The 241,788-nt window shown below is 60.0% G+C and overlaps 12 protein-coding genes and 2 pseudogenes across 23 annotated transcripts; 4 read left to right on the forward strand and 10 right to left on the reverse strand.

The window, feature by feature from the left end:
- Positions 1–21,338: 21,338 nt before the first annotated feature.
- MAFA (MAF bZIP transcription factor A) lies at positions 21,339–24,035 on the reverse strand. The gene has a single exon (XM_060611471.3). The coding sequence runs from the start codon at positions 23,661–23,663 to the stop codon at positions 22,566–22,568; it is 1,098 nt and encodes a 365-aa protein (XP_060467454.3). The 5' UTR covers positions 23,664–24,035; the 3' UTR covers positions 21,339–22,565.
- A 6,066-nt stretch (positions 24,036–30,101) lies between these two features.
- ZC3H3 (zinc finger CCCH-type containing 3) lies at positions 30,102–118,181 on the reverse strand. 2 transcript variants are annotated; one of them, XM_078441741.2, is made up of 12 exons: positions 118,050–118,181; positions 115,352–116,660; positions 114,095–114,291; positions 82,732–82,885; positions 57,323–57,510; positions 52,348–52,390; positions 52,101–52,262; positions 51,954–52,023; positions 49,781–49,912; positions 33,407–33,591; positions 32,362–32,428; positions 30,102–30,561 (listed from the first exon to the last, which is right to left on the reverse strand). In XM_078441741.2, the coding sequence occupies exons 1-12, from the start codon at positions 118,135–118,137 to the stop codon at positions 30,370–30,372; spliced, it is 2,787 nt and encodes a 928-aa protein (XP_078297867.2). In that variant the 5' UTR covers positions 118,138–118,181; the 3' UTR covers positions 30,102–30,369. The 2 variants fall into 2 exon arrangements, with proteins under 2 accessions (XP_078297867.2, XP_078297866.2); XM_078441740.2 differs by having other exon boundaries at positions 30,403–30,561; positions 32,362–32,747.
- A 14,979-nt stretch (positions 118,182–133,160) lies between these two features.
- On the forward strand, positions 133,161–138,778 carry GSDMD (gasdermin D). The gene is made up of 11 exons (XM_078441931.2): positions 133,161–133,273; positions 134,245–134,504; positions 134,693–134,885; positions 135,386–135,554; positions 136,389–136,491; positions 136,747–136,800; positions 137,441–137,536; positions 137,667–137,842; positions 137,926–138,067; positions 138,170–138,243; positions 138,365–138,778. The coding sequence occupies exons 2-11, from the start codon at positions 134,288–134,290 to the stop codon at positions 138,605–138,607; spliced, it is 1,467 nt and encodes a 488-aa protein (XP_078298057.1). The 5' UTR covers positions 133,161–133,273; positions 134,245–134,287; the 3' UTR covers positions 138,608–138,778.
- A 10,134-nt stretch (positions 138,779–148,912) lies between these two features.
- MROH6 (maestro heat like repeat family member 6) lies at positions 148,913–156,033 on the reverse strand. 7 transcript variants are annotated; one of them, XM_060611478.3, is made up of 16 exons: positions 155,928–156,033; positions 154,477–154,545; positions 153,959–154,114; positions 153,690–153,842; positions 153,379–153,533; positions 152,700–152,817; positions 152,391–152,575; positions 152,161–152,298; positions 151,927–152,041; positions 151,683–151,826; positions 151,400–151,573; positions 151,096–151,263; positions 150,740–150,859; positions 150,435–150,537; positions 150,258–150,323; positions 148,913–150,033 (listed from the first exon to the last, which is right to left on the reverse strand). In XM_060611478.3, exons 2-16 carry the CDS (start codon positions 154,537–154,539, stop codon positions 149,657–149,659), a joined length of 2,235 nt encoding a protein of 744 aa, XP_060467461.2. In that variant the 5' UTR covers positions 154,540–154,545; positions 155,928–156,033; the 3' UTR covers positions 148,913–149,656. The 7 variants fall into 7 exon arrangements, with proteins under 7 accessions (XP_060467461.2, XP_060467459.2, XP_060467460.2 ...); XM_060611476.3 differs by having other exon boundaries at positions 153,959–154,545; positions 155,928–155,952; XM_060611477.3 differs by lacking the exon at positions 155,928–156,033 and having other exon boundaries at positions 154,477–155,879.
- NAPRT (nicotinate phosphoribosyltransferase) lies at positions 155,989–159,830 on the reverse strand. Its single transcript, XM_060611484.3, has 13 exons — positions 159,524–159,830; positions 158,901–159,028; positions 158,738–158,820; positions 158,347–158,477; positions 158,119–158,234; positions 157,674–157,870; positions 157,452–157,592; positions 157,053–157,137; positions 156,874–156,954; positions 156,681–156,783; positions 156,449–156,603; positions 156,201–156,308; positions 155,989–156,106 (listed from the first exon to the last, which is right to left on the reverse strand). The coding sequence occupies exons 1-13, from the start codon at positions 159,747–159,749 to the stop codon at positions 156,044–156,046; spliced, it is 1,617 nt and encodes a 538-aa protein (XP_060467467.3). The 5' UTR covers positions 159,750–159,830; the 3' UTR covers positions 155,989–156,043.
- A 1,259-nt stretch (positions 159,831–161,089) lies between these two features.
- On the reverse strand, positions 161,090–175,032 carry EEF1D (eukaryotic translation elongation factor 1 delta). 2 transcript variants are annotated; one of them, XM_060611483.3, is made up of 8 exons: positions 174,932–175,032; positions 165,846–165,966; positions 165,422–165,493; positions 162,234–162,333; positions 162,056–162,156; positions 161,697–161,915; positions 161,317–161,511; positions 161,090–161,185 (listed from the first exon to the last, which is right to left on the reverse strand). In XM_060611483.3, the coding sequence occupies exons 2-8, from the start codon at positions 165,960–165,962 to the stop codon at positions 161,147–161,149; spliced, it is 843 nt and encodes a 280-aa protein (XP_060467466.1). In that variant the 5' UTR covers positions 165,963–165,966; positions 174,932–175,032; the 3' UTR covers positions 161,090–161,146. The 2 variants fall into 2 exon arrangements, with proteins under 2 accessions (XP_060467466.1, XP_060467465.2); XM_060611482.3 differs by lacking the exon at positions 174,932–175,032 and adding an exon at positions 167,613–170,354.
- On the forward strand, positions 174,934–179,652 carry TIGD5 (tigger transposable element derived 5). The gene has a single exon (XM_060611474.3). The coding sequence runs from the start codon at positions 175,020–175,022 to the stop codon at positions 177,435–177,437; it is 2,418 nt and encodes an 805-aa protein (XP_060467457.1). The 5' UTR covers positions 174,934–175,019; the 3' UTR covers positions 177,438–179,652.
- Positions 179,653–180,436: 784 nt separating this feature from the next.
- On the reverse strand, positions 180,437–185,624 carry PYCR3 (pyrroline-5-carboxylate reductase 3). 3 transcript variants are annotated; one of them, XM_060611485.3, is made up of 6 exons: positions 185,483–185,624; positions 183,664–183,728; positions 182,956–183,135; positions 182,421–182,633; positions 182,016–182,169; positions 180,437–181,835 (listed from the first exon to the last, which is right to left on the reverse strand). In XM_060611485.3, the coding sequence occupies exons 1-6, from the start codon at positions 185,580–185,582 to the stop codon at positions 181,543–181,545; spliced, it is 1,005 nt and encodes a 334-aa protein (XP_060467468.2). In that variant the 5' UTR covers positions 185,583–185,624; the 3' UTR covers positions 180,437–181,542. The 3 variants fall into 3 exon arrangements, with proteins under 3 accessions (XP_060467468.2, XP_060467470.1, XP_060467469.2); XM_060611487.3 differs by having other exon boundaries at positions 182,016–182,108; positions 185,483–185,622; XM_060611486.3 differs by lacking the exon at positions 185,483–185,624 and adding an exon at positions 185,128–185,410.
- Positions 185,625–188,847: 3,223 nt separating this feature from the next.
- GFUS (GDP-L-fucose synthase) lies at positions 188,848–193,845 on the reverse strand. Its single transcript, XM_060611488.3, has 11 exons — positions 193,738–193,845; positions 192,842–192,998; positions 192,412–192,526; positions 191,103–191,231; positions 190,952–191,025; positions 190,626–190,759; positions 190,449–190,513; positions 190,006–190,072; positions 189,764–189,843; positions 189,486–189,585; positions 188,848–189,200 (listed from the first exon to the last, which is right to left on the reverse strand). The coding sequence occupies exons 2-11, from the start codon at positions 192,985–192,987 to the stop codon at positions 189,145–189,147; spliced, it is 966 nt and encodes a 321-aa protein (XP_060467471.1). The 5' UTR covers positions 192,988–192,998; positions 193,738–193,845; the 3' UTR covers positions 188,848–189,144.
- A 7,055-nt stretch (positions 193,846–200,900) lies between these two features.
- Positions 200,901–213,803, forward strand: ZNF623 (zinc finger protein 623). 2 transcript variants are annotated; one of them, XM_060611678.3, is made up of 2 exons: positions 200,901–201,033; positions 209,975–213,803. In XM_060611678.3, the coding sequence occupies exon 2, from the start codon at positions 210,052–210,054 to the stop codon at positions 211,561–211,563; it is 1,512 nt and encodes a 503-aa protein (XP_060467661.1). In that variant the 5' UTR covers positions 200,901–201,033; positions 209,975–210,051; the 3' UTR covers positions 211,564–213,803. The 2 variants fall into 2 exon arrangements, with proteins under 2 accessions (XP_060467661.1, XP_060467660.1); XM_060611677.3 differs by lacking the exon at positions 200,901–201,033 and adding an exon at positions 201,406–201,500.
- Positions 207,799–208,240, reverse strand: LOC132664772 (small nuclear ribonucleoprotein E). The gene has a single exon (XM_060611714.2). It carries the CDS (start codon positions 208,228–208,230, stop codon positions 207,952–207,954), a length of 279 nt encoding a protein of 92 aa, XP_060467697.1. The 5' UTR covers positions 208,231–208,240; the 3' UTR covers positions 207,799–207,951.
- LOC132664699 (26S proteasome regulatory subunit 4 pseudogene) lies at positions 212,895–219,453 on the reverse strand (annotated as a pseudogene).
- Positions 219,454–219,469: 16 nt separating this feature from the next.
- On the forward strand, positions 219,470–221,268 carry LOC132664774 (ADP-ribosylation factor 1 pseudogene; annotated as a pseudogene).
- Positions 221,269–233,520: 12,252 nt separating this feature from the next.
- Positions 233,521–235,303, reverse strand: CCDC166 (coiled-coil domain containing 166). The gene is made up of 3 exons (XM_060611691.3): positions 235,189–235,303; positions 234,563–235,013; positions 233,521–234,476 (listed from the first exon to the last, which is right to left on the reverse strand). Exons 2-3 carry the CDS (start codon positions 235,001–235,003, stop codon positions 233,649–233,651), a joined length of 1,269 nt encoding a protein of 422 aa, XP_060467674.3. The 5' UTR covers positions 235,004–235,013; positions 235,189–235,303; the 3' UTR covers positions 233,521–233,648.
- Positions 235,304–241,788: the final 6,485 nt, after the last annotated feature.

Consider the following 241,788-nt stretch of genomic DNA (forward strand, 5'->3'; position numbering starts at 1 on the left):
GCGCCCCTCCTGCAGGACCCTCCGCCGCCTCCTGGGACCCCTTGGGCACTGCCACCAGCCACGAGAGCCCTGGAAGGAGGTGGGGGTGGGGGACTGCAGGACAGAGCCTCCCTCAGTCCAGTCTCCTCAGGGGCCGGGATGGCCTTGTGGGGGTGAGACAGCACGGTTAGATTTTTAACAAATTTTTATTTCGTAAAATAGACATACAATTCACCATCTTCGTTTTTTTTTAGCATTTATTTATTATTGAGAGACAGAGCATGAGCAGGGGAGGGGCAGAGAGAGAGAGACCCAGAATCCGAAGCAGTCTCCAGGCTCCGAGCTGCCAGCACAGAGCCCGACGAGGGGCTCGAACTCACAAACTGCGAGATCGTGACCTGAGCCGAAGTCAGACGCTCAACCGACTGAGCCACCCAGGTGACCCTCGTCTTCACCATTTTTAAGTGCACAGCTCAGTGGCCGCAAGTGCCTTCCCACTGTCCCATGACCTTTGTCACTGTCCAGCTCCAGAACTTTTCCACCCTCCCAGACTGTGCCACGCCGACCTCCCGTTCCCTCCCCAGCGCCGCCCCCCGGCACCCACACCCCCCAGCTCCGTCTGTCCCTGTCCTGTGGCTCCACCTTCCACTTGGTGGCCTGTCCCCCAGGGGTGGGTATCCTGCCCCGGCCCGCGATGTCAGAGTGGTGGGCCTCACCCAGGGAGGGGTGGGGCAGTGAGGGCGACCCCAGGAGTGGAGGGTTAGGTGGAGGAGGTGCGGGCGGGGGAGGGGGATCCTCAGCGGTAAGTACAGGGCAGCAGCAGCAAATTGATGTCTCCAGGCCGCCAGCAGCCCAGAGCGTCTTTAATGGTCCCCAAAGCCCTAGGTCAGCCAGCGCTGAGCTCAGCGTCCCCCTGTGAGGGGGGGCGGGGGTGGGGGGCGCCTCAGCCCTCTTCTCCCAGCCTCCTTCCTCCCCCTCAGGGCCACTACAACCCATCTCAGAACTAGGGAGGGGGGCGCAGACCCCCCGATGCCCTGTCCAGTGCAGACCCCCGGATGACCCCTTCTTGCCAGGCTGGAAGTGCCCTGCCCTCGGGTGCTGCTGGGGGGGGGGGGGCAGGGACGGCTCGGAAACTCCCTCAGCAGGCCCCCATCCTATTTGTCAAGGGCCTATTAGGTGCTGACAGCTGCCCCTCCATCTGCCCAGCTCAGGGCGGGGCTGTGCCCCCCCAGGTCCCCATCAATCACCGACCCTGGGGTCTGCAGGCTCCCCCACCTTGGTCTGGGCGGGGGGGCTTCTGAGGGCAGTCCCCCCCCACCATGGGCCCTCCAGAGGACTGTTGGCTGGAGAAGGATGTCATTTAGGACCCAGAAAACATGCTGAAAGGAGGTGGCTTCCCTGCTGGCGGCCAGAGCAGGTGCCTGGGCCATGGGGAGCCAGGGTCAGGCTGGTTGGTGACCTCAAGCCCTCATGACCCACCCACCGGAAGGGGACTGACCCCGCTGGGGGCTCTGAGCCTCAGTTTGCCCAGTAACCGGCTAGAGGGCACGGGACGCCAGCCGGGCCCCCGGAAGCCTGGGACAGGGTCCGGCCACTGGCCTCACTGGGCTGAGCCACTGCTGACTGTGGGGTGCCGGCCAGGGAGAAGGGGACAGGGAAAGCGGCTGCCAGCTCCCTCGCTCTTCCCGGAGGCTGTGGGCAAGCCCTGGGCACAAGAGATGGTCTGGTCAAGACTGCAGGCTGCGGTTTATTTATATGACACAGTTTATTTATTTATAGGGCTCTTGCTGGGTGGTGCCCAGGAACTCCAGCCCCGGGGGGGGGGGGGGGGGGGAGGGGTGAGGCCCAGAGACACCGAGGCCCCACCACAGAGGGGCCCACTTGCCACCCCGGGAAGCGAAGCAGTCCTCCTGCTGGGTGGGGAAGCCGGGCCACACAGGGGAGGGCTGTGGACGGGGAGTCAGGTCCCAGGTACTAGACCACAGTTACCTGCGTTTTTGGGACTCCCGCGCCCCGGCCCCGCCCCCAGCACTCGAGAACTGCTGGTCTTTGCTTGGGAACGGCGCTGGGGACCGGGCCGCGGGGGCAGGGGCCGCGTGGACCCTGTCGGGTTCTGCAGTCATGCCAGAGTCTCCAGATAAAGCGCAGGTCACCCAGGCATTTTACACAGGCAGCGAGGAGTTTCTCGTGTATCTCCCAGATTGAGCACGCGAGATCCCTGTAATAAAGAGATCTTTTTGTTGGTCTGAAATCTAAACGTAAGTAGGCCTCTTGGGTTCTTATTTGCTAAATCTGGCTGACCTCAGGGCGGCGGACCAGCACCAGCCAGGACCCTGCCGAGGAGAAGGCAGTCCTGTGTCCACAGAGACAGGCCTGCGGAGACCCGTTCCTGCTCTGCCGTCTCCTCTTAGTTCAGCCTCCCCTTGCCCTGCGCCCCGCCCCTGCAGCCCGGATTAATTTGAGAAGGACAATGTTTATATTAACCATTCATTTATCGATGTCTGCTTGCCGGGTCAATGGCCAAATTTATTGTCTCACAAGACGGGCCTTATTGAGCCGAATACCTCCCTCCGTCCTCCACCAGCCCCGGGGTAGAGGGATGCCGTCGATAAGGAGACCGCTGACCTTGGGCCTGCCAGTCTGCTGGGGGCTGGGGTCTCCCAGGAGAGGCTGTGGGAACGGCACGAGAGGGGACAGCTGGGTTTCGACCCCGCACCCCACCGCCACTGGGGCCCCCTAAGCAGCCGCACCCTCCCTCACGGCTGGGGGTGACACTGACCACAGGCCAGGGGTCTGAGTCAGGCACAGGAGGTTCAAGAAGGTGGGGGGCCTGGGAGCTACGGGACCTGAAGCTCACCGGGCGTCCACTCAGCCCCGGGGAGGCCGGAACCAGAACCGTGCGTAGCGCGACAGGGGCGGGAGGACTGAAGAGGGCCTCACCCCTGCAGAGACAGCACCCCGTCCGCCACCACCTGCGGGCCTGGAGGGGCAGAGGAGCCAGCGGGCAGAGAGCATCAGCCTGAGTGACAGGCTGAAGAGGCGTGTGAGGTCCTGCGGAGACAGGGGTGAGTGCAGGCCTCCGCGCCACAGCCCTGAGGGCCCTGAGGGCTGAGTCCCCCACAGGCCAGGCTAGTCCTGGCCCCAGGGGGTCAGACGTGGGACTTCCGGGTCTGTGGAAACCCATCCAGGGTTACGGACAGGGCAGGAAGGACATTCTGGGCAAGTGGGAGGGTCCCAAAGCAGGATCATCACCAGCGGAGCCCGAGGGAGACGCACTGGCGTGTTGTGGGCTAAGTGCCCTGCGACTTGTGCTGCTGGGGGTGAACGCTGGCTTGGGGGGCCAGGGAGGGGCCCGCGAGGAGGCTGTGTGGACCCGCAGGTGGCCGGGGCACGCGGGCCAGTGCAAGGGGGGGAAGGTGAGTCCCTAGGTCTTCTGAAGGGAGATCAAGTGGGTGTAGGAGAGGGGATCCGCCGGCTGGGGTGTAGGAGAGGGGATCCGCCGGCTGGGGGTGCGGTCTGAGCACATCAAAGCCCAGGAACTGGCCCGAGATGGGGTGACAGGGTTGATGGGGAGCTGCTTCTGCCGGGAGGGCCTCCTGGGCTGTACCTTTGGGCCCACCCCCTCGAGCCCTTCCCAGCCCCTCCCCCAGCTACCCAGGGGCTACCCGGGGGCAGGCCAAGGACCTGGGGTAGACGGGGCCAGCCAGCGGGCTCATTTGTCGGCAGGGTGGGCAGACGGTGGGCCGGGGACCGCTATGCTGAGGAAGGCACTGCACCTGAGTCAGACCCTCCTGCGGCCAGGAATCAGCAACTGACCTGTCTGGGGAGCGGGGCCCAGGTGGGGGAGATGGAAGGAGAGACAGAGACAGAGGGACAGAGCCAGCCCTGCCCCCCCCCAGGCCTTAAACCCACCTGTTTCCCCACCTGTGACTTGACTTGGGCATTGGCAGGAGGGTTGGGTCCCTTTGGGGTAAGTGGATCTGGCCCCTCAGAGACCCCCCTTCCCTTCCACTGGGAGGGGATGGCCCCACCCCCACATCATCACGTTGTTTCTTCTGATAGCGACAGAATTAACCGACTGCACACTTCCTCAGGGGCGCCTGGGTAGCTCAGTTGATGAAGCGTCGGCTTTGATTTCCGCTCAGGTCACGATCTCACGGTTTGTGAGTTCAAGCCCCACATGGGGCTCTGCACTGGCATCGTGGAGCCTGCTTGGGATTCCCTCTCTATCTCCCTGTGCCCCTGCCCCCCGCCCCCCACCAAATAAATAAAACTTAAAAAAAAAAAAAAAAGAATGCATACTTTCTCAGAAAAGACAGAAGGCAGGCAGAACTTTGGGGACTTTGCATGCATTAAAATGTTATTTCCCAGAATTCTGGTTGCAAATTGGCCGTGGGGGCCACTCTGCTGTCTTCTGGTGCCTCCCTTTGTCGTTCCCTTCTTCCTTTGTGGCCCGTCCCCACCCCTAGGGCTTTTAGGATCTTCTCTTAGTCCTCAGGTCAGAAAGTTTCCTGCCCATGTGTGGCCTCAGCAGAGCCTGGTGGGCCTGGCCCCTCCTCGGTTGTCTGGGGGACCAGCTGTGAGCCCACTGGGGAGGCCCCCACCTCTCCATGTGGAGGAGGCCATCCCTACCCCCAAGCTGTCCTCCCCACGCTTGCCCTGCGGGCTCAGCGCAGTGGCCCTGGCCACATGCTGCCTGGGTGGGGGGGGGGGGGTCCCTGGCTTGGTGGCTGAGGGGGGCCGGGGCATAGATGGGCCACCAGCTAGGTCCCCAGGCAGGGCTGGGGCTGGGAATCCCAGTGGCTGGGCTCGCAGCGGGGAGGCTAGGGCGGGCAAGAGGCTCTGGGGGTGCCCCCCAACCCTGGGCTGAGGTCACCTTCCAATCTTGGCCAGCTGCATTCCTCACGGCCAGCAGAGTGGCTTGAAATCCAACCCCGAAGCTCCAGTTCCCTCCGCAGGGAGGAAAGGCGAGGCAGGCATAGGCGAGGTCAGAAAGCATGGTGGGGGGGCCCTGCTCTGCGGTCACCCGGCCGGGGCTCTGCCCTCTCCGTCCCCTGGCTGGCCTCCGCTTTCTCTGTCTTGGCTGTGGGTCACCCGTGAGGCCACTTCAGAGGCCACCTCCCCAGGAAGCCCTTCCTCTTGGCCACTGTCCTTCCCCCTTCCCGAGGCCCTTGTGACTTAGCCACGTGCTCAGCCTTGTCTCTGCCACCCCTCTCCACCCCCCCGGAGGGCAGATTCTGGGCAGGCCCCCGGCCACTGGACCATCCCACCATTGCACCTGGCGCCCCTGCTTGGGAGCGCCCCCTCATCCCCGGATGCCCCCTCCCGGCAAGACCACCACCCCTTCCCATTCCGGCCCCTTCCCACCTCCACCCCGACGACTGGCCTCCCGCGTGCCTGGCCTGATGCCAGGTGTCCCCAGGGGAGTAGTAGTAGGGCCTCTGGAGTGTTTGAAAAATGCACATTCTCAGACCTCGTCCTGGGCCTTAGGCTCCCCAGGGCGGGGCGGGGAGTGTGCGGCTGGGACTGTCCTGGAGCAGGGTGGACACTGCCGTGGGGAGTGCCGAAGAAGGCTGTCACCACCCATCAACCATGTGGCCACCGCCCCTCCAGAACCGGGCCACCTGGGAGGGCGGGAACCTACAGCCAGAAGTCCCGGCTGCAGCCTTGGCCTCCCTCCCACACCCCTTCTCAGCTGAACCCCCTACTCACCCCCCCACCACCAGAATGTGTTATCTGTGATGAATATATTCCACTGTGGTCAAACGGATTTGATTGGGAAAACATATTGAGCTGAATTTCATTGCTTTGAGAAAACGAAGTAAATGCAGTTTGGAATTAAATTCTATTTGTTTTCATAAAAACGTAGCGGCACAAGTGGCGTTTAAAAGAAGGTCACGGTCCAGAGCCCTTCCAGGCGCCCCCTTCCACAGCAGTCAGCCCCCACCCAGCCACTTGCCTCCAGGCACGTCCCCCACCGGCCACACTGCACCCCGACCCCAAGCATTCAGATCATTCCGAGCTGGCCTCCCTTCCCGGGAGCCTTGGCTGAGGTGTCCCCACGGCAGCCAAGGGCCACGGGACGCTCTGCTCGGGAGAAGACACAGGATGAGGCCCCGAGGCGCCCGAGACGCTCTGCAGCCTGACCCCAGTGCCCACAGCACCCACATGCCTGCTCCCCTCGGGCCCCACCAGCTGGGGTGCTCTCCCCGAACCCACTGCCAACATCTCCTCCAGGGCCTGGCAGCACGCCACCCCTCTGGGGACCCCCACCCCCACCCCCAAGGCCCTGGCGCGCGGTACCCTCACCCCTGCGCCCCTTCACCTTGCCCACAGCACCCGGCACGGGGCCCACCCGCTGCGGCCTGGGGCCCCAGGAGGCTGACCCGGCCTCCCCGGCGGGACCGAGCAGGGAGAGCGCTCTGCCCGGGGTCCCCGCTCCACAGTGACCCCTCACGCACCTCCCGCCCCCACCCCAGGCTCCTTCAGGGAGGCCGACTCTGGGGTCAGGGAAGCCCCAGCCCGGAGCTCTGCCCTGCCTGCTGCTCCCTCGTTGGTCTCCAGCCCCCCCCCCCCCACCCCGACCGGGGGGACCTTACAGGTGCTCGCAGACAAGTGCCTCGCTCAGAGAGGTGGGGGGCTGCTTCTCCTGGGCCACTGTTCTGGGGCCCCACCCTCATCCCGTGGATGTCCCCGCAGTCACGTGCTTGCTGCCTGCGTGTCCCGCACCCGCTGCCCCCTCACCGTCGGACACCCACCTCCCGACGTGCTGGGTGTGGCTGGCCTGGAGTGAGCGCCCGGCACCCACGCCCTGAGCGGGAGAGGGAGCCCCCTGCCCCACTGGGACGAATCTGGGCGCTGGCCCCCTCACGGAATGAGTGGCTCCTCTCACAGGGCCTCTCACTGGGCCACCTGGTTCAGGCTTGGGTCCCCGTGCAGAGGGTGGGCCTGGTGAGCAAGTCAGGCCCCTCTCCTTCCTGCCCCGAGAACGAGAACGGCCACCGAGCTGCCCTGCCCGCTCTTCTCCAGGAGCCCTTCCCTGCAGTTACTTCCTGCTGGGCTAAGCTGGACCTTCTGGAAGCTTCCACGGGACCCTCTGGAGCCCACCTTGCCCGTGCACTGTGATCTGTGCCCTCCCCTTAGGACCAGGCAGCTCCCGAACACCCCAAGTTTCTCTATGGGTTGACCTTCCAGTAGGGTCCTTGGCGTAGGAGTCTTGGTGGGAACAGGCCCCCAGGGGAACAGGCGTGTTTTCTACTTCTGACATGGAGACAAGGGTGATAGGGTGACCCTTGGGTCAGCTGGGCCACCGGAAGCTAGAGCCGCAGAGAGGGGTCCTCATGGGGCAGGGCAAGCACACTCCTATCTCTCTGGTAAAAACCTGACGCCTGTCACCTCTTTGTATCTGCGTTTTATATGCTTTTATCCCCAAGACTCTCCATGTTCTAGCTTCCCCTCTGGGTTTCCTGTACATTAGCGCAAATCCTGACATCACCCCCCACCGTCCTGGCTCACCTGGGTCTGAGGGGCACCCTGGGCAGGTGGAGCGGGAGGCCGGGGCGGGGGGGGGGGGGGGGGGGGGGGAAGCAGGCAGTGCTGCGGGGGGGGGCGGGGGGGGGAGGGGGAGGCCAGTGGGGAGGGGCCGTGCGGCCGGTGGGGGTGGGGACGCCAGAACCGTGTGGCGGGGGGGGGGGGGGGGGGGGGGCGCTGGCGCTAATCCCCGCCTGCCCCGGGAGCCCTCGCCGCGCATGCGCTCTGGGCTCCGGCCCCGTCTCGGCGCAGATGCCGGGAGACAGCTGCGCCCGCCCGCGCGGTTCCCACCTCGCCCCGCCCGCGCATGTCGGGACAGCCCCGGGCACCGGCGGTGGCAGCTCGGCGTGTCACCTCCCTTGCCACCCGCGCGGCGCAGCGGGCACGCGGCCCCTCCAGATGCGCAGAGCCCAGGGCCCCAGCGCGCTTCCTCGGCGGCGGGCGGGGGCGGGGGGTCCGCCCGGGGCCGCGCCATCTGACGCCCCCCACCCCCCACCTATCCATCCCCACCCCGCCCGCGCCATCTGTCGGCCGTGGAGCCGCGCCAAGCTACGGGGGCCGGGACCTGGGGGCGTCCCCACCCCCTCCCCAAGTCCGCGGTCTCCACCACTGGACGAGATTGCGGAGCCCCTGTCGGTTCTGGGTGACGCCCCCAGGACCAGGACCAAGGCAGGGAATGGGGGAGAGACTGGGGTGGGGGGGGACCGGGGTAGGGGGAGGGTGCAGAGAGGCGCGCTATCCTGACCCCCACGTGGAGCCCCAGAAAGAACAGCCACCTGGCTCCCCTTCCCCAGAAGTGGGCGCTCTGGGGCCTTCCGGGTCAGGTTCAAGCACCAGCCGCCCTCCCCGCCCCCCCAACCCCGCCAGCCACCGATGCCCCTGCGTTTGGGCCGGCCCGTCTGGCCCCCAAGCCCTCCCCGCCACCTGACTCCTGGGGTCGGTGCTCAAGGACATTTCCTCTCCCATTTGCAACCCGTGGCCTCTGGAGCCCCCCCACTGCCCCTCCCCACGCCCCAGACGCACCTCAGGCAAAGCAGCTCGATCCAGATCCCGAGGGGCTTGCCTTCCTCACCCTGGGAGACCCCTGCTCTGGGCTGCTTGCGGGCTCCCCCCCCCCCCCCCTTCTCCATCCCCACTGCCGCCAGCATAGCAAACTCAGGCCATCAGCAGAAACCTGAGGGGCCTGACCCCTTGCCAGCTCTACCGTCCCTGGGAGGGAGGCCTGTCACTGCCACCCACTTCACGGATGAGGAAACTGAGGTTCAGAGGGAGCGTGGCTATCTTACGGCAGAGCTCCCCCTCCTCTCCTGCACATTGGCTCTTTCAGGGAAAGGAAGGGAAGGATCCTCTCATCCGGGAGGGGTGGGACAGGCCTAGGGCTGGACAAGGATGGCCAAGGTCTCTGGGACAGACCCCCCCCCCCCCACAGTCAGTTCCCCTCCTGGCCTCAGCCTTCCCTTCTCCCCTCCCTCATCAGCTTCCCTGCTGGCTCCCACGGCTCTACTCACCCAGTGAGCCTGTGCGGGAGGAGCCACTCAAAGGAGGCTGGCTCAGGTGGCACGCGGGCCTGGCCATGGTCACCTTCCCCTCGGGCCACGTGTCCAGACCCCCCAGGGTCTGTGGTTACATGGAGCCGTCTGAGGGAAAGCCACAGCCCTGAGGAGCCTGGGTGGTGACAGATGGGCGGGGACCCTGGATAGGGGCGAGAACCCTGCCCTGAGGCGTGAGCGCCCCGTCCTTAAGGCTGGGAGCCATGGTCAGCCGGGGCCGGTGGCCACAGGCTCTGGGACACAACCTTACCTGAGAAGGCTGTCTGAGGGGCTGGGCTGTCCCTGGACCAGCCCAAGTCACACTGGCTGTCCTCTGGGGACGGATGCCGAGCAGAGGACAGAGCGGCCGAGGGCCTATCTGTCTGAGGTGGTCAGAGAGGGACAAGGGGGGTCATGGCGCCAGGGCCAGGGCACAGAGGGGAGCAGGGTCATCAGGACGGGGGTACAGGTCTGGCTTGAGGATCAGGGCCTCCAGGTGGAGGCCAGGCTGGGAGATGGGGAGAAGGCCAGGAAGGGGATTGGGGGAGGACCCAGAGAGGGAGGGGCGAGAGAGCAGGAGTGGGTTGGGGAGGAGTGAGAGGAAGGGGGAGAGGGGCTGAGGGCAGGGGGGCCGGGAGAGCAGACCCCGGCAGGGGAGGAGTGCTCACTGCCAAGGTTGCCCTTCACCCTCCTCCAGTCTCAATCAAGCTGCTAATTAGCATCCTGACCACTCAATTAATTAGACTGCACGTGCTTAATTATGACAGAGTGCATCGGTGGGGGTGGGGCAGCACCATCAGCCCACACCCCCAGGCCCCCCAGGGGCTGAGGTTTATTGACCAGAAAAGACATACGGGGAGACCCTGGCCATCGGCATTTGGCAGGGGGGTAAGTCGAGGAGTAAGGGAGGCAGGAGACCCTCGGCCCGGGGGTGGGGGGGCTCCTACCTTCTCAGCCCACTTCTCCCGGGTCTCGGGGGTTGAGCCCTCCCCACTGCGCACATCTAGCCTTCGAGTTTGCACCTGTACCCGCCTTGCCCACAGACCGCGGTTACCCAAAGTGGCCCCAGGCAGGTTGGGTGCATGGGCTGGATTCCCCACGAGTGGAGGCCACACCTGTACCCCGTCCTTTTCTCCTGGGGCCCGTAGCCCCCGTCCCCGGGGGCCAACGGGTATGCTGGGGGTGCCCTCCCCCAGCGCACCCCCTGGCCCGTCTGGCCACGCCGCTCAGCCCATTAAGTGCTCTTGCTGAAGTCCGAACACAGTGCCGGGCACAGAGCCTGGAAGGAGGTTTGGTGGGGGAGGGGGACCCTCGTCAGAGACTCAGTGGGGCTCTGGGGCTCTTGTGTCTTTTGAGACCTGGGCCTGACCTCACCATCTGCACGGGGAGCCTTAGGGCAGAGCTCTAGCTGACCTCTGACCTTTCCTGGGGCTGGCACGTCCCAGGCACGCAGTAGGGTCCAGTCACTGTTGGGGACCCCACTGTCCTCTGTCCAGCTGGGCCCTGGCCTGGTAGATGATAGGGAGCTAGAGGGACAAGAATGGGGGGAGGAAAGAGAGAGGGGCTCTCCTGGGGCGTGGAGAAGAGGTGGGGGCTGGTGGGGCCAGAGGGCCTCCCAGTGGGTCTGAGGGGCTGGCGGCCCTTCCCTAACGCGGGAGGATGGGGCAGAAGGCCCCAGGCACCCGCCCCAGGCTCCCGCACCGCACCGTGCCCTCTGCCCAGATGCGGCCAGAGCCGGGCTGGGAAGTTCCCGCCTGTGGAGCTCAGGGGCGGAAGAGACAGGCTCCCCCCTCCCCCCAGCCCTCCCAACAGGCCCTTGGAGGAGTCAGAGGGCAGCAGGCCCCATAAGCTCTGGGAAGCTAAGAGACCTGAGTCAGGCTCGGGGAGGAGACGTGCACTGCCCACACGGTGGGGCCGAGGAGGACACCGGCACCAGAGGGTCATGGGCGGGAGGTGGTCCCAGGCAGAGGGCAGAGCTACCTGGGCGGACAGGGCCAAAGGCTGTGAACCACCGCCCGCCCCCAGTGGTGGGCGCCGGGAGTCAGATACAATTACTCACTCAGTGTATCATAATTACCGCAAATAGCCCATTAAAGAGAAATTATCATCAGTATGATATTAGCAGACAGCAGGGGACACGGAGAAGGGAACGTGCTTATTCTCCCATTGTCCCCTTAATGGGGACAAGCGCTGGGGAGGCAGGGGCACTCCTGCAACGGCCTCACCCCTTCCCGCTGCCTGCAGGCCCAGAGGCCAGGGCCTGGGATTGGGATTAGGCCTCAGCCCTGCGCAGCTAGGGAGGCGCTGGCTGCCCTCCACCTGGCCACCCCAGCCCCTTGCTCCAGCCCTGCCCGCCCTCACCCCTAGCGTCCCGGCCCCGGAGTCAAGCCCCAGACCGGGAGGACATCTCAGCTTTGCTGGTCCTGGCTCGGTGGAGAGACACCCCCCCCCCCTCCGCCCCTTCAAATCCCAGGAGCGCAGACTTCTGTTGGACATGGCTTTGGGGCACAGGCGTCTCTCCAGAGGGAACAGAGAGAGACGTGCGGAACAGAGACAGACAGGAAGGACACACAGCAGCAGTCGGTGCGCCCGGCTGGGCGAGCAGAGGGGACCGCGACCGACCTGCTGGACGAGGGGTCCCCTCCGCTGGCGTGGAGCAGAGAACAGCTCAGGGGGGGCACTGTCTCCCCTGCGGGGGGCCCACCGCTCTCTGCCGGCCCGCCCGGGGGCCTCAGGTAAGACCCAGACTTCAGTCTGAGAAGAGGCAGCCGCAGAGGGACAGTGGCTCCGGTTGCCTCCAGGGGGCGGGCGAGGCCGAGGACGGGGAGGGCGGGTGGGTATCGGGGGCCCTGGGAGCGGCCGGGCCTTCCTGGAGGCAGCGGCCAGCGGGAGTGGGAAAGACAGCTGGGGCAGGGGCGAGGGGCCGTGTCTCCAGCAGTCTGCCCTCTGCCCCCCCCTCCCAACAGCTTTCCCAGCCGGGCCCGGCCCTGTCCTCAGCCCGGGACGCGGCACTGAGGACACGCAGAGTGGGCGCAGTCAGGAGCCGCGGTGACTTCGGTGCACGATAGGGTGTGGAGAGGAGCCAGGCTGGCAGGGGAGAGGACGGCTCGGCTCCCCTGTAGTGACACGGGCTCCTGAAAACCAGGGGTGCAAGACTGAGGGGGGCGCCGAAGACAGGAGGGCAGGGGACAGGTGTGAAGGCGCGGTGCCCACGGCCTCCTGTCCACCCGCACGGTCACCGCCCATCGGCCTCCCTCACAAGCCACCCCACCGCTGTCGTCACCAACCAGGCAGCATCTTCCCTCGGGTCTTCCCACCACACATCCGTCCCGTTTTCTGTCCGTCTGTCCAGGCAGCCAGCCACCCCAGGTGGCCAGTCCTGACCCCGGGCTCCGGCTGCAACCCCAGCAGCGGCCTGGCCTGTGGCCATAGGCTCCGAGGCATCCATTGTGGACCGGTTGCCCAGGACTAACAGTCATGCTTTCCCGGATCATCATTTTGATGTGGCTTAAGCACCCTGTCCAGGCCCCAGGCTCTCTGAACTCAGCTTAATTCAGCTCCCCCCCCCCACCTTGGCAGGAAGTGCCTGTCCCCTGAGAACAGCCCCTGGTGTGGGGGCAGCTCAGGGACAGACCCAGATGGAGGTGACTTGAGCAGCAGAGGTCAGGACAGCTCTGAACTCCCCCTTCTGTGCAGCCCCCTGCCCCGCCCCCTCTCACCGGGACCAGGAGCCCAAGGTTCAGCCCCCCCCCACCCCACCCCCCGCCGCAAGGTGATGGCTTCCATAAATGTGGCCAAGATGCCTCTGGCTACGGATGAGGGGGCAACCTCCCCGCAAACCCTGCCCCATACTGAGCCGCCTCTTCCAGGAAGCCTTCCCAGACTGACAAAGGACTTGCCTTTTTTCATCTGCCCCCCACGACACCCTTTGTGGATGAGGGGGTGGGCGGGGGGAACTCATTTTCTCACAGGGGACACGACTAAACCCAGAGAAGTTTGCCCCCCTCACCTGCACCAGTGGGGCAGATGTGGGAGTGGGATCAGGCCTGACTCTGGCCGGGCGGGATGCCACGGCCTTGGTGTGGATGGGGCAGCAGCAGCTCAGGTGCAGGAGCCCAGGGAGCTGGCGGGGGGGGGTGGGGGGGGGCGGAGAGGCATCGCTCCGGCCTGACCAGCGCCCAGGGCCTGGCATCCGCCCACCCGCTCTGCCCCACCTACCTCCAAGGCGAGGGCAGTCCCTGCTTCCCTCCAGAGAAGGGGCACCGCGTCCCCTCCTGGCTCACCGCCCCATCCCCTGCGCCTCAGGGTGTTGGGGTGCTGATGGGGTGTCCCCCGGGGGCTCCCAGACTCGCCTCCTGCTTCTGCTTACTCACGACCTCTGAGGCTGGTGGGATGAGGGCTGGGGCTGGTCATCCAGGCAGGGGTGTGGGGGCAGGTGCTGGGGCCAAATTTAACCTCATGACACCCAGAGGGGCAGGTTCTCTGTCGCCCCCAGGCCACAAATGAGGAGCCCGGAATGGGGCAAACTTCTGCCCAGCTCTTACCCAGGCAGGGCACCCCACAGTCCAGAGGGCTAAGATCACCGTGGCTCGGGACCCGTGAGCACCTGTCCTCAGCAGGAACAAGGAGGAGAAGGGCCAGGCCCTCAGGTGACAGCGTGTCTCCACCCACGCACACCGCCACAGTCCATTTAATCTCTCCGCCCGTCGTTACCCTCATCCCCATGCTGCAGCCGTGGAAACTGAGGGCTTGGGCTCCTCTAAGCCCCTGCGCAGGTGAGGGAGGAAGAAATCGAGGCCTCGCTGCCAGGCTGGCTTCTCCCTGCGCCGCAGCCAATCTGTCTGTACCCTGTCCCCACCCGACTGGACCCTGTGACCTGCCCTCCCCTGCGCCCTCTCCCCGGCCCCTTCCCTGCTCTCCACTCAGGCCCGGCCAAGCACTTCCGGCACCGGGACGCCTGCGGGGTGGGGGTGGGGGCTCCCCGCCCGTCTCCCCCCCCCCCCCACCTCCCTCCTTCTGCTCTCCCCCCGCCCCTCCCCCTTTCCCCGCTCGCTCCTCCTTCCCCTGCTTTACTCTCTCCAGCGCGTGCGGCCCTCTCCCAGTTACTCCATCAGTTGCTTATTTAATTTGCTGACTGGCTCTCTCCCCAGTAGAGCGGCCCCCCGTGTGCCGCCAGCGCTGTCCCCGCGCGCACGGCACTCTCACCCCCCACCCCGGAGTAACGGCCCGCAACGTCTCACACACGGAGACACACATCTGGAAGCGCCACCGCTTCACACCCTCCGCCACTCGCGACAGCAGAGTCACGTGCCCACCGCGGCAAGGCAAAGCCCCCACCCTCGGCCGCACCTGCTGGAGGGCGCAGGGTAGGGCTCCCGCGGCGGCCCGGCCCTCACCCGCCCCCCCCCGCCCCGCCCCGCCCCGCCCCGCCCCCCGGGGTGCCCTCTGGCCACGCCCCCAGGCCCCTCCCAAGGGGGCCCCGGAGGGCGGGGAGGCTTTCGTGGTGTGGCGGCCCCAGGCGGTGGGGCTGGAGCTGGGGCGGAACCCAGAGGGTGTCTCCACTGCTGGGGGGCGGGGGGAGTCGGGATGCAGGGGTCAGGAAGGAGGGGCAAGGCTGGGTCGGGAATAGAGAGTGCTAGGACCCTGGGCAAGGGTCGGATCCCTCCAGGGTTGGGGCTTGAGGGCACTCGGGAGCCACAGGGGCGTCAGCCCGTTGGGGTTGAAAAGGAAGGCCCGGAGGCCCCCACCGGAGACGCGGGGGAGGGGGTCTGGGCGCCCCTGGCGGCTGTGTTAAAACCCTCCCGTCTGCGGCGCCGGGGAGGCTCATCGGTTAAGCATCCGACTCCCGATCTCGGCTCAGGTCGTGATCTCCCGCTTCGTGAGATCGAGCCCCGAGTCGGGCTCTGCACTGACAGCGCGGAGCCTGCTTGGGATTCTCCCTCTCCCTCTCCCTCTGCCCCTCCCCTGCTTGCTCACTCTCTCTCAAAATAAATCAATAAACATATAAAAAATAAATACAACCCCTCCCGTCTCTGGAAGTGGTGGGTTCTGCCCCCTGGGGCCAGTGCCCTGCCGAAAAGGGGCCAACCCTGGTCTCGCAGTCCAGCTGCGCCACCCTCCACCTCCACCCCCACCCCGCGCCGGTGACCTCAGGCCAGTCCCGGGCTTCTCTGCACCCTCGCCCTGCTCTGTAAGACTGGTCATTGCCGCCCCCAGGCCTATTGCCAGGAGGCCACCAGGTGACACAGATCTGGCACCTGGCGCGTGCTGGACGCCTCACGGTGTCCCTTCTGGTCTTTCTCGGGGGACATGGTGGGAGGGAGGGCAGTAAGGGGAGGATCCACAGGAGAGGCGGAGAAGCCAGTGCCCGGCCAGCCAGGACCAGGATGAAGTGGCCGCAGGGCTGGAGAGGGAGGAGCCTGCCCCCAGGGGGGCTGCGAAGGGAACGGCCGGCAGGGTGGGACGGGCGGCGGAAGCAAGTCCCAGGGCGGCCGGTGCGTCTGTCTGGGAAGGCGGCGGCCCGGTGAAGGGGAGCCTTTGACCCTGGAATGCTGACCCCAGCGGGCCTCAGGGCACCTAACCAGGATGTTGCCAGGAAAGGGCGCCAGAGTCAGGGAGGCCCGCGTGGAGGAGGTGGCGAGGCTCGGGGAGCCCCAGGGCCCAGAGGGACAGCAGGAGGGCGCCGCGCTGGGCGGCTGGAAGGTCCCCGGCCTCCCTCCGCGCGCTCCGGCCCAGCCTTCTGGGCTCCCGGGGCGGTCGGGCGGAGGGGGCGTCTGGGCCGCGGGGCTGAGCGTGCAAGCCCACGCCCCCTCCCCCGCCGCCCAGAAACTCGCCTCCTCGTAAATCCCATCCCCCCCCCCCCCAAGAGAAAACTGCAGCCGTGGCCTCTGAGGCTCGGGTCTGAGTGCCCTAGAAATCCAGGTTCTCGGCCCGCCCAGGGGCCCCGGGAATGTGCATTTTAGCAGGATCCGGCAGCAGTGCACACGGGAGCAGGTGGAGGAGGGAGAGAAGCGGGGAGGAAGAGGAGGAAGCAAGGGGGAGGTGGGCGAACTGGGAGCCGAGAGGGCGGAGGGGGCGGACCAGTGAGGTGCGGCCCGCGGGGCGGGAGGCCTGGCTGAGCCCGGGGACGCCGGGCGGGTCCGGGATTCCCAGGCCCGCCCCTTGCCCCGGCCCCGCCCCCGGTCCCCGTCGGCTCTCCGCCGCCGCAGGCTAATCGGCTGTGACAGCTGGAGCCCGCGGCAGCTGAGCGGTGTCACTGCGAATTAGGCAGGCGCTGAGCCCGCCAACGGCAAATTACTCGTCACTGCTCCGCTGGTGCAGGGGCCGCGAGCGCGCGCGTGTGCGTGTGCGCGCAGGATGGGCGTCCGTGCACAGCCCCCTCGTCCCGTCTTTCCGGACAGGTGTGAAAAGCTCCCAGCCTTTCGCACCTCCCTGCGGACCTCCGCCCTCGCCCGTCCCAGCAGAGGGGACACCGAGCCTCTCCCTGACCTCCACGTCCAGCCTCCCTCCTCTGGCCCTGCCCGCTCCCCAGCCCTCCGGAGCCGTCCCTCAGGGAAGTGTCCCGGGACCCTGGGGCCCAGGCCAGCACCCCTCCTGAGGGAGCGCCGGCTCTAAGCACCCTCTCTAAGCGGAGGGGAGGGGACGCGGCCCTGCTCCTCCACCAGCCAGGCTGCTCCCTACAGCTCACACGCCCCCCTGCCCCTTCCCTGCTCAGAGCCACCGCCGCCCCTCTGGGCCCCAGTCAGCGTCCAGCCCGTTCTTCTCTTCTTAACCACCTTCGCCAGGTCCCTCCACCTGTTCCCGCCGGGTCGGGGCTGGGTCTCTGCCACCGGCCCTTTCCTCAGCTGCCTCCCTGCAGCCTCCGCCCTGGGGCCCAGCTGGCTGCCGCCCTCCAGGATGGGCCGCATCGGAGGCTCCCGACCGACAAATTCCCAGTCTCTTCCTGCCTCCTGGAACAGGCACACCGTAGGCGCCTAATCAATAGTTTTGTGTGAATGAATGAGCCCTCCTCCCACTGTCATGGCCAACAGATTTCTCGAGGCCAGCGTTCCTGGGGCAGCGGGGTGCAGGTGTCCCCGTGGGCGCCGGCCTGGGCCGGGAGAGGAGAGGCTGGGCTCCGTGGCTCGGTAACTGCTGAGCGTGCAGCCAGGCCCAGGGAGGTGACAGAGCGGGTCCAGAGCAGCAGGCGGGGCTGGGGGCCTTTCCCTGTCCGCCCGCCGTCCGTCCCCTCAAGTGCTGGGGACAACCCAGCTTGTCCCACCTCCGCGGCTGGCTCAAAGCCTCCCGGAGCAGCTAGAGGGGAGGAACCCCAGTCTCCACTGGGCTCTGGGGACAGGCTAGCTTCCTTCTAATGCCCACAGCGCTCCCGAGTCCCCAGACCCTGGGCCAGAGGGTCCCACGCATGGCCACAGACTAGGGGTGGTTTGACCTTCCTTGAGACCCAGGAGGGGCCACCAGCCCCAGGCTCCAGGTCCTGGCCGGTAGGCAGGTCACACAGCCCTGGCCCCTGCCCATTCCCCATCTGCAGGCAGGCCTCTGAGCCCTTCCAGGCTGCCGCGTGGGCCCGGCCCAGGGCTGCACCCGGTACCCACTGAGTGGGTGAGCCCTGGAGACACAGCCTCCAGTCAGCGCAACTGGTGATGGTCCCAACGGAGGCGGGGCTGGGCTGGGCTTTGTGGCACATCCATCCCCAGGGGTTGGGCGAGCCTAGGGAGGGCCTCTGCTCTTGGAGCCCGACGGCGAGGAACAGGGCCTCTCTCCTGAAGGGTGTCCGGGCCCGCGCTGGTGGCTCTGAGGAGGCGGGCTGGGCCAGAGGCAGCAGAGCCCAGGGCAGGTGGGGAGGGCTGCGGGGTCCCGGGGTCAGGGGCAACCAAGCCGGTGGTGGCTGAGGGCGACTCCTCCCTGGGTGGCTGGAGTCAGAGCCCACGAGGCCACGTGGCCAGGATATGGGGTGAAGGGACCAGGACAGACAAAATCCACGGGGCCCGTGTGTGCAGGTCATGAGTGAGCATGTGTGTATTCCTGGGCACGTGTGGCCATGTGTGTGTGCGTGTGCGTGTGTGTGTGGCGAGGGGAGGGGTGTCTAGGTCTGTGCATTTGCCTACACACATGGCCACGTCTGCACGCACATACGTGTCTGTTTCTGTCGCCCAGATCTCTGCACGCCTGCCTGTGTGTGCCCGTCCTCAAGGGGGAACGCTGGGGAAGAGGCCACCCTCGGAGCCAGCTATAAATAGGAAACCAGACAGGGGCCCTCGGACGGCACCGGCTGCAACAGGCAGGACTCGTGTGGCCATGGAGAGAGGCTGCAGGGCGCGGACAGAAGTGGGGGGCCCCCAGTACAGAGCAGACCTGGGGCCCACCGAGGGCCAGCAGCTGGCATCTGGGGCCGGGGCTGGGCTCAGTCATCTCAGACCTAGAGTTTTCCCCGGAGTCCTCAGCCAGCTGGAGGACCAGGGGGCAAGTGCGCTGTGTGTGTGCGTTTGGGGTGTAGGTGCCCTGCAGACGTGCAGAGGATGAAACTCTGGGTGGGGGTGGGGGGCCTGGGATAACGCTGCCCCCAGAGGCTGCTGGGCAGGGGCACAGCCAGGGCGAGTGGGTGGTCTCAGCTCAGGCAGCTCCCTGGCTCCTGGCGGGGTGGCTGTGGCCCAGCATGGGGAGGGTGGTCCCCCCATGGGGGGTGGCACCAGGTTCCACCGGGTCCTGAGCACAGCTGCCCCAGGTAAGGGTGTGGCAGAGGGACCTCCGGTGGGGCAGCCGGGCAGGGGACCAGTTTACACGTGGTGACCACACGTGGCACCGAGCCTATGCACGTGGAGTCCGTGTTCGTGACGGGGGCAAGCATGGACTCCCCCAGCCCTCGCCCCCCCACTCAGGTCTGCACCCGCGGTCCCTCTCGCACCTCCCTGTGGCCTGAGGGTTCGCTGGGAACGGAATCCTCCTGTCACCCTCTAGGTGGCCTGGATGTGCCCAGACGTCCCAGCCCATGGCTTTGATTGGCAGACCCACAGCCCCCCTCCTCCCTTTGGCAGGCGCTCCAGTCTGACCCACTCACGTGCCCAGCGAGTCTCCCTCTGAAGCTCTGGGCGGGGCTGTCACCTGGGTCCCTGCCATGGTCCCTGCAGGGCCTGGCCCAGAGAAGGGACTCTCGACAGAATGAAGTGACACAGGAGTAAATGAATGAGTGCCCCCTAAGCGGCTGGGGGAAGGGGGTGGGGCGCGGGGGAGGAGGGCAGGGTGCCTGGAGGCCGCAAGGCCAAGATGTTCCCATTCCACCCGAGAGAGGGTTCCTGGGGCCTCCTCTGGGAGGGCAGAGGACGGACAGGGTGAGCTGAGTGGCTGAGGCCAGGGTGCCACTAGGGCCCCCTTCCACATCCACACAGAGGGTGCCGGTCACCCCTCTCAGGGGGGGCGCCGGGCCCTGGGTGCTGAGTGGAGGCTTGTCCCGGAGCCTGGGCACCGCTGTCACTCCTGCTCCTGGCCCAGGCCCCCTGGCTGCCCTGCTTCCTCTCACACCTCTGGCCCAGCGGCTCGAGCGACCACTGCCCCCTCCCCTGTCGCCTGCAGGCTCCTCACAGATGCACCATCACACCCAGGACCCCCCAAGGGGGGCAGAGTTGTGAGGCCTCTGATTCTCACCGTTCCGGACCCTCTCCGGTGCCCGCCAGGCCCCCAGTCCAGCCCCTCCCGAGAGGCCTGGCCTGCTGGGGCCCCAGCACCGGTCAGCCCTGCGCTCCCGCCGAGTGGGCACAGGACAGCTCCGAGGCCAGAGGGCTTTCCCCAAATAGGCTGTTTGCCCAGGAAAGGATCTGTCTCTAAACACAAAAATAAGCACACCTCCTGCCTCCCGCAATGGTTTCCCTGTTCTCCAGCCGCGTTTTATCCTGGGGCAAAACCGGAAAGAAGGAAGGGGGGTCGCGTGGGGGAGGAAGGAATGAAAGAGAAATGGAGAGGATGGGGGGAGGAAGAAAAGAGAAGAAGAAAGTGAAACGAGGCCAGTGGCGCCGTGACCCAGGACGGCATGTGCGGACGGCCCTCTTCTCCCCGGGGCCCGGAGCCCAATCCAGGCTCTTAGGTGCTGGGATCCGGGAGGGAGGCCGGGGTGCCGCGGGGAGAGCGCTGAGCGCAGCTCCCTGCCTGCCACTACCTCCTGGAAAAGACAGTTCCTGAGCCAGGCTTCCCGTCTGGTCCTCGATCCTTTCTCTGCCGGAGGAAAACTGGCTCTTCTGGCAGCAACAGCGGAAACTAAGGTGTCCTCGGCGAGAACCGGCCAGCAGACCCGCCCGTGCGGGAAGAGACACCCCCGGCCACTGGCGGTCCTCTTGAGTCCTTGGGGTCCCCGTCCTGAAGCGGGCTGGGCCGTGGGGTGCTGGTGGCCACCCCCCCCCCCCCGCCCCCCGTGCTGCGGCCTCCTCCGCGCCTGGTCCTTGAGTTCATTCCTGCGCCCCCACATTTCCACTCGTCTCCGCATCACTAGACATCGTGCTCCCCTCCTGAGGGCTCCAGATCTCAGCCGCGGGGTGGGGGGATTTTGCTCACACCCCCCACAGACACCCAACCTTCTTGCTACAAGTTTTATTCTAAGGCAGACGGGAGGCGACGGCACCTTCCGATGGAGACAAGAGGACCCTGCGCCCCGCACGGAACTGCAGCCGCCCCGACCCGGGAGGGCCTTCGCTGTCTCCAACAGGGGAGCCTCGCCGCGCACCCGGGGCGCCCTGCTGAGGGTGGCCGCCCGAGAGCTCGTCCTTCTAAACATGCGGACCACAGACGTTCACCTGCCTCGGTCCCATTGCAGAGGCTGGGGGTAGTCAACGAGGTCCGGCGGCTGCCCGGGACCCTTTAGGGTGACGTTTCCGGAGGTCCTGCTCCTCCCGGGTGCCCCCACGGTCCAGGCCTTGCTTGCCCTTTAGAAGACAGAGGCCAGGCCACCCCTCGGACGGGAGACTGGGGGCTCGGAAGAACCGGGGACGAACGAGCACTTGCCACCAGCATGCAATGGCGCCGCGCGTGGAGTCACCACCGAGGCCGGCCCCGGGCCCCGCTCCCTCAATCCCGCCTCAGTGGGAGCCTTGCTCCCTGCGGGGCAGCCCCAGAGGGTGAGGGGGCGGCCGCCTTCGGGGCCCAGCGGCTGACAGCAGCCTCGGCCACCACTCTGCTCGGCTTCTCCGCTCGGCCCAGGCAGGTGGCCCAGAGCTAAGGCAGGGCCCTGTCCAGGGACCCCCTTTTCTTTCCATTCAGGGAGAAATATGGCAAAAATGAAAGCCAGAGAAAAACCAACCAGGCTCTAGTGACTTTTGGATCTAAACGGATTTATTTTGTGTGTTTTTTCCCCCCTTTCCTCAGCTTCGTAGCAAATGAAAAAAATGATCCAACAAAACCCAACAACACAAGAAAACTTTGAACGACTTACGGCGTCTCTGCTCAGAGCGCCGGGCGGGAGCAGGCCCCGGGGGGGAGCGCAGGCCTCGCGGGTGCCCAGGGGCCTGGCGGTCTGCAGGGCTCACATCGCCAGTGGCCACGGTACCTCCTCTCCGCGGGCTAGTCCAAAAAGCCACTGGGGCTTTTTAAAAGATTCCACAAACAAAACGAAACACAATTTAAATTAAAATAAAAACACTTTCTTCACTCGCCCCCATGCCGGGAGGTTCAGGCTGAAACCTCCTCTTAAAAAAAAATTTTTTTTTTGCTAGAAATACTGTGCATTACTTTTTTTTTTTTCTTCTCTTTCACTTCTCTTGAAGATTAAAATAAGATATATTTCCCCAGGAGTCATAAATACGATCTGGTGCATAGAGAAATATCAGCAGGGGGTCCGGGCCAGCCCCCACCCGCAGAGCGCGGCGACCCCCCACCCCCCTCCCCCCCGTGAGTACTGTAGGGCAGCAGGACTGAACACGGCATAGGTAATACTCCTTGGCTTCAATCTCTAGGGGACGCCGGTGGCAGGGTGGGGGGCAGGCGGGCAGGAGGGCAGGCAGGGACCGGGCCCCTCCGAGCGAGCGACACATGCTGGGACACGCGGACGTCCGAGGGCGGACCCCGGCCGGGAACGAGGGGGCTTCCTCCGGGGTTTTCTTTCCTAATCACCGAGCAAAATAAATAGAGATACTTCGAAAATAAGATCGCTTTAAAAAGGAGTAGTAAAAAAGGGCAAGAAGGTGGGGCGGCAAAGACAGGCGGGGGGGGGGGGGGGTCGCGCGGGGCGGCGTCCGGCGGGGAACCGCGCTCGGCGTATGTACAAACGGACGCCTGGAAGGAAGTTCGATCCGGCTCAACTTTCCTGGGAAGCCCCGCGCCCCGCGCGCACAGCGGCCGCGGCCACGTCCGGACGGCGAGCCGGGAAGGCAGGGGGCGCCGCGCGGCGAGACGGGGGGGTGGGGGTGGGGTGGGGGGGGCTCCGGTCCGGCGCCTGCGGACGCGGCGGCGGGGCGCGCGGGGCCTGCCCGAGCGCGGAGTCCGAGCCTCTGGCCGGCGGCGGCGGCGGCGGCGGCGGCGGCGGCGGCGGCGCGGGCTCGGGCCCGGCGCTCACAGGAAGAAGTCGGGGGCGCCCTTGGCCGCGCCCGGCCCGGCCTGCGGCGGCGAGGACTCCCGCGGGAAGCCGGCCCCGCCCGCGCCCCCGGGGCCACCCCGGCCCGCCAGCTTCTCGTATTTCTCCTTGTACAGGTCCCGCTCCTTGGCCAGGCGCCCCACCTCCAGCTTCAGCTGCTCCACCTGGCTCTGGAGCTGGCACTTCTCGCTCTCCAGAATGTGCCGCTGCTGCACCCGCTTGAAGCGGCAGGACTGCGCGTAGCCGCGGTTTTTGAGCGTGCGCCGCTTCTGCTTCAGCCGGATGACCTCCTCCTTACTGAAGCCACGCAGCTGCCGGTTCAGCTCGCGCACCGACATGGACACCAGCTGGTCGTCGGAGAAGCGCTCCTCCAGGCGCACGTGGTGGCCCGCGCCGCCGCCGTGGCCCGCGCCGGAGTGGTGGCCCGCGCCGGCGTGGTGGTGGTGGTGGTGGTGGTGGTGGTGCGCGGCGTGGTGGTGGTGCGCGGCGTGATGCGCGCCGTGGTGGTGGCCGGCGCCCATGTCGTCCGCGCCGCCGCCGCCGCAGCCGCCGCCCGCGAAGCCCTGGCCCCGGAAAGCCTCGTAGGCCGCGGCGGCCGCCGGGTGGTGCGCGCCGTGTTGCCCGGCGTGGTGGCCGCTGCCGATGAGCGCCTCCACCGCGTCCTCGGGCGTCAGGTTGAGCGCCTCGGGGTTGAGGTGGTGCTGGTAGCCGCTCATCCAGTACAGATCCTCCAGCGCCGGCTTCCCCGAGGCGCCCCCGACGGCGCCCGGGCCCCCGCTCGTCGGCCCCGGGGCGGTCCCGGCCTGCGCCGCGCCGCCGCCGCCGCCCCCCGCGCCGCCGCCGCCGCCGCCGGTGCCCGGGCTGGGCGCGCAGAAGCTGGGCGAGGAGGGCACGGAGGAGCAAGGCGTGCTGAGCGGCGTCGAGGACAGCGAGCCGGGCGGCAGGCGGTGGCAGAAGCGCTCGGCCTCGGGCGGCTCCTTCTTCACCTCGAACTTCATCAGGTCGAAGTCGTTGACGTATTCGATGGCCAGCGGGCTGCTGGGCAGCTCGGCGCCCATCGCCAGCTCCGCGGCCATCGCCCGGGGTCCCGGCCCCGCCGCCGCCGCGCCCGGCTGCGCCCCGACGGGAGGCCGGGCGGCGGGGGGGGGGGGGGGAGGGAGCCGAGGGCCTCTCCCCCCCCTTCACTCCCACGGGCGGCGGGTCTCGGCGGGGGTGGCTCCCAGGCGCGCGGGGGAAAAGTTTCGCGCGGCCAACTTAGGGGCGGCCGCTGGGGACGCCTCCGGGCAGGGTTCTCGGGCGGCCCCGGCCGCACCCCGGGGCGGGGTGGCGCCGGCCGGCCGCGCTCTTCGTGCCCGCGTTGGCGGCCGGGCGGGCGGCCGGGAGGGTGGCGGTGCGGCCGCCGCCTCGGGCTGCTCGGGCTCCCCGCGCTCCGCCCGCGTACAACCGGCCCCGCCTCCACGGCTGAGCGCCGCGCCGCGCGCTCCCCTTTATAGAGCAGGGCATTCGGTCCCGCCTCTCTGGGCGGGGCGCGAGCCCCCAGGCCAATCAGAGCCCCGGACCCGCCTCCCTCATTTGCCTATCCCCATGGCAACCCGGAGCCCAGCTGTCAATCTCCTGCGGGGAACAGCTGTGGGAAGGGGTGCTGACTGGCCGCCGGCGAGAGGAGGGGGCAGGGCCCTCTGGTGGCCACCGGGGGGCACTGCACGCGCAGAGGGCGCGGGGCAGAGGGGTGCGGAGAACGCGGAGCGCGGGCGGCGCGGGGCCCGGTCTGCGGCCTCCAGGGCCTCGCACCCGCGACGGGGAGGCCGGAGAGTCTCGGGGAGCAGACGAGGCCCCTCGGTGCCTCGGTCTCCCCGCCGCCCCGCGGGCCGTGACCCCGCAGCCCCGATAGCGTGGCGGCGCCTGGACCTCTGGCCTGCCGACACCGGTGCCACTGGGCGGCCGGGTCGGGCGCGGCGAGGGGAGTGCCAGCTATTTTTAGCCCCGCGGTTCGGGCGGGTTCAGGAATTTAGTCAACAAAGTTGCTGGCATCTCCGTTCGGCGGCTCCATCGCGGGACACCCGGCTCGGAGGGTGCGCGGCGCAGGTGGGGAAGAGGAGCGCGTGCCCGCGGGGGCGGGGCGCCGGGCCGAGGACCGGGGCCCGCGGCGCGGGTGCGTCCGGCTGCCCCAGGCTGTGGAGCTGTGCGCGCCCCCAAAGCGGAGAGCGGTCCTTGGCACACGCACCGTGCTGCGACGTGACCGAGAGCGCTCTGTCCCCTCCACCCCCCAACTGCTATACTGCTGTTATAGGACTTTTACAATTAACAAATTCAATCTTAAATATTAACATCTGTGCGTAGAAAGAAAATTCTGGAAGGACCTGGGCAGGAAGTCCCCAGGGCAGCTTGCTTTTTAGGTTGTTGCAGGCATAAATGCGTGTTAGTTTATAGTAACAAAAATTCGTACAATTGAGAGTGAAACCCCACTTCCTAAGATGTCATGGGGTGGCCCATCCCCACTGTGCCCCAAGGACACCACTCACCCCTTCCTCTTGCTCCCATCGTCCTCCAGGGAGGGCTCGCTGGGCTCTGCTGGGCAGGCAGGGCCACACAGACCGTGAGGGTCCTCCCACCGCTGCAGGGATGGTTCAGCCAGTGGCTGGGAGCTTGGGCTCCGGGTTATACGGGTTGCCAGAGGCATTGCAGGGTTTGGGCCTCCCTTTAAAGTCCCCCGGTGTTCAGAGGGAGGCCCACACTCAGCCATCACCAAGTCCAGCTAAGCGGGGACAGTTTTCCCCACATCCAGCCCCCAAATGTGATATTCAAGGATGCTGGGCCCTTGAACACGGACCAGACCCCTTCACGAGGCGTGTGGCTCTCGGTCACTCCTGCCCCCACTCATTCACTCACTGCCCCGGGGGAGAGGCTCCTGGGGCCAAGCAGGGCACCTATGTCCCTGACTGGCTTAGGCACTGGGCAAGCTCCCCAGCCCTGGATTTGGCCTTGGGGTCAGACTAGCTTTCTAGAAGTCCTTTGGGCCAGCAGGCTTGCCCTCAGCTCTTGCCCGCTCCTGGGGCCCTTACCACCTTCTCGGTCTGCTCCCTGACCTCTGTGTGGCCTCAGCAGAGCCCTCTTCCCGCTGGTTAGTCACAGTCAGGCTGGGTGGGGAAGTGACCCAGAGTCCCTGCACACAGGCTTTGAAGGGCTCACCCCTGCAGGTGCCGCGCAGAATGGGCGTGATGGGCTCCTCAGCCCGGGGAAGGTGCTGGCCTTTGCTGCTCAGGTAGCAAGCAGCCTCCAAGCTTGCTGCTCCCCCCTCAGGACCGGGAGGGCACTCACAGCCGGGGCTGGGGGCCGAGTCCCTGAGGACCCAGGCCCGCCCTCCCACCTGTCACAGAGAAAGTGGACGGGCGTGCTGTCCTCTCGGCCCCTTCAACGGCCCGTCTGCAGCCGGCAGGGAGACACCGGTTCCGTGTGGCTCCTGAAAAGGCTCTTTCTCTGCCCGTGTGTCACCTCCGTGCCCTCTCAGGGCCTCACACCCACCCGACAATCAGTGCTTGAAGCAATGGACTTCCGTGGGGACCACCGCGTGGCTCATCGTTAAATGCACCCCAGGGGCGCCTGGGTGGCTCAGTCAGTTAAGTGACTTTTCACTTCAGCGTAGGTCACGATCTCGCGGTTTGTGGGATCGAGCCCCGCCTCAGGCTCTTAGGATTCTCTCTCTCCCTCTCTCTCTGCCCCTCCCATGTTCTCTCTTTCTCTCAAAATAAATAAATAAACTCAAACAAATAAATGCTACCCTACAACTCCTTGAGTACCTGCTGTATGGCCCCGGGGGCATCTTCCATCGGGAAGGTGGCCCAGAGATCGCTGGTTGAAAGCAAGCCCGCTGGAGCGTGACGACACAAGGCAGGTTCTCACCACATTCGTGGGCTGTGTTGCCTGGGTTTGTCCCAGGCGTGAGAGGGCTGGTCTCTGACCCCGGCGGCTGGGAGGACACGAAAGCAGGGGGTGAGGGGACAGCTGCTGGCCGGAGCCACCGGCAGCATCTTTGGGCTCACGCCTGGCAGGGCGGGGCGGCCTCGGCTGGCTCGGCTCCCGCGGGGTCGCCACACGGTCGCACAGTGGGCTGGTTGGGCTTCCTCGAGGCGAGGAGGCTGGTTCCCCGAGGGCCCGAGAGAGCCGGGGGGATGTGCGGGGCGATTTTGTGAGTCCCTCACTGCACGGTTGGTGGAGGCGTGGCGGCGGCCTGTCCACATCCGAGGGGAGGGACAGACGCCACGACGGTCCGGCAGACCGTGTAGAGAACACTACCGTCACGGTGTCCTCGCAGGCAGCGAGCAGAAAACTAGCCACACGGTAACACGCTAGGGAATTACAGCGTGTCAGTGTTTCCTGCTGTTAGGAACAGTCACTCCACGTCTAGCCACTCAGCCCACGTGTCTTCCGTGTCTGTGCTCGGGTCCCGCAGAGCCCAGGTGGGGTCACGTGCAGTCCCTCCCTCCGTGGACTGACCCCTGCAGCTCAGTGGGTGGTCAGCAGGGCCATTGCCTGGAGTCTGGGGAACGGAGGCCCCGGCTTCTCGCTGCCCAGGGGGCTGGCGGACGCCCTCGGCTCCCCCGACCCCAAAGCTGCTCCCACTCGGCCAAAGGAGGAGAGCCCCGGGAGACTTACAGCATCAGGGGACAAGTCAGCTGGGTTCTGGGGTGGGAAGCATGTCCCCGTCTGCCCCTCAGGGGGAGGGGCCAGGCCAGGCGGGAGCAGGTTTGAGGTCAGCAGGGAGCCCGGCTGCGGTGGTGGTGGTGGTGTGGGGGGAGGGGGGGCGGGCCTGCCTGACGCCCTGCCCCACGCACCTCATCTCCCGGCAGGAAGCCACCCTTCCACCCTTGCCTGTGCTGTGCCACGTGGAGCCACTGGGTCCTTGATGTCTGACCCCACAGAGAATGTCAGCTGGATGGGTCATTTCTGTCCTGCCCCCGCTGCTCAGCCCGGGACAGGGTCTCATCCACTCCCGTTTCTTCCAGGGCTCAGTGACAGCAGGGTCCAGGGTCATGCCCTGTCTACTTAGGGGGCTCATTTATACTTTAAACGAGGAGCCTGCTGTGTGCCAGGCACACTGGGCGGGGGTGGGGGGGGCACGCTCAGCAGGGTGGCAGGTGCCTCTTTGGGGCGGGGCTCCGGGCTGGGATGCCCATCCAACCAGGGGCGCTCCCCCAGTTCTCAGGTGAGGCCAGGCCCACCCTGCCCCAGTCCACGCCTCTTCGGCGGTGCTCCCACTTCAGGCACCTACCTCACTACACCCTGACACTGAAACCCCAGACAGACAGATGTCCAGAGACCCCCCCCCACCCCCGCCAGCTCAGAGCTTAGACGTGGCCCATGGCTCTGACCTCCAAAGCCCACCTCTCTGGGGCCCAGCCCGACACCTCCAGCTCAGAGGGCCAGTGGAGTGTCTCCTCCCCGCCCTGCTCCACGGTCTGAGCTGGTCCACCGGCCCGTGCCACCGCTGGCCACAGGGCTCCAGGGCTCCCCCCGACAGCCATCTCTGCCCCGGCCACCAGCAAGCGGCAGGACAGCCAGAGCGAGGGGCACAGGGCCAGGGGGCAGGCGGCCCTCGTGGAGCGGATCTCCGAGAGGGAGGCCGCGTGCCCCGCTGCACCAGGGCAGTCCCTGGGAGGGCGTGGGCCCGGGGCAAGGATGATAAGGGTCCAGGAGAGAGGCGGCCCTTCCCAGGTGTGCAGGAGTCCGTGCTGTGCCCTCAGCTGGCATCTTACTTTGTCTGGCTTGGTGCGGGCAGTGACCGGTGGGCACTCAGGTCCAAGGAACTGCCCCCTCGCCCGGCGCAGGAGCAGGGACTCTGACCAGGCAGAGGCTGAGGCTGACCAGGTCCCCACATGGGTCACAGGGAGTGTGTGGGGAGGTGGGCTCGGCCCAGAAGAGGGCAGCCGCTGGCCCGGCATCTCCTGCTTCCTGGAGTGCCCAGCCCTTCCGGAGCCTTCCACACTGGCCCTCGTCAGACCAGCTGCACGGTGGGGCAGTGGGGCCTGGGTGGGAGCCACTGTCACACTGGCTTTACCAGCGGGCAGTGCTGGGGTGAGCGTGGGGTCGCCCGGTGGGCTGGGGGAGCCCCAGCCTGGGGGGGCCTGTGTCGCCCTTGTTTACTGAGAAGGGAAGTGCAGGGAGGAGGTGAGGGTCTGAGGCGGCCACTGCTCAGATTGGGCTGGACCAACAACCCTGTGTCCATCTGTCTGGGAAAGGAGGCAGGATTACTCCCCAGGCCCCTCCCCTCACCAAAAGTTCAACCTTTGTGGGGAGGTCATGGTGGGTGCCAAGAGGCATGGTGGGTGCCAAGGTGGGTGCCAAGAGCCCCGAGGAGGAGGGGGCAGGAAGCCCCCTTGGCTGTGCTGTGCTCGTGCTGTGACGGCCGAGAGCCCCCGGGACCACCACGGTCCCAGGCCGGCGCCCCCGGTTCTGCGGTCTCCCCACTGTCGGTACCGAGCCCGGACTCTGGCCCCCACTGCGTCATCCGCCCCGCTCCTGCGAGGGCCCGGGCCGAGGCTGACACGGATGGACCCCAAGGGGTGGCTGGGGCGGAGGGCCGGCCCGCAGTGGGGACTCCGCCGTTTGCTGATGGGGAGTCGCTTGCTTTCCGGCCGGTGTGACCCCAGAGTCCACCATCCGGCTGCATGGACCGCAGCAGGGCCCAGGAGCCCCGGGGACGCCCACGTGGGGTCCCAAGGACGTCAAACTCTTGTTCTGTCCGACCGACCAGGTGCCTCGCCCTGAACAGCCCTGGTCCTCCTCACCTCTGGGGCTGGCACACCTCACAGACGGGGACTGGCGGAGAGCAGGAGCCCCCCCACTCCGATCCTCACCGCCACCTCGTGGGTGCTCCAGGCCGAGGCCACTGGGGCAGCAGCGACTGAGGGAGGAGCGTGGCGGCCAGCCCCGGAGCGGCCGGGGAAACACCCTGAATGGCTCTGTGCCCCTCGATCCTTGTCAGACCAGACTCCATCCCAGGGCCTTGAGCTGAGGCTACGACCCCCCACCAGGAGGCCCCGACTCCCTCCAAAAGCACAGACACTTCTGGCATGGGCGGGGTGAGCCTGGACAAGCTGCTTCATGGCTCAGGCCGCCCCGGCCTGCCCTCCAGCCCCTGCCTCGGCCCAGCCACTGTCCTGAGACACCCAGGGGAGGGGCCGGGGGGGGCTGGGGGGCTTGGGGGACCCTGGCCCCAGCCTGTTGCATCCAACACGTCCCCAGGGCTCCCTCCAGGGCCTCTCCTCACCACAAATCACGCTGGCTTGGCCGCAGGGGAGAGGCTGTCCCCGACCCTGTGAGCCACTTCAGGGAGCCATTTCAGGGACTGGGGAGGAGCGCAGGCATTCCTGCCCACAGGCCCCGTAGCTGCCAGGAGTCTGTGGCCAGCCCCTCAAAATCCAGCCCCCAGGGCCCAATGCCGTCCATCTGCGCTGGTGCGCGGCAAGGCCGGGTGGCGGTGTGACACGTGACAGCAGCCAGAACAGGCAAGCAGACACAGGACGGGACCTTTATTGCTGAACACAAAACACCCACCGGGGAGTCCCGGGGGGGAGGGCTAGGGCATGTGCCGCGCGGCGGCTGCCGCACCCACAGCAGGCACAGGCCCCGCAGGGAGCCCTGCCCGGCACCCCTCTGGGCTGGGGGTCGGGGTCCAACCCGGGTGCAAGGCTGAGGGCCCAGGTGTGGGAAGGTGAGTGTGCGGAGGGGTGGCAGGACAGGGCCCCGCCCAGGGGAGAAGGTGAGCCCCTGGGCACACACTGGTCACAGAAGGCCGGGAGCCAGGCAGGCAGAGCGGCGACCCTGGGGCCCCAGGGTGGGGCTCGGTGGCAGGTGGCCCCTCCTCTGGGGCGGTGGCAGGCGGAGCCTCCTTCCTCTCCAGGAACGAGGGGCTGAGGTAGGCGCGGGCTGGCCCCCTGGGCCCTCACAGGCGGGGTTTGATGTGCAGAGTTTTCCCTGTTCCGAGAAGGGCAAAGGTCAGGTGCCAGGATCCCCCCACTCCCACCCCCCCGCAGCCGGGGAGGAATGCCCCTCCCGCCAAAGCTTCTGGGTCAGGAGGGGGGCGACTCCATCAAGCCCCGGCCTGCCCAGCAGGGCTGCGAACGAGGGCAAGCGGCTCCGATTAGGCTGCCTTCCGGCCCCGCCCACCCTGGGGTCCGGCAGCCTCGCGGTGCGCAGGCCGGGTCCCAGGCAGGAGCCACAGCGATCTGCCGGCTGAGCTATAAATACCAGGTGCACGCCGCCTGCGCCAGACTCCGAGACCCACAGCTCCCCTCCCACCTGCAACACGGCTGCCAGACGCACACGTGGAGGCTGAGCTGTGCCTTCAACCTCAAAAGTCACACGTGTGAGCAGGGGGGAAGGGACCTGGGTCCCCGGTCCGGTGACAGGGCCTGGGGGCAGGAGGGCCAGGGAGGGAGAGGCCGCGGTCTGGTGGGCAGGGAGGTCTTCCCCCAGCACAGCAGGGGCCTGGGGGCAGACGGTCAGGTCACGTCCGCGGGGGTCCCTACCCTGTGTGCCCCGCGCTCCCTGGGAGTCAGTGCCCGCCCTCTGCTATGAGAGCTCCAGGCCCCGGCTCAGGCTGGCATCACCCCCCCCCCACGGGCGCCTCCATGTGGCTGCCCACAGGCACCGCACTCTCTATGTGCCCCTGGGAGCCCGCCTCTCCTCCTGGGCCCCCACTCAGGGCTGAGGACTCCAGTCACCGGCTGGGCCGAGCCAGAGCCCAGAAGCCAGGCCCGCCCAGCCGGGGCTCCAGGCCTGCACACTGCACTGGCCTCTGCCCACAGGCCTCACCCCTACCGGGTGACTGCTTGAGTAGGTGCAGCCAGCCAGCCTGGGCCTGCCTCCGCCTGCCCCTCTAGCTCCGGCCCCGGCCAGGGTGGGGGAGGCCCGGGCAGGAAATGAAGGCTGATGGGGCCTCCGAGGCCAGCGGGAGCCTCTGTGGCCTCTCCCGGGCCAGCCTCCACTGGCACTGGGCTTGGCTGCCTCGGGGCCCCCATCCGCCCCCTCCCCACCCCAGGGAGGCCCACCCGGATGGAAGGTGCTGGTGCCCTGGTCCCAGGCGGGCAGGTGGAGCGGCCCCGAGGCGGGGGCTGTACACAGGCACCGCGGGTCCCGGCCCCTCGGAGGCAGGCGTTTGAGCGTGCTCAGCGGGGCCGTTAGGGAAGGCTGCGGCAAGCATCTTCCATTAACGTTACGACCGTGAAATATGACAATAAAATGATGGCCGTATGGTCGCAAATTTGCAGCCCGCCGAGCTGCGTGGGGTTTATCGTCACTCAAACGCGCGGAGAGCTGTAAAATGTTTACAGAAAGGGTCGTTTGCAGCCATAAAATCCTCTTTTCTCTCCTAAACAAGGCTGAGTGGAGCCATTTACCAAGCCCCAAACGTTCATCGGGGGAGAGGGAACATCTGTTCTCTCCAGGAGTGTGCGGTGATCTTCCAGAACAAATTAACAGAAATGGGCGCTTTCTAATTAAATCAGCCCTCGGCTGGGGTGGCCTGTGCGGGCGGCCGCTGCTGCGCTCACACCTTGGCCAGCTCTGTCCCCGTGGGCCCGAGGCGCGCCCCTGCCAGCGTGGGAGTGGGGGGGGGGGGCCGCGGACGCGGCACCATCAGCGCCCGGCCCATGCGGGGCGCTCACGAACCATCCGGGCCCCACCTGGGAGTCCTGACCCGGTGGGGCTGTGGGGAGCACTGAAAAAGAGCCCCCGGCCGTGCCACGCCGGGCTTCAAGGGGCCAAGCTGCCTACCTGAGTCCTTAGTTGGGGGGCTCCTGGGGGTCCGGGCCCTGGGCTGGCCTCCTGGGCTCGGCGAGGACTGCAGGGAGATGAAGGAAGGCAGCTTGGGGAGGCTGCTGGAGCTCGTCGCCGCAGAGGCAGCCTCCTCCCGGAGAGACAGCTCCTCTTGGTCCAAGGACAGGGAGGGGGAGGGAGGGGTGGGGGAGGAGGGGGAGAGGAGGGAGGAAGAGGAGGGGGTGGAGGAAGGGGAGGGGGAGGAGGGAGGCTTTGCTGACAGGGGAGAGCCCGAGGCTGCAGCTAACACCCTTGGGGAGGAGGGAGGGGAGGCTGAGCCAGCAGCCACAGAGGTGGGGGAGCTGGGCGTCTGTCTGGTGGGGCGCAGGGCAGCCGAGGACTTCCTGTGGGAAAGGAAGGGGAGCAGAAGTGTGAGGGTGGGTGGCCGCCCGGCAGGGCTGGAGTCCGGAGGGCACCAGCCGACCAGCTATGCGGCACCTGTCCCAGCAGCCACCGGGCATCGCCATTCAGGTCTGAGGCCAGCCCTCGGCCCCGGAGGACAGGCCGGTGACGACAAGGGGCCTCTGGCCTGAGGCAGCTGGGGTGAGCCTGGCCGGTGAGCCCCAGTTCCCACTGACCCTGCCCTCACCTGCCACAGTCCACTCACGGGACAGGTGAGCACGTGGGGCCCCAGCCACGAGTATCACCCAGAATCTTCCCTTTCCTGGGGAGTGGGAGTGGGTAGCTGAGAAGCCCCCACCTTCCTCCATGGGACAGGGACTGGGCATTCCCACATAGGCTGGTCCAGGCCAGGGATGTCCTTGGCTCTGTCCAGCCTGGAGGTGTAGGGTGGGGCACCTCTGGAGGTCACTGGATCCTCAACTTTGAACTGAGGTTTTTTTTGGGTCTGAAGCTCTAAGAGCTGGGATGGGGTGTAGGGTCTCCCCGGGAGGATGGTCTCCCAGCGTGGGGAGGGACTGCTTCCGGAACCCCCCTCCCCGCCCCCCCCCCCACCCCCCCACTGTCCCAAGCTTACACACATAGCACCCACTGGCCCCGTCACCTGGGTCCGTGGCTGGAGGCGGCCTTGCTCTTGGGTGACGCGCTGCTGGGCTCCGGGGCCGGGGCTGAGGCCGCCCGCCGGCCAGGGCGCTTCTGGTTGCGGTGCAGCAGCTGGCACTGGGCGCCCCGGGGGCAGACGCCCCTGCGAGAGAAGTCGGGGCACAGCAGCGTGTGCTTCTTCTTGCACTGCGGGGGGGAAGAGGGCAGCCGGGTGAGCAGGTCAAGGCCTCTGCACCAGGCGGGGCGGCCCTGCCTGCTCAGTCCCCCGGGGCCTGAGGGCCAGAGACTTCCTGTTGGAAGGCTGAAAGCCCCAGGCCAGAGCAGCCTGCGCCCCCACCCGCCCGTGCCCCCTGGGCGATCAGAAGGGCCCTGGGCTGGACTGACGGCAGGGACCGGGCTGGCCCAGGGGTCTCCTAGGCTGGTATAGGAATTCTCAGGCCACTAATCCCCTCTCTGGACCGCAGCACCCCATCCTGGCTGAAGATGGAGACGTGGGGGGAGGCTCAATGCGTGGAGGGCCCTATGCATGGGGTTTAGGCTCCAAGCCCAGGGGTGCCCAGGTCGGCCGAGGCCAGCCGCACACCCGATCCACCCCACCTGTCACGGCGGCTAATTATACCCGGCTTGGGACGCGCCATCCAGCAGGTGCTCTGTGCAGCACGGGGCCTCGGCTCCACCCACCAGGCCCACAGGGAGCCAGGAAGCCCCTGCCCATGGCCAGTCTTAGGGGGCACAATGTGGGGGGGGGTGTGTGTGTGGAATGTAGCAAGTGTCCCTCGTGTTGGACCAGCCACCGGGAGAGACACTGTCCTGACAGGACCCACTGCAGGGGCCCCGCCAATCCGTCCAGAGCCGAGTTTCAAGCAGCCAGGCCGCAGTGCTCACACCCAGTCCGGGAGGCTGTGTGCTGGCTGAACCACTTGGAAATATGTGGCAACAGCTCTGAAACCTGCCTCTTGGAAGCCCGTCCCCGGAGCCCTGGACCTGGGCCCTGCTCCCAGCACCCAGGACAAAGAGCCTGGCTGAGGACCCCGCGGAGCGCGTGCCCGTTCTCTGAGCACAATCTGGGCACTGGCCCCATTCAGGCCCCACACCTGCCCCTCGGCTGCCACCGATGGACTGGAAGCCCCTCACGCTCATGCCAGGGGGCCGGAGCTGGTGGGGCCATCTGGGCAGCGGGACCCCCAAACGCACACTTGCACCCCCCTCCCAGCTAGCCCCCCCCTGCCCCCCGAGAGAAGGCTGATGTGTGCTCGCTTGCTTTCAGGACACGGGGTCCTGAAACGCAGGGGCCCCGCCGCCGTGGGTTCCGCTCTAAGACCAGGAGAGTGCAGGGCACTGGTGTACCAGGGCAAGGGCGGGCGGCGGGCCCTTCTGCAGGGGAGTGGTGGGTGGAGAGAGCCTGGCACCGGACAAGAGGTGACCCGGATGCCGAGTGCATATCGGGGGGGCGGCCGGCGGGCGGCTGGGCCCACGCTGTCCCGTGTGGAGCCCACGAGCCACGCGGAGGCTCCGAGCCACGGCGGTGCCGCGGGCTCGGCAGACAAGGACGAACGTAAAAGGCCACACCGATGTTTCCTCCGTGACTGTGCGGTGGAAGGTGTGACGGGTCAGGTTAATACAATTCATTTCACCTGCTCTGCTTTACTCTTCTAAGGTGGCCACGAGAAAACTCAGACTCTCACGTGTGGCTCACATCTGGCCTACTGGATGGTGCTGGTCTGAGCTGGCCCCCTCCCTGGCACAGCCACACGTCGAGGGTCGAAGGTACAGGATGTTCCCAAACCATCCACAGGCCGTCAAGAAAGGAAAATGATGGACAAAAAGCGACTCAGAAATATACTGGACACGAACGGAGTCTCCAATTTCAAAGGCCGGACGTCTTCGTCCAGACCAAGCCCACAGATGCGGGAGCAAAGCCAAACAACCACGCAGGAGCCCCAGAAAACCCCCCAAAGGCCTGGAAATGAAGAAACACGCTACTGAATTCTCCACGGGTCAAACACGAAATCACGGAAATGAGGTAACGGTGAGAACTGGGCGCCGGTACTGAGCCACGCGTCAGGAGCAGCTCCCGCGCCGGGAGACAGGTCGCAGCCTGCAGGCTTCTGTCAGCAGAGAGGCTCCTGCTCGACACGCGGGGACAGCAGAATGGCCCAAACCCAGCAGAGGGAAGGAAACAGAAGGTAAAAAAAGAAAGAAAAGAAATACCAAAAGGGGAGCAAACCCGAGAGAGCCGAGAGTTGGTTCTGAAGAAACGAATCGATTTGTCCCACAAGACGGACTGGGAGACGAAGAGGCCAGCACAGAACACGAGGAAGGACAAACGGGCCGTAGCTGGTGACCCTGCTGAACAACAAAACGCTACCGATACAACATCAAGAAGAAACTTTACACGAATGACCTTGAAAACACAGATGAAACTGACAAATTCCAGAAAAACTGTCAAGAAAAAAATAAAACCTGGACAAATACTCCTATGGCCATAAAGGCATGTGAACCAGTAGTCAAAAAATAAAGCAAGTTCCAGCCCAAGGTTTTCCTGGAAGTTCTACCAATATTCAGTGTACTACCCAACCCTGCAGGAACTGGTCCACAGAACAGGGATGAGAGGACACTCCTCAACCCGGTGACAGGGCTGGGGCACTCCTAAAAATAAAACCTGACCGATGAGATCACAAACAGAGGCCATTTGCACTCATGCCTGAGGGTTCAAAGGTCACACACACATTATAAACAAATGGGAGTCCTGCCGTGTATCCCGACTAACAGACCAGGACTAAGACGAGTGCGCCTCAAGGATGCAAGGTTAGTTTAACATTAGAAAATCAACAAGCAGAATTTCGCACATTAACAGACTCAACACATGGGATCATACGATCACCTCAACAGCTACAAAAAGTATTTAATAAATCCAGCATGAATTCAAAGTTTAACAGATTACTGATTGGATGGTACTTTCTTAGCTTAACATAAAGGGTTTCTGAGAAGAATGTTCCAAAAGCATCACTTGTCATGAGGAAAGGGTGGAAGCCCACTCCCATCACTGGTACACTGTGCTGGGGTCATAGCCAGAGTAGAGACAAGAAAAAGAAAGAAAAGACGCTTGAACTCAAAGGAGGGAAGAAATGGCCATTATTTGCCGAAGATACATTTCTTTAGGAAAACCCAAAAGAATCTATGGATAAATTATAACAATCGCTAATACAGTTCAGCAAGGTTCCTGGAAACAAAATGAATATAACGAATTCCACGTCTAGATACCCATGAACGTTCAAAAAATAAGAATTTTTATTTTGTTATTTATAAAAATAATAAAAGTGACAAATAAATCTAACAAAGGTACAGAACTTCAGTAAAAGGCAGCACACGAGTGGCCTACGTAAGAGCCAGATGCCCGGCTCACTCATGGGCGGGCAGACAAGGGCCAATTCTCACCAAACCGAGACAGAGATTCAGGACAATCTCCATAAAAATTCCAACTTTTTATTTTACTTTTTTAACTTACATTGGATCTACAATATATTTCTGGGAGGATAAAGGACAAGGAGAGTGAAAACAGCTGTGGAGAAGGACAAGGTGAAAGAATCTATGACCAGGAATTACCGCGAAGTTCAAGTAATCCCAGAGCACCAGCCGGCTCAAGGGGACATAAGGAACAGGGCAGGGAGCCCGCCTCGCCGCGCTGCCTGCAGACCCCGGGGACAGGGACAGACGGCCCTGGGCCCGACCCTACAGCACAGCTGTCCCGGGCGGGACTAAAGGGGCCGGGCCCACATGTGAAAGGCCGGCCTAGGGGCTCGGGGAAGGAGGAGGATTTCTCCGGCAAGACACAGATGTGCAAACCTTCACCACCGATAAAGTCATTTCCATTATAATTAAGAACTTTTGTTCTTCAAAATAACACCACGAAAAAGGAAAAAAATTAATTACAAAGAAGATAACTGCCATTTATATGACTGACAAAAGATTAACGCCCAGAATGTTTCATATTTATGTATTTTTATGTTCATATTTAGATTTCATAAATTTCCTGTGAATCCACAAGAGGAAACCAACCCAGAGGAAAAATGTCCCCACCCTCACTTAAAAAAAAAACAGGAGGCGCCTGGGTGGCTCAGTCGGTTGAGCGTCTGACTTCGGCTCAGGTCATGATCTCGCAGTCTGTGAGTTCGAGCCCCACATCGGGCTCTGTGCTGACAGCTCGGAGCCCGGAGCCTGCTTCGGATTCTGTGTCTCCTTCTCTCTCTGCCCCTCCCCTGTTTGTGCTCTCCCTCTCTCTCTCAAAAAATAAAATAGACATTTAAAGAGAAATTAAAAATTTAAAAAAACCCAACAAAACCCCACCTAGTTTTCAGAAAGGGAGGCAAAAAGGTTCAAACATAGGGAAGGCATTTTGCCTCATCAAATCCAGTAAAGGCAAATTAAAAAATGCAATGAGGTAACCTTTTGTCCTTCAAACGGTCAAAAAGAAAAACAGAGGTTGAACGTCACCAAGTGCGGGCAAGAAAACTGGCCTACGAGTGTGAACGGGCAGAAGCCGCCGGGAAGCCATCTCAGTTGTCCACCACAGCAGACCAGTGCCCTCCAGACCCGGGCCGGGGCCTTGCCTGTGACGCGCTACAGCCCCGATCCCCGCGGCCCGGAGGCGGAGCCTGCGTCACGCCAGGCTGCCTTCGGTGAAGCACATTCCATTTCACAGGGGTGAGGCCGAGAGAGGCCAGGACCGACCGCACTGCCCACCTGTGCTTGCCCCCACAGTCACCGAGGGGCTCCCAGGGTCCCTGCTCCCTTCCCAGGCCCCGGCCCCACCGGCTGCCTGCTCCAGGCCAGACAGGACCGCAGAAGAGCTGGTGCGGGAGGGACAGGACTCGGGTGGGCTGTCTAGGCCCAAATCTGCCACCTAGCTCGTCCACGGCGGCCACCAGCCTTCCCACCCCTCCTGGGTCGTGCCAGCCCATCTCCGTCCTCAGACTGCCACCCCCACTCTCCAGGGGGCCGGGTCCCACCTCCACCGCCAGCAACGCCAGAGAACCGGCTCATCAGTCCTGTCCCCAGTGACTCACCGGCTTCCCTCCCACCCTCCAGAACCAAAGCCACCCCTTCCCCACCTTGGAGACAGTCCCACACTCCCCTCCCTCTCCACCCCTCCTTCTCGCTGTACCCAACCATCTCCCTTCTGAACAGCTCTCGAAGGCATCTACCTCATCCATTCCCTGGCTATTTAGGTTAAGGTCTGCCTCATTCACTCAGTCATTCACCCCCAAATTGGTGACCAAATCCAATGTGATATCCTAGAACAGAAAATGGAAATTGTGGAAGACCGGGTAAGGTGCGATCAGAGCCTGGACTCAAGCCGGGAGCAATACGCCCAGTGTTACTTCTCTAGTTTTGATGGTTGGGTGCTGGTTGTGGTGAAGTTCAGAGCAGGGGGCCGGGGGAAGGGTGTGTGGGGGTTCTGCACCATCTCTGCAGCTTTTGGGTACATCCACAATTATTACAAATGACAAGTTTATTAAACACGGTAAATGACTGTGCTGGGCTCTGACGTCTACACACGTGACAAGGACAGGAAGACTCTGAAGGTGGACAGAGGGCTGTTGGGGGCCCACGGACCCTCGGATCCAGGATTTCCTTCCTGCCTTGCTGGGGTGGGGCCAGAGTAGGCCCTGAAGAATCAGGGCTGCGGGGCCCTTTCCCCTCCCAGTGGAGGTCAAGTGGGGAACATGGGTTTCCATCTGTACTTGGCGGGGGTGCGTCACCACCTCCACTCCCATCCCACCCCTGGTGTCGCAGGAAGCCAGCTGAAACAGAAGGTTTAAACAAGATCCAGACCCCTGTAACAGCCAACATGTCCGGGTTTCAACAGAAAATGACTCAGCATACTGGAAAAAGGTGAGACCTCAGACTGAATGGGATTGCAATTGCAGACAATCAGCGCCTGTCGGCAGGAGACTGCAGAGGTGTTGGGCTTATCTGACGAAGAGTTTAAAGGAGCATGATAAATGTGTTTCTCTTCTTTTCTTTATTTTTAAGCTTTTATTTTAAGTAATCTGTACATCCAACGTGGGGCTCGAACTCACGACCCCAAGATCAAGAGTCACACGCCCCACCGACTGACCCCGCCAGGCACCCTCATAAACGTGTTTCAACAAGCAATTAAAGACGTGCTGGAAACGATGACAATATAGAAAGCCTCAACTAAGAAAAAGAAGATGTAAGATAGGACCAAATGAAATTTTAGAACTGAAAAGCACAATAACCGAAATAAAAAAGACTCCTGTATGGGCTCAACAGCAGAAGGGAGGCACAGAGGAAAGAGTCAGTGAATCAGAAGACAGAGCAACAGAAATTAACCAATCTGAGTGACACAGAGCAGACTTTAAAGCATGGATGGTGCCTCAAGGGCCTGTGGGAACACAACTCTCATGCGTCCAGAGCTGTGGAAGGGAAGAAGAAAGAACTCAAGAGTAATGGCTGAAAACGTCCCAAACTTGGCAAAAACCGTAAGCCTACAGATTCAGAAAGCTGAGCGAACCCCAATCAGTAAAAACCAAAGAAACCCTGCATCATAGTCAAGCTTGTAAAAGCTATGAAGAATCCTCCAAGCAGCCAGAGAGAAATGGCACTTCTTCACCTGCGCAGGAAAGTTCAAATGACAGTGGATTTCTCCTAAAGCACCATGGAGGCCAGAGGAGGTGGTATAACATTTGCAAGAGCTGAAGGGGCAGAACTATCAGCTCAGAACCTCATATTCAGCAGAAATAGCCTTCAAGAATGTGGGGGAAATCCAGACATTCTCAGATGAAGGAAAACCCAGAGAATCTGTCACCAGCAGATCTGCCCTAAACAGGACTATAGACGTTCTGTGAACAGAAAGGAGACGATAAAAGACAAGCCTTGGAGCGACGGGAAGGCAGGCCAAGATAACCAAACCACGGGTAAACATACCAGACTTTCCTCGAGTCTCCTGAATTGTGTTTGACTACGGAAGCAAAAATCACCAGTGTCTGTTGTGGTTCTAAATGTCTGTAGAGGGCATATGTAAGGTGGTTATAGACGGGAAGGGTAAAGGGACATAAAGGAAGGTGAGGTTTCTACACCAGTAGACTGTGATAAGTTATGGATACACAACACAATGCCTAGTGCAGCCACTAAAAAAGCTACAGAAAGATGTACACACTTGAAAGCACTACAGATAAATCAAAACAAAATTCTAAAATTGTTCCAGTAACCCACAAAAAGACAGAAATGACAAGTAGAACAAAAAACAGAAACCAACAGAAGTCAAATTGCAGACTGAAGCCCTACCACAGCAATAATCACATTAAGTGTAAATGGCCTAAATATACAAATTAAAAGACTGGCAGAGGAAATTTTAAAACATGACCCAATTATCTGCTGTCTATAAGAAAGTTACTTCAAATACAATACTGTCGGTAAGCTTAAGGTAAAAGGATGGAAAAAGGTATATCATGCAAACATGGATCAAAAGATAGCAGGAGTGGCCACATGAATACCACCTGAAGCAGACTTTAGAGTAAAGAAAATCAGAGAGAGACATGTTTTTATGCCATGTCCAATGTGGGGCTTGAACTCAATAACCCTGAGATCGAGAGTCGACCCTGAGATCAATGGTCGGCTCTGAGATCAAGAGTCACATGTTCTACCGACTGAGCCAGTCACCCCAGAGAGACACATTTTATACTGATAAAAGGATCAATCCAACAAGAAGACATAGCAATCCTAAATTTACATGCACCAAATAAAAGAGCTATAAGATACATTTTTTTTGTTGTTAAAACCCTCAGAAAGTTTTACATTTTATTTTATTATTATTATTTTTTTTTGAGAAAGCGAGACAGAGCACAAGTTGGGGAGGGGCAGTGAAAGACGGAGACAGAGAATCCAAGGCAGGCTCCAGACTCTGAGCTGTCAGCACAGAGCCCGACGTGGGGCTCGAACTCACAAACCGCGAGATCATGACCTGAGCTGAAGTCGGACGCTTAACCGACTGAGCCACCCCAGGCGCCCCTATAAAATACATTTAATAAAAACTGATATATATGAAAGGAGAGACAAATCCAAAATGACAGATGGTGACTTCAACATCAGTCTTCCAACAATTAATGGAAAGTCAGCAAGGACATAGAAGAACTCAAAAGTGCCTTTTACCAGCAAAATCTAATTGCCATTTATAAAACTCTCCACTTCACTCAACAAGACGGGAATACATATTCTTTTCAAGTGCTCACAGAATATATACTAAGATAAAGCATATCCTGGGCCATACAACAAGGCCCAAGAAACTTAAAAGAATTAAAATCATACACAGTGTATTCTTTACCACTACAGACTTAAATTAAAACTCAATGACAGAGGGGCCCCTGGGTGGCTCAGTCAGTTAAGCAGCCAACTCTTGATTTGGGCTCAGGTCATGATGTCACGGTTCGTGAGTTCAAGCCCTGCTTTGGGCTCTGCACTGTGTCAATGCAGAGCCTCCTTGGAAGCTTCTCTCCCTCTCTCTCTCTCTCTGCCCCTACCCCACGTGCTCTCTCTCTCTCTCCCTCTCCCTCTCAAAATAGATAAACTTAAAAAAAAAAAAAAACAATGACAGAAAGATATTAGGAAAATCTCCAAACACTTGGAAATAAAACAATAATCTGTGGATCAAAAAGAAAGTCTCGAGGTGGTGGCGGCGGCGGTGGTGGGGTGCGGTGGACAAAAACGAAAAAAACAACAAACAAGAAACAACCAGAACTAAATGAAAATACATCTCAAAACTGGTAGGATTCAGCTAGCTAAATTCATATACAAGAGGAAAAATTCCAGGGGCACCTGGGTAGCTCAGTTGGTTAAGTATCTGACTTCAGCTCAGGTCATGATCTCATGGTTTGTGAGTTTGAGCCCGTGTTGGGCTCTGCGCTCTCAGTGCAGAGCCCGCTTCATATCCTCTGTCTCCCTCTCTCTCTGCCCCACCCCTGCTCTTTTCTCTCTCAAAAATCAACAAACATAAAAAAAAGGAAAAATTTCAAATCAATAGTCTAACTCCCACCGTCAGACCCTAGGTGGGGAAAAAGAGCAAAATAAAACCAAAGCAACAGAAAGAAACAGTAATGATAAGAACAGAAGTCAATAAAACCAAAAAGAAAAAAAAAAACAAAAAACAATAAGAGAGAAATCAATGAAACAAAGAGCTGGCTCTTTAAAAAGATCAATAATATTGACAAACCTCTGGCAAAGCAAAGAAAAAAGATAAAAGTCACAAATTTCCAATATCAGGAATTAACAGGGATCACTACAGACCCTGCAGACATCAGAAGGATAATTAGGGCATACTTCGAACAACCCTACACACGTAATTTTCACAACTTAGATGAGATGGACCAATTCCTAGAAATACACAATCACCAAAACTGACTCAAGAAGAAAAAGAAAATCTGACTAGCTCTATATATAGTAAGGAGATCGAATCAGTAATCAAAACCCTCCCAATAAAGAGAAGCCCAAGACCAGAGGGCTTCCCTGGTGAATTCTACTAAACATGTGAAGAAGAACCAACACTTACTTTTCTCAAATTCTTCCAAAAAACGGAAGAGTAAGGAATTCTTCCTAACAACAAACAGCCAAACAATCTGTGAAGCTAGCTTTACCCTGATACCACAACCAGACAAAAATACCACAAGAAAGAAAGCCACAGATCAATGCTCGTCACAAATACAGATACAAAAATCGTCGACAAAATACTAGAAAGCTGAATTCAGCAGTGGGATGCTCAACATACAAAAACCAGCCAATGTAACTATGATTAGAGGTGGTCGGTATGCCTGATTGGCCACTTTGGTAGAATTTAGGAAGAAGAAAACCGCATGATCATCTCAATTGATTCAAAAAATATCCAACAAGATTCAACACCTTTTACAATAAAAACATCAAATAAACTAGGACTAGAAAAGGAACCTCCTCAACAGGATAAGAATCGTACCCGAAAGCCCACAGCTACCATCGTACTAACTGCTGAAAGACTGAAAGCTTTTCCTTTAAAATGAAGAACAAGACAGGGATGCCCCCTTTTGCCACGTTTATCTAACACAGTGCTAGAAATTCTAGCCAGAGCAATTAGGCTAAATAATTTTTTTTTTTATTTTTTTTTTTTTAACATTTCTTTATTTTTGAGACAGAGAGAGACAGAGCATGAACGGGGGAGGGTCAGAGAGAGGGAGACACAGAATCCGAAACAGGCTCCAGGCTCTGAGCTGTCAGCACAGAGCCCGACGCGGGGCTCGAACTCACATACCGCGAGATCGTGACCTGAGCCGAAGTCGGCCGCTTAACCGACTGAGCCACCCAGGCACCCCGTAGGCTAAATAAATATTAAAAACATAGGGATGCCTGGGTGGTTCAGTCGGTTAAGCATCCAACTTTTGATTCTGGCTTGGATCATGCATGATCTCATGGTTCATGGGACTGAGCCCCGCACTGGGCTCTGTGCTGATGGCACAGAGCCTGCTTGGGATTCTCTCTCTCTTTCTCTCTCTGTTTCTCTCTCTCTGTTTCTCTCTGTCTCTTTTCTTGCTATCTCTCTCCCTCTCCTTTTCTCTCTGCCCCACCCCTCATGCACTCTTTCTCTCTCTCATGCACTCTCTCTGCTCATGCACTCTTTCTCTCTCTCAAAATAAATAAAAATTAAAGAAAACACATACACATGTATGTATATACATATCAAACCTAAATTTAAAAGGAAGAAAATTATCTCTGTTAGCAGATGACATGATCTTATGTATAGAAAACGCTAAACAATCCACAAAAAATTGTAAGAGCTAATATATGCATTCAACAAAACTCTGGAATATAAAATCAACACACACATAAAATCAACGTATCACTACCCACTTATAATGAACAATCTAAAAAAAGGAAATCAAAAAATCAATTTTCCATTTACAGTAACATCAAAAAATGTAAGATCCTTAGGAATAAATTTAACCAAGGAGGCAAGAGATACACTAAGAAAACACTGCTGAAAGAAATTAATGAAGGTCTAAGTTAAGGGAAAGACATCCCATGTTCATAGATTGGAAGACTTCCTACTGTCCAGATGACAACACCACCCAGAGTGATCTACAGATACAATGCAATCCCTACCAAACTCCCAAAGGCCTTTTATAAAATTTATTTATTTTTTTAATGTTTTATTTATTTCTGAGAGAGAGAGTGAGCAGGGGAGGGGCAGAGAAAGAGGGGGACAGAGGATCTGAAGTTGGGCTCTGCGCTGACATCAGTAAGCCCGACCTGGGGCTCAAACTCATGAACTGTGAGATTGTGATGTGAACCAAAGTTGGACGCTCAACTGACTGAGCCCCCTGAGCGTCCCCCAAAGGTCTTTAAAAAACAAATAGAAAAGTCCATGCTAAAATTCATATGGAATCTCAAATGACCCCAAAAGGTCAAAATAATCTTGGGAAAGAAGAACAAAATCGAGAAATTTACATTTCCTGGCTTCGAAAATCACTATAAAGCTACGGTAATCAAAATACTTGCTTCAGGACAGACACCGAGACCAATGGAACAGGACCCAGCACCCAGAAACGAGCCACCACGTATGTGATGAGCTGAATGTCAACAAGGGTGCCAGGACCACTCAAAGGGGAAGGTGCACGGCTGTCCACAAGCGGAAGACCGATGTTGGGCCCTCATCTCACACTACACACAAAAATGGACTCAAAATGGTCAAAGACCTGAATTTCAGGACTAAAACTATTAAACTCGTATTAAAAAACCACAACCACAACCACAACATGGGGAGAGGCTTCAGTGACATCAGGTTGACAAGTATTTGTCGGATATGACATCAAAAGCATAGGCAATAGGAAGAAAATAAAGTGTTCTCAATCAAGGAGAAACTTTTGTGCCTCACAGTATACTGTCAAGAGAATAAAAAGACAGAATGGGAGAAAACAGTCATAAATCCTCTCCTGGTAAGGGTTTGATTTCCAGAACATAAAAGAAGTCCATAGCAACAGCGAAATACCCCAAACAACCCCATTCACAAGTGGGCAAAGGAGCCGAACGGACATTTCTGCAAAGAAGATGCACCAACGGTTAGCAAGCTGACAAGACGCCCCCATCATCAGTTGCCAGGGGAAAGCAGACACTCACGAAGGTGGCTTTTAGGAAAAGGGGTGAGGCCAACAAAGCCTTGGTGAGGATGCGAAGAAACGAGAACCCTACACACTGCTGGTAGGACGCAAAACAGCACAACCAGTATGGCGGTTCCTCAAGAGGCTAAACACACAACTGCCACGTAACCCTGCAGCTCCCCTCCTGGGTGTCCGCTCAACGGAAGCGAAAGCAGGCGTCTGAATGGACGTTACGTGACAACATTCGCGGCGGCGTCAGCGACGGTATCCAAAAGCCACAACCCAAGTGTCCATCCCAAGACGGATGGACAGAGGAGTGGCCCAGGCGTCCCGGGGATGTTACTCGGCCACGAAAAGGAGGGAAGCACCGACAGACCGCACTGTGCGTGAATGTTGACAACATTACGTGAAGTGAAAGAAACCAGACACAAAAGGACACACACCGTACGACTCCACTTACATCGGTATCTGAGAACAGGAGGATTCACGGAGACAAAACGTAAATTAGTCAGTGCCCAAGGCCCGGAGGGAGTAATGGGGGGGGTCACCCCTGAACGTTTACAGTTTCTGTTTGGGGTGACGGAGAAGGTCTGGGAACAGACAGTGGTGACGGCTGGACAATACTGTGAATGCGATTAATGCCACTAAATCATACAGACAGAAACGGCAAATTTTATGTTATCTTTATTTTACTGCAATCAAAAAAAATGAATGACGTAACATACTGAAACCCACTGCACTGTAACTTAAATAGGTGAATTGTATGCTCTGCGAATCAGATGTCAAAGCTGTTGGAGACCAGACGGAGGGGCGGCCGATGCGTCTAGCATCACGCGCCGTCAAGAAAACGCAAAATGCAACCACGGTGAGAAGCCACCTCCCGCCATCAGCAAAGCCGAAGCCGCAGGACAGGTAGGGACGGGTGGTGGCTAGGACGTGACAGAAGGAAGCCCTCATCCGCTCCTGGTCGGAACGTGGACTGCCGTGGCCACGTTCGCGGGAAGTCCAACCCGCAGTCGCCAGTCCACCCCCGGTGTCTACCCAAGAGACACCTGTGCACACCTTTCACAGCTGGACGGTTCCAAACGGCCCCCGGCTGGACACAACCCAAATGTCCACCCACTGACCGATGAATGCCGCGGCGTGGTCCGAGCACAACGGAGCGGCTTTCAGCCACAAAAAGAACACAGGCCTGATCTAGCCCACAATGCGACAACCCTCAAAACCATGTTAAAAGAGGGGCGCCACGAGGGGCGCCGGGGTGGCTCGGGTGGTTGAGCGTCTGACTCTTGGTTTCGGCTCGGGTCATGATCCCAGGGTCGTGGGATAGAGCCCTGTGTCAGGCTCTGCGCTGACAGTGTGAAGTCTGCTTGGAATTCTCTCTTTCTCCCTCCCTCTCTGCCCCTTCTCCACTCACTCCCTTTCTCAAAATAAATAAACGTTAAAAGAAGTTTACAAAAAATTTTTTTTAATTAAACCTCCCCCCCCCCCCCCCACACACACACAGAAAACAAAAATGTAAAAGAAGCCAGGGGCACCTGGGTGGCTCAGTTAAGCATCAGGTCATGATGCCAGGGTCGTGAGGTCAAGCCCCGTGTTGGGCTCCGTGCTGAGTGTGGAGCCTGCTTGAGATTCTCTGTCCCTCTCTCTCTCCCCTTCTCCCCTGCTCTCTCTCTCTCTCAAAAAACAAACAAACAAACAAACAAACAAACAAAACAAAAAAGGAAAGAAAGAAGCTGGACAACAGAGTCTATGTGTTTGCAGATTTCAATATATGAAATGCCCAGGAACACACGAGTTTGCGGAGAAAGGAGGTAGGTTCCTCGTGCCTGGCAGGAGAGGGGCGCGGGTGGGACCGACTACGGACGGCAGAAGGGCTGCTGGGCGACGGACACGTGCGTCCTAAACCTGGATCCTGGCAAGCAGACTGTGTACTTGCAGCGGGTGAACCAGGTCATGTGTGCACTGGGCCTCAATAAAGCTGGGCTTCGATACGTTTTTCTTAACGTTTATTTAGTTTTGAAGGGGGCGGGGTGCAGAGAGAGAGGGAGACACGGAATGCGACGCAGGCTCCGGGCTCCGAGCCGTCAGCACAGAAAGCTGAGTGGAGACGGGTGGTTTCACGGGTGGTTTTGGGGGACAGGACCCCCCGTGTGGAAGAAAACTAAGTGACGTCCCACCTCACACCACAGCCAAGTCAGCGACACCTGCTCTTGCCCCAGGCCTACTCGGAAGGGGGCAGATGGGGCCTTAATCACCACAGTCCCCCAGACCCTCGAGACCCTCATTAGCCCGATCTTGCCGAACAGGAAACGGAGGCCCTGCAGGATGAAGGGGGGGGTGCGGGGAGGGGGGCCAGGGCCTGAGCCCCTGCCCCAGGGCCTCCCTCAGGCCTCCCACACTGTGGCCTCAAAGCTGCACCCAGGAGGAGGATGGAGAGGGTCCCAGTGGCCCTGGGAGGGGGCAGGTCCTGGAACAGGACGGCAGGGGGATGGTGGAAGGACTGTGACCCACACACACCGGACAGATTTCAGCCTAAGCAACGGTACCCCAGCAGAGCCAATCGCTGATGACAGCCATGCAAACTCAGCCTGTGACTCTGGAGCCAGAGGACACGAGAGCTTCTGTGAGGCAGGGCACATCAGGAGACAGGAGGGGCCGTGGTGGGAGTGTCCCCAGCAACTCGGCTGATTGCCAGGAGCCCCACAAGTAGGCCGGGCACCCCACGCAGGCCGGGCCCTGACACACAGGCTGGGCAATGACGCACAGGCCGAGCACTGACACACCGGCTGGGCACCCCATGCAGGCCGGGCACTCACACACACACACACACGTTACCCAGAGAGGGGACAAGCAGGGCACCTTGGCTGATGCCAGGTCGAGCGGCTGTGGGGACCCACCACTGGGACCGTGGAGAGACAACCCACTGCGACCCCATGTCGTCTGGCTAGTGCGTCCTGAGCGAAGGCAAGGGGTCAGACCAAGGGCCCGGTGGGCGGGGCGGAGGCTGACCTCTGAGCTGTCCAGAGCGGCGGTGTGGCCCCCGAAAAGGGAAGGGAGCAGAGATTTACTCCCGGCCTAAATTATTCACAAGAAAAGGGAGCGCGCCTCTTTAACAAGCCGTGGCTTTATGAAGCAAGGTTAACAATTTCACTTGATTCAGTGGAATATTATAAACTCTCTGGGGCCCATTTGAGGACTTGTACTTCAGGCACAAGGCGACGACTCAGCACTTTTTATATTATTTAGAGAATAAAATTAACCCTCACCAGCCCAGGCTGCTGCCGCTCCTGCCGCTGGATCTGGCCTGCTCAGCGCTTTCCCCCATATATAATTACAAGCTGCTATCCATCATGTGGCAGCCACGGCACCGACACGCCGAAAGGGACACGGTAAGCACTTCCACCAGCGGCAGCAGAACTTAAATATCACTTTGATACTTTCATTTAAATGGGAATATCTTACAGTAATCGCGCACAGCCTCCGCGGGGGTCCTGCCACCGCACCCCAGCCCACCCGGCCCTGGTCTGAGCCGCTCCCAGGCCCCGCCCCATGGGGCGGGGCCTCTCCGCCAGGGTCCTGGGCGTCCTTCAGGGTGACCCACCAGCTGCGGGTCAGGTCCCCAGGTTTGCCAAGCCCGGCCCGGCCTGGGCCCTGGCCTGGCGGCAGGAGGGAGAGGACGCAGGGAGGGAAGGGGCACGGGCCCTGCGGTGTGAAACGCACTGACGCAGCGCTCCCCTTGCCCAGGCCCAGTCCTGCTGCCCTGCCCACCAGCGGTCCCCAGGAAGTCCCAGCTCCGGTCCCCCCACAGTCCAGACTGCAGGTCTCAGCACTGGCGAGGAGGCTCCCTCTCGGGGCACCAGGGGCTAGAGAGGCCTGTCCTGGGGTTCCCAGCCCAGGGCACTGCTGCCCTGGCAGGCCCGGGCCACAGAGATGAGGAGGGGCCCCTTCTGGAGAGCAGGACGGAGCCGGGGTGCTCAGCTGCCGGGGAGCCCCAGCACAGCAGCCCCTCGCCGACAGGTGAGGGCAGCAGCAGTGATGGGCCCGAACACAGGGGGCAAAGCAGGCGCTAGCCTGCGGGTGGCCCTTGCGACCCAGTTCCCTAATCCCTTCACACTGGCCCCTTCTACCCTCGCCACCCTGGGGTTCCATGCACTCCAAGGAAGGCTCGGAGGAGCGTGGCTGGTCCACCGCTGGGGGCTCGGGGCTGCCGGCCACCCACCCGCGCCCCTCACCTTTGCGCCCAGCGGGCAGTAGCCTTTGAGAAAGTCCGTGCAGACCTCCGCCTTCCGGGACACGTAGACGTGGCTGTACGGGCAGTTGCTGTTACTGCAGATCCCCTTCAGAAAGTACGAGCACACGGGCATCTGTGGGGGCAAGGGAGCAGGTGGTGAGGACCCGCAGCCCCCTGCAGCGCCCCTGGGCGCATGGGCCCCGTCTGCCCGGTACTACCACAGCCCCCGTCCAGCCCTCCATCAGGCACCTGCCCCCCCTTTACAGGTAAGGCAGCGGGTCCCCCCTGAAGGACCGACCGCCTGGGGCTGGAGACCCGCACCCCCAAGGGAGAAATGGACGCGCAGTGCTGGCCAGCACCTGAGGCCAGGCCAGGTGGGGGCTGCCAGCCCTAAAGGCAGACAGACCCCTGGCTTCCCCAGAAGGCAAGGCCGCCGGGGCAGGGCACAGGCGAGGATATCCAGGCGGGGCTGGCCCCAGGCCTGCAGGACGGCTCGGGCCCAGATGTGCTGTCACCTGAGCCTGTCACCTGCTCTGAGATGGCCCCAGTTTCCAGGCAGTGGGGCCGTGGTGGGATAGACGCCTAAAAGCGCAGGGGCTGGAGGGCCAGGGGGAGACAGAGCACAGGGGCTCTAGGTAGAGCGGCGGCCGACAAGGCCCGGAAGGTCCAGCAGATTTCCCCACTGCTTGGGCACCTGGCAGCATCTGTGGGCCGGAGGCCTGACTCCACCCAGGGAAGCCTGTGGAGGGACTCTGGGGAGGCAGGCAGGTGCCCCGGAGCAGCCTGGGCTGCGCTGACCACAGGCTGACGCCGCGGAGGCCTGGCAAGGGGCCTGGCTCCAGTGCCCCGGAAACCAGCAGGTGAGCCCAGGGGGACCCGGGGCGGGTACGGAGTGGGCAGCCTGGGCAGACCCGTGTGGTCCAGCACCCCCCGGCCCCTGGGACACAGAGAGGCGGCCCACTTTCTCCCCACAGGGGGAAACTGAAGCCTGAGGGCCAGCAAGGAGGGGTCTCTGATCTTGCCCACCCTGACCTCTGCAGTTGCCAGGCAACTCTTCTCTGGGGCCCCTCCCCGGGCCACCTCCTGGGCCATCTGGTCACCCCCTAGGGGGTCTCCCCACCTTCGGCAGGCCTGTTGACCCTCTGGGGGGTCTCTCTGGGACCTCCCCTCCCCTCCCCTCCTCTCCCCTCCCCTCCCCTCTCCTGTCGGACCCGCCCCTCACGCACCCCACCGCAGCCCCCGGCCCCCAGTGGGTCTCCACCGGCTGGCACTCCGGGGTCTGGCGCCAGCCTGCCAGGGGCCCCACACAGGAGCCTCGGGGGGTGGGGGGCAGAGGGGAGGCCAGTGAGGGAATGAGGGAGAAAGCAAAGAAACAAAGGGTGATTTAACATGCAAGAGTTTATTTTTAATTGTCTTTTAACTGCAGCGCACGGGGTAGAAGGGCCGGCCCGTTTGGGGCTGCTGGTGGTGCGGCTGCAGACAATTCCCTTAATGTGGCTTTTGATATAGAGCCCAAATTAGCTCTAATAAAAAGGGATAATAAAGCCAACTCTCACAGCCAACGGAGCCCCTCCTAGCTGTCAGCACGGCCGTTACCGAGAGGAAGCTGCATCCTCGTTTCAATTAACCTTGTTTGCACCCACCACGTCCACACAAATAACAATAACATTAATTCAGGGCGCTCGTGCGGGCGCCCACATCAGACAGCTCGGAATGTGCACCAGCTTCGGAGCCGGAGCTAATGAACCTGAAACTCGACGTGAATTTCCAAATTGCTCACAACAGAGTTTCGAAGCTCTATTAGGGAGAAAAATGCTGATTCTCTTCAAGTTCCTCAAGGGGAAAAGCTGTTGTAGCGGCAGCAGCCTCGGCCCGACCCCGCCTCCCCTAACCTTGCCGCGGCCCCAGAGCAGGGTGGGGGGCTGAGAGGGGTTCCCCGCGCTCACCGAGGCCGAGGGGAGGGGCCCGGGACGGAGGGGCCCAGTGGTGCACCTGCCTGTCCTCCTCTGCCCTTCCTTCCGGCACACCCTGCCTCAGCCCGCTGTCGGGCGCCCACCCCGGGGGGCAGCTGGAAGCCGCTGCTCCTGGGCACGTGCAGCGGTGGCCACACAGCCGGCTCCCGAGCCGAGAACCGTGGGGCAGTGCCTGCGGGGGGCGCGGGGGGGGGCACTCACCTTCTCCTTGGACACGTGGTGGGAGAAGGGGCACGTCCCGTCTGTCTTCTTGCACGTGCCCCGGAGAAACCTGTGCAAATGAGAGGAACAGCGTCAGAGGGGCTGGCGTGGGCAGGGACCCCCGCGGCCCCCGCCCCAGAGGCTCACCTGGTGCACACGGCCACCTTGTCGGGGTCGTGGATGTAGGGACAGTGCTCGCCGTGGTTGCACCTGCCGAAGCGGTTGTAGTACATGCAGTATTCCTGCTGCTGCTTCCGCCGCCGCTGCCTCGCCTGCCGGACGATGGCCAGGCTGCGCTGCACGGCCCGGCTGTGGACAGGGCGGAGGTGCGTGAGCCCGGGGGACCCCTCCGCCCCCATCCCGTGAGCCCCGAGCCCAACCCTGAGGGACGTACCTGGCCAGGGAGCGGCTGCAGCTGCTGGCAGGGTCCAACCGGCCTGTGGGGCAAGAGGCCGGGTCACGTCAGGCCCGCGGGCAGCTGGCTCTCCTGCTCCCCACCAACCTGCTGGGCGCAGCTCCCCCCTGGGCCCCGCTCTCGGCTCAGGCACTGCTGCCCCCCAGGGGAGACTGCCTGCCCTCCTGGGACACTGCCGGACCAACGCCCACCCCATGAGGCGGGGCGGCCCGTACAGGGACCAGATCTGGCAGCACGGCTCCGGCGACACTGGCTACTGAGCAGCGGCCTCACCTCAAGTCAGGTGGTCCCAGGAGAGCCTAGGTGCTGGGGGCCTCCCTACTACCTTCCTCTGCCGGGGGCAGGGCCTGGGGCTATGAGACCTGAGTGACGATTCTTATGAATTTAAAGGGTTAAATGAAAATATAATAGTAAGTACGTGGCCACAAAGCTTGACGTCCTCACTCCCAGGCTCTACAGGGACGTACGTGCCGACCTGGGCCTACACAGGCCCTGGACAAGCACATCCGGCCCGGAGGCCTTCGTGGGCCATGGCGGGTGCCCACTCCCCCAAACCCTAAGTGCAAAGACCCGTCAAGTCCTCTCTGAGGTCACTGACTGTGGCCCAAAGGGGAGCTGTTCATGAAGTGAACGGTGGTGATGAGAAGGGAGCAGGTGACAGGATAATCAAAGCCAGGGGACAAGGGGCAGGTGGGCAATGTCTGTCCTGTGCAGGCAGGGGGCAGGAGTGCAGACTGACGTACAGCCCCCTGCTTCCCTTTTGTGGATGAGGTCACTGCCCCCCAGGACCAGGGTGGGCCGGGCAGGGCCCAAGACTGCTCAGATGTTCCTCAAACACACATGTGAACCTTCCCAGACCAGATTCCATTTCCCACAGGCAGCTGCTGAAATGGATCCGGTGGCGAGAGGCAGAAGTGACATCACTCAGAAATTCTAGGGACCTGAGGCAATGACAAAGCATCCCAGGCTTAAAAAGGGATGTCCCCAAGCTGCCTGGCTCTGAGCCGCCCCCATCGGAGCCGCATGGGAGGCCTGGGCAGGTGGCCCTCCAGCCACCCAGAGGCCCCTCCCTCGGCCTCCCCAGGACAATCTGTGCCAGGACCCGCTCGGCTCAGTCCCGTCCAGAGTTCCAGACCCGGTCACGCAAGCATTCTGACACTGCATGTGGCCCGCGGGCTGGACCTTCAGGCACCCCCTTCTACATCTAGCCTGCGCCAAGCCCTAACCACTCAGTGGACACTCCACACAAACACTCCATGTGCCCTCTCTGGGCCACCGTCCCCTGACCGGTGTCTGCCCCTCTCTGAGCCTCGGTCCCCTCAAGCTGAAGCGGGGTGGCTCCAGGGCTGCGTGGTGAGACCCCCACTGAGAAGGAACTGCTTGGCCCAGGGGCCCAGGCCCAGGGGCTGGCCGAGACGGGAACGGGGCCGGTTCCAGAGCGGGGAGCGGGCAGCAGGGCGGAGAGGAGCTGGGCGTCCCGGGCCACAGCGGAGTCCCGGCTCCCCAGCTGGGGATGCAGGTCCCGGGGTACCGGCTGGAGGCCAGTCCAGGTGGCACGGGGTGCTCGCACACCTGCCCGCCCCGGGGATGACGGAGTGCAATCCGATCGCTGCTGGGAGCGCGGCTTCCCGGGCTGCCACCCAGGCTGCCGGTGCCTCTGTGGCGCCATCTGCTCCTGCCAGGGCCCACGGTCAACATGTGTCTGCCCGTCAGGCCTGGTGTCTGCGGGGGCGGGGCGGGGAAGGGACAGGTTTACTCCCCTTTCCGTGGTTTGCTCTTAAGAAGATACCAGTGTGGGGCTCGCAGCGGGAGGCACTGTTCAAACCCCGAGCGGTGCTAAAACACGCACATAAAGCAGCTGCCGGAAAAGAGGCCGCGAGGTGCTGCGGGCGCTGCAGGGTTCGGCCGAAAACCTTGGCAACCGCGGAGCAGGCGGTGCCCAGCCTTCCGAGAGCTGCGCTGCCCGGGGATCTTCCCAAAATAGACCCGGCGAGCTTGGCATCGCGGCCCCACCCCTGCCAGCCCCCACCGGGCAGCGCCTCACCCTTCACAGGCCAGCGAGCCCAGGCAGGGGCTCTGGGGTCAGAGGGAGCGGCCGGGCAGCACAGCCAGCTTCCGCAGCCCCGCGGCGCCCCGGCTGGCCCGGCCATTCCCAGGAAATCGTGGCCCTCGGCGGAGGGGGCCCCAGGAAGAGGCATCCGGAAGGGAGGCAGGCAGCGGGGTGGGGCCTTGGGTGCGTGGCTCCCAGCCCTCTCTTGTGCCCTCTCAGCACAGGGCGGGGTCAGCAGGTCACAGATGACTGGATAACCTGCCCAGGGGTGTGTGGTGGCCGACGAGCAGCAGGGAGCCTACTCCAGTCTGCCTCCCTCGGGGAGCTGGGGGCCGGCCCCGCAGCCTAGGCCGGGGGAGGTGGCTCTGGCAGACACACTTGGGGCCTCTGCTCCACGGCAGGGACCAGCGGGCTCTTGGGTCCGCGACGTACGCCAGGCCTGGTGGAGCACGAGCCGCAGCCCACGCCCGGGTGCACCCAGGTCGGGGGGCCAAACCACACAAGGAGAGGCCCCCGGGGCTGGGCCCTGCGGGTGGGCAGGCCTGAGAAGCGGGAGGGAAGTCCGTGGTCACTGGGCTCGGGGGGAGGAGGGTGCCCTCCACCTTCCCCGTGGCTCGGGGCCCCCAACCAGGGGCCAACACTGTCCCAGAGAGGCCCAGCGGCCGGGAGCCAGAGTCAGGACGGGGGCGGGCTACCTCCCTGCCGGGTCAGAGTTCTGCTGACAGAAAAGGAGAGATTTCTTTCTTTCATTATTATTCGTCCAAGCAGGCCACTGGCCAGTGGTTGCTCCTGCAGCTGGGGGTGGCCTACCTTCTCCACAGCAAGCGGTCGGGGGTCCGGGTGGCCGGAGCTGGAGGCGGCGGGGGCGGGGGGGGGGGGGGGGGGTGGTGGTCCTCGGTGGGTTCTGGCTCCAGCTCTGCCTCACACCCGGGACACGCCACCCAGCGGTCTGCGTTCCAAGTCCCACCTCCGGCCCCCGCCTGCCCTGAAGTTGGGTGGGGGTGGGGGCTGCCGGGACCCTGCCTGCACCCTGAGGCCTGCGTCCTCTCTTTATGGCCCGAGGCCAGGCGGCCGGGACACCGGGCGCGGTGAGGCCGTAGCTCTGTCCCGCTCTGTGTCCCGAGGAGACTGGAATGCTGTGCGGCTGTGCACCTGCGGGGGCGTGGGCTCGGCGAGGCGCCTTCCGCGGTGAGACGACGCAGGACAGCCGTCTGCTCAGGTGTGGTGCGGCCTATGCCGGGAAGGGAGGGGGAGCCCCACAGCCCCTTCTGCTCTCTGCTCTCCCACCCCAAGGCGGCGGGCGGCCCGGGGTCTCCCAGGAGCTCTGGCTCGCCTCTCTTGTTCCCTCCCTCAAGCGGCCGCCACGCGGCACAGACCCGCCTCTTCCTCTCTGCCTCCAGGTGCCCCTCCTCCCAGCATGGACTCGAGGGGCCGGGTGGTGGGTGCGGCCCCACCCCCAAAGGCCCAACCAGCCCGCCTGAGGTCAGGGCCCACGTGGAGCGGCCCACACGCAGCCCCAAACCACAACCCACTTCGGGTCCCTGCTGTAGACAGTGTGAATGCCAGGATGGCCAATGATGATGTCTGGCCGGGCCAGGGGGGAGTCCCTCACACCCGGTGTGAATAAGCAGCCCCCGGCATCACCAGGGCCGACAGGAGGTGAGGGTGCTGAGGAAATGTCAGCAGAACGGGCCTTATTGCTCAGGCCCGACCAGAATATCACTCCGCAGAAAGGCTGCCCAGCAGCCCTCTGTGGCTCCGTCCACCCCACACAGCAGCCCGGGTAGGGACAGCCCAGAGAAGGACCGGCGGCCACGTGTGGGGCCTCACAGACCATGAGCACGGATGCCATGGGCTGGCTGAGGGGGAGGGGGCTGTCTGCTCACCCACAGTGGCATGCCCTGGGGCCTGAGTCCCCAAAGGAGGCCCAGCCAAGGCTCTGTACCTGCTCCTCCACTGGGCAGCTAGCTGAGGCCAAGGTGGAAAGGCCCTCAGATCACACAGCCCAATCCCTTGAGAAAGGGATGGGGAAACTGAGGCAGAGAGACAGCACAGAGCCGTGGCCTTCGGGCCCCCCAGTGCCTCTCCTGGGCAGCCCAGTGCACCTCGCCGCCCACCCCCTAGACCCACGTACAGAGGCCCTGGGGACACAGCTGGGCAGGGCTTCCGGGAAGGGCCCCCAAGCTACAGATGGTCCCAACGCCCGCCTCGCCCCTGGTCCAGGCCTCTTTGGGGGGTGGGGGCCGGGAGCAGCTGGGTCTCTGCAGGCCCCACACTGCCTGCAACCTCACCCTTTTTTTCTTGACAGAAAAGGATGGGAGTAAAATTGGACTGAAACCAAAATATTTTCTAGTTAATTTGTATAATAAGCGAATCCAAAGCATTTCCTTCTCCTCGGCCTGTTTCCCCAGGCCGCGGGGGCATGCGTGGTGGCGGCGGCGGCTGCCTCCAGACACAGCGGGAGGCATTGCCAATGAGATTACGGGGCGCCGTGGCCCCAGGTGTTCGCCCGCCAGGACCGTGTTCACCACACCTGGCTCATCTCCTTTGTCCAGGAGCAAAACGTGGAAAATCAGGGCCCGCTCGGCCGAGCGAGAGGCAGCGCACGCGGGGGCTTCCCCAGGGGACGTGGGGGCTGAGAGGCCTCCCCATCCGTGCCCGGGCTGCTCCGGCTGCCCCGTCGGCTCCGACAGGGACGGCTATGGGGGCCCGGCAAGCACTGAAGGGGAAAATGAACTCCCGGCCTGGGCCGTGGCCCATTTGGGAAGCGCTCACGGGGATCGGCTCCCTGGGAGCGTGGGGTCACGGGCGAGCCGCAGCAGCCGCCCACGATGGACGATGCGCGGTGGGGGGTCAGGAGTCAGGCCCAAAGGCTTCCTGGCCCCCACCTCCGAGGAGCCTCACCTGTGCGCTGGAGGGGCCTGGTGGCGCCATCGCCGCCAGGCCGGCCGGAGGTCTTGGAGAGCTTGTTGGCCGACACCTTGTAAAGGACCCCTCCGATGCAGCGGTAGCCTTTGTTCCTCCACCGAGGGGGGCTGGCCTGTGCTTTCCCACCCCCGGCGGTGGGGCGCAGGCGATTCAGCACCAGAGACCTGCAGAGACAGAAAAATGCCCAGTCGGTCAGGCCCCAGCCGCCCGCAGTCCGTCACCCACTGTCCCCAACCCCACTCAGCCAGGCTGAAAGGGCACAGGTGGGGGACAAGTCTCCCCCTCCATCATGTACAGCGCTGCACGTGACTGTCCAGGCCCTGGCCTTCTGACAGTGTCTCTCGAGGGAGGTCCACTGCGGGGGGAAGGCTCCTGAGGTCCACACCAAGACTGGTGGCCGTCACCACTGCCTGGGAACATCTTCCCCCAGACGCTGCTCCAGCCCACGTCAGCCTGGCCTTTGGGACAGCAGGTGCTTTGGGGCAGCAGGCCCCACGGCCAGTCCTGCCCCGCCCCTCTATCCACCACACGAGAGCCCAGCATCGAGACCCTCACAGACCCCCACGCAGGCAAGCCATGTGGGGGAAAGACTGGAGATGCTGGAAGGGGTGTGGGACGGCCTGCGGGACTCGCTGAGTGGATGACCCGGGCAGGGAAGGCAGACCAGGGCCTGGATGGCCCTGGCGGCCACCTGCCCACTCCTTCCCTCCAAACTCTCCTCCCACGGGGTCCTGGGCCCCGTCCTGCCAGAAACCGGCACCCCCCGGGGGAAGCCAAGGGCGGAGTGGATCGGGAGGAGGCCCTGGATGCCCCCACTTAGAGAGACATTCCCCTGCAGACACCACAGCTGTGGTGGGCGGCGGCCGCAGGCCCCCAGGCTGTTCTGGCCCACCCGCTCCCCGCCCCCCCAGGGGTCACACGGGCAGGCTGCCACCCAAATGAGGGGACAAGGGCCTCCCACCCAGGGCGCCCGGCATGGAGACCAGCCAGCTTCATGACTCCAGAAGGGTGTGGGGCCTTTCCCCCTCAGGACACATTTCAGCAGCAATTTGTTTATGCAAATTGACCTTAATTCCATATTAGCTCAGACTCTGCTCATAATGTTATTACCACCGAGCGTCCACACTGCGCCCCACTGGCAAATCTGGGGCTGTGAGTGCCGGTGCCTGCCAGCAGCAGGAGGGCAGGGCGTGAGGAGGGTGGGCCTGGCCGCGGGCACCACCACCACCACCGGCAGCGGGGACCTGGTGAGCAGGCCCAGAGCAGCGCCATGGCGCCTTCCCTTCGGGTTCTCCAACGTCCTCACGCCGCCGCGCACCCCACGGCCCTGCAGCTCCCTTTCCGGGCGGGGCGGGGCGGGGCGGGGCGGGGCCTCCCGGCGGCACCTAGGCTGGTGGAGGGGTGGTGGCATCGCGGCTGGGGGGTTGACGCCACCCTCACCACGTGGCCCCCTGGGCCTTGGTCTCTTTGCAACTCGGGGGTGATTCTCGCCAGCCAAAGCCTCTGAGGACACGTTAGACGGATCCTGTGCGCAAGCGAGCCGAGCTCAGGAGACCCACAGCTTCAGTGTGAGGACAGGCCAGGCAGCGAGGGCCGAGGACACCGCAGCCCGACGGCACTTAACCCAGTTTCCCTTAATTAAAACTCAAGTTCACAGACACCAATCTTGGGGAAAAGTCCTGCCAAGGGACCGCGGCCGGCCTGGCTCGTGCCATGCGTGCCCTACAGGCCCCAGCTGTCCCTGCACAGGGTACATCTTGGCAGAAAGAGGGCAGGGTGGGGGGGTGTCCTCTGGGGGAGAAGACAGACCTCCAGGCTTTCCTCAGACCCTGGGGCCCCAGCTCTACCCACCCTGGTCTCGGGGTATCTATGTGTCCGGTGAGTACCTGCCTGTCCCCTTGGCCAGCTCAGAGGCCAGGCCGAGGTATGAGGAGGGTGGGGCCGGGCAGGCCCATCCCGTGTGCCCGCACCCGCCGCAGAACGCCGTGAGCTCAGAGGTGGCTCCGGACCCTCCGCGGGCGCCGGGGTCATTGTGCACAGGGCACAGCTTGGCCTGAGTCCTAACCCCACGACTGAGAGCTGAGCCCAGGGCGAGTGGCCACCACAGCTGGCTCAGCCACAGGCCAACGGGCCGCCAACAGCCCTGGCCCCCAGCCCCACGACGTCCAGAACCCTCAGCGGTGTCACCACTGGGAGGGGCAGCTGGGGAGCCTCCGCTCTGCAGCCCCGCGGCTCGAGTGCGCCGGCAGTAAGCCCAGCCCGCGCACACAGCACACTCAGCCCTCAGGGCCAGACCCCAGACGGCCCGGCAGGCTGCGCAGCGAGATGGCACAGATGTCGCTTACCGGAATAAGGCACCGCTCGCAGCTGCCTCTTGCCTCGGGGCACAGACCCTCCTCTCCTGGGCCACCACCATACCTGCACCCCATCCACACCACAGGACGCCACAAATCATGAGGGACAGGTGGGCAGGCAGACACGTGCCCCACCCCCTTCCCTGGGCCCGGCACCTCAGGATCCGGCCCCCTGCCCGGATGCCCCAGAAACCCAGCCCTTCGAGGGGTGAGGGAGCTCACCCCCCGGCACGTGCCCCTGGCTGAGGCCGGACAGGGACAACCCACCACTCCTTGGGGCAGTCACACAGGTGAAGCCGCAGACAGGGACCAGGCCCAGGCAGGGACCTGTGGAGGTGGAGGCTTGGCAGGCTCTCAGTTTAGAAGGAGCTAGAAGCTTCAGGATAGACTGCGTTCCGGCCCCGAGGGTGGTCCCATCCAGGCCCATCCCACAGCTCTGTACACAGAAGAGCCTCAGTCTGGAGGTTAACGGATCCCCCTGAGAGCGGGACCCGGGGACACGCTCCTGGCTCCTCGGCTAGGCACTGGACACACCCAACGCCCTGCTTGGGAGAAGTGCCCTCCGTGGTTTTTCTTGGCTACAAGGCATACCTCACACATCGCTGATTATTCCCACACTTATTCTTATGGAGGACCAAGACTGAAAGATCGGTCTCCTCTCCCCCCAAAAAACTACGCCCCTGGGTCTGAATGGCAATTATGGGACGACCACGGGCCACCTGGCAGGGCTGCAGGCCTAGCAGCTCGGCTCTCACGCCCTGGCTCAGAGTGGATGGTCTACGCACAGGTGGGCACACGGCCCAGGGTGCGGGGCTACCCCCACGAACAGCCCCGGGGCCCACCGTCTCCAGGGGCCCACGCAGGAGCCCCATGGTGCCGCAGGACTGTTTGGAGGAGGTGGATGCAGCCACGGAACTCGGGGAGGGCTGGCCTGGGCTGGGGAAGGCCCACCTGCCCGCACACAGCCCAGCCTGCAGCTGCACAGGACCCCCTCCCTCACCCCGGCTGGTTCCACTCGCTGACTTGGGACCTGTGGCCAGGCAGGCGCCGGGCGGGCAGGGGCTGCCTTGTAGCTGTTCAGTGCCTGGGTGTCACGGCACTCCAGTAAATTGTTACCCTAATGGAGAGGACAGCCTTTGGAAACCAACTGTATTGAGGAGAGGGGATAAAATTAATGAGATAATAGCCGGGCCAAGGACCCGGAGAACGCGCCCGCCCTCGCGGCACGGGCCCTGTAATTCCTTTTCTACAACAGGAGCCTCAGATCTAAAGGCTTCTCCCATCCGTCCGGCAGGCCCATGCCGCCAGGAAATTTCATTAACGCTGGAAAATAGGAAAGGTATTAAGCGTGGATAATGAAGGCCAGGGAGGGGACCGTGCCTTAAGATAGTCCTCTTTCTCGCCTTTGTAATGGGAGGCATGAACTTTCCCTTCAAATCCATTTCTAATCCATTTGAAATACTACAGCAAATTATCTTTCCTTCAGCCCGAAAGCGGCCAGCCAATTTACTCCGAATAGAAGTGACAATGCCCCAGGATTTATCACCATAACCTTGACTACACCAGGGTGAGGGCTGGGCCCCTCGCCCCCCCCCCGGGGGGGGGCACGAGGAACGGGCGGGGGGAGATAACATTTTAAATGAAAAGCAGTGGTAATGGGGAGACAGACACACACACCACAGAAGTAGGTTTAAAAAGAAAAGCTGTCCACGTGTCTGCTGCCTGGGGAGCAGCTGGCAAGTTCCAGCCTGAGGCCACGGAGGCCACCCCCCGGGGGGCGCCCGAGAGGAGGGACGGCAGGGTCTGGGCTAGACAGAGGGCCGCTCTCCCGAGAAGCCAGGGAGGACGGTGCTCGCCCATCTCCTGACCCTGGACGCCACACTCCCCACCCTCTGGGCATCTCCTGTGGCCACTGCCTACAACGGGTCCACGCAGCCCCCAACACCGTATGCGGGCGCCCCTGCCCGCTGGGTCTGCGGAGACGGGCCCACTCACGGTGTCTTCCAGCGAGCGCGTGCACGTGAGGGGCGGACAGGCACACAGGCTCCCAAACACGTGAGCACAAGGACCCTGCCCGCCCTCCTGAGGCCCCGGCGCACCCGGCTCCCCCGCCCCCAGACCCGGGGCTGAGGACACAGCCGGTGAGGCCACGGAGGCCAGGGGCAGGCTCAGGTGCAAGTGGATGAGGGGCAGGGGTGGGGTGGTCCCAACCTCCAAGAAGCCCGGGACAGCGCACGTCCCAAACTAGGAGCCTCCCCACCAGGCCCAAAGGCACCTTTCAACAAATACCATCTCAGGCTCCCGGCAGTCCTCAGGTTTCCCCAAGGAAACCACACGTCACAGCCCACGTGGGCCCACCAGACTGGGGGACAGGGCCGGGCCAACGGGCCACACAAAGGCTGGGCACAGATCTGTGTGCAGGACCGGAGGCCACGCACCTGGATGGAAAGTCACTGGCGGGAACTGGTGGCCACCTGCCCCCAGTGAACGCTGTCAGGCCCGCGGAGGCATTTTTGCCGGTGGGTTCTTCCCGCCTCCCTCAGCGAGGGCTCCTGGAGTCGGGATGGCCCCACAGACTGCTCCCCACCTTCCACACAGACCCCTCCCCTCCCTGGGGACCCTCACCCGGCCAGTGACCGCAGTCACCGAGGGACCCGCCTCACCTGGGCTGGCCCGCTCTCTCACCCCCCAGATGCAGGCCGGGTCCCCACCCTGACTCGGAGCTCCCTGTTTGGGTCCCTGCACCCCCCTGTCCCGCCAGCTGGTTTGAAAACAGCATGTTTGACCAAGTCCTGCCCCCGCTCCCCTGACCCGCTGCAGCAGCCCCCGCTCTCCTCATGGGCAGCTCCGTCAGGAGACCCTGCCGGCTGGGCTCGCAGACCACCCCTCCCCCGCCCCCGGCCAGGACTCCAGACACACCGGACACTTCTGCTTCCTGGAAGGCACTGTGGCCCCTCCTTGCATGGGCCTCTAGGCCTGTTCTCCGGGCCATCCCTGAGACCGAGCTCAGAGGTCAGGACCTCAGGGAGCCTGTCCGATCCCCCGCGGCCTGCTGTCACGGGCCGCCAGCCCCATACAGCGCTCTATCACAGCTTGGCACACCGGGCCCTGCTCACCACGGTGCCCCTGACCTGGGCACAGGTACGCCAGGAGGGAGGGGCTGGGTGCCGCCTGGGGTCCCCCGCACCGTGGCCCTCTTGGGGTCGGTTCAGGTAAGAGTCGGGCAGGGAGAACGGGCAGCAGGGGCTCCCCGAGAACAAAGGGGCCCGAACGCACAGGCGGTGCTGCTGGGGGCGGGGGCAGGGGCAGGGCGGGGCGGGAGCACACGGGAGCGCGGACCCTTGGAGAGACCATCAGGCGTGAGCACGGCGGGTGGGTGCAGTGCAGGAGGCTGCGGCCACTGTCCGGGGCCGGCTGGGCAGAGCTGGGGGAGGCAGAGGGCCGAGGTGACCACACACAGGAGTGTGGGCGCGGGTGCCAGCGGAGGGGCTCCGCCAGGCTCCTGGCCGGAACTCAACCTCCGACCCCCGCTGGCTGGGGCAGGGTCAGTGCGTGGCCGAGGACCCGGCGGCCTCTCTAGGTCAGGCCTTCCGAGCCAGTGGTGACCAAGCAGGAGGCGGGCAGGCGGACTGGGGAGCAGAGAAAACAACCGGGGAAGCATTTTTCAGGAAATGGAGCACGGTTCTGCGAAGCTTCGAGGCGAGCAGGGAGTGCGCCGTCAGCAGAAGCAGTGCCCGGGGGAGGCGGCTCTGCACAGCGAATCCCAAGTAGGTCAGGCTCAGCCGCCACCGTGACAGGCTGCAAAGTGCTTAAGTGGGCTTTCCACGGAAACGCTGACGGGCGCCACCTCAGCTCGGCTCGGGGGGCTTGAGTGCGCCCACACGGGCCTGCAAGGGGCCTGCCCCCCGCCCGGCCGCGGCCCACTCTGCCCCCAGAGCAGCACCCGGCGCCCCGCCCACACGTGTGCCCGGCCCGGAGCCAGGGCAGGGGGCGGGGCGGGGGGGCCGCCAATGCTGGGCGGTCTATGGGGAGACTTCTGAGGGGGAGGGGGACAGTGTCTCAGGTGAGGGGCCCAGGCAGGACCGGCAGGGTGGGAGGTGAGAGGCTGGGCCCAAGTGCAGGCCAGAGGCAGGAGTCTCAGAAACAGGGCTCAGTGCCAGGGACCTGGCAGATGGCACAGGCCTCATGACCACTGTGGCAACCTTGGTCTCCTAAGATCCTCCTCCAGCCACACAACGGGCCCCCCCAGGGCGATGTGGCCCACGGCCTGCTCCAGGGACCCCCAATCCCGGTGAGTCAGGGCTGGGGCTCCGTGCCTAGCCGGGGGCTCTGCGCGCTGACCTCCTTACACGTCCTCGGGCCACCGTGGGGCGGAGGCAGGCCGACGGCTTGGCCTTCCGGGACACATCCCGCAGCAGACAAGGGGCCAGGGGCCTGGGTGGGAGCCGGGGGGGGAGGGGGGGGGGAGGCGGCGCTATGTGACCTGGGGCGGGGGAGCGGCACCTTGTCTGGTGGGGAGGGGCTGGTCCGGGGTGGGGGCTGAGGCCTGGGTGGAATCGGAGGGTGGGTGGGGGTACGGGCAGGGGGCTGACCTGAGGGCTTCATCACTGAGGTGCTGCTGCTCTGAGGAACCCCCCGTCCGTGTCTCCCCAGTAACGGACGGCAGTGATTCAGGGCGCCCCTGGCCAGCGGCGTGCTGGTGGGCAGTGCTAATTGTGCTGCCTCCGTTACAAATGCCGCGGCTCCATTACGAGGGGCCGGTACTGTTTTATGCGCTCACATCTATTCAATTGGTATTTCGATCAATGGATGCATTACAAGCTTTCCCTTTAAGAGCCTAATAAACAACAAGATGGAAAGTAAAATTCTCCATAAAATGACACTTTTAAAAATCCATTTCAGCTGAAGCTATTGGCGTTTTGTACGTTAGCTACAAAAACCAGGTATTGGGCCTCAGTGGCCCTATTCTGGAGCAGAGTCCAGCTCCGGGGGCAGAGGGCGGGCGCCCAGGCTGGGGGCAGGGGCAGGGCCCTGGACTGGCGAGGTCGTCAGCCCAGGCCCGCCTTGGCCCGTGACAGCGGGTGAGGGGCAGGGCCGGCCCTTTCTCTGTTCCCTTGTCTACCCCCCGCACCTCTCCCTCCACCTGCCCCTTCACCGTCTCTCTCTTGCCCCCCTGCCCCCCGCCCTGTTCACTGGGCATGTGCAGTTCAGGCTGACCATTCCCCCAGCCCCCAGAACTGCATCGGGCAGACACCTCCACGCTAGGGGCAAGCCAACGGAGGGCGACTTGGGCAGCAGAACACCCACCGGACCTCCTGCCCGGGACTCTCCGAGAAGACGTCAGGAGGTCAAGACCCCACCTGGCTCACTGGCTCCTTGGCTGACAGCTCCTAAGGGAACCCGGCCTGAGCCGCCTGGCCCGTCTTGTCCACCACCCTCCTGACCGCGGTGCAGGACTGAGGACACCCACAGGGACAGTCACGTCCAGGCTGAACCCCTACCCGTGCTCCACATCCCCCCTGCAAGCTCCACCCCCAAGCCTGTGCCCCACCTGGAACAGCACTCCCTCCTCACCCCTGGTCTCACACATGAGCCACCCCCGCCCCTCGCGGGTGGCCCCCTAGGGCATTCACGCTGGCACGGGTCATGAAGGGGCCCTAGCATCTGGACACAGCTGGGCTCAGGGATGCCGGGGGCAGCCCACGCCAGAGGCACGTGACAAAGTGAAAACCTAGCGAGACCCACACAGAATGCCAGGAGCCTTGACCGTCGTGGAGCCCTCGTGTCCACCTGAGGGGACTCATGGACTGAGGGGGTGGAAGAGCCAGGTGCCTCCCCCCCCCCCCCCCCCCGCCCCAACCAGAGGGGATCACAGAGCAAGTGCAGCCTGGCTCCCCTGGAAAGGGGCCGGTGTCTTCAGCGGGCCACGCAGACACCACACAAACATCAGGAAAAGGCACACGAGCTCAACAGCCAACGCTCGACAGCCAGAAGGCGAATAGGGACTTGCCTTCGGGGGGACGGAGAGGCACAGCCTTCCAAGACCCCCGCAAGAGCAGGCTTGCGCATATGAAAGAAAGCAACACACTTAAACATGAGGGCAACCCCAGCAGGTGTGCCCAGCGGCGGTGCAGAAGCCCTAGAACGTCGCGCCCGCAACACTTCGAACAGGTGGGATGAGCAAGCAGCCCAGCGGCCAGGGGTCCCCGCCAGTGGGCGGGGTTCCTGCGCGGTGGGTGGGCTAGGAGAATGAAATGCAGGGCACCCTGCCGGCAGTGGGCAGCCCTTTTCGGATCCCCTCTATCCCTCTCTGTCTTGCCTCTCCCACGTGTGTGCTCACTCTGTCTCTCGCAAAAATATATAAGCAAAAAAATGTCAAAAACGAGAAGTTCATTTATTTATTTTGGGTGGGGAGGAAGAGAGAATTAGGGGGAGAGAGAAAGAAATCTCAAGCAGGGTCCACACTGTGAGAGAAGAGCCCGATGTGGGGCTGGGACTCACAAACCGTGAGATCATGACCTGAGCCGAAGTCGGATGCTTGAGCAACTGAGCCACCCAGGCGCCCCAATAAATAAATAAACCTAGAAACAAATTAAATGCAACTCTGCTGCTTTGGAGGCTGATTGGCTGGGGAAGGCTGAGAAACTGAGCTTAGGTTTCTCAAGTTCATCTGGAGGAACAAACATTTAGCAGTGATGAAGGCTAGGAAGGTTAGTTGTTAGGACGTGGAGTCCAGAGATGGCACGGTCTCCGGTCCCCTGGACTCTGGCACAGCCGAGGGCTCATTTCAATAAATACGTCTCTGTGGGGACACAAAGGAGCCGTGACCCCTACCTTAGATCACGAGTAGAAGTTACTTCAAGAATCACAGGTAAACTAGTCACACTTCTGGAAGAAAACATGGCATTGGGTAGGCAAATATTTCTTACACAGAACACAAGACCACTGCTCATAAAAGAACAAGACTGATAAATCAGACACGGTTAAAACACAAGCCCCAGACCATGAGAAGATCTGAGAAACGATCCATAATGTGTAAAGAACTCCAGCAGATCAATAAAAAGGGGCACAAAGGGCTCCAAGGGACACTTCACAAAGGGGCACGACAGCGGACATTAAGGTGGGACGGACGCTCGACGCTGTAAGTCACCGGACACACGAATTAAGACTTCCGTGAGAGACAGGCACGGTCCACCAGCGTGGCCACAAAGGGGAGGACAGGGCCCAGGAGGTGCTGGTGAGGCTGGGGTGCTCCTGTGCCGACCAGGACAGCCCCTGCAGGGCAGCGGCCTTACTACGACCGCACAGCACCCCCATCCTCTGAGGCAGCAAGTCCGAGGAAATGAGGGTTCCGAGCTATTCGGCGACACGCCCAGCAAGGCTAGAACGACCCACTGAAAGCACAGTGACCGCACCGTGGTGCGTCCACACGCCTGGACGGAGAACAAGCTACTGCTACCCACGGGGACGCGGCTGGGCCCGGGAACGACGGGGTCTCAAGCCACAGACGGGGCGGCGTACGCCACAGAAATCGATTTCCTCTCAGTTCTTTTCTTACGGTCCAAGATCAAGGAGCCAGCGTGGTTGGCTGCTGACAGGCCACCTTGTCCCCAAGTCCTCTGTAAGTCTGCAGGGAGAGCCCCGGTGGCTCTTCCTCTCCTGAGAAGGACGCCAATCCTGTCAAATGAGAGTCCCGCCCCATTGACTTCATTTAACCTCAATGACCTCTGTAAGGCCCCAGCTCCACACACAGCCACACGTGGGGTCACTCAGGCCATAACAAACATGAGCAAATGCGGCCGGACACCAAGCAGCACGTACTGTGTGACTCCGTTCCCCCGGGGCTCGAGAACTCGGAGGCAGGGCTAGCGTGGCCTGACAACGGCCGAGGGGGCCGGGGGGGGGGGGGGGGAGGGGGTACCGTGTGGGCCGGGGTGGGAGACCTGACCTGAGTGGTGGGTACACAGGACAGAAGTCCACAGAACTGACCACCGAACAAACAAACCACGAACGTTTTACAAGGGAAAATTAAAGACAGAGATCTGTGCAGAAAGCCAAGTTTAGGAACAAGCATTTCCACACAATAAAGGCGTCATTTTTAAATAACAGGAAAGTTTGATATTTAATGGTCCTGAGACAACCAGATAGCCATTAAACACAATTAAATTTGAACCTTAATCTTACAGCATATTCCCGAATAAATTCCAGGTAGGTTAAAGCTTTAAATGTAAAATCTGAAACCCTAGCACTAGAAGAAAATATAACTGAACTTGTATAATCTTAGGTGGGGAAGGCTGTTCTACACAAATCAACAGGCTGAGTCTTAAGAGACCGGCAGATTTAAGTACACGGAAAAGCAAAAAGATCTGTTAAAAATCCTCATGAACAAAACTGGAGGGCAGAACTCAAACTGAGAAACGACGGACCGTCTATGATAAAACAGGGGTGACAGCCTGAGCACTTAAAGAGTCTTGCAAACCTGTTAGAAACAGGCCAGAGGCAAATGAACGGTAAACATCTGAAATGTTGAACTTGACAAAGAATACAAATAAAACTGAAATTAACATCGGACAGCTTTCTCGTCCAGTACAGTCCAAAAGCCTCTGGCAGCGGGTGGGCGCTCGGGCAGAGAAGGGTGGGAGAAGGCCCGTGGGGGCGCTGCAGGCCCCCCCCCCCCCCAACCAGCCTAAGCCTGGCGGGCAGAAGAACAACGACAGCAGGAATTGCAGCTGCCAGGCCTGAAGGGTGCCCAGCTGGTGATCCAGGTGTGTCCACCTAGCCAGCAAGACAAACGTCCACTCCTCCAAGTAGCCTTCCAGTCTGCAGACCAGAGGGCAAAGGCCACGTGTCGCAGGGAGGACGTCGAGGCAGCGGGGGTCGTGAGTCAGGTGGGAGCTGAGTCTGGCACCAGCCCGAGTCGCGCCCACTCCCTGTGCTAGCACTGTGTGGATGACAGGCGCTAGCACCTGGCGGTACAGCCTTAGACAGAGGACGTTCCAGGTGGAAAGCACTTGGCCAGGCCCGAACCGAAGTAGGAGCTGGGGACAGGGGAGGGGGAGGGGTGTGCGTGTGTGCAAGGTGCGGAACGCTTCAGAGCACCCGCGGGGGGGGGGGGGGGTGGGGGGGGTGGGGGTGGGCAAAGGGGGCGCTAAGCCTTCGGGCCCGGCCCCGCCCACCGCAGTCGGGGTGGGGAGGGGGAGGCGGGGGGCGGGGCCGGCGGGGCGGGGCCGGGCGAGACCCACCGGCTCTCGGCCTGCCCCGCCCCCAGAAGAGAGAGGCCCGCCTAGGGGACAGAGCTGGGGCCATAATTTATGCTCCCCCGCCTATGCTTTATGGCTTTCTTAATTCGGCTCCTGCTACTATTAATGTAGTTAATGCTGAGATTATATCTATTTTCTGGCGTCAGGCGGTGATTTATTCAAGCCATTTTTCCGGTGGAGGCTCCCACGCTGTTAAATCAAGTGCCTTGCCAATTAAGTGCTGACTTGGGAAGTGGACGCAATCTTAACAGACATCTAACCGCAAATTAAACCGGGGCTCCTTACTCTGGGGAGTGGGCGGGGCAGCCAGGGAAACCTTGCTGACTTCGAGGAAAGTCAGAGGAAAATAAAACCACCCTGCACCTGCCCGCTGGCTCTCAGATAGGGGCACCAGAGGTGCGGGCCCTGAGCCAGGCTCAGCACAAGCTGGGGTCAGGGCTCCCCCTGGCCATGGTGGCCACCCTGCCGGGGGGGGGGTGCGCAGCTGGAGAAAGGGCCCGCAGGGGTCACTGCGCCTGTCCCAGCACAAGGAGGTCTCTGCAGCTGCGGCCCCCATCCACCCAAACAGAACACCTCTCAGACATCCCCAGGACCCCTGAGCCGTTCCCAGTCTGCACGTGTGGTGGCAGAGAGACCCTCGGACAGCCTTAAGAGGGTGCCAGGTGGGAGGGGAGGAGGGGATGGGCGATGGATGGGCTGTATCTTGCCTCAGCAACGCAGAACCTGGTCCTAGCCCAGAAGGGCGAGGGAAGGCCCCCGAAGGAAGGGCAGTAGAGGAGGGGCTCACGGAGTCCCATGCCTAAGGACAATGCCCCATGCCACTGGTGGGGGTGGGGGAGGGAAGTGGGGGAGGTAGGTGGGGAGCAGAGGCAGAGGTGAGGCTAACTGCCAGAGCCCTGGCACGGGTAAGACACCTGGCCCTGTCCTGCACCCCACAGGAGCCTCCCCCCAGAGAACCTGTGGGTGCCACAGTGCGGCCATGGGATGCGGTGGCAGCCGGGCCGCCTAGGCCAGCACGTGCTTATAGGAGCTCTTTGGCCGTGGTCCTCAGTGGCTGTGAGCCCCGACACCTCGGCTGACACAGGAACCCGCTCTCCTGTGCCCCCCAGCCCCCGGAGCAGTGTCTCCCTCACCGTCTCCACAGGCCCTGGCCCAGCCCCGAGAGGGGAGCCATATTTTGGGGTAAGAGCAGGCTGAAGAGTTGACATATGCGAAGAGTTGAATAGGATATTGATTATGCGAGTGATGCTTTGCTACTACCTCTAAAACCAGGCTGAAAGTGGTATTTAAAACGGTGTTTGACTATGTAAGGCACCCAGGTACCACTGGATGACAAGAACGTTTTATTTCTTCCTGTCAGAGGCAGTATTTTCAGCTTCCTCTGCTCCTCATCTGCAGGGACATCAGGGGTCACCAGTGCTGTCACGTGAGGGCCCAAGGTGCTGGCAAGACGTGGCCGAGGGGCCCAGGCACAACCTGAGGACAATCTTCCCCAGGTTCCATGGGGAGATACCTGCCAGGACCTTCTTAGGCTCCCCTCCCAACGGTCCTGCTGTTTTCAGAATGAAGCTTCCCTCCGGCAGACCAAGGGACGGTCTCACGTTGTCATGAAACACGCCTGGCCGACGCGGTTACTGCTGGCCCACGGGAGGCCACAGCATGGCTTGTGGGCTAGCCATGGCGGCAGCAGCTCTTAGAGGGTCCTGTCCTCCTCAGGGTTTGCTCCCAAGGGGGCGAGGCGCCTGCGGCCCAGCCCCTTTCCTGCCGTTTCCCCCAGAGCTGCTGGCAGGACTCGGCCACTCAAGCCAGTCTCCAGAGAGGAAAGCAGCCACGTGCGCGTCACACGGATCAAGACCCGGTGCGTGCGCTACGGCAGGCAACACGGGCCGACCCCGGCGAGGGGGAGTGAGCCTGCCAACAGGGCCACCCAGGGGCAGATGGCCCAGGGCCCATGCACGTCGGGGGTGGGAGACAGCTGGGGAGAGTGCGGACCCGTCAGGGCTGGCGCGGCGATGGGGAGGCAGGAGGGCCACCAGAGGGGCTGGAACCCGCCTCACAGCCACGGCCAAGCCCCGTGCGCACGCAGGCCGGAAATCCCCGCACACCTACTCGTCCCGGCTTCCCTCCTTCACCGGGAAGCCCACCTTCCCTGTTTCTGGAACCCACGGCATGGCCAAGGTACCAGGATGCAGCTCCCCACGGTAAGAGTCTAAGAGTGCCAGGCAGTGGGAGCAAGACGGGGACAAATGCGCTGCGGAGAAGCAGGGACAGAGAGGAGGGATGGGAGGGATGCAGCCACGTGGAGGCGATGACAGGGGAAGGGCAGAGACCAAAGACAGAGTGGCCAAAGACCAGAGACACACTCACACACGTGAGCAGCAGGACCGGGGGGCTGGCGATGACAGAGGCCGTGCTGGTATGAGTGCCCCACTGCCCCGGCCGTGGCCCCAGCTCCACCAGGGCTTCCTACCCAGCAGCATGGCCCTCTGGGACACAGATACCAGGGACCAGCTCACCACAGGCCCAGAGGAGGTGACCAGCCCTGCATGATGGGCAGGTCCCAGCCTGAGACAGAGCAGATGGGGGGAGGGGTGCGGGGGGCCATGGTGTCTGCCACCCTCCTATCCCACGAGGCCTCTGCATCAGGCCTGGTCTGGGGCCCCTCCCCGCCCACGCCATCCACAGACAGAGCCCGGGAGCCACCTCTGACGTGGTCTCACCACAAATACTTTTTATGATGTCTGTGACCCAGGCCGGACCCCAGCGATCCCCAAGGCTAGCGACGCCCCAAGTGGTGACACAAACACCGGAGGGGGCGGGGGGGAGACGGGGGGGGGGGGGGGGACGGGAGATCGGTCATAGGGGCCACGTGACCACTAAGGAGAACGGGCAGAGGCTCAGACTGACAGGGATATGGCAGCTCAGCCCCACCCCGGCCCCACCCCACGTGAACATCCTCCAGCCGATGCCAATACCCCCCCAACCCCCGTGCCAACCCCCGACGGAGCCAAGGAGGAAGCAGCCCGGAATAGGGCCGGGGCGCCCCTGCCGGGGGGCACAGGGGCCACGGGGCACTGTGCTGGCCCAGCCGAGCGCAGCGTCTCCCGGGGGCTGCAGATCCGGACTCCTGACCCTCTCACTGTCCTCCAGCACCACATGGGGCCATCTTAGAGGCAGGGACAGGGACCAAACGTGTGAACAGATCCCAGACCCAGAGCGACCAGCTGGCCTGTGCTGGTGTCCTGAGGGCCTGATGCCACGGGGGCTCCGGGGAGGCTTCGACGTGCTGTCCGACACTGGGCGGGTATTTGACCGCGAGCACAGGCTGCAGGAAGGCACCCAGACGCCGTCTCCTCACCCCTCGGGGTCCTGCGTCCCAGGCCCAGCTCTGCAGCGAGGGGCTGGGCACCAGTGTCACTGGGAAAAGGTCCCCTCCTCTAGATGAGCTTCCAGAGGGAGATGAGGTGTCCCTTGACGGTGTCCCGGCCTCAGCGCCCATCCGGGCCAACCCCACATCCCCACCCCCGCCCTACCCCCCCACCCCCGCCCCCGGCCCCACACTGTGCCGAGGGGCACAGGCAGGTGTCCCGGCCTCCGGAGGACGCGCTCAGCCCTGCTGCCACGGGGCTGCTGACAGCTGAAAGGCCTGCGTGCTTCAAACAGACAGAGAAATAAATAAATAACCGAGGCGCGCTTTGAACCGACTTCCAAATTAAGAGTTGCATCCGCGCTGTCAGGCCCCCGCCAGCGGTTTCTGCAGCACCTCCCGAGCAGAAGCACACCTCAGCCCATTTATTAGAATGATGAAGGCAGAGGGACCTACAATTGCACTCCTTCCTTAATGAGCAGCCGAAGGGATCGGTAAGCATAATTTCAGAGGCCAGTAATATTTTATATAATCGCCGAGTGGTTTAAATTGAAAACCCCCAACTGAATCAATATTTACTGCATTGAAACGAAATGAATAGTAATAAGTCACTAAGCTCCCTGTCCTGTTTCATAAAATAAAAAATTATAAAAATGAGCACAGGCGCAGGGAGGCCATCACATTAACTTTTACGGTACTTGGGGAGCCGTAACCGCCTGTTCTCATAAAATAAAATTCTAAAAAACCTGCCGGAGGAGGCCTGCTTCAGCACGGCATGGGGAAGCGGGCGGGGCCTGGGGGTCACCCCCAAGGCTCCCTCCCAGAGCCCTGCCCTGGGGCCCACGGGAGGCCCTGCCCTGGTCTCTGGCCAGAGCCTCAGCGCCTGTCATCCCCAGGCCAAACTTCCCGCTCTCATTTCTTCGCCTGGCAGTGGGACAGGCGGTGGTGGACGGGTGTCCCCGTGCGTGGAAGAAAGGCTGTGCTCTGACCAGGCCGGGGCCCCGGGCTGGAGAGGGACGTGTGTGAGGGCCGAGGGTGCGGTCCAGCAAAGGTGCCCTGTGCGCTGGGGCGCCTGGGTGGCTCAGTCAGTTAAGCCTCCGGCTTCGGCTCGGGTCATGATCTCGCAGTCTGTGAGTTCCGGCCCCGCGTCGGGCTCTGTGCTGACAGCTCAGGGCCTGGAGCCTGCTTCGGATTCTGTGTCTCCTTCTCTCTCTGCCCCTCCGCCTCTCATGCTCGCTCTCTCTCTCTGTCTCTCTCTCTCTCAAAAATAAACAAACATTAAAAAATTAAAAAAACAAAAAGGTGACCTGTGCGCCAGCACCGCGCGGGAGCCCACCCTCCCCTGTGTGGGGCCCTGAGAGGCCGGGCTTTCCCTGGGGAGCTCCAGGTCCCCCAGGGAGACCGCAGCCTCCAGGGTTCCTGGAAGCTCCTGGAATCGGGGCACAGCCATGCTGACAGAGACCAGGGCCGGGTGAGAGCCCCCGGGGGGAGGTGTCCCTAACTCTGCACACTGAACTCGGGGCTGAGACCGGCAGCACGGCAGCCACAGGGGCACAACCCCCAGAGGACCGAGGGCCCCCCTACCACCCACCACCAGACTCCAGGACAGGAGACAAGGCCACATTCAACCAGGGAAGCCTGAACTGGCAGGGAAGACACACAGCCGGAAACAAATGTGCTCCCGTAGCTCAAGAACAAAGGACAAACCAACTTAAAAATGGGCCAAGGAGCCCAAACGGCCGTAGGTAAGCCCACAAGTAAGTGCTCAACATCGTGGGAAGTCAGGGAAATGTAAATTAAACCACAACCAGATGCTGCCACGGAAAATGTGAAAATCAGAAAGACGGTAACACCGCGTGCCGTAACGGGGACAGAAAGGACACCTCCCTCTGGGGAAGGCTTGGCGGTTTCACGTGGAGTCAAACACACCCTCCCGTGTCCCCGCAGCCCCACTCCCAGGCGCGCACTGAGGGGAGACGGGAACACGGGTCTACGCAGAGCCGGGGGAGAAGAGTCGGCTGCCTTGGTTCCCGTCCCGAAGTGGGAATAACTCACTCATCCACCGGGAGGAGCACAGACGAGCAGGGGTGGGAGCAACGGGAGGGCCTGGGCCACGAGCTGTGTGGTGCTCATGCCAGGGTCGGAGGCCGGAGCGCTCCAGATCCAGCCTCGAGAGTCTGCAAATCCACGGTGCGGACAGGCGGGACGGGCTTCCTGGGTGTGGGTTGCCGACGGGGACAACGCGGAAGCACTCTGGGCGACAGAACACCCCGACGTCGACGGAGGGCCGAGCCGCACAGGGGCGGCGTTTGCCAAAGCTCAGAGCCGGACACTTAGCCTCGTGCGCCACCCCGGGCCTCCATGTCAGTCGAGAAGAACTAGACACAAACGTCGAGCTCTACTGAGCAGGTGTCCCCCATGGGGGACAGTCACAGATACGCCCCAGGGGAAGGCAGAAGGAAGCGTGCCCAGCCGGAACTGGCAGTATGGCATGAATTCCGGGTGCTGGGTCCGCACACGCACTCAACGGGGCCGGGGGGCAAAGACATACACCCCGAGCCGGGACGGCCCTGCTATGTGCCCCTGTCACCCCAGGCCCACGAGACCCTTGGCTGTGGGGCACTGAGGGCAGCCAAGAGCCACTGCACCACGAGGAGCCAGGTTCTGTGACAGGCGGCTGGTTCCGAGCTGGCAGAGCGAAAGTCCCGTGGGGCGCCCCGTGTGGAAAGGACCCGGGCCACAGAAGGGGCCCCGAAGCCCAGGCTGGCACAGACTGAGGGCCGGACGAGTCATGACGGTGACAGGTTACAGCCTATCAGATACAGTACGAATCCGATGCCACACTAGCATGAACAGATGAACAAATACATAAAGCAACGGGGGATAAGGGACAGCGGTTCCTGGTAGGATGCCACGCAGCCAGGACAAAAGGACACAGGGTGAAAGTCACGAAGGGTCTAGGATGCATGGGTGAAGCCCAGCAGAGAACAGGGTGCTGTACGCAGGGCCAACGGCTCCCCCCGGATGCCTGAGGACCCACACGGGCCGCCAGCCAGGCAGTCAGGTCACCCAGCACCCCCCCCCCCCCCACCCCGGCACCAGGCAGCCAGACGCCAGGTCCTCCAGGCCACCCAGCACTTCCGTGACATTGCTGCTGAAATGGCAGATCTGAGTCTCCTCACAAGGAGGCGTCCGAGCCCGGGGACGCTGCACAAAGCACCTGGCCTCCGCTCCCCAAAACATCAGCATCAGGAAAGACGGAGCGAGGCTGAGGGCCGGGTCCAGCCTCAAGGATGCTGAAGAGATGCCACCCCCAACCGCCATGGGGCTGCGCACACCAGCTCTGCCTCCAGGCAGCCCTCCCGGATCTCAGGGACCACACTGCAGCGCCCGGTCAAGGGGCACCAGGTCTGCAAATTCCACCCAAATGGTCGTATATGAACACAGAGGGGAAATATGATACAGCCGATGGGGCAAAGCATAAGCAGTCAGTGAACTGAGGCAAACGATACAAGGTCTGCAACTTCTCTGTACGTGCAAAAGTATATCAAAATGACATACCCCAAAATTTTTCACCCAAAGTGTTTACCCCCAAAAATTAGATGGCGAGAAACCTGTGAGGACGCTGTGACTATCCTCTCCCTACCTCCCTCTCCGACAGCCCCAGACCCACCCTGACCCTCCCCAACATAACGACCCCCCCGGCGGCCCCTGGAATTCACCGTCTGGGCTTCAATGGGTGGTCAGTGGCAACAGGCGCCATCCAGGCAACGTACTGGGCATGACGTGGGAGGGGGGCAGTACACGGCCCACTCAGGCCACAAGCCACAGAGCACATCCGCAGGGCTGGGCAGAGGCAGATGCAGTCAGCAAGTCCAGACGCCCTGGAGCAGGAGCCCAGCACCGCCAAGTCTAGGCTGCCCAGTGGGCTCCAGAGTATGGCACCCACTATCCCAGGCTAGGCCCTGGGGCCTCGTCAAGCCTCTGCACTTGAACCTGTTCTGCCTGTTCAGGCTTCTCGGGGTCTCCTCCATGCTGTGCATGCCGCCGGAGACCCCTTCCGTGCCTGGCCACATCCCTCTCACCACAGCCAGGCCTGGCTGAGATGCACGGCTACAGACAGGCCCAGGAGAGCCCACCGCCCGGGCCTGCCGGACCTCCGAGCATGCTGGCCCAGGACACTTCTGCGACTTACCAGCTCAGGATCTGTCCTCTCCTGGGCCACAGCTTCCAGACAGGCAGGGTGACCCCATCCAGGGCAGCCGCCACAGACCTCGGACAGCGGGCGGACAAGGCAAAGGGCTGGGAGGGGCCGCTACAGCCACCTCCTGGGGGCCTCCGCCTGTTCTGCCAGGGCCCGACCCGAACCGCGACACCCAGGAGCCAAGGTACCGCCCAGCTGAGAGCCGCAACCCACCCCCCCCAGCTCCAGCCTGGGCGGGGGGCTGTCTCCGGCAGCACGCAGCGCTCGGAAGCCCCCATCAGAGCCATCGGGAGCCCCGGGCTCACGGTGTCACTACGTAGTCAGAGCTCCTGACCTGGATGTCAACACAGCCAACTGTGCGTCTCACGCCAGGTTGTGCGGCTCACCTCACTTTCCCTACTGCCCTTCGAGGGGACCGCCAACACAGAGGTGAGCGACAGGGACCAGGAGGGCTGGTGTGGCACCAGTCGCCCCGGCAGGACCAGCCCCGGGCCTGGGCCCAACGCCCCCCCGACCTTGGGCCCTCGCGGCAGCTCCCCACCTCACGCAGGTCTGGCCACCCCAGTCAGTACTGGGAACCCCAAGTGTGGACGGTGATGCCCCCGCCCCGTTCTCCCTGGCTGGAGAGGGTCAGGGGCCCGTGAGCAAGCTGCCGTGGGCTCTCCTGTCACCGTCGAGCGGAAGATTGGACGGCAGCCGTTCCCCAGGGCCCACAGGACAGGCCATTCCCGGGGGTCACACACACGAAGCCCAAGCCGCCACACGCAGGCGCACACCCGCCGTTGAGTCCAGCAAGGAAAGCCCTGTGTGGGGCAGAGGGCAGTCCCCGCAGCGCACGCCGAGGCTCCTCCCCACCTGCTGTCTCCCGGCAGAAGAGGTGCCCTCCCTTCCCCGGGCACACCAGATGGGCGGAACCGCAGACGCTGGCAGGCCAGGCCCCCCCTGCATCTGACAGGAGACCAGGAGCGCCGACTGCCCGTCGCACAGAGCGGGCCGGGCCCGGATAGGCACCCATGCGAAACCAGCCGGATATCTCTCTTCGCTCGAAGTAGACACTGTTGTTCGTACCAGAACCAACTCAAACTCCTGCTGCGTTGGCCACGGTCACTCAGCGCTTTCGTGGGCAGTGGGAGCCGTGCCTGGCCTGGCACCTTCTCAGGCTGTCGGTACAGGCTGTGCACAGACAGAGCCCACACGGCGCGGCTGGGGCACGGGGGAGACGGAATGTCAGAGAGCGGGTGGGGGTGCAGGCAGGCATGCCCGGGAGCATGGCAGCCAAGTCAAGAGAAGGTTGGCCGCGGCACACGCCCTGGGCCCGAACCCAGTGGTCACAGCCAGGAAGGGGTTCGGCAGGAGGAAGGGCCGCAGCCCCCCTGCTGTACCCCCACACCCCTGCCGGCCCAGGAGCAGGGACCCCTCCCCAGGCCCACGGGAAAGGCCCTGGCAACACGGCCCACACTGACCACGCCTGCCCCACCCCGAGACCGGCCTTCTCTGGGCTCCCTGAGCACCCGTCTGTCCCGGGTACACTGTCGGCGCTTCACCACACTCACGACCCTGTGGGGGCTCCCGCCTCACTTCTCCGCTCGCCTCCTGATGGGAGGAGAGCGCCGTGAGCAGAGCGGGCACCCGGCCCAGGACGGGGTGCCCAGTTTTCTCTACTAGTCCCGTCACGGGTCCTGGCCTGGGCTGAACGGGAGCGGCCTGTGTGCACACGGCCGAGCAGGGCCCTCACTAGACACGTGAGGGCCTGGGGCGTGGCCATGACACGGAGGAGGCACCCACCTCACGTGGGGGCTCCCTCACAGCAGATGCTCCCTGGATGGACCGAACGCTGTGCCCCCCAAATCCCTATGTTGAAACCCTCATCCCAATGGGCTGGCGCGCGGAGGTGGGCCTCTGGGAGGTGCTTAGGGTTGGACAAAGTCACGAGGGCAGGGCCCCCCGACAGGACTGGCGCCCTCAGAAAGCGGACTGTCCCGCCACACGAGGATACGCCGAGGAAGCAGCTGCCTGCAGCGTGGACAGGGCGCCGGCACCCTCACCTCAGACGGCCAGCCTCCAGAACGGAGAGAGAGAGGCAGAGCCTGCCGCGTCAGTGGCCTGAGGGCCGGAGCCGGGCCCCGCTGCCTCTAGAGAGATCCTGGGCGTCCGGGGAGGGTGGGGGGGGTGGCCGGGCATGAGGGAGAAGCACACGGGACCCCACAGCCCCCCCCACCGGGGGGGGTGCTGCCCAACCCATCCTCAGGCTGAATTCCTCTTTAATGAGACGTCACTTTGGAGACGCATTTCAGAGCCTTCAAAATCGCAGCCCGAGCCTCGTCAAACCAGCCAGAGATTACTTAAGATTTACCGCACGGGCGCTAAAATAAAATAAAATAAAGTAAGGCGGGCCTGCGCGCGGCAGCCCCTGTGACAGCGCCATTTGTAGTCGGGACGGAGCGGCCTCCAGACTCATCTGCTTGAGCTCAGCGGCTTCTGTTTACCCCGCACTTTCACGTCAAATGAGTTTGGAAGGAGTGAAAAGTGACAGGCGGTTTAGGGATATAAGTCACGTTTCAGCCGCAGTTCAGATTAATGAACTTGCTGGAAGCCGCCGAGGGCACAGGCAAATCCACAAACCTGAGAACAAACACGTTAAACCCTCGCTTGGCGGGAGCCTCCACCGCCCCCCAAGACACCCCACACCCCAGGGCCGGTCTGGGCAGCAGCGGCGTGCGGTCCTCGGGGCCCAGCCGTACATCCTGCGGGTCCCATAGCAATCCCACCCGCAGCCCCTGGGGCCACCAGCCACTGCCAGGAGGGGCCTGCACCCCATAGTCCCAGGCAGTCGGGAAGCGCGGCCCCATCTGCCTGGAGCAAGAGTGGCAGCGGCCCTGCTGCCCCCATGCTCGCTCTGACGCCAGGCCCCTTGTGGCACAGGACCGAGTGCGGCAACCCCTCGCCACAACGAGGGGTGTCATCCCTCCGGACAGGGAGGGCACGGACCTGCCACGACCACTGGCCATCTATCTAGCTGATAAGCCAGGTTCCGCCCCGGCCCTGCTCAGGACACCTGGCCACTCCGTGAGGCAGCCCCAGGGGCCTCTGGGAGCTCCGCCCCACAGCCTTCCTGCTCGCTCAGGGTCACACGGCGTGTGTTCCCCAGCGGCGCTCCCCAGGCTCCCCCACGACGGCAGCATTTCCACACACACATATACACAGCTTTCTCTCCACGGCGGGTGTCTGCAGGAGGGTGGGATCCAGGGCCACCCATGCCAACACCGGCACTCTCGGCCACCGGGTCACCTGACTTACTTCCCGCCTGTGTCTCCCAGTCCCCAACACTGCCGACTGAGACTTCCAGGACTGTCGGGGCCTGCCTGCCACACCCCCCAGGGGTGTTCCCCTCTGAGGTGCGTCCGGATCAGGAGGGCCAAGGAGAGCTCACGGGCCTTGGGCTCAGGCTGGCCACCCGGCGGGAAGCCCTGCTTTCTCACCCCTGAGCCCTCAGACCACACTGGCCTGGGCCCAGCCACCGGCTCAACCCCTCCTCATGCCCAGGGAAAAGTTGAAGAGCCTGCAGATGCACAGGGTGGAGGTCAAGGCCACAGGCCAGGCCAGTCGGCCAGAGCCTCCCTGGACCCACTGACCTCACACAGGCAGCCCCCAGCTCTGACGGAGCTGAAAGTAGCAGGTGAGTGGGCACCAGACTGGCCACCGGCCCTGGAGACAGGCCCTTTCCGCCGCCTCAACAAGACAAGCCCAGGCGGGCGCAGCCGACAGGCCGGGAGGCTGGCGGGCGGCCACTCTGCTGAGAAGGAAGCCCACCCCCCACCAGGGTCCAGCTGACCTTGGGCAAAGGAAGCCCAGTCCGCTGGCAGCCACGTTTCCCAGGACCTGAGCCGCTCAGCCCTCGGCCTCCACCACACCCTACTCCGCAGGCCCGCGAAGCCCGGGGGCCTGGCCCCCAAGAACCTAGGACTCTGTGCTCAGGGTGTGTCCCGGAGCCCTGGCAATGGGTAACACAGACCTGGAGTAAAGCGGTCAGGTGGAGGGAGACCCCACTAAGCAACGCCTCCACACGTGGCCTCAGATTACGTGTATCCGTCCTGGGGGAGTAGGGCCCAGCCACGCCTGCACACACAGGGAGCGCCGGAAGCCTCGAGCACCCGCAAAGCTGACCTGAGCCCGCAGCCATCGCGCACGAGTCAGGGCCACAGGACCTGAGCCGTCTGACACCAGCACGGCCTGGCAGAGGGCGTCACAGAGCCAACCAGAGCGGCGTCCTCACCCATAGCCGGGCCCCTGTGCTGGGGCACCCACACGGCCATGGCCCTCCCTGCAAGGCAGCCGGCCCGGGGGGAGCCGTGGCCAAGCAGGGTGGGCAGCTCGGTCCGGGCCTGTCCGTTCTGAGCCGGGCCTACGGTGCCCACAGCACGAGGCCCGCCTCCCCTCACGGCCCATCCCACCCACCTGAGCCGGGAGGTCAGACCTCGCAGACCTGCCCACACGGCATATGGACAAGCGCCCTCTCCACCCCCACCTGCTCAACTCCCACACTGAGGCGCAGGCAAGTATTCTCTGTCCTGCTGCCGACTGGGCTGCTCCCCACCTAATGGACTTGACGTTCTGCCTGGTTATGAGGCGGCTACGGCCCAGGGTGGGTGCACCCAGCCACCCCCCCCAGTAGGCCTCACCCCACTGGGCCTGGCAGCCCTTTCTGGTCAGTGACCCCCACAGGGCCGCCCCAGCCCCCAGCCACGCCCCCTGGGGGAGGCGGGACCGGAATTCGGACCGCGGGAGGGGAGGCGCGAGCAAGATCAATAAATCTGAACCTCATTCACGATGATCTGGGGCTCTTATTAAGTAAATTAATTTAAGTTAATTTAGCTCGATCATGACTCCCGATCACAGTGATTTAGTGAGGGGGAAATTGCATTAGGAAAGGCCATGCTCACTAGATAGGAGAACGGAAGAAAATTAGACCCACTTAGCACTGTGAATTAATATGGAAATAGCAGGTGTAAATTTAACCTTATCGAGAGAGTGAAAATTATCTTCATAAATTTGTAGAAATAGCCCCCAAGATACTTATAAATCTATTTAAAACAAAAATATTACAAAAAGTGCAGTAAAATTAATTTAAAATATACTTGCAGCTATTGCCTCCAGAAAAACCAGCAGCAGGGCCAAGTTCAGTGCGGCCTCGCGGTAACGGAGGAGGGAGTGGGTGCCGCGGCCTGGGTGGGCCGATCGCCCTGCCACAGGCCAGCGGGCCAGCACCTCCTCTCACAGCCCCAGAGCCAGGGAGCCACTGGCCAGCAGGTGGGGGGGCTCCTGGTGGGCTAGCAGGATGGCCCCTGCCCAAGATTCTGTGTAGTCCAGTCCCGTGGGGCACAACGGTCCCTTGTCCACAGCCCTCGGCCAGAGTGCCCACCGCACCTGGGTGGAGGCCGACGTTGGATGAGGGAGCTCCCACTCTGCTCCCCTAGGAAGAGGCTCCCAGAGGGCGCCCCGTTCCCACTCACCCACCAGAGCTGCCGCCCCACCCCCCACCTCAGCAAAGGAAGGGGCCATGCCCCCCACGACAGGCCTCCTGAGGCCCCAGGGCTCAGCAGGCTCACAACAGGGGTCCCCGACTTCTATCCCCTGAAGCTGCTGCCCCAACAGAGCCCTCCCACTTCTGGGCCAGGGCACCCAGAAAATAAGTGGAACCGTCCCCACTCTGTACGCCCTCAGCCAGGAGCGGCCCAGAGCAAGGCTGCAGCACTGGGGGGTGGGGTGCAGGCAGCACCCACTGGGGGGGGACATGGAGAGGGCCGTAGCCCCGTGTGCCGAAGGAAAGATGGGCCACATCTCCCAGAGGGCAGCTCAGGCCCTACCTCTAACCAGAAGTTTCTCCATGAAGCGGAACAAAGCCCGGTGTGGCCTCAACTGTCCAGATGGTGGCTTCCCCCACGGACATCCCCTGCCAGCTAATAGCCTACAGACAGCGGTGGAGGGCATGCGTGTCTGTGCACGCGTGTCCGTGAGTGCACGCGTGCGTCCGTGAGTGCACGCGGCATGCGCAGGCTGGCCGCAGGTCTGCTGCAGAAACTGCTACACAGAAAAATTAGCCTGTTCCACGGCCGGCAAACTGTAGACCAAGCGCTTCTGCGTGGCCAGCTCGGTCCCCTACAGGCCCCAGGCCCACGGCAGCCCAGATGAGGGCGTCCTACCTGGACAGCGAGAGCCGCCGTGACCGCCAAGAGGGCAGGGACAGAGGAGACTGGGGGGCGCTGAGAGGAGACACGGGCGTCTTCTTGACAATGCGGTAGCGGGTCTTGATCACTTTGCTGGTGGGAGGCGTCCGCAGGGTGTGCACGCTGGATGCTGCGGAGAAAACGCACACAGAGGGGGTCAGTGGAGGTCAGCAGGGGGCCTCTCGACTCACTCCAGCCCCGCCCCACACAGCCCCAGAGCACCCAGGGGCCCGAGGCTCCAGAGAGCTGGGCACAGGCCTGGAGTCCTGAGACACAGGGCACTGGGGATGCCGAGTGACACGTGGGCGGGGGGGGGGGGGGGGGGGGGGGCGGCAGAAGCGCCCCGGGGCCAGCTGACTAGGGCGGCACCATGGGCTGGTGCCCCTCAGCAGGCAGCCCCCAGACTCAGGACCCCCACTCTGGCCCCAACTCCCCAGAGCCTCCAGGAGTAGCGCGGAGGGGGCCGCAGGAGGGCGCAGGAGGCCGGGGTGCAGACTGCTCGCCTCCCTCTCTGGGCACCCCCAGCACATGCTCACGCAGATTTATGTATTTAATCACCAATGTTTTCATAACATCTTGCGGGGGATGTATGTACACCACGGCTTCTCTTTTGCTGAATGGTTCATGCAATTAACAGGGATCTGTTTTGCCCGAGTTCCCCTCCACTTGATAGCCGGCAATTTCTCCACAGCTTCGAGGAACGTACCTAATTGCCCGGCTCGCATAATATACAGCTCTAACTGCCCAGATAATTAAAGCGAACGCAGCGCGGGACGGGGGCGCCGAAGCCTCTCGTGACCCAGCCCACGGCCGGCAGCCTCTCCGGAAGCTCCCCTCTCGGACCGGCGCCGGGACCCAGGCTCCCTGTGGGCTCCTCCTCGTCCCATCCAGCCTGCCTGCACAGCACCCCAGCGTGGGTAGCTTCCTGGGGCTCCCACTCACAGAGACGCTATGCCGGGTCAGGCCGTCGGGCAGTGGCGGGGGCGGGCGGGGGGGGGAGGGGCGGCGTGCGTGCCAGGCGAGGCCCCCAGGAAAACGCACAGGGTCTCACTGCCGGAGCATCAGCACCAGAGCACACCCGTGACCCTTCAGCCAAAGGCTGCCAGGGCCCCAGGTGGCCCGGAGGGCGCAGTGCACGGGGCGGCACCAAACCCCCACGTCCCCTCGCTAGTCCCGCTCGGTGCCAGTCCTTTGGCTCCTCCGACAGCGCGGACCAACGCTCCATGACCCGGGCCTGCTCCGCTAGACCCTCCCAGAACCCACAGATCCCGAACCAGACTGGGAACCTCCCCGTTGCCGGCCTGCAAGGAGCTGTTACGAATCACAGACTGCATCTAAAACCCATCTTTCAGAGCCCTAGACCCAACAGACTCCAGCCCACAGCCAGGCCCCCGAACCAGCTCCTGGCTCCACACACCTCCTCTCCAGGCTTGCCCGGCCCGCCAGAACCCACTACAGCCAGGGGGACACCTGGCCGGGAATAAGCAGGACAAGCCTGGTATCTGGCACCGTGCCCCTGCCCGGATGTCGGAAGAGCCCCTACTCCAGGGGTCCCCTCACCCTCTGCCAGGGTACCCATCAACCCACACGGCAAGGCCAGGACACGGCATGGGTCAGAGCCCTCCCGAGCGCCCCGGACTAGAGGGTCCACGCCTGCTGCCAGACCAAGGAGACTGTGCAGGGCCCTTTCACCTGTCAGAGGTGGACGTGGGCTTCAAGGCCCAAAGAGTGCCAGGGGCAGGGCACAGCTCTGGTCACCAGACTGGCGCAGGGACGCACAGCAGCTGCCCACCAAAGGGAGCCACGACACATCCAGGCGAGGCCAGGACAGACACCCCGGCAACAGGGGAGACCCCCCCTTCTCCCCTCACCCCTTCTGTCTGTCTCTGTCTCTCCTCGGTTCTCCCTCCCTCCCAGAGCAGCAGCTCCAGGGAGTTGGGGAGAAAACAGAAGGTCAGCAAAACCAAAGGGCGACATGGCATCACCAGGGACACCTGATCTTGCTGAGTGACCAAAGTGAGTGGATCCTTAGCTCTGAGCACCCCACACGCTCTTGGGACGCAGGGGAGAGCCTCGCACACAGTGGGCGTCGACAGATAAATGTTTGCTGAATTGAATTTTCAAGGTCTTACAAGCAAGGATGGACCCCAGAAAATCAATAACAGCTTGTTCCAACTAAGAGCCTTCCTCTGAGTCATCCGGGCCCCAAGCTACCCTCACAGCCGCCCTGCTCCCTCGGCCCTCGCATCCGGACAGCACGCCTGACCCCAGGCCTCCCAGGCAGCGGCCGCTGGCTGCTCTGGGATGGGAGGTGCCACACAGCCCTGGCACGGCTGGAGCCACACAGCCCTGGCTCTGCAGCTGGACTCCTGCCCGGGAGCCCTGCTGACTCACCAGCCCCACCCCCTTCGTCCCGAGCATAGGGAAGCCAGGCCTGGCCCAGCCCCACTCCCCTCTTCCGGATGTGAGCACTGCCACCTCTAAGAAGCCCCCTCCCCCGCCCCCACGCCCAAAGGCCTGGACTCTGCATTCAAGTTAACAGGCAACTGTATTCAGGATGCACTCCTGCAAAGCGCAGGCCTGTTGTAAAATCAACTTTTTGCTTGACTTACTGCATTTTACTTATTAGTGCCCAATGACCACTTCTGGGAGACACAAAGTAACAAGGCAGATCTCCTCTTAAACAGGCAGCCTGGTGTCCTTTGCTTCACACGGTCATCTGTGAGGCCCCACCCCCCGTGGTCCTGAGCAACAAGGGGAGGGGAGGGCACAGCAGGGCACACCCTGCCCCACGGCGGGGCTGTGACCCCTACAGCCTGGCCTGCTGGTCACTCCTGGCCCCCATCTTTCCTCAATGGGCAGTTTAGGCACAGGCAGTGGAAGGGTTCACGGCACTGACCCCGGAGAGACCGCCTAGGGTGCCCATGCCAAGAACACACAGGTGGGTGTGTGCCCCCGTGGCCAACAGGCGCAGGGATCCTAACACTGTGCCTGCACACGGGGACCAGGAAGCTGGGGTGGGAGGCGGCAAGGCCCGCCCCAGGGCGAAGGTGGCACACGCCCACCCTGCTCCCCGTGGCTCGGGAGCCCAGGCCTCGCCCCGACCCCGCGGCTGGGAAGGCAGCCCAGCAGCCGGCCATTCCCCCCGGCTGGCGGAGGGTTTGTGTAGATAATCATGTTATTTAGATAGGATGTGGGTTTAATTCCCTTCATTACAGACTCCCAGGGTTGTAATTTTTTTTCTCCGCATGATGTATTCCCTGTGGCACATTTCACTCAAATCAAACCCTTCGCGCCTTTATTGCCAACGAGGCCCGGGCGCCGCGTTATCAGGCCCACACACACAGCCCTCTCCGCCCTGCCGTGCAGAGGTCACTTCTAATGACTAATCGATCTCATTAGCTTTCCTAATTAAAAACTTTACTACCGCAATGGAAGACGAACTACAGAAAACTGCTGGCATCATATTTGAGTGGGATATGAGCCCATCTATCAGCGGAGCCCTCGCGCCTGCACAGTCGGCCCGGGGGCCGGCCTCCCCCGCGTGCCCGTGCTCGGGGGCCCCAGACGGAGTGGGGGGACTAGGCTGCACCCAGGAGCCCCCCTGAGCACCGAGCACGGGCACGCGGGGCAGGCGTGGTGGCAGGGAGGGAGGCCACTGAGGCCCAGGGAGGCGGGACACCCATCCAGCGGCGGAGCCGAGCCAGCCTGGCTCCTGCCCCCAGCACGTCCTGCCCTCCGTGATCCAGCTGTGGAAGCGGGGCACACACCAGCCCCTCCCAGGGCCCCAGAGCACTGGGCGGATGGCAGGAAAGGGAGGGCCCTGCCCCATCCCGGCTCCCCCAGTCCCCCTCCTGACCAGCCACCAGACGGGAGAGCCTATCAGACGGAGGTCACAGCTCTCTCTGTTTTAGTGCAGAGCAGGAGTTGAGACGGAGTTCAGATTTTTATGGAACTTCAAAGGGCAATAACTAGGTAGAAAATGAGCTGCTAATTTCACAACTGTTTAATGAATAAGGAGAAGACAAGACTGTGCAAAGGGCTGCCTGAGGCTGCTCCCCATACAGGCGGGCAGACTCAGGGCTGAGCGAGTGTCTCCAGCAGCACCCCACTGTCCGGCGCCCTAGGGAGAGGCCTGGGGGGGGGGGGGGCGGGGCGGGGACCACGCGCCCCTGGCTCCGTGGCCTCCCATCCACCAGCCTCTGGCCTTCGCCCAGCAGTGGCCCACAGACAGGGGCACTGGGGCCTCCAGAGACAGGCCCCATGAAGATGACAGACCTGTCCACAGCTGGCTTCCCACCCCGTTCCAGAAGCCTCTTCCCTGAGCCTCTGGCCTCATGAAGAGGCAGCGGGGGTGTTGCTGGTGGAGGCACAGACTAAGGGCAGGGCTGTCTCCAGCGCTTCTTCCCTGCTGGGGGACAAGACAGCTGAGCAAAAGCGAGTGACTGGTACCTAAGCACAAACTTCACCTGTGCCAGTGGAACAGGACTGGACAGAGCCCGCAGACGGGATCCAGCCTGCCTGTCGTGCACCCTCCAAACCAAGCCATGCTCCTGGAAGACGGGCCCCAGACCCCTGGCCTCTCGGGACTGCGGCAGCATGTGCCCATTTCGGTTGGGGGCTGTGGGTGGCCTGACGGGAGGCAGGTGCAGGTGGGTGGGGGCACTACCAGCCTACAGCAGGGTGACCAGCTGGGACCTGAGCCGGCTGAGAGTGGACAATGGCTTCTGTGGCAGAAGAGCAGAAATCCCTGTGACTTCTGAAATGCTGAGCCGCAGCACGGCCTTTTAGAGCTGTCTGCAGCCTGTTCGCAGATACTGACGCATCAGGGTAGGCGTTGATGAAAAGCGGATCAGGCAGAGGGAGTTGAATCTCCCTGGACTAGGAACTGGGGAGCCCGGGCCAGCAGAAGCCCTTGGCCCCATGGCCACCCCACCAGCCGGGCTCCCCACCCTCAGCCAGAGGGGTCTCCCCCCTGACCAGGGCCCGTGGGAGCCAACTACCGGCAAGCTGTGTGCACCCAAACTCACTCCGAAAGGTCTTCCTTCCAGCCTTAACCGGAGTTTTTGATGAGGTGCCAACTCGACCCGGCCCCGGGCCTGGCACTGGGTGAGGGAGGCCTGGCCTAAGGCAGACAAGAGGGGCCAGAGCAGGGAGGGGGCCGCGCCACGGAAACCAGCCTGGCCCCCTCCTTGGCACAGATGTGGGACAGCACCTGGGAGTGGGGTCGCTGATGTGCCCGAGAGAGAGGGTGGGAGGCCCCTGTGAGCACCTGGGCACCTACATGCCCACAAACCCGTCCCCTGTGGGGCCTCTTCCCTGGGCAGTTCCTGAGAGCCACGGCCTTTGGGGCAGGCCCCGGACACAATCCTGCTCTCCAGCAAGAGCAAGGCTCTCAGATCAGCGGCCAGCATATGGTTGTGACCGCAGCTGATGGTGGTCAGGGGTGCAAAGAGGTGCACACGGCAGGCAGGACCTGTCACGAGTGCCCCCAGCAGTGACACCGCCAGCCTGGAAGGACCGGGAGGGGCCTGAGTGGGGTCCAAACAGAAGGGACAGCACAGCCACAGGCCCCAGGCAGTGAAAAGCAGGGAACAGCTCTAGGCCAGCAGGGTGCTGGCTTCTCCTGGAGGAAGCGGGGAGGTGCCCTGGGGGCTCCCGGGGGACGAAGGAGCAGCCGGCTAGCACGGGGCCCGGGCCTCCCCACACCGCCTCCAGGTTGGCAAAAGGCTCATACCTGCGGCCAAGGCCTCACCTCGCCCTCAGACTCCGTACCACCCCAGGGGCGGTGACAGGGGCAGAAGTGAGGGCCAAGCAAGCCAGGCGGGTCTGGAGAGTGCGCAGGCAACAAGGAGCCCACAGAGAGCCAACGGGAGGACTGGGCCCAGGCAGGCTCCCCGCACCCAGCTCGAGGTGCATCACCCAGCCCTCCAGGGCCTTACCCTACCTCCCTGACCCGAGACCAGCCGCTCGACAGACCGTGGGTGCAGGGGGCAGGGGCAGGTGAGGTGCAGGTCAGCCCAGAGGCGCCTGGTCTTCTCGGCAGCGGGAGGTGCCGCAGGGGCGGGCCACTTTCCCCGCTGGTGGCAGGTGGGCTGCACAGTGGCCACAAACGCACATGTCACAGCAACCCTGCAGGACCCCAGCAGAGCCCGGCTCCGTCCTAACGGCGGGTGTGCCGCACTCCTGGCAAAACGGCCACGGCAACGTACGCAGACCAGCAGGCGCACCGGCTGAGAAGCCTTCAACGTGCCACGGCGTCCTCACGTCTGAAACCCCGCGGGGCACCCGAGCTGCTTGCGGAGCCCTGGGCCTGGCAGGACGGGCAGTGCTCGAGAGGACCAGGGCGAACGGCAGCAACACGTCCTGTCTGCCTGGGGCAGGGCCGGGGGTTGGGGCCCGGAGAAGGGCTGTGGGGTGGGCCCCGAGCCCCACTCGGCCTCAGAAGGGACAGTGAGGTGTGCCCGCTCTCTCTAGACACCGCCCGTCCACCAGGGCATTTCTGAAGGTCAACGTCATCTGAGCTGACCCCTCAGTGACCCCCACGGTCCTGGAGACGGTGGAACCGGGGCCGCATTTGGGGGTGAAAAGGGCCCCACTCCTAGGAGGGGCGAGCCGACCCCAGAGGCCACCAGGAAAGGTCCGTGGATGCACACCATCTGCAGGAAGCAGCCAGAAGGAAGGCCTGTGGGGTCCGGGCTCTGGTCGTCGGGTGCCGCCGAAGGGGGTCCCAGGCCTGCTCTCCCCTCCCCTCCCCACTCAGCCTCAGGCCGGTTGCTCCCCAGTGTCCGCAGTAGCTGCCAAGGGAACGCTGGCCCGAACTCCGCCCTGGCGACTCTGTGCCCCCGGCTCTGACCGCAGTCCCGCCGCACGGCCCGGCCCACACGCCCGAGGCTCCGCACGGGGGCCGGCACAGATGTATGCACACCGTGTGCGGTCATTTCCTGAGCATGTGGCCCGCCTGCCAGCCCCTCCGAGACCCACCAGGGCTTTTGCAGCACAAGCCCAGACCCTTCAGTTACGCGCTTAACCAGGAAGGATGTGTCCAGACACAGGGCTGGTCCACACCCCCCCCCCCGCCCCGTCTCAGATGGGCCCCCATCTCTGTGCTACTGGGAGATCAGCACCCGGAATGGGATCCAGCCCTGGGATCTGGGGCGAGGACACCGACGCCCCAGTTTCTACTGACGCCGGTGCCCCCTGGCTGGGGGCGAGCCGCAGGGTTCCCCCAGGACACCGAGGAACAACCTGGCCATCTCTCCACACTGGGCTGGACTGCCCTTCTCCCCCCCCCCCCCCCCCCCCCCCCAGGCCCACCACATGGGAAAGACTCAGCCAAGGGCCCCGGGCAACAGGGCGGGCCGCTCTACCCAGGAAGCCGCTGGACCTGCTCCCAGCTGGAACCACGGGCAGAACCCACCAAGCCGGGTCCCATTCGGATGGCGGTGCTACCGCTGTGGGCAGTGTTGGCTTCAGCTCAGCCTTTCTAGTCTGATGATCTCTGCCTTCTAATTGAGTTCGCGGGTCAGCGCGTTTAGGGCAGTAAGCGGACACCTTGCCACACCTGTGTCGGAGCGCTCGGGGCTGCCGGGGGCGGGGGGGGGGGGGCGTCTGGGCCTCCCAGGCCTGCAGACCGGGGGCCCCTCCGCCTGAGCGCCAGCGGGGCCCCGTGCCGGCTTCCCCCAGCCCCGTCTGCAGACTAGTCTCTGGTGAGCCTAGAAGCACGCGTCCTTTCTGGTCAACAGCCCCGACCTCCTCCCTGATCCCCCGCCCGTCCGTCTAGGCCCCTCAGCAGCCGAGCTCAGCTGCAGCGTCCGCCAGACCGCCCCACGAACGCACACCCCCTGCCCGGACGCCGGGATGCTCAGGGAACCTCCGGCGCCCCCTACCCGCCGCTGCCTCAGACACAGCGGCTTAGAAAGTGCCACCGGCTTCCCCCGCCAGGCCCCGCGCCAGGCTGTTCCCAGCTGCTCTGTCAGCGGCACCCCACCTGCGGCAGGAGGCGAGGGTCGGCAGCACGGCCCCTCGGGGCGGCGAGGGGCGCGGGAGATTAGCGCTGCTGGGCACCACTTCCCGCCGGCCAAGCGAGAAGCCAGCTCCCTGCGGGTGGCCACATGGCGCGGAGGTGGGCACCGGCAGGCTGCGAGCCAGGAGGCAGACGGAAGCGGTTCCCCCCGCCCCACCGGCCCCCAGGCCCCTCCACTGTGTGCGGGGCATTGATTCCCAGGCAGGGTTGGCTCTGGCCGGCTCTAGTGGAACATCTTCAGCAGAAGGGGGAGCCTCCGTTCCCTCCTGCCCTCCACATAGGACACACAAAGCCCGACGAACAGCACAGCTGACGGGGCACATTGGCCCCTCGGGGTACAGATGTAGGGAGGAGCCCCGCTGGGGCAGGTCGGCGCTAGGCCAAGGGGCCTCTGCCCAGGGCCCCTCAGGAAGGACAGGAGAGGAGCTCGATTCCACTGACGCCAGCCTGGAAAACAGCGGCCAGGAGGCAGACGTCATCCTGCCCCGTAAAGACCGCTATAAACATGCCCACAGACCTCCACCTGTACCGTCGCACAGGTGCCCTGCTGTCCACCCAGGCCCCGCAGGTGCAGGAAGCACACAGGTGACGGGACCTGGCCGCCGTGTTCCCACCCGAGAGAGCACAGCCGTACCGTGACAGAGCCCCCACCCTGCGAACACTTATTCGTGTGCTTGCAGGGGCCCGTCCACTTCTCCAAATGAGGCGTGACAGCAGCCCAGGCAGAAGGCAGTGCGCACCCCGCCCAGCGCTCACCCGCCAGGAGCTGCCAGGGACTGAGCTCTAACAAGCTTCAGTGGTGGGATGACTGGAATCACAAAGTATGAATTTTTATGAGTCTAATAAATCACTCCACTTTTCCTGTGTTTGATGGTTCCCAGCACTTCCAGTACTGGAAGAGCCCCGCTGCCATCAGATGGTCTGGCCCTCGTCTCTGCCGGTGGCCGGGGACAAGGAGCCAGGGCAGCTGGAGACCCTCCCGGGCACCCTGGGGCCATCGGAGGCCAGCGCGTCCACAGGCCCCCGCGGAAGTTCTCAGGCCGGCTCTGTGCTCCCTCTGCTCAGAGGCCAGCCCGTGGAAAGGGCGCCCTGGCCAAATCAGCACGGACCCGAGCACACACCCCTCTGTGACAGAGCCATAGGGACCCCAGGGCCCGGGAAGGAGGGTCTGAGGGGCAGCAGTCCATCCAGCCCCACTGATTTCCCACGTGCACCCCGCGGCCTGCAGGCGCTCGCCGCCAGCCTTCCGCCGCACCGTCATCCAAGCCGGGGACCGGCCGCTGACAAACGGTTAGCGATGATCAAATCACAGAGGCAGCCCGACAGGCCATACGTCACCGAGCAGCCATCGGCCCTGCAGCCTGAAGAGCGTGGGCGGCTCGGTGATGACAAACAAGGGCTGTCAGCTGCCTGTCCCCCAGCGGGCCGTGTTCGCTGTCGTCCCACACTACCTGGTGTTTAATGACGACACTGTCAGCCCAAGACGCAGCGCCAACGCCGCCACAGACTGTCAGGGCCCTATTAGAGGAAAGATTGAGACCCTACTCTTCTTAAACTCACTCAAGCAACACAAGCCGCTAGTTCCTATAATTATTGTGCGTGAGCCATCGATCGTGCCGACACCTGACCCGTCTGTATGAGATGGGAGTAGTTTGCTCCGTGACAGTCGCTATAGATTACGGGGGTGGGTCGTCCCTCCCCTCTTAACCACGGTGCTACCTACCAGAGCAAGGGGGAGACTGAGCACCTCTCACCGATCCCCCAGCCGCAGGCATGGGCACGGGGGCAGGGAGGCCCAGCACCTCCTGGGAGGTCAGGAGGCACCCCCACACACTGGGAAGGCCACGGGGGCACCGTGGCGGGCAGCTAAGGAATCCAGGCAGGGAGAGGACATTCCAGGCAGGGCACGACTCTGGCTCAGCACGCCCTGCAGGACCCCGGCACCCCAGGACAGCACGCGGGGAGCACCAGCGCCTCAGGCAAGCACACATGCGTCAGGGAGTGGCCGGCGCCCCCGGAGGGCGCCGGAGTCTGTCCACGGTGCGTGGCGGGTCCGGGGGCTCAGCTCCAGCTTCAGGAAGGCAGAGCTCGTGGCCAGGGGGCCCACTCTGGTCCCTTCCTCCCCTGGCCCCAGGTCACAGGACAGGCCTGTGCCCTCCTGTGCTCAGAGCCCAGTTCTGGCCTTGGCAACCCTGGGGACCCCTCAGCCCTTCTGAGGCCAACCGGTGCTCGTGCTCGCGTGCAGGCCTCTGGATCCCAAGTCGCGGAGCCCCCAGAACACAAGGCCCGGCCCCCAGGCCCACGCTGACAGCCATGATACTCGGGGTCCGTCGTCCACAGCCAGGCACCGAGCCGGGCGAGCCCATCTCACAGCCCCAGGATTAGGTGGCCTGAGGTCCATCTACCACTTCCGTGGAATCACGCAGCCAAGGACAACAGGAAAGTTTAAGACGCGAACAGTGAAAACAGCGTTTGGAAAGCAACTGCAGAGCAGAGCAGAGGCCTGAGAAGGAAGCGGACTCCACGCGGGGCACGCTGCCACAGGGGTGCGACTCCGGCCCCCAGCTCCTCGCACAGGCCAGGCTCTGATGGAAGGCAGCACCGACACCGCTGTGTCCCCTGCAGGAGGTTCTGGCAGGAACTGGCTCATTCGCTCATTCAACGCATTTTTGGCAAGACCTGTCGTGCACTGGGAAGAAGCAGGGAGCTCAGAGAGCCCCTCAAGGTCCTCTCCTGGCAGGTGGGCACCCCCCAGCCTTCCCCCCCCCCCCCCCCCGCCGAGCCCACCCCGCCCCCAGGAAAGGAGGGACCCCGCCCCCAGGGAACACGTCAGGGGAGGGGAGGCAGTGGCAGCACTTGCTGCCCCCCCAACCTGGAGCGCCGCGGGGTCCCTGCCAGGGCCCAGCCTGCGCGAGGCCTTCCCACCCGGAGCTGCAGGGACTCCGGGGCCCGCGCCACAGGAAATGCCTGAACTCCTCTCCAGGTAGCCCATCCTGTGCCTGACACAGAGCCTAGATGACCCTGCGGTCCTGCCGGCCTAATGCCAACTGCTCTCCCTCGACCCCAGCGCAGGCCTCGCTGCCCGGCAGGGCCCGGTGCCGGCGGCCCGTCCTCCCTGTGACCCAGGTGCGACGACGCACAGAGTGGGGGCCGCCTGCTGGAGCCCCTGTGTCGGTAAACACGGAGCTGAGCCCAGCGCCGCTTCCCCCCCACTAACACCTGCCAGGGGACGGGACTTGAAGCCAGCCCAGCAGGAGAGGCCCGGGAGCAGGCCACAGTCTCCTGCCAAGGCGTCTCACCTATGCCACTGCTAGGGCTCACGTGCCCAGTGCAGCGGCCTGAGGCCACAGCCCCCACCACCCAGGCAGGACCGGTGCCCGCCAACACCTTCCCCCGCACCGGGCCGGCTAGCGTGCGGTCTCCGGCCTCACAAACGTCCGGTGCTCTGTCATCTCGAAGCCCCTTCCATCTGGGGGCCTGGCCAGACAGGGACGGGAAGGCCAGCCTACCAGGTACAAAGGCGTTCGCTTCCACAGCCAGGCTGAAACCCCAGAAGACCAGAGGCTCTGGGCAGCAATGTGGGGGCTCCCAAGTCCACCAGGGACAGGTGAAGGGCCACATCCACTCTTCACCAACAGCACCGGGGCCCACATTCAAGCAGGGCCAGTCCAGCCAAGGGGGCAGAGCCTGGCCCATGAAACGAAGGCCCATCTACCCCGCCTGGTAGCTGCCGCTGGGGGGACTTCTGGGCGGGCAAGAAAGTGATGGGAAGGGCCCACCGCTCCCAGATGGACAGACACCCCACATTCTGAGCCATGAGAGACGGGGAAGAGCCCAGCTCCCTGTCCCGGGTGCAGGTCTGACACGCAATGATGCTGGTGTGGGGGAAGGCAAGGCTCAGAGCGCGCCCTGTCCTCCCTGTGGACGCTGACAGCAATCCCAACAGCAGAGCCAATGCAGCCATACCGCCCACGGGGGAGGAAGGGCACGCAGAGCCTGCCTCCTCCCTAGTGACCCCCTGTTCTCGCCCACAGGGATGGGAGCACCAGGAGGGGAGTCCCCCTAGCAGACACAGCAGCCCCAGCCCCCAGGGAACCGCAGCTTCATGAGGGCCACCCGCCCAGGCCCGGGGGCCCTTCCACCAGCCTGACCTCACAGGGGCCGCGGTCCCAGCTCCCCACAGAGCCCGGGCCTGGGGGCTCTTGCAAGGGCACAGCGTCCCGCTCACCACAGCTGCACCTTCTCTCAGGGTCCCTCCCCTGCTTCCTCTGTGTTGGGGCTAAAGAGAGATGCTTGCCAGGGAGGCTGCAAAGAACACCTCTAGAAAGAGCAGCTGTCACTCACAGAAAACCATGTGTCCCCCTCACAAAACCTAGACTGCCAGGACCCTCTCCTGACATTCCCTGGTTTCCCTATGGGCCACTGCCTTTCTGGTGGCCACAGTGACAGGGCTATGGTGCAAGGGCAGCGAGCGGGCCACAGAGGCGAGCACCCGGGCAGTGGGTGTGTCCCGGCCTCACGCACCCCGAGTCCTGCTTGGGGGTCCGTCGTGGCTGCCACAGGGCCAGAGACAGCTCGCCACGGCAGCCAGAGACAGCAGTGTGGGAGCCACACGTCCAGGGGGCCCTAGCTCCATTACTGCACAGGGAGGCCTGTACAAACTGGCTCGTGCTTCGCACATGCAGAGAGAACTGCCCAGCAGAGCCACATGGGCCTGGCCGGGGAGGGGACCGCAGGGAGGAGCTGGGGACACGGCCGGCTTTAGCGGGACCTGCACTGCCCATACCAGCCCGGCAGGTGGCACCCCACCGTGCTCGGCCCACCTCTCTGCCCAGGGCCCTCCAGCCCCAGCACAGGGTGCAGCCACCAGGCCAGCAGCAGCACGGGCCTCAGTGATGGCCCCGTGGCCACATGGGCCACACACGTGGGAGGCTCCGCAGGAGGCAACGTAAGGCCAGAGGGCAGCTTTAGGGGGGCTCCCCCTACAGATACAGGCCTCGGGGCTCTGTGAGTGGGAAGGAGAGGAGCGCCGGGGAGGGCGTAAGGAGGAGAGAAGGGAGGGACAAGGGAGAGAGGGGCAGGCGGGGACACAGCACAGAGGCCCAGTGGCCCACAGGGGCTGCTCTCAGACCGCTCCGTCTCACAGGCGGCTGCAGGGACAGGCTGGCGGACGCACCACGGCACACCGGCCCCCAAACAGGCCCCTGACGGCTGCCGGACGTCTGCACGGCCTTCTCGCAGGGACCAGGGCCTGCAGCCTCCCACGGGTGACGCCACCCCACTGAGACACGCACGCACATACCCGGAGGCCAGGCTGAGGAGAAGGCAGCCACGAGCAAGCAGTGAAGAGAACCAAGAGAAGGAACCAGGGGCGTCTCCTAGAGGGGCACGGGACACAGGCGGCCTCGCTCAGCGTCGCCTCCCCACTGCGCCGCGGCCAGAATGCTGGCGCAGAACAGGTCCCAAGAGCCACGGGGGCGCCCCAGCAGTCTGGCCTGCCCCCATGTCAGCATTCCAGAGCTGCACAAGCTGCAGACTCAGCAGCGACGGGAACACGTGGCATCGGTGACTTTCTGGACAGCCACAGGCTTCAGCAGGGCTCGCCCCAGCACGTGGGGGCTTGGTGGGGCCCAGGGCCTGTCCCGGCTTCCCCACACCTCCCAACACAAGCAACGCTCTGGCACAGAGCACGGTTCCCTTCCTCATCCTTCCCCAGATTCTGAGGTGGGGCCTGCGGCTGGGGAGCTCTCGTTTTCCCACAAGGCCCCAAGCCTGTCTTTCCAGAAGCAGTGGGGTCAGCCCCACCCCCCAGACACACCAGGCTCCACCGGCCCACACTGTGCCCCCGGGGACCCCCCGGGGATGCGGATGGGGAGGAAGCAGGCCCCTGCCCAGCTGAATCTGGCGGGTCTTTGGCCTCCCGTGGGTGGGGATCCAGGGGCACAGGGCAGCTTTCCCAGCCCCCGTGGAGCCTGCTCGGCCCTCACCTCAGCCTCCCTGCCTTCATCCTCTGAGCTTGGATTCCCCTCCTGAGACACGAGGACGTGGCCCCACCCCCCAGCCAGAGAGAGGAGGCAGCTGGCCAGCCACCAGGTTCACTGCCCAGCTGTCCCCTACATGCGCACACAGGTCCCACGGGGCGCGAGCCCGGAGAGGGGAGCACAACAGGGGGGCGGCAGGCTCACCAGTGACAGCACAGGCACCGTGGTTCTGAGCTGTGGTCACAGGTCCCGGCTGGGGGGGCGGGGGGGACTTCTAGGAAGGGGTCGGCCACGGGCCCCTAAGGTTCCTCCAGTGCTGACTGCGGGAGCTGCCCCCCCTCCCAGCCAGCCTTTGCTTAGAGCAGGGGAGGGAGAGGGACAGAAACAGCACTGGAAACCCTGAAATAAAGCCCAAGACCTCTGTCTCAGCAGAGCCCAATCTCCGCAAGTGTCTTGAGTGCTCAGGGCACGCGGCGCCTCGGAGGACCCACAGGGGCTTCTCTCTGACTAAAGGCCTGTTTCCTTCAGTTGGCTGAAAATTTGCCGGCCCTTGATCTCGGCAAGAGCCTGTCACTCAGCAGGGCCCCAACTAGCGTGTCTCTAGGGACAAGGCCACACCACAGCCTGCAGGCAGACTGCACTCGGGCAGGAACCCTGGTCCCTTCAGTTCCGGGCACCGTGGGGGGCAGGCCTGGCAGCGGGAGGGGGGTACTCTTCCCTCGGGTTTGTGCCCTGCTCACGGGCGACCTAGGACCAGGCCTCCCCAGAGCTGGCCGGCAGCAGGGCCCTGCAGGAGGCCCTCGAGAACGCCCGGCCAGGGGACCGGCAACCAGGCCACCCGGTGACCCCAGCATCTCCCCACACGGGCGGACGAAGCCAGAGGCCCGGCCCGCCATCCATCTAGCACATCTCCACCCGCCAGGACAGCGCGGGCCCGGCCAGCAGCTTCCCCGCACACCGGTCGCTGGCCGGGAAGCACCTCTGACACGGGCCGTCCCTCGTTCGGCGAGAGGTCTCGGCCCAAGAGGCACACGCTCTCCGGGGGGGCCCCGTCGGGAAGGTGGTTTCCGACCCGCACGGAGGCGGCTTCACTGGCCCCCCTCACCGCCCCGCCCCGCCGCCGCGGGCACCGCCCTCCCCGAAGCCGCCCCGTGGCCGCCGGGCGGCGGGGGCGGGGCTGCGGGGCAGTGGCCGCGGGCACGGCTCTCGCACCGCTGAGCGCGCTCTCTAAGGCTGCTGCACCCCGCCGCGCTCAGGCTCGCACCCCGCCACTTAATCGCTCCGCCGCTGATGCGGAAAGGGCAATTAGGAGAAAAGCTGCCAGAGCCCATCACAGATCCGTGCGGCTCGGAAGACACTGTGAAAGGAAACACAACAGCTCCAGAATTAATTTAGAAAGCGCAGAGCCCCGCAGAATGACAACAAACGGGCCAGTGAGCGCTGGGGGGGGCGGGGGGCGGGTCCACGGCGGCCAGGGGGTGGCCCCGCACACCTGCCCGGGAACGGGAGCCAGCCTCCGGGCTCCGGCCGTTCCAGACGGAGGCACCCAGGGCACCGGGCAGCCGAGGTGCGCGGCAGTCTCCCCATGCACAGACCAAATAACGGACGCTTAATGACGAGAGACTGGGATTTACGGTCAGTGTGTGCGTGCGGCTACAGATTTCCTTCGCAAATCCCACCAATTCTGTCCATTCAGACCAAATCTCATCATTGGAAGGCTGCGTGGACGAGCACGGAGAGCCCCAGGTCACAAGCGTGGCCCCGGGTGGCTCCAGAAAAGGCCCGGCAGTGGTGCTACCTCAGGCTCCTCCCGGCCAGGGCTCCACCCGCCACCACTCCCCAGGAGATCCTAGCTGCCCGTCTGGGAGCAAGGGTCCCTACCGGTAAACAGGTCATTGTCAAGAGGCCTTAGGGGAGGCCACTACCACCTCCCATGGACCCAAGACGGGGGACAAGAAAGCAGGAGGGTCATAAGGAGCAGAGGACCCCCACGGACACAGGCACCATCTGGAAGCCCCGACAGCTGTAGAGGCACGGAGGGCCACGTGACCCTGCCCTTTCCAGGGCCACTGAGGGATCCCTCCCTTGGCAGAGCAGCACAAAGGGTTCCAGCTCGGATCCCAGGGGCGTGGGGAGGCCTGTCCCGGTACCCATCCCAAGAGGCTCCATCTGTCCCGGCGTGGTCCTGTGAGGACACGGCAGCAGGGTGGACTGCAGGGACACAGCCCGGGGGGCTGCAAGGACAGCACCGCCACCTGCCCGCCCGCCCACCCGCCGGCTCCTGGCAAAGAGCCTTTTTCCCACCTTTGTGTCCCAGAGGCTCCCGCAAGGAGAAGTGGGGCCTCGGGTGCACAGAGGTGATGGGCCCAGGATCCCCAGACCCCGGTCTCCTAGCCGCCGGCAGCTCTGGCCCAGCACAGGTTATGAGAGCGGGGCCGAGTTCTCAGGAACCCCAAGACCCACCCTAGCCCCCATGTCCCGCAGGGGAGAAGCCCCCCACCCTCCTGGTCCTCTCATGCCAACAGAGCCGTCCCCTGCGCTCAGGGGGGCCCCACCCACCCAGGCCAAGGAGAGTGTCCCCGAAGGCAGTCAACTTTTGTCAGGACCTGGGTTAGAACCAGAGACCCTGCCCTGCTCCCTGAGGCAGGCTGGGCACTGGGGCCATTCCCCCAGGGGCCACCCTTGGAAGTCCAAGACTCTCCCTGGTTGTCCCCAGGGGGCCTGCCTGCATGGGCACCACCTTCCCAGTTGTCACTCAACCCCATTCAGCAGCTCAGTGCCCACCCCTGGGCAGCGTGCCCCCCCAGGCCCCTCACCCAGCCTCCACTGCCCCCACTTTACGCCAGGCCTGCCCAGCTCTGCCACTCAGGCTCCGCATCCTCACTGAGCATGGCTACTGGAGGTCCCTCTCAGGACCTGGAACTGGGGCAGGGAGACGCCTGCAGGCACAAGGCCACCGTCCAGGAGGCCCACAGGCTGCCCTGTCGACACTACACCCCAGAGACTTCTCAGAGGCCACAGGTGAGTGAGCCGCTCCTGTCCCCAACACACAGGTCACTGGATACTCTGAGCCACCCATCCTCCCCACCCAGCCACACACTGGGCGTGGGACGGGCACTCCAGCGCCCCCATCCTGCAGACAGGAAAGTGGGCCACCAGATGCAGGGATGGGCTGTGTGGTCTCCCGGTGCCCCACCTTTACCCCTCCTCCTGTACAGACCCTGCTCTGCCAGACCAGCCTGCTGGGGCATTGTACCCCTGGAGCACCCCCCACCCCACTAACACTGCCCTTAACTCTGCAGGCCTACCTCCCCGAGGGCCCCATATCCCGTCTGGGAGAAGAAACCTCATCCATCCTTGAATTATCTCCATAACTCCGTCCACAATGCCCACCACTCAACACAAAATAACCAGACAGGGGCGCCTGGTGGGCTTGGTCTGCACAGCAGGTGGCTCTTGATCTCAGGGACATGAGTCTGAGCCCCATGGTTGGGTGTAGAGATTGCATAAATAAACTCCAAAACTAACAAGCAAAACCAAAACAGGGGCGCCTGGGTAGCTCAGTTAGTCGAGCGTCCGACTCTTGACTTCAACTCTTCACGGTTCGTGGGTTTGAGCCCTGTGTCAGGCTCTGCGCTGGCAGCGCGGAGCCTGCTTGGGATTCTCTCTCCCTCTCTCTCTGACCCTCCCCAACACGAGACACATGCACCCTCTCTCTCTCAAAACAAATAAACATTTAATAAATACACAAACAAACAGGGCACCTGGATGGCTCAGTTGGTTAAGTGTCCAACTTCGGCTCAGGTCACGAAAGCCAAAAGGTTTGTGAGTTCGAGACCCATGTCAGGCTGTGTGCCGACCGCTCAGAGCTGGCTTCAGATGCTCCGCCCCCTTGCTCTCTGCACCCTGCTGCCCTGCTCGCGCGTGCTCTCTCTCAAAAATGAATAAACTTAAAAACAAAAAAGAAACAAAAAAAATCCAAAAACAAAAACAAAATCACGGACACACGAGCAGATCAGACATGACCCAGAACTAAGAATTTTAGGGGCGCCTGGGTAGCTCAGTCAGTTAAGCATCTGACTCTTGATTTTGGCTCAGGTCGTGATCTCAGGGTTTGTGGGTTCGAGCCCCACATTGGGCTCTGTGCTGACAGCATAGAGCCTACTTGGGGTTCTCTGTCTCCCTCTCTCTGCCCCTCCCCTGCTCACGCTCTCTCTCTTTCTCTCAAAAACAAATATTTAAAAAAACAATATTTAAAAAAATCTGTTCAGACAATGGACTGAACAGATGACTGACTGATCAAACATGGACTTTAGAGGGCTCCTGGCAGGCTCAGTCCGTGGAGCATGTGACTCCTGATCTCAAGGTCATGAGTTCAAGCCCAACATTGGGTGCAAAAATTACTTTATAAAAAAAAATTTTAATGGACTTTAAATACTACTGATGTATTCAAGGGCTTAAAGACAAGTTTGCAAATTTTGGCACAGACCTAGATACTATTTGAAAAGACAAATGGAAGTTTTGGAATTTAAAAATAACTGAAGCCCCCCAATCCTCCCCAGACGGTGCAACAGATTATACAGAGCTGGACAGACAACAAGCAACCGAGAAAATGAGTCAGAAGAAACCGTCCAGATTTAAGCATAGAAAAACAAATATGGCAGATACAGAAAAGAGCACAGGAAACACACAGAATGTGGTGAAAGGCTTTAATGTAAATGTAGCTGAGACCCCAAAAGCAAAAAAGAGTGGAGCGAAGGCCATACCAAAGGCAGGAGGGCTGAAAACTTTCACAAGTGAAAACTGTCAAGCTGCAGTGTCCAGAAATACCCCCGACCCCGGCAGAATAAGCAGAAGCACACTAACATCCCACAGCAGCTGCCGCAAGCCAGACGGAGGAGGCCTGTGGCACAGCCAGAGGGAAGAGCCCGGTAGCCGGCGAAAAAAAGCAGCCAGCTTCCCCCACGCCACCGCTGGCGTCAGAAGGCAACGGAAGACCCTTCCCCGGCGCCATAGAAAATGCCTGCCACCCTCACACGCTTCACATGGCAAAAACCCTTCGGAGACGGAGGCAGAAACAAACATTGTTCGCATAAACGTCTATCGAGAGGCACGGTCCTCAGCAGACCTGCAGGTGTTCAAGGAAACGTTAAGAGGTGTTCTTCAAACAGGAGAAAGAACAGAGAAAAGGTGAAAAATAAACACGCAGGTAAATCTGAATGCGTAGAATGTTTTGTGAAATCTAAAATACGAAGAGAATTAAAATCATGATAGCTCTAGAATAGAAGATGGGAGAGAGGGAAATAGAGTTTAAGGACTCCACGCTGCTTCTGCTGCCTGGGAAGCAATCACACGACACATCTCGAAGTATTGATATCACTAAGTAAAAAGTACACATTATAGGAAAGCCTGGGGAGCTCAGTTGGTTAAGCGTCCGACTCCTGATTTCGGCTCAGGTCATGATATGGTCATGAGATCAAGCCCTGCATTGGGCTCTGTGCTGACAGCACGAAGCCTACTTGGGATTCTCTCTCTCCCTCTGCCCCTCTCCCGTACTCACATTTCTCTCTCAAAAAATAAAAATAAATTTAAAAAAATACAATTTCAGGGGCGCCTGGGTGGCTCAATAGGTTAAGTGTCTGATTTCCGCTCAGGTCACGATCTCACGGTCTGTGAGTTCAAGCCCTGCATCGGGCTCTGTGCTGACAGCTCGGAGCCTGGAACTTGCTTCGGATGCTGTGTCTCCCTCTCTCTCTGCCCCTCCTCCACTACTCTCTCTCTCTCTCTCTCTCTCTCTCTCTCTCTCTCAACAATAAACATTTAAAAAAATTTTTAAAAAAGACAATCTCAGACTGAAGTTAAAACCCAGCTATTTGCTGGATACAAAAACTCTCTAATTGTGATACACAGGAAGCTGAACGTAAACACATGTATGCATGGCACACGTACGATATTTGTGCACGCACACGTGCACGTAGGCACGTGCATTTTACAATACCATCTAAAAGAAATCAGGCGCGGCTACACTTGCATCAGAGAACGCAGACTTTAAGGCAAGAAGTGTCACTGTAAACAAGAAAGAACATCTCGTAACCGTCCAAGATCCAGGGAGATACGGCGATTCCCAACTGGTTTGCGCTCAGTGAGATGGCCTCAAAACACTTCATGTAAAGCTGACAACTAGAGAAATGGGCAGATTCACAACCACAGGTGCCACAGGGGCTGGGCGGAGAAGGCGCCCGCCCCTCCCTGTGGCCTCATCGGTGAGCACGGAAGCCGCGAGCACGGTGGGTACGCGACGCCCCACAGCCCCACAGCCGGCGACCGGGGCTCCCTTCTCAAGAGCTTTACCAAAACTGACCGTAAGCTGGACCATAAAACAAGTCTCAGCAAACTCAAAAGAACTTGAACTCACACGCTGCACACAGGCGGGACTGAGCCAGAAGCGGTAACTACAAAGAACTTCAAAGCCCTCATAAGTTTAGAAATGAAGGAACACCCTTCCAAATAACCTATGGCTCAAAGAAAAATTAGAAAAAAAATTTGGAGAAAACATGAATAATCAACTTGCAGGATACAGCTACGCTCAGGAGGAATTTATAACACGTGCCTATTTTAAAAAAGAGACCTAAGGCCACTGGCACCGTGTCCCGGCACTGCGTCCGAGCTCAGGCCCACCGTGGCCTGTGTGGGCAGTTGGCACCCGGAACAGGAGCCCCTGCCTCCAGCCTCTGCTCCCCAGCTCCCCACCCGCTGCCCCTCAGAGGCAAAGGCACAGGGCCCAGAGTCAAGGACGTACACAGCAGCCAGCTCCAGTGCCCAGGACGGCCTGAGACGCGGTGGGTCCGCTCCCCCATCCTTCACAAGCCAAGGGGACAACGCCGTGCGGGGGAAGCGGCCCGAGCCAGGTCCAGACAACGAACCCCACACGGCACCTTGCCCCCTTTACAACACGAGGAGCGAGGAGAGCCAGGCTGCGGAGGGCTCCAGAGGAAAAACACGCTTCCACATTTCCTCCGTGGGGTGCCTACCTGCCCCTCCGAGCCCCACACCAAGCAGAGGAACCACAAAGGGCAGCTCGGGTCTGACTCGGGGCCACACCGCCTGCTCTCAAGAGTCCCACGGTATGCCGCGGCCGGGTGGACACAGGGCCGGCCGAGGTATGCCGGGAAGGGGACTCTCTGTGCGGGTTCCTCGGGAGTGATCGACGGCAGCCTCGCCCTGCTGCCCCCCATGGGGCCAGACACACAACCATCAGGAAGCTGAGCCCACAGAAGGGGACACACCACAGGACTGCTGTCCCCTACTAAATTCAGCTCCAATCCCTCTCCAGAGGCCTAGACCAGAAGGTCCAGCCTGGGGACACCGTGTCCCACCCCCCACGTGTCCTGTTCCGTCACCCAGCTGCCTTTAGCAGGAAAGAACCCCACCCCCAACACCAGGCCTCTGGGGCACTTCCTCCCAGGCAGCTCCCAGCGCCTGTCCCTGGGGGTGAGCGCCTGTCCCTGGGGCGAGCGTCCCTGAGCAAGAGCCTGGCTGTTGCTCTGCTCTGTATCTCAGGAGCCCAGGGGTGGGGGGCGGTGCTCCACTGGGAGAGCTCCTGGGGAGCTTCCAAATCACACACCTGCCCTTCCTCTGTGAGGCAAAACCTTTGGGCCAGGACGTGCCAAGGGGACAGCTGGGGCACACTCCCCCAGCCCACTGCCCTGGCTCCAGCCCCAAATGCCACAGGGGGCAACAGACAGCAGGCGGGGTCCACAGCCCCCAGCCCTCCCAGGGCCAAGGTATGAGCCTCCAGTCAAGACAGGTCTACCTCAGCCCTGGTACCCACGGGACAAAAGGGGCACTGAGAGGCCAACCTGCTGAGGCCGTTGCCAACTACCAACTGGATGCCCAGGCCTCTCGGGGCCACCCACAGTCCGGGGGCCGCCCAGCCTGAGGATCTCTGCGTCCTCCGTCTGTCCGCGCCTACAAGGAGTTTGCCGGCTTCGCTCCCGGACGCTGCGCTAGGATCTGGCACTCAGGACGCGTTCACGGCGGCCAGTCTGGCCATCAGCCCGCACCAGATTCCTACCACAGACCCAGGGCAGGGCTTGGGGACAAGAGCAGGGCTCTCCCGGCCCACCTCCTCGCCTGCTGGACTTCTCTGGTCACACAGCAGCCCCCGTGCCTGCCACCATACCCGGGGCCATTAGCTTCCCCCCAGCCCAGGGCCCACCCCCGTAGGGACACCCAGCACTCGCTCTGCAGCTGGCACGCAGCCCAGAGGGTTGGCACACTCCGAGGCGTGACTCCGCGGGCCACAGAAGTGGGCACAGGCCCACAGTCAGGTGCAGACTGCTGCCCACAGAGGGAAGGCCCAGCGCACCCCCACCCCCACCCCCGGCCTCACTTTCTGCCTCCGGGAGCTGGGTCACCCCAAGCTCCGTCTGCACAGCAGTCGCTCAGTAAACTTAGCTCTCTCCTCTCCTCTGGCAGCCTCCCCGAGAGCCCAGCGCCAGGACGGCTCAGGAGACTGGCAGCCTGTCGGCAGAGGTGGAACAGGAAGACGTTCCCAGCACTCCGCTGATGAAGCAGCGGGAGGAACTGACGGAGTCCCCCTGGGGCCGGGAGAGGCAGGCGGCCGAGGACTGCAGGCCCCCTGCCGCTGTAGGCGTCCCGCGCCCTCTGTCCCCCTGTTCCAGGCAATCCCAGATGAAGAAAGCCGAGGCTGGGCTCTCTCTGCTCAGAGCGCCCCCATGGCGTCCTGGGCCCCTCTCCGCCCTCTGGCCCTTGGAAGCCCTGCCCAGCCAGGCACCCCCTCCCTGCCTCTCTGCCAGCTGGCCAGTCTCTCTCTGTCTTCTCTCTGCCACCAGGAGTCACATCTGGGCTGTCGGCCCCTCCTTTTCACCCCCTGCTGTTGGGGCCTTGCCAGGCCGCATGTCTAGCCCAGCTTAGGGCTCGGAGACACTCAGTGACGTTCGCTTCCTGGGGGCAGAGAGAGAGGAGAAAGTGGCAAGAAGACACGGGGCCCCACGGGCAGGGGCAGGAGGCGCTGGCTGAGCTGTCTCCTCTCCCAGAGACCTCCTCTTCCCCGGCCCCCTGCCCTTGCCATGACGGCCCGGCACCGTGCGGGGGCACCAAAGGAAACCGGCGCCTCCTTCCCGCCAGGACCTCACCCCGGCACGCCAGTGGACACCCAGCACGGGACACTGCTGGTCGGGGGGAACGCGGGGGCCCCCTGACGAGGACCCACATCCGTGTGGAGCTCTGGCCACCCGTGGCCCTGCCTGGCCCGAGCACACTGAGGACCTGGTGCTACCGCAGGTGTCCATGGCGAGGGTACCGTGGGGGGACAGAGGCATGGGGGGGGTGCCCCAGGGCCCCAGGGGGAGGAACAAGACCCCAGGCCTGAGAGAGGGTGTGCCCAACAATATCCTGACAGCTGTGGAGAGGTGTCGACTTCCAGAGACCTGGAAGGTCATGCCCCACCTCCAGGAAGTGAACGAACCCCCACCCTTGCACCAGAAGGCCCCCGCTGAAGCTGGCCCCCTTTCCTAGGGGTGAGAGGGGTTGGGCCCAGGAAAGGTGGCAGGACAGGGGGGTGGAAGAGCCTTCGCCCGCACCCCAGTGCCCGCTGACAGGTGGGCACCCGCGAGCCCACCAGGCTGGGAGCGCTGGGCGAGGAGGCCCGCAGCGTGTCCGACCACCAGACACAGAGCCCCAGGCCCACGGGAGGGGTGTCCCGCTCCCCAGGGACACAAGCTCCGCCGCCCTGAGGACGCCACTCCTCCTGCCCCAGCCAGACAGGCTTCATGGCATCACTCGGGAGCCCCCCAGCTCTGTGGTGGTCACGGCTTCCCTCGGCTTCCCTCGGGGCTCCGAAGCTGCCCAGGAGCGAGGCAAACGCGCGCGCGCGCGCACACACACACACACACGCACGCGCGCACTCCCACGCCAGTCCTTGCGGAGCAATTCATTAGCACGGCCGCGACAAACTGAAATCCAGGCCTCCGATGCGCCTGATAATTTATGCAAGGCTCCAGGATCGCTGCCGCTGCTGCCTCTCGCAGCGCCTAATTCAGCACTTTCTCTTTTCCTTAGGAAAGCAGGACTCCGGATTTAACTGCTCTTTACGGCATCTACCCTGGTAAAACCGAACAAGACAACCACGCACCAGCGAGCGCCAGCCACGGCAGACCCCTCCGAGGCAGCCATCCCGGCCAGCCCCCACCAAGCCCCGCCCAGCCCCCTGACCTCCCGGCTCCTTCAACCAGCAGGGCAGCAACCCCCCACACGACCCTTGGCCCCATCCCAGGTGTGGAAGGCTCCCAACCCCTGGGCTGGCTTCCCAGCACCTGGCGACACAGGAGGGACACGCCTCCTTAAAGTCACCCAGCCCGGGCCCTCCCTGGCCCCCCTCCCTCCCCTGCCGCGACACAGGAAGCCCTCCCTCCTCCCCCTCGGCTGGGGGGGGGGGGGGGCAGGAGCCAGGGCCCTCCTGAGGCTGGGGCCAGAAGTGCCAAGTCCCTGACCACGGCACAGGGCCTGGGGCCCGAGAGAGGTGCCCCTGGTGTCCACGGCAAGATTCCCATGCCCCAAGGCTGGAACGGGCAGCCTCGGGCTAGCTCAGTAGAGGAGAGCTAGCCAACCACCACAAAAGGCCCATGTCACGTCCAGGAGGCTAGCCCTGGGCGGGCAGTGACACCCCTGCCCCCAGCTTCTTTGCTCCTCAGGCACCGTGCCCTAGAGTCTGGGCACTACCCGACAGCCTCCCAGGGAGGCCACCCAGTTCGGAGGGCCCACCCCGCCGCCTGACCGCACCCCCTCTAAGCTGGCCAGACCCTCCGCTCCCCACCCTCCCAACGGCCATCGGCACCAGTGGTGAGAACAAGCCTCCTCCCCGTGGGGGCCCAGGGCGACATCCGGGACTTCCCTCTGCTCCCCCTGCCCACCGACCCGCCCGCAGCCGTAACGCCGGCACACGCTACACACGGGCCTGCCCGGCACCGAGCGGGCCTGGGGCTGCCTCCCAAGAGGGACGCTGCAGTGCTACTGCCTGCCCCACGGCACCCCGTCCCGGTCACTGGGTACCCTGGCCAGAGGGGGGCCCTGTCTGCCCAGCCCTGGCCTCTTCCATGCACAGGGAGCCACAGGCCTTCCGAGAAGGAAGCAAAGGGAGAACTGCGTTAGAGAACTCCCCGGGCCACTGCTCAAGCGGCTGCTGGAGGAGCGGGCCGGCAACGGGTGGGCCCCCTGAAGGCACAGCCCGAGTCCCCCGAGTTGGCGCCCGCTCAACGGGAACCCCGCAGACGTCTCTGCACAAACTGGGCACACCCAGATAGTCTGAGAGGGCCTGCTCTGACCTCTCCAGGAACCACGGGACAGCCCTTCAAGCCCCAGGACAGCGGGCCAGGTGCACTTGCCTGAGGAGCCAGGAGAGGAAGGGCAACGGGCAGGACAGCCTGCAGCGTCTCCAGCCAGGGGCGGGGGGGTAGGGAGGTCCACCACTGAGCATGCATCGGGTCCCTGCTCCGGGGCCAGGAGGAAGGTAGAACGGCCACCCAAGGGGCTTGCTGAGGCGCCCAGGTCCTGGGGGAAGGGTGGGTGCAGGGCCCGAGAGAGCTCTCGTGGGGAGACACGCCCTGAGCCCTTCCTCGGAGAAACCTGGACACGGAATAGGTGCCCCACCTCTGGCTGGGGTCACGGGGTGGTCCCCCCCAGCACCGGGCAGGCCCAGCCAGAGATCCCCCTTGCTGCATACCAGCTCCAGGGGACTGTCACAGGCTGCATGCTGAAGACCCGGCAAGACCCGCACAAGGGTCCGAGACCACAGCTGCCTTTTCTGCCAGTGACCTAAGGCGAGCGGACACCCCACTTTCATCTGCAACAGGGGACGGCAGTTTCTCCAGACCACGCGGCCCACACGGCGGACAGAGGTTTGGGGGCAAAGTGGCAGGGTGAGGCCTGGCTTCTGGGAAAGCCTTGGTCTGTCCCTGAGGCCGCCGTGAGAACTAGGCTCTTCCCGCCAGCTGCATCCCTGCCCCCGCAGCCCCGCGTGACCGCCAAACCCTCACCCTCACCCTCACCCACCACAGCAGCCCCTCCTCTGTCTGGTCCGGGGCGTCCTGCACAAGGCGCCAGGCTTGTGAAGCAGGGGAGGGAGAGGAGGGCAGAATACCGTCATCCTGAGCAGGGGAGGCACAGGGCCCTCCCACCCAAGCGGCTTCTGGGAGGTGACACCACCACCCACCCACCTGCCCACCCACCCATGGCTTTTCCTTGGCACACGACAGCAAACGTTTCCAAGTGGCTGGCAGGGACCCCATGCCCTGCGGCCACTTTGAAGCCCCCTGGCCCAGGGCACGGGTGCGAGTGGGCTGGGAAATACCCACTCTATACAAGCCACGCTCCAGGCGCACACCAAGCCTGCCGCCTCAGGGTGGCCCAAGTCACGGCCTTGGGCCCAGCGTGGACAGAGACCAGCCGAGCTGGCCCAGACACCCGGACCCTGCAACGGAGCGGGGGCCAACGTGAGCCGTGTGCGCTGTGGACACCACAAGCTGGAACCACCAACTGCCACAATTACACGGGTGGTAAATCGGAACCCGTTCTTGAGGTCTATGAGAGGTTTTCTTGTCTCTGCTTTCTCCACTGTTTGGACGCCCTGAGATGGATCAAGCAGGGTCTCTGTGCAGCTAAAATGTGGCAGACCCCACCAATCCTCAGCAAATGGAGCTCCCCTGGGCCCCTCCTCAAGTGTCACCTCCTGATACCCCAGCTGCCAACAGACTCATCCCCAGAAGAAAAGTGGAGGAAGGAAGGCGAGAGGCAGAGAGGTGGGGAGCACAGGAAGGGGGGGGTCACACGGTGTCCCCAAGGGGCCACCTGGCCCACCCCCCCCCCACCAAAGTCTGACTCGGGGTGAACCGGGCAGGAGGGTCGGAGGGCAGGGGAGCCCGGGAGGGGAGGCCGAGGGAAAGGCAGAGGGGAGACAGCAGGAGGAGGAGTCGGGCAAGATCTTCATAATGCTCAGTCCCCAAGGCCCAAGGCACCAGCGGCCACACGGCTGCTGAACAATGCAGTTTTGAATTCAATTAAAGCGATTATCTGTTGTGCCAAATAAATTGTGTACAGCATATAGCCTGCGGCACTTACACCTCCGGGCTCATTATTCCCTAACTGTTTCCTCCTGTTTATGCGCTCTCAAATTAAATTGCTGATAATATGCGCCAAAATAAAAAATGAGCACACCTTGTCCCAGGAAAATTGATTCTCCCTTTTCCTGAACCGGCGATTGCCAGGTTTTATACACTCTGTTCCTGGTGATCATTAGTAATTCAATTTTCTTTTTATTAGCCCCCTTATCTGCTGAGCAATATAGTGGCAGAGCTGACCTCTTTCGCACGGGTAAATGTTTAAAATCTTTTCCCTGATTAATTTTGCCAGTTAAGAAAAAGAGGAGAAATGGCCCGGCTCTTAGCCATCACAATGAATAAAGCTTAATGTTGATTGTGATGGAATTTCTAATGCCAGGGAAATTGATTGAACGCGGCAATTACACTGCAATAGTAACTCAAGGGAGATGGGATCGCTTTCTCCTGGCCGTAGCCTTTTGGTTATTTAAAACAATCCAATTTGCAAGGATAATTATGTATTAGTGTTTTATCTGCCACTTGAAATGAACAGGGGAGTTTCGATACTGGCCTAGCATTAGCAGGTTATTGCTGCAAATTACTTGATATCTGCTTTCTTTCACATAAAGAGGAAATTAGGCAATCAATTACCAGAAAAAGGTGGACGGACGAATAAGAGGGGCAAGGACGCCCTCTGCTGGCCACCAGGCCGTTCGGCAGGGCTGAAGAAGGGACCTTGGTGGGGGCGGGCAGTTTCAGGAAGCCTGACCCTTGTCCTCACTCCGTTCCCGCACTCCCCCACACCCCCCCCCACACTCGGCAGGAGCCCACAGGGGCTCAGGTCCCTCCCCTACACTGCTCCAAGGAAGTCTGGACCTGAGCCAATGGTCTGTGTGGGGAAACGGGGAAGGGAACCCTCAAAGCGGCCTGTCCACCACAGGAAGGCATGGCCGGAGGGCTCCGAGCCCGAGCCAGAGCCCAGGGTCTGCACTCCAAATGCCCACGGCAGTAAACGGAAACTTGTGTGTGAGGCAGCTCGCAGTTGGCCTGGGGACAGGCAGGTGCAGCAGGGGAAGGAGGGACACAAGAGAGGGAAGCCTGTGGACCCTACAGAAGAAGGTGCTTGGGGGAGTCACCCACTGACTCCCTGGTAGTCCTCCAACCAGGGGAATGCTCGTCCCCACTCCTGGTCCCACCACAACCTCCTCGGCCAGTCTCCAGGTCGCAGGGTGGCATGTCTGGAGCCACGTGCCCAGCGTTTTAGGCCCGTGCACCAGCATCTTCCCTGAGCTTCCTGCCCACTTCTGAGAATGAGGACCCCACTCCTTGACCTGGCCACAGGCTCTTCCTGGCTCACTGCCCCTCCAGCCCTGCCGGACACTCCTGGGGCCCCCAACACAGCCACCTCGCATCCCCGAGCATCTTCATGCAGGTCCCATGGAGGTCCCATGTCACCGCCCCCTGCCTTACGGAGGCCTGCCCCACCCGCCCATCATCAGGTCCCGCCTTCCCTCTGGCCTCGGCCCCTCCCACCCTCAGGGAAGCCGGCCACACAGGACCCCTCTCTGCTCCTGCAGCACGGCAGAGCTCATTCCCACCCGTGCCCGTCACCCGCGGACAGGCACAGCATTTACGCCTCTCTTCTCCTCACGCCGGTCTGTCTGGATGTCCCCTCCTCAGAGACGCCAACCGCTTGGCTAAAGCTGACCACCCACCCCTCCCAACAGCTCTCCACCGCCTTATCCCACGTTTCCCTTTCCTCTGAGCGCTTGTACCACCTGAGAGGAGCTTTTCAGCTAGTTTACGACACCCAGTAGCTGTCCGTCTTCACGACAACGATGCGGCTCCAGCACGTCAGGGCCCACGGGAGCCAGCACGCTGCCCTGCACAGAGGCCCTCGATGCACGCTCGCCGGATGGTTGGGGTGATGGTGAGGCGTAAGCGGGGAGACGCAGGATGGTGGAGGACACGTGAATGGAGGATGGGGGATGGAGGACGGATGGGGGGATAAGAGGGTGCGCGGATAAACGGATAAACAGGTTGAGGGAATAGCGGATGGAAGGTGGATGGATGGATAGGCGGATGGACGAATGGACGGACAGACAGTTGGATGGATGGGGAGAGGATGGAGGGAGGGGATGGATAAGTGGATGAGTGAGCGGAAGCTTCTCCAAGCCCCTCCCTCAACAGGCCTCTCCCCCCCACCCCCCACCCCGCCAACCCCTGCACTTTCCGGCCAGGGCAGTGGGGATGGAGGGTTCTCCTCTAACTACAAACTTATCCGTCCGCCCCCTAGTGGAGAGAAGTGTAAAGGCAGGGACTGTGTCAGCCCCCTCCCCCCAACCCCATCTTGCCCAAAGCCTTTCTCCTCCTCTCACACAGCACTACACACCCCCACCAGCAGGAGGCAACCTCCACGTCCTCAGGCGACACCCGCTAAAGCTCTAGGCCCAGACAGAGAACGGTCATCCCAGGCCCCATAAGCAAGGTACGCAAGCATGTGGTCCTGAGCCTGCGGGCACCGCTCCAGGGTGACCCACAGACCCTCCCCGCCCATAAACCCGCAGACCCAGCACCCCCGTCAGCCCCTCACTCCTCCAGGCCACTGTCCACCCGGCAGCCACAGTTGAGTGTCCTAGAACATACTGGCCTGGGTCGCTCTGTGAGGGTGCCAGCTCCAGGCCATGGCCCCAGGACGCGGCCTACGTGGCCAGTGTCCTTCTCTCCCCAGAGGCCCCTCAGCCAGCAGCTCCGGTAGCAGGCCCACTGCCCGCCGGTCCATCCAGTCCGCGCCCACGGCAGCCCCCGCCCCAGCCCCCAGCCGCACAGAGTCCTCCTGCTGGGAGCAGGGAAGGGCACACGGCACACCTGACCACCTGCCTGGCAGGAAGGCTCAGCTTTGTTTGGTGGCCCCAGAGTCGTCTGCCCCCTGCCCCGTCCGGAGAGGGGTCCGCGGCTGCAGGCCCTCAGTAACAAGTCGGGAGAAGTATTCGTACGAATAGCGCTCCTTCCTCTGGGGTGCCTGCTATGGGGAATGGCAACGGTCTGGCTCAGGCCTGTCTGCCCCCACACCAGGCTCCTTGGGGACACGGACAGCAGAGGCCTGGCCAGGCCACAGTCAAGGCCAGCCCCACCGGACTCCTGGGAGGGCGGCCAAGCTACACCAAGAGTACAGGCTGAAGAGGTCGAGTGTGCGCACCTGGGATGCCCTGCAAACCCCCTCGGCGCCCACCCCTCCATTAGGACACCCTGCACCTGGGACACAAGAAGGGTATGGAGGGGCCCAGGCCGCGGTCTGTGTAACCCTGCCCCACTCAACACCTGGCTCGGCAACTCCACGAACACTTGTTTCCAGGCCCAGCAAAGGGGGGTGACGCCCGGCGGATGCTCACCGGCGTTCCGGGAACCCAGCTCTGCGGAGCACTCTGGCCCCCAAGAAGGCAGGGCAGGAAGCAGGGAGCTCCCAGGCCAGCCAGAGGCAGAAACCCCAGCTTGGGTGCCGGCGGGTCTGAGAGCAGCAGGCCAGGGCGGCCCTTCCGGAGGGGCGGATCTGGGGCCCAGATCACACTGTCTGCTCGCTCTCCGACCCGCTAAGGAAGGGGAGCTTGCACACGGAGGACCCAGAAAGCTGGGACCAGCTGGGCCCACTTGGGTCACAGTCAGCCACCAGGCACCAGAGCCACAGTCCCCGATTCCCCTCAGCCTCCGTTCAGAGCAAGAATCTGCAATAGCCGTGGCCACTCAACACACTGCCGCCTGTGACGGGAACATCCTTCCCCAAGGTGCCTCACGCGACACCCCTGGTACTCAAGTTTCACTGAAATATCACCATCTTGAGGCGCCTGGCCCAGCCACCCAATCTCCACTTGCCCCGACCCACCCTCCTTGGGGCAAGTCACTACGGAAACGTCTTGGTGCCCGTGGGCTAGGATGCAGGCGGCAGGAGAGTGGAAGGGACCACCCCACCCCATGCCTCCGAGACCCCCAGAACCCGGAGCAGGACGCAAAGGGGCCTGTGGACACGGCCAGCCCTGAGCAGCGTCCCGGTGTGACGGCTCATCTGTGGGGACAGACGTCCATCCGGACCGCCCCTCCACTCCGGCCCAAGCCACCCGCCGCCCCCCAGGCTGAGCGTCCTCGGGACGGGGAAGGTGGCTCGTAACAGGCGAGCGGAGCCGGCGCAGCTGCAGGAGATGACCCCCTCCCCCCGGGCCTACCTTCCTTGGTGGGGGGGTGGGCCCGGCCAGGAGGCAGGCAGCACAGCCGGTGCCTGGTGACCTGCGCCAGGCCCTTGTTGGGGTTCTTCCTCAGCACGGGGCTGCTCTTCCCCCGGGGGGCCTGCCTCCGCCGCAGGCTCAGCTGGCTCTTGGCGGTGGCGGCAGGCGGGGCGCCATTCTTCTTGTCGCAGGGAAGGCTGCAGAGACAAAGAGCAGGCAGGTCCCAATGGGCTCCCCCAGCAGGGCGGCTCTCCCCATCTACCCCTGCCCATCCAGACCCCAGCACCGTGGAATCACCCCGGGAGGTCCCAGCCTGCCCGCCTTCTCAGCAGCGGCCCGTGCGCTCCTCCCCCACTTGAGAGCCCGGAGCCGGGGCAGAGGGAGAGCGGCTCCCAACCCTTGACCCCCACCCGGTGTATCTGCACCAGGTCCCCTCGGTGTCCCTAGGCCGGATGAACTCTCCAGTGGGGCTGGGGGCTGGGGGCAGCGCCAAGGAGCCACCGCAGGGGAGGGGCCGCCACCAGCTGCCCCCAGCCACCTCTGCAGGAGAGGCTACTGCTCACAGCTCCCCTGTCCACATCAGCCGAGACAGGACGGCCACCGTCCAGAAAAGGCAGGGGACTTTTTAACTGTCTGGGAGAGCAAGGCCAAGGACCAAGGTCAGACAGCAGGAAGGACCTCCAAAGGGGACTCTCAGTGAGAGTGACTCTGCCCTCGCAGTTACCAGCTGCCGTGATGAAGTCCGAACCCCAGACCAAACCTGAGCCACAACGCCATTTTTTAGCCTCTGCACGATCCTTGCAGGTGGAGGGCCAGGGAAACAACCCGTATTCAGTGAAACAGTGACTCCCCTGGTCACCTGGCTGCCAAGGAGGCAGACTTCCCGGTGCGCCCTGGGTTTGCGGACCTAGTGCGTAGCTGGGTATAAAGCATCATCCGCAAACCCAGTGGACCCGGAACAGAAGCTGCCCCAGCAGCCTCTGGTCTGTCACCAACAGGAGATGGGAGGGCTCCCCCTGTCGTCACTGGCTGATCCCCGGCTACCCCAGTAACCCCAGCCTCATTTGCACTGGGTACAGTAACGCCGCCAGCCACGCTCGGCTGGACCCGTGGCCGGTGATGCTTCATCGCCTCCTCCCACGGCCCCGCAGGTGAGCCCTCCCACACGCTCCGCACGCCCAGCAGGGAGCTGCCAGGCCCAGGCCTGCCCCCCTGCCTGCCCAGACAGGACCCTGGGGTGCTGGCAGGGGCACCTACCTAGCGCCGCCCCGCCTCCGGATGATCTTGGTGCGGCTCTTCACTTTGTAAGCCGAGAGTGTGGTCTCACTGAAGAGGGGCTTCAAGCCGCTGGGTCCCACTGCCGGTCTGTCCCCTGGGGGGAACCTAGGTGGGAGCTGGGAGGCATGGTCCTTGCTGCCAGCTTCCGACTGCCAACGAAAGGAGGAGGATGAGGAGGCCGAGGGGCTGGACGCCTTCCACTTGTATTTGCTGGGGGAGGCCCCGAGCGTGGAGGACGCGGACGACCTCCTGGGCTTGGCATCCGGATCAGCTCTGAGCTGTGGCTTCTCCCCCTGTGCCGCTGTGCCAAAGGGGGCCCTGCACACGGTCTCCGAGGCTGCTCTGGGACTGAGGGCCCTGCGAGTGGCCCGGGGGCTCTTGGCTGAAGCAGCCACCCACTTGTAGTTGTTCTTCCGGAACTTGCTGGTTCGACAGGACACGAGCGGTGAGGCCTCCCGGGCCTGCCTGGGTCCAGAAGCTGCTCTGGCTGGGCCTGCCACCGAGCCGGAGGAAGCCGGCTGATCCGGGTGGCCAGCATTCACTCTCCCATCTCCAAGGTGCTGGGCGACACAGCTGGCCACAGAGTGTGAGCCCACCTTCCGGCCCGGAGCCGCGCCACTGCGCTGGGGCAGGGTGGGGGACAGGAAGCGTGCCTTGGCCGCAACCGCACTCTCGCTGACAGTCCGCCGGGGCTCGGAGGGGCTGTCACTCACGCTGCTCACAGACTTTACCACCCGAGGCTTGCCAGGCTCCTTCTGGCAGACCAGAAGGGGGTCCTCTGTACCGCAGCTCCCCTTGGCTCTTCCCGGCCTCGAGGGTTGCTGCTGCCCACCAGGGGGCTCGCCCTCGCCCTCCTGAGGCCTGTGGTGGCTCCAGGAGGGGTCCTCACATCCTTCCAAGGAACCCCGAGAGACCCCTGCAGCGCTAGCTGAGCCCGGTTTTGATGGTGGCTTGATTTTGATAACCATGTTCTGATCTGGACTCAGCTGGACCTGCCTCTCCAGGACATACTGCGCGGGGTCAGGACCCCGGCTGCCCCCAGCCCTGAGAGGTGGCTGTGCGGCACAGTCACCGGGCGGGTCTGAGGCTCCTGGGGGCCGATTCACCAGGGAGTATTTCTTGCGCCATGCAGGCCCATGGCTCAGGGAGAAGCCCCTCCGGCCGGGACGAGGGTAGCTGGCACCGAAGGCCCTGCTGCTGTTGTAAGCAGGTGGCTGCCAGCGGGCAGCGGCCGACGTGCCCGGGGCAGGGGCGTTGCCATGGAGGTTTTTGTAGTCATCGATCAGACCTGAGAAGGCAGAATCACGGGCTCAATTAACCGGAGGCTGACAGTAAACTCGGCCAACAGCCCAGTCCCCCGGAGGCGCATCAGCCGACAAGACACCCCACAGACCCCACCTCCCTCGTGAGCCCCCGCCTGGCCCCAGGACAGTTCAGCCCGAGTTCCCTCCGCCCATCTTTCCCATGAGCCTTTCCCATCAGTCTGCTTCCATCCTAGCCGCTTACACTGAAAACACACCCCTGTGGCTTCACGTTCCTAATCTGTCGGGAGTATTATACCGGGTCCACAATGCTTTGAGGTGAAATGTCACTTGATATGAAGAGACCAGCAAGGCCCCATGCTCTAATGCCCAACAAGGGGGCCGGTCAGCCACGGAGGCCCTCTGGCTTGCCCACGGATGCAAAGGAGGCAGGAGTACTCCTTAATAATCCCCCCTGCCCGGCGCACGGGACAATGAGCGTAAGACAAGTGACACAGGGGTCGGCACTCCACAGTTGATGGGAATGTCACACCGTCCTCCTCTAAGGGGAGAAGAGCCCTGATTGTCTGGAGGCCCGACAGGGGATAGCGGTCCCGGGGCCGGAGGGGTACAGGTTCAGCTGGAACACCCCAGGGAGTTAGGCCTCAACCGGCAAACCAGTAGCTAAGTCCTCCGTGCCAACGCTGCCCACCACAAGTCCCGTCCCCAGACCCAAGAAAAGCCATGTCCAGACCTGGTGACACGCCAGGACAGCTGTGACAGAAGCCTCTGGCAGGCTGGACCAGCCCGCCTGGACTCTCCCCCATACACATTTTCCAAATCCTTAAGTCTTCTCTTCATGGGAAAACTTTAAACGGGGAAATTTTTCAGAACAGAAACCTCAACTTGGGTGTAAAAACTGAAAATATGGGAAACTGAGGCCTGGCGAGTGGGGGCCTTGGAATATCAAGGGGACTGTGACTGTGTGAAGGGAAGGAGCCAAGACGAGGCGTCCAGGGGCTTTGCCACGCGACACCAGGTCAAGCTCTCCGCCCTACTGTGTGGCACCGAGAGCGGCAGGGCGCCGAGGAAGTGCCCGCCCGTGGGGGTTGGGGGGGGGAATGCCTCCCGCCGGTTACTAAGCGACGGCCCCGCCGCCACCCGCTGCAGCGCCTGAAGGACACGCACTACCCGTCCGGAGAAACGGGCAAGGGGCTGACCCCGGCCGGCCCGGATGCCCTTCGGGGTTCCCCACCGCCTCCCCGACCCTACCCACGCCCCCACCCGACCCGACCTGGCCGTCCAGACCGAGGGCGCGGAGCGACCCCCTTCGGGGAGGCGGGCAGCGGCCCTTCGTGAGGTAAGGAAGGGTAAAGAAAGGGACGCGCGACCCGGGCCCGGCCCGGCCCGACCCGACCCGACCCGACCCGACCCACCCTGCAGGAGACGGATCTGTCGCCGTAATTGCTCCTTTTCCTCCATCTCCGGAGTCCGCGACGCCCGGCCAGGCCCCCGAGACGTCATCGCCGCGCGACTGTTTCCCCGCCGGCGGGGCGGGGCCCACGGAAGCTCCGAGCCTGCGCACTGCAGCTGGGCCAGGGCGTTGGCCTGGCTGCGAGGAACGCGCCGTCGTCCTGGCAACGCCGGCGGAAAGGCGGGTCACGCACGCACAGCCCAAGGGGCGGCGCGCCGGCCAGGGGCGCGAGCGCACGGGCCGGGAGACGGCCGAAGGCGGGTGGTTTCGGACCTGGTGCGGCGGCAGCTGGCTCCGGTGCTACGGGCTCTCGTTCCCTGTGGGACCAGGCGAGGAGCCGAAGTCCGGACCCGTCTTCGGCCGCAGCGCAGCTCCTTCTCCGCGTAGAATTACGCTGTGGAGGCTCTGCGGGGGGACCTGGTGGCACGAACGCCGGAGAGGCTCTCTGTTCACGCTGCCCCGTGGGCCAGGGCAGGAGAGGAAACTCCGGAACGAGGGGTCCCTGGGCGGGGAAGCTCTGAAAACATGAAAGATTTCGGTTTATCAGCGGGAACAAGTGCAAAACAGATGTACAAACGTTGTACGCTGCTGGGGGGTGCAAAATGGTGCAGCTGCTGGGGAAAACAATCTGGAGGTTCTTCAAAAGGTCAAAACTAGAATTACCATATGACCCAGCAGTTCCACCTTGCGTGTGCACCCACGAGGAGTGAGAGCGGGGACTCACGCCGCTGCTCCATGAAGCGCTATTCACAATGGTCCGTGGAACGGCTCAGCTGTCCCCGAGGATAAATGGATGGACAATGTGGTCTGTCCAGAAAGTGGACTATGATTTAGCCTCGGAGAGGAATGTACTGCTTCTCGATCCCCGTTGTGACAACGGTGGACCTCAAAATCACTTTGCTAAGTAAAATAAACGGGTCACAAAAGGACGTATGTTGTATGACTCCGCTTCTGTGAAATATCTAGACTAGGCAAATTTCTAGAGACAGTAGATTAGAGGTAACCAAGGGCTGTGGGAAGGAGGAATGGAGAGTTAAAACGTTGTGGGTACAGGGTTCTGTTTGGAACGATGAAGAAGTTTTGGAAAGAAATGATGACTGCACAATACTGTGAATGTACTTAATGCCGCTGAATGGGACACTTAGAAATAGCTGTGTGACAGCTTGTATGTTGTAATTTTTTTTTTTTTACCACATGAAATGGGCAACGTGTTTGCCACAGGCCTGTGCAATAGCAAATGTTGAAGGAAATTCTTCAGGCTGAAGGGAAATGATAGGACGTGGAAACATCTGTGTGAAGAAAGAGAACAGGAAATGGAAAATTTGCCAGTAAATTGTAATTCTCACTTCTTATTTGCTTTAAAAGAAGTAGTTAGAGGGGCGCCTGGGTGGCTCAGTCGGTTGAGCGTCCAGCTTCGGCTCAGGTCACGATCTCACAGTTGATGGGTTTGAGCCCCGCGTCTGGCTCTGTGCTGACAGCTCGGAGCCTGGAGCCTGCTTCGGATTCTGTGTCTCCCTCTTTCTCTGCACCCCCCCCCCCCCCCGCTCACGCTCCCTCGAAAATAAACCTTAAAAAAAAGTATGAAAACAAGCAGTTGCGATAAAAATATAAATAATGATGCTAATAACGTGCCTGGCCGAGGAGACCAGCCTGCGTTGGCTGCCTCTGCGCTCAGGCTGCAGAACCCCACTGGGAATCCCTCCCAACCCAGATGTCTTCGAGAAGTAGAATCTATCTGGAACCATCTTTGCTTCCTGGGCCTTTTCTGGCCCCTTTCCAAGCACCGCCCAGCCCTGTCCATGCTTTGTCTTATCCTCCTCCGCTCCCACCGCCACTGTCCTTGCCGAACTCTAACTGGAGCTCACCTCTCCCTCTCCCACAAGGCAGCCAGAGGCACCCCAGGGGAGCGGCCATGGAGACAGGCTCAGGGTGACTTACGTACTGGGACTGGTGTAAGATCCTGAGGCCTTGGCAAAATGAGGGCAGGGGAGGGGAGTGCTTGAAGATTGAGATGGAATCCCCCTTCGGGAGCTTGGGGAACACTCTTGGACTTGCCCTGTGTTGTTTCTCTTGAGGATCCTACAACTGTCACCTTGTGAATGAGTCAGGGCTGGCCTGATGCAGGATGGACAGCACAAAATGTCAAATCTGTCCTGCCTGAGCCGCTCCCTCCTTCCACCGACCCAGCCAGCACCCCCACCCCTTTGGGGGTCTCCCTTCCCTGCCTCCTCCTTCCCTCCAGATCTGCAGGCGGGTGGGAGTCAGGTGACCCAACTCAGGTGGGAACAGGTGGTTGGCAGGCTGGGACTGCTACCCCATGGATGTCCCCAAGCCTTTCGTCCCAGAGGGAAGAGAGCAGGAAGTTAGTGTGGAAGACAGCTGCCCTCGAGGACCCTGTGGACCCCTGCTGCACGCCGGCATCACTAGCCCTCACTGAACAGCACGACCCTCGTACTCTCTGAGCCAGATCCTTCTGGGAGGAGAGTGTTTGGTCTACCGTTCCCTAAATGGCAGCATCTCCACCAGGCTCTCCGGGACCAGGATGGATGAACCTCACCAGACAAACCTCCCAGTGCCGGGCACTGAGCAAACAGCCCATAATCCCCCCTCCTGCCCCAGCAATGCCCAGATTCCAGCTGTGCGGAAAGGCTAGTCCTGGCCAGGGCAGAGGGGAGTGAGGCTCAAAATACAAAAAGCGTGAGCAAGGGGGCTGCTTCCTCCTGCAGAGGCCCAGTGGGGTGGGAGACGGTTCTGTGCCCCCGCCGCCAGCAGGCAGAAAGCTCAGGGGGCCAGACAGGTCGCAGCAGGGGACTCCAAAAGGAAGCAGCCGTTGTGCAGTGCCTTCCTGCTGCCCACGCCCCCGGAGCCGCCCTTGAACCCAGTCGCCCTGCTCTGGGGCTGCCCAGGCGGCCCGGCGACCCTCCGAACGCTGCCTGAGCGCCTGCCGGGCGGAGCCTGCTGACCGGGCCACTGCGGGCACGCCCCAGCGTCCAGAGCTAGTGACGGGGTGGCCCAGGCAGCCAGCGGGAGGGATGCCCCGCGGGTCACCCAGTCCCTCCAAAGCTGGGACTGTCGGGACTTGCTGTCAGCGTTGGCGCTCTCTGGGCCGGGCGGGTCCCGAATGCTGACCACTGCCGCTCTTCCGGGCCAGGGCTCCCAGGGGCCCCGAGGGCGGGACACAAACACGGCAAGGGGTGACGCCCGAGGAGGGGGAGCGGGGCCGCTGGGGGGCGGGGTGCCGCGGAGGGCGTGGGCGCCCGGAGTGTCCCGGGAGGGTCGGGTGGGACCGGCCTGAGCGGCTCCCGCTGGGGGCGCTGCACCGGCCCGCCGCCGACCCCCCCCCTCCACCCCCCCCCCCCCCCCGACCCCGGGAACCTGGCGCCCTCCAGCCGCCCCGCCGCCCCGTGGGGCCTGCCGGCCACCCCAGTGCCTGGAATGCAGCTGCCTTCGGACTCCCGTCCCTAAGCCCCGGCTCCCGCTCCCTCCTCCACCTCCACCCAGCCCTCGGGGTTGTCTCTGGAATCTTAGCAACCTGCCTCGTCTTGGCCAGGGGCCGGACACCCCCAGGGCAGGGCACCCCCAGGGCAGGGTCTGTGCTGGATTGCCCACTGCCACCCCTGCACCGGCCCCTTCCCCTGGATGGGGTTCCTGGTGGCAGCGAGCGCCCTCCACCTTCCTGCACCTTAGCGGCCCCCCCAGGCCCAGCCTCCCCGACCCGTCCAGGCACGAAGGCTCCCAGTCCCTGGTCACCGCACGCTGTCAGGGACACAGTGTCCGCCCTAGCTGCGGACCCCAGGGCTCGCCCACCCCTAGGCCACGGCAGGCTTTATCTCCCTCAGTGTGACCTAGAGGGGGCTGGAGGAGGACATAATGGCACCCCAGACTTCCTTGGCCCTCAGAATGTCCTGGGGGCCACCCCTTTCCTCTGGAATGGGACCCGGGGAGGGGATAGGCTGTGGGCCATCCCCTCCCACCCTTTCCACCTTTCCTCCCCACAGGCTCACCCCCGCCCTCTCAGGCTGACTCCTGTCCTCTCTAGAGTCAGGAGCCCAGGTCATGGCGCTAGGCTTGACATCGGCCTCCTGTTTTGGTTATTGCTGAAGAGCTGAAAATGTGGACCCGCAATTGTGGTGACCTCGCCCCGCCCCGCCTCACCCCACCTCGCCCTGCCCTGCCTCACCCCACCTCGCCCCACCTGAGGCGGTGGCCCCGGAAGCCTCAGGGCAGCCGGGCTCACAGTGGGCCGCCCTTGGTGGTGGCCCTGGGCAGTGTGGCACTGCTCCTCTCGCCCGCCCGTGGATGGCCCCTGCCTGGGTCCTCTGCCCCAGACCCCGTGCCCTGGGGTGGGGGGGCGGGGGGACTGCCTGCAGGAATAGGGAGAGACACAGGCAGGGCTGCAGGAGAGAGAGCCCCCACGTAGGAGCCGTGGGCCTCGCAGCCCCCAACACACAAACGCACACAACACATGCAAACATGTACAGACACAAATACAAATGTACAAGTGATGAGGTTTGGGGGTGACGGTGGGGGGTCCGGAGCCCACCGCCAAGAAAGAATTCTCGAAGACGTCTTTGGTGCAAAAAGGTGATTTTATTAAAGCACGGGGCCAGGACCCGTGGGCAGGGAGAGCTGCCCTGGGGTCGTGAGGAGTGGCTCCTCATATGCTATGAAGTTGGGGGAGCAAGGTCAAATGCGAGGCGTCCAGAGGGCCATTGATTTGCTAAAGAGGACTCCTAAGATGCCTGAGGCCTGGCTATTGTCAAGCTGAGGTGGTTTTCCACCTAGTAAGACATTAACTTTAGGACAGAAGGGTTGTTCCTGGAGAAGCTGTACTCTGTACCTGCCGCGGCTTGCCTGTCGATGGGCTGCAGGTCACAAGGACGTTTAGTTTTACCTCCTATTTCCTTCTGCCTTTGTTCCCCACGTCACTACGGAGGGGTGATGTTGGGGCTCCAGGAAACCGAGTCTGTGGGTTTCTGGAGATGAGGTTACTGAGAAGACCGCCTTTTTCTTGCAATTTACTAAGACATTTGTAAACTGATGCAGACTCAGGTCCTGCAGGACTGGATCTCTGTCGGTTGGCCGCTTGTTCTCTGTCCTCTCCTTTGTCCTTGGGCAGCCGGGAGGGCCTGAGGAATGTCCCACGCGTGGGGGGCGGGGGTGCTAGCTTGCGCCGGCCCCAGCCTGCCCCCTGCTCCCTCATCACAAGCGCACACACGTGCACGCACAGGCACACATGGTGGACATGTGTACGTGTGAACACACGTGCGCACACTATGTGCACACGTGTGGAGACGCATACGCACACGCATGAGCACACGCGCACTCAGCCTTACCCAGGCTCTCGGAGCCTCCTACTGCTACCGGCAAGAACGCCCTGTCTATACTGGCGAATGGGCTCCAGGGGCTGGACTGGAGCTGGGAGCCCCACACCGAGCTGAAGATGTGCCCACGGCCCCAGGGGCCCTCAGCCGGCACAGCCCTCGGGCCCGCACCGCAGACTCCTGGCCCGGGGACAGACCCAGACAGGGACCCTGCCCCTCCCCCCACACCCCCGGACGGAAGGCTCGTGGGTCAGTGAAGGAACGTGGCAGAGCCTTCAGGGTGAGTCTCAGGCCGACGGAGGAGCCCTGGTGTGGCCTCCAGGGTGGCTCACGGCAAGAGCCCAGAGGCAGGATGTGATGGTGGAGGAAGGGCGTGGGGCTCCCGGCTGCCTTGCACGGGCTGTGATTCACACGTGACCCAGGACCGGAAGGGCACTGAGGAGTGCCCTTGTGACCGGTTGGATGTCCTTACTGGACTCCACATTTTCTCTATAACAGCGTATTGAGACATAATTCACATGCCACACAATTCACCCGTTTGAACTATAAAACTCCACGGGCGTTAGCATATTCGGAGCTGTGAAACCATCACCACGATTGATTTTGGAACCTCCCATCACGTCCAAAGAAACCATGTGCCTATCAGCTGTCCCTCCCCCTTGTCCACCCCCAGCCCCGGGCAGCCGGTCACCTGCTTTCTGTGTATGGCCTGGCTCGTCGTGGACGTGTCACGTCCGCACATCGGGGGATGTGTCTTCTCTGTCAGCTTCGTTCACCTTTCTGCGTGTCAGTACTTCCTTCCTTCTCACGGCCCGTGAGCACTCTGTCACCTGTCGTCCTTTGTGTGGGTTTCCCCACGCGTGCACTCGTGCCTCAGTTGCTGGACACCTGGGTTGTCTCCACGTGTGGGTGCTTGCGCACGGTCCTGCGTGAACGTTCGCGTGCAGGGTTTTGTACGCACGTGCGTTCTTATTGCCTCGGGGCGTCCACCTACGAGTGGAGTGGATGAGGGTTAGGCGAGTCCTCCGTGGAACCCGTCCAAGCCCCGCCACACTGTCCCCCACGGGGGCTGCTCCAGCTCACAGCCCCCAGCAGCGTGTGAGGCTCCGATTTCAGAAGCTCCAGCCGTCCCCAGCTCGTGGATCCTGTCCCAGGGGTCCCGCTGGCCGTGAAGTGGCATCTCAGGTGTGGGTGGGAGGCCGGGCCCCGGCGCCAGGCTGGGACCGGGTCGAGCAACGTTCCCTGTTGACTCAGCCAACCCGGTGATTCCCCCTCCCATTCCCCCCCTCTCAAGGGCATACGAAAGCCTTGTCAAGGCTGAGAAAGTTAATTCCTGAAGCCTGTGGTCTGCGGGTGTTGGCAGTAATGCTCCTCCCTTTTTCTACCCCGAGTCGGATAGAAACAAACATGGGAATTGTGTTTTGCCAGCAATCTTATCAACAAGGTCTTGTTGTGACCCGTCTAGAAAATTCACAAGAAACACACAACTAAATGTTTTGGTTGGCAGCGATTATGTGAAACCCGTTTATTCTTAGAATGGCCTGACCCATAAGAGTCTGGATATAAAAGATTGCGTACGGCAACAATAAAGCCATCACTTGGGCCGTCAGCCCAGGGGACCCTCCTGTTCCCAAACGTTCTTCTCTCTCTTTTTTCTTGCATTCCCCTACCCTCAGGACCCTGACCTCGGTGTTTGTCACGCCGGTCGCGACAAGTGGCGCCCGAACAGGGACCTGAGACGACAAGGAGGAAACCGAAAGCGGACCGCGCGGCGTCTAATTCAGGTAGGGGAACTGTGCCAGCAGCACAGACGACGGGAGTAAGACTATGGGACAGAAACAGTCTATGGAACAGGGATATTTTGTAACTGCCTTGCAGGCTCTTATGAAGGAGAAGGGAATTAAGGTTTCTCAGTCAGCCCTTGGGGAATTTTTTGACATAGCGCGTGATTATTGCCCATGGTTTCCAGAGGGGGGCACAGTTGATTTAAAGGATTGGCAGCGAGTTGGTCAGGAACTTAAGAATCAGATGAAGGTTCGCGGGGCTGCAGTTCTAGGGGCTTTGTGGTCTACTTGGACCTGTATTAAGGAGGTCCTTGATCCGCAGGATTCTATTGAAATAGTTTCTCTTAGCTCGGAAGCAGCCCAACCCTTAGTGACTTCAGATGCTCCTCTCCCTCCAGAAACTACTTTCAATGCCCTTTCGGGACAGTCACGGGTGCCTTCACCTTTGCCTCCTCTCCCCCTCCTAGAACAGTTGTCTGTGCAAGATCCAGAAGATAATGGTGACTCTCCTTTTGGGGATCAGGGGGATGATGGGCCGTATTTGGAAGACCAGAGGAAGCCTGCCTTCTTGGCCCCTCTGGTCCAGAAGGGACCTTTAAAACGACTTCTTTTCAGGCACCGGATAGAGGTTTACCTCGGCTGGCTTTCCCTATTACTCAGAATCAACAGTCCACTGAACCTTACCCCGTTATGGGAGCTACTCCTTCGCAGCGGACTCTGTACCAAGCGCAACAGCATGGGGAAGACACCTCTGCTTTCCACGCTGACCCTGTTATTCAGCAGGGGGGACAGAGAGCGTACTCCGCCCTAAGTTTTCAATTGCTGAAAGACTCGAAATCCTCTGCAGCCCAGTATGGCCCAACAGCTCCCTTTACCCTGCCTGTGCTTGATAATTTGAGCAGGGAGGCGTTGTGCCCAGGAGATTGGAAGGTCATCGCTCAGGCTTGTTTGAGTGTGGGAGATAACCTCTTGTGGAAAGCAGAATTTGCAGAGAATGCTGAAAAACAGGCTATGTGTAATAAAAGAACTAACATACCAGTGGATTTCAACATGCTCACAGGTACAGGACGATATGATGATGTGGGCCTCCAGCTGAATTATCCTGAAACTGCGTATAATCAAATTAATACCTGTGCCATTGCAGCTTGGAAAAAACTCCCCTCTACAGGGGGCAGAACTGAGGAATTGTCTAAAATTAGGCAAGGGCCAGATGAGAAGTACCAGGATTTCGTTGGGCGCCTCTTGACTGCAGTCAGTCGTATGGTTACTGATGGGGAGGCAGGTACCATTATTGTAAAACAGGCTTATGAAAATGCTAATTCTGCATGTCAGGCAGCCATTCGTCCTTGGAAAAATCAGGGTACCTTGGAGGATTATATCAGGCTATGTCCTGAGATTGGACCCTCTTATATTCAGGGCATTACTTTGGCAGCCGCCTTAAAGGGAATAGACCCCTTACAGGTGCATGCCCAGCTTCAGGGTAAAAACGTAAGAACTAATCCAAGGAAGTTGGGTGGAGTAGTGTGTTTCAAATGTGGCCAAAAGGGCCATATGAAGGCCCAATGTCGTAGTAAAGAAATAATTCCAACCACCCCCGGTTTGCCAAGTGGCCCTAACATTAATAATAAGCCGGCAATTATTTGTCCCTGATGTGGACGGGGGTGTCACTGGGTCAATGAATGCCGCTCTAAAACTGATTGTAATGGCAAACCTCTTCAGGGAAACTGGAAGCGGGGCCAGCCGCAGGCCCCTCAAACAATTGCGGAAATGTCCCCACAGGCGCCTTCCCACCCATTGTGTCCAACACTGGAGACCTCCCAGGTATTAGCCAACTACACCACGGCACCCCCGCCAGTGCGGGACTAGATCTTGCCCCAGCTCAGTCCGTTTACCTAGAAGGAGGACAGCCCCCCAAAGCCATCCCCACAGGGATATGGGGGCCTCTACCCAGGAATACTTGGGGGTTATTATTGGGAAGATCCAGCTGGACTCTTAAGGGACTGATGATCTATCCTGGAGTCATTGATGAAGATTACACCGGAGAAATAAAAATTTTGGCCAGCTTACCTATGGGAACTTTGGTGCTTGAGCCCAAGACTCCCATAGCACGATTGATCTTGATACCCCGGATATCCTCCAATAATAAGGCTGTTAAACCTTACCGGGGAAATCGGGGGTTCGGCCCCACAGATCTTTATTGGGCTAAAGTGATCTCTGTAGAAAAGCCCATGCTTACATTGCATATCCAAGGAGTCCCTTTTGAGGGACTAGTGGATACAGGTGCAGATGTCTCAGTTATCGCTCAAAAAAATTGGCCTGTCACATGGCCTACTCAAGTGACTAATATTCCAATTAAAGGTGTTGGTTACGCCTCTGCTCCGTTGCAAATCTCTGATTATTTACATTGGAGACTGCCTGATGGTACGACTGGAACTTTTCAGCCTTTTGTTTTGAAGATAGATCTTAATCTCTGGGGCAGGGACATATTAACTGCAATGAATTTGACTCTGGAGACTAAGGCAGTCCCGATTCAAAAACAGACTAATCTCGCTATGCACCTTATGAAGGAAATGGGCTATATTGAGGGGAAAGGCTTAGGGAAGGAGTTGCAGGGGAATCCTGAGCCGTATGTCCCCGAGCCCAGAAGAGACCATTTCGGATTGGGTTTTTCCTAGGGCCATTGGAAACTCCCCACGCTATGCCTCTCCAGTGGATGACTTCCACTCCAGTGTGGGTTGACCAATGGCCCTTACCTACTGTTAAGAGGGAGGCTGCTGCTCACCTCATAGAGGAACGACTGCAATTAGGTCATTTAGTTCCCTCCACCGGTCCCTGGAACACCCCAATCTTTGTGATTAGAAAAAAGTCAAATAAATGGAGGTCGCTGCAAGATTTGAGAGCAATTGATGCTGTCATGAAGCCCACGGGGGCTTTGCAACCCGGCCTCCCTTCCCCATCGGCCCTTCCTTTACAATATCAATTGCTAGTTTTGGACTTAAAAGATTGTTTTTTTCCCATTCCGTTGGCCCCTGGCTACGGAGAACATTTTGCATTCTCCCTGCCTTCCACTAACTTACAGGAACCTGCTAAGCGGTATCAGTGGAAGGCATTACCGCAAGGCATGGCCAACAGTCCGACTTTATGTCAAGAGTTTGTGGCCAGAGCAATTGCCCCTTTTAGACGGAGTTTTCCCCCTGTATATTGCATCCATTATATGGATGACTTACTTTTGGCTGCTGAAACTGAGGAATTATTACAGGAGGCTTTTATTTCTCTCCAAAGATGCCTTAAAGCGTATAATTTGATTGTTGCCCCTGGGAAAGTTCAAAGGGAAGCACCTTTTGAATACCTAGGGTATCTCATCTCCAAATCAACTGTCCGACCTCAGAAAGTATCAATTAGGACCGGACATTTGACTACTTTAAATGATTTTCAGAAATTATTAGGAGATATGAACTGGATTAGAAACACACTAGGGGTCACCCCAGAACAATCACTGCCTTTGTTTAATATTCTAAAAGGAGATAGTTCTCCAGCGTCCCCGCGAAGTCTCACTCAAGAAGCTAAAGAAGCTATAAGACATATAGAACAGGCCATTCAGCAGGCCCACGTCACTAGAATTGACCCTTCTCAGCCTTTGTATCTAATAATATTAAAACCTCAGGTCATCCCCTTTGCAACTCTGTGGCAATCTCACGGTCCACTTGGATGGCTACATTTAGCCTTACACTCTCCGCATGTCATTAATCCTTTGCTATCTATGGTTTGTCTTCTCATCATTAGAGGAAGATCCCGAGCTGTTCAGCTCTTTGGACACGATCCAGAATTTATTGCCTGTGCTTTCTGACACAGAAGCTGGTGGACGCTGCTGCTTTTGCCCAGTCCGTCGAATGGCAACTTGCCTTGGCTAATTTTACAGGTCAAATTAAATTTCATTTACCTTCTGATTCTTTAATACAAGGTTTCAGTCTTATAGATATTTTGCCCTATAATCCTATTGTCTGTCAGCCGATTGAAGATGCTGCTTCCATTTTTTGTGGATGCTAGGAAAGAGGGTAAAATTGCAGTGTATTAAGTCACTTCCCAACATAAAAATTTGATCACTTTAAATTATACGACTAAATCTGTCCAAAGGGCCGAGCTTTATGCCGTTCAGGTAGCCCTAAGAACTTACCCAGAATCTATAAATGTCTATTCTGACAGTCAATACGTTGTCAAAGCCGTGTTGCAGCTTCCCACTGCCTTTATACTGACAGCAGATGAGGAACTTTATCATCTACTTCATGCTATACAAAAACTTCTTAATTCACAGCACAGTCCAATTTATATTTCCCACATTCGAGCTCACACCGACCTGCCCGGTCCCCTAGTTGCTGGGAATCGGATAGCCGATGCAGCAACCCATTTATCGCAAGTTCTGCCCATTACCACTCCTTGGGAAACAGCCAAAAGGAGTCGTGATAATTTTCATCAGAATGCGGCAGCCCTTCGACGAGAATTCAAAATATCTCGTGAAGCGGCCAAATTGTTAAACAGTGCGGCATCTGTCCGCAATTCTTCCCACAGCCGGTCTATGCCATTAATCCCCGAGGTCTTCGAGCCAATGATTTGTGGCAAACGGACGTCACCCAGTATTTACCTTTTGGGAAATTGCAATGTATACATGTGTCTGTAGACACTTGCTCAGGCTATATACATGCTTCAGCCCACTCAGGAGAAGCATTTGTTGCTGTTCAAAATCACCTATTTTCTGCCTTTGCAGCAATGGGCAAACCTCGTAAAATAAAAACTGACAATGGTAGTGCTTATGCTTCTAAATCTTTTGCAGAATTTTGCCGCCGACTCCGAATTGAGCATACAACCGGCATTGCTTATAATTCCACAGGACAGGCTATTGTTGAGCGAGCTCATCTGACTCTAAAACAGTATCTGCGAAAACTTAAAGAGGGGGAGATATTAAAGGGAAAGATCAAGTATTCCCCACATGTGCATCTCACTCTTGTGTTGTATGTGTTAAATTTTTTTAATGTCAACGAAGCAGGGCTGACTGCTGGCGAAGGAGTCAAGAACCTCTCTTGATGGCAAGATGCAAAGATATGCCGAAGGCATTTGGCGAGGCCCAGACCCAGTCCTTCGGGAAGGGCGAGGGTGTGCTTGTGTTTTTCCACAGGATGAAGAGTCGCCGCGCCGGGTCCCGCTTCGGCTCCTCAGAGACATTACGGTTGCGCCGAAAAATGGCCAAAGTGACAGCGACGGAGCCCCCCCAGAAGCGACAACGGCGGAGTCATAAGGCGGGTACAGCCACCTGGGGACAGATAAAGAACCTGCTGACCCAGGCCACTGATGTAGCGATGGCCTCAGGTGGAGAGGTAGCGGCCACACATGTCTTCTTGGCCTGTGCCTTCTCACTACACCCGGGGATCTGTCCTCTATTGGGCATACGTGGTAGGTCCTCCTACAGTACATGGAGAGACCCCACACCCAAAGTATACACCAGTCTCACCTTTATGGGAGGGGAAGACGCAGGGTTTTTGCCCACTGTGTCGGCCTCTATAAATTGGACGGCGCTCTCTGCAGGAACACCTATCTGCCTGCAAAGGGAGGCTACGCCGTACAAACTTGCTTATGGGTGTTTGGGTACGAAACCAGTAGGGCGCTCTATTACTTATACACTGTGGCAAAATGACAAGCGTCCTTCGGAACGGGTACCCCGCTCTGTTGCCGCTTATTGGCAAAAGAGAGAATTATTAGGAGAATGGATGTTTTTTGGGCCGCGTGATCCCCCTCGGAATCTTCCTACATGTCCCTCAGCTGGTCGAGGCCTTACTGGGGACTCACCTTGGGGTAAATGTGCCCAATCCTCTTCACTGAGGATGACTCCTAAAGACGTAAACTATACCATTACAGATTATTCCCGAAAGGCCCGGCTAGCTCAGTCGGTAGAGCATGGGACTCTTGATCCCAGGGTCGTGGGTCCACCTCCTAACGAGGTACAGGTACACCACAAGATTATCCCACAAACCATTTTGCAACCCCTGAAGGAAGAATTCATTCTGATCTTTGGAAGTTATATGCTACCTTTGATAAAATATATACTAATGACAGCTTTCGTTTTCCAGAATATTATGTTTCTCCAGTTCTGCAGTTGCGTGCCTGTGCTCCTCCGCCCTACTCTCTGGTTGTTGGAGATGGCACCATTACTCCAGCGAAAGAAGATGGTCATCAGTTATACCGGCTGACGTGTCCTGCTTGTGCTTTGACCAATTGTCTCCCAGTAGATGGACCCTCTAGAAGTGGAATGAAGGTTTATCTGCTCTTACCACCTCCCTATTGGATGTTGCCAGTACATGTTACAGGACCTTGGTATCCTAATTATGGGATGCAATTGGCCTTAGAAATCAGTGAACGGCTGCGCAAGACCAGACGGTTTCTTGGACTCTTGATTGCTGGACCCATAGCAGCAGTGACTGTAATTCCCTCTGCAACTGTATCTGTAATATCCTTACATGAAAGTGCCCAAACGGCATCCCATGTAAATGAATTGGCTCATAATGTATCCAAGGCGCTTGCCACTCAAGAACGAATAGACCGTAAATTGGAAGCCCAATTAGAGGCACTGCAAGAAGCATTGATGTATCTTGGTGATCAGTTTGCTATTTTGCGTACCAGACTTTCTTTAATTTGTCATGATGCATATAAGCATATCTGTGTTACCCCTTTAGAGGATACCAATAGGACATGGGGACAAGTGCGTCGTCATTTACAAGGGGTTTGGCACGATGCTAACACTAGCTTAGACCTTTCACAGCTACAAGAAGAGATAAATGCTGTTGCCGGTAGCTCACTCAGTTTCCCTGACCCTGGAGATCTCGCTGAAACCATACTGCACCAACTTAATGGGTTTAATCCATTTAATATTCTTCAGCATTCCTTTTGGATCTTTATTGGAATTGTTTCCGTAATATCTGTTATACTTGTCTTGCTATGTTATTTCTGGAGATGGGGTCTTACTGCCTTTACCACATACCAACCCAGGATGCACATGTTGCAATTACAAACAAAAGGGGGGCATGTGGGGGGCCGGGCCCCGGCGCCAGGCTGAGACCGGGTCAAGCAACATTCCCCGTTGACTCAGCCAACCCGATGGTTCCCCCTCCCATTCATGTGGGAGGCCGGGCCCCGGCGCCAGGCTGAGACCCAGTCGAGCAATGGTTCCCTGTTGACTCAGCCAACCCGGTGGTTCCCCCTCCCATTCCCCCCCTCTCAAGGGCATACGAAAGCCTTGTCAAGGCTGAGAAAGTTAATTCCTGAAGCCTGTGGTCTGCGGGTGTTGGCAGTAATGCTCCTCCCTTTTTCTACCCCGAGTCGGATAGAAACAAACATGGGAATTGTGTTTTGCCAGCAATCTTATCAACAAGGTCTTGTTGTGACCCGTCTAGAAAATTCACAAGAAACACACAACTAAATGTTTTGGTTGGCAGCGATTATGTGAAACCCGTTTATTCTTAGAATGGCCTGACCCATAAGAGTCTGGATATAAAAGATTGCGTACGGCAACAATAAAGCCGTCACTTGGGCCGTCAGCCCAGGGGACCCTCCTGTTCCCAAACGTTCTTCTCTCTCTTTTTTCTTGCATTCCCCTACCCTCAGGACCCTGACCTCGGTGTTTGTCGCGCCGGTCGCGACAGGTGTGGTCTGATGCGCGGGCCTCTGGTGGCTGATGACGTGAGCAGCTTTTCAGTGCTTGCTGCCCGTTTGTACATTTTCCTTACAGAAATGTCTAATGGAGCCTTTGCCATCGCCCGAGTCGTAAGAAAGAAACCACGAGAGGTGTTGCCGGCTGGAGGGGGAGGCCGTGGGCTGCCACGTGGCCCCTGGCTTGCTCCACTCTGGGCGGGCAGAGGGGCCCCACGGGGTGTGTGCTGCCTGGGGCATTTCCGGGAGCATCGGCCAGCCTCCCTAGGCCACAGTTTCACTTTTGGGTCTGTGCACTTGCTCAGAAGCTTCCCGGCACAGCCCTGGTCTGCAGGGAGGCCCTGCTTCACGTCGTGGGCCCGGAGCCTGGGGTGACGGTCACGGTGAGCTGCGCCCCACACCCAGTGCCGTTCCTTGCTGGCTGGGCGGGGGGGGGGGGGTGGGGGTGGCTCACACCAGGGGCGGAGGACGTCGGCCCTTTTGGGAGGTGCTGGTCCCAGCACCCTCCAGGACTCCCCATGATCCCAGACCAGTTTGGGGAAGCCCGAGGCCTCTGGGAAGGCAGCGCCCTCGCCAGCCCATCTGGGTCTCCGGTCACCCTTTGGTCCGCTCCCGATTCAGACGGGCACTGAGGCTCAGAGGTTCCTACCGACGGGAGCTCCTCTGTCTGGGACCCAGGGCTCCTGGGTGCCGGGTCAGGTCTGCTTTGGCCTCTGACCCCTGAAGCCTCAGCCTTAGACTCTGGGCACAGAACAAGCCCTAGAGGGTTCACCTGGAAGCTGGGGACGCTCTGACTGGGCCTTGCTGTGGCCCCTGTGCCAAGTGCCCAGGAACTCGGTGGCTCCTGTTTCTTCCTCTGCCCCCTGAACACCTCAGCCAGGGAGACAGCTGCTGCGGCAGAGAGAGCACCGGCCTGGGGTTCACCCTGAGGCCCCCGCCCTGCCCTCCCTCGGTGGCTGCTTTTCAAGAGCGGCTCTAAGCGCTGTTGGGCTGACAACACGACGGAGGCCTCTGTGGGTAGCCCAGGGCGGCCCTGCCCCACCCCTCCCCAAGCACTGAGAGTCCCTGGGCTTTCTTGGGCGTCCTGCGGGCACTCTGGCCATGGTACAGATGGTGTGAATGGCCTGAGTCCCACTGAGGGCTGCGAATGCCGTCCCAGCCTAGGGGCACTCACCCACCCCATGGAGAGATGGTTCGAGTGGATGCCAGGGTAGGCGGTGCTGAGTAATGATCAGCGGCGGGAGCTTGCTGCCTGTTGGAGCATCTCAGGACTGGCCTGTGGAGGAAAAGAGCTCCCTGTCGTAGGAGGCATCCAAGTACCCACTTGGCCCCGTGCCCCCTCCCACTCTTCCAGCCCTGATCGCAGAACGCCTGAGCCATCTGTACCCCTCGGGAGCATGACGTCCACCTTCGAAAGGGTGGTCAAGAGCGTGGTCCGGGAGCTGGACCCCAAAGGAGACCTCATCCCCGTGGACAGCCTGCGGAGCTCCACCAGCTTCCGGCCCTACTGCCTGCTGGGCAGGAAGCTCTCCAGCTCATGGTTCTGGAAACCCCGCTACAAGTGTCTCAACCTGTCCATCAAGGACATTCTGGAGCCTGATGCCCCAGAACCAGGTACCCTGCTGGGCACTGAGTCGGGGGGCCTCGGGTGGGAGGGGAGCGAACAGGCCGGCCTGCTGCCTGCTCTGGGCGTGTGGGCTGCGTGCTTTCAAAAGACAAAGCACCACCTCTGCCGGGGCGGGGGGGGGGGGGGGACAGGGGGCAGCTGGCAGGATGGAGCCTCAGCTCTGGTCTGGCTCTAGCTGTGGAACGCGTCGCCTCCTTCCACATCGAAGACCTCGTGGACGGGATGGTGCAGGGCAACGTGGAGGTGAAAGCGCTGGGACAGGGCAAGTTTGTGAGCGGGGCAGCGGTGTCGGCCACAGCCAGCACCTCCATGGACGTGTGCATGCTGAAAGTGCCCCTCCACACCTGGGGGGCCATGAACAAAGAAAGGTGAGCCGGTGGCGGGGGGCCGGGGAGGCTCCAACCTTAAGCAACCGCTGGGTCACAGCCTTGGGGCATCAGGAGTCACAGGGTGTCGCTGCCAGGCCAAGGGGTCAGCACAGTCGGGGTGGGGGCGTCCCCAGGGGTTTGCCGAGCCCGCAGAGGTGACGGGGGGGGGGGGGCAGCCTCCTGAGGGCCAGGGTGGTCAGGCAGAGCCCAGGCCACTGGGGTGGAGCCGACAAGGGGGGGGGGGCACCTCCAGGCGTCTGTGGGTGTCCACTTATCACCCCTGGATCCGGCCCCGCCCCCAAACACTGTTGGGAGCCCCCGGGAAAGGAGCGACGGGGGGTCCCGTGCCCGGGCCCCCGCAGAGCCCCCGCACTCCAGGGCCGTGTCAGCCCCCCACCGGCACGAAGGCTGAGGTCCCGGGAGGGAGGCCCGACCCACGGCCCGGGGCCGGAGAGGGCAGGACGCGCCCCGGAGCTTCCAGACCTACCCGCCCCCCGTAGGCGCCTGCGGCAGCCGGAGCACAAGATCCTGCAGCAGCTGCGGAGCTGCGGGAGCGACGTGTTCGTGGTGACGGAGGTGCTGCAGACGCAGGAGGAGGTGGAGGTCACCCGGGCCCAGAAGCAGGAGGGCTGTGGCCAATTCGCCCTGCCCGGAGTCCTACGCGTGCAGGTGCGTGGCGGGGGCCGTGGGCGGGCAGGGGTCGGGGAGGCAGGAGGGAGCGGCCGAGCCTGGGCGGCTGGGAGCTAAGGAGGGAACGTTGGCGGCCCGGTTGAGAAGCAGCAAAGCGGGCCAAGAAAAGCCGGTCTCCTTTGAAACGTCCACACCTTGCCCGTGGATCGTGTTCCCCGCTCTGTAAACGCTTAATCTGAGGTAGAAGAACCACCCCCTTCCTGTGACGTATACACTGCCCCCATCACGTCGCCCCCCGCCGCCCACACATCACTACCCTGATCTACCCGATCCCCGATTCCCGACAGTTAATGAGCCTGCTTTCTTCCTGCTTTCGAAAGCACACGTTCCTTTCCCCTGCACCCTCGAGTTGTACTGATAAGACTCTCAAAAACTGGAGAAGAGGGGCGCCTGGGTGGCTCAACCGGTTGAGCGTCCGACTTTGGCTCAGGTCACCATCTCGCGGTTTGTGAGTTCGAGCCCCGCCTTGGGCTCTGGGCTGACAGCTCGGAGCCTGGAGCCTGCTTCGGATTCTGTGTCTCCCTCACTCTCTGCCCCTCCCCCACTTGTGCCCTGTCTCTCTCTGCCTCTCAAAAATAAACAAACGTAAAACAAAATAAATAAATAAAAAAAAAAAAACTGGAGAAGAGCTTTGCTTGGGGCCATCACCGCCAGAGCCCTTGGCCCCCTGCCCTCTCCTTTCTCTGACTCAGGAGTCTGGAGTGATGTGTCCTCGGCCACCCCAGTGCCCCCAGGCAGACCCCCAGCACCCGCACCCAGCCCACCCAACCCCACAACCCAGAGCTCACTCCTGAGCCCATGCCCATCCCTCAGGGCAAGGGCCAGGGCCACCTGAACCGGAAGAAGACAGTCACCATCCCCTCAGGCAGCGTCCTTGCATTCCAGACGGCCCTGCTGGTTATTGGCCCTGACTGGGGTGAGTGGGGACTGGGGTGACTTGGGGGGCCTGGGCTCCGTGGCAGAGAGGCAGGGAGGCCCAGGAATTGCCGCCGGCTGGCTGGGGTCTGGCTGCACAGCTTCCTGGCTGCGGTGGCTGAGGAATGCTCTGGCATGTGAGGGGTTGGGGCACACGGGGACAACTGTGCAGGGTGGTCCCGGTGGGTGATGGAGAGGCTGGGGGTCACTGGCTGACCTGCCCCCCCCCCCCCGCTCCACTCCCACTGGCGGCCAGAGATCCACCACCTCCAGCACAAGGACGAGAGGACCTTCAGGCTGCCCAAGACAGGTGAGGACCGGGGATCCCCCCACCCACGCGGGGCAGGCGACCAGCGGCTGAGGCCTTCCGCACAGCATGGCTCAGCCGGGGGCTCCCGAGGACTGGGCGCACGGGCACACACACGCGGGCACATGCACACGCACCCGCACACACACTCATGTGCACACACCCACACGCTCACATGTGCTCGTGCGCACGCATGTACACGCGCGCGTGTGCACATACGTACATACACTCACTCACGTGTACAACGCACATTCACGTGCACTCACATGCACACACATGCACACACGTGCACACGGACTGTCACACACGCACACACACGTACACACAGTGCACTCACGCACACACGCACAGTTGCACATGTACAGACGCACCTATACACGTGTGCACGCTCACACAATGCTCTCGCACGTGCACATGCACGCTCACATGTGCACTCACACACGTACACGTGCACACACACTCACGGGCCGTAAAGCAACACCACACCAGCCTCGGCCTGGCACACCCTCACTCCCTGCCCTGGGCGGCCAGTGCTGGGGCGGTGGTGAGGGACGACGTGAGGGACGACGGGGTCTGGGGAAGGCTTCAGCCCTGTCTGGCTCGGGGACCTGTACCCTGCACTGACCCACCCTGCCCCACCCAGGCCACAAGCCTACAAGCAGCACAGGTCTCCTGTCACAGATACCTCTCAGCTACTTCAAGATGAGGTTCCCATCTACACCCGTGGACATGGTGTCGGGTCAGTACCTTCTTGACGACCCTCAGAACCCTTGGTGGGCTCCCCTTTGCCCCCTGGGAGTCTGCCCTTCCTGACCAGGGCTCTCCAGGGTCCTGCGGGCGCCCGGGCAATTCCAGCCCTCTCCACACAGATGGGGACATTGAGGACCAGATGCCAGTCACTGAAGACTTTCAGGGCCTGAAGGTAGAGGTTAGTGTCCACGCCGACGGCCTGAAGGGCTTGTCCGGGGAACTGTGCGGGCAGATCCTGGCAGGCCTGACGAAGGTGTTGCGGGAGGAGCCGGCCTTGGAGAGCCTCCAGGAGGAGGTGAGCAGCCTGCTGGAGTGGGCAGGGTGGGTGGGACCTGCGCCCGGCCCGTCGGGCTCACCCGCCCCACCATATGTCCCCAGCTGGAACAGGGCCTGTGCTGTGGGTGGGTGGCGTCCCCCGATGCCCCGGGGGGTGCCATCCTGGAGTGCCTGGTGCAGTCCTCTGGAAAGGTAGAGGAAGAACTCGCCCGCCCCATCCTCTACCTCGTACAAGCACTGACTGGTGAGAGGCTCCTGGGGGGGGGGGGGGGCAGGTAGGGGGCAGGGAGATGGGCTTCTCCAGCTGGCTTTCTGGAACCCCCTCTTACCTGAAGTCTCTCCCCAGAGCTGAACGAAACCCAGCGTGCACTGCTCGCGGAGGCGCTGGAGACAGGGGACCTGTCCGGGCAGTCCAGGCTGGTGAGAGAGCGTGGGTGGCCGGGGCAGGGCTGGGCCTGTCGGGGGGGGGGGGGGGGGGGCGGGCGCATGCCAGATGCTGGGAGTGGAGTGGGCAGCGACGACCTCCCACACTGTCCTGCAGGTGCAGAGCGTCCTGGAGCAGAGCTCCCCCTGGAAGGAGCACAGGGCTGTGTCCCTGCCGCAGGAGCTCCTGGGGAGCAGCTGGGACTCAAAGGCACCGGCCTGGGTCCTGCTGGAGGAGTGCGGCCTGGAGCTGCGGGTGGACGTCCCCCAGGTGCACTGGCAGCCGGACGCGCAGGGCCGCACCAGCGCCCTCTACGCCTGCCTGGTGCTGCTGCCGCATCTGAGCCAGGACAGCGCTTAGGGCCGAGCCTGGCTCTCCCGCCGGGGCGCCTGGGCAGCGCTCCGGGCAGGGCGGGGCTCCTGCCCAGCTGGCGGCCAGCCCCGGGAAGGCGAGAGCCCGACCGGCCACGTGGCCGGTTCAGCATGGGGCCAGGAGTCGGGGAAAGTCAATAAATGCGATGTGTAAAGGAAAGATGGGATCACTGAGGTTTTGAGGGGCCCCAGATCTGGGTAGGGAGCAGCGGCGGGGACTGGGCACAGGCGTCTGCCCCGTGGTCTCGCTGCTGGTGCGCTAGGGGGCTGAGGGGAGCCGCCCTGTGTTTGACCCTGGCCGCTCCGGAGCGAGCGCCGCATGGCTGGGCCCTGGCCCCTCCCCGCTGTGCTGGCCCAACGAAGAACAGGGCAGAGCGGTTTTACCAAGAGGGTCCGGATCTGCCTCAGGGACCTTGAGGGCGCCGCTGCCAGCCAGGAGGTAGTGGGGGCCGCCGTGGGGGGTAGGTGTGGCTGGCAAGCAGTCTGCCCGGGGCTGCAGGGAGGCTCCAGGAGAAGCAATGCCCCACGTGAGACGCCAGAGAAACGGGCCTTCGGTCGGGCCTCCTCTGAACTCGTCTGCTCCAAGGGAAGAGTCTCTCCCCGGAGAGGGGCCCGCAGCCCCCGAGCTGCTCATTCAGGGCCCTTGGCAGGCCTCCGGGCCCTCGCAGGCCCTGAGCTGCGCGTGGCAGATGCGGCCCCTCGTGCAGGGAGAGAGGGTCCGTGATCCGGCCGGGAAGCTCTCCCCATCTCTGGGGAAATCTGCCTCTCCTCGGTGGGAACGCAGTCAACCGCCCTCGCGGTGGAAGGCAGAGGAAGGTACACGCCTTCTGACACCCTCTGTCCCGGCCACCGTTGACAGGCGGCTTCATGAGAAGGAGAAGGGACAGGAGGTCCGGCTGGGGCTGGGGCATTAACTGCAGAGAGTATCTGGCACCCAAGCCCGGCGGTAAAATGAATATCGGAACAGAAGGGACACTGCACGCCACACTTCCCAGATCCCGGCAACAACCTGAGGCTGCCCTCCCACACAGCCCAGTAAGAGGCTTCCGCCCCCAGGCCCGACGGTCTTCTCCAGGGCTTTGCTCCTCTTTAGAGAACCCTCCCTGGGGGCGCTTGAAAGGCCACCTGCAGTGCGCCAGCGGAACTGGAGCGGCCCGGGTCTCAGGAGCACCTGGGCAGGGGCCGAGGCGGGCCGTGGGTGTCCCACCAAGCCCCAGTTGTGGGGTCCGATTGACGGTGCAGGCTCCAGGAGCAGCAGCGCGCCGAGAGCGTCTGAGCACCGCCACCGAGGCGGGAGGGCCTCGCACGGAAGGGAAGCGGGTCCGAGCCTAGAAACGCTGGCAAGTCGCTCGGGCCCTCTGCGGACAGACCTGAGGGACCCGGCCACCCCGCACACCCCGGGGCCGGAAGCACTCACCCGGCACGGGGCTGTGGTGCTGCCGCGGGGCAGCCCAGCAGAGCAGTCTCTGAGAAGGGTCACACTCCCGGGGCGGCCACAGCCCGGCCTCCGGGCCACGCGGACTCGGCACGACCTCACACCTGGCGGGCAGGTAGTGGGAGGGGGGGCTTCCCGGTAGGGGGCGGGGCGGACACGCGACCACGAGAGGCGGACGCGTCCTTGGTCCTTCGGGAGACAGCCTGTGCTCTTGCTCTTGGGGCGGGGGTGGGGCCCCCAGGTGGGAGACGCCCAGGCACAGCCGAGGCGGGGTGACCCGGGACAGGGGGCTGCCTGCCTGAGCCTTCATCCGAGTCTGGGACCTCCTTTCCGGAGGGCATCGCTGTCCGGCCGCGCTGTGCTTGGCGAGAGGAACGGGCGCCGGACACCTACCCCACGTTCCGCCCTCCGGGCGACCGGCGAGGGGGGCATGAGGCTCCGTGCGGCCCCGCCCAGGGCCTGGGTCCAGCCAGGGGCTCTGAGGACGCTCCCCGCACACACCGGCCGCACGGAGGGGAAACTGAAGTGGGAGACCCGGCCCTGCCCCACACGCCGTCCTGCGAGCTGCGGTCCTTCCCCGCGGGTGGCCAGCTCGGGAGCTCCGAGGCCAGCACAGCCCGGCAGGATGCTCCCACCGACAAACTTTTCCTTCTCTCCTACCGTTCGCGGTGGTGGGAGGGCCTCCTGACCTGTCCAGAGCATCCGCCATACATTTCTTGTTTTGTCAAACCTTGGTCTGCGTGCAGATTCCGTTCCGGAAACACGCTTGTAAAGCAAAGCACTTGTATATCAAAGCGAATTTCCCCCTAAGAAATCATGGAAACTCAGATGATTCGTTCCACCCAAAAATATTCATATAAAAATGATTATAATACTGTAATATAATACAAAATAATAAAGAAAATAGGGAATATAAAGAAAAATAAACAAATTAACCTCCTTTCTTTTGAAAACCTTCGTGGCTGGTGTGAGGGAGACGAGAAAGGAGTGTTATTGTGTAGGACGACTTTCGCCATCGCTAACGGAATCACTGCCACCTATTGGCTCAATGGGATCCTTTGCTCTTCATTCAACTTTATCCAATGACACCTGCTTTGGCCTCCTTTTGAGGATTTGGCGGAAGTGTGACGTTGCATTGTCGTTAAACAGATTCATCGCTCGGACTGCTGCAGCCTTGTTCGCGTGGTGCTTTTCTACAGAATGTTTCACTGTTTCCCACATCTTACACATCTCCCTAATCTCATTTGAAGTGAGGGATTCCTCAGCCTTTTTCTCCACCTCTGCAGACGAGATCTCCCCCATAACCTCAGCTCTCGCTCATGATGCAGACCCATCAGTTCGTCGGTGGTCGGCTCCTGGCCATGCTCCTCCACCAGCTCCTGAACGTCGTCCTTGTTCACCTCCAGTCCCCTGGTCTTCCCCAAGGACACAGTTTCGTCGACAACTGGTGGCTGCTGTTCATGAGCGAGCCCCTCTAAGTCATGTCCAAGAACGCAATCGGACCACAGTTTTCTCCAAGCAGAATTGAAGGTTCTCTTGGTGACCCCATCCCAGGCTTTATCGATGATCTTGGGGCAGTTCATGGTGTGGAAATGATTTTTCCAAAACTTGGAGGGTGAGGTTTATCCTTCGGTCACCTCGAAGCATCGCTGAAATCGGGCTTCGGTGTAAAGCCTTTTAAAGTTCTAAATGACCTGCTGCTCCATGGGCTGGAGGACTGGAGTGGTGTTGGGAGGAAGGAACCTGCCCTTAATGAACTCGAATTCCTCCAGTAAGTTGTCCTCAAAGCCTGGAGGCTCAGCAGGGGCATTACCCATAACCAGCAAGGCTTTGAGCGGCAAATTCTTCTCTAAAAGGTATTTCTTCGCTGCAGGACCGGAGGCCTCGTTGATCCACTCAACGAACAAGATACGAGTGACCCAAGCCTTGCTGATGGACCTCCACATAACGTTTAACTGGCTTCTCTACATCTTGCATTTCCTGAAGGCTCGTGGATTCTCAGAATGACACACGAGCAGGGGCTTGACTTTGAAACCCCTGCTCGCGTTAGCGCAAAACGAGAGGGTGAGACGGTCTTTCACGGACCTGTGACGGGCACTGCGTTCTCTTCTTCTGTAACATACGTTCTCTTTGGCATCCCCTTCCAAAAAACCTCATCTCATAGCAGTTGAAAATTTGCTAAAGCAGAGAGGGGCCAAGATGGCAGGACAGCATGGAAGTTCTCTGCTTCTCTCATACCTGAAACGCAGCTGGGTCAGCACCAAACCATTTTGCACACCTAGGAAACTGATCTGAGGATTAACACAACACTGTATAACTTGAGCCACAGAACTCAGCAGGGACGCGGCACAGAGAGGTGAACTGGGGGACAGAGAAGCCCTGGAGGGTAGGGAGCTGTATTTATGGAGAAAGGGCAGAAAAACGGGGGACGGTACAGGAAAAGCACTCCCCCCAAAAGTAGCTGGAGAGGAAGAGAAAGAGTGGAAACACCCACAAGTGACTGAAGAAGAAAGGGAGAAAGGAGAGGGTTTCAATACCATTAGGACTCCATAAACAGGGGAGAGCAGAGTCAGAAATTCCGCAGCTCAATACCTGAGGGTGCTCTGGTGGGAAGGGAGAATCCCCAGGAGCAGACAGCGAGGTCCTTGAGGTCCTTGGGGTCCTCGGGCCACACAGGAAGAAGAGGTTCCCCCTGCTGAGCGGGCACTTGGTAGAGGCCATACGGCCTCCCCACAGGCAAAGGTCCCAGTGGACCAGAGAACAGCCACCTTTACTGGTACTGGAACAAAGACACCAGGGTGCGGTGAAACCTGGTGCCTGCTGTGTGTTGTGGTTACCATCACCTCTGAACCTCTGCACGAACGTTTCTGGGGCAAGCTGGCACCCGGCCATTGCTCAACGAGAGAGTTGGACCGGGTCCAAGCTGCAGGGTTCTCAGAAGTGAGGGATTGGGAAACACAGCCCCATCTGAGATAAAATTCGGGAGGGAGGTGCCGCCTAGCAGGACAATGGCTTGGAGGCGGACAGCGTAGAAGCGGGGAGTGGACGGAAGCCGGAGACAAAGGAGGGGTACCTGATGGCCGGTAGGGTAGAGCACAGAGCTCTGTTGCTAGAGACCGGGAACCTTGGAGAAGCCATTTTCACCTCTCCTGCACATGTGCACACACACGCACGTGCCACACCGATCCACCCCAGTAAGCTAAGCAGTGCCACCTAGTGGAGAACCGAGTTGTTACACCAAGCCCATCCAACTGTGCCAACCAAGCTCAGGCCCCAGAGGACCAGAACAAGTCTCTTCCCCTGCTTAGTGCATGGACTATAAAGTGCTTCATAGTTTGACTTCTGGGGGAAACTGGCTGTAATTTCATTCAGATTTCATTCTATTTCTTGGTTCATCTCTTTGGGGGGTATTTTTTTTTTTTTGTTTTTTTTCTTTTCTTTTCTTAATCTTGGATACAGAAAGAGAAAAAAAATTATTTTTATTTTCCATTTTTGTAAAATTTTTTAAAACTTTTTTACTGTATTTTTTTGTAAATTTTTATTCTATTTTACCTTCTTCATTTCATTTAATTCTATTTTATTGTATACATTTTTAAAATTTTTAAACGTTTTCTTTTTTTTTCTTTTCTTTTCTTTCCTTTTTTTCTCTATTCTATCAAGCTTCTTTCAACAAGCAGACCAAAACACACCTAGGATCTAGCTTCCTTTATTTGATTTTTTGTGTTGCTTTTAATTATTTTATTTTATTAATTCTTTTTCTTCCTCCAAAATGACAAAAAATTCATCCCAAAAGAAAGAAGAGGAAGAAATTACAGTCAGGGACTTAATCAACACAGATATAAGCAAAATGTCTGAACGAGAATTTGGAATCACGATATTAAGAATATTAACTGGGGTTGAAAAAAGCATAGAATCCCTTTTTGTGGAGGCAAGAGAAGTAAAATCTAGTCAGGACAAAATTAAAAATGCTATAACTGAGGTACAATCTTGAATGGATGCCACAGCAGCAAGGATGGATAAAGCAGAGCAGCAAATCAGTGATATAGAAGATAAAATTATGGAGAATAATGAAGCAGAAAAAAAGAGGGAAACTAAGGCAAATGGGCACGATATAAGAATTAGAGAACTCTGACTCATTAAAAAGGAATAACATCCAAATCATAGGAGTCCCAGAAGATGAAGGGAGAGAAAAAGGGGCAGAAGGTTTATGTGAGCAAACTATAGCACAAAATGTCCCTAACCTGAGGAAAGACACAGACTAAAATCCAGGAAGCACAGAGAATTCCCTTTAGATTCAACAAAAACTGACCATCAGCAAGGTACATCAGAGTCAAATTCACAAAATAAACAGACAAGGAAAGAATTATGAACACAGCAAGGGAAAAAAAAAAAAGTCCCTAACCTTAATGGAAGACAGATGAGGTTCACAGCAGACCTATCCACAGGAACTTGGCATGCCAGAAAGAGGTGGCAGGATATATTCAACGTGCTGAATTGGAAAAATATTCAGCCAAGAATTCTTTACCTAGCAAGGCCATAATTTGAAATAGAAAGAGAGATAAAGAGTTTCCCAGACAGGGATGTCTGGGTGGTTCAGTCGGTTAAGCATCCATCTTCGACTCAGGTCATGATCTTGAGGTTCGTGAGTTTGAGCCCCACATCGGGCTCTGTGCTGTCAGCTCAGAGCCTGGAGCCTGCTTCAGATTCTGTGTCTCCCTCTCTCTCTGCCCCTCCCCTGCTTGTGCTCTCTCTCTCTCTCTCTCTCTCAAAAATATATAAACATTAAAAAATTTAAAAAAAAAAAGAATTTCTCAAACAAAACTAAAGGAGTTCATGACCACTAAACTAGCCCTGCAAGAAATTTTAAGGGGGACTCCTGAGGGGAGAAAAAAAGCAAAACAAAACAAAGAGACCAAAAGTAACAAAGACTAGAAAGTGCCAGAGAAAATCACCAGAAACTCCCACTCTATAGGCAACACGATGGCAATAAATTCGTATCTTTCAGTTCGCACTCTAAATGTCAATGGACTAAACACTCTAATCAAAAGACATAGGGTAACAGAATGGATAAGAAAACAAGATCCATCTATATGCTGTTTACAAGAGACCCACTTTAGACCTAAAGACACCTTCAGATTGAAAGTAAGGGGATAGAGAACCATCTATCATGCTAATGGTCTACAAAAGAAAGCCAGAGTAGCCATACTTATATCAGGCAATCTAGACTTTAAAATAAAGACTGTAACAAGAGATGAAGAAGAACATTATATCATAATTAAGGGGTCTACCCACCAAGAAAAAAAAAATCTAAAAATTGTGAACATTTATGCCCCCAACAAGAAGCACCCAAACATATAAATCAATTAATCACAAACATAAAGCAACTCATTGATAATAATACCACAATAGTAGGGGACTTGAACACCCCACTTACAACGATGGACAGATCACCTAAACAGAAAATCAACAAGGAAACAATGGCTTTGAATGACACCCTGAACCAGATGGACTTAACAGATATATTCAGAACATTTCATCCTAAAACAGAGGAATATACATTCTTCTTGAGTGCACACGGAGCATTCTCCAGAATAGATCACATACTGGGGCACAAATTAGTCCTCAACAATTACAAAAAGATTGAGATCATACCATATATATAGTTTCAGACCACAACGCTATGACACTCGAAATCAACCACAAGAAAAAATTTGGAAAGACAACAAATACTTGGAGATTAAAGAACATCCTACTAGCCAGGAAGTTAAAGAGGAAATTTAAAAGTACACGGAAGCCAATGAACATGATAACACCACAGCCCCAAACCTCTGGGATCCAGCAAAGGCGTTCATAAGAGGAAAGTACATAGCAATCCAGGCCTTCCTAAAGAAGAAAGAAAGGTCTCAGATACACAAGCTAACCTTACATCTTAAAGAGCTGGAAAAAGAACAGCAAATAAAACCAAAAAACCAACAGAAGACAGGAAATAATAAAGATTAGAGCGGAAATCAATGCTATCGAAAACAAACACAGAGTAGAACAGATCGATGAAAACCAGGAGCTGGTTCTTTGAAAGAATTAACAAAATTGACAACCCCCCTAGCCAGTTTGATCAAAAAGAAAAAGGACCCAAATAAATAAAATCAAGAATGGAAGAGGAGAGGTCACAACCAACACAGCAGAAATAAAAACAATAATAAGAGAATATTATGAGCAATTATATGCCAATAAAATGGGCAATCTGGAAGAAATGGACAAATTCCTAGAAACATACACACTACCAAAACTGAAACAGGAAGAAATAGAAAACTTGAACAGACCCATAACCAGTAAAGAAGTTGAATCAGTAATCAAAAATCTCCCAAAAAACAAGAGTCCAGGGCCAGATGGCTTTCCAGGGGAATTCTACCAAACATTTAAGAAGAGTTAGCACCTATTCTCTTGAAGCTGTTCCAAAAAATAGAAGTGGAAGGACTACTTCCAAACTCTTTCTATGAGGCCAGCATTACCTTGATTCCAAAACCAGACAAAGACCCCACCAGAAAGGAGAATGACAGGCCAATTACAACACATTAAAAGAATTATCCACCACGATCAAGTAGGATTTATACCTGGGATGCAGGGCTGGTTCAATATCCGCAAATCAATCAATGTGATTCATCACATCAATAAAAGAAAGGACAAGAACCACATGGTCCTCTCAATAGATGCAGAGAAAGGATTTGACGAAATAAAGCATCCTTTCTTGACAAAAACCCTCAAGAAAGTATGGATAGAAGGATCATACCTCAAGATGGTAAAAGCCATATACGAAAGACCCACCGCTAATACCACCCAAAACTTAGAGCTTTCCACCTAAGGTCAGGAACAAGACAGGGATGCCCACTCTCGCCACTGTTATTCAACATAGTATTGGAAGTCTTAGCCTCAGCAATCAGATAACACAAAGAAATAAAAGGCATCCAAATCGGCCAGGAGAAAGTCAAACTTTCACTTTTCGCCCACGACATGATACCCTATATGGAAAACCCAAAAGACTCCACCAAAAAACTGCTGTAACTAATCCATAAAGTCTGTACAGTTGCAGGATATAAAATTAATGCACAGAAATCGGTTGAATTTCTATACACCAATAATGAAGCAGCAGAAAGAGAAATCAAGGAATGGGTCCCACTTACAATTGCACCAGAAAGCATAAAATACTTAGGAACAAACCTAACCAAAGAGGTGAAAAATCTATACACTGAAAACTATAGAAAGCTTGTGAGAGAAATTGAAAAAGACATAAAAAATGGAAAAACATTCCATGCTCATAGATTGGAAGAAGAAATATTATTAAAATGTCGACACTACCCAAAGCAATCTACATATTCATGCAATCCTTATCAAAATAACACCAGCATTCTTCATGGAGCTAGAACAAACTATCCTAAGATTTGTATGGAACCACAAAAGACCCCGAAGAGCCAAAGCAATCCTGAAAAAGAAAACCAAAGCTGGAGGCGTCACAATCCCGGACTTCGAGCTGTACTACAAAACTGTCATCTTCAAGACAGTATGGTACCGGCACAAGAACAGACACTCAGATCAATGGAACAGAATAGAGAACCCAGAGATGGACCCACAAACGTATGGCCAACTGATCTTTGACAAAGCAGGAAAGACTATCCGATGGAATAAAGACAGTCTCTTCAGCAAATGGTGCTGGGGAAACTGGACAGCGACACACAGAAGAACGAACCTGGACCACGTTCTTACACCAGACACAAAAATAAACTCAAAATGGATGAAAGACCTAAACGTAAGACAGGAAGCCGTCAAAATCCTCGAGGAGAAAGCAGGCAAAAACCTCTCTGACCTCGGCCGCAGCAACTTCTTACTCAACAGCAGCAGAGGAAAGGGTCTCTATCTAAGGCAGCCTGACCTAGAATGAGGCAAAGCATTCCTAAGCTCATGCTTGTCTGAAAAAGCAAAGGACTGTCCACAGGTGCTTTGAAGTGATGGAAAATACACTAGTTCCAGTGGTGGGCACCTTCCAGCATTCTGAAAAATCACTGATTTCTGTCAACCACTGCAGCCTGAGACCGAATATCCAAGCATGGGCCACAATTGCACAGAGAGAGAGAGAGAGAGAGAGAGAGAGAAAGAGAACCATTGGCTCAGTTATGATCATGTGACATTCAGCATCCCATACTACTTGTATTGCAAGACGTCGTTCGTTTGTCAAGTTAAAATCTATTTGAAATGTTTGCTTGTCTTGCAGAACACTTGCAGAACAAGTTCCTTGCAACCCAAGGTTTTACGTACTTTAACCTTGTTCTGGCATCTGCTTTGGAGGCTCTGAACAAATACACCAAACCACACATGGCCTTGGCCTGACCCTGCCTGGCCCTAGAAATGCTCTAAAGAGAGACCCCACCTCCTTCCTGCCTGAGCTCCCAAACTCGCTTTTTTTTCCTTTTAATTTTTTACTTTAATGTTTATTCATTTTGAGAAACAGACAGAGCGTAAGACAGGGAGGGGCAGAGAGAGAGGGAGACGTAGAATCCGAAGCAGGCTCCAGGCTCTGAGCTGTCAGCACAGAGCCCGACGTGGGGCTCAAACTCACAAACCGCGAGATCCTGACCTGAGCCGAAGTCAGATGCTCAACCAACTGAGCCACCCAGGCATCCCTCAAACCTGCTCTTTGACTCAAGGTAAGCCCTGAGTCACAAGCCTGGACCCTGAACCTGGCTGACCCTCATTCCTGGCTACACGCTGCCTTATCTATAACCCCAGCCTGAGCGCAATGTTGGACCAGGCCACGGTCATCAGAACTTCATCCTTGGCTCAGACCCGGTCTCCAGAAAGACGCCAGACTTTTTAAATCCACCTGTGTTTATTTTAAACACTTTCCGTAGTGGGTGGACAGGACCCCAAGGGGTCTCCAGTCTGGGGGGACTGCTCCCAGCCCCTCCAAAAGGCTGTGTGAGCCAAGGCCTCTCTGAAGTGGCTAGGTGGAGGGCCTTGAACGGCCCAGAGAGGCTCAGTCACAACAGAGGGGCTGTTTCTCTGCATGTTCGGTCACGCTCTCCTCATTCGAGCCCACACAGGGCACGGGGGAGCGTCTTGAGGGCTCAGTCTAGTGGGGTGCAGATGTCGGCACCCCGCACCTGAGCCCACAGGTACCATCCCAAGCCTGTGGTGTCCCGTGGGGCGGTCAGGAGAACCTCCTGGAGAAGGTTCAGGTGAGGTCTGGCAGGCTAGCAGGGGTGAGGGTGTGGGGATGTGGGGACAGGCCGGTGATGAGTGGACACATGATGGAGGCTGATGGGCTGCCGGGCAGGGGTGCCAAGGAAGGCAGGGGAGCCCGAGCCAGGCTGTGCGCAGAGACAGACACCTGGAGAGCAGGCAGCCTGCCAGGGCACCAGCTCCCCGGGCTGGGCTGGTTTCACAGTGTCCCCAACCAGACCCCAGCTCGGGAGCCCAGGTGCCATCCAGGCTGAGGTTGGCGGAGGTGGGGGCACACTCCTGGGCGCTTGGAGAGCAACAGGTCTGGCCTGAGTGGGGACGGATTCACCCAAGCTGAAACAGTACTCGGACAGGAGGCGTCTCCATCCCAGCTCACGTGGCCGTCGTGGCCCTGGGCCTGGAGGATTTGTGTGCAGGAGAGGGGGAGGGGGCTTGCTCACAGCATCTGGTACCGGGCCCAGGGGCCCCCGGAGCGGAGCCTCTTCTGCGGATCGCTCCCCCCACCCCCCACCCAGGATGAACCACAGAGCAGTGCGGTGCCTGCCTCAGACCCAGGTACCCTGCGGGCTGGCTTGGGGTCAGGCACAGCCGGATCCCAAGCAGCCCCAGCGCCCCACGACGCTCCGGGGCTGGAATGGACTGCTCGCGTAGACTGGTGGGGGTCGGTGGGGACCCGCGCGGCGCCAGAGGCCCAGGCGGAGGAGACGCGGGAGGCGCGGCCCCGGCTGTGCGCGGGCCAGCAGCGCCACCTGTTGGGCGGACACTTGAGCCGCGGCGACGACGGCTGGCTCTGGATCATTCTGCAGCTGCCCCAGGTCTGCAGGGACAGGGCGGCTCGGGCAGGGATGCAAGACTCTCAGAACCGCTAAGTACCCCAGACTCCTGGCCCTCCACCCATCCATTCCCATCCACTCCGTCCTAGCACCCACAGCCTCTCTAGGACCCCAACCTGGCCAGCGAGCTGGGTCCTTACCCTGGAACAGGGAGTCCAGCAGGTCCTGGTTGACCCGGCTGGGGCTTGTGTGATGGACGAGGAAGCCTGGACCAAGGCAAACCAGTGAGTGCCGGCCCCAGGCCCCACCGGGGAGGGGCCGGTCCAGCTCCCAGAACTCTGAGTTCAAGAGACAGCGTGACTCCAGTCCTGCCTCACCTAGGAGCACAGCAGCTGCCCAGCGCAAGGGGTCCTGCGGGCTCCGCAGGTAGCCCTGGGTCTGGCTCAGGAAGCTGGGTATGTGACTCGGGTACTGCTGAACCTGGGGACAGACAGGCTTATGGCAGTATGGAAGGGCCAATCCCATATGGAGAGAAGGTGGCAAAGGTGAGCCCAGGAGCTGGGACCCCCTGGCAAACCCTCAACGCACGGCATCAGGGCCTGAGGTCTTAGACCTGCCACCACCTTGGCTGGGAGAGTGGCCCTGGGGTACACGGGACCGAGTGGGTGCTCCCCCTACTGACCAGGCAGTGGCAGATGCGGCTTAGGGCCTCAGGGCTGTCGTAGTGGGCCACGGTGACCATCTCCTCCAGCAGGCCCCAACGGAGGGCGTGATCACAGCGGGCCAGGGTCCACTCTGAACTCTAGGACGGGCGAAGGGAGCAGGGGTAGGGGTCCAGGGAGAGGCAAGAGGTGGCTGGGGTGTAGCCAGGACGAGGGGTGGAGGAGCCCAGGGCAGGTGGTCCAGGAAAGACCAGGAAGCTAGGAGCCCTTGACACCTGCACCTGACGTCCTTGTAGAACTCTTTGGAGTTGCGCAGGGTGGGGATGCAGAAGGCTGGATGGGGACAGCAGCGGGACAGTCTTGGGGGGCAGCTGACCTCAGCGGCGTCCCTGCTGGGATCTTGCAGGCGCAAGAGCAGCGGCACGAGGCTCTGCAGCACCAGCTTCCGCAGGGGGCCGCGGAGCCCCACCTGGAGCCCGCCCCGGCCCCGCCGCACCAGCGTCCCGAGAAGTCCGACAGCCGAGGCGCGGACCGAGTCCCGGGCCTGCGTGGGAGGAAGGGGTCAGGGCACACCGGGAACCCAGGTCCAGGGAGAAGGGCGGTCTGGCAGGGGGTCTGGAGAGGCCTGAGGCCGGGCGGGCTGGAGGGGCGGGGAGGCAGCCTGGCGGGGCGGGGCTTACGTCGTCCAGCAGCGGCGGGAGGCGCGGCCCCAGCTCGGCGCTCAGCAGCCGCACGGGCGCCCGAGGCCGCAGCAGGAGCCGCCGCAGCGCGCCCAGCGCGGCGTCCACGAGCCGCGCGTCGCCCTCGCCCAGCGCGCCCAGTAGCGCGGGCAGCAGCTTGCTCACGTGCCGCACCTGCGGGGGGGGGGGGGGGGGGGGGGGGGGCTCGTGGGCGGCCCCTCGCGGGCCCCGCCCGGGCCCCGCCCCGGCCCCGCCCCGGCCCCGCCCGGGCCCCGCCCTTCACCTTCCCGCGGCTCAGCGCCAGGTGGCCTAGGCCGAGCAGGCCCAGCCAGCGCACGGTGGGCTCGGGGTCGCCCTGCCAGGCGCGGAGCCGCTCCAGGATGACCTCTTCCCGCAGAAGCCCTGCCGTGGGCCGACTCTGCAGCAGCTGAGCGGGGACGCGGGGTCAGCATGCTCGAGGTCCCCAGGCACCGCCCAGAGGCCGGGTCTACGGTCACCCCTCACCGCCCGTGTGGACGCAGGCTCACCCCGGTGAAGAAGGCCATAGCCGTGAGGCGCCTTGTGTCGTCGGCGCTGCGCAGCCGGGGCAACAAGTTCCCGAACAGGCCTCGCAGGTGGTGGTCCGCGTGGGCCACCATGGCACTGGGAATGGGGCGGAAACGGGCGTTCTCCCTCCTCTGGGCGCCTCACCCCGGGAAACGTCTCCGCCCGACCCCCCTCCTGCCCCTGCCTCTTCCCCCCCCCCACCCCCTCCCCAGCACCTGGCCAGCAGCAGGACGCCTTCGAGGTGGGTGTGGGCTCCCACCAGCCTCCTCCAGCCTCCAGCCTGTTCCATGCACGTGACCACCATGCGGCCGCCGTCCCCGGTGAGCAAGGCCTTCAGGGCCTCCACGGCGCAGCTGGAGGTGGGGGCAGGCAGCGAGGGGGGCGGGGGGTGAGGGCCGGGAGGGCACCGGCCCAGGCCTCACTCCGCTCTGGTGTGTGCCCTCACCTGGCATGGCTGTGTGGCGGCCCTCGGTCCGATGGGGTCCAAGCTTTGGGGGTGTCAGGGGAGGACGCGCGCCGCGCCAGCTGGTGCAGCTGGGTGACCAGCACGAGCAGGAGGTGTGGGTAGAAGCCCCGAGTGGCGCCTACGCAGCCGGACACAGCCAGCATCTCCCCAAGGGCACGAGTGGCCTGTGGAACAAGCAGCCCATCTCAGGCTCTGGTGCAGGGAGCAGGGACCAGGACAAGCGGCTGATGCTTGAGGAACATCATGCATGCGCTGGGCGCCCCCCGGGGCCCCAAGGGAGTCACCTACCGCCAGTGCCTCCGGCTCGGGCCCGGCTCCGCCCTTCAGTGCCCACAGCAGCTGTACCAGCACCTGCCCATTCACGCGCTGGTTTCGGCTCAGGCTGCGCCACAGCTCAGCAGCCACCCTGGGGGTGCGGAGCGCCCGAGACTCGGTCTGATGTGGGGGGGTCCCCGGGGCCGGGTGGGAGGTGGCCACTGGGACTCCCACGTGGGAGAGTAGGTAAACCCCCGCCCCCCGACACTCCACCCCCAAATCCCAGAGAAGCAAGATAACCAGCATCTGTGCAGAAATAGCCTGCAACCTTAACTGCCTGGCAGGGACCGTTCAGAACCTGGTCGGGCCAGCAACCCCAAACAGACCCGATAGTGGAGACGATCACTGTGGAGAGTAAAACCAGAGAGAACTTCTCCTGGGGCAGGGTAACCACAGAGCCAGGGGCTCCAGGCTTGCTGACCCCACCTGGGAGCTTACCCCCAGGCTGGGCTCCTAGTGTGACCCGGAGGGAGAAGGCAGGCCCCCGAGGTTTTTTTTGGGGGGGGTAGGTGGAGGGCGGGAGTCACACGGAGGGAATTGAGGCCCTCTCCACAGCCTGCCCCTCCAGGACCAGACTGCTGCCAATTTGGAAGAGGGAAGGAAGCTGCGTGGTGCCTCGGGGCGCGGGGCTGGCCTGGGCCAGGCGGCTTACCGGTCCGGGGGCAGCGAGCTGGGCAACAGCGCACACACCACCTCCCGAGCATGCTCCAGGGCCAGCGCACTCAGTACCCGGAGGGCCGCCTGCCGGGGCCTCCCCTCGGCCAGGCTGGGCACCTGTGCCAGCAGCCCGCGCACCAGGGCATACACCTGGCGTGAGGGAGCCCGCGTCAGTGGGAGACTTTCTGGACCCCCCTGGGCAGGTGCCACCCGAAGGGAGCGAGCTTGACAGGCTGCTCACTGGGATCCCCCAACCTGGGGACTCCACGGCAGGAGCCTGGGGGCAGGGAGGGGGTGCTGGCTCACCTGCTCCTCCAGACGCTCCCCCCGGGCCTCCAGGGCTGAGGACAGTGTGAGGGCTGTTGCCTGGGTCCCCGCAAAGCCAGCCTCTTCCAGGCAGGCAGCCGCATACAATGCCAGGTCAGCCAGGGACCCCTCCTCCCAGGAATTTGGGGGGTCCTAGGGCAGGGTGGGTGGGATGTACAAAGTCCCCTTGCCTCTCCCAATTCTCTTCCCCAGCACCTCCCCAGCCTCCTCCCTGTGGTCCCCTCGGCCCCCCTTCCCTTACCACTCACCTGATAGAGCCCCTTGGGGGCTGGCTCTTGCACCCTGGGCAGAGAGCAGGGCACAGGGCGGGCTGTGGGGATGGCAGTGACACCCGTAGGCTCTGCCTCAGGTTCAAGTTCAGGTTCAGGCTGAGGGTCAATGGAAGAGGGTCCTGGGGGCTGCCCCTGGTTGGCCCGGATCTCTTCAGCCAGAGCTGTCAGGGTTAGGGCCCCCACAGGGCCCCCCCGAGCCCTGCCCCATACCCCCCAAGCCATGGCTGCTGCACACCCCAAGCTCCTCAGCTGGACCCAGCCTACGGCACCTGCCACTGGTTCTCCCCGGAAGTCGTGCGCGGGCCTGACCTAGAAGCTGGCCCTGGGCAGACAGGACCCGGGACAGGCGTGGTGGCGCATGCCTGTGAGCTCATGCTCTGTGCGTGTGGGGGGTTGGGGAGCCACGCCGAGGCGTCCCCGGGTGTGGCACACAGCAGGGGCTTGTGAAGGGCCCTCCTGCCCTTGCTGCTGGCAGCGAGTAGCCAGCCTGATACCTGAGCGTCTGGGATCTGGCTCAGCCCACCAGGGCCTTGGGGAACGGATAAGAGCCCTGGCATGCGGATCTGCAAGGAGAGGGGGAGAAGGGCCCTTTACCCCTGACCTGCAGCCCCTCTGGGCGGGGAGACCTCATGGAAGTGTGCCCAGCCCTGAAGAAGCCCCAGCAGGGACCAGAAGTCTGGGCCCAACCCTAAGTTAAAGCCTTGCCTGATTCAGCCCTAAAGAAGCAGATGTGTCCAGGCAGGGCCTGGGGTCAGGGACTGGGCTGTCCCCATTGCATTCCCACGGAGCCAGACATCTGGGGGATGAGGAAGGTTGGGAGAGCCGTCACCACCTCCCGGCTCAGGCAACCTCGGGGTGGAGCAGAGGCCGCCTCCCAGGTGCCCTTGCTGGTGACTGCCATTGTTGAGGTGGGTCCCCCGGGTCCTGGCGCCTGGGAAGTGCGCATCTGAGAAGTGTTGACCTGGGGAACCTGGGGCGGGTGTGTTCTGCCATGTGGGTGTTCGTGAGTCTGTCTCTCTCGAAGCCTCTTGCTCCCCAGGGCCTCTGCCCTAAATTCTGTCATCCTCACCCAGTGACATGGGCACTGCCCTGAGCTTAGGGATCCAGAAAAGCCAGTCTGGTCAGATACCTGGAGAGGCGGAAGTGTTCTAGGAAGCACCCCCGGGAAGCCCGCTCCCCTCCACACGCCCTCACCTGCCTTTGCCACCTTGTGCCGGACCAATCAGAGGCGCCCGGCACCCCTGCCCTACATCCCCCAGAGCCTAGAACGTCTCTCGTGAGTGGTTTCTCCGGAACGCAAGTTGCCAAAGCTGCCAGAAGCCTGACCAGCTTCGTGTGCATGAGGCAAGGCCAGCCCAGCACCCTGAATCTCTTCACGGGCTCTCATGTGCACCCCTGAGCCTTTCTCTCTGCAAGGCTGCTGCATCAGGAGCCAGCTCCCCTGGGGCCCAGGCCCTGCTGACCCTGTGACAGATGCCAGGGCCTGGAGAGAGCCGGCTGGGTGCAGCCAGTGAGCCCAGCGTCCCCAGTGGCAGAGTCCTGCAGGCCTGGCCACAGCAGTGGCCTGGGACACCTGCACTTCTTTGGCTTTGGAAGCTGGGGTGCCCTGCTGACTTCTCCGGGGTGGGGACCTTGGTTGGCAGGGGAGTCTGGGGCCGTGCCTGGATACAAGACCCTCTTTCTGGCACCCGTCCCTGCCCTGTGGCTCCCCCTCCCTAGTTGCCTGCAGCAACTCCAACAACTCTTGGGTGGGCACCAAAGCCTCCCTTTCCCCATAGCCTTGTCCCCCTCACAGTCCAGCTTCCCAAGCCCTGGACACTCCCCAGCCTTGGCCTAACTCCTTGCGACCTTCAGACCTCAGCACAGGACAGCCTCCCCACCCTGGCAGAGCCTGGGCCTCCCCTGGGAGCATGAACCCGTGCTCTGACCCCAGACTCCAACCCACCCTTGGAGGCCCTGGGGGTCAAGTGAGTGGCAGGCTGAGTGAAGAAATGACACGGGACAAGTTGTGCAGGACAGTGAGTGACTCATGTTGATTCCAGGCAGTCTCCACCACAGTTCTCACCAGGACCCTCCTGTACTCAGTCGGTGCACCAGGGCCTGTAGCCCATCAGACAGCGCCACCTACAGGGAAAAGAGAGAATGGACGGGTGGCTGTAGGGACAGAGGGCACACAAGGCAAAGGGACAATGATGTGGGGGGGCGGGCATCTATCTACCTGGTATGGTGCGGGCTGTTCCAGCCGCTTGTGCTCAGGGTTCAGGCGACCCAGGGACAGCTGGGCAAAGGCTCTAGATTCAGCCAGAGATGGGAGAGGCCCACACAGCTGCGGGGAGAGGGAAGGGGAGAGGTGAGAGAGGCCCATGAAGCTGGGGGAGCGGGAAGGGAGAGGCTGGGGCAGGAGCAGGTGCCAGGGCTCAGTTCAGGCTCATCGTGCAGACTGAGGGAGCAGGTAGAGGCAGTTACCTGTCCCTGCTGAATGCAGAGTCTCAGCAGGGGCTCCACGTGGGCAGGCCTCACAATACAGGCTTCCTGGGCCCCTCGAGGCCAGACCCTCAGCTCCTGGCCAGGCTGGGGTGGTGGTTCCTCTGCCAGCTGCAGCACATCCATCAGCAGAGACCCTGTGTGTGCAGCAGGAATAAAGTGGGGGGCCTGGGGACTCGAGGAGGAGGGCCGTGGGGAGTGGGAGGGGCCTCACCATCGGAGCCCAGGAGCCGGAAAGCAGCCTTGCTCCCAGGCAGTGTCTGTTTCTCGGGGTCCTCAGTCAGCTTCATTCGGGGCTGACCTCCCACAGACACCAGCTGCAGAGACAAGTGCTGGGACCATGGGAATCTCCCCCCAAACCCATGACCCTCTGGCCCACTCCACTGGACCCCAGACCCTGTCTTGACCTTATAGACGCAGCCCAGGGAAGGCTGGCGGGGGCAGGTGACCACGGTCGTGCCGATGCCAATGACGTTCACCTCACTGCCCTGGAGGAGGAGGGACAAGGTGGCACTGAGCTTGGTTGACATCTGCAGGCCCAGAGCCCTCCTAACCACCCCTGCCCCTGCTCCCCACTGCCCGCCACCTCCTGGGCCAGCCGGGCCAGCTCTTCCTCGTCAATGTTGTTGCTGACGGCGATGGGGACTGATTCCAACCAGGGCATCTGGAACCTGTGACGGGTGGACGGCCCTCAGGTGCTCCTGCCTCACCTGGTCATTCTCCATTCTCAGTTATGCACCTCCCCCCACCCTCCCCACCTGAGAATTTGGCCTCAGCCACATGGGCTCTCCCTTCTGCTTACAAGCCCCTGGGTAAACCATTCCCCCGACCTCCCCCCAGAGCCCCGATGTCTCCACTGTGGTAGCCGCCAGATCAGAGCTCCTCAATTTGGGAGGAGCAAATCCCTCCCTCCCTCTGCCCCATCCCAACACTCCTGCCCCCAACAGGGTCTCTCAGCAGGCACAACCCCTCCCAGGGGACTCACTGGGCCGAAACGGTCCTGAAGGCCCTACGAATCTCCTGGGCCTGCTGCAGAAGGTCACCGCTGTCCAATCTTACACCCACGGCTCGGTAGCCCAGCTCCCCCAAGGCTAAGGCTACTGCCAGAAAGTTAGGAAGACCACTCCTGCCAGCAAGATGAGAAGGGTTGGTGGAGGGGCCATAGGTGTTCAGGCAGAGCCCACCCAGGGGGGTGCCTGGGCCTCACCTCTGCACACTGTAGGTGTCCAGCAGGCCCTGGAAGGCCCGGGGGAAAGCCAGGGCATAGGCCACGAAGGCTGCCCGCTCCCCCCGGTGGGGCTCCTGCACCCCTAGCCCCAGATGGGCACACACGCGTCCCAGCCATGCCTCCACACGTGCAGCCAGGTCCACCCTGGGGCCCTGACTGGCAGCTGGAGCCAACATCTATGGAAACGGGTCGGCGAAGGATGGACAACCCTTAGTGCATGAGCAGGGTGAGGGCTGGTTCCCCCAGGCTGAGGTCTAAGCAGGGGTAATGCCTGCCACCATCTGCCAGCTTCTGAGCGCAGGACTGCAGCTACCTGCTAGGGTGGCTCAGATGGGCGGGGCATGGCAGTTCCTCCTTCCCCTGGGCAAGGACTGGCTTCGGGGACTGCCCTCTGGAGGGCAGCGGAGGAGAGAGGGATGCTAACCGGGTCAGGGGGCACCTCAGCGCCCGAAAACGAAGTGACGAAAGAGTGAGCCAAGGTTCCAGCCAGGGGCACGCCCCGCAGCTGTCCTGCGAGCACGTTGCTGCTGCCATCGAAGCCTGCATCAGGGGCCAGGAGGGCGGGGGCGTCAGTCGGGCGTCAGACTTGGCTAGAGGGCTTCTGGCAGGCCTCCTCCTTCCCTGATCCCTGTCTCCCTCCATGGGTTCTTACCGCCCAGGTAACTGTAGGTGGAGGCCGTAAGACCTCCATCGGGGCCCTGAGCTCGCCGCAGCCCCATCTCCAACAACCGCTTCGTCGGACCCGCGATCAGGCGAAGCCGCGCAGCGTTGGTGGCGATGAGGCTGTGGGGGGCAAAGGAGCAGGGGACCTGCGGTGAGGGTCCGGAAGTCACCGCGAACCCCGGCCCTCTTTGAGGCCCTACACAGTGGGAGCCGGAAGCCGCTCTCCAGGGCCCTGCGCTCCACCCACAGAGCCTAGGGGCCCCACCCCACCCACGGAGCCACGCCCCTCCCAAAGGCCCGCCCCCCCCGGAAGTCGCCGCTCTTTCTCCCGGGGCCCTGCCTTCCCCGGGCTCCTCCGGCCGGCGGGCCCCCCCCCCCACCTGGCGTAGCTGACGAGGCAGAGAAGTGGCGTCTCCAGCAGTTGCACCACCAGGAGTGGCCCTGACACCTGTAGCAACGGCACCTGCGGGGAGGGTGGTCAGCTGGGCGCCGCCCGGCCCGCTCGGTCCCGCGCCCCTCTGCCCCCGCTCACCCTGCACTCACGCTGGGGAAGGCGAGGGAGCCCTCGGGCAGGGCCCGCACCGTCACACCGGAGCAGTCGAGGGTACGAAGGTGCTCGAAGAATGCGGGATCCGTGTCGGAGGGCAGCACCGAGGCCAGAAACTGCACGTCTGGGGGTGACAGGGGCCCTCGTGGGCTGGAGCCAGCGCAGGCCGTGGGGACTCGTCGGGGCTGGGACCGCGGTAAAGAAAGGGGCCTGTAGGGGGCCTTGGGGGGCCTTTGTTGGGCCATGGAAGACTCTCGTCAGGCGAGAGTCTTGTCCGGGACTCATCAGGCCTGGGGCGGGGCGGGGGGAGCTGGCTTAGGCGGCAGGTGGCCTGGAGGGGTCGGGGACTCGCCAGGTCGGGAGTTGGGGGTGGGGTGGGACACTGTCCTGGCGGGGTTGGTCTATCTAGGTGGCAGGTGTCCTGGGGGTGTGGGGGCTCGCCTGGCCGGGGTGGGGTGTCCTGGCAAGGGCGGGTCATCTAGGTAGCAGGTGGCCCTGCGGGTCGTGGGGGGCTCGCTGGGGCCCGAGGAGGTGGGATGTCCTGGCGGGGACAGCTCATCAAGTGGGGGGCGTCCTGGCGGGGTCGTGGGGGGGCGGCCGGGAACGGCGGGGCTACTACCTGCGTCCCGCAGGCGGAAGGTTCGCAGGAAGCGCACGCAGTCGCGCAGCCCCGCGGCCAGGGCTAAGGCGCCGCCGAAGGGGCAGCGGCGGAAGTAGAGCTCGAACTCGGCCTGGTCCCGCGCCCGGCCCGCGCGCCAGTAGCCCAGCGCCATGGTGGCTTGGTAGAGGTCGGTGAGCAGCGGCCGGGCCGCCGCGCTCGCCTCGGGGTCCCGCTCCGCCGCCATTCCGCCCCCGCGCCCGGACTCTGGCCGCGCCCCGCCTGGCCCACGTGACGCCGCTCCCCACGCCCGGAGCCTCCCCTCCCCCGCCGCGGAAACGGGCGGGGCGGGTCAGCGGAGGGGCCCCTCCTCCCCTTGGGGCCTGGTCTGACCTGGGGTTCCCCCCACCCCATCCCACCCCACCAGCCCGCGGAGGGGTAAGTGGCGGTGTTAACTGCGCACCAGCCCAGGCCCAGAGCAGGGCAGCAGGTAGAGGGGATTCTAGAATTTGCTCCAATTGGGCACGTACGTGGTGCCACACCATACGGCTTAGGGAACCAGTGGGGTGCTGACAAAGAGCAAGGGGGTGAACGGGTAGCCTGCCGGGTCCCCACCATCAAGGGGGCCAGTCCATTCCCCTTGTGGCTCCACACCCTGGAGGACAGCAGCCGTGACAGGCCACAGCCCACACCATTCATTTCTCCCCAACTGTGAGGATGGTGGTCTCTCCAGCCACACTGGCCGGCAGTCCTGGAGAGAAGCCACTAGTGGCCCAAATACTGCCCGCGCAGGACAGTGGGCACGAATTAACCATGGGCCTGTCCAGGGTCCAGGTCTCCAGCGAGGGAGGGATCGGCCGCATCTAAGGAAAGCAGCCCAGCTTGTCCCTGGATGTGGTGGGAGGCCTGGCAGGTTTCACGCAGGTCAGACCTGGGGGGCCCATGTAGTCACAGCAGCAGGGCCCGGTCAGCCACTGGGACCTTTGTTCCTGGACAGTTTCAGGCAGACACTTTAGCCCCCATGGGGACAGCTTGGCTGGGAATGGAACCCAGAGAAGGCAGAGTAGAGATGCCTCGGGGGCCTCGGAGGGCCAGCAATCCATACAAGGAAGGAGCCACGCATGCTGTTTCTGCCTCAATAGCTTGAACCGTTCGCGGCGGCACTTGTAAGCGAGGGGAGAGGGCAGGCAGGGTTCAGTCACACACCAAAATGCGGCAGAGATGGGGCACCTGGGAGACTCAGTTGGTTAAGTGTCCAACTTTTGATGTCAGCTCAGGTCATGATCTATCAGGTTCTTGGGTTTGGACTCCATGCTGACAGCACGGAACCTGATTGGGATTCTCTGCCTCCCTCTGTCCCTCCCCTACTCAGCCCCACTCACTCAAAATAAACACACTTGAAAAAAGAAAAGAGTGCCGTGGAGAAACCAAAGAGGGGGAGGACGGCACTGGCGCCGTGGGCTCCTGGGTGTAGGGGCCTGCGTGGGACACGACCGAGGTGCGGGCCACGTCTGAGGCCTGGGGTGTAGCAGTGCTGCTCCCTGAATGTGCCCACCCACCGGGCCCAGACCAGGACAGGAGCCAGAGTGGAATCTCAGTCTTTAATGGCTGAGGGCCCCACACCCCACGGCCGGAGGCTGGGGCTCAGATCTTGTTGAAAGCAGCAATGTCCACACTCTGCACCTGAGGAGGAGGAGGAGGAGGAGGAGGAGGAGGGAGGCCCGCGGTCACGTGGGGCCTTGGTTCCCGAAGACCCAGCCACCCACTCCAGCACCCTGCCAGGCCAGGGGTTCCCTTGGGGGCCTGCCACTCACGTGCTCCTCGAACTTGGTGATCTCCTCCTCCAGCAGGTCCGTCCCCACCTTGTCGTCCTCTACCACACACTGAATCTGCAGCTTGCGGATGCCATAGCCCACGGGCACCAGCTTGGAGCCCCCCCAGGTCAGCCCGTCTAACTGGATGGAGCGCACGCAGGCCTCCAGCTGGGCCATGTCTGTCTCGTCATCCCACTGGGAGATCAAGGGGTGGAGAGGCTGGGTCAGGAGGCTGCAGACCCCAGGGAGTGCCCCCCCCCCCTCACCGGCCCCTGCCCTCGCCCTCGCCCCCCAGGGCACAGAGGGCAGGCAGCTCTCCTCTCGGCTGAACCCGGCCAGCTCGCTGAGCCCACCGCGAGCCCGGGGGCGGGGTCACTCACAGGCTTGACGTCCAAGAGGATGGAAGATTTGGCCACCAGCGCGGGCCGCCCCGCCTTCTTCTCCGCGTACTGCCGCAGCCTCTCCTCCCGAAGCCGGGCTGCCTCCTTGTCCTCCTCGTCATCGCTGCCAAACAGGTCGATGGCATCGTCCTCGTCATCCTCTGCGGCGGTGGCCGCCTTGCCGGCAGGGGGCTCCACTTGGCGCATAGGGGACACGTGCTGCCGTGGGAGAGGGAGGCTGAGGGCCCCGCCCCCGGGGCCCCAGCTCTGCACCCTGGTTAAGAGGCTGCGGCGGGGAGGGGGACAGGAACACACCCCCCCCCCACCCCCTCCCCAAAGGGCCCGAGAAGGGCGCGCACCTGGGTCTGTGGGGCTGCAGCCCGGTGGGTGGGTGAGCTCTTCTCCAGTGCGCTCAGCCGGGCCTCCAGCTTGGAGACAGCCTGCTGCAGACCTTGCACCACTGCAGGAGCAAAGGGGCCGCTGGTCAGACGGCGGGGACCGGGTGCGGTGCCCCACCCGTTAGGCCCAGGGCCTCACCGCCTCGCAGGCTCTGATTCTCCACTTCCAGGCTGGCGATCCGGGTGGCGAGCTCACTGTGATCTCCGCCCGGCCCGCTGGAGGCCCCAGGGCCCGAGCTCTGCAAGGCAGGGGGAGAGTGAGACTCTGCACCCCTGCCTGCTTCCAGGGTTCCCCCCAGTCACAGCTACTGAGAATCAGGGCCCCGAGAAAGGTGGGAAAACTGCTGGACACTAGGAAGCAGCTCCTGTCAGCCCACGGGGTCCACCCGTGACACTGCACCCGAGGGTGGGAGGAGGCCCTGTAAGCAGGAGAGCAGTGAGTGACGTCCTTGGCCAAGCGGAAGGCACAGGGCCCAGGGCAGCCCCAGCACGGAGCTACTGCGGAGCCCACAGCCACAGTCGGGTGGGAGGAAGCACCAGGGGCGGCCTGGGCCACAGAGCAGGGCCCAGCAGCGCAGCTGGGAACTGGAAGCAGGCTGGGAGAGCAGCTGAGGAGCCACTGGGAGTCCGGAGTGCTCGTTACAGGGGGCGGCCACTCCGTGCGCAGTACCCTGCCTCCCCCAGGCCACGCACCTGCCATTTGGCTCACCGAGCCTGCCCTTGAAAGGCTTGAGTGACCCGGGGTCCCATCCTGCCTGCCAGCCTCCCTCTGATTCCTCCCTGACCGGGAATCCCTATCACCCAACTCCAGCGGTGCCACCCAGGGAGCCCCTCAGCACAGCGCCGCAGTCCACGCCCGAGTTACACACCCTGATAGAATGGTCTAGGAGGACGGAGTGTACCTGGCCCTTCCCTGAGGGCCGCTGTCCCTACCCTCCCTCCCTGTGTCCAATTATGAAGACCTTGGACCCGGAGCCCACCTGCCAAGCAGCCACAGAACGAGCCCCGTGGCTTCCTCTGTTCTATGTACCCCCGGAGCCCAGACAAGCTAAAAACCCCCAGGAAGTACAGGCAGAAAGGTGCCTGGCTTCCTTGCCCCAGGGATCGGAGAGCAATGCTACCCGTCGTGACCCAGCAGCTCCCTTGTCTGGCTCCTAGTAGAGCTGGCCAAAGGTGGAACGGGATGCTGCCGTGCAGCTGGGGTCAGAGCACTGGAACCAGGGGTGGCTGGCACCACTCCCCTCCTTTCAGCTCAACTTGAGTGTCCACACCCAACCAGCCCCCCCACCTCCCTGCCAAAGGAGACCCGTGCTGGACTCGCCCGACCCTTGGCTGCGGCCACATGGCCTCCTCTCCACCTGTTTCCTCAGCACCCCAGCTTGCAATGCCGTTCTCACTAGGATTTTCCAAAAGTTTCCATCAGACAGGGATGAAATCCAGACCTTCTTGTTCCCTCGAGGCCCTGACCATCCTCCTCCTGTTCACCAGGGAGTCTAGGCACCCCCTCCCAACCCCAACCTCAATAAGGCAGACCTAGGCTACCCTAATCCTAGCCTGTGACGGTGGGTCACAAGGAGCCAGCCACGCAGTAGCCTCAGAGGACAGTGCCACATGCCAGGGTTTGGAATCCAGACCTTTCCAACCCCATCTCCGACCCTGTCCCTGGCAGCACGCACGGTTCCCAGGAACCCCTTGGTTCTAAAGGCCCAGTGTCTGCTGAGCCCTATCGAGCCCAAACCCAAGCGTTGGGGCTGGGTCAGCAAGGTCCCTGGGTCAGCAAGGTCCTTCCCGGTCCATTAGCAGTTGAACGATACTCCTCTGAATTTCGTGCCGCTCTCAGAACAGGGGCTTTTGTTTGGAAACTGGGTCTTTATGGTGCTAATCCAGTTACAACAAAGTCGGGAGAGTGGCCCGAATTCTGACTGGTGTTCTTATAAAACGAAGTTTGGATACAGACAACACACAAAAAACAATGTAAAGGCAAAGGAAAACCAGGAGAGGCCTCAGAACCTACCCACACCTTGACTTTGGACTTCTAGCCTGCAGACTGAGAAAGGAATCCATTTAAGCTCTTGGTCTGTGATGCTTTGGCCTCCAGCGGTGCCACCCCCAGCACACAGGGGCTCCCCCAAGTCCTCCCAGCGGGCCTACATGGTTTCCCCAAGACCCGGAGCCAGAGGTCGACCCCAACACATCCAGGGCCCCCTGAGGGCCAGAGGGGGGGCTCCTGTGGCCCAGAAACCTCAGTGCCACTGGGCACCCTGGCCTCCTGGGGGTTGGCACCCCACGCACCTGGCGCCAGCTCCTCCCCACGGCTGCCTGGCCCAAGCAGGGACCCTCCCCCCCACAGCTGTCCAGCCTATGGCCCAAGAGCCAGTATAGCCAAAGTAGCTGGGCAGGCAGGGGTGCCCACGTAGTCGTCCCCAAGCCTGTAAAAAGGTGACCTAAATGGCAAAAAGGACTTTGCACGTGATGAAGCGGAGGCTCTGGAGGTGGGGAAATCCTCCTGGATTATGTGGGTGGGCTCAGCGTCGTCACCAGGCTCCGTGTACCCAAGAGGGAAAGGAGAAGGAAACGTAACAGAAACAGCCATCAATCAGGACTCTCTGATGGCTAGGAACCACAGGCCAAGGAATGTGGGCGGCTTCTCAAAATTGGAAAAGCCAAGGAAAGGATTCTCTCCTGAAGTCTCTAGGAGCAGAACTCTGCTTGATCCTCGACCCTCAAGGACAGGACACCATGTGTCCTAGAGAGAAGACAAGGTCTCGACTTCACTAAGAAGGCAGAGCAGCGGGTCTGTCTCCTCCTGGGGACATCTGCCCAGCCAGGCTGGGGACAAAGCTAAACATGGACCTGCTTTCCTCTCTTGTGACCCAATCTGGGACCTGGGGGCCAAACGCAGCTGGACGGCCCCTCTCTGGGCCTCAAATTTTATCATTTGGACTCCCATCCTGTGAACCCATCTCTCCAGGGAGGCAAGGCCTAGGAAGCAAGAGAAAAAGGCCTCTCCCACTCCTCCCCACACAGAGTGCAGAGCAGGGGAGGAGGCCTCCAGGCCCAGCCTGGGGATGGCGCCACAGCAACAGGCAGAGTGAGGGCAGGTGGGAGTCCTGGGTGACCACCGGGCAGCAGCATGGATGCCATCGGCTCCTGTGGCAGTCTGAGTCACCGAAGCCCGCTGGGGCGGGAACACCGTGCTGGACGCCCCGCCCCAACCGTGCTCCTAAGGCCCAAATGAGCACAGCGGTACCGGGGTACTGGGGCGGCTGGGAGGCATGCAGCCAGGCCGGAGGGCAGCAGTGCCGATGCGGGCCTGCAGGTACTCACCCCAGCCAGGGATTTCTGGATGTTCTCTCTGGCTCTGGCAATGTCACGGAGGATCACACTGGCACCGTTCTCCTATAGACAGTGCAGAAAGAACAGCTTTTTTCTTTTCGTTAGAACAATTTTAGCGGAAAAAAAGGAACGAACCCTCACAGACAGCAAGAGCTGCACAGAACCGAAGGCTCAGTGGGATGGCAAGGAGCTATGACAACGGCCCCGAGGCCCACACCCCATCCTGATGGGCACCGGTGTGCCTGCTGGTCTGACACGGCGGAGGTGCCCCGTCCCATCTCGAGCAGATCCAGGGACGCGCCCGCAAAGACCCCACCACCGGCGCCTGGAGCAGAGCCGCTGGGGCCGAACGTGCCTCTGCCCGCCCCCACCCCGTGCTGGCACAGTCCCCCGGTGCCCCGAGGGCAGCCCCCACCTGGCGCGAGGAGCCAGCCACGGGCCCGTTCATCCGCTCATAGAACTGCCTCTCTGCATCATCGTATTTGAACTTGTCGAACCAGATCTTCTCGTGCGCTAGGAAGTTTGTAGCCATTTTCCTGTTGGGAAGGGAAGGCGAGACTGAGACAGCGTGGCTGGGAGGAGAGGGTACGTGCCCTAAGGCCCCAGGCCTGGCCTGCGTGAGTGCCCCACAACGGCCCAGACACCAAGGGTGCAAGGTGACGAGGGGTCCAGGTCGGAGCACAGGTGCCTTGGCACTGCCCGAACCAAGTCTGTAATCCGCATCCCCCCCAACTCCCGGCTCCCGCCCCTTTGGTTCTCAAAGTGTGGTGAGGAGCCCCTGAGGGTCCCCGGGGTCCTCCCTGTCTAACTACACGTTTGTGCCAGGCACAATTATGTCCGTCGGACAATACACACCAACAGACTGAGTGCAGAAGAAAGTGTGACAAACCGGGTGCCTCCTGGTTAAACAAGCCACTAAGATTTGCAAAAATGTCGAATAAGGCCGCTCTGCTCACTGCATTTTTTTGTCTTGGGAACACTGCTGCCCATAGGAACAAGTGGTTATGTTAACGCGTGATCGACTTCTTATTCAATGACTGAAGAACTACCGCGTTTCTATTTTAATTGCTAACGTGACAAAAATCAACAGCACCAAAACCGTGTGAGGTCCAGAGACCTGAAGTTTGAGAACTGCTGCTCTAGAGCGGGAGCCGCACGGCTGTGCCCACCGCCCTCCACCTGGCACGGCCCCTCCCGTTCCTGAGCAACGGTGACGGAAACGGACCCGATCTTACCAATCCTCTGTGCCAAGGGCCCCAGGCTATCACTGGACCACACCGAGTGCGCCCCTGGTGTCAGGAAAGGAGCCGGGCCCCGTGACTCTCCTCCACCCACCCCCACACAGCCATCAGGTGCAGCCAGGCCACCGTGAACACTTTTGGCTCCACACTCACCCTAGGCTGCTGACAGGGACGCTCCTGCACACGGGTTCCCACACCCCGCCGCTCACACCGAGCTAACAGGCTGCTGATGGGCATGTGGGGCCCAGGGTGGCACCGCTCCCTCGGGCCCGGCCTTCCGCACGGCCACCCACGCCCCGGACCCTCCCGCTGCCACGCTTGCAGTTTGCCCGGCCGCCTGCCTCTCCCCCTGCCCTTCTCCAGATCCTGGCGTCCAGACACCGGTGTTGCATGGAAGCATCCTGGGGCCGAAGGCAAGTGAGCCTCATGCAGTAGGTGTCCCTCAGACATAGGCCACTCGACTGACAGCACGCTGGTGTGCCTGAGACACTCACCGCTCCCTGGAGGTGACTGTGGAACGGGAGGTAGGGGAGGACGGACAGAAGGGGCAGGAGGGACGGGCCAGCTCCCGCGTCTTCCTCAGCAGGGCTCGGGCCAGAAGCCTCTAACACTGGCCCTGCCCTGCCCTGCGACAGCCAGGGGCACCGGGAGTTGCCCGGCAGAAAGGGAAACCCTACCCAAGCACAGTCTGCTCTGTGCTAACCCCTTTCCTCCCTCGACAGCCCCAAACCTTGTGAACCCCAAGAGGTGGCCCTGGAGGCTGCACTGCCCCAGGAACAGAAAGCTACCTCTGCCCAACCCACTCCTGCATCCAACTTAGCCGGGTCCAGGAGTGCTGGGGAGAGAGCCGTGCCAGGGCGAGGGGGGGTGGGGAGAAGAGCAGCCAGGGGCCCAGCCCAGGGAAGCCCGGGCCGGGAACCCACGCGGCAGGTTTCTCCTACTTGGGTCTCAGGCTGGACACGGTCGGGCCAGACCGGGCACCAGGTCGGTGAGCCAGGGATGCAGCTTCGAGGCGCCAGGCCACTCGCAGGGCCTCTGCGGCATGATGGCGGCACTCTGCGCTGTCATAGGTGGGCTTGCTGAGCCAGGGGGCCTCGGCATCTTTGTGCAGGAGATACCAGTAGGGCAGGGCAGAGGAGGCCTCCCCGTCAACCCGCCGAGGCCCGACCCGTTTGCTTCCCACGGCGTTTCGGCCTCGCCGGTCTCTGCGGCCCCGCCTGGCCCCCTCAGCCTGGCCGGCTCGCTCCTGCAGGCGCACCTTCCCGGGAGGGTGGCCGTCGAACATGGCCTCGTAGAAGCCCCTCTCTGCCGCGTCGTACTGGGGCTTCTCCAGCCACACCTCCTGCACCAGCGCCTGCAGACTGCCCAGCGGGGGTTGGCCGTTGGCCAGCGGGCCAGGCTGGCGGGCGAGAGCCAGATCGGGGGCAGCTGCCTGCTGGCCCGTGTCAGAAGCCCCCCGCCTGCCACTCCCCTCCGCGGCCAACAGCGAGGCCTGCGACCGCTCCACGAACGCCCGCTCGGCCTGGTCGAAGGACGACTTATTGACCCAGATGCCCCAGGTCACATGGTGGCAGGCCACCTGGCTTCCGTGGGTGCAGGGGCCTCGGGGGACCAGGGCAACCCGCTGGGCCGCCTGGGCAGCCGCATCCGCCAGCCTCTGGCGATAGGAGCTCTCTGCCTGGTCGAACATTGGCTTGTCCAGCCACACGTGGTCGGCCGAGAGGCCCACGAGGGCCAGGTCTGCCTGGCCGAACCAGCTCTTTGGTGAGCGCTTCCTTTTCTTCTGCAGAGTCTTCTTTCCGTCGTGGCTCCTCCTGGGGTCGCTCCTGCTGCCGCTGTCAGGGGCGTCTGCCTCCTCGGCGTCCTCCCGCCCAGGCCCGTTCACGGCTGGCGCTTCAGCCAGGAGCTGCTGGGTGGCGGCGGCTCGTGTGGCCTCGTGCTCGTAGAAACGCCGCTCGGCTTCCCCATACTTCTGCTTGTCCTCCCAGACGGTCTCCAGGGCACAGGCAGCTCTCCCGCTCCTCATCTTCCGCACAGCGTTAAAAAGCAAGCACAAGAAGGCAGTTGCAACACCGCGGGCCATGGGGATGGCGCCCCGCCCCCCTCCTCAGCCTGACTTTCAGGGCCGGCCGGGCCTGGGAGTGCTCCCCGATGGGGGTGCCAGGAAGACACAAGCAAGGACCCGAAGTCAAGTCCACGGGAAGCTCAGTAAAGCAATAAGCAATTACGTGCATGCATGTGCGTACGTATGCGTTCTTTTAGCTGTAAAGCTAATCTTTCCTAATGCGCCCGGGCTCTCCAGAGGGGTCTAGAGAACGGTTTCCAAACTTCTTCAACCACAGAAGCCTTCTCCCATAGAGCCTCCACAGGGGGTTGCCAAATGAAATACACACCATACCCAGGTAACTTGACTGATACATAAACAACAAATAACTCTTAGAATAAACACGTCCCACGAAATATTTAAGACCTTTACACTGAAGGGTCATTCGTCGTTCATCTAGGATTTTAACAGGACGTCCTTTGACTTTGCTGAATCTGGCCACCTTGCCTGAGGCACTGGTGCTTCCGCTTTCTAGAAGTATACGCGGCAGTCTCCCAGGCCAGCCCCATCACGGCCAGGCCACCCCGGGGACCTTGCCCCGTGGCGGCATACCCCTGCCGCAGCCACACCACCGCCTGCAGCGGCATGCTCCAAGGGGAGCTGGCAAGGGTCTCAGACAAGGGTTAGTGTCTCGGGGAGCAGCTGGGAGCACAGGGTGGAGGGCCCGGCCCTGCAGGGGCCACGCTGGGGGAGACACAGGGAGGATGCTAGTGACCATCCGGAAGAGAAGGAGCCTGGCGGCTCAGGCAGCAAGTGAGAAGCAGGCTCCGGGTCAGCCACAGCCACCTCTGGGCGCACCCGCAATACAGGAGGGACCACGTGGGAAACTCTGGGCCCCGGGGTCATTAGGGCACCCGCCTCTAGTCACAGAACCATTTGATGTGAGGGGCCCCATCCCTAGAACAGAGGGAGGCAGGTGGGGAACTGTGTGTCCCATCTGCCACTGTGGACAAACCCTTGCCGAGAACCTCAGCCTCTTCAATAGAGGTGGTGTCCCCTCCAGTCTGGAGACCACGGTCATCTGAATAGAGGAGTCTGGGCCACCACTGCCACCGCCTCTGCAGCCTCTGGCCAGAAACGGCTCAAGCCCAGAAAGCCCCAGTAGCCAGTCTGCTCTTAAGACGTGCCCAGTGGTCTGAGCTCACACTCCACAGGCCTGTTCTAGAGGAATGGCTGTAGCTGGCAGAGATCCTGTCCGGACACAGGCTGGACTCTGGCCCCTGCTCCCCAAAGCAGAAGCGCCCACGCCAGATGACCAACACCCAGGACCATCCCAGCTTCTGCGGGGTCAGTCAGTAGCCTACGTGGGGGGACGCACCTGCTGGGCCCTGTCTCCAGGAGACCAGGTCTCCAGAGGGAAGGCGGCAAACCTTTCCCGTCACCTGCAGCAGCATCGACATCCCTTTCCTGACACCCCGAAACAAAACTGAAACCTGATTCTAATGACCCCGTGGGACATGCCGGCTGTGTAAGCGCCGCGTCCACTCAAGACGTGGGGGAAGATTCCCCCTTGAACTGTGAAGGGACGTGTTGGGGGCCTCTAATGGCACAAGCCACAGGACGGAAGCCCCAGGCCTGGAGAGACCCCTGGGACGCCCCCTTGTGCCTTCCTCCCCAGGCCGGCAGCAGTCCTTACCAAGGCCAGGCTGACAACAGAGGCAGTGGTGAGAGGCGGGGAGCGTGTGCTCAAGAGGCAAGGCATTGTGACATCACCCACTGTCCCTGAGGGGACTGCAGGCCAATCAGGCAGGGCTTGTCCGCCCTTCAAACTTTCTGGCAACGAGCCCCCAGCAGACCCTCAGCAGAGGAGCCCAGGGCTCGCTTGGTTCAGCCCCTTGAGCTCCACTAGGCTGACGCCCCACTGGTGAAGTCCTGTTGGAACCTACTGACCTAAAGGCTGTCCTTGTCTCCTGACATCAGATCAGGCCCTGCTCAGAGCTCTGGGGGCCACACCTGGGGGGAGGCGGGGAGAGACTGCTTCTGAAGATTTCTCAAGAACAAGGGGTGTGGCCTGTGGCAGGGGGTGTCCCCGGTGTCCTCTGCCCAGAGGGGAGGGCCAGCACGCCAGCCCCGGCCTGCTCGGGGAGTGCCCCCCACCACAGGCACAACCTGGCTCAACCCAGGGATGCACTGAGACACCCACGCGCTGCCCTGCCTGGCAGGATCAAAGCCCAACGACAGCAAAGCCAACTCCTTTGTGTTGCAGACAAGGAAAGTAAGGCCTGGCGGCCTGGCCAAGCCGGGCCCTGCACAGGCGCCGGGATGCCTCGTACGCTGTGGGCCAGGGGCTCCCTGGCTGAGGTGAAGGGAACACCGGGCACGGGACAGGTGGGTACTTACTTTCCCTCTGGTCTCCTAGGATGGCATGAAGAGAAAGCAGCAAGGTTAGAGGCAGTCAGGGCAGCACAGCGGCTGGAAGGTCTTTGCAGAAGGTGCTTGGAAAGGTGGCACGAGGTTTGGCCGAGCAAACTGAAGATGAGCACCAAAGACCCACCACCCAAATCCCCTAAGGCGACCAAGTCCACCCACTCGGGACAGCACCCCCCCCACCCCCCCCGCCCCACAAAATGAGCAGTTCCTACGGTTCGCACTAGCTGGACTGGGCAAGCCCATCTGAGCACCGCTCCCACCCGCTCCACACTCCAGCACAAGCCCTCTGGGGGGAGAGGAGCCAGCACTCAGTGCCCCCACTGCCACGTGCAGCTGTCGACGGGATCCCTACCTGGCCCCGCTGTCGTGCTGCCCTAAGTCCAGGGCTGCCGGACAAGGCACGAGACAACCAGGACCATCCATGGGGCCCAGCAGCCCTGGAGCCCACGCTGGGGCAGGGAGCCGCCACCGCTCCACACGTGAACAAAGACACAAAGCCCCCACGGTGTTCACAAAAGGACAGGGCTTTCAGTCCCTTCACAGATGGGAAAACGGGCCAGAAACACTAAGTGCCCCGCCCCAACTCCGACAGAGGTAGCAGTCCAGGAGCCGAGGAAGCCACACGCAGACGAAGCCATCTCTGAGAAAGCCTGCAGGGCACGGCGGACAGCCCTGCCCGCCCTGCACCCGGAGCCCCCCCAGCTGCTCACTCACCGGAACCCAGAGATCTGCCAGCCAGGGCCCTTGGCCCCCGCGTCTGCCCCAGGTCACTGACAGGGACGTCCAAGGTGCCCGCGGGTGCGGCAGACACAAGGACACTGGCGCGAGGACAGGGAGCTGCCCCCCAGGAGCACACAGCAGGCCCCGGGCAGCCGCCCTGCACACATGGCGGTGAGCCGCCCTGCTGGCAGTGAAGCCGGTGTGGTGACAGGCCAACAGCACTCCGGGGACACTTGCCGCAGGACCAGGCAGCCGGGTTCTCCTGCCCCCGGCCTCTCCATCTCCCAGGACAGGCGGCAGAGTGTCCCCCACCTTTACTGCCTCAATCTCCCCGCTCTCCGAGCGCTCCACGTCCCACGAGGACCTGCTGAACTGAAAACCCCTCTCTCTGGTAGAAAAGCAAATCTGAGTTTAAATGATCCCCGTTGAGAACACGAACATCCGAGCCTCCAGCCAGAGTGGGGACCCTCCTCTCTCTCCCGTGCTCTCTCCACACACACAGCATTGGCTCCATAACAGGGATGCATGAGGAACAAGGCCCCAGAACAGCAGAGCGAAGACCCGGGAGGAGGGGGCCCCAGGTGTCCCTGCCTGCTGCCATCATCTACTTGCTTGCTCACTGCAGGGCCCAGCTGGGCTGCCCGTGACCAAGACTTCGCCCCCCCGCCTCAGGCAGGCTGAGACCTCGCCCACGGGAGGGGGTACTCAGGGGCCATGCCCCACCTAGCCACCAGGGACGGTGGTGAGGTGAGCCATGTAGGAGAGCTGGTCCTGGCCACAGACGACCCCTCCCCTGCAACCGGTCCCAGCACCCCCGTGGAGACGTGCTCCAAAGCACGTGAGCTGGGAGGGCAGGTCTTACAGCGGCCCTGGCAGCGGCCCCCACAGCACACCCTTGGCTGGACGGAAGGCGAGGATGTGGCCCCCGGCACTGTGCCCACAAGGTGCCAGGGCCTGTAAGTCTCTTGGGGCCTAGCGGAATGGGGTAGGTTTCTGGGAGGAACTGGCCCCTCGCCAGACTCTGCCCTCCAACAATACCTTCCCCTGGACACCACCCCATCACAGCCACACCCCCGGACCAGCCCCCCAGTTGTCCACCCAGAGGGCAAAGGTCTGCGCCCCTTCCAGGGGAAGGGGGAACCCACAGAGGTGAATGGGGGGCGGGGTCTGCAGGCCAGCTCCGTCTTCCTCGCGACAAAGCCTGCCGTACCTGCGATGTCTGAGAGCGCTGTGACACCTGGAACCGTGAGTCACGGGGGGAAGGCACACGGAGGGGTAAATTTACCCAACGGCACGTCTCCACGTGCACGGGGGTGATGCCACCTGACTCTTGCAGGGGGCACTCCACAGCCCCACATGCTTCCCAACCTGACTCCTGATGTCAGCCCCGCTTAGAAGTACCGGCTTGTCCTGGCAGCAGAAAGGGGGCCCCAAGCCCTCAGATTCCAGGCTCACACCACAGCTACCTAGGTCACCCCGGGGCAGGCTCAACGATGTCCGCGCCTCAGATGCCACAGCCTACCAGATCCGTCTAACCTAACCAGCCGGGCCTATGCCCCCTTCCCTCGGGGTGACCCCAAGGACTGCACGTGCTTCCTCAACCCTTCTGTGCACACGGGCCTCACACAGCTGGAGGACTGAGCGGAGAAGGGAGGCCCCCGAGTCAGGGAGGCGAAGAGCCCGGGATCCGTGTCTCCCTCCATCGCCTGCACGGAGCTTCAATGCCATGCTGCCACCTGCTTTGACCACACACCTGTCACCTTAAAATACTGGTGCGGGGCGGAGGCTCAACAGATACGCTCGCCAGCATTTCCTGCCTGCGGAACCCCAAAAGACGACACCAACGCACAACTTGCTGGAGGTATTTTTCTGGTCAATCTTCAAACGCGCGCACACACGTTCCTGCAAGGACACTTCTTTCACGGAAACGCTGCTCAAGCACATTTGCCCACTTGTGCCGAACCCTGGCAGCCTCACCCTGCTCCGCAGGGGCAAAGCTGAGGGGGAGGGGGTGGCCCTGCACCAGGATCCTCCAGAGGGCAGTTGTCTCTGGCCAGTAAAAGGCTCTTCCCAGGACTGGCATGAGGCCCAGAACACTGACTGCCCCCATAGAGGTGACGGAAAAAGCCTGCTCCTCAGCTCGGGTGCCAGTCACTCTGCAAGATGACACTTTCTTGGGACTCCCTGTTCACAGGGCAGGGCACAGGAACGCTCGAATCCCACGTGAGCCAGCTCACTGGCGGCTCAGCCAGGCTCAGGGTACCCAGAGAAGGCTGCGGTGTCAGAGCTGCCCATGCAGAAGCGTCCTGAGAGTGTCCCTCCCCGCCCCCGGGCCAAGCCTGAGCCCTCAGAGAAGATACACGCCAGAGTCAATTTGAAGAGGTGTTCCCCTTCTGGCAGGGATCACCCCAAAGCTTAGCCGGACAAATATTTGTCTTGTTGAAGGGTGGCCCTTCATTCACGCAAGCCTCCACCCCACTCCACTCCTTTGGCCCCCTTCTTCCTTCCAATCACGGTGCCCATTTCTCGGGAAGACGTCACCCACCCCTACAGAGACCGGCTTCAACGTCGCCTCCTGCCGGGACCCTTATCCAAGTCAGGACTCCCGAGCACTCCGAGAACCCTAAGGATTTCTTCTGAGTCACTCAACAGTCACTCAGCAGTCACTCCCTTATTCTTTCCCGCGCTTACGAACCCTCAAGGCTCCGCGAGGGCTGGGCCCGAGCCTGTCCCGCTGGCCCAGAACCGGCGTGCAGCAGGTGCTTAACAGACGCGTGCCCGACAAAAGAAGGGCTACAGGACCGGGACCAACCGAGACCGAGGGGCCCACGCGGTCCCCGGCCTCCCGGCCGCCACCTTCCCGCCGGGACCGCAGTCGGGGTCCCGCCGGCCACGTGGCCCGCGCGCCCCGCCCCCCTGCGCCCGCCCCTAGCGCCGCGCTCGTCCCACCGTCCCTACGCCGGCACCCCGGCCGCACTAACGCCCCGGCTCGGGCGCCCGCCCCGCCCCCGCCCCGGCCCCTCCGCGGCGCGTGCCGCTCCTGCGGGCGCGGGCTGCGGTACTCACGCCAGCCAAGGACGCGGCGACCAAGAAGGAGGGCTCGTGGCGTGCGACGGTGGAGGAAAGGGAGAGTCGCCCCGGCCGCGCACGGGAAATGAAGCAGAGGGATGCACCACGCGCCGCGGCAGGGGAAGCGGCTCCCGCGCACGTCCCGCCTGGCCGTCACAGCCCTCCGCGCGACGCAACGCTCCCCGCGGCTGCAAAGACAGAAGCCAGTGGGAGTCACCACGGGGCTCGCAGTTTCCCAGAGAAGCTGGAGCTAGCAGCCGCGAACAGGACGGCAGCTCGTCCGCACCCCTGCGCTACCGGTGCAGTGGGCTCGCCGGGGTGGGGCGGGGCTGCTGAGCCGGCACGCGCCGGACGGCGCGCGGCGCGGCGCGGGGCGGGGCTGGGCGACGCACGGGGCGGGGCTGGGTGGCCGGGCCAGCGCGCCTGCGCCCCCGGAGCTGGCGAGACAAAGGGGAGGGCCCGGCCGGCCCCGCCCCCAGCGCCCCGCCCCGCGCGGCCGGCCGGGCCGGCGTGTGGCCCCCGCGCCCCCGCCTCCGCTGCCGCCGCAGCCGCCATGTACCCCGCGGGCCCCCCGACCGGCCCAGCCCCGCGCCGCGGCCGCCATCCCCTGCCCGGGCGCCCCGCGCAGCCGCCGCGGCTCACCGCACCCACCCCGGCTCCCGCCGTGAGGCCGCCGCCCCCCGCGCCCGGGCCGCGGCCCCGCGTGGCCGTGAAGATGGCCTTCCGCAAGGCCTACTCCATCAAGGACAAGCTCCAGGCCATCGAGCGCGTCAAGGGCGGCGAGCGGCAGGCCAGCGTGTGCCGAGACTTCGGCGTGCCGGGCGGCACGCTGCGCGGCTGGCTCAAGGACGAGCCCAAGCTGCGCTGGTTCCTGGAGCAGCTGGGCGGAGAGGTGGGCACGCAGCGCAAGAAGATGCGGCTGGCCAACGAGGAGGAGATCGACCGCGCCGTCTACTCGTGGTTCCTGGCGCTGCGCCAGCACGGCGTGCCGCTGTCAGGGCCGCTCATCCAGGCTCAGGCCGAGGCCTTCGCGCGCCAGATCTACGGGCCCGAGTGCACCTTCAAGGCCAGCCACGGCTGGTTCTGGCGCTGGCAGAAGCGCCACGGCATCTCCAGCCAGCGCATCTATGGCGAGGCCGAGCCTCTGGCCGCGGGCCCCGCGCCCGGCCCGCCCGTCAAGCAGGAGCCCGCGCAGCCCCCCGGCTCCAGCTCCGGCCCCCTGCCCGAGCGGGCCCCGGCCCCGCCGCCCCCCGCCGAGGGCGGCTACGGAGACGAACAGATCTACAACGCGAACGTCACTGGCCTCTACTGGAAGCTGCTTCCGGAGCAGGCCGCGCCCCTGGGCGCGGGAGACCCCGGCGCGGGGGGCTGCGGCCGCCGCTGGCGGGGCGACCGGGTGACAGTGCTGCTGGCCGCCAACCTGACCGGCAGCCACAAGCTGAAGCCGCTGGTCATCGGGCAGCTGCCAGACCCGCCCAGCCTGCGCCACCACAACCAGGACAAGTTCCCAGCCTCTTACCGCTACAGCCCGGACGCCTGGCTGAGTCGCCCACTGCTGCGGGGCTGGTTCTTCGAGGAGTTCGTCCCTGGCGTGAGGCGCTACCTGCGCCGCAGCTGCCTGCAGCAGAGGGCTGTGCTGCTGGTGGCCCACCCGCCCTGCCCAAGCCCGGCTGCCAGGACGCCCGCCCTGGAGGAGAATGAGGAGGCCCTCAGGCGGTGTCGGCCTGAGCCCCTCAGCTCCCCAGAAGAGCTGCAGACCCCGGATGGTGCCGTGCGGGTGCTGTTCCTGTCCAAGGGCAGCAGCCGGGCACACATCCCTGCTCCCCTGGAGCAGGGAGTGGTGGCCGCCTTCAAGCAGCTGTACAAGCGGGAGCTGTTGAGGCTAGCTGTGTCTTGTGCGGGGGGCTCCCCGTTGGACTTTATGCGCAGCTTCATGCTCAAGGACATGTTGTACCTGGCCGGCCTCTCCTGGGACCTGGTGCAGGCTGGCAGCATTGAGCGGTGCTGGCTTCTCGGCTTGCGGGCGGCCTTCGAGCCTCGGCCCAGCGAGGAGTGTGTTGGGCAGCCAGCGGGCCAGGCCGAGGAGGCCGCGGAGCACAGCCGGGTGCTCAGCGACCTCACGCACCTGGCGGCCCTGGCCTACAAGCGCCTGGCGCCCGAGGAAGTGGCCAAGTGGCTGCATCTGGACGATGACGGGGGGCTGCCGGACAGCTGCAGAGAGGAGGCAGGCCCTGGCCGGCCCCCGGTGCTGGCCCCTGCTGCCCCTCCACCCCCCGCCAGCCTACCCTCTGTCATGGGGGGTGGAGAGGAGGAGGAGGAGGCCGCGGTGCCCACTGCTGGGGAGGCGGTGCGGGGACTAGAGACAGCTCTTCGGTGGCTGGAGAACCAGGACCCCCGGGAGGTGGGGCCACCGAAGCTGGTGCAGCTGCGCTCACTGATCAGCATGGCCCGGAGGCTGGGAGGCATTGGTCCTTCTCCCGCAGTCCCCGAGGACGGGGTGTGACCAAGCCAGCCCAAGTGGCCCCCCAGTGGCTGTTCTCCTGCTGCACTTGGAGGGAGGGGACACACAGTTTTTCCATCTCCTCTCCTCCCCTCCCCAGAGGTGGCCCACCCTATGGCTCAGGGGGTTCCAGGGACCCCAGCACGGGCTGGCTTGGAGGGGCTCTGTTGGTGAAGGGTCGTTCTGCTCACTGGTCCCCCATCTCCTGAGGGGGGAGCTAGAAGAGAGGCCTCGGGCTCATACACCTCCCTGGACAAGCACACTCGTGGGGTCTGTGGTTCTAGCCAGGGTCCTTGCTGCACACACGACACCGCGCACTTAACAGGGCAGCTGTCGGCGTTCCCGCCCCAGCCTTTGAGAGCTGAGATCTTCAGCCCTGTGCCTGTCTGTACCTCTGGCCCTCCTCCCCAGGGGCCCGTCACGTGCCCTGGACGAGGGTCCAGCACTCCTGTCAGTCTGGAGCCCTGGTGCTTTGTGGCTCCCGTGCTACAGCCATGTGATCGTCTCCATGGGGAAGCACCCCACTCAGTTTTGGTGTTTAGCACATTAAGTCCATTTTTACAGATACCCCTCATGGGAGCCAGGGTGGCGTCTCACCACCACCCCCTCCCCCAGCCTGGGGCCGGTCTTGGAGGTTGGCTGTGTCGGCTGGGAAGGGAGGATGGTGCCCGGCACTCGGGGGACCGGACGTTCCGGGTGCAGCAGGGAGTGTAGATTTCTGTTCCACTGGGATTGTTAGTTTTCCTTAGGAAGATTCCATTCCAAAATCACACCTATTCTGTGGGGTTGGCAACCTTCTAGCCTTTCTGGGCCCTGGTGATTTGACCAATGGCTGAATGAGCTCCCCAGACCAGCCACAGCCCACTCGGTCCAGCCCCAGGGCCCAGAGCCACGCCACCTCCTCGGCACTGGCCTGCGGCACTGACAGCCACACCAGGACAATCCCACAGTGCCTTAGTGCCCTCCAAGGCTTTTCCATCCCTCCAGCACTGCCAGGGGCGTGACGAAGGAGCGGCTTCCCACAGCCCCAGGAATTGGGCTTCCGAGTGGCCCAGCTGGAGAGAGGGAGGCAAGTGTTGGTGTGTCACTGCCCCGCTCTGGGCTCAGTCCTGCGGGTGGTCTGGGACCCGGAGGTGCCCGGGGCCTTCAGGGACTGTCTGGGGAGCTGCTGCCCAGAGCTCTCGTGGAGGGCGGGGGCTGGGTCTGCGGTCCACACCCCCACCGCCCCGCGTGCTGGCTGGACACTGCAGAGGCTGTACACAGGCAGTGTGCTGGTGGGAGGGAGAGGCAATGCACTGGTGAGGGAGCCCCCGGAGCAGCTCCCCAAGTCTGAGAACAGAAACTGCTCCTCGGAGCTGTCCTCAGTCGAGGTGTGTGCGTGTTACATACGTGGGTCTCAAATCCGAGAGCTGAGGGGAGAAGTGGAGAATTTGGAAGCTCGACCAGGCAGGGGCCCAGCTGGCACCTCTGCTCGCTCATCTCAAGCCTGCACCCCTAGAGGAGCCGGTGGCCGGCTGTGGCTGGCCCTGGGACTCTAACCCAAGCAGCTGGCACAGAGCTTCAGGAAGCCTTCCTTCCACCACCTGATGGCAGCTCAGGGACGTAGGGCTGGGAGCCCGTGGGCGCTAGGAGGGGTGCACCTGGGGCTCCAAGAGTGTCTTCAGGAGAACGGCTGAATACTCAAAGCAGCAAAGGTTGTTACTCTTAGGAAGAGGCTGTTGGGCCTGATTGGGGTGTCCAGAGGGCATGGCAGTGGGCTGCAGAAGGGGGCCCTGGGAAGTGGGTGTGTGGGCTCCTATTAAAACCACGCTTAACTTGTGTTTTGGGGAGAGTTGCCCATCCGAGACGCACGGCCTTGCCCAAGGGGGCTACGTGCTTGGGAAGCGACCCCCACACGTGGAGTGGACTGCAGGTGCAACGTCACCATGTGGGGAGGGGAACGGAGCGCCCGTGAGCTGAGGGGACCAGGGACCCCCCAGCCCACGCCTCCACCCAGTGTAGGTCAGGATTGCTATGCGGAGCCCTAGGATGGGCGCTGGGCACTGCTTGTCCCCAGATAGGGGTGTCCCCTGGTGAGGCTCATCTCCAGAGGCGTGTCCTCGAGGGGACCGTGGGCTTATGGGGTGCACGCAGTTGAGCCTTTTCACACCCATCCTTGCCGGAGGTGTTCACCCAGTCAGCCCAATGCGCTTTATAATAAAAGTTCGTGTCAACTTCATATGCATCCCTGTTCTAAAGTCTTCTTTTAATATATTTTTTTGAATTTGGGGTATATTTTATTTTTTTAAGTAACCTCTACATGAAACACGGGGGCTGAACTCCTAACCCCAAGAAACAAGAGTTTCATTCTGTAGGACTGAGCCAGCCAGGTACCTGTAAAGTCTTATTTTTATAATTTTCAATCCAATACTTAGATCTAGAACACCTCATGATTCAAAAAAGTGAGGAAGACAAAGAGACTGATGAAAGGAGAGACTAGACCCACCAGTCTCTTGAAAACCTAACTTTAGCCTCGTGGTATAAGCGGGCTTGGGGCCAGCCAATGATCAGGCTGCCGCCCCGGCCCCCAAAGCCACTCTCATTCCCGTCCTGTCCGGGGCCATTGCCATCTGGGGCGAGGCTGCCCCGCCAGCCAGGCTGGGGGCTCAGGGAGACGCCTCTCGTTCAGCGAGTGGCCTGCTCACGGCAGGGCTGGTCACAGGTTCGTCCCCTGCCCCACAAGCCAACCCGCCCAGGTGCTCGGGGACCGCGTGGGGAGATGCACTGCTGGAGCCCGCCGACACACTGGAGGGTGAGGCTGGGGTGTCGGGAAGCCAGCGACTCCGCCCGACCAGAGCTCTCCGGTGATGGTGACGTACAGCCAGGGCGGGTCGCCTCTGCCCCCACGCCATCTGCGCTCGACCGGCTCCCGGGAGCCCCGCGCCCCAAGCCTCAGCTCTGATGTACCTCTAAGCCCTTGGAATCTGTCTGGCTCTATCAGCCCAAGTATGGTCACTCAGTGCTACAGGACAGCAGCGTCTTTATTCCCATCTCAGAGAAGTCAGGTGTGGAAATGGCCTCAGGCTGACCCTCCTGACAGGCAGGAGGGCCAGTGTGCCAAGATGGAATGGGGCGGCGGGGGGGGGTGGAGGGCAGGAGCGAGAGCAGGGTGGGCACTGCTACAGTGGCGGGGGGGGGGGGGGGGTGCCACCAGGCCACCTACAGACGGGACTGATTTGCTCGTCTCGGCCTGCAGGTGGCACAATCAGCTAGCTCCACCCCGTGACTGGCACGGTGTCGGGAGGCCACTGGGGGAGGGGAGGGGAGCTCCAGCACTCCAGGGCCTGGCCGGGGGAGGCGGGTGGGCAGTGCGGGCAGCCCACCCTCCACCACAGGCCCCACAGCCTCAGTTCGGGACCTGGGTTCCCTGCCCTCCGGGCTGGTTGCTCCATTCAGGGACATGCCGAAGAGCCACGTCCTGCAGTTGAGGCCAGGCCACGAGACCCTCCAGGACAACCCATGGAAGGGTCATCAGGGCAGATCACCCAGATCCTGCCACTTGCCAGGAGCTCCGCAGGGGCAGGGGGCCCACGGCCAGCTGAAGCCAAGTCTCTGTCCCGCAGCTGGCCGGGCCACCCTCCCAGACCGCCCGTGGCCTGCTGCCAGCTGGAGCACTGCGGCCATCCTGCGGGGGCTCTGCTCGAGTGTCCCCAAGGGAAGGACCTGGGTGCAGGTCCTCCTCAGCCAGGGCAAGGACACCCAGCCCCGTTCTCTTCTTGGGGCCTGGCAGGGTCAGGGCCCAGCTCCCTGTGGGGAGCCCCACCTAATGGCAGGTCAACCTGGGGACGAGACGGATGTGGCTGGCTTCACTGCACAGAGCAAGTCTTTGTGCAGTCTCTGCGTCACCCCCCCAGCTGGTGGTGGTTACACGGCTGTCAGAAGCGCCCGCCCAGCTTCTCTGCTCCTGCCTCACGCAGCCAGCCCACCACGTCCCAACGCTCAGGCCCCCAGAACCCGGGCCACCCACGAAGGGGGCCCACCGCCACAGTGTTCTCTGCCCCATGGGGGTGGTTCCTACAGGTGAGGGGATTCCCCGCCTGCCAACCCCTCCGGTCCTGTCCTCATTTCCTCACGCAGGGATGGGGCAGCCCTGGGGATTCCTGCCTGGAGGGAGAGCTGCAGTGCCGGGAAGGGGCAGGGAAGGAGGGCCTGGGGGCGGCCACGGCCAGTGCCCGCTCCCTACTTCCCGCTCAGCTCCCTGGCCCGGCAGGTGGCAGCCTCCACGGCGCTCATGGTGGCCGCCCGCAGCCCGCCCCGCTCCAGCGCGTGGAGCCCATAGATGGTGGTGCCGCCCGGCGTGCACACGTCTGTCCGCAGCTGAGCCGGGTGCTGCCCCTTCTGCAGCAACAACTTGCCTGTGCCCTGGGGAGAGGGGCACCGGCGGTGACTCGAGGGAGGCTCAGTCCCACTGTGTAGCCTGCTCGGCCTGCCATCCCAGATCCTAACTCAGGCTTCCCGGGCCTGCTGTCTCCCTTCCCGCTGCTCTGCAGACACCCCAGCCTATCCCTCTTCACACAGTCCCTGGGGGCGGCCCTCACTCACCAGCAGGGTCTGGGCAGCAATGCGGTGGGCCAGGCCACTGGGCATGCCCATCTTGATGGCACCTTCGGCCAAGGCCTCGGAGAAGGCACACACCTGCAGCAGTGAGGGGTGGGGACTGACAAAGCTGACGCTCTCCCTGGATGAAGCACCCAGTCTGGAGAAAGCGTAGAACTTTCAGAAACAAGGCCCAGAGCACTGGCCACCAGTGCAGGAACCCGGTCTGAGGCTTGAGCCCAGGGCTCCGACTGGAGGAGTCCTGAGCCTCAAAGGTGGGGGAGAGCAGAGATACAGGCAGCTCGGGGATCAAGCCATGTGATCCCAAAGGCAGGGGTCACTGCAGGGACTTGAAAAGGCTCCGCTCTGTCAAGGGCCGGCCTGGGGGGCGGGGGATGAGACAACACTCACGAAGGCCACGCCGCTGCCACTGAGGCCGGTGTGGATGTCCACGTGGGCCTCAGGCACCTCCTCGCACTGCCCACAGGCCTCCAGCAGGGTCTGCAGGAGCTCGGCGTCGCTGTTTCCAGTGTGGCGGCCGCGGGCCATCACCATAGCGCCCTCTTGAACCACGCAGGGCAGATTGGGGGAGATCCGCAGCACCCGTGTGGCCGGTGGCAGCAGCTGGCCAGAGAGAGGCAGGGGTCAGGGAACGGGTGGGGTCGGCGCTGCCAGGCAGGCCCTCGCCTCCGCCAGCTGTGGGCTCCCCTCCCCGGGTCCTGGGCGCGGTGCCAGGAGGTGCCTGAACCTCAGGCCCCTCGGCCCCCTGGCCCCCTGTTCGGGCTGTCTGGAAGGCCAAGTGTCACATGTCTCGCCCATCCCGCCTCCCTAAAGGGCTAGAGTCAGGCTGGCACCAGTCTCGGATGGCAAGGGGTGGGAAGCAGAGCCTGGCCAGCAGAACTGACTCTGGGGGCAAAGCCTCACCTCCCACATAACCACCACTCACCTCCTCCAGGGTACTCAGAGAGATCCCGGCGGCCACAGACACCAAGATGTGCTCAGTGGTTACCACAGGGGCCACCTCTGCCAGGACAGCTGGCAGGACATGGGGCTTGGTGGCAAAGAAGACTAACCAGCAGTTCTGCACAACCTCCTGGTTGGAGTGGGTGGTCTGGCAGCCCAGAGCCTGCAGTGGGGACAGCGGGATCATGGCGGGGTGAAGTGCGGCAGCCTCCCAGACCATGGCCCTTCCTGCTAGAGGCCACCCTGCATCCCCAGGGGTCCCCAGGGATCTCTCCTCCCATTGCAAACGCCTGCACCAGCCCCCTCACAATGCCCAAGACTCACCCAGACCACGGGTTCTTGCTCAGGACCCAACCTGCACCTCACGGGCCTTGCTGATGTCAGGACCTCCTCACGCCCTCTGACCCCAGTGAGTGCCCACAACCATCTCTGCCCACCCCAATACACAGATACACGTGCACACACACACACGCCCCGTTACTCCACCCTTGCTCTCCACAACCTTGACTTTCCTTCCAGTCTTTGACCTCCTCTTTCCCCAACCCAGACAGTCTCAAAAGTTCAGCTAACTAAGCAGCATCCCCTTGCCCCCAGGAAGTGTCTCAGAGGAACAGGAGCCAAGAGCCACCATGAGCCCCCTCTCCCCCCCACCAGGATAGCCTCGACTCAGAAGAGCCGGGGACCAGCTCACCCGGAAGCGGCAGAGGTTCCTGTCGCTTGGTGCGCTGGCTAGTACGTGTTGAGCTTCGACTTTTCCTGGAGAGAAAGGCCAAGAGCAGAAGGGTCAGTGAGGAGGTGGGGTGGAAGGAAGGAACAGGGGCCAGCCTGGCCTGCCCCTCACCGAAGGGTCTCTCACACTCAGCCATGCCTGGGCCATCCTGGCCGCTGGCTGCCTGAGACTCTGTAAGAACCGAAGTGCGTGGCAGGGGTGTTCCACTCGGCCGGGACCAGGCAATCACGTCCATCCTGTGGTACTTGTCAGTCTCCACCACCCATTTGTGGCCGCGGCCGCAGGCCCCGCTAGACACAGGGGCCAGGAGCTTGCCTAGTCTCATGAGGACATGGATCTCAGGGGCCTATACCTCGAGGGACAGGAAGGCAGGGGAGGAGGGGTCCGTGGTGGGTAGGGAGGCCAAACAGGGGCAAGCTTCCGGCGGAGCTGGGGGTGTATCTGTGCTGGGATGTCCGAGCTGGGGCTAAGCACCCATTTGGTAGAAATCCTCTGCACCTGTCGGGTACAGGGCTGAGGAGATTCAGTTTCTGTAAGGTCTAACAGGAAGACAGAAGTGCACCCCACAACCCAAACACAAGGCCAGTTAGTCAGGACAATGACAAGTGCCATGCATTCCTACCACTACCGTGTTCAACACTGAATCTGCACCACCCTGGAAGGAAGGAGATACTGGCGGTTTTACAGGTAAAACACTTGAGAGTTTTGCAGTAAAGTATTTTCTGATGATTTTGACCCCACTGAACCTTGACTGTGGCTGAAGGGAGAAAGCCAGCCTATAGTCTACACGTAAAGGTTTCTAAATCCCGTGGAGTAAGTTTAGGACAGCATTATCATGCCTTGCTGCAAACCAGTGGTTCACCACCCGGGAAGTCTCTGCCCCTTTCCAACCCCAGGGGACTTGTGGCAACTGCTGGAGACAGTTTTGCCTCTCACAACAGGGGATGCTACTGACATCTAGTGGGAAGAGGCCAAGGATGCGGCTAAACACCCTACAATGTGAAGAATGGAGAATTATCCCACCCCAAATGTCCACAGTGCTGCGGAGGTTGTGAAAACCTGCAGCGCGCCGCCAGAGTAGAGCCGGCAAACAAACAGGAAACAGGAGGCTCAAAGGTCAAGCAACTGGACCCAGGCAGACCAGGTAGTTAGTAGGAGATCCCAGGCTCTAAGCTAGCGCTGTCCAAGAAAAATATCACTGAAGCCACGTAGAGAACTTCACACTTTCTAGTAGTCACATTAAACAAGTAAGGAAAATAGATGAAATCAATCGTAACATATTTGACTTAACACGATATAAAGAAAATGCTATTCTTCCAAAACTTCGTTTCAGTCAGCATTAAAAGTTACCAAAATATGTTACTTTCTCTTTTCTTGTGTGCTAAATCTTCCAAACCCGACGTAGATTTTATGCAATAAACTCACGCCACATCTCAACGCGAACCATCCACATTTCCATGGTGGGCGGTCTATGGCCCCATGTGGCTCCTGGCCAGTGCGGGGACAACCAACTCTAAGCCTCCTACGCGCAGCCGTCACCGCTGTGCTCACAGGGACGCAGGGTCCCCAGGAGCAGAGTCCGCCTTCCGCCCGGGCCCACGCCCGCCGGGCCGGACCCGCCCCGCTCCGCTTCCACGGTGCCCTCGCTCCTCGCCCAGGAGCTCTGCGGGATGCATCCCTCCACGCAGAGAAACCCTTCCCTCGCACAACCGGCCGGTGTCGGACGCCCGCTGGTCCCCAGGCCCAGGGACCCACGCGCCCCCACGCCCGAGGCCCCCACCTGCTCGAATGAAGCCCTGCGCGAGGGCCTCTGCCATACGCCCGGCGCCAACAAAGCCCACGCGTAACTGGTCCAGACCCGGGGCCGCCACCACCGCCATCTCGCCACCGCCCCGCCAGGCCTTGCTCCGCCCCACGCCCTCGGCCCCGCCAATGGGCTACGCCGCCCCGCCCTGTCCTTGTCTATTGGCTGCCTGGACTTCACGCCCCGCCCACTCCCTTCCGGGCTCTGCGCCCTACCGCTCGACTAGCATACTGCTCCAGTCCCTCCCCGCGCTGCTCATTAGTCCGGGAGAGCGGGGCGCTGCGGCTCCGGTGGGCGGGGCGCCGCGCCCCGTCTTCCACCGCGCGTTGGAGAGTCTGGCAGAAGCGCCGCGTCTGGCGAGGTGGATGAAGCTTCCGTGGCAGGATTCTGGGGGCCTGGTGTCGCCCAGATCCTGATCGGAGCTTGAGAGACTCCGTTCAGTGGCCAAGGGTTGGAAAAGGTGGGGGTTCCTCCGAGTCCTTCCGGAGGTCTGTGCCCTGGAGCGTGCCTGGTTGGGTGTCCCTCGCGTGAACGCCGCAGAGTCCGGGAAACCACTGGCGCTGGACAGTTTAGCTTCCAGGTGAAAGCATCGTCCTGATTCCGATGAAGGGCCCGGGCGGGCGAGGTCCTGACCCTGGCCAATCATTACGACATGTCAGGAGCTAGGGAGTGGAGCCCTACCAGCCTTAGGCCGCTTTCTCTGGGTGGCAGCCACGTTCTCAGGGGCACCCAGGTTCTCTCTTTGGAACCTGGGAGTGGACTCGGGTGGGGAAGGCAGGGCTGCCTGGCCAGGGCTTGTTGTCAGCCCCTGTCCAAGCTTCAGGTCCAGGTGACAGCATAACATTAGCACTGCCAGTGAAATGTGTGAATAGGGCATGCATTGACTGCATTAACGAAGTTCCTCCAGCCAGCCTGGATCTTGGTTTTCATGGGCCTCGCAGGTTGCTGCGATAAGGCAGGAGAGGTCTTCCTGAGGCCTGGCTCCCCAGCGGAGACCTGGCCCATCTTGCTGTTGGTCCTGGGGGAGATGGGAGTGCTTGGCCACCGCCAGGGCCCATGTTTGAAACTGATGGGAGAGTAGGGGTAGTAGTACTTGTTTTTCGTTTTTCGGTTTATTTATTTATTTTGAGAGAGAGAGAGAGAGTGAGCCTGGGGGAGGGGCAGAGAAGAGAGAATCTCAAGCAGGCTCCACGCTGTCAGCACAAAGCCCAACTCAGGAGTCGATCCCATGATCCTGGATCATGACCTGAGCTGAGATCAAGAGCAGGGTTCCTTTTTTTTTTTTTTATGTTTATTTTTGAGAGAGAGAACGCAAAAGGGGGAGGGGGAGAGAGAGGGAGACGACAGAATCTGAAGCAGGCTGCAGGCTCTGAGCTGTCAGCACAGAGCCTGACACGTGACTCAAGCTCATGAACCGTGAGATTGTGACCTGAGCCAAAGTCAGACGCTCAACCGACTGAGCCATCCAGGCACCCCTCAAGAGCCGGCCTCTTAACCAACTAAGCCCCCCCGGGTGTCCCAAATGCTTGTAATCTTTAATTGGCATGGGAAAAATAAAGCTTGGAGAGTGAAGATTGTAGTTTTTCTGTTTGAGACTGCATTTTAAAAACGTTTTAGGGCGCCTCACAGTTGGGCATCCAACTCTTGATTTCAGCTTGACTCCTGGTTTTGTCTGGGGTGGTGATCCAAGGCCACGGGATCAGACTCCACACCTAGTGTGGAACCTGCTTGAGATTCTCGCTCTTTCCCTCTGCCCCTCCCCGCACGTATGCTCTCTCTCTCTCTAAAGTAAGTAAAATTTTAAAAAATGTTTGGTTACTCTGAACTCTACTTTGACACATTCTAAACTCTTCAACAATGAAATCCCCTCATTCACTCAGCACTGCCCCTGCAGGGTGTGAGTCCTGCTCCGAGGAAAGCCATGGAGCAGCAGACTGGGCCGCAGAACCCCTACCTTGAGGACTTGTTCTGGCTGGGGACGCAGCCCCTCTGTGATGCGCATGCACACACACACACACACACACACACACACACACACACACACAGAACAGTGCAGACGATGGCTCAGGACACACAGCCACTCTTTGTGTCCTGCCAGGTGTGTGCAGGTCTCTGCTCTGCAGGGGCCTCCCTCTGTATGTGCGCACGTGGCTGGCTCAAGCTCCATCTCAGGCACCACCCCCTCCCTGAACTCCTGAGCAGAGCCTTCTTTGTTCACAAGGGCTGGAGCCCAGGGAATACAGGGCTGACCCACGTCCTAGAGCTCAAGTACTGGGGGGAGGAGCAGGCTCCCAGGTGCTCCCAGACCAGCACACAGGAGTCCCACAGCAGAGTGAGCACTCAGAGAAAGGAACACCTCAACTGAGGCCTAAAAGGTGGACAGGCACTGACATGAGGGTCCTGGGCCAGCCCCAGCAGGGCTCTGTGGGATAAACACACAGCCTGCTGGAGAAGGGGTGGGGACAAATGCCATGGAAGACCAGCTAGGTACAGGGACAGAGGTGAGAATTTGTGTGCCTGGCACTGAGAAGACAGCCAATACTGCCTGAACAGAGGGAGGAATTAACATGGCAGGCACATCTGGGGTCAGAAGGAAGCTGGGGGCCACCTGCATGAGGATGGCCAAGGGTGACCCAGGAGAGAGGGGACCTGAGAGGAGGCGGGCCCAAAGCCAGGGAAGGTGTCTGGGTCCTGGGCTAGGCAGTACTGAGGGTTTTCAAGTTGGGTACTCCTGGGTCCACACCCCAGCACTGACTGGCTGGCTGGGGGACTCTGCTCTATTCCTGCTGAGAATGGGGAGGCCTGAGCTGCTCTCCCCTACCCACCTTTGTGACAGGCCCTCCTTTGTGACACCTTTGCTACTGTCCAGGGAGAAGGTCGGGCCAAGCCCCATCACAAGCTGCGACCTGATGGCTAGGGAGATGAGGGGCCAGGCCTGGCTCAGCTCTCTCTTGGGGTCCCAATCACCACCCTCCCCTTGGATCCATCCAGATGCCTACTCAGCCTGTCCAACTCCAGAACAACCTCATGCCCCAGGGTCCTGGGGCAAACAGGCAGGCCCCGGGAGTTCAGGCCACCCGGGCCTGCATATGACCTCATGTGGAAAGGCTAAGCGGTGGCCACAGCACCAGCTGGGACCACTAACAGGTGCTCTGCCCTGCACCCCCACCACTCGACTGTCCACTGCCTCCGCCCTGCAGCCTACCCAGGTCCAGCTGGCCACCCTGGCCCAGCAGCTTTCCGAGGAACCAGCAGGTGAATGGTGGGTCCTGGGGCCAGCCAGGCGCAGGGAGGCAGTGCCCATGGTGGGAGGGACACAGCTGGCACAGAGCTGCTGGGGGTAGGCCTGGGAAAATAGACTTTATTGGCTCCCAGGGAATGGGAGAGCAGGATCAGAAGTGGACACACTCAGGACCCAGAGACCGGCATTGGGGAGCAAGGTGCCGGGCCTGGCCAGGCCTTGGTTTCCCTGAGGACAGACACGAATGGTGGCCTCACTGCACAGCTGCTCAGAGCCGCCCTGGCAGAGGGGTGAGAATGTGGCCCCCCGGCTGGCAGTGCCCTTGGCTCCCGGCACGGTCTGAGGGTGTCATCTCTGGGGCTTCGGGGGCAGCCGGCACCTGCTCCCACACCGTGCTTCACTTCCGGGCCTGTTCGTAGTTGTGGGTAAACCAGGCACAGGTCTCCTTCACAGCTGCAGAGGTGGGCGGGTGACAGGTGGTGGCAGGTGAGGGCCGAGGCTGCGCTGACCTCCACTGGAGGAGATGCGGAGGGTGGAGACCCCAGGACACCGGCAGTCACCCCTTCTGGGTCCTGCCTCCCCGACAAGGGTTTGGACGCCAAATCTACAGGGTGTCTTCAGCTCCAAGCAAGGAAGCCACTGCTTAAGGAGGGGCAGGAGTGACCCAAAGCCAAGAAGGAGGGGCTGGGAGGTCCCGAGGGATGGGGTAGGAGAGCCACGGGAGGGCCAGGGGCTCACCCTGCTTGAAGGGTGTAAACCGGAAGTCGGGCAAGTAGGTCCGAAGCTTGCCGTTACTGGCCGTCTTCTTGAACTGCCCATCTGACTTGCTTGTATCAAACTAGGTGCCCAGTCAAGGCCACAGCACAAGGGGCACCCACCCCACCAGCCTGCCCTTGAACCTGCCTTTCCCAGGGGAGCTTTGGGGACAGAAGAGCGCCCCTCCTCTCCAGCCGCCAGGCGAGAGCCATTCTGCATGCATCAGCCCCACAGCGTCCTGCCCCAGAGCCAAAGGATACAGTGACCTCCCCGCGGAAGTCCATGGCCTCCACCACGGCTTCGGCTGCCTCCTGGATAGAGACCTCCTCCTCCTCGCCCACTGTGGGGAGCGGGGGGGGACCAACAGCCAGGTGAGGCCTCCTCCACCCGGCCTTGCAGCTACCCAGCCCCCCGCCATACTCCCATTCCCAGCCCCAGCTGCCCTCGGCACAGACGTGGGTTCTGCCCCGGGGCAGGGGCAGTGGGGCCACAGGGTGCCCACCTGACAGGATGATGGGTTCCACCTCATCGTACTCCCGCAGGACCCAGATGAAGAGCCGAGCCAGGTCCTGGAAGTCAGACAGGGTCAAAGGACACAAGTCACGGCCACCTGGAGCCACAGGCCACCTCTCTCGGGTGGCCCTGTTCGGTGAGGGCACAGCCTGGGCTCCCCGGGGGGGAGGTCTCTCCCTTTGGGCAGCTTAGCCACCCCAGCCTACCTGACAGAGAGAGTCTTATCTTTCACTGAGCTCAGAGCTGCACCCAGCAACTCCCATGGGGCCAGGCACCTATAGGGACCCAGCGAGGACCAGTGGCTGCTGCTCCAGAGGCTCAGCCTGGACCCTCACTCCTTTCTGGGGCTCCCTCACACTATGGCCTTCCCACAGCCAGCATGGCAGGCCAGGGAACGTTCTAGTAGAGAGCTAGGCCCAGTCCTGCACAAACCAGTGAGTAGATGAACTGCCTCCGTGGCTTGCCAGTGCCCCACACCGTCAGGGCTGAGCCGCTGCCTGCAGATTCAGGGAGGGGGCAGGTGTCAGAGGGGACTCCACCAGCCACCCCCCAGACTCTCCCCACCCCCCCCCCCCCCCCCCCCCCGGACCTCACCAAGCAGGCACTCACTCTTAGCCAGGTGCACCTTGTGGATGAGGCCGGGCAGCACGTGGCCGTCCTCGATGTTGAAGTTGTCGTGGGGCCCGAAGACGTTGGTTGGGATGACGGCGGTAAAAGTGCAGCCGTGCTGCTGGAAGTAGGCCCTGCAGGGTCACATTGTCTCTTGCGGCGCTCGCCTGGGACCGCTGACCCCACCACACCCGCCCTGGCCTCTGAGGGGGGGGAAGCCGAGGCCCGCAAAGAGAGGGCACGATGCTTGGGAGCTGTGCCAAGGTACCCACTGGGCCCTCCTCCCTTTTCCTGTCCGGCCTCAGCCGGGCCAGCGGGCGGACGACCTGTTCTGCACGTCGATCATCCTCTTGGCGTAGGAGTAGCCAAAATTGCTGTTGTGCGGAGGCCCATTGTGGATCTAGGGGAGCAGAGGAAGGCTTTGCTTTCCTGGCCCCGCCCCCACTGGCCCCGCCCCCCGTTGGCCCCGCCCCTCACCATAGTCTCGTCAATAGGGTAGGTGGTCTTGTCCGGGAAGATGCAGGTAGACAGGCAGGAGACCACCTTGCGCACGCCCACCTCGAAGGCCGAGTGCAGGACGTTGTCGTTGATGTGAATGTTTTTCCTCTGGCGTGGGGGTGAGGGGGGTGGGCAGGGCAGATTCAAGCCCCTCTGAATCTGCTGGCAGGACCCCAGCCCTTACCTGCTCCTCCAGGGACAGAAGCAGGACACACCCTGGCCCCTCCCACGAAGGCAGCACCTGAGCCAGTTTATCCTAACTGCTCCTGGGGACAAGGCTAGACCTCCCAGCGTAGACCTCCCAGCAACCATGCCCCCTCTGGGCCTGTTACATCCTAGGCAGGCAGTCCTTTGACCCCCCCCTCCCCACCCTTGGGGCCGTGGGGTGGGGCCGGCTGGAGGAGAGGACCACATTCCCTAGCTCAGGGCTGGGCCTCACCCTCACAGGCTGCTGAGGGCAGGCCCGATCTAGCCCCCAACAAGGGTGGAGACAAGGGGCCCCTCCACTCCCCTAGCCCAAGGAGACTACCCAACTTTATCAGCCGGTAGCAGTGAAGCTTTGAGCAGCCCCACCCCTCCCCAGACCCCACTTTCCCCAGACCCTGGGATGAGACTGGGCATGAGATGGCCCAGACATTTGGAGGTGGAGAGGCTTCGACCAGGCGGCTTTCTTGGATGACTGGCCTGAGACAAGGAAAGCCCTGGGGTGGGGCGCCCCGGGGCAGAATCTGATCTGAGCCTCTGCCATCCCTGCGCCATAAAGACCAGATGCCCAGCAATGGTGGGTCCAAGCCTCAGGGGCGCAGCCTGGCAGGAGCAGGGCTGTAGGCAGAACCTTGCTCCCCTCCTGCCCCTTCCACCACATCCCAGGCCCCCAGGTCAGACACCTCAGGCCCTGAGCCCAGCTCACACCTCTGTGCCCCAGAATGCATGGTGGGCCTGGTTCAGCGCAGCTGGACCAGAGATCCTGGGAGCAGAAGGGTCTAGAGACCTGGGGGGGCTCAGCGGGTAGAAACCAACCCTATCGAAGTCAAACAGCGAAGGCTGGCTACTCTCAGTTCCTCCAACCCACAGTCAACTCCATGGCTTTTCCCGTGGGGCCAAATGCCCCCACCCACCTGTACGCCCATCTGCCTCCAAAGCGAGTGTGGGTCACCGGGGACCCCATGGGGACTTGCCCCCACCAGGCTGTGCCAAGCCCTGACCCTCAGGGACTTCCTGGGGCCGACAAATGAGCATGAAAAGCCAACAAGAAGTTCCCAGTGCTCCACGGGGCCCTCTCACTTACCCAGAAGTCCAAGTTGTATTTGATATTCCGGAACAGGCCCCCCACCATTGCAGCAAGGTGGATGACATGTGTGGGCCGGACCTTTTCAAACAGGGCTCGGGTCTGTGCAGCATCCCTGGGAGGAGCCGGGGAAGAAACTAGCACCCTGGGGGTGGGGTAACGGGGGCAGGAGTAGACAGGGCTGATGGCAGGAAAGGCTGCCACAAAGGAAAGTGGCCCGTGCAGGCGCTGGCCGGTATGAGGGTGTGGACCTCCAGAAGAGATAGGAGGATGTTTGCCTAGGAACAGAGCTGCACACACCCGAGCCAGGCCAGACACCCGGCAGGGAGGACCCGGACCGGAGGCTACCAGGCTCAGGGACAGGCCTGGCCTGGAGCTCTGGGTCTAGAGAGGGTGTGGGTGAGTGTGCTCCAGGGATGGGTCCACTTACGTGAGGTCAGCATCCTTGGAGGAGACGAACACCCAGTCCTCTCCAGGCAGCCCAGCTCCATCTGCTACCACCTCTTGGATGGCTCTGCCCACCAGCCCAGAGCCACCTGTCACTAGGATTCGCACTGACCCCCCAGGCTCACTCATGTCGGCTGCACCTGTGGGGGCAAATGGTGGGAGGCATATGGAGCCCCACTCCCTGGAGATGTCCCTGCGTGGGGCACTGCCCTTGGTTAGCACTGGGCCCCAGGGCAACTGTCCAAAGGCTAGACCGGGGTTTCCTGGGGCCACTGGGACAGGATGAGACCCGCAGGGGAGGAGAGAGAGCCTGCTGGGGACCACCCGAGTCTCCCCCTCCCCGCCCCATTCCCTAGGAAGCCTTCTGCCTAGAAGCTCACAGGCCATAGACAAGGAAGAGGAGAGCCCGTGTTTGCAGTCCGGTGCCCAGTGGCAGCCAGCTGCTCCAGGAGAGCCTCTGCCAGCCTAGTTCCTCCTAGGCAGGTGGCACTTCCGGCTCAGAACTGGACAAGCCTCGGGGCGCCACCACCCTCAAGAACCCTAGCCTAGGGGCTGGAAATCTGCTCGGACTCCTACAGGACGGCTCTGACCCAGCTGCAGGGCCTGATGGCCGGCATCAACCGGAGGGGATACTGCCGCGACATCGGCTGCTCCCGACCGCGCCTACAGTCCAGCAGCAGGTCGGTGGGGAAACACCACCGCGGCCGGGACTCCTCCCACGCCCCGTTCCTCTCCCAGATCCCCGGGACACCTCCACGCCCTCGGAGTCCCCACACCCCTCAGGGTTCTGCGGCTGTCACGGAACATCGAGAGCCGGAGCCGCAGCTCGCCACGCCGGGTCCCCGCCGGGATCCTCGGCGCCGCCGCGCGGCGTCTCACCTGTGCACGGCCCCACCTGCCCGTCGCCCGAAGAGCGGCTTCCGGCAGCGGATTGAGCGTCCAGCCGCGTGCAGGGGCCAGGTGGAGGGGGCGGAACCGGGAGGGACCCGGCGGGCACTCCCGCGGCACTCTGGGAAATGCAGTCCCGGGGGCGCCCCGGGCGCTGCCGGGAAGTGGAGTCCGGGAACGCGCAGCCGCCTGGGAAATGTAGTTCTCGGTGCTCCGCCTCCCCGAGGCCTCAGGGGGGTACCGGACAGAGAGACCCCGTTTGCTCCGCCGGGGCGGGTGGGTGGTGGGAGAGCCGCGGAGGCCGCGTGTACGCGGAAACTCCGCAGCATCAGAAAGGGGGAGCGGCAGGCGCCCGGCCGCGGTTGCAGGACAGCGACCGGCCGCGGGCCGGCCTCCGGGGCTGAGGCGCGAGCTGCGGGGTCCGAAGGGCAGACCGCGGCCGGCGCGCTGGCCGGCGCCGTCCTTCGAGCGCCGCGGGGACGGGCGGGTCTCGGACGTCCGGGTATCGGGGTGAGAGGTCGCGTGGAGGCCCTCTCGCTAAATGCAGATATGTAACAGCAACCGACCTTGCTAACACACTGGCAAACAGAATGTGCTGTGCCCTCCGACCTTGACAACATATTATTATGAAAATATATTCCATTTAAAAAACATCCATAAATTTGGGGGCACTTGGGTGGCTCACTGGGTTAGGCTGGCTCAGGTCATGATCTTATGGTTCCCCGGTTGGAGGCCCACCTCCGGCTCTGCGCTGACAGCGGGGAACCTGCTCCGGATACTCGCGCGCTCTCTCGCTCTCTCTCTGCCCCTCCCCTGCTCCTCTCTCTCTGTCTCTCCCTTGCACGTGCTTTTTTTTCTGTCTCTCTCTCAAAATAAATAAACTTTAAAAATAAACAAATTTTATATACCTAGAAGTCAAGAAACTATCAGAGACGGACGAATAATTAGCACTGCTAATGGGGCGCCTGGGTGGCCCAGTCCGTTGAGCTTGGACCCCAGCTCAGGTCACCATCTCGAGGATCGCTCTGCTGTCAGCCTGTCAGTGCAGAGCCGGGAGCCCGTTTCAGATCCTCTGTCTCTCTCTCTGTCCCTCCCCCACTTGCGCTCTCCCAAAAATAAAAAAAAATTAAAAAAAAAAACAAAACATACCGCACTTCCCACACTGCTGCATAGTCATCCTATATAATTTAGTTTTCTTGTCTGCATTTCACCAGTTACTAAGTCAGATGTTATAATCAAAATTTGTCACATAATTTGTATTCTTTTGACCACAATGCCACATCAGACGGTCTTTCCTAAGTCTTTGTAGTTTTCTGGTTTTGTTTTTTTGTTTTTTAGTTTGCTTCGATTTGGAGAAACTGCTTTGCTGAGGCCTTAGCAGCTGGAATTGACAAGAAAAATCCATAAAGCAGTATTTAGATTCAGAAATGGACCGAGGATTTTTACATATCACACTCCCATACTCTAAGAGGGTTGCATATGGTAATGTATTGGTATTGCAGAAAATGCTAGCAAATGCTTTAATTCAGATTTAAAATCGTCCCCCGCTACGGAGTGTCATTTACTATCACAGCAATGCAATATTTCGTAAGCTCTTTCACATTTTCTGATGCTGGAATATTATAAAGAAGACAAAAAATAGCAAATGACATCCAATTTACAATTCTTTAAAAAAAAAAAAATAATGTTTATTCATCGTTGAGACACAGACAGAGACAGAGTGTGAGCGGCCAGGGGGCAGAGAGAGAAGGAAACGGAATCCGAAGCAGGCTCCAGGCTCTGAGCTGTCAGCACAGAGCCCAATGCAGGGGCTTGAACTCCTGAACCGTGAGATCGTGACCTGAGCTGAAATTGGACGCTCAACTGACTGAGCCTCCCAGGGCACCCCTATTTACAACTCTTCTTGGTAGTATAGTTTCATCTGTAACAATCAGAAAATCATTTCTACTAAAATTACATTTGGGCTTATTTTTGTGAGAATGTTCTCCTTGGTGGTCATGCAAACATTTTTGTTTCTCGTTGTTTCCATTTCACATATTTATGGGAATGTAACTCTTGTGTGTTTCATGTTCTGTTTCTGTCAGTTTAGAAAAACACTTTCTCTAAAAGTAAACAATCCATTTTAAAATTCCGTTTGAAAGTGGAATTATCAACCTTAGCTCTCTTTAGGGTTTGGTCAGCTTTACAAATATCAGAAACAACCAATAACAGTTCATATCAAATTGCTGAGGCAGCACGAATTCAAAACTGATCTTTTCTAGGAAAGACAGTCAGTTCTTGTGAGCACCTTTTGTGTGCCTTCTCTCTTAGAGCTTCCACATCTGTTCAACGCCAAACCTAATTCCTTTAGTGTTTAGCCCCAGATCCCGGGATGTGTCTTAGGCAGGGAGAGATTCAAGGTCAAAATCGATCCATATTTCATCAAGGTGTTCTATCTCTGGGCTAAATCAAAAAACACCCTGATTTTGAGTTATTTTAAGGAGTATTAACAGCACGACTGAGGCCACACCTCAAGCACAGATAAAACGATGCTCCATAGATGACACAGTAATACATCTAGTTTTCCAGCCTAAGTTCTGGCTGGTTCACCTTTTTCTATACTAACCATTTTATTTCCATTTTCTTAGGTTTGCCTTCAACAATCTTTTAAATCCGTGCATATGATTCAAGGTTTTTTATTTTTATTTTTAATTTTTTTAACATTTATTTTTGAGAACCAGAGAGAGAGCATGAGTGGGGGAAGAACAGAGAGAAAGGGAGATAGAGAATCTGAAGCAGGCTCCAGGCTCTGAGCTGTCAGCACAGAGTCCAACGTGGGGCTCGAACCCGTGAACCCTGAGATCAGGACCTGAGCCGAAGTCAGATGTTTGAGCCCCAGGTGCCCCCAAATTCAAGGTTTAAAAAAAAAAAAAAAGCTTTTCACTTAAGTCAAAACCTGAGCCACTTCAAAATGAGTAAAATCAGTGAAATACTTATCAAGTTTTCATTTTCATTTTTGGAAGTTCATCATTATAGATAATACACATTGGTTGTTGGGGTGTCTGGGTGGCTCAGTTGGTTAAGTATCAGACTCTTGATTTCAGCTCAGGTCATGATCTTACAGTTTGTGAGTTCAAGTCCCAAGTTGGGCTCTATGCTGACAGCATGGAGACTGCTTGGATTCTCTCTCTCCCTCTCTCTCTGCCCCTCCCCTGCTTTCTGTCTCTCTCTCTCTCTCTCTCTCAAAAATAAAAAAAAAATTTTTTTTTGAAGAGCAGGATATCTGTGGGTTGTACAGGGGAAGTTGAATGGTGGAGGCACTTAGGTAAGGAAAAAGGTAAACTAGCGAGTCAGATCTTTCTTGCTTTCCTTCCTGTTCCAATCTGGGATTTTAAGAGTACCCAGAAATTAATGCAGGATTTGCAATAGTGGCTGAGGAATATTTTGCAACATCAATTCATATTTGTCTTAAATCTACATATATGTACGCATAGATGAAACACGCATTTGACTTAAGGAAAGGACTGGGAACAAGCAAAATACGGTTTTAGGGATTGATTTAAAAAATTATTGAGGGCAAGTAGATACCACTGGCACCGATATGGTTGGAGAAAATAAAAGTGAACGAGCCAGAAATGTTGGCCAGAAAAGCAGGAGCATTTTTTGTGCGACATGTCATGTCACAGGGAGACCTGACTTTAACTGTACTGATCATGATGACATTCTCTAGATCAAACACAGTATTTTCTGGATCTGCCCAAAGCTGAAACGTCTTGGAAAACCACATCACATTTAACCTTGTCATCAGCCTTGGACATGTGATAGGAGTGCTGACTATGGGCTTCACATATATTTAATTTAGATACTGGAAGGCCGAAGACCTAAGCAAGACAGCGGAAAGTTCCCAAAGAGCAAATCATGGTCCCAACTGGCAAACAGAGTTACTTTTTTTTTTTTTTTTTACCTTTTTTTTATGTTTATTTATTTCTGAGACAGAGCATGAGTGGGGGAGGAGCAGAGACAGAGGGAGACAGAATCGGAAGCAGGCTCCAGGCTCTGAGCTGTCAGCACAGAGCCTGACACGGGGCTTGAACTCGGGAACGGTGAGATCATGGCAGAAGCCGAAATCAGACGCCCGACCAACTGAGCCACCCAGGCACCCCAATCTTGTCCATGTTTTAAGAGAGCCAGTCCTGTCTCCACTCAGGTATCTGTGAGGCCTTGTCCTCCGGGAAGCTTTCCTTGCCTTGCTGAGGGGCCCAGGGGCACAGCCCCTTTTCGAACTTCTGATTGTTACAATTCCCTGTGAATCCTCTGCTCCCAGCATCTCACCCCTTGTGAATATCGTCCTTCCTCAACTTCCTTCAGATTTTCTTTTGCTTCCAAAACCTTGCTCTGGCTGGGCTATTATGATAGTCATCACAACCCAGACGTGGGCTTAGGGTCCACCTTGCAATGCAGGGAGGGGGCAGCTGCCAGCCGCTAAGCAGAGGGTGGGTCTCTGAGGCAGCGTGACTGGTCCCCTTCCATGGCGTTTCTCATCTGCCACTAAGTTCTCATGGCAACGAGGGCTCTGCAGCCAGACTCCAGCATCAGAGAGCTAGTCTGGGGGGGCGGGGGGGGCAACAGGAATTAACTCCCGCAGGAGCCTGGTGAGCAGAGGCGGGTGGCCCTCCCACAGTGCTAACCCCCCAGGCATCCTCACAGTGTCCTTCCTGGGAGCCGGGCCTGTAAGAGAAGCCATGCAACCCCAGCGAGGTTTTGGATGGAATTGAGATTAAGCATATGCTGTTTCTTGGGCGCCTGTGCTGGGTGAAGGTGGCATTTCTGGAGGCCTCAGCCAGGACAGCCCCCACTGCCCCTGCAGATCCAGGAAAGGCTCTACTCCCAGCCAGCCTCCCTCTCCTCTGCGGGGAGCCCAGGGTCCCACTGACCAGCCCTGCTTCACGGGTCCCCCAGGCCTGTGCTGAAGGTTGGGAGAGGTCTGGCTCTGCTCTGACCCCTTAGCTTCAACATCATCCTATTTCTAAGTCTCTTTGAATTCTTTTGAAGTCATCTCTACCCCCAACGTGGAGCTAGAACTCATGACCCTGAGATCGAGAGCCACATGCTCTATAGACCAAGCCGGCCAGCCAGGCGCTCCCTAAATCTTTTTTTTTGTTTGTTTTTAAGTTTATTTATTTTGAGAGGGAGGGAGAGAGTTTCAAGCAGGCTCCTTGCTGTCAGCACAGTGCCCAGTGTAGGGGTTGAACCCACGCAACTGTGAGATCATGACCTGAGCCGAAATGAGGAGTCAGATGCTGAACTGACTGAGCCACACAGGCACCCCCCCGCCCCCGCCAAGTCTCAAATAGGGATGGGGGCGGGGCTTCTGTGCAGTCCTCCTTTGCTGGCCAGCTGACAACCTGCATCGCGTGATTACATTGTGTGTAACCTCCTACGTATCACGAGGCCATCACTTCAAAGTTTACTCACACACCTCCACTCACTGTGGCTGCAACACTCATTTCTTTTTTTTTTTTTTTTTTTTTTTTTTGAGAGAGAGAGAGAGTGCGTGGGGGGAGGGCAAAGGGAGAGAGAGAATTCCATGCGAGCTCCGTGCTCAGCGCAGACCAGGATGTGGGGCTTGATCTCATGACCACAAGGTCGTCACCTGAGCTGAAATCAAGAGTTGGAAGCCCAACCGACTGAGCCCCCCCAGGCGCCCGTCGTGTCTTTTCAATACAATTACTCTCAAGACACTTTTCTCCGACAGGACAGTGTGTACAAGGGCAGGGTGTTTAACTCACTTTATGGGGAAACTGGCTCACCATATGGAAAAGACTCAGATTCCAACATCTCATCATATTCAGAAATAAACTCCAGATGGCTGGAAGACCTAAGCATGGAAAGTAAAAGCGTTAAACCTCCCTGAGAATAGGGGCACCCAGCCAGCTCAGTCAGTGGAGCCAGCGACTCTTGACCTTGGGTTGTAAGTTCGAGCCCCACGTGTGTGTAGAGAGTACTTCAAAATCTTAAAAAACAAAAACAAAAACAAAAACCCTCTCTGAGAGGAACGGACAGTGAACATCACAAAGGAAAAGAGACCCCAGGGCACCAGGGTTAGTGAAGGGCACACAGAACTGTGGGAAAATAAAGGCAATACGTTTGCAGTACACGTAGCAGGCACATGATTTGTATCCACCCTAAAAAGCTCCTAGTCGCAAGGAAAGAGACAAGCTCAGCGGAAAAGCGGGCCAAGGTCATTTTAGTCCGTTAACAAGAGGCTCAAATGGCTAATAAGCACGAGGGATTGGCCTGACTAGCAAATCAGTCGGTTCACTGAAGCAGCTGGAGGGGTGCGACCTGGGGGGAGGAGTGCAGGGGAGCATTGGGAGGATGGCGATGTTCTGTCTGGATCGTGGAGGTCACGTAGGAGGATACATTTGGCAGAGCTATTTATCACATGTATTCATTAAAAACAAATGCACCTGCTGCTAAGTTAGGTCTCACTGAATTTGAGAACAAAAACCAGGATGCTGCTTTTCACCCCTTAGATCGGCCAATTTCAGGCCAGATAAGGGTTGGTGAAGCTGCAGGGAACGGAGTCTCCCACTGCGATAGACGGAGCGAAAGTTAGGACAGCCACTGAAAAGCCAATGTGGCAACACGCTAACACTAAAATCTGCACATTTGGATCCCGTTTCTAGACCTGTCGCCTAGAGAAATCCTTGCTCAGACACGGAAATACCGTACGCGGATGTGCTCTCTTCCATCACTCGCAACAGAGAAGAGTAGAAAACACACGGAACGTTCATCAATAAGGAGGGGTGGGGAGCAGTGTAGACACACGGCGGAATGCGGTGGGAGTGGGTGGACCAGACCCACTGTGTGTGTTAACATGGGGTGATTTTAAAACAATGCCGAGTAAAAGCAGCCAACTGCACAATGACTGGCACGCCTGTTCCGTGAGTGCTCAAAACGCACGCACATAGCGATACCAACAACTGTGCTCCTGCCGCGCCTGCCCACACTTTCAAGCGGCTCCCGGGACCGGCAGGAGATAGGCTCCTGGCTCCTGCGCGCTCCTAACGCTGTGCTCCATTCGCTACCAGGGGTCCTCTGCACCCCCTGCAGGCGGAGCAGGAGCGCCCGCGGCACCGCCGTGGCTTCGGTAGTTCCCGACCGGCCCGCCGCCGCCGCGTGGCCCGGCCCGGCCGTTCGACACCGGCTCTTCCGGGGGGGGGGGGGGGGGAGTTGCGGGGGCCGATTCCGCGGGACCGTGTCCGGAGGCTACTTGTGCCCCCGCAGCACGAGCCACACAGCCAGGTAAGAGCGCGGCCCCGGCTGCTGCGGCTTCCGTCTCCACCGGTAAGGGCCTTGCGGCGCCGCGGCCGTCGGCTCTCACCATCACCGGCTGCCCCGGAGCGGCCGCGAAGAGAGGCCCCGGGCTCCGCCCGCTGGAGTCGGGATCCGCGCTCCACCCGGCGCCGACGCCAGCGTTTACAGCTCGCCGGCAACGAAATCCCTCGCGCGCATCTACGCTCGGGAACGGGCGGCACTAGGGGTGCGGGAGCGCGGGGACCGGACACCGGCCTCGTCTCGGCGGCGACGCGCGCGCACGCACGCACGCGCGCCCGGGCGGAAGTGCGCACCAGCGAGAGTCCGTCAGCCCCGCTGCACCTAGAGCGGCCCCGGAAGTTCTCGGGGCTGGGCCCCGGCCAACTTCCGGCCGCGGCGTGCGGGCGGCGCTGCGGGCTTTGTCGGCGGGCCGTGCTTTTACCGCTGGTCGCCGGGTGAGTGGGTCGTGTCCGGCGGAGGACGGGCGCGGGGGCGGTGGGGTCCGCCAGGCCGGCAGGTGTCGTGGGCGCCGGGCGCGGCCCGCCCCGCGCGGGAGTCCCGGAGCCGGGGCTTCGGTGAGCCCGCCTCCGAGCAGCCGTCGCGGCCTCCCCCGCGCGGCTGCCGGGGCCGCACCTTCTCTCCCTGGGGGCCGTCATGGGAGCAGATATTCGGGTCCCAGGCCGTGGAGCCTCCAGCTTCAGCGCCTTGCGCCGCAGTGCTCAAGTCGGCTAGCTCCTCCGGGGTGACCTGGGGGAGGAGGTGAGGGCTGCAGGTAGCGCTGCTGTTGCGCTCTCAGCCTGTCCCCTCTCTCTGGGGCCTCTGTGCTGGTGGGGGTGCAGAGCCAGCACCCCGTGCCCTGGCGGGGGTAGGGTGCAAAGGGAATTGGGCCTGAAGAATTCTCTGGCGTGGAGAAGTGGTTGGCCGCGCTGTTCTAGCTCTTTCCTAAGGGTTCCCATCCCTGTAGAAGTCTGTCAATCCCAGTGGCTGACTGCTGATGTCAGGAACGGTTTACCCTCGCCCCCTCCGTCCCCCCCCTCAGAGACTGGTTACTTCATGGTGTCGAGATCCTCGGCCGGGAGCACGCCTGAGGTTTCCCAGGAATGTTAGCGGGAGGCAGGCTTGGACCTCAGCAAGTTTGTGTGTAGAGGTTGTGCTCATAATCGCTCTTTGGCATGTCTTTTTTCCCCGTGAGCCAGTCCCAGTGAATGATAGAGATAAGTGTCTCTTGCCCGCATGGGATCCGAGATCCTCATCTAACCTAGTCTTCAGGTGATAGCCTGCTCCCTGTCCACAGATATGGAGCCTTTGACCCTGTTAGAGATGTAGTATTGTAACTGTGTTCACGACGCCAAGAACCACGGAATCTCTTTTAAGGGAGATGTGGAGAAAAATTGGGAGGGATTGCTCCGTTTTTTCACAAGCCTGCACACGCAGCCCCGGCCTCTCCTGAAGTGATGGGGATGGATGGCTGACTCCTGGAAAGGTCTTGGGGGTGATGTGGAGACAGGACGGAGCTGAAAAGGCCCAGACAACAATCGCGAGCCACAGGTGGAAGGGGCGGTGGGGGAAGCAGCTGACCCAGAGCGGGGCAGTGCCATCGAAGCGGTTCAGGGAGCCGTCAGGCATGTCCACTGCCGCCTCAGGTCGTGGAAGGTGACTGGCGTAAGGTCACTGGACTTGTCGGGAGAGGAGAAGGCCGTCAGTATCCTCGGGCAGAGCCCCGGGAGCCGGAACCAGAGGACTGTGGGGTGGGGTGGGGTGGGGAGGAGGGGACAGCAGCTAGTTTGGCCTGAAGCCGGTCACCTGCCTGGACCTCCTGGGTAGTTGTGAGACGAACACGAGGAAACTAGAAACAAGACACCTTGCGGAGTGACCGGCACGTACCAGCTTCTCCGTTTCCTCCCTGATTACAGAGGTGCAGGTTCTCCAGGAGTTGTGCTTCGTGTCTCGGTCAGGTGCCCCTTGCCCCCGTTACTACCAGTGGTGAAGCTCGGACAGCGTAGTGCTTCCTTTCTTTAGGCTGTAAGCCGCAGACAGCGACTCTGGGAGCCTGGGAGCCCGGGGCCACGGTACCCTTGACCAGTGCCTGCCTCAGTGCCCCTCTCTTTCCACCCCAGGGCCGTTTGGGATTGCTCACAGGTTCCTGCTCCAGGTTAAGATCCCACTTCTTTTCCAACACCAAGGATTTTCCCTTCTCTCTCAACGTCAAGTGTGTGTTTACACGTGTTACATTTCACCCAGCAGATACTATGTGTTCTAACAGAAAGGTGGGCCATGTTAGCTCAGTGTGTTGTGGGGTCAAAAGCATGCTGTATTTTTACTTCCTTTTGTGCATGTCACTCAGGTTTCTTTAAGTGAAAGTGTATCGGTGTAATTTTGCTTGAATTCACGGAGGAAAACAGCTAAGCAGAAACCGAAAGAAGGCTGATCTTCAGATAAATGTTTGTTCAAAGCAAGGTTTAGCTCTCTGATGTTAAGAAAAAAATATGAGGGGCACCTGGGTGGCTCAGGTCATGATCTCACGGTTTGTGAGTTTGAGCCCCTTGTCAGGCTCTATGCTGACAGCTCAGAGCCTGCTTGGGATTATCTCTTTCCCTCCCTCTCTCTCTGCCCTCCCCCCTGGCATGCACACACGTGCTCGCACTCTCTTAAAAATAAACGTTAAAAAAATTCTGAAGACCGTTAAAAAACACTTTTTTTTTAATGTTTATTTCTGAGACAGAGACAGAGCATGAGTGGGGGAGGGGCAGAGAGAGAGGGAGACACAGAATCCGAAGCAGGCTCCAGGCTCCGAGCTGTCAGCACAGAGCCTGATGCAGGGCTCGAACTCACAAACTGTGAGATCATAACCTGAGCCAAAGTCGGACGCTTAACCAACTGAGCCACCCAGGTGCCCCCCCTTTTTTTTTTAATTAAAAAAAAATTTTTTTTTGAAATATTTTTATTTTTGAGAGAGAGAGAGCTTGAGCGTGGGAGGGGCACAGAGAGAGGGAGGGACAGATCCAAAGTGGTTCCAGGCTCTCAGCTGTCATCACAGGGTCCCAGGCAAGGCAAAAAACACATTTTTAAAGCTGTGTTTTCGTAGACAGATGAAAGCTTGTTTGCAGGGAGTTCAACAGTCCTTTTAAGCATAAAAATCAGAGGACGTTACTTTCAAGACAAACAAAACCCCAACATTTTACTGCCACCTTTGTTAATTAGGATAAGTAAGACTTAATCTATAAGCTTACTTCTGTAATACTCATTCCACGTGATCCGAGCAAAGCATAGCATCCGTAACGGCGACAGATAACACTTGGGAAAAAAAATCTTTTGCGTTAGGGACATGGACGCTGGAGGAAGACAGATCGAGATTTGAACCTCAGTGCTGCCTCTTACTAGTTTAGTGACCTTGGGCAATGGACTTTCTCCCTTAGCGTCTGTTTTCTCATCTGTAAACTAGAGTAAATACCCAGGGAACACCTGCCTCATAAGGCTTAGAGGAGCGCGTGACACAGTGGGAGTCAGGTGCTCGGCACTGTGCCTGGTGGGGCTCGAGGGGCCCTAATAAATAGTGCCCCTCCTCCCCTTCTGAGCTCTGAACCAATGAGGCATTTGAGCCCACCGCCGCCTTCCCACTGGCAGAGGCTGGGCCAGAGCAACAGTCAGACTGTGGCGCCCTCTGCCGGGAAGCCCTGGCGGCTCAGAGGGGAGGGGCCCTCGGATCCTGCTGACTCCCTCCATCTCTGGGGGGCAGACAGCCCCAGGCAGGTGGGCAGAATACCTCAGGGAACGTGCTTCCTCGGGACACCAGGGGCGCAGCGTGGCACCCCAGGGGCACGGGGACGGATGTGCCTTTCGTGTCTGATCCGAATAGGGATTCAGTCACTACCTACGGTGGTGAAACCCTTCAGAGAACGAGGTGACATCTGTGTGGACGGACTGGAGCGTCGTAGGATCTGTTGTAAATGGGACGGTTGCAGATGGTGAATTCCGTTCTTATTTTTGAAAATCGTGTGTGCCTGAGTAAGTGGATATGTTTTTGCACAAGTGCACGGCATTTGTGCAAGCAAAGTGTGAGCGAATGCGTATAACCAGAACAGCTAACGGGGGCAACCTGTTGAATTGCTGGGGGTTTTTTCTGTGTCTATATCGCCTACACTTTATTATTTGAAATACTCTCACAGGATGTATCTTACGTTTGCAGTGGCTAAGAATTAAAAGGATGCAAAAGTAGAACAGGATGTAAAACTGAGCCGTATGGTCCTGATTTCATAAAAATACTAGTGCAGAAAAAATACCAGAGAGAAAATGCTAACTGGTAATCTTAGGTTTAAAGGTCATTTTATTTTTCTGTTTTCAGTCTTTCCATTGTCTCCGTTTTCTCAGTTGGCATAATTTATCTCGTACCTTTAAAAACTAACTAGTTAAAAGTAATTTTTATAAGCAGGAGCAAGATATTTTTAAATCACGTTAGTGAGCTGGCTCAGGAGAACACGGTCAGTGAGCGCCAGCAGGCCGGCCTCGCGTGGCCCGGGTCCGCGCTGTGCCGAGCGGCGCTGCTGCGGGGAACCGTGTTGGCAGACCTCACGCAGACGTAGTGCCTGACACACACTTGTGCTCAGCTCCTTGGCCTCAGCGCCAGTTATTGGTACGTGGGCTCAGTTTCTTTTTCATCATTGGGAGCACCGCGTCTGAGTTCGGCTTGTTTATTAGCGTTACTTAGGCATTATTCAAGTTGCCATAACAGAGGTTCAAAAAACTTGACTTCTCGTTGCGTTTCACCTACCTAGGCGGCTCTGGCCCTCAAGGCCTCTGGGAGCCTGGCTGCTTTGCCACATCCACACGTCACCATGGGTGGAGGTAGGGACCCCGCACACATCCGTTCCCTTCCTGTGTCATTGGCTGGAACCCGACCTCGGGCCTCGACCGAGTGCAGTCGTTGGCTGGGCGGCCACGTGCCCGCTCAGATGTTAGGTGGGAAGCAGGGATGCTGGGCAGTCTTCGGTCGGCCATAGCTTACCCTCTCCCCCACTGCTTTGTCCCACACACCAGTCACTTCCTCTGGCCCAGATGGGCGGGCGTGGCTTTCTCCACCAGGCGCCGGTGCGGTCGTTTGTACTCAAAACTCACTTGAGTCCTGGCCTCCCTGAATGCTACGCCTGCACGGGTTCCCAGCGGAATCTGCAAACGTGTCCTGAACAGGCGGCCACTGAAGCAGTTCTAGGACCCGTGAGCCAGCAGTCACACTCCTGGGTGTATACCCGGCAGAAGTGACCTGCATCTACGGGAGTGTTTTCCGCAGCTTTAATCGTCATCCAGACCACAGACACCTGAGGCGTTCGTGAGACGTGGAGAAGTGAATTGTGACCTGTTCGTGCAGCGGTATGCTGCGTGTCACTGGAGAGCGTGAGCTGTCGTTGCCTGCCGTGGTGATGACTTTCACGGGCGTGGTACTGAGCCAAAGCAGATACGTTGCTGGGGGAGCGATGGAAATGTTCTGGAAGTAGACAGTGGTGGTGGTTTTGCAATCTGAGGAATATTCTAAACTCTTGCTTGTGCACTTCAGGATGGTGAGTTTAGGGGTGCATAGGTGGCCCAGTCAGTTAAGTGTCCAACTCTGGATTTCCCCTCAGTCGTGATTTCATGGTTCGTGGGATCGAACCCTGCATCAGGCTCTGCGCTGACAGCAAAGAGCCCGCTTGGGCTTCTCTCTCCTCCCCAACTTGTACGCATGCGCACTCTTGTGCTGTTTCTCAAAATAACACGTTTAAGATTGTGAGCTATAACTCAAAAAAAATGGGTGTGTGCCGAATAAAAAGCAGACACAAACACGTATGATTTCATTTAAATGAAACGTCGTGTTTGTATTTTTTCATTTTTAAGTAAACTCTGTGCCCAGCATCAGGCTTGAACTCACGTGCCCAAGGTCAAGAGTTGCAGGCTCTGCTGACTGAGCCATTAAATGGGCACAGTTCTCCTTTACTTACAGAAGTGGTTGCCCTTGGAGGGAGAGCCTTTGGGAAGACAGAAACGTTCTGTGTTGGCCCGGTGTCGTTAAACAGGCGTCACAAGGAGTTCGTCGAGATGTGTGCGCTTTGTACAAGTTGCGGTTCGCATCAAAGAGAAAATCGTGTTGAAAAGATGCCCTTCCCGGGCCAGAGAGCACGTGTTGCCTGGTCGCTCCCTCTCCTTCTGCTCCTGTTCCACCCGGCCCCCAGCTTCGCCCTCAGAGGCAGGTCCTTGTCCTTGATGGCCACGTTGAAGATGGGTCCGGAGGGCGTCCCTTCGCAGGTTTGCGCAGCAAGGTCTGCTTCCCACTGGTGCAGATTGGGGGCAAGAAGTGATTGTTTGGGGTCACCTTGGGTGGAGCTCCCTGGAAGTGGGCTTACTCTGTAGAGTTCTCAGCTGATACATCTGTGAGAGGGGCTGGATCAGGCGGGGGGGTTGAAACTGAGGCTGCGGCCATTCCCAGTGGAGCTGTGGGGTTGGGACCACACTTCAGGTGCCCCAGATGGAGACGAGGACATACGCCCTGGGTTCCCGTGATTGGCCAAGCATTGGCTGTGGCGTGGTAGGCATCTGAGACGGCCGTCCAAGGTCCCTGGCCCCTAAGGGGCACACACCTCCTCCCAGCTGCCTTGGAGGGATTTCGCGGTTGTATTTAAGGTCCCGAGTCAGCTGGTGTCAGGTGGGGAGGCTCTCAAGGTGGACTGACCTAGTCATGCATGCCCTTGGAAAGTAGTTTGTTTTGTTTTTTTTTTTTTAAATAAAAACAATCCCACAGCATTTATTGTCATCTGGTAATAACATAAAGGTAATCAGAACAATAGGAACAAATGTTTTAGAACTAGACTCCCAACAAAGGACCTCTAAAAAAACAAACTACATGGCCCTCTCAAGCATTTCTCACTTCATTGATCATTTCTAGTTGGAGACACTTTGGAGCAGGGTAATATTATCTCCTTTTAGCATGATCCGACCCAGTTGTTTTCTTGACTTTGTTTTAGAATGAATCTCTTCTGCATCATCTAATACGAGGTTCATGTACTCATCAAAACCAATGATACAGCCCTCTATCCGCATGTTCACTTGCTCATAAAGCCACACCTGAATCCGAGATCTATTTTGCAAGTATCTGAAGATGAGGTTGATGGGCTGCACCATCACCTTCTGCACTTTTTGGCCCTGGCCGCGGTACGCCATGGTGGAAGCTGACAAAAGTGGAAAGTAGTTTTTTACAGCTGGTGGCAGAAAAGAAGTCAGGGGTTCTATGCACTGTTCCTGCCTGAAAGATTCAGGTGTCCCTGGGGGCTGACAGCAGCTTCCAGCTGACAGTTGGCAAGGACTCAGGGAAAGTCCTGGGGTTGTAAGGAACTGATTGCTACTGACATCTGAGTGAGTTTGGAAACAGGTTTCCCAGCACTTCCAGATGTGACCTCAGCCTGGCTGACACCTTGTGTGGCCCTGAACCGGGGTCTCAGTCACTCTGGGCTGCGCTCCGACCTTCAGAGGTGTGAGGTGTCAGATGTGCTGTCTTGTGCTGTGTTTGTGGCGCATCGTCACAAGTGATGGACAGCTAAGAGCGGGCCTTCAGAGGGAGGGTCGTGACCTTGTGGGGAGGCAGAGTCCTGCCTACAGTTGGTTCCCAGTGTGAGAATTTCAAAGCTGGGGACGGGAGTGGGCATGGCACCCTGGCACCCCTGACTGCACAAGCTTTCCCACAGCAACAGACCAGCGGGACGCAGAGCTCCATGTAGGCCATCGGCACCCTGTGCCCCTGCGTCCCCTTCCAGTTCTTACCTTCTCCCTAAAGGTCATCAGGGTCTTAGTTCTCCCACACGGATCACTTTTGTCTGTTGTTTTCTTCTAACTTGATATAAACAGAACCCTACAGTACGAACTCTCTTGTGACCAGCTCCTTCTGCTGAACGTTGCATCTTGAGATTCATCTTTGCTTTTGTATTTAGCAGGTTTCTTTCATTGCTGCGTATCATTCCCTTGTGGGAGTACTCCTCAGTCTATCCATCTCTCTGTTGGTTATTTTGGAGGTTGTGAATGGTGCTGCTGTGAACATTCCAGCTCTAGACTTGTGCAGGGGAGGCTTGGTGTCATTGAGCGGATGAGAGGGGTGGGTTTTAGTGCCCAGGTAGTGCCCAGGATCAAGGGCAGTGTGACCATATAAGAAGGGAGGGCCTGATGTGGGTATAGACAGGTAGGCTGGTAGATGCAGTAGGAGAAAGTTGACACTGTCCTCTCATTGCTTCTGTCTTACTGAAATAAGCAAGGGCATCAGCTGAGAGGGAGGAGGGGGAGTATTGGACATTTGGGAAGAGAGGACAAAAGGGGTGGTCTCGTAGGAGAGTAAGGAAGTAGAGACTGCTGGTGGCTCTCAGGGCCCTGGTAGGCAAGGGGTTGTAAATGTACAGAGAGCTCAGTTGGTGTAGATGCAGACACAGAACAGGAAGCAAGTGGAATTTAACCCACATCGGGATTTTCCCACGAAAGTGTGGTAGAGGAGGGGCAGGGAGAGTTAGGACTAATATGCAAGAAGATGGTTATAAAATATGACCAAAGAGAAACACGGTACCATAGACCATGTGATCTAAGCTGGGTACAGAGGAGAGGGAGGACAGTGAAGGGGTGGCAAGGTCAATACTTTTGTTTCTTTGGAAATATGTCTTAATTTTTTAATGGATCCAAGCCACATCCCTCCCCATTAGTCTGTCCCCAGAGTTGGGTGTTGGAGGTGGAACCCCAGAGAAGCCTTCTCAAGTGGGTGAGGCAGGTGGCTGAGATGCATGCTGGGATGTCCGCATGTTGGGTGGGGAGTGTGAGCAGGGGAAACATTCCTCCCTCCCACTCTTTGGATGTGTGTTATCGTCCGCTGCTCCAGCAGATTCCTGTCTGTTGATAAAGGGAAAAGATGATCTTTTCTCCTTTATTTCAGATTCTCACCTAGGAACTTGTGACAAAGAAGGTGACTCTGGAGCCCGAATTTCTGAGGATGGAAATCTGCCTAAGACAATGGCAGAAACACTCACAGTGATGGAGCCCCCTGCCACTGAGTCTCAGACACTCCCCGAACCCGGATTAGGGGAGCTGTTAGGAAACCCAGAAGGGCAGAACCTGCGGAGCTGTCCCCCTCAGGAGGGAGGTTTCAGGCAGGTGACAGTTACCCACTGGAAGATCCAAGCAGGAGAGACAGCTCGGGTGGGCAGTAAATCAGGAGAAAGCCCAGTTCTGAGCTCAAACCTCCTCCTCCTCCAGAGAGAGCTTGTGGAACGGGAAGCCCACCAGTGTGAGACTTGCGGCCAGACCTTCCCATTTAACGCAGACCTTGTAGGACATCAGATTGCTCATTCTGGGGAGAAATCTTGCAGGTGTGAGCACTGTGGGAAAAGCTTCAGCCAGAGCTCCCACCTTGCTGAGCATCAGAGAGCTCACACTGGAGAAAGACTCTATGTGTGCAACATGTGTGGGAAGGACTTCATTCACTACGCAGAACTCGCCGAGCACCAGAGGGCACATGTGGGAGGAAAGCCGTTCCGATGCGTGCAGTGTGGGAGAGCCTTCCATCACAGCTCAGACCTGGTTCGGCACCAGCGAGTTCACACCCGGGAGAGGCCTTTCGAGTGTAAGGAGTGTGGGAAAGGCTTCAGTCAGAGCTCCTTGCTTATTCGCCATCAGAGAATTCACACAGGAGAAAGACCCTATGAATGTAACGAATGTGGAAAGTCCTTCATTAGGAGCTCAAGCCTTATTCGACATTATCAGATCCACACAGAGGTGAAACAGTACGAATGTAAGGAGTGTGGGAAGGCTTTCCGTCATCGCTCAGACCTCATTGAACATCAGAGAATTCACACTGGAGAGAGGCCCTTTGAATGTAACGAGTGTGGGAAAGCCTTCATTCGAAGCTCAAAGCTTATTCAGCATCAGCGAATCCATACTGGGGAAAGGCCTTATGTATGCAATGAGTGTGGGAAGCGTTTCAGCCAGACGTCAAACTTTACTCAGCATCAGAGAATTCACACTGGAGAGAAACTCTATGAATGTAATGAATGTGGGAAAGCTTTCTTTCTGAGTTCGTACCTTATTCGACACCAGAAAATCCACACTGGAGAGAGAGTGTATGAATGTAAGGAATGTGGGAAGGCCTTTCTCCAGAAAGCCCATCTCACTGAACATCAGAAAATCCACACTGGGGATAGGCCCTTTGAATGTAAGGACTGTGGGAAGGCTTTCATTCAGAGCTCCAAACTGCTTCTACATCAGATTATTCATACTGGAGAGAAGCCCTATGTATGTAGTTATTGTGGGAAAGGCTTTATTCAGAGGTCAAACTTCCTTCAACACCAGAAAATTCATACTGAAGAGAAACTCTATGAATGTAGTCAGTATGGGAAAGATTTCAGCTCGACCCCAAACTTTAAAAATAATCAAAGTGTTCACCAGGAGGGACTTCCCTTGAATAAGACCACCATACATTTGGGTGAGAAGTCTGCAGGTCACGGGGAATGTACAGCTGACTTATAAAATAGCCATTCTCCAACTCAGTGGGTGATGTTTAGAAGGGAGCGGCACGAGGTCACGTGATTCCGTTCATGTGACTCGGGATGTGTCAGCATTTTCCAAAGTCCTAGGTGGGGCTGCTTTCAGAGTGGGCTGTCCCCTGCTGGCGTGCAGCGGTGCTGGGCTGCTGTCCTCAGCTAGGAATGTGTGACCTCAGGAGAGCCACGAGACTGCACAAGTGACCCTGGGCTGGAACGGTGCTGGGGGAGGAGCTGGGTCTCAGAGAAGGTTCTGTATTTTATTGCACAATTACAGGTCACCCCCGAGTTAAAGCCTTTTTAAGGCAGAATTCTGAATCTAATCTCAATACTTAAGAGAATATTACATAGTAAATTTCGATCTATTAAAAAGGCAAGTTGAGAAAGATCTTTCTTCTTTACAACCACAAATTGGCTCCCTGTCGTCCTTAGGATACTTCCCAAGCTCCCACTCCTGCTTTCTAAGACCTTTTTGCTTCCTGAAGTTGCATCCACTGCGTAACCACCTGCCACGTGATTGGTGTTGTGGCGACGCTAACTGCTCGACGCTCCCACTTGGCCAAGCTGCTCCTCGTCTTTGTCCTTGTTTGAGTGCTCCCTGCCCCACACCTGACCGACTCCTCAGGTATCGCGTCAGGCTCAGCCAGCCACTCTCCCTCTGTGCTTGTGTTGCTGGGAGCACTTCTGTTACTGCCCTTTGTTCTGTCAAAGTTACGTTGTTTATCTACTATCTGTGTCATCCTTACCCTATTGGCTCCTTAAGGACATGACCGTAGCTGACTGACTTATGTGTCCCTGTATCTGGTGCAGGACAATAAAGAGCACACCCCACATCTGCGTGTGATTGGCACCTCTCTTGCTTTGTCCTTTCTGTACTGCTATGTTTGAAATTTTTGGTTCTTGTTTCGTAGCAGCATAGTTCACTGGTCTACAGGAAGTATCTTGTCTCTCAGCCCTGTTGATACCTTCTGCTTGTCCTTAGAAGTTGCAAGCAACAGCTAGTGTAAGACTAGCACGCCTCATATTTATTGCCTTTAGAGCTCACCCTTGACTTGTCCACTTGGTTTTGGGGAGTGCTGTCTTCACTTGGTTGCCTGTGTATCTTTCTGATCCGCTCTGATCCGCCTGATCCAACGCGCCGCACGAGGTTTTGTCTCAGTTCCGTGATTGACCTCATCGCTTCTGGTCTCTCCACCTGCTTTGTGGCTCACTTTGTCATTTATTTGAAAATGTAGTGATTTAGAAGGACCAGTGCTGAACCCTAGGAAAACAGATGAAGCTGTTCAGTCTGCTGGGGAAGACAGATCACACACAGCGTTAAGTGTTGAAGTAGAAGTCCCCGGTTGTGTAGGACGCAGGTAAGGAGGGGACTAGTTGGGCATGGAGGGTCTGGGACAGCTTCACAGAAGAGGTGATGCCGGGACTGAAAGAACCGTGGCAGCTCGAGAAAGAGAGTGACCTGGAGAGGACCCTGCAGGACAGGGAGTGGTGGACTCCTCTTTTCGCAGCTTTCGTGGCACGGTAGTTAACAGCGCAGAACTTGACGGTTGTTTGCCTCTGAATTTCTTTTCTCTGACATGAACCAAAACGACCGGTTTTGAAATGGCCTAAACCAATTTTGTTTTGCCTGTGAGGGCAGATTTTGAGTTCTTAAATTCCAGCAACCCTAGAAGCCTCCAGGGGTAAGTGATCAAGGGGGGCATACAGCGCTGCATCTTCTGGAAAACTCCTCATCACTAGAGATGTTTCACGTGGTACAGAAGAGAGTACCGGACCACTCGCGTAACCTTTGGTGAGGTCCAGTCTGCAGACCGTGAAACGCCTATTTAAAGTGTACAGGGTTTTGAGAAACCGTATACCTGTGTAACCACCGTTAGAATAAAGAAAAATAACATTTTTATCACACAGCATTGTTCCCTCTTGCCCTTTCCCGGTTAATCCTACCCTGGTCCCAAGTAACCGCTTTCCGTCAGTGTAGATTAGTTTTGCTTGTTGTAGGGCTTCACGTTAAATGGACCCGAACAGTACATGATACCGCGTGTCTTCACTTCCTTTGCTTTAGCATGTTTTAAGGACTCGACCGAGTAGTTATGTGTTTCGGTATCTCTCTGCCGAGTAGTGTTCCGTTGTGTGGACAAACCATTTGTTCTCATCCACATGTTGATAGAGATTTGGGTTTCCAGATTTCTTACGAATAAAACTGCTATGAGCATTTGTGTAAAAGTATTTATTTGGAAATGCCTCTTTATTTCTCTTCAGTGAATGCCTAGGAATTTACTTTCTGAGTTATAAGTGTATTTTTAACTTTATTTATTTTTATTTATTTTCTTAATGTGTGTTTTTGAGAGAGAGAGAGACAGAGCGTGAGCGGGGGAGGGGCAGAGAGAGGGAGATCCAGCTCCAAGCGGGCTCCAGGCCCCGAGCCGTCAGCACAGAGCCCGACGCGGGGCTCGAACTCACGAACCGTGAGATCATGACCTGAGCCGAAGTCGCACGCTTCGCCGGCTGAGCCACCCAGAAGCTCCAGTGTGTTTTTAACTTTATGAGAAATTGCCAAAACGTTCTCAATAGTGATTGTACCATTTCGTACTCCTGCCACACTCCTCTGAGACGTAATCCATCCTAGTTGTGTGTGATGGTGTATTTGTGTTTCTAATTTGTATTTGTCCGCCAGTGATAGCATTGAGCATCTTTTCGTGCACGTGTTGCCATTACCTATCGTCTTTTGTGATGTGTCTACACACCTTTTGTCCGTTTTTAAAAACTTCTTTTAATGTTTTATTTATTTTTGGGCGGGGGGAGGGAGGGGCAGAGCGAGAGGAAGACACAGCGTCCAAAGTGGGCTCCAGGCTCTGAACCGTCAGCACAGAGCTGCACACGGGACTCAAACTCACCACGAGATCGTGACCTGAACTGAAGTCACGTGCTTAACCGACTGAGCCACCCAGGTGCCCCACCTTTTGCCCATTTTTTAAATTGGGTAGTTTGTCTTATTACTGACTTGTAAGAGTCTTTTCTATATTGTAGGCAAGAGTCTTTTTTCCAAATATATATTCATTACAAATACTTTTAATCTTTGGCTTGCCTTTTCATTTTCTTAATGGTATCTTTTTTTCTTTTCCTTCAAATTTGTATTTAAATTCTAGTTAGTTAACACGTAGTGTAACAATTGGTTTCAGGAGTAGAATTTAGTGATTCATTACTCACATGTAACACCCAGTGCTCAAAACAAGTGCCCTCCTTAATCGCCACCACCCATTTAGCCCAAATGGTATCTTCTAAAGATCAGATTTAAAAACCATTTTATTAAGTCTACAGTTTACCAAACTTTTCTAGTTTGTGCTTTTTTTTTTTTTTTTTTTTTTTTTGAGGAGGAGGAGCTTGCTTTATTGGGGGGGAGCACCGCATGTGGCCAACACGTGAAGGCAGCCCAGTAGGCACCCTACATGTCAGCTCAGAAAGGGACACGGGAAGTTCTGCTAAGAAAGATCAGCTGGAACGTGGGTTCCTCCGGGCGGCTTCCCAGCCTCATCCCTCTGAGGAGTCGGGACGCTCCCGACCGTTTCCTTGAAGGCAAATGTGGTCACTACAGGTAGAGCCCCTCGAGGGCCTTTTTTTTTTTTTTCCTGATTCCTTTTTTAAATTTTTTTTAATGTTTATTTTTGAGAGAGAGGGAGAGAGCACGAGCATGGGAGGGGCAGAGAGAGAGGCAGACACAGAATCTGAAACAGGCTCCAGGCTCTGAGCTGTCAGCCCAGAGCCCAACGCGCGGGGCTTGAACTCACAAACCTGAGCTGAAGTTGGACGCTTAACCGACTGAGCCACCTGGGCGCCCCGGCCTTCTTGTTTTTTATAAAGAGCATTTTCTTTAGACTTTTTGAAGTCTTCATTTGTTACTTCCATTCTGCATTCTCTCTAGGCCATCAGACCAGCCTCCGTGCAGATTGCCTTGATGTCAACCCTGGAGAGGTCATCTTTAGCCATGATCAAGTCGTCCAGGGTCACATCATCGGCCGGCGTCGTCCTGCTCGTGTGGATCTGAAAGATGCACTTCATAGTCTTTTCATGAGGCGAGGGGAACTCAGTTTTCCTGTCAGTGCGGCCTGGTCTGATAAGTGCTGGATCCAAAGTTTCTATTTGCTCTGTGGCCATGATCACTTTCATGTGACCCCTTGAATCAAATGCACCCAATTGGTTCAGCAGTTCCAACATTGTTCGTTGAATTTCTCTTTCACCACCGGAATTTGAGTCCTATCTTTTTGTTCCAGTGGCGTCAATTTCATCAATAGACACGATGGATGATGCGTGTTGTTCTGCGACTCAAAACAATTCCCGAACGAGTTTGGGCCCATCACCCAGGTGCTTCTGAATAAGTTCAGAGCCAACCACTCTGAGGAAAGTGGCTGAGGTTTGGTTTGCTGCTGCTTTGGCCGATAAGGTTTTACCTGTGCGGGGTGGTCCATAGAGAATGACCCCCTTTGGGGGCTTTATACCCATCCCTCCATAATATTCAGGATGAGTGAGAGGAAGCTCCACAGATTCCTTAATTTCCTGAGTTTGGTTGTCCAACCCCCCAGTGTCAGCACAGGTTTCCTGGGGGGCCTTTGCTACCTTCATCACTGTGACCAAGGGATCTGTGTCATCGATGACCTGTACCTTGTGGTTGAGCAGGACTGAGCAGCCTGGTTCCAGGAGGTCCTTGTCTACAAAGGAAAGAATACTGACGCGGTGTTCTGAGCCCACAGATGTGGACACGATGGCACGATTGCCCTTGATGATCTCTTCCAATGTTCCTCCCAACCCTGGGGTCCCCCTCAGGTTGTCCACCTTTGATCTTTTTTCCTCTTGCTTTTCTTCTAAAGGCTTCGTTTGTTCCTGATCTCTAATGAACTCATTCTCCCTGAGAAGAGAGTCATTCATTCTCTCTCTAACCTCGGTAGTTTTAAGCGGCACTGAGTGTGATGTGTCACCGGTGGCAGCTTGCTGGCAGCATCTGGTCCCTTCTTTTTCCCCACTCTAGTTGGCACAGGAGGTTTGTGTTTCTTTTTCTTGTCCCTGTCATCCTTCTTGCCACCTCCGGGGCCATGACCACCACTCTGACTGACCTATCTTGCTTTGGCCACTCGAACCGCCACTATGGAAAAAGCATCTCTTGTTTATGTTTCTTGAGTTCCGTCTCGGTTTTGAAACATCTGGTTTCCAATTGTTCTTGTTAGTGTGTGGAGATACGTTTGATTTTGCTGACCTTGCACCCTGCAACCCAGGTAGATTCACGTACTGGTTCCGTGAATGATTTTCTAGATTCTCTGGCATTTCTTATGCAGATCGTCAAAGAATTTTCCTTCCTCCTGTATAATTTTTATAGACCTTACCCCCCTGCTTTATTTCGCTGACTACAGCGTCTTGTACGATTTGCGTTAGAAGTGATGAGAAGACATCCTTGTTTGGTCTTGATATCAGGACAATGTTGCTTTCAAAGAGTGGCGAAGCATCCTACCCACATCTATTTTCTGAAGTTGTTTGCATAGTAATTTATTTTTTCCTTAAATGTGTGATAGGTTTCACCAGTGAAACCCTGGGGATTTCTTTCTGAGAAAATTAGAAATTCAATTTTTTTTTTTTTTTTTTTTTTTTGAGAGAGTGCATGAGCAGGGGAGAGGGGCAGAGGGAGAGAATTAGTTACATTTTAAATGATTTCCCTCCTTCCTGGTATTGGTGATTGGCATCTTCTACTTTTTGACCAATGTGGCTAGATATTTACCAATGTTATTGCTGCTTTCAAAGAAACAGCTTTTGTTTTCCTTGATTTTTCTCTATTGTTTGTCCGTTTTCTGTGTCATCGAAATAGAATCGTTATTTGTTTCCTTCCGCTTTGAACTAATTTCCCCTTTTCTAGCTTATGGAAGTGGAAGCTTACGTCATTCGTTTTAGATCGTTCTTCTTTTCTCATGTAAACACCGAGAGCAGTTTTCCTCTAAATACCATACCAGCTGCACTCCGTCAATTTTGATATGTTGTTTTCATCGTCATTCCTAGTTTCCTATTTCTCTTGGGAGTTTTTCTTTGACTATGACTTATGTAGAAGTCTGTTTAACTTCCAAATACTTGGGGCATTTTCCAGTTATTTTTATTACTGATTTCTAGTTTAATTCCATTGTCTAATCAGACAACATGTTCCACGTATTAACTCTTTTCGATTTAATACTTGTCTTACAGCCCAGATGGTGGCTTATCTTGCTGAGTGCCCCACGTGCCCCTGTGACACACTTGCATCCTGCTGGTGTCAGGTGTTAGGATTCTGTGCACGTCAGGTCAGTCTGTCTGATAGGCTTGTTCATGTGTTCTGTATCTTTCCTGATTTTCTTTCTACTTTTCTGTCACTGAGAGAGGTATGTTGGACTCACCAGTTATAATTGTGGATTTGTCTTTCTCCTTTGATGTTGTCAAATTTTATGTATTTTGCACCTCTGGTTTCAGTTACATAAACATTTAGATTTGCCGAGTTTTTAAAAATTTTTTAAATCTTTATTTTTGAGAGAGAGAGAGAGAGAGAGAGAGAGAGAGAGAGAGAACGGGGGAGGGGCAAGGAGAGAGGGAGAGACAGAATCCGAAGCAGGCTCCAGGCTCTGAGCTGTCAGCACAGAGCCCGATGTGGGGCTCAAATTCAAGAACTGTGAGATCATGACTTGAGCCGAAGTCGGACGCTTAACCGACTGAGCCACCCAGGCGCCCACAAATTTTTTTTTTTTAATAAAAAATAAAAAGTATCCATCTTTGGTGTTTTTTAAAAACCCAAAATTTGATGCTAATGCAGCTGTTTTAGGCTTATGATTAGTGCTTCTAGGATACAGTTGTACTTTTTTCTTTTAATCTATGTATGTCAGTGTATTTAAAGTGTATTTCTTGGAGGGATGCCTGAGTTGCTCAGTTGGTTAAGTGTCCAATGCTTGGTTTTGGCTCAGGTTATGATCTCATGGTTTGTGACTTTGATCCCTGCATTGGGTTCTGCACTGACAGTACAGAGCCTGCTTGGGTTTCTCTCTCTCTCTCTGCCCCTCCCACATGTGTGCTCTCTCTCTCTCTCTCTCTCTCTCTCAATAAAGTAATAAACATTTTTTAAAAATAAAGTGTATTAAAAAAAATTTTAATGCTTATTTATTTTTGAGACAGAGACAGAGCATGAGTGAGGGAGGGGAAGAGAGAGAGGGAGACACAGAATCCGAAGCAGGCTCCAGGCTCCTAGCTGTCAGCACAGAGCCCAACACGGGTCTCGAACTCACAAACCATGAGGTCATGCCCTGAGCCGAAGTCAGACACTCTGCCAACTGAGCCCCCAGGCGCCCCGGGCTTGCATTATTTCTGATGAAAATGTTGCAGTCGTTCTGCCTTTGTTCTTTTCATAATGTCTTTTTTGCCTCTAAGTGCTTTTAAGTTTTTATCAACGAGAGGCGCCTGGGTGGTTCGGGTGGTTAACTGTCTGACTTTGGCTCAGGTCATGATCTCATGGTTCGTGGGTTCAAGCCCTGGGTCGGGCTCTGCACTGACTGTGCCTTGCCTGCTTGGGATTCCCTCTCTCTCCCTCTCACTCTGCCCCTCCCCAGCTTGGGCTTCTTTCTCAAAATAAATAAACTTAAAAAAGGAAAGAAAAAAAAAAGGTTTCATCAGTGGCTTTCAGCCATTTGGTTATGACGTGCCTTGCTGTGTTTTTGTTACTATCCGGATTGGAGTTTATTGGTTTCGAATTTGTTGGCTTTGGATTTATTATTGTCGTCAAATTTGGAATGTTTTCCGTTACAGGCTCCGTGTGGTGGTGGGTGGGGTTGGGTGGTACAGCAGCTAAGTCTTTCCTGCACTGGGGGGTGGTGGTGGTGGGCATGTGCTATGGACCAAGTTGTTGGGAAGTGGCAGAAGGGGGGAGCTGAGCGCGTGTAGTCCTAGGTGGGGAGAGAGGGGGTTGGGGCTAGAGTCTACGGACCCCAGGGTATACAGGGACTTTGATCAGGACTTGGGCTAAGAGGTCTCCCACTGCACTGGACCGCTGGAATCCAGTCATTCCTTATGCCACTGTCCCCGCACCAAGGGAAGGAGCCAAAGGCACATGCCTGAGCGTGTGCCCTCCCGGGGAGGGTCTCCCGTCTGTGAACCGGGTCCGCTGTGCTTTCTGTGTGGGGTCTGTACCCTCTCCCAGCTCTTCCTGGGATGGCTGTAGCCCTCTAGGTCAGCCCTCTAGGTCAGCCCTCTGGGGGTCCCCCACTCCCACTTGGTGGGCTAGGTCTCCCCAGCTGCCTGACGTTCGGCAAGTACCGGGATAACGGCAGCTGTGTCCCGTGCAGAGGGAACGAGGTAGAGACCTCAGGAGAAATAAGATTGGCCCTGGCTCTGGTTCAGCATCACCTGGGGGGTTTTAACAGCCCCTGGGGTGGCCCTACTGGAGCCCAGGCTGATGTAATTAGCTCAGGCATCCTCCATAGTCACGTTTTTAATCTTCTACTTTTTGCGGTAACGGTAGATTCATGCCCGTGTGTAAGACGTAATACAGAGTTTCCGTGTTCTGTTTACCCCAATGGCAATGGCAGCATCTTGAAGACCACAGTGCAACAGTACAGCCAGGAGATTGACATGGACATCTTCAAGATACAGAAGAGTTGCTTTCCAGGAAGAACTCTCACTATTTTATGTCCGTACTCACTTCCTTTCTGCCTTCAACCCCTCCTTCTCAGCTAGCAACCATTAAGATTTTCTGTGTCTATGATTTTGTCATTGCAACAATGTTATATAAATGGAACCATACAGTATTATGGACTTGACCTGTTGGGGCCAGGTTACCTCCAGCTTCCATGGGTATAAAATCTGGTGTAGGTAGTAGCATAAACAGACATTTATTGGAGTAGAGCAAAGCCCAGAAATAAACTCTTCTATATATAGTCAGATGATTTTTACCATGGGTGCCAAGAACATTCCGTGGGGGAAGGACGGTCTTTTCAACAAATGGTGCTGGGAGTACTGGACATCCACATGCCAAAGAAGGGACATTGGGCCCTTATCTAACACTATGTAAAAATTAACTGCGGGTGGGGGCGAAAGCAACGGCTGGCTCGGAGCAGTAGCCTCGCAGTGGCCTCGAGGGGCCCTCCAGCCAGTGTTGCCCCCACCCCAGTCTCCAGCATGGGAAGTATCTTCGCAAACCTCTTCAAGGGCCTTTTTGGCAAAAAGACGTGCATTCTCATGGTGGGCTTGGACGCTGCAGGGAAGACCACCATCCTGTACAAACTGAAGCTGGGTGAGATGGGGACCACCATTCCCACCACAGGCTTCCACGTGGAGACCGTGGAGTACGAGAACATCAGCTTCACCGTCCGCAACGTGGGCGGCCAGGACAAGATCGGCCCCTGTGGCGCCACTACTTCCGGAACGCACAAGGCCTCATCCTCCTGGTGGACAGCAAGGTCAGAGAGGATGCTGGCGGGGGACGAGCTCAGGGATGCCGTCCGGCTGGTGTTCGCCAGCAAGCAGGTGTGTGCGCCCGTGCGCCCCGGCCATGCGGGGTGGGAGGTGGGGAGGGGTGGTCCCCGTGGACCGCTGACCCGAGGTCGCCGGGCCTCGCCCACCAGGACCTCCCTAAGGCCATGAAGGCGGCCGAGTCTATGGACAAGCTGGGCCTGCCCTCGCTGTGCCACAGGAACTGGTACATTTGGGCCACCTGTGCCACCAGCAGGGACAGGCTCTATGAGGGACTGGACTGGCTATCCAATCAGCTCCAGAACCAGAAGGCAGCACCCCCCCCCCCCCCCCCCCCCCCCCGTCCACATGTGCTTTCACTCCCTCAGCCTGCAAGGGTCAGGTTTGCCAACGAAACAACGACCTCTACTTTTTTCTCTCTTATTTTGATAAACACTGAAGAAGCTGGAGCCTTTCAACTTTATCTTGGGGAGATCCTCAGAACTGGTTTATTTGGTGTCATGGAACCTCTTACTGCTTTCAATACACGATTGGTAATCAACTGTTTTGTATACTTATTTCCAGTTTTCATTTCGACAAACAAGCACTGTAATTATAGCTACTAAAGTCTCTTAACTAGTAAAATAAATAATAAAAATAAACATCAAAATTAATTGCAAATGAATCAAACACCTAAACTTAAGAACTAAAGCCATAAAACTCCTGGAAGACATAGGGGAGAAGCTTGACGACACTGAATCTGGTGATGATTTCTTGGATACGCCACCAAAAAGCACAGGCAACAAAAACAAAAATAGATCTATGGTACTTCATCAAAACTAAAAACTTGTGCATCAAAGGGCACTATCAACAAATAAAAAGGAAACCGAATGGGAGAAAAATATTTGCACATCACGTATCTAATAAAAGATTAATACCCAGAATATATAAGGAACTCCTAAAAACAGCAACAACAAAACTGAATTTGAAAATGGGCAAAGGACTTCAACAAACATCTCTCCAAAGAAGATATTTGTGGGGCTTTTTTTAAAGTTTATTTATTTATTTTGAGAAAGCGTGAGTGCCAGCAGAGGAGGGGCAGAGAGAGGGAGAGAAGAAAATCCCTAGCAGGCTCTGCGCCGTCAGCACCAGAAGCCAATGTGGGGCTCGAACTCAAGAAGCCGTGAGATCTTACCGCTTCTCGACCTTTTGGCTAAGATCAAGTGAAGAAGCTGTGAGATGTTGACCTGAGCTGAAATCAAGAGTTGGACACTTACCCAAATGAGCCACCCAAGAGCGCCTCAAAGAAGATACTTGAACGGCCAATAATCACACGAGAAGACATTTGATATCTTTAATCACTATGTGAATGAACATCAAAATCACAATGAGATGCTACCTCACACCCACTGGGATGGCTAGTGTGAAAAATAAGTAACAAGTGCTGGCGAGGATGTGGAGAAATCGGAATCCTTGTGCGCTGCTGGGGGGAATATAAAGGTGCGGCCCCTTTGGAAAACAGTATGGCTGGTCCTCAAAAATGTTTAAATAGGGGCGCCTGGGTGGCGCAGTCGGTTAAGCGTCCGACTTCAGCCAGGTCACGATCTCGCGGTCTGTGAGTTCGAGCCCCGCGTCAGGCTCTGGGCTGATGGCTCGGAGCCTGGAGCCTGTTTCCGATTCTGTGTCTCCCTCTTTCTCTGCCCCTCCCCCGTTCATGCTCTGTCTCTCTCTGTCCCAAAAATAAATAAAAAACGTTGAAAAAAAAAATTAAAAAAAAAAAAATGTTTAAATAGAATTACCATTCGACCCAGCAGTTCCACCTCTGGGTACATAAGGAAGCGAAAGGAGGGACATGCGGAGATACTTGCACACCCAGTCCACAGCACCGTTATTCACAACAGCCGAACGATGGAAGCCATCCAGCTGTCCTCAAGGGATGAGTGGATAAACAAAGGGTGGCTTATCCATACAATGGAACACTACTCAATCTTAACAAAATTCCAGGCACAGGCTGCAACATGAGAGGGGAGGACTTCTGCCACGTGAAAGAAGCCAGTCACGAAGAGCCCAATATTGCACGATTCCACTTAATGTGAGGCATTTAACCATTAAGACCAGAGGGCGAATAATGGTTGCCAGGGACTGAGTGGGGGGTAGTGGCTGTTTTATGGATACAGAGTTCCTCTTTTGCGAGATCCGGAGTTTGGAGCTTAAATGCAAAACACTGTGACGTACCTAATACTAGTGCACTGTGCAGTCAAAACTAGTTAAGACGGTCAATTCTAAGTTACGTGTGTTTCAGTTAAAAATAAGAAGGCATAACTGGCCGGGCGGGTTGGGAGCGCGCACCGCAGGGAGCGGTGGGCGGCGGAGCGGGCGTCCAGGTGGCCCCAAGGGAGGCGGCCACCTGCCCACCACGAGGGTCCCAGAGGGACTGCGGGCTCTGGAGACGGGCCCCGGGCTCCAGTGGGTGACTGATGGACACCGCAGGACCCAGGGGGAAAGACGCGGCCTGAGCGGCCGGACATGAGCGGGGGAGCACCCGGTACTGAAAGCTTCGAGAAGCGGCGCCATGGCTGTATGAGTCGCGGGTCCACGCAGCGCCACGCACACCTGGCAAAGGGGCCGGAGACGCCGGAGCGCCAGCCACTGTAGAGACGCGGCGGAGGGCTGCGGCGGGGAGCGAGGCTGGAAGGTGGAGGGGCTCCGCCGGGGGGTGGGGACAGCTGGGGGACGGGGAGGGGGCCCGGGGGACGGTCGCTGCGCTGCGGCCGACTGAGCGGCCACCTCGCCCGCCTGGCCGCCCGCGCGCACCACCGAGACGCGCTTCCGGGCAGGGCGGGAGCGCCGCTTCCGGCGGCGGGAGGAGCACTTCCGCTGGGGAAGTGGGCGGTGGCCTCGGCGGGGCGGGGCGCTCCTCGGGCGCGGACAGAGGGCGAGCCCGAACGGCTCCGCCGGGACCGCGACTGTCGCGCCAAGGGCGCAGTGTCCCAAGTCCCCGGCTCTCCACGCCCAGCTCTCTGGTCCTCCCCGGCGGCCCCACCGGGAAGGTGGCTGTCCCCAGGTGGGAGCCCTTTCCTCCCGCCCGCGCTCCGCCACCGCAGACGCCTAGTGTCCTCGCGGCTGGCGCTCCCCGTTCCCGCCCTCGGGATCGGCGGCCGGCGCCTCACCGTCTTCCCCACCCGACCCGCTGCCTTCCGAGTTGTCCACCCCGAGGGACCTTTCCGAAATGGAACTTCTCTCGGTGCTCTCCGGGGCTCCTCCCTCTCCGCGCTCCTCGCCACGCCGCGGCCTGGACGGCTGCGGTGCGGGGGCCTTGGCTGCGGTTCCGGCCGTCGTTCGTGCGGTGCATCCCCTTCCCCTCTGTTTTCAGCTCACGGGGTCTCACCGGTGGTGGCGCGCCCTGGGCGCCCTGTTGGTGGGGCTGCGCTCAGTACTTCGCGGGGATGGTCATTAAGCCCCTGGGGGAGCTCAGTGTCTCCTCTAAGCTCTTGGGGACGCGGGCTTGATGCTCTGTGTCGGGCGTTTAGAGACCGTCGTGGGTCTTTTAGTGAAACCTTAAAATATTTTGCTCATCTTAAGCTTTCTTTTTATTTCTGTTATTCATTTGTAGGATTTCTAGTTCTGGATAGGAGCCTTTTCTAAGATACGTGTGTTGAGACTATTTTCTCCCAGGCTGCGACTTGCTTTTTCATTGAACTGACTTTTGATAGGCAGAAAATTAAAAAATTTCTTTATTTATTTTTGAGAGAGACAGAGTGCGAACAGGGGACGGGCAGAGAGAGGGAGAAACAGAATCCGAAGCAGGCTCCAGGCTCTGAGCTGTCAGCACAGAGTCGGACATGGGGCTCAGACTCACAGACTACAAGATCATGGCCTGAGCTGAAGTTGGAGGCTTAATCGATTGAGCCACCCAGGCACCCCAAATGTTGTGTTTTTAAGGGAATTTGTTGGCATACTTTTACTCCTCGTGGCTCTTTATGATACTGTTAATGTCTGTACGAGCTATAGTGAGATCTCTTCCTTTCATCCCTGATGGGTAACTAGGCATTTTCCTCCAGGTGGTTTGTCTTTTCTCAGGGCATCTTTGGGACTGGACTCTCCTGCATCTTGGGGCTCTGTCCTTTACTTAGCAAAGACACAGGTGCGCACGGCAGCAGGAAACTCGGTGACTCCGAGGAGGATGGCTCTCAATAGAGCTGGGGGCAGAGGCTGGCACTGAGCAGACCCTGGCTGCACAGCTTAGGGGAGGCTGTGGCTGAGTCCCAAATCCAGTGAGCAACAGACAAGTTCTAGAGGAAGAATAGTGAAGAGTGACAGGCTGCCCCACCCCTGCTTTGGGAGAAGGCAGTGACGGGTCCCTGTCTGTGGGAAGGTGCGTGAGAACATTCACATGTGCAGGGCGCAGGGTTCGGGCTGTCCTGGTCCTGTCTCCGCGTGAGGACAGGGCATCCCATCTGGTGCCCACGCCGGCCACGCGTCCCCATCGGTGTCTTAGAACCCTGTGCTGACGGTGCCGTCGTGCCATGCAACCTCCCCAACTGAATTCACTCATGGGCACCGCGTCGTGCCTTCACTCGTCTACAGTCACAGTGTGTGTGCTTTGGGAACATTTGTTCCCAGTGTTATGTGGCCAGACGCTGGCAGGTGGTCAGAAAGGCCTGTGTGGGCAGGCGCCTGGGTGGTTCCGGCGGGTAAACCTCCAAGTCTTGATCTCAGGTCGTGAGTTCAAACCCCACATTGGGCTCCATGCTGGGTGTGGAACTTACCTAAAAAAAAAAAAAAAAAAAAAAAAATCCGTATTAGGAACGCATTTGCATGTTGACCTATTTGTGGGTGAAATGACAAGGTGTCGGGGATTTGCTTTAAAATTCTAATAAAAAGAAGCCAGACAAAACCATATTGGCAGAATGAGCTGTTGAAACTAGTTGTGTCTGAAAAGTTTTTTCTTTTTTTCTTCTTTTACCGGATGTTTATATTTTCAGTTCATTAGTATGTACTGAAGATGATTGAAAACAGCCATTAAGTCCTTAAGTGACAGTGCTGGGCCATTCGGCTCGGTCAGCGGCCCGAACACAGTACCACAGACCGGGTGCTGTAAGCCACACGTTTGTTTCTCGCGGCTCTGGAGGCTGGGAGTCTGAGAGCGGGGCGTCGGCACGGTCGGGTGCGGGGGAGGCCCCCCTCCTGGTGTGCAGACGGCCGCCTCCCCGCTGTGGGCTCAGGGGGTGGGGGGAGCTCTGGTGTCTGATCTTATGAGGGCACTTAGCCCGTCGGGGGGGGGGGGGCCAGGGGGGGGCCCCACCCTCATGACCTCATCTAATCTAATCACCCCCAAAGCCCCACCTCCAAGTACCATCCCATTGGGGTTAGGGCTTCAGTGTAGGAATTTGGGGGGGGAGGGGGGGGACAACTCATTCCATAGCAGAATCTTCCCTGGGTCAGTCCTGGCCCACAGACCAGCTGGGGAAGGCCTTGCTCCTGCAGGACAGGCGCAGCATGGCTACTGAAGCATAGGGCCTGGGTCCTGAGGCCCCCAGAATGAATGGAAATCCGCCCAGCGGCGTGCGTGGGTGTCTCTTGTTCATAGAATCCAAACGTTTGTAGCAGCATTTGTATTTCTTTTCCAGTTCAGCGCAGTCGGGCAGGGGAGTGCCTGGTTTCTTGCCCCCGACCTGTGGAGCTGTAAGGGCCTTCACGGGACATCCAAGTGCAGGTTCTACCGGCCCGTTCCCCATCTTTGGGCAGTAAGCGCTAAGGCAGGCGTGCTACGGACTTGAGCTGTATCCTGCAGAAACCGGCTGGCTGTGTGTCGGGGTCACCGGTTTCTGGTTTTCGTCTTTCACTTCATGATGCGATGGTGTGGAATTAAATACGAACAACGCAGAATTATGCGATTAGCTACATTCCCTCTGACGACAGCTATGGACCGATCCCAGTGGGCCACCTTGGCGCTTCGTGGCAGTGGGACGGTGGGAGCGTCAGGCTCCCGGTGGCCCCTCGCTCACCTGTGCCGGCTGCCGAGGCCGCAGCTGTGGGGCGAGTCCCAGTCTGTCGTCTGTGCTCCGCTTTGGGGCTGTGGCTGGAGAGGCCCTTGAGGGAGCAGTAACGGGCACGTCGGGGGCTCAGGAGGCTGGTGCTCCTGTGCACGTCCGTGCGTGACTTCCTGAGCAAACCACCCTTCAGCACAGCTTGGGGAGGGAACCGTGGCGGTGAAGCAACGGAAAAGCACCGTGAGGTCTGCATGTCAACATCCCGTCACCGGAACCGCTAACGGTAAAGGGGCGCAAGTCCAGACGGACACAGGAGTGCTTAAACTGAACAAATTTGGGGGGCACCTGGGGGGCTCAGTCAGTTGAGCGTCCGACTCTGGATTTCAGCCCGGGTCATGATCTCGCAGTTTGTGGGATCGCGCCCCTCCTGGGGCTGTGCGCTGACAGTGCCGAGGCTGCTTCGGATTCTCTCGCTCCCTCTCTGCCTCTCTGTCTCAAAATAAACGTTTATAGTGAAGTGAACAAATGTTCTCTTCTTTTGCCTGAAGCCTCCCCCGCTCTTCACTTGTTTTCCCGTGGAACCCTGTGTTCCAGGAACTTGGTATTGATACTTGGTAGGGAGACCCCACCACGGACCCAGCACCGGTCATGACCACCTTGAAGACAGGACAGAGGCAGCTGGCAGGGCCTACCAGAGGCCCGTGGAAACGTGTAAGACCCCTCAGCCACCTACGCCGGGCAGGTGTGCGGGTTCGAAGGCATCGGCCTGTTGCAGCAAAGTCACAAGACTGTCATTCCTCTTTGTCCCCAAAGTCTGTTGTTCGAGTTGTATTTCGGCTCCGGAGCACAGAGGTCGGTTTTCGATGATCACCACGTCCAGAGTGACGGGGTTCTGGAGGCAGGTGGCCCGTAAGGTGAGCCTGGCCAGCAACGTGCCCCTCCCCCACCACACCGCCCCTTCTGCCTGCGCTCGTCTAGGGCAGAGGACACGAGTCCACTCGGGCAGGATAGGTGTGCCACTGGGGGCTGGCGGGTGAGCCGTGCCGGTGACCTGGCCTTCCCTCTCCGTGGGGGCCACTATTCAGAGCCGCCTATAGGTTGTCCGTGTGGAGCACAGGCTTCCCTCTGCACGTGATTCTGTCCTTGGCCCCCTTGGGCAGCGGGCCCACAGAGCCTAGCACCCCAGACCCCCCATTTGGGTCCCAGAAGGCCCAGGCTGGTGTGTTGTGTCTCCTTCATCCCTGTCCTTTGTGACACTTGGAAATCCCTTCAGCCGGAGGCCCCTGGGATCTGACTGTCCAATGTGAAGGTGCAGACGTTCACCCGTCGGGGAGGGTGGAGTGAGCTTCTGGGTCCCTCGACCAACACATCGGGCAACTTTTGTCTAGAAAAGAGAGCCAGGTGCATGAAGTTTTTTCCAAGTTACAGTTCAACATCAGCCTCCCCCGATAAAGTATCTCTGTGGGAACCGGACAAAAAGCCAGAGCCCCCCCCCCCCCCCCAACCACCACCCGGCCCCGGCCCGACGGCTATTTGGTTAGCGGTTCAGCCTGACCCTAGCGCTCGTCCTGTGCCAGGTAAGTAACACATGATCTTGGTTTGTTTTCCTCGCGGTGGTGGACTCGTGCGGCCCATGTCCTTCTCCATGGTTTTGTCCCCATTCTTTGAACAGCCCTCCTTGTCCCCATTCTTTGAACAGCTTCATGGGGTTCCAGAACACGCGTCCTGCTGGAGGACATCTCCTGGGAGCCTCCTGTATGCACGTGGGTCGTGTCAGTTTCCTGGGGCGGCTGAAACAACAGAATGTGTTGTCTCCGTTCCGCAGTCACAAGCCCGAGGTCGAGGCATCGGCAGGGCCACGCTGCCTCAGAAACCTCGAGGGGAGGGTCCTCCCTGCCTCTTCCTGCCTCTGGTGTTCCTTGGCTCATGGACGCACGGCTCCGGTCTCTGCCTCCGTTGTCATGGGTGTTTCCCTGCGTGTCTGTGTCTTCACGTGGCCATCTTCTTATAAGGACACCGATGCTGTTGGGTTAGGGCCACCTTATCCGGGGGACTGCGTCTGCCAGAGCCCTATTTCCAAATCAGCTCACATCCCGAAGCTAGGACTTTGGGGGACACAGTTCAATCCACACCCTCCATGCAGAATAGGGTCCCAGAATACTGCCGGCTCAGAGTAGGTCTGCTTTAATCTAGTAGATCCAAAGTTTAGATCCACCTCAATCTCTGGCCCAGCGGCCGTGGCCGCCCTCCCCATCCGGGATGAGGACTTTTGTCCTTTGGGCTTCAATGTCACCTGCCTCCCTGACACCTGGCCGGTGCCGCGGTGTTCCTTCCTTATTGTGGTGAGTGGTCGGCCCTTTTCTTTCAGCTCTTTGTAAAGTTATCCTTTTTCTACTTTACTTGTTGTAAACATTGCTGTCTCCTAATCGATGGTGTGTCTTAGCATAACGTCTTTCACGTTAATGTTTCATGTCTTTGCGTGGCGATACTTTATGCCTTGAGGTTTTCTTTCTTGTCAAAAAATGCTTCCTAATCTTCAAGATTCTGGAATGCTTGCACTACTTTGTTTTTACTTTTTGAAAAGAGTTAATGGATTTCCTATTTTTAGAGCATTTTTAGGTTTGCTGAAAAAACTGATCAGAAAGTAGTTCCCATATCCCCCCACCCCCAGTTCCTCCTGTTACTAACATCTTGCATTAGTGTGGTTTACTTGTTATAACTGATGAGCCAATACTGATACGTTCCATAGTTAACCTCAGGGCTCACTCTAGGCCCGTACAGTCTGCGGGTTTGGACAGACGTGTAATCCGTGTGCCCGATACTGAGAGTCACCCGGAGTAGCTTCACTGCCCCGAATCCTCTGTCCCTCCCGTCCCCCCGACCCCCGGCCCCCACTCGTCTTTTACCGTCTCCACGGTTTTGCCTTTTCCAGAATGTCACAGACTTGGAATCGTACCGCGCGTAGCCTTTTCGGACTGGCTTCTTTTACCTCGTAATATGCATCTAGGGTCCCTCCGGGTCTTTTCACGGCTCGACAGCCCGTTCCTACTTAGTGCCGACCCACATCCCGTTGTCTGGATGGACCGCAGGTTGTCCGTTCACCTGCTGACGGACACCTCGGCTGTTCCAGGGTTTGGGGGCTCTGAATGAAGCCGCTGTAAACACCCGTGTGCAGGTTGTCGTGTGGACCCAAGTTTTCAACTCTTTAGGTAAATACCAAGGAACGTGATTCCAGGATCACGTGGTAAGAGTGTTTAGTTTGTAAGAGACCGCCAAACTGGTCTTCCGAAGTGGCTGCCACATTTTGTGGCCCCTCCAGCCATGAGTGAGTGTTGCTGCTGCTTTATACCCTCACCTGCATGTGGTGGTGTTAGTGTTTTGGATTTTAGCCATTCTAACAAATGTGTGTTTACTTTTTTTTAATGTTTGGATCTTTAGTCACAAAGAACGACTTTCCAAACTAGCTGAAGCAGCCACATCAATAACAGACAGGCTGTAGGCAGAGGCAAGGAAGAACACAGCAAGGAAGGCAGGCTGATAAAAGGTCCCGTTTACGGGGAAGAGCTAGTGATCTAAACTTGTACGCAATTAATAATTGCTTCAAAAATACATAAAATAAAAGTGACAGAACTACAAAGAGAAATGGACAAATGCCTACTCTGATGTGTCTCATTATTTCATGGAAATCAGTGGGCTAGAGGGTCTTGAGGACGGGGTGTCTGGGCAGAAGGGACATTGGAACGTCAGTTGCCAGAAGGAATGCCCAGGACGAGGAAGTGTGGGGCATGCCACTGCTTGTTAGCTTCATAATTGCCAAGAAACTCTATCTTGATGTAACACTTCAAACTAGAATAGGGGTTTGAACGAGGTCTATATGTTGCATTTAGTGGAAATGCGTCTTAAGTCTGCTAATCCATATCAATGTCCCCTTCATCTTTAAAAAAAGAATTACTTCCCACTTATTTCTTGGGAAAAAGCAGTCATTTGCCCTATGGGGGTTTGGATGACTACATCCCTACTCTCTCTTTTAATATGTTCCTCTTTCCCCTGTATTTTGTGTGCATTAGTAGTCACGTCCAGAAACTTGATCAGATCAGTTTGTTTCTCATCAAGAGTGCTCTGTGTTGCATTGTGCAGGATTCAATGGCTTCACACCAGGAGGCACTTAATATCTCTTAGCAAAGTTTGGGTCGCTCATGGGTTCAGAGGGTCAGCTGAATCCTCCATTATTTTCATCATTCTTCTACCAATCGGCTTTCACTACCATTATGATATTGCCGATTATTTCTTCTGCATTTATTAGGTGGAATTCGATACATAACTTCCCTCCACCAATTTGTTTATCCTGAAATACAGTTCATAGGGGAAAGGCAGAATGGATGTATTTTTAGAATAATGGGTTATGGTACTAGCAACCTTCAAGATGACCCATGGAATGGGTGTTCATCCTGTTTTAAGCTCATGCATTTTATTATATTTGATATGTTTCTATTCAGTGCAGCCATTATTCTTTTTGATGTTGAAATTGTTGACTTGTTGGCCATTCAGAGCCTTTCACTTTTGTCACCCTGTCCCTCTGGCAGGTGTCTCTCTGGGAGCAGCCTTGCTTTGTGGCACAGGAAATCCCAAACTCATTTTGTATTGCCTCCTTCCCCGAATCTCAAAGGAGCCCTAGTTCCTTTTAAACAGAAATGGTATACTCTTCCAAGAGTGTGTTTCCTGCTGGGAGGGGCCCAAGAGCACTGCCCACCCGGGTCCAGAACATTTAAAGTTTCATGGCGGGGGTGGGGGGCCGGAGAGCTGGCCAAAGCATTCAGCTGGGCGAGGCGGGGTTTCCGCCCGCTTCCTCCGAGTGGTTCACCCTCATCGTGCACAGCCCGCGACGACTGAGAACTCCGTTTTAAAACCTGTGATCTGAACTCCTGCCTCCACCGGGCCCAGGTCCAGCCTGCTTCCACCCGCCCTCTCCATCCCTGGGGCCCTCCCACGCGGGCTGTGAAAATTCACAAAGGGAAACCTCGTTTCGAACGGAGCCGGATGGAGCCGGGAGGCCAGCAGGGGGAGCTCCCGCTGCCCCACCATCTTGTCAATTGCAGACCCAAGTGGGACCTGGCCGGTCACTACTTCCCAGCCCACCAGGGGCCGCCCTGCCGGGGGCTCAGCCAAAGCGCAGCCACTACGCTTTCAGCTCTGTTTACTCCAAAGGACTTTCTGTTTACAGCACCGCCCAGCTCCCCCTTTCCTCTATAAAAGAGTGTTCAGCTCCTTTGTTCTGAGGCCGCACCTGTGGTCTAGCCCTCCCCTGCTTGTGTTGGATTGCAATTCTCTGCTATTCCTGAACAAACCTATTTCTGCTGGTAAAATACCTGGCCTTTTAATTTTTAAGGTTAACAAGGCAATCAGGGGCTGCTGTCTGGACCCATGGTCCGTGGGCCACCGTGGGGGGCTGCTCTGCAGTGCCCCAAAGGCCCCACCGTGCCTGCACCTTCCTGCCAGAAGTGCACCAGCCACCCTAGCCACGGCCACCTCCTGTTTGGGCCTCTCCAACGCTGGGCACCAATGTGCCACCAAAGACCCAGAAATTCCAAGAACCATCCCTCGGTGCTCAGGATGAAGCCCCTAGCCCTTGGGCCAGTACTGAGGGTGTGCAGGGCTTGGGCTCTCCCAAGAGCTGCTGGACACCGCCCCCCCCCCCAATATGGCTGTGGATGAATACAAACCACAACTGTGGGACGTCTTCATAACCAGCCCCTGCACGTTGAGACTGACAGCTAAATGCGGTGTGTGGCCCTGGCAGAGGGGGTGGCTGCAAAGGACACTGTGGGGACAACTGACACCATTTCAGTGGGGTCTGTGGCTCAGCTAATACTGTTTTCTCTGTACTGAGTTTCCGGATTTGGATCACTGTTCTGGGGTAGCAGAACATCCTGTGCTCAGGAACACGAAAGGACTTAAAAGTGAAGGGACATGGCATCTTGAGCCTGATGTCAAGTGGTTTAGGGGAAAATGCAAACTCGGCTGCAGGGACTGGAGGCAGACTGCTGGTGAGTAACGGTGACCGGGGAGTTCTCTATGCTCTGCAGCTTTTCTCCAAGTTGGAAATCACGTTCAAATTAAAAATTACCCCCAAACCTCCAATAGGTTCAACATAAACCCCCTATGGTCCCGGAGGCGCTGGAGACACCCCTCCCCCTCGCAGGCGGGCCCTCCTGACCACAGCGCACCCCACGCTGGCCCTCCTGGCTGGTGCGACTCCTTTCCTGCTCTTACACCTTTTGTCCGCGCCGGCGACCTCCGTCTCCGTCAGCCCTGGTGGGAGGATACTGGTGCGGCCGACTTCTCTGTCCTTGCGGAGCAGCTGCGGTCAGCTGCGGACTAGAGGGATGCCGAATCCCCGCTGACATACAGGGCGAGGGGCGCATCAGGCTACTCTGAGGCTTGGAAGCCGGACCGAGCGGCCCCTGTGCCGCCGGAAACGCTGCAGCGGGAAAGCAGGCCGTGCCAGAGCCCGGTGAGCGGGTCACACCTTTATTAACATTGCATTCACCAAACACCTGAGCACCGCGCGCCCTCGCCTCCGCACGCCCTCCACCGCCCCCAGCAGATTCCGGCTCCCCTTGGGGCGGCTTCCCCTGCAGCGTCAGTGTCCACGGTCTCCTGCGTCTGGGGGACGGGAAGAGCCTGGCCCCGGGACAGACTTGGCAGAGGGGGCGGTATTCTCTGAGGCCCCGTATGAGGCCCGCGAAGAGACCCGGGAGCCTGGACGCGACGGGACCAAGGATGGGACCCGGGACCCCGGGCGGGCTGGGGTCGAGGACGCGACCCGAGAGCCGGGGTGGGACGGGGTCGAGGACAGGAAGTGGGAGCCCGCGCGCAACGGGGCCTGGAATGAAGCCCCTGAACCCTCCTTCGAAGGGGCCTGTGATGGGGCCCTGGAGCCCACCCGCGGGAGCCATGTCGGGGTCTGGGAGGCCCCGCGCGATGGGGCTGTGGAGGCGGCCAAGGACCCCTGATGCGAGGCGGGCCGCGCTGGTGGCGGTGGCGGTGGCGGCGGCGGCGGCGGCCGCCAGAGCGGCGGGCCCCCTGGGCCCCGGCGCAGCCAGCCATGCACACGCGCCAGGTCCCAAGTGTCCTCGTGCTCGCGCCGCAGCTGTTCACGCTGCTCCAGCAGCTGGCGCCGCGTGTCATGCAGCAGCTGGGCCCAGCCAAGCAGCCGCAGCAGCTCCTGCCGCAGGCGCGCGTTGTCAGCCTTGATGGCCTGCGTGTGCGCGACGAGCGCGCGCGCCGCCTCTCGCTCCGCGCGCCGCCCCAAGGACTGCACGCGCTGACGCGCCTCGCGCTCGAAGGCCGCCTTGTCCTCCAGGAAGCGCCCTTTCACACGGTGAAGCAGCTGCGTGTGATCCACGCGCATGTGCAGCAGCTCGCGCTCCAGCGCCCGGATCCGGGCCAACTGCTCCAGCTGCAGCTCCTGCGGCGGGGGCGCGGGTCAGCGCCCGGGCGCCGCGCGCCCCCACCCCTCCCGTCGGGCACGTCCGCGGGCGCGCGCGCACTGGCCTTGTAGGGCTGCAGCTCCTGCACCTGCCGCGCCATCCGCGCCGCGCGCGCCTCCATCTCCAGCAGCTGCGCGCGCACTCCGTTCTCGCGCCCGCGGTAGAGCGACTCCAGCTCGGCCCGCTGCCCGTGGATCCGGGTCAGGTCCACGCGGTTCTGCTCTTCCAGCCGGACGACGGCGTGGGCGCAGCGCTGCGCGCGCGCGCTCATGTAGCTGGCGTAGAGCCGGTTCTCCTCGCGCAAGCGCAGCGCCTCGCGGTCCAGGAAGGCGTTCTCCTGCAGCACCTGGTCCACGCGCGCCTCGCAGGCGTCCAGCTGCCCCGAGAGCAGCGTGTACTCGCGCTGCAGGTACTGCGCGCGCTCCGACAGCGGCGGCTCGGCCCCGTCTCCCGCCGCGCCCGGCCGGCGCCCCGCGCTGGTCCCGAGCTGCTTCTTGGGAGCCATGGGCTGGGGCCTGGGGCACGGGCACGCGTGAGAGCGCTGCCCCCAGGCCGCTGCTCCAGCTTAGCCCTTCCCTCCCACCCCCTCCCCGCCCGCCCGAAAATTCTAGCGGGGAGGGACGCGTCTCAGGGACATGAGATCGGGGGAGGCAGAGTCAGGGGCATGGGGGTCCGGACATCGTCTCCAACCTTTACTCTTGGGCCTTTTCCGGGCCGTGGACGTCGGTCCGTCGGGGTGTGCCCACCTTCGGTAACTTTGGCGTTCATCCTGCACGGTCTCCGTGGAGACAGAACTTAGTCGCCCTCCCCCACTCCCACCCCGTCGCTTGGGCAACGGCCCGGCTTCCCCTTCCGGCTTCTCCCCACCCCCACCGCCCGCCACTCCCTCGCCCCAAGTGCGTGACAAGCCCGTGTGCGCGCCCTGCAGAGGTCCGATCTCAGATGGCCAGGATTTTGGCTTCCGGAGGAGGACGCAGGACTTGCTTCCGAATCCGACCTAGCAGCAGCCCAAGTAGTCCCCACTGTTCGCGTGCCGGGAGATTTGGGCCCTTCGCCCAGGGGACCCTCACCGCCGGCCCCCCCACATGGGGAAATGGCGCCACGAGTTTCCGACCTCCAGCCGTGGGCAAGCCCCCCACCCCCCACCCCGTGTGAAACTTCCATATCTTGTCGGGACAGAGCTTCCCCACAGCTTATCATCTCTCTGGAGATCCTAGTTTTCTTCGAAGCACTTCGTGATTCTTTTCCCTCTTCCTGGGGGCCTCGGTGGGAGTTAGGGTTACCGGAAGATCGTGTCCATTCGGGTGTCCACTGTATTTCTCCCTGGGATTTCCTCTGTGGGGTTCCTAAGCCCACACGTGTGCACCTGTTCAACTCATCCCACTCACTTGCTCTTTTTTATTTATTTATTTTAATGTTTACTTATTTTTGAGAGAGAAAGAGCATGAGCAGGGGAGGGGCAGAGAGAGAAAGAGACACAGACTCCAAGGCAGGCTCCAGGCTCTGAGCTGTCAGCACAGAGCCCGACGCGGGGCTTGAACTCACGGACTGCGAGATCGTGACCTGGGCCGAAGTCGGACGCCCAACCAACTGAGCCACCCAAGCGCCCCAGATACGGTGTTTTTAATAGGAAATTGGTACCTAACTTTACAGGAACGTAAGAAAAGACCAAGTAGAATCAGGGGGAAAAGCACCCGGGACCCTGCAGTGGGGGCTCCGCGGAGCCAGTGAGGATGTCTGTTCTATTTCCAGGACCTGGCGCTTCCAACCAGGGCCTCTGCTCCCGGGGCAGACGCCTGCGCTCCTCTCCCTGGCCACCCTCGAGGCCGCGCCAGGGCCACCGCCCCCATTTGCCAGACTGCTACACAGGCCGCGAGGAGCGGAGGCCTGCTCCCCCCTCCCGCCCCAGCCCCTCCCGGGCGTGTGTGTGCGTGCGTGTGTGTGTGTGTGTGTGTGTGTGCGCGTGTGTCTGGTTGGCCTCGGTCTTTTAATTTCTGGTGCGAGGTGAGGGACTCCATGCGCAGAGGATTTTAAGTCGTCCCAGCCCCCGGACTTCCCGCGGATTTGTCCCCGCTTTACGGCTGACAAATGCCTCCTCCCAGGACAGGTCCGCCGAGCGTTTTGTTCTCTTCTGCCTCCGCGTTCCTCGAGACTCGCTTCTTCCCAATTCTGCAATGTCCACGGAATAGTCTGGAGAGCCGCGGGGGTGGCCGCCCCCGCCCGCGTGCAGCCGGATCACCCCCATTCCGGGCGCAGCCCGCGTCCCGCTCTCCCCGCCCTCAAGCCACGCCCAACCCCGGATCGGCTCCGGCCCCGCCCCTCCCCCGCGGCTCCCCCACTTCCGTCCCCGCGGGAGTCTTGGCCGCGGGGCGCTGGGCTTCGCCGCCCACCCGCGCCGTTTAGCGGAAAGCGAGGACCCCGTTTCCTCTGCTGCCTCGCGCTTGCTCCGCGCCGCAGGTCTCGGGGCGCATGGATGGTTCCAGGGACAGTGCCTGGCCCGGAGGCAGGCCGAGATGCACCCCCAACCAGGGGCCTTTCCTGTGTTGGCGCAGGGGTGCCTCTGGCGTCCACCGGGTCCCAGCGCCGCGCACAGAGACAGCTAACCTCCGAGGGCTCAGAGTCAAAGTCAGGCTTTACCCATGACATTTCTCCCCCCTCCTTGGGGTTCTTCCCCCCCCCCCCCCCCCCCCCGTGAATAGGGTGGTGGGGCCAAGACTGTGTCTCCCTCAGACTCAGGCTGAGGAGGGTGTGGGGTGAGGGGTCACTCACCTCTTGGGAGAACACCGAGCTGGAAAGACACTGGGAGACAGGGGGGGGAGCTAGCTGTCTGCTCAGCTTCCGCCCAGGCTGCCCCTGCCCCAGCTCTCTGCTGGGGACTTGCCGCGGACCCCCAAGGCAGTTTCTTGGGTTGAAGCTCACACGACTCGGCAGGGTACTCAGTACCCACCGCACACGCGGCCACCCCCCCCACCCGCAGGCCAGCTTCTCAAGGGCCCACTCTCCTGCCCCCGTCTTGCTGTGGCTTCTGCCTTGGACGCCCTCCCTACTCAGCTTCTGAGACTTGGGGTGAGCCCCCTTCCTCAGGAGTAGCCGGTGGGGTTGGGCTGTGCTTGACCCCCGGGGTGAGCAGTGCCAGCAGCCTCGCCTCTATTTCACAGATGGAGAAACTGAGGCACGAGGTGATTTTTGTCCCAGGACCCCTGGAGTCACGAGGGCTGTGACTTAGGCATTGGTGGCCTCTTCCCGCCGTATTACCACCTCTTGCCAAGGCTTCCCCCCACCCCTGCCCTGTGTCCTGATGCAAGGGGCAGAGCCAGCCACGTCACTGGACCCACCCCACAGCAGCCTGAGGCCGGCACGTGCCTGGTGCCCACGACCCTTCTACCTGCCAATGCCAGCTGGACCTGTAGAATGGGTGGATTCAGGAGACACCAAAACCGGTTCTGGAAGCTCAGCTGTGGGTGGGAGGCTGACACTCAGGACAGCCAGATACTGAACAGTGGTCAGAGGAGGGGACCCTGGGGAGCCCGGTGGTAGGGATGCTCCAGCCCCACCCCAGCAGTACCTCCTCGCTTGACCAGAAGCACGGGGGGGGGGGGGGGGGGGGGGGGGGCGCTGATGGCGCTGATCAGCTGATCGCTGATCAGCTGATCGCTGATGGCGATCACCACGGCAAAGGGGATGGTGGGCAGGAGCAAAGTCCAGCAGGAGAGCCTATCTACCCAGTGTGTCCTCTGGCTGGGGTCAAGCCCTGGGGAGCCCAGGCCTGGCTGTTCTCTGGGCCCTGGGGGGGACCAAATCTGTCCCCTCGCCTGTGTCCTAATTTGGGTACCACCTGCGGGCCTGCCCCTCCACCCCCAGCCCCGGGAATTGGCTTTAGGCTGGGCACCAGGCAGAGACCCTTCTTCCTCAAGTGGCCTCCCCTTCACCCCAGGTACCTTGGAACCCACGCCAGCCTCACAGTCAGCCCCAGGTGGAAAGCCCAGGTCCGGGCCACGAGGTGCGTCGGCTCCCACAGCCACGGCTGCCCCTGGAGGAAGCGCTCTGCCCTCCCCGACACACGGTGCAGGTGCCGTGAGGGCCCTGGCTGGCCTGCCACAGCTTCACAGGGGCCAAGACAGGCCCGGGCCCGCAGGAGTCGCTGGTGGGTGCAGGGAGCACACAAAGGCCGGGTGGGGCTTGTGGTGATGCTGCTGTGGTGAGCCTTGGGTCTGGCCTGCTCAAGGTCAGCGGGGTCACAGCTTTGGGGCAGGCTAATGAGCTTTGAAAGGCTTCTCTGGGACCCAGGGAGGGCCTGTGGGCTTGCCCCCCACCCCCCACGCTGAGGGGGCCAAGCCAGGTAGGCTGGGGCTTGGGGTGTGGCCTAGGTCAGCCGGCATGTCCCCCCTCCCCAGGAATGCCCACTACCTCTGTTTGTGAGGAAAAGGATGACAGACAGAAGGATGCCCAGTGTCCAGAGCCCCCCCGCAGGCCCCAGTGGCGATGCCCACACCCACGTCTGCAGGCTGGCTCAGAGATGCCCCTGAGAGACAGCTCTGAGGGGGAGCCCAGCCAAGGGCACACCTCCTCCGGGACCCTCATTCCCGAGTCGGGACTCGTGATCTCAGAGACAACCACATCTATACCCTCAACGTGCCTTCCTGGAGTGACCTGGAGTACCTGAGTCCATAGCCCGTGCCAGGACCAGGAGAGAGGACAGGATGGCTTTGGAGACCCAGGTGCCGGAGGACTGTACCAGGCCCATTCCAGCAGCGTGGGAGAGGCTGTGCATGGCACAGGGTGGGCAGTGGCTACAGCGGTGACGCAGGTGTGGACACAGCTGTGCTATGTCTCAGACTTTGACCCTGAGGGGTAGGGGTGGGGCGCACGCACATGGACGATGAGAGGACGCGGCCTGGGAGGTGGGGACCGAGTGAGTTTGGTCTCCTGAGCTACAAGGAGGCCGGCAACGGATGAAGCAGGAAGTTCCCGCCACATCCTTTCACCCTGGGGACTTTGACCTGCCACACGCCCGCTGCCTGCTGGCTCTGGGCCTTCTGGACAAGGCCTCCCCAAGCTGCCATGATTCTCCCACGTGTCAGCTAAAAACGAACTACACAGTCCACTTTTTTGCTAATTCCTAATAAATACTCCAGTTGACGATGCACTCCAAACGAAGCCGAGGGTTACGACCGCGTGCGACAAAATTGGTTGTCCGCTAACAATTGATGAGAAAGTAAACTCTTTTGCCCAAATTTACATCTGCAGGGGTGATGTTTGAACAAGGCACCGTGGGGCTTTGCAGACATGCGGCCCCATGAGAATACACGTAACAGCAGCTTTAAAAGATACCAACTAATGGATGAATCAAATGCCCATTGAAAAACTGTCTTAATAATTACATGTAATGAAGTTCACTCGGCAGAATTCTTTATGCTGAAGCTCCCTGATGTCGATCTGATTTTGCTTAGTGACTACACTCTCAGTGGCCAAATGGCAGGGTAAGGAACGCCTCTAGCTTGGGGTTCGTGGGGGAAGGCAAGGAAAAGAGGGACCGGCCTGTCAGTTGTCACATATCTTTGGTGCTCTGATGCCAGCCGCCCTCAGCAGGTGCACAGGACCGGGAAGAGGCTCCCGCTAACCCAGCTCATGAAGGATCCTGCTGCCCTCTCCGGGCCTTGGGCTCTTCATCAGTGGGACCGGGTCTAATTTCCTGCAGGCTGGGCAACTAGCTATCAGCCCTCCCTCCGTGCCCATCCATGTGCCTTCTCCTCTCCCCTCAGTCCTGGTGGGCTTATAGCTTTTCCATCCGTATTTATGTTTGTTCTTGAGTATATCTGGGGAATGCTCCCACTTGTTCAGTAGATTTGCCATTTCAGCTAAGTTATCAAATCAATTGATGTGAGGTTGTTCATAATAAACTCTTGTTATCTTTCTAACGTTTGAAGAATTTGTAGGAATGTACTGTCTTTCATTCCTGACATTGGTAATTTCTTTCTTAGCTCTAATGAGTCTCCTTAGATTGTATTCAATTTACTCAAAGAATCAACTTTTAATTGTATTATTTTTTTTTCTCATGCTTATACACTTTGCATTTCAATGATTCTTACTCTTATCATTACTTCATTCTTTCTACCTATTTGGGGTTTAATTTTGTTGTCTTTTTCTAGCCTTTTAAGGTGGAAACTAAAATTTTTGTCTTTTCTAACATGAGCATTTACAACTATAAATTCCCCTCTAAGTGCAGCTTTAGCTGCACCCAGCACATTCTCACTTCATGTTTTCATTATCTTCCAGCTCAAAATAGTTTCTAACTTCCCTTGTGATTTCTTCTTTGACCCACTGTTTATTTAGATGTGTTGTTTAACCTGCAAATTTTTGGGTGGATTTTCCAAATATATTTCTGTTATCTATTTCTAATTCTGTGGGATCAGAGAACATACTTTGTGTTATTTCAATAATTTTAAATTTGTTGACCTTTGTTTTATGGTACTTAGAATATGGTTTATGTTGGTGACTATTTCATACACAATGGAAAACAGTGTGTATTCTGTTGTTGTTGGTAGATTGTTGTATAAATGCCAACTAGATCAAGTTGGACAGTAATATTGTTCAGGTCTACTATATCTTTATTTTCTGCTTGCTTGCTCTACTAATTATTGAAAAAGGAGTGTACAATCTCCCAACTGACTTGATTATTTCTTCTTTCAGTTCTGTCAGGTTTCACTTTAATGTATTTGAGAATGTATTATTAGGTTCATACATTCTCAGGATTATATTATCTGTTTGACAGGTTGACACTTGTATCATGATGAAGCGTCCCTCTTTCTCCTGGCAATATTCCACGTTCTGAAGTCTACTTGGTCCGATATTAATATAGCCACTAAAGCTTTCTTATGATAACTATTTGTATGATCTATCTTTTTCCATCTGTCTTAGTCTATTCAGGCTGCTGTAACAAAATACCACAGACTGGGTGGCTTATAAACAACAGAAATTTATTTTTCATGGTTCTGGAGGCTGGAAAGCCCAAGATTGGGGCACCAGCCTGGCTGGCTCAGTCAGTGGAGCATGTGACTCTTGATCTTGGGGTCATGGGTTTGAGCTACACATTGGAGAGTAGAGCTTACTTAAAAAAAAAAAAGTCCAAGATCAAGGGGCCAGAATGGTTGCAATCTAATGAGGGCCCTCTTCATGGTTCATGGCCAGCACCTCTCTGTGTTCCCACATAGTGGAAGGGGTTAGGGATTTCTCTGGTGCCTGTTTTATAAGAGCACAAATTCCAGCATGAGGCTTTATTATCATGACCTG

This window comes from Panthera onca, chromosome F2 (genome assembly GCF_046562875.1).
Source record: "Panthera onca isolate mPanOnc1 chromosome F2, mPanOnc1 haplotype 2, whole genome shotgun sequence".
NCBI classification, from domain to species: domain Eukaryota; kingdom Metazoa; phylum Chordata; class Mammalia; order Carnivora; family Felidae; genus Panthera; species Panthera onca.

Bases quoted from the DNA above. Each gene is read 5' to 3' on its own strand.
- PYCR3 (XM_060611485.3), bottom strand. From the start codon at position 185,582: ATGGCGGTGGTGGCGGCCCCGGGTCTGGACCAGTTACGCGTGGGCTTT. The intron at 183,136-183,663 runs GTGAGCTGGTCC...TCCCCACTGCAG, and splicing joins GGAACCTCTGCCGCTTCCGG to GCTCTGGGCTGCCAGACCAC. The intron at 182,634-182,955 runs GTGAGTGGTGGT...CTCTCTGGCCAG, and splicing joins CTCTGAGTACCCTGGAGGAG to CTGCTGCCACCGGCCACACG.
- TIGD5 (XM_060611474.3), top strand. From the start codon at position 175,020: ATGAAGCAGAGGGATGCACCACGCGCCGCGGCAGGGGAAGCGGCTCCC.
- ZC3H3 (XM_078441740.2), bottom strand. From the start codon at position 118,137: ATGACGTCTCGGGGGCCTGGCCGGGCGTCGCGGACTCCGGAGATGGAG. The intron at 52,024-52,100 runs GTGAGCCTCTGG...TCATTTGCACAG, and splicing joins AAGGTGGCCGTGTGCACCAG to GTTTCTCCGGGGCACGTGCA. The intron at 49,913-51,953 runs GTGAGTGCCCCC...TTGCCCCCACAG, and splicing joins ACCACGTGTCCAAGGAGAAG to ATGCCCGTGTGCTCGTACTT.
- GFUS (XM_060611488.3), bottom strand. From the start codon at position 192,987: ATGAGTGAGCCTGGGGGGTCAGTGCGAATCCTAGTGACAGGTGGCTCT. The intron at 191,232-192,411 runs GTAAGTGAGAGG...CCCCCACGCCAG, and splicing joins AATACAACTTGGACTTCTGG to AGGAAAAACATTCACATCAA. The intron at 190,073-190,448 runs GTTTGTGCAGGA...TCTGACTTCCAG, and splicing joins GGCAGTTCATCTACTCACTG to GACCTGGCTCGGCTCTTCAT.
- MROH6 (XM_060611476.3), bottom strand. From the start codon at position 154,204: ATGGCTTGGGGGGTATGGGGCAGGGCTCGGGGGGGCCCTGTGGGGGCC. The intron at 152,818-153,378 runs GTAAGCCGCCTG...CCGCACCCCCAG, and splicing joins AGCTCGCTGCCCCCGGACCG to GGTGGCTGCTGAGCTGTGGC. The intron at 152,042-152,160 runs GTGCTGGGGAGG...CCCCATTCCCAG, and splicing joins GGCGTCCTGCTGCTGGCCAG to TGCCATGGTGGCCCACGCGG.
- GSDMD (XM_078441931.2), top strand. From the start codon at position 134,288: ATGACGTCCACCTTCGAAAGGGTGGTCAAGAGCGTGGTCCGGGAGCTG. The intron at 134,886-135,385 runs GTGAGCCGGTGG...CGCCCCCCGTAG, and splicing joins GGGGCCATGAACAAAGAAAG to GCGCCTGCGGCAGCCGGAGC. The intron at 137,537-137,666 runs GTCAGTACCTTC...CTCTCCACACAG, and splicing joins ACCCGTGGACATGGTGTCGG to ATGGGGACATTGAGGACCAG.
- NAPRT (XM_060611484.3), bottom strand. From the start codon at position 159,749: ATGGCGGCGGAGCGGGACCCCGAGGCGAGCGCGGCGGCCCGGCCGCTG. The intron at 157,138-157,451 runs GTGAGTCCCCTG...CACCCGTCACAG, and splicing joins TTCAGGACCGTTTCGGCCCA to GTTCCAGATGCCCTGGTTGG. The intron at 156,107-156,200 runs GTAGATAGATGC...TTTTCCCTGTAG, and splicing joins AACAGCCCGCACCATACCAG to GTGGCGCTGTCTGATGGGCT.
- EEF1D (XM_060611482.3), bottom strand. From the start codon at position 168,754: ATGGCCCGCGGTGTTGCAACTGCCTTCTTGTGCTTGCTTTTTAACGCT. The intron at 162,157-162,233 runs GTGAGGCCCTGG...TTGCTCCTGCAG, and splicing joins GAATCAGAGCCTGCGAGGCG to TGGTGCAAGGTCTGCAGCAG. The intron at 161,186-161,316 runs GTGAGTGGCAGG...CCTCCTCCTCAG, and splicing joins TCACCAAGTTCGAGGAGCAC to GTGCAGAGTGTGGACATTGC.
- MAFA (XM_060611471.3), bottom strand. From the start codon at position 23,663: ATGGCCGCGGAGCTGGCGATGGGCGCCGAGCTGCCCAGCAGCCCGCTG.
- CCDC166 (XM_060611691.3), bottom strand. From the start codon at position 235,003: ATGGCTCCCAAGAAGCAGCTCGGGACCAGCGCGGGGCGCCGGCCGGGC. The intron at 234,477-234,562 runs GCCAGTGCGCGC...CCCCCGCCGCAG, and splicing joins AGGAGCTGCAGCCCTACAAG to GAGCTGCAGCTGGAGCAGTT.
- ZNF623 (XM_060611678.3), top strand. From the start codon at position 210,052: ATGGCAGAAACACTCACAGTGATGGAGCCCCCTGCCACTGAGTCTCAG.
- LOC132664772 (XM_060611714.2), bottom strand. From the start codon at position 208,230: ATGGCGTACCGCGGCCAGGGCCAAAAAGTGCAGAAGGTGATGGTGCAG.